The sequence below is a fragment of the Lepidothrix coronata genome, unplaced genomic scaffold (assembly GCF_001604755.1).
Source record: "Lepidothrix coronata isolate B3197 unplaced genomic scaffold, Lepidothrix_coronata-1.0 Scaffold230, whole genome shotgun sequence".
Classification (NCBI taxonomy): Eukaryota; Metazoa; Chordata; class Aves; order Passeriformes; family Pipridae; genus Lepidothrix; species Lepidothrix coronata.
This window is the reverse complement of record NW_016690410.1, coordinates 634,283-922,640: the sequence shown is the minus strand read 5'-3', so window position 1 is coordinate 922,640 and position 288,358 is coordinate 634,283.

Genomic DNA, 288,358 nt, shown 5'->3' with positions numbered 1-288,358 from the left:
AACAAAAGGGATAAGAGGAAAAGGTACTCAAGAAAAAAAGTATGAAAAAAAGAGAATTAATAAAAGAAATGTGCATGAAAATAAATTTGAAGAACTCATACCTTATGATGCCTAACAAAAATAATAGCTCTTTTAATCTGTAGATCTTGTACTTCAAAGTATAAAGGAAAATTCATTATCGTAATTTTACTAAAAGGAAGAAAAACAGGTATCATATTTTGATTGTCAAATGAGGACTGAAAACATATTGTACCTCAGTCTCATATCCTTCCTCTTCCTGTTGCCAACTGGTTACCTCATCTTGTTTTTTTATTATTTTCCCCCACAAAAACAAGTGCTAATCACCAGCTCCTTTTGACACTATCTCCAGAGATCAGTGTTAAAAACTAATCTCCAGCCAATGGCATTCCCCATTTGTCTCCAACAAGGAACTTCCATCAGGTCTACAGATCCACTCACTTCTGGTATTCAGCTCATGCAACAACATGATAGACAATTAGACCTAATCTACCTCTACATTCCTCTCTCACTCCCAAGAAAAGATTTTAGACCATCTTCTTACTCCCCTCTAAACATTAAAGTCAGCATGTCTGCATGGTGACTATAAAGCATGGCATAATATTCTCAGGTTTTCCCTGCCACATAGGAATATTCCTACCATTTGAACAAAGAGGTTTTCTATGGCTTTCTTAGTTCAGGAACAGCAATGAAACATGCTTCATCTGTCTCTCTCCTCCCACTGGCTCATGCTGGGATCAAGTATGTGTAAAGCCAAATCCAGATCTTTACAGTATGCTCTCACTAGGTTGAGTTCTTGAAAGTCATTTTATGCATCTCTTCAGGGTGCTCTCATCAACTGAGTCATCACTGAAGAAAAAGCTGGAGGAAGTAAAGGGGAGGAATATGCAAAGAGATGACAGAATATATTGTAAAAGATATACATAAAAAAATATAGATTTGAGAGGTAATCATTTTCATTGTGTATACCAGAGGACAGAGGGTGAGTTCATGAAACAAGGTTTGAAACAATTAGTAAACAGTAAAGTTCAAGCAAGAAGAGGAGTGGATGAGAGCTGGTATTTGAGCAGGACCATACTCTGCAGTCAGAAGATAGAGTCTGAGTGTTTTTCAACTCTAAATACTCTGCCAGATTCCTGCTCCCCTTATTCCTGTCCCTTGGTATCTCAGCTGTAACAGGAACTTATGTCACTGAAAAACATGAAGAAGAAATTAACGCAGAAGAGTTAAGGAACAATTAAGATGATTTTCACAGCAGCATGTTGCATTCCCTGATATGGACCAAGACAAAAGCAACAACAAAAATTACACTAGTCAAGGTGGGAGCTGTGAAGGATGTAAATAGGTTTAAAATAAGATTTGCATTGCTGCATCAAGAAAAAGCAATGTGACTTTATGACTAATGATTGAAAAACAAAATGAAATTATATTGATGGGAAGGAATGCAGTGCCTAGAGAGCTACTCACCTAAATAAGATGTATACAGTATGGAAGTACAGATTTTCCTTATGCTGAGAAGGCCTCGATTAACAGCACAGAGAGTAGAGTGGGAAGAAGATTGAGATTTTATAATTTATGATGATAAAGCCTACCATAGCATATCTTTGCTGGCCTTACAAAGGGGAAGAACCAGCACCCAGGTCATCTTTCTCCCACGAGGGAGATGGACAATAGACAGCTTGCCACCGCATTTCTTCCTATTTCATGAAGGTACCAAAGAGCCACAGTGTTTCTCAGTCAATCTGGCAATTGTCCTGACAACTGGTGAATGGAGAAAAAAGAATAGCTGGGACAGAAGGAAGTTCCGTCTGAATATAAGGCAAACCTTTTCTACTGAGCGGGTGACTGAGCGTTGGCACAGGTTTCTCAGAGAGACTGTAGAGTCTCCATCCCTGGAGATACTGAAAAGCTGTACAAGGTCCTAGTGAGCCTGCTGTAGGTGACCCTGCTTGAGTAGGAGGGGCTGGCCCAGATCACCTCCAGAAGTCCTTTCCAAGTTCAACCACCTTGTGATTCTGCAATTCTATGAAAAAATTTAATGAGTGTAGGGGGATTTTTAACTTATCTGTCAGCTTTTCTTACGTATCATATGTATTTTGAGTTTGGACAGTCATTTCATCCTTTAATGCTTCCCTTTCCTCATCTGTAAATGGGGTTTAACTATACCTATTTTCCAAGGACCACATTTCATAACTAATGCAATCCATTCACATGCAGAAAACCTACGCACTGTTTATAACCTTAAGTGGAACATCAGTGATATCCAAATCTTGTCAACCCAAGGAGCTGTGGGTTAAATGTCACTCTCCCTTTGCAAAGCCTCTAGGATACCTGGAAATCATAAGAAGCATTAACAGCACAAAACATTCACCTTGTTTTCTGTGTAGGCTGGGGAATGCCACAGCTACCAACATTTTATGATTTCAAGACATTAAAATTTGTCTCATGTCACAATCCATACGCTTGGGTTGTTATTTTGTGTAGTTAAAATCTGAACATGCTTCTCTGCTGCAGATAATTAGTGATATGCATATGGGAGATGATACAGCTCATCGGACAGTCTTTGCTGTGACAGTTGACAGTGATGACAATGCAGTCTGTTCCAAAGAGGGAAGGGGACCAGTGTTATCAGGAACTGATTTTTGTCTTCGTTAAAGCCTATACTTATCCATTATTTCCCCCTAAACATACCTACTGCTCAGATTTATTTGAAAGTATAAAATTAACTTTTTACTCATTCAGTTTTATTATTTATTTATACATAATAATATGTATATTATTATAGTCAGCACTCAAATTGAAGCCTTTGTGAAAACTAACTCTACATCCATCTTTTGATGTTGTCAGGGTAAACAGTATACAAGGAGTTTACTGTTTACTTCTGGATGCTAAACGGTTACATATTATAAAAGATGTGGGATATCAGCATCCAGAATATTTGGTTTACAACAGATTATGAGGACAGTTAAATCAGAAGTTGTAGAAATAGTAATCAATATCTAGTGAGCTGTTTCAGTAATTTAGTGGAAAGGGAGAGTGAAGATGTGATAAAGGTTTTTTGTGATGACGATGATGCCATTATGCTGCTAATAATCTGATCCAGCCTCCCAGACAAGTCCCATCTATTTTCTCTTTCTTTCTAAACTATCAAAATAACCTTCCATTTAGATCTTTCTTGAAGAAAAAGGTAGTCAAACTTCAACTTTCCAAATCTATTCCTGAAACTCAGCAGGAGAGTCAGATGGTTTCATAGAGAACATCTTTTTTTATTCCAGCTACTGGACGTGCCTTCATTTTTCAGCTTTTGAGAAGACAAACCACAAATCAAAATCCACATAGACATTTATGAAATATTTCATGTGCCAAACAGTAAATTGGATGGTTTTTTACTTTTGTAGGTCATGGAAGTTGATATTTGCACTGTATGTAGTTTGGATATCTGTTATAAAAACATTGCACACATTTAGCCAGAGAAAAATATTTTAATTGTCTATTCACATGCATTTTATGCCCACCCAATGAAATCCACTTTATCACCTTGTTCTATGTCCATTAGTGATCACATTTGGAAACAAGATAATAAACCTGATATGCCTGTCATATGATTTTAAAAGTCAAATTCAGTGTCCACATCTACAGAGCAAAAATGTGAATGCCTAACTTACCAATTAAAACACGCATCCTTATTTCAAGGGAAGGCTAATAAACACTGCCATACCAAGTGCCCTCCTCTGTATGGTAGTAGGTAACAGAGAAGTCCTCCCCTTCCCAGCCTATCAGAACCATCACAGTTCTCACACCACTACATATGCCACGTAACGTACTCTGAAAACTGATGAATCCTTCTCTCCTCACTGCTTTCCCCTAGAAGTCATGACAGGTTTGCTCTTAATTTACTTGCCAGTTCTGAAAAGGATTAAACCCTGTATTTGCAGCCAAAAATAATGTTTCCCCTAAAACTTGAGTTTCAAGTTTGGAATACTTGACCACTGATGTCCAGAGCCTTAACACAACATTACACAGCAGTAATGGTGACTTAGCTGTAGATCACAGGTGGGTGTCACCTACGCTTGACGGCATCAGAGGGAAGTATCTTCCTCCTCATCTTTTTCCTTGGTTTTGTTGTCCAGTTCTATATGCACCCAAGGTTTTCTGGTTAATTTTTTTTCCATCTCTAATTATAGCTATTGAAAAATGTTTTCTTGTCACCTGCATACTAAAAACTATCTCAGAATACACTACCTACTTGCAAATTTTTGTTTCCATGTGGCATGAGGTTTGGGATAAATGATCATTCTTATTGGAATACATTGGAATAATATAGTTGTCCATGGAACATAACTGAGAAAATGAGAAATTGCTACCCTCTCCAGCTTCGCAAAGTACTAAATAAAGAAATATCCTATCAAAGCTGAATATCACCAGTGACATCCAGCCACAAAATTTTCTTTTAAAAAGGGAAAAAAGAGAAATTCAACTGATGTAACTATTAGCAGAAGAGATGATACATATTATGTGCATGTATTAATAACAAATATTAGCCTCCAAGATTTTAGAACTAAGTGCTAGAAGCAGTAAGAAAAACTTCATAGAGATATAAAAGCTGTGTAGAATTCTTTTCCTTCTCAATAGGATTAGCTGAGCATAGCATTGTATATAACACCATGGTACAGGATCAGTGCTAGCACTAGAAAATCATCTCTTGTGGAGAGGCTTGACAAAGTGCATGGTAGGTTGTATGGTACAAATACAAATTCAGAGGGTTCAGGTATTGAAAGCAAGGCTTAGAGCTTTCAATCTAGGCATAGGCATGTAGACATAGACAGCATGGTTGATTCAAACTGACACAGAATTAATACATTCTTTTCCTTTCAAATCCAAGTTTCTGCTCACAGCTCCTACTTCTGGATCTGGAGATATTACACGTTTCTGCAACCATTTTTCATGTGAGATTTGAGAAGAGGTTTTTTTTTTCAGAACAGAAAAGCCAAAATGAGGAGACTGAGACTCATATTTTGGGGAAGGACAACCATTAAGAGAGAGCAAAAGAAAAGGAAAAGAGGGAAGAAGGAGATGCCAAAGAATATGAGTGGAAAAACAGAAAACAGATACCGAGTTCTACGAAGATTCATAGGGAGAAGGGATACCTTCGTTTAAGGCTCATACTCATCCTTTCATTCAAACAAAAATGTATTCTCAAACAGTGGGCTTTTACTTTTGGGTGGACTCTAGTTTTTAAGGGAGTGAAGCAAAGAGGGAACTCAAGTGTTTTCATGGCAGTGGGGTTTCTTCTCTCCTGGTCTAGGTAGAAGTATCATTAGCTGTGTTCTGCAAAAAAGCGGCTCGTGAGCAAAAGCACAGATGATTGTCTTTTGAACAGACAGTCGTTCAGTCCATGAAATCTGCGGAGTCATCAGGGTTGTGAAATGGGAAAATAACATTTGTTGTTGGAGGGGAGGGAATGGGAACAGGAGGGGAGAAGACAGAAGTGAGAGCAAGTTTTGCCCTTTCTCAAAGTCACACAGAAAGTCAGAACCTCCCAATCATTTCCAATGAAGCAAAAATCTCTGTCCTGAAATTATGAGGAAAGAGGATGCTTTCCATTTCCTTTTGCCTTAAAATTGCCCTTTGAAACTGGTTCACACCAGCACCATCAAAATCTTTGCAAACACAGAGCGAGAGGACAGACAAGAATCAGGTTTATAATGAAGTGAGGTAGAAAACAGGTGAGGACAGCTTTTTCCCTGGCTCTTCCCAGCTTTGCAATGAAAGGTTTTCAGTGCTCTAATTATAAATGAAAGCTCAAGTTCTTGTGTGAGTCAGTGTTTGAAGGAGCTGCAATTTTGCCCTTTAAAGCATTTCCTCAGCCAGACAGCTGGATGGGGGGAGGGTGATTTTCCATGTTTTATAAGGTGGGCAGAGAAGGACAGTCAGCTGCAGAGAATAAGGCACCACAGCTGCCCCACATTAAAAAGAGGTGCAAAAAAGCTCGTGAATAGCTTGGCCAGGTGGATTTATTTTTCTTGTCACCGAACAACTGTGGTAAAACATAGAAGGCAAAAATGCGCCACTGCTGAAAAAAACCCCTCAAAACCAAAACCTAAGAATCCCATCTATGACATAAATATGTTGTGTGGGGAAAGGACAGATACTTGTGAGGGATCATTCACCTAATTTAATGGAAGTAATATGCTTCAGTCAATGAGTTGTTGGGTGATGTTAAGCACACTTCCTGGCCTTTTTTAAACTGTGCTTTTCTAGAGAGAAGGTATTGGAGATAGTAACAAGTCCTAGTACTGGGGTGCAATGAGGATAAGATCCATGGAGGGTTATGAAAAATTCAGATATTTAAGGAGTGAGAACAGAAACTTTAGCTATATAGAAAAAGAAGAGGATAATCCACTCTCACGTACAACAAAGAGCAGTAAAGAACTAATTGAAAAAATCTTCATGATACTCTACAGATGAGTCCGTCTGCTCTTTGAAGCTCACTAACACCTGGACATAACCTGTCACAGTTACAGGGGACTTTTTATAAGCTTAAGAAAGAAGAAAAGCAGTCCATATGAGACAGGTAATAAAACTCTGTGCTATTACACTTTACAGAAACTAAAATATTGTTGATAGTAATTCAACGTGCATAGCCCTATATCAGCAATGATGGCTTGGGTTCATATAAACATCCAGGGACGCTCCTGAGTTACCACATTTGAGAAGCATTATGAGAAATAGAACAGCGACTGATATCTCTGCTTTACCTGACAATTTCACGCACATTAACGTTTTCCCTACTTGCTTTCCTAGACCTTAAAAGCTCTCCTCATCACAGGAGCCTTGGAAAGTACTGTCCCATAGGGAACAGTTTCTGTTCTCGGGATGGTGTGAATGCCTGTTCTTACAGCTGTTCCCAGCTGTAGGCAGCCTTTCTTTACAGGAGGAAGGAATAATAAAAAAAAAACAACTTCTTTGTCCACATCATTCTATATCATAAGGATGCCCCAGGAAAACACTTCAGAAAAAAAACCCACATTTTCATTAGTACAATTTGAGGAGCAAAATGATTGTATGAAAATCACACTCAGTTCTGCCATGGAGACAAACTTTGGCAGGCTTAACAGCCTAGACTTTAATATGTCTCTCATCTGAAAATGATAATTTCATTCAAGGGGATAAGCTAATAAAAAAAAAAGTTATAAAATTGATTAGACGAAGGTCTCTGCTTTTGCAGGGTTTATTTTTCTCTCAAAATATTAATTTAATACCAGAGCCTTTATTTAGACTAAATTACAAAGAGAGGAAAATTAAAAATATGATGCAACAGTTTGAGAAGCTAAACAGGAAAATTACTTGGTGTGCAATGCATATTGAGTGTTCATAGTTCCACTGTGAGAAATCAGTTCCACAAGCAACAGAGAATAGTGCAGTTGAGATGACTTCAGATGCTAGTTTCCAGCTGGCGCAGAAGTCTCCGGTTTACTTAGTGGCATAAACCACATTTTTTCCAACATATTAGGGTCTAATCAGTAACACTGGATCACAACAAATGATATCCCACTGTGCTGGAGAATAAAAGCAAGTAGATTTCATAACAACTAGAGATACTAAAATAAATCGTAATGAAAATTTCTTCTGATTAATAGAGACTCATTTTTTAAATACACTATTTACTTGCAGTGATTTAATATGTGGTTTATGTGCCCTTACTCTACCCTATGGACAGCATGGCTCATTTGATATGAGGTCTACTGACTTTTTAGATATGTGTCTGTGTGTATTCCTGTCACCTGACACCCTAGTTTTAAGAAGAGTGTAACAGGGTGGTTGAGCGGACCTCCTTCCTGTCAGTATAGGCTGTGCTTAAACAATAGGGCAGAAAGATAATTGCTGGTTGTCCAAAAGACAACAAGCTGTTCATAGTCTCCTCATGATAAGAGCTGGCCCCTGACTTGAAGAGAAACAATAGCCTGAAGAAAAGCTGGGGGGGCGGATTTGAGGCAGAGGACCAGGGATACCACCATAATAGTAACTATTAAGCTTGAGAGCCCAATATTTCTGTAAAAAATGTTTCATGGAGGAAGTCCATCTGAAATCATCAGTTTCCAGAAATCTGTAAGACCAAAAGTTTACACAAACATTTAATATCACAAAATTGTGCTTATATTCCTTTTAGTAGAAAAGCAGGGCATTAGGATTTAAAAGTGTAAACAGCAACTGTATAAAGAGGGGCATCCAGTGGGGAAGACTTATTCCTGAAACACTTATGTAATGCTGAGAGTCCCCATTCATCCCCAGCTTCTTCTTTTATACACAAGTTCCTCAGACCAAGGTGCTCATAGAAAAATAAAACAAAACAAAACAAAACAAAACAAACCTCTTTAGGGCTTCTCTTGCCCTTTGGTAAAGCACAGCAAACAGTCCTGTCATATCTCCAAGGTGGGGCATGGGAACTGCAGCAAGGGCAGAAGCCGGGCAATACCATGGTCTCTTCCCTCTTCCTGCTTTCAAAGTCCACCCATGGCTGTATGCACCTCCCCCTGCTCCCCCCAGCAAATCCAGCACTCAACACAAAGGAGGGAGGCAGCCAGTCGTTTGCCATGATTTCCTATCAGACCAAGCTGCATGGCTCTTTCCCGTGCTGCACTACAGGAACTGTACTATATCCCCAGGTGTTAGGAAACTGGAGCTGATTTCTTTCCACTCACAGTTAAGTGAATGATCCTTTGTTTTTACTTGTTTAAAGTAATTTTAAAAAGCCTTGTGCCAGTAAGTAGTTAATTTCCCTTTATTACGTGACAATAGCTTAAAAAAAAATTACTTGCAGTTGTTAGGGAAGCTTTGAATTCCACTTCAGAAAAAGGCCAAATTATTTATTAAAATTAAGTGCCTGTTACTTTTAACCAGACAAACATTGGGCTTAAAGGCATTTATTGCCCCAGTACAATATAACAGACTAATTGTGGAAATTGTAATACCTTTTTTACTCTTGAAAGTAATTATTTTACCTGGAACAAATTGGAAGAAGAAATTTCTCCCTACCCCCTTCAGTTCTACAGACTTCAAGGCGTATCTCTGAAATATGAACATCTATTTCACACTGTTTGCTTTAAAGAGGAATAATAAAATCCTAGATTTACATGACAACTTTTATGTAAAAAAGTATAAAAGCTTTTTATAATGATATTGTGTAGATTACAAGACTGTTGAGAGAGAGCCAGGTAGATCTGTATGGATACATATACACAAGCGTACACTTTTATAAATGCATCCACATATATACATCATGCAATGCAATGCTAATGGACAGTTATGTTTGTAATAGACATCATGTAATATAATGCTAATAGACACTTATATTTATAGTAGAGTGGGCAAAGGCTTTTAAAATAAATCTATATGAAGAAATAAAATGAGCAAGTAATTTCTTTTCCTTTTGCAACCCCCGTAGTGTGCAGGTGTGAGTGTCCCCCGTAGGGGTATTAAATTTCAGTGAAATTAAAAGAATTAATAAAAACCTGCAGGAAAAGGCGGTGAGAATGAATGTGCAGTATACAACTACACTCTGAGTGCATTTCTTTTTTCTGTCTTGTATCCTCTCCTCTCAACCTTTTCCCTTGCTCTGCTCCCCAAAGGCTTCTATAGCATTCTTTCTATCTTCCAACACATGGCTCTCCTGGCAGCATGCCCTTGCTGTACAAGACAGTATAGGGCTACGATCTTCGAGTGAGCACCCAACAAGCTCTTCCCTGGAGCCAGACTCTGTAATTGCATTAGGACACTCATACCACCATTGGAACTGACATTTCTCTACAGTTTTGGCTTCGTACAGAATAGGCATGCCCACGCTTACAGAGATTGCTCATGGATTGCTGTAAGGGCACGGAAAGGAGAAGTGCTTTTAAACAGTTCCAGCAGAAGACAAGAGTTGGTCTCACCCACTCCCTGTCTCCACATGCCCTGTAGGGATCTGGTTCTACCACCCCTTTCAGATTTTGCATGTTCTTCCCCAGCTTTCCAGCACACCAGAAGACTTTGCTTTTGTCTTCCCACATTTCTTACTTCTCCTCAAGAAAGCCTTCAATTCTGCAAGACTTTTAGACCATGCCTGGCAGAAATTTGAAGACTTGCTGAAAATCAGAGATAATGAGCAGAAGCAGGAAGATGACTTTGGAGAAAGAGAGTGGGCCTGGAGGCAATCTCATTATGCAAACCCACTGCAAAATGTTCTCACACAGCTGAGCTGAACTTGCCTGCATAAGATGTCCTAGCCCTAGTTAAAGCTAGATTTATGGCTCAGCCTCAAAAAATAAAATAATATTTTTAAAAAGGACAATTAGAAGAGAATAATAAAGGACAACTGGAAGAGAATAAAGATTTGAGGACCATGCTGATGAATTCATCCTTTTCAATTGCCAATTTGATTTCCTGAGACAAATGGAAGACTCTTACAGTACCAGCAATACATGGTTTCAATACATGAAACCTTTATTAATGAGACAGAGTGAAGCACAATAACTATATTGGGGCCCTGTGTTACATGACAAAGCGCTAAGAGTATCAATGCATGTTCCAACATTAGGCAAAAATATATCTACTATGTTTCAAAGTTATGATAGATTTCCACCACTTCACTTCCTCAAATTAAAATTTTTGGGTGTTTTCTGTTTGGTTCGGTTTGGGTTGGGTTGATTTGATTTTTGCTAAGTACAAACCTCTTTATAATATCTTTTTTTTGAAAATACATTATTCTCTAAGGTTTATAGAATCTATCAGATAAAATTAAAACCAAACCAGACCCACAAAAACAAGTTGAACCCAAACTTTATCAAGGTAAAAGCCCACTGATTGTAGCAACAGAGCCAGACCTGTTATGAAGTCCTAATATCCTTGCGCTGTTAAATGGAAGTAAATGTAACAAAAAAGCAAATCTTCAAATTCCAAAGTCATCAACTCTCCAGTGAGTCTGTATCATGACCCTCCTATCAGACCAAACTCTTAGGCCATTGACAATCCCTCGATGTTGGAAACCAGTCTCATAAGCAAACCAGGGAAATTTTCAAATGGATGCAAAATTGTGGTTAGAATAATACATTCATGGTCAAACTGAAGAGTATTATATCATGATACATTAGAGGTTATACCACAGGCATTTGACCTGGCTTTGGTTTTATTCATGATTTTAATTGATCACAATAAATGTTTATTTATTTTTTCTAAGTGAAAAAAGCAAGTTGGATTGCAAGTTCCTTGGAAGACAAGACTGAAAATAAGATGTATCGAAAAAGTGGAAAGCCACTCTGAAGAGTAAGATGAAATTCAATAGGCACAAGTCCAAAGAAAACCAAGTGAACAAGTGACTAGCCTGACTGGCTGAAGGAGAACCAGTGAATACAGCACACCACAAACTGCACATGCTAAAATTAAGAGGATGTTGTTATTAAAATTAGGAGGATGCTGTTGTAGAAAGGGAAGGTCTAACAGCACAGCATATTATGCAGGACCACTGGGCAGAAGAAACCACAGTCATGGTTCTAGTTCAGCTTATGCTGGTACCAAGGAACAAATTACTATCACTGGTTTTGGATAACATATATTGAGAAAGACAAAAGGAAACTGTTATAAAGAGAGCAAAAAGCAGCAAGAAAGATAAGGGGATGAACAGATGTAATCTATGGGGAAAGTCTAAAGGAAACCAAACTGTTTAGGTTAAGAAAAAGAAGGCTAATAGAAGACATGATAACACACTTCCATTTTACAATTGGTTGCTATAAAAAGGAAAATCAATAGCCCTCTAGAGCCAATAAGGATAGAAAACAAACAAAAGAGGAGTTTGTAGGAATCCTACTTGGTTTAAACAAATCTGATTCTTTCAGATGTTAAGGAAAATTTAAACCAGGGTGAAGCATGGGAATAGACTCTGTAGGGATTGCTACAAAATATATTTCCCTGGAGCTTTATAAGAATAGATTGTACAAGTATCCAGTAGGTATATACATAGTAATATTTACCATGAAGTAAAGCAGAGAGCCATTGAGCCTCTCTTGAGGTCTTTTCTCATTCCCATTCTCATGTTTCAGTGTTCATAGGTATTTTGAAGATGAGTTATAATGAAAAAAAAATCAGCTTATGGTTTTGTTAAATATTATTCACTCTTTTAAACAATGTGTATTGGTCATCTCCTGTACTACATAACTCCTATGGAATTATTTCTGTCTCCTGATAATTCGGTGTTTTCAAGTATTGTACAGAAAGCTTCTGCTAGAAATATGTTTCTGCTATGCGTTTGAAATTATTTTTTTCTGAGAGTTGATCAAATTGTGTTATTTTATGTAAATATTTCTATTAAGATTTAAAATTCTGACAAATTATAAGCATCTACATAAATTATTTCAAAACTGTCAGAGATGCTTATCAAAATCTTATGTTTTTCATAAATATTGGTGCATTTTTAATGAAAAAAATATCACGGACATCATACTTTTTTTTCTCATGTAAATGCTCAGCAAGATCAAATCAAATTGCTATAGACATTGCAAAAGCTGAATGCTATTTGCTCCAGATGCTTCTAATCCTTTTTTTCTATATTAATCCAGTTGTCTTCATAGCAGAAACAAAAGCCAAAAAAAAGTAGAAAGAGAGACAAACGTAAAAAACGCCACTACCTGGAGGAATCAAGGTTTCCCTTACAGTTTTGTGATGCCCTTTTGGTAAGCTGTATTGCCATTTCAAAGCCAACCCCAAGAGTGCATTGCTTTTAGCACACAGAAAAGCGTTCCTGCAAAAGTGCTTGTACCTTTTTAACAGCACAATTGCCTATTGGGATAGGAAAAAGAGCACAGGTTTGTTAGATAACTAGATCAACAGTAGGATGAACGTTACTATAACTAAATCTGCCTGGGATTTCTCTTCTTCCCAGCCCAGATCTACACAGCTGTGTTATATAAGCCTGAGGTGTTGATTTGGCTTCAGACATTCTGCAGTAGGCACCTGACTCATGATCTGGAAGTATCTATTTGTCTCAATAGCCTCTAAAGGAGGTTGAGTATGACTGAATTGGAGTCATACAGCAGTCTTTTAGATGTACAAATGAAATTGCACTCTTTTCCCCAGCCTAAAATGGAACAGAAATTGCTGTCACTTTCTAAATATCGAATCTCACAAAATGACTGTAAAATCAGAATAAGGCCCGGAGGACTCTTGGAAATCTTACCAGTGGAGTTGTGTTTCTTGGTGAGAACTGCAATCATTTATTTGATGTAGCTAGAATGAAATAAGAAAAGATATAGCTCCACAAGAGTATCTGAATATTCATTTGCATAATTACTACTGATCGCCTAAAATAATAATAAAAATTGTTTTCAAGGAAAATTCTGTTTTCCTTTCTTAATATAAACATCAGAAAAGGTCCTAAGTCCACCAAAAATACCTATAACAGTATGCCTAATGACCATGACCTTTATGACTGCTCATCAATCCTCTCTAACACTGCAAGAGAGAAGAGGGTTGTCTCATAGACTCCAAGCCCACCAAGGCACATCTTGTAGAGAAGCATCTCCCCATCACACAGCAAAAATAGAATATTGCACACAAAAAATGGCCCATTCCATTCATTTTTACTGCTCAGCATCTTAAACCAAACTCAGATGAAACCACCCTAAGACTCTTCAAGAAGTCTACATTTCCCAGTGAGGGTCCCTGATGTGAGCATTGCACGTGGCGGTGATGTGCAATGAGTTATGTAACACAAAACACTTGGGCGTGCTGAGAATTGATTTGTTCTAAAAGCAACACAACAGAGCAGGTCAAATACAGCCTTGAAGAGCAGAGGAAAGCCACCACTCCGCACCTTTATTCCTCCAGACTGTAAATGTCTTCTCCATCAAAAGCCTGACCTGCCTGGTGGTATGTCTGCCGGCTCCTGTGCTTTGAGATCTCTGTCAGAAATGTTTGACCCTGGGGATTTAAACCAGAAAGTCTGTCACATTTTGTAACAGGTGAAACTGACTTATTTTGAAGCCTGGTCAATTTATCAAGTTGTTATAATGGCAAGATTGTCACTTGCTGTTATCGATGACATACAGTTCAGAGCAAAGCTGGCCATCAAGTTAACTGCAGGCAAATTCACTGGGGCACCAGCTGCAACACAAACAAAACCCACCACCCCATTAATTGAGGTATTGAAATGTGACTTCTGAAAGATGAAAAAAAACCCATAAATTTCAGGCAGCTGAGTAAGAGAAAGGAAATGAAATTGTGACAAACTAGTTTTAGGTAATGTTTGCTGTCTCTATCATGTCTTACTTAGAAAACATGACAGAGGCCATCAGCTCTAGATCAGGTAGTGCCTTTCCCTTGTCTTACAACACCTGTGTGTTTCTGCAATACCATAGATGTCAATGAAGTTGCACCAGTGAAAGACAGTGAAGAATCAGGCTAAGTGATTTTGTCTCAGCTTTGTTTTGATGCTTTTAAAAGACTTATACTTTTGAACTTTTCATAGTAAAAGTAGCACCATTTTCATCTACTTTCTGCATTTATAAAATAAATGAACTGTACAACTCATACTTGTGCAGAGCTAACAGGAGTGCATTAATTTTGGACCCTGTTTTATCTGAAAGAAATAGATTGCTATGAATACTTCATCTGTAAAGGATGCGATTGAATGGAAAATTAGCTCAAAATACCCCTGGTATTTTAAAATGTAAGTTAACCTGATATTTCAGTTGTTAAAGAGCACAGTTGCCTTACTGTTAGCTAATTCCAGTGCTAGGCATTAGTGACTTGTTGGGAAGCGTAGGATGCCTATTGCTTTCTGAGGAAAAAAAAAGAAGTACTTTCCAAAATGTCGTGACTTCACTTTTCTCTGACAGAGATAATAAATTACTCTCTTAAAAAAAGCTAATGAAGTTTACCAATGTATGTTTTTAAGGTGCTTTCAATTCCTTGGGTAGAAAGCCAAAGCTTTGTTATTGCTCAAATGAATGTGGATATGTGAGAGCAGAGAACCAGCTAGTTAAGCAGAGAATATTTCCCAGGTGAAGAGGCAGAAAGAAAACCCGCCCTCATGAAGGTCTCAAAATACTCCAGTCTACTGAAACCTCATTATAGAAAGCTTAATAATTCTGCACTGTTAGGACTGGATAACATATACTTCCTTTTATGCTAGAGACAGCATTGAAAATGGTGAGTAGGTTCCTGAATGATATACATAAGTTTGCAGGAAGATAGGGGAGCAGGGCTGCACCTGAGACAGGTGCTAGACAGGTTGTTTACTGCAGCTTTACTACAATGCCAGATCCTGATGAGTAGAGAAATAGATAATGACATGGAAAGGAGATATTTGAATTTTTGTATGCTGAACTTATCCTTCAGAAAATTTAACCATGCCAAACAAAGATATATATAGATTGTCACACTTTTTCAAATTAAAAGAAAAAGAGAAAAGGCACAGTATTTCTGTGCTGGATTCAATACTGAGTCAGAATTTTTGCTTTTTCTTTGTTTTTAACCCTGCTTCCCTTTCTTCCAAGTGCAACCTCATAGGAGATAAAATAGTAAGTTGCTGCTATGTACTTCTATATTTCTCTCTAGGTTACATTGTATGAAATATTTTGGATAAAATCAGTAAGATTTTCCATCTCTACTTCTTTTTAAGCCATCATTCTAAAGGCAAACTTATGCCCAGAGGCCAGCTTGTTAAGCATTTTTCTCCTCATCACTCCTGTTGTTATCTGTCATCCACCCTGCTTCTTGACATTCTCAACTTTTATTTTTGTTAAACATCTGCACCAGCTTGTAAAGGCCATTATCATGTTGCTGGGCTCTAATCAGAAGAGACATTATTGTCAAAGTGAGAAAAAAAGCATCAGTTTCATCGAATTTGAGAAATCACAAGCTCTTTTGCTGCGAAAACACCAGGGTTTTCTTGTATTAATACTTCTTCTCTTTCCTTGTCCATCTAGCACAAGAGCAAGAAAACATCTTGGGAAAGAGGAATCAGTCTGAACCCAAATACAAAAACAACAAGAAAATCCCCCAAAATTGCTCATCAGCCCACTTTTGTTACAGATTAAATATTTGATTGACATTTTCATTAGTTTCTTATTTTCTTTCACATGTTGCTGCTTGACATTAATTGTATCTGCCACACAGGTTCATTGCAATGTGTGTCATTCCCAGCCCCAGTTGATTCTGCAGGTGCTCATCTTTAGAAGACATCCCCGTGAAGCATGAGAGGGAAACAAAAGGTTGGGATTCATCCTAGTATGCCATGCCTTGCTATAAAGCCCTGAGGTTCAGATATGGTTTACTCCCCTTAGCTATTTAAGGTGCAAGTGTGGTCAGCCTGTCATGGAAATGTTTTTCATAATCCTCAGCTTACTAGTTAAGAAATCCATCTCCCACTCCCCCTAACTATCCCTGTGTTGATTTTTTTTTGCTTTTCTTTTTGTGTAGAGAAATTATACTGAACAATTTGAAGACTTAAGTCACAGTATTGTGGTTCCAGCCTGTCAGGGCACCCATCTTTGGGACTAGAGAGCAGAATCCATCCCTCTGCCTGAAAATGACTTACATTTTATACCTGTTTACAACATTTGGGCTCTTATTCTCAAAAGAAGGCAAAAATTGCTGATCCTATCCAAGAGTCCAGAAAAAATGTCTCAGAGAAGTGAAATGTAAATTTTCAAAGGAAAATGCTTCTGTATTGAATACGCATGGTAGCTAAAACACAGACTGATAGATCAACAGAAAACATTTCCCATTCATTGTAAACAGCGATCTCCATGGCTGGTTTGAACATGGATCATGGGTTGAGAGAAGCTCATTGTTGTACAGAGAGTGATTTTAACAGAACTGCTCAAACCCAACAGCAACAACACTTCTTGTTACACAAGTAACAACACTTGTTACTTTCAAGCAGTTCCATCTTAAATTATAGAGATCACATAGGCAACACTAAGACAGTTGATTTTGTAGTACAAGGGACTATCAATCATTAAGATTTCTCCTGGAAAATGTAGCTGCAAATACCTTCTGACAGTAGAGACCAGAGCAAAGGACAGGGACATATTCTTTCAAGCAGACTATTCAACTTCCAGTTGCCATTTTCATGAAGCATGTAAGGTACTGCTGAGAGCTAATCCAGATGTGGGTCAAGAATGACACCCAGTGGACAGACCATGTGGTAGTCCCTGAAGATTTCTATGGATGTCTACTCCATTTGTTTTTCCTAATTTAATGTGCTGCCAGATAATGAGCCATATTAAGGTATTAAACAGTGTCTAAGCCTGTAAGACTGAAGTTGGTTTTTTTCTGTCCAAAATTTGAATCCTCAATAAAGTATTTCAGAGGATTTTCTATTTTTTTTTTTCTCCCTCTACTTGATTTTTATGCATATAATATAGACAGCTTCCCATAGAACCTGAAAACTACGTAGAGCTGGACTAATTTATGAGTCGTATGAAGAAACTGACCTATTCAAAGAAGATTTCCTAACAGTAATAGGTTCACAATGCATGTTCATGTTGGCAGAATGCTCAAAGAGTTTTCCTTTGTCATGACACCATTAATTAAAAACAGCTACCAGGAAATCAACCATCAAAGATGGTTGACCACTAAATCTGGTCTTATTCAAATACATTTTTTTTCACCCAAAAACATTTAATTTGTACCTCATACAGCAGTGAGGTACCTAGCTGATATTTGTGACATGCTTCACTATCCAAAGGAAAGAGCTGGCATATAGTCCTGATCAGCACTGAGGCAGGGCCAAGGAACAAGGATCGGATCCAAATGCACAGGGAGGGGGAAGGGTATGAAGGGAAAGATGTGAGGAAGATAGGAGTTCAGTAAGTGGGAGAAATGTATATTTCCATTGCGCAGAGTGCAAACCAGAATCTTTAGCCTTTCTTCTTTCAAATATCACATGTTAAAAAAGATCTCCCCAGAGAGAAGCACGCACTTACCTCTAGCCCACAGGGTTTGGTACCATGTCCTTTCCCCTGACACTGCACTGCTAATCTGAGCAAACATGCCATGTTCCTTGTTATGGCAAGACATATGAACTACCTAGTGCCAAGAAAGGGCTAAAGGCATCGAAGTTTGTGCTTTCCTATGAACATAGAGAAAGATTTTCGGTAGCAGCAGTGGAACTGATTTCTTCCTGTCTCAGCCCAGCTCCTCCCTTAGGGTGGTACAGCAGCAAGCAAGGTGAAGCTTGGCACAAGTGCAACTCACTTCCCCTTTGTTTGTCCTTACTGCTCAGATAGTCCCTTTTCTGAGCAAACAATGCTTTCTCATGCTAATGCCTACCTCTGTTTGGGTACATCTCCTGCATTATTAATATCAGCAACTTGGAAAGGAAATTAACTGTAGAATTTGTCTCTGCATTCAGTGTTAATCCCCAATGAGCTCACACCTCCTGACCTTGTTAACCTCAGCTTTGAGCATCTAAAATAAAATCCTGCCTAGGAGGACACTTCACCTGCGTGGTTAATCCAGGAGATGCCTCAGGTCAAAGGCTTAGATTTAGCTAAGGCACTACTGCAGCATGTCTGAAACACTCTGCCCAGGTAAAGAGCTTTGGAAACCTGCAAAAAAGGGTCAGAGGCAGAGTTTATAGCATCATATTTTATCAGACTCTTCTCCAAGTGTCTCTTAGCAGAGATCTATTGCACAGAGCAGCACTCTGCTCCATCCAGCTGGGCCCAGCAGGACACTTACTCAGACAAGTGCTGGTGTCAGTAAAACTTGAGCTCACCTCAGGCTGGGCGTACAACTCTTCTATCACTTTCTCATCTCAGCCTCCCCACCCTTTCTTTTCCTAAAAGGAACTGTTCTAGTGAATAGGTTTGATATTTGGGCTTGTTGTTAGGGTTTTTTTGTTTGCTTGTGGTTTTGTTTGTTTGGGGGGTTTTTTGGCTTGTTGTTTGGGTTGGGTTGGGTTGGGTTTGTGTTTTTTTGAAGTTTTGGGTTCTTTTTTATTTTTTTCTTAAATCCACCGACATTTATATTTAATCACCTTCCACAGCAGATTGCTGTATCTGCTATATTTTCTACATAGATACAGCTGTATTAAAGACTTCCATTATCAAAGATGAAAGACCCAGAAACACCCCCTCACACACACTGTTCCACACTGGAGCAGTATAAATAACCAGCTAGCAAACTTTAAACTTTCTTATTTCGAGATTATTATCTTTTTTAGGAGACTACTATAAAAACAACTAAACCCATTCACTTATTATTCCTCACCTCAGATCCCTCATTATATCGTTTTTTTCCTGCAATTGTTAATTAGAATAAGGCAACCATTCTGCTACACATGCTTCTAAATAACTAAACATTTTGTACTGTTATCCACCTTTTGCAGAAGGAGTAGGCATGCTAATTAATTCTCCACACCTGATAGAAATCAAATTTCTGTCAACAGTGAGATTATGTCTGGGCTGTTGTATTGTATTCTATCATCTATATATATTTTTTAATTGCTAAAATTCACTCATTGATGGAATCTCAAATTTAAACATATGGGAGACTGTCGTCATTAAAGGTGTACTCTCTCTTTTCCCCCCTATGTCTTAAGGAATCATCTGAAGTCAGTGAGGCTGCTGCTCAGTGGGAATGGAAGGTGAAAGAGGGAAACAAATACAGTGCTAGGGAAAGTTTTTCTTCTTGAAGTCTTGACAAGCTGCAACAGAGAGGTTAGATGAGAAGACAGCCATGCAATCAGAAAAGCCATTGCAAAAGTTCCCTTTTGCAGCACATTTTGTCTTACAACAATTTAACGAAGACTGGTAGTGTGTGGTTAAAGGTGTCCCAGCCATGAGATGAAGCTGGGAAGATAACATCAATGTCTATAAACATGCCCCACGTTAGGAAGACCAGCTTATTCATGAAATGTTTGAGGAGAGTCCTCAATGACAGCTAAAAGGCAACAGATTTACAATGGAAGAAAAAGGGCATTATTTTCCAACACAGGAATCGGTAAAATTAATCTGCTTATTATGCAAGTCTCAGTTCCACAGTGTAATTTCTCTCAACAAGGCAAAAAGCTTTGTAAATTGAAGAAAGGATTTTGCAGGCATATGCACAAGATTAGCATCTGCTGACTGTTGTCCAGGAATATATCTCCAGAGAAAATATCACCATTCTCAGGTTTCAGGACACAACATTGATAATATGTGATGGTCAAGTAGAATTCCCTTTATACTATTTCAGAGTTGTACAGTATTACCACAGTAGTTTATTTCAGAACACAGGTAATTTCAAAATTTACATTCTTGATAAAATATCTAAGCAAACTGTTAATGTAAAAAAATAAGCATTGTTGTAAAGACTAATTTCTGGGTTTTGTTGAGCATTTGCCAATTTGCAGAGAAATGCATATATATATCACATTTTAGAGGCTTTTATAATAATTCTGAACATTGACACAGAATTTAAGGATGTATTTTCTGTATTTTGCTTTGACTAATGAATGCTCACACAAAGCTTTGAAGACAGAGTGAACACACAGTGACTCTTTCAGATAGGTTTCCTTATTCTATGCTTTTCAGGACTGTTCCTCTCTGCCTTTAAAACTTGTCTATGTACCTCAAAATCTGCCTGTGTATCTGCAGTAAATGTAACAGTGCAAGAACTAACCTGGAGTTGGCTTTTGTTTGTGATTAAAGGCACTAACCTTTAGCCTGAATGTCCAGTTATGGTTATTATTTAAAGATAATTTTTTTTATACTAATAAAGTATATCTTATACCAAACTTCAAAGAAAACTGAAAAAGAGAAAAAAACAGTGGAAAAAAACTCAACTGGAACATGAGCACTTTCCCCTTTTTTTCTGTATTCTTCAGTCACCAGACCCATGTGTTTATTTCTGGTTTTGGCTATATCAGTATTTGTAACTATTTCAATTTCATATCTTGTTTGCATGGAGTTTATTCAGCTGGAAGCAGAATATATCAGAAAGTACAGGCTGGCCAACCCATTAAAGGAAATCCTGTGCTCACTGTAAATAACTTTTTTTAATTATTAGTCATTTACCTGAGTAGAGGACAGTATAACTGATGAAAAGATGTACATACAGCAGCATGACTCCAGACACTTTATTGTTAATTTCTGAGTCTTATATCTTCTGCATCACATATTCTCCACATAATTACCCTGATACTAAATGTCAGGTGGGAGCATAGCTCAAAGGATGAACTCCTTTTGCGCTTGGTACACCTGATTTCTAGAGGCACTGAAATTTTACTGTGAAGGAAAACTCAGCTTTTAAAAAATTTATTTTTCTCTTGGTCTCAAACAAAACTGCATTATTTCCACATTTCTGAAAGCGACACCAATTTCTAAGCCCTTTGGAACTACCAAAATATTTTGGTATTGTCAAATTGTTTTGGTTTGCTGATGCTGAAATGTTTCATTTCATTATATCAAAATACTTTATTCTGTTAATCTGAAAACATTGCAACATAATATTCAATCTTCAGTACAATATACCATTTAAAATCTCCTATAAATCCAATATAAAAAATTAATATGTATATAAAAAAATCAATTAATCAAATTGGAGCAGTCAAAATGATATGTTTTTACCTTGGCAAAACAAAATGTTTTGACATTACAGAAATAAAACAAGACAGCTGAAGTGATTTGTTTCAGCTGCTTTTCAATGAAAATTTCATCAAAATTGACATATCCTCCAGGAACATTTTGACACTGATGAAACAACATGTCACAATGAAACACAGTTCTATTTACATTGGTTTTGTTTCCCTTAATTTTAGAAAAGGAAAAGACATTTTTTAAAAAAAATTTTAGTGGGAAAAAACATACAAAGGGCTGGCTGTAATGACACTGCAGATTTTTCAGACATATTATTAACAGGTGCCTGGAGGTGCTAGCAATTAAAGTATTTCTGTCCACTTACATCTTTAATTCCCTTTCAAAAAATAACCGAATAAATTTCCTAGCTTGTTCCTTAGGTGAAGATGACTCCAAAAAGATTTGTCTTTCCCAACTCTTTGCTACAGGGAAAACTCAGGAATAGCTGTAAGCATTTCATGACATCTCTCTCTTCTTGTCTTCTTTATTTTATGATTGGGGGTGATTTTTCCTCCTGCACACTTAGCCCTCATGCACATTCTTCTCCTCATTTCCATGGTACAAAATCTTGGACAAGCTTCCTTTTACCTTCTCCTTGAGTATTAATATGTCTAATTAAGTTAAATTCAGCTTCTCTGATTTGAGAAGTCTTATCAGGAACACTTAACCCGTGCAAATAATATGCATAGACTAAAGTATTCCTTCTGAATGCTAATCATACAAGACTTCATACATAATCAAATGTCTAAATGCACCAGAAGCTTTACATGGGAAGAAAATAAAATTAAAAATAAAAATAAAAGAAAGAATAAAATAAATTAATAATAATAAAATTAATAATAATAAATTAATAATAATAAAAGAAAAGGTAACAAACAAAAAAACTATGCTGGCAGTTCAGAGCAGCCCAATAACCCAAAGCACATTTCCTGATTCATATTGTGCCACTGCTTTCTAATGTTAAACGGGGGAGGATGGAGCTCAGCCCTTCCTCCACCTGGGCTCCAAAGACTGCAAGATGGTGAAGAAGTGACAAAAAAACTAGGAAGGTCATTCAGCCTTCTTCATATTCCAGGATAATATTTTCAAACTGAATCTTGAAGTGAACAAGTGAAAATTAATTTTTTTTAGCTCTTCTTAGAGTCACTACATTCACATCTGTGTCTTACCCTCAGTGTTTTCTGTTATTTTCTTCTAGAATTTCTTACCTCAGATTGTGACTGTCTCAGGCCATGGCTCTGCCTTTGTGCAGATTAGTCCTCCTAGTATTCAGGGAGCAGTCCAACCAGCTTGATTCAGACCCAAGTAGAAAGCTATCATGAACTTGAAGATTACAAAGATGATCCCTAGAACTTGTCCACTTGGACAGCCCAAGGAGCACTGTGATGCTGGCAGTATGATTAATCTCACTGGACCTAAATATATATAATGCACATATCAAATTTGAGCCCCTTGCCCAGGTGGTGCCCATATTAAAAAACAAAACCCTCCCCCAGAAAACAACAAACAAACAAAAACAAACAACCAACAATAACAAAAGAACACCCAAACAATTACACCAATAGATATTCATGGTGTTAATGCCTGAAATTAAGTGAGAGGATTTCCTCATGAGGTGTACTAACTGGACCTTGCTATGTCCTAGGATAACCTAGGACCAGGCATGAGTCTGCCAGGTTTGCTCTGGGTCCCTGTGCCTGAGGTTTCCTTTGAAATGAGGATGACAGATGTGCGTGTAAAAGGGTTTGTGCTCACTAAACCATGCCCAAATATGAAGTCAGGAAGTTGGGGGTACAATCTAACAGTCCTTTTGTATCCCAACAGACTTCCATATCCCAATGCATGAAAACCTAGAGCACCAAGAACTACAAAGCACTTCAGTCAGTGTGCATAAAATACCCAGAGCCTTCTTCCTACATGTGTTTCTCATTACTGTCCAATTTCTTTCTCTAAGTAGGTCAATTCTTCCTCTCCCTTAACACTCCAATTCCAGTGACTCTACCATAAGAATTTAATTTGAGAAACTTTTGCTGCTATCAACCTTAATTTTCCCTTCCACACTTTTCAACTATTTCTTCTTATCCCTTCATCTTCTGATCCAGTGAATTAGTTCTTCCTTTCCATCTTTTATATTGCTGTTCTGAATGCATCAAGTTATGATCAAATCCTTTTCACCTTCCTTGTGATAATTTTTTTGTCTAAATTGGTATTTTCTCCATTTTTTTTCAAACCATTTATTCTTTCTTAAGCTCCGCATGGAAAAAAATGGACAGTTTTGCAAGGCTACAGAAAAGGCCACTAATATCTTCACACATTTGTATGAAATCCTATAAAATGAATAATTAAAACTATATAGTCCTGCTAGACACTCCTCTATTCTCTTATGTCCTCTCCATTTTCAGGCACAGAGCATCCAGTTGTCTATTTTGATCTTCTTCCACCAAAAGAAATTTCTTTTATTGTAATCCTACACCATTATAGTCACGGGTGTCCATTGCAGCACTGGAAAAATGGACATGCTAAGCTTTATATTTATGTAAGTTCTGCTTTTGTCTTGTTCTGCTGCAAAGTGGTATGTTCAGAGTCAAAGTCCAAAAAATACGGTAGGAACATGGGGTGGGAAGACCTACCATTGCATCTTGAGTAGGGGCCAGATGCATTTTTGCTTAGTTCTCATTTCTATAAGCATTTCTATTTTCCTCCTGTCTTCTCTTCTGACCTTAGTTCAGTGAATATTGTAATATCCAATGCTGTTAATCATGGAAAAACCTACAGAGTTATGTGTACTGTGTAAAGATAAGTACTTCACTACACACGAACACAAGTATATTAGGAGACAACATATTAACTCAATAAAGCCTACTGAAAAATTGACTCACAGAAACACTGATGGGAAGAATTTGATTGATGGTCCTATGTGAGTGACTTATACATGGATGTGTTACATGGATGCACTGGAAGGACAGACAGATGAGATAAATAAACAGAGTGATGAATGGAGTGTAGCTCTATTGCAGGGAAAGTCAGGTAAAAGGAATATTAGAGAAAGAGTGAGTGCAAGAATACTTGTGGAATTTCTTCTTCCAGAATCCTGATGGATCTCTTTGGGAATTAGCTGGTTAAATACAGCTCCCTCTTAGCTATGATATAACATTCAGTCCACAGAGATGCAAGGAAGATGAGAACAACCTTTGAACAGAGGGAGTCCTAATTTAGAACTGAAAGCATAGAAAGGTACTAATGAAAGAAACACTAGGACAAGATTAAATCTTAGCAGAAGACCTACTCTGGTTTGTAACAAGGAAAAATTCAGAATAAAGTTGCAAGTAAAATGGAATCCCCTTTTTCTTTTCTTTTTTCTTTTGTTGTTGTCATTTTTGTTGTTTTGATTTGGTTGGTTTGTTGGTTTGGTTTGTTGGTTTGGGTTTTTTTTTTGCTAGTGAAACCCAGGAATTTAATGTAGCTTTCACTACTGTTCTCCTTAGCCTAGTCAAACATTTTAAAGGTCTGGATTTCACATTTTGGACCTTAATGACATGGAAGCTTAGCAAGAATTGGGCCTTCCATGTACAAATGTGATGCAGTGATCTGCCTTTACTAACATCAAGGGTGCAATATGATGGTATGTGGTTACTCCCCCTGACACGAGCATTTGCTGCTAGCAATTTCCATTAACAGAACTAGCTACCTCAAGAAGTTCAAATTTAAACAGCTTCTCCTCCAAGCCTCTGCTTTAAACCTCCCCAGGGACATAGTGCTTGTATCGGTACGCTTATTAATTCCTTCTCATTTTATTTATCAGTATGCACTTGTACAATGTTCTGTGCATGCACATTGTACAAATATTTGGGGGACTTTAGCCTCCTAGGTAACAAATCCTAAACATCTCCTACTCGAGTTAGCCATCTGAGATAACCAATCCTTAGGACTATCAGCCTTCCCTGCATAGGGCCCTGCTTGAGGCTCTCATGCAACCCACTGTCTCATTTACACTTAGAGATAAGGCACAGCTTCAACATTTAGGAGGCAGCTACTCAGTTTGCACATGACTTTTCAGAAGAGATCAAAATAACTGATACAAACACTCAGCAGATCATCACATACTTTAATTCAAAAGTTATTCGACTGAAGCACATGTCTTCTGACCAGTATTCACCAGAAAACTAATGTGTTTTGAGTTGGCAAGGCAGCACATAGCAAAAGAAGTTAGAGGACAAGATTCTTTCTACTTATATAGGGAAAACCTTTGAGAGGATAAATATCCAATGGTAGAAATAGCATTTTTCAGCTGACTGCTGACTTTATTTTCAGTTATAGTCAGACATTATTTCTGAGGCAAATAATTTCGACATAATTTTAAGATCTGATTGGATGTGAGAAACAACATTGCAGAAATGAACCATGGCACTTTCCTTTATGTGCTCTCAGTATGTCTTCTGAGTAACTTCTGATTAGCTTGCTGGAAACACTGTATTGTCAATGATGCCAGCTGTGTTATCTTTTTGTCTTCTGAGCAGTGCGACATCCATACTGACCAACTAACTTCTGCTTCCTCTGTACTTTTCACTACAATAGTAAGGTAGTCCACTTTTCATAAACTGAACAAGGTTAATTAATTTTGATCTGGAAACCAAAATATCGAGTTCATTGAGAAAGGATCAAGACAAAAAGCGAAGATGATTTTTTTTCCATTTGACGGCCTCGGTTTTTGGCTTTAATCACACAGAATAGGAAAAAAATTGTTTCCTAAATTTACTGAAGTCATATATTAAATTTTATTTTTCTGATGATAAGGTATGTTGCAGAGATTGCTCTGACATTCCATTCATTCATTCATTCAACAGATATAATTTTCTTCTTCTTCATAAAACAGCTACAACAAAGCTCTGAGACTTAGCATCAGTTCTTTTACTGAAAATGTCCTGTTCTTTGTCTTCAAAAGAAGTCTTCCTCTTCCAAATTCCCAGCATAATTTCTCTTCTTTGCATCTGTCCTGCCATGAAAGGACTATTCATCCTGGAAGAATAGCTGGCTCCTCATATTCCCATATATTTCCATCAGATAGCCATTTACTTCCAGACATACTTGGCAATTGATACTAATACATCTGAGAACCAGGAAATAGCCCACATATACCAAGCTCATTTCTCAGTTATCAATGAAGAACTACTGGATATTAGCAATTTCCCCCCCCCCCAATGTGACTAAAATATTACTGGAAATGGTCAAAATGCTTCTTTTATCTTGTGTAGAAGTCTTGAGTTCCCTCATGCCACACAGCTGACCTCATTCTCCCTCCTATTTTGGTCTTCCCTTTTGGCAGAGGAAGTTGTCCATCATTTATTGTATCGTTTATTACATGTTGATCTTAAATCTAAAGGAATATTTATAATAAATTTTGTCTTTGCTCTCAGTCTTTACATTTTGAGTTTTATAAGGAATCAGTATTCTCTTCAAGGATCAAATAACACACACATAGAAACACACACATATACAAACAGTACCCAAAAAAGTTACCTAATCTAAGATACAATTTCTCTAGTTGTTTCAAAAGACTACTATGTCTGAGGGAAAATGCAGATGATTTCTAATTCTTCAATCTTGCTGAAAATGCCATTGCCTGCCCCGCCTGGTTTAATCTGCATATAGCTGTGATCCTGATGCCATAAAAATTGATTGCTGAGGTTGGCAGAAGCAACAGTGGCACCTGGTCAACCTATGGTTTTAAAAATGAATAAGTGCCAGAATAATTACACTTTATTGTACCTGCTAATTTCTCCTGGAAAATATCTTAATATATTGATTGCATGTTTCAAGCAAACCTGTAATGAGAGGATTATTTACAAAGGACACACAGAAGCCATTATTAAAAAGCAATCAGAAAGAGAGAGGAACAATGGCAGGAGGGCTCAGTAGGGAAACCTTAATGGTGGGGAGTTTAGGATTTCGTTTGTGTTATCTTGCTGACATTCTAATTAGAAAGTATTTCTCCCATTTCATTACTGTCTCACACTTTATCTGAATTAGCTTTCACACTTGATTAAGGAGGAAGTCATTTTTGTTACATGCCAGGACGAGGCAGTGCCAGTTTCTTTGCTTTTTTCTTTCAAACCTGAACCTGCAAAATCCTAATGTTTACATCTGGATTCTGGTGATGTTGGATTTGAGAGTGCCATGTGGGAGATTTTTCTGGGGCATCTACAAGCAGTTGGGTCCAACAGAGAATTTGGCCCTAAAGCTTGTCAAATAGACCCTGCAATCCTGCAGGAAATGGAGACATTAGTCAGACTGCAGACATAGAGTTGAGCCTGTTAGTTAATTTAAGATGTTGACAGCATGGAGAAGCCAAGTAATTTATTCAGACCAGTCCTGTTTTAAATGTTGAAAATTTTAAATTGTAATTGGTATAAAATTCTTATTACACGAAAATGGTATATTATGTCAGAGTATCCCCTCCCTCTTACCTCTACCCTCACTAATTAGTAAATAGGTTTTAAAAACAAACAAAAAATTAGGAATCTGGAGAATTTGAGGTGTGAAAAATAGGATTAAAAACGCTAAGTGTGTGTAATTAGTTATAATTAATTAGCATATGTTTGCACAGACCATAGTAAACCCAAGCACTATGCAATTGCTGTAGTTATGGGGAAGGATGTCTAAATGATTAGGAAGGCTGGATTTAGGATAGCCACACAGGCATCTGAAGAATGTGAAATCCAAGGATGGAGAAGAAGCATGCAGGATATGAGTAATATTCCTGACAGAAAACAGCAGAAGGTCTGGAGTCTGAACCCCACATGGATGCCAAGCTGTCTTAAAGCTGCTTCTCTGGGCAGTGCTGTCACTTCTTTTCGGTATTGCAGCCAGATGGACAAAGGCTCTTTGTTTTCCCTGAGCCTAAATGTAGAATTGACATAAAGGATTTTCTGAATTCTTCTCAATTAGTTTTTGTAGGACTCAATACAGAAACTCTTACAAAATGGTTTTGCTTTTGTTTCAGAACTTTAAAAAAACCTACATGACCAAAGCCAGAAGGTTTTAACTGAAAATGATATGTCAATATCTCACGGGAACTGCAGGTTAGTTGTGATCTGGTTTTACCTGTGTATAAGGTTTACAGGTCGGTACAGCAGGGTGAGCCATCAGCACCTCTTTTCTCTGAGGAAGTAGACTGCCAAGCACCACACGAAAGATTCAAAACAACCAGTCCCCATGCAAAAGGCTGGAAGGGACCATGAGGCCCACGAATAAACTCTGGTACATGACAGCTATCCCGTACAGATTTGTTTGGCTTGTGTTAGGATATCTCCCTACAGAAATGGTAAGAAAGCATTATCCGAATCACTTAAAAAGAGTCTTGGGATAAATGCTCACTCTGTCACCATCAAAACCACTTTCAGTCCAGCTCCTTTTTCCTCATCCACTTTAAAGCTGAGGTCATGTTGCTTGAGGTGCAAAAAAAAAAAATTAATCCTATAAAATAAAGGGGAAGAAGTTGCACTTGCTGTATGCAATAAGATTATACAACAAAACTCATTCTGTGGAGCAGCTTTCAAAATAAGTGTTTTCTAAAATTATTTAGGATGAAAAAATTGAAAGGCGTCAGTGAATATAACATGTAAGTTACTTTAAATCAAGTTATGAAGTGAAAAATTAGCATATCTTTCACTTATGAGTTTCATAAGAGACTTTAAAGAAAAGTGAGAAAGAAGAGACAGGCATGATGAAGCACACTCCTAGCACAGATGCCAAACATGATAGAAACAGTTATGTGAAGCAAGATCTAGGACCTAGGACCTTCTCCTAGGTAGTAAGAATTACAGAGGATCTCACATCAAGACCAGCAAGCCAGGAATAGACAGTGACAGAAGCCATAGTAAAAATAACAAGAGAGAAGCCCATGAGGGTGGGTGGGGCAGATCTCTGGAGGACACTTTTGTACTGGGATTAACAAGAGATGATGGCACTTCTTCCCAAACCCAGGTTCCTTCTGGGCTATAAAAGCAAACCTGCCAGGTACTCAGATTAAAAGTAGGATCAAAATCATCCGTAGTCTTTTGCTGCTGCTTGACAGAGTCCTGGTGGAGGTATCAGAGTCTTGGCAAAAAAATAAAACCAGAAGTTAAACTAAATGAAGGATCTTGGCTCCTTTGATTCAGCTTTTCCCTCCAGTATACCTGTGGGCATATATCTTTGTTACTTTCCTCCTTTTTTGTTGTTTTTCTTTAAAGTAAAACAAATTTTACTCCAAGGGAAATATCACTCCCACTTGTATGAGTTCCTTTCTCACTAAAAACACTTTTTTCCATCAACCTATAAATCCTCAGAAGAACTAAATGTAACAAAACCTTATATCTGGAAGTTTTCTTGTAAAATGCATAGGCTTCTGGCAACTAATATAGTTGAAAATGATCATCATCGTTGCACTGCTTAGTGTTATGGTATGTTAAACTACTGATGTACTGATTCAAGAAAAAATGCCCTCAGTACATAGCTCCATGCTGAGGCATTCTTTGATTTAAGAAAAAGCTGACTCTACCAAGAATCTGCAGTACTATACAATAAGCTCTAATCTTTACTGGTATTTTAATCTAGCTACTTGTTTTCTGTGGTATCTAGGGATCTTTTATGATACCAGATGTGTAGCAGTTTTTCAAATAAGCATGAACTCTAGCACTCTACACATAAAGTTCTATGCAATCATACTAATCACAGTACAGGATGCCTTTCCCCCGAAGCTGGGAGGAAAGCACTACAGGATATTAAGGCAAATCATTGCAAGTCCAAACCACTGCCTGACACTTCAACTGAAAATCCATTTAGCGGTCAGTGCAGTTCACTGAACACTGATATAATCTGCTGGTCATGGAAAATGTTGTTTTGATTTCTTCAGAGTTTCATTCCAGGCTAGAAGTTTCCCGGTAGTTTCAGGAGCACAAGAAAAGTAATTAATAAATTCAGACTTGAGATGACAAAGGTTTGGCTATCTGGGACCAGGTTTCTTGCTGGAAAACTCACAGCCCAGCTGTTTTCTGAGCACTGAATAGAAACATAGTTCTGGCAGAACACAGATTCCTGCCTAACAAACAGCAAATGAACTGACAGGGTCATGAAATGGAATGGGAAAATGCAAGTATGCCTCTGTAGATACATTATCTCCATTAGAAGTGGTAGATATATAAGTTTGCAGATTTTCAAGTCCTCAGGTAGTACTGATATTCTGAAATTTCACCTAAAACTGTTCCACCCAAAATGATCATATGCAACAACTTCCCACCATGCTCCTAAAATGGAAGAGTTAGCTGCAGTCAGAGATCTGTTTGTGACAGATCCTGCATATGTAGGGGTTTTTTTCCTAAGCTGTTCTTAGTGCTTTCTTCTGGCTATCTCTGCCATCACCTGTTGAAGTAGACTGTGAGAACCAGTGCTATTTGCTTGTTTCAGACACCTCCAAGACAGAGAGCAGTCACTCACTACACACAGTTCACTGAACCCTCTATTCAGATGCAGCAAGTGGTCTCTTGCACAAGCCCAAAGCCCCTGCTAATGCTGCACCACCACAGAGCTTCTTGTTTTCTTCTTCCAGCATGCATGTAAGTGGTAACATTGCCCATTCCCTAGGATTTACACAGAGTGTTCCTTTTTAAGAGGTTAGGTGATTACAGGGGGCTTCTGAGTAGCATGGAAACACAATTTAGGGTGCTTCACCAAAGATAGTGCAAAGCTATGTACCCAGACCTCTTGAGCTAGACTAGTCTTTCGACAGATGCTGTTACCTCCTTGCAACTGTACAGATGCCAGAATAAGATGCAGTTGCACTTCCCCTCTCCCCAGGACTCACCGAGGGTGGGATTAGCCATTCCATTATGTTTAGAAAGATTAAAAAAAAAGACTAGGAGAGGGAAAAGGGATGTAACAGAGGAGTAGGGTCACAATCAATGGCACAAAGCCTAGTTGCAGGTCAGTAATTAGCATTATAACTCTGGGGTCATTACTGTTTGATCCTATTTAACATCTTCATTAATGGTTTGGAGGATGGGGTGGAATCTACCCTCAGCAAGCTTGCTGATGACATGGAATTACACAGCAAGCCTCCCTAAGCAGGTGAGAAATTGCCTGATATTCCCTCCAGTAAGGTCTCCATCAGCCAGAGGCTTTATCAGACTTTTAAATCTCCTGTCCAACTGCTGAATAAGGTAAAACTTCCCATTACACTGAGTATATAGTGGTTATGTATCAGCAATCACATAAGCATTGTGAATCATCAAGTTCATATTGATCCAAACCACCCAATTAAGTTCTTAGAAAGAGAAGAAAGGAGAATAAAGCCTAAATTCCATAATCTTCCTTGGGACAGATACAGTTCTTGTGGATAAGTCACCGTTGGTACAAAGAACTATATTTTTTGTATGCTTCTATGAATAGAAGTGACTCATCAGAATTATAAATATTCCATCCTCCAAACCCCAAAATTAGATATTGTGGTGTTTTTTTAAAGATAATCCAACCATTACCCAAGCAAACGCCATTTACTAGATGATACATTCTGTGATGTCTCATTCTCTCATCTTTCAGTATAAATCCTTGCAGGTCTACAGTGTATTTCAATTTGCTTCTTGGACCCAACCACTACTGTCTTATTTGTCCTATTGCTATAGTCTTGGAAGCTTTAATTTTTTCTCTCCCCTTTCATAACTAGCAAATATACTCAAACTCAACTAACTACATTCTCTTTTTTCAGTATTTAAAGACCTTACCAACTAATCTTAAATTCTGCTGGGTGCATATGTATTATAGATTGTGATATGTTTTCAATTCCAACTATAAAAGTGTGTTTGTGAGCGTGCTGCATATTCTTTGTTTAATAAAAATAAGTGTATACTTGCAAACATAGGCACAGATACTTGGATGTGAATATGTTCACATTTTTTTATAGCTTACATATAAATAAATACACATCTCTAAGCAGGACTGTATCTGTCTGCAAAGCCTAGATTACCAAAGTGAGAAAGAGTTTAAGGTTACCTTTGTTTTTAACCCTCTTTAGTACTTTAGTACTTTAGTACCTGAAAATTCTGATCCACAGTGTTTTAAATATCTGCCCTTTTTCTCATTTTTCAAGGTTGGCATTCAAACAGGTATAACTAAGAGCAGTAGGTGTTCTGCCCAATAACTAGTTATTCAAATGCACACATATAGATTACAATGATGTGTATGTGTCCACACACCTGCACATACATATATGAATACTACTGTGTGTGTATAATAGCAATCATGTAACAACTCAGTCTTTTAGCTGGAATCTTGAAAGCTTTATGGGAAGATGAATACATTTTATTTCAATGTAATCTAGTTTCTCCATTTTAATGGTAAAGTGTTGTGACTTAAAGAGCACATAGTAAGACAGAGAAAAGCCTTGAAATAGTGCTCAAACCTCCAACATCAAAGCTGCATGTGACTGTACAGCATAGCTAGGTGGACGTATAAGCAAAATGATCAATAATTACAGTTGCAGATTTACATCAGCATAAAGGGAACAAGTGCTGGAATTTAAACACTCAGATAAAAAGTTTTTTAAAGTTGGTAATTTGCTGTAGCGTCACCATATCCCAACTGCCATGGCTACCCACATGAAGATGCCACTGCACCATTTTGGAGGAGGTTTGTTCTGGCTTTTCATTCTCTTTCCATTTACCCTCATTGAAAGTTACTCCTTTAGGGACATCTGCAACTTCTCTCTTTTCTGATAATGCAGGGGCATGTGTGGCTTTGAAAGCTATTTATGTAATATTTCCATTAACAAGCTGTAATTAAACCATCTAATTAAAAAAGCAGTAATCTATTTAACAGGTTTTTTATTTTTTTTAAAGAAAGCCTAACAGAGCTGTGATTAAGTTCCTCTGCTAGATGAGCATTATGGTTTTTCATAAAGCTCTTAATTACTCAACCCAAAATGTTAAATAAATTAAATTAAAGACATAATTTTGTTTTTCTGAAAAGAAAAATAACATTATAACACACTCTCGAGTAAAAAGATGTTAAAAAATATCCATTAATATAGTGGGGTTTATTTTTAATGTGTTGTGCATTTCAGCCTAGACAAAAGCTGGTTTGTGATGTAAAATACAGTGAATAAAGTCTTGCACTTAATAGACAAATATATAGCTAATTGTACTTCTTTATTCCCAAGGTATACCTACTATTAGAGCACAGGAACAGCCCTTTGGTACCTCCCAGAGGTACCCTCCACAGCAGTCGTACCCCCCAATCCAGCACTTTGCTCCCATCTGGAGAAAAAACTCAGCTGGAGTAAGGTGAGTGAGAGCACACAGGACTGGACCCTTCCCTCTGTCTCCTTGGTTTCCACAGCATTCACCTTTGTTGGATCAGAGTGTTAGATTGTACATTTTGCCCGTTCCCTTTAGTGTCCATTTACTGCTCTGCTGTCAGCAGATTTGTCTAATCCCATTTTGAGCCTCCTGATGTGGTCTGACTCTGCAGCCTGACGGGCCAGCAACATCCAGAGGTTCCCTATCCACTATGTGAAGAGCTGCTTTCTTTACCAGTTTTAAACTGCTATCCTATTAGTTTTTATCAACTGCTCTTTAGTTCTATTCTTTCATGATTTAGTGGATAACAATTCTGCATTCACTTTATCTGTGAGCTATCTTATCACAACTTTACTGGAAAATTTCATTTTACTTTACCCTATTTTAGTTGCCAGCTGCTTTTCCTAAATATCGTCATTCTCATCAACATTTGCCAGCCTGATAATCTGCCCTCACTCGTTCACTTTCTAAGACAAAATTTTCTGAGGGCAAAAGTCAATCAGCAAAAATGGACTGCAATTTCTAGGAATGAAATTATGACTTCTTATCTGGCTAAAAAATAAATAAACTTCTACTCTACTTAGACACTTTGGAAATTCTGTTTTTGCACAGTTCAGCAGGAATTCTCTGCCTTGTGGGAAATGTACCTGACACCTGCCTAAATCTCTCAGGCCAGTCACATTCGGTCTTGATGTGATGGAGTTCAGTGCTTAAATTTGCACAGACCCTTTAACTCCCTGCATGCTTAAGGGGCTCCTTGGGTGATATTCTCTCAAAAGGACCAGACACACACTAGGACTGTGGGTGTTAAAATTAAGATTGAGCTTTTTGGCTGCTGCAAGGCACAGGCACAAGGGCTGAAATCCACTGGACTCTCCTGAGTTTCTAAGATTGCCCCTACTCCTTACACACAGGTAGCATGATGGAGAAGGAGGGATGAACCTAATCTGAACGCAAATGGCAGGGGAAAAGAGAGAAAAAGAAGAAAGAGAAGCTGTGAAGAGGGGAGTTGTGGAAACAAAACACAACCCTGCAGTTCAAGCATGTTTGTGGACCTGCTTGTTTTGGACCCATATCTTTTGCCATATTAGGGTTTGTCTCACTGCCAAGCCCAACAAGAACAAACAAATTAGGCCAAAGGAGGGTGTTGTTTTTTAGTTTGAACACAGAGCAGTGATATGTGAAATGAATTTCTGTATACTTAATCTTAGCCAAATGAGGCTGTCAGATGTTTGTTTGTCCAACCTGCATCAGCACTTTATACCAAGAGGAAAATGTTCCCTGGGTGTAAAGCACGAGTGAGTGAAACGAAAAACCATGAACTCAAATATTTATCATTTTCTTTCTCATTAGCATTCCTTGTTTAAAAGCCAGAACACACTGCCTGTGCCTCCTCATCTCTATAAGCTGCCTGGCTCCCTTGTTGCTCTTCCCACAGGCAGCAGCTAATAGTAGCCTGCCATTTGAGGTTGTCATGTGGGAGTGCTCCAGCGAGTACAACAGTAGGAGGGGGTGTGAGGGTTGCCCTGTAACATGCACCCAAACTTCCAGGAGCTGTGGCTCGTGCCTTACCCTGGAAACAGGAAAGTGGCCTGCAGGTGAAACCACTAGCCCCCCAGTGGTTTCAGTGGTCTCAGGCTGACCTGCAAGGGTCTGAAAGCACCTCTGCCTCCTGAGCAGGACCCAGCTACTAGTCAAGGTAAACAGGACAACTAATATTTAGCTACAGCTCAAATTGATGAAGTCAGGGATCAGGTATGGATTCTGAGCTTTGAATTACAGGAATTTGGTATTGATGGTTCAAAAGCAATTCTTGACAGATCCTTGTTTTCAGTCACAGGGCAGCAGCACCTTTTAAACTCACATTTGCCCAGTATGAGTTTACTGGAACTGAGTGAATGGCAGATTAACTTGTGGTTCAGCCTGAGGTTTGATCCATGCTGTTCCTTTCAGAGAGAGCCCTTCCAAAAATCTCTCACTTACAGAGATCACAGATACTCCATGTGAATTGAACAGGAGAAGACACATACAGAACTTCATAACTGCATTCTTGGAGCATTTACTTGCCCCTCTAGGTATCAGATCCTGTGCTGTCATGGTTTAATCCCAGACAGCAACTACTCACCACACCCCTGGTGGAATGGGGAGAGAATCAGAGAAAATAATTGAGATGTGGTTCATACATTCCTTATCTTTTTTTTTTTCTTTACTTTGTGCTTGTGTGTGTGTGTGTGTGTGTGCGTGCGTGAGAGAGAGAGAGAGAGAAAGCTTCTTCCATTTTTCAGGGACATCTCAGGCTTCAAAAAGCCCAATCTAGGCTAGAAAATCATAATACAAGAGCATCAACTGTTTTGAATGTTGCTAGACATCCCAAAGCCAAGAGTACCTGCTACCTGCTCATGTTGGAGACGGGCTCATGCAGATCGTGTACTCGAGAAATTGCTTGCAGAAGCAGATCCCTGCTGTGTTACTAGCCTTGTCCAAGCCCTCGCATGAGACGTCTCGTGTTCAGTGAGGTAACACCTCCTTTAGCATTACTGGGAACTTAAGAAGAAGTGGCCCGCTTCTTACCTTGTGATGGTCTCCCACTGTTGACTTCAATGAAGTTCTTGTGGTCTGAACTGCCGGCATGTGATGTGAGGTCAGAGCTACTTTCCTACAAAGTCATTTAGACACACCACAATAAAAGAAATGGAGGCTAAACACCAGGAAATAAATTTACAACAATAAATAAACTGCACAGGAACAGACTGCCTGACGAAGGTGTGGAATATCCAACAGAGGAGCCTTTTAAGCACACTTTAGGTAATGTTTGGCATGCATAGGATAGATACATGAGATACTGCACTGGGGGAGAATGACAAACTGTATTTCTTCCTGAGGTCCTTTCCAGACCTATTTTCTGTGATTAATGAGTTCATGTCAACTGTATTTAAATAACTTAGATAACAATTTTGGCAGTAAGTCAAATGTCATTTTTTACTTAGCCTTCCCTAATTCTTCCTGTACTGTTTCCTGGGCCTAAATCACACAGACCTGTTTACCAATCTGATTAATTTAATTCTTCCCAGGATCTCAAGGAGCTATCATTTTAAGAACCAGCAGCACGTTGTTTATTTACTCCATTAAATATTTGGGGCTTTGGAGGGGATTTTTTTGTTGTTTTTTTTTGGGGGGGGGTTGTTGTTTTATCAGGCAATGAAAATATGTCAACGGAGTCTCACATCAAAGAGAATATCAAGGGGAAAAATGTCCATGCAGCCAGCTGGTTCATTCCAAAGCTCACTCACATACTCTGTATGTGCGTGCTTGGGGGAAAGACAAATGTCAAGAAAGGAAGTTTTAGATGAGAAGTAAAAGTTACATAAATGTGGAAGAAAGATGAGAAATAATAAAGCTCTCTATCCTGCTGCACAAAGTCAGGAACCTTATAGAAATCAGAGGTGAATCTGAAAGTGGTAATTTTATCACTGTATTGTTAAATGTAAATTCTTCTTTTTAAAATATACAGTTATTAAACACACAGGAAACAGGAAACAAAAGAGATCCCATATAGAAATGGAAATGGATTTGTTAAATTCAATGTGCAAAAAAAAAAAATTGCAAAGTGAACAAGAAAAAGGAGGGGAGGGGAGAAGAACCTGCAACAGGAAAAAAAAATCTGCAGTTGAGGAGAAAAACAGCTTTGTACTTTGAAGGGGATTTTTTTTCTTCTCTTTCTTCCTTGATTCTCTCTTTATTCTTTTATGTTTTTAGGAAATCCTGATTTCTTACATTAGTAGATCATGTGTACTAACCCTATTATACACTGTTTCTGATCATTACTTTACAACATAGTATTCTTTTAAAGACAGACTTTGAGCTAACTTATTAAATGCATGTGTTGTGGTTGGCATTATCTCTTCAAAGGAAATTAAACCCTATATCTGAATTTCAACTACTTCTTTACAAAAAGATAAAAATCAATCCAATTCTGCTTCTAGAAACTCTGGACAAATCCAAATGCATGCTGTCATTGCAGATTTAAGCTTTAAACTAACTGAAAGCTCTTGATGTGAAATGGTAAGAACCAGCATTTTGTTTCCATCAGGTGTTGAGGAATGAGACATTTGTGCATTACAAGATGTTTTTAATCCTACCTAAAACCTTGACAGAAAGGTGCACTGAATCCTGAGGATTCTGCTTGCCTGGCATAAGGGATGGGTGGAAGAAAAGCAAGAGGAAAAGACAAGAATATTTTGGGAGAAGAAAGAAGGAGAAACTGTCAAGCTTGCATTCTGACTAGTTTTTTTGAAAAGCACTGCTTTTACAAAGCACTAGATATATAACACCAGGGAGAATATAAGAAGATGCAGGCATCAGAGCAACATCTTTCTCCTTCTTATTTTCTCTGAGCTGCCACAATAGAGTTTTATATCTGGACTCTACTAAATGAAAAATCCATTTCCTCTCAGATTAATGACACAGAAAACACTTTGGGGTGGAACCTAAAACCTAAATAGGACTTTATTCCAGTTGAACTCATAAAGAATAATCATAACAGCAGCATCAAATCTAATAACATCCTGAACATACTGATGCTTTTGTCTATGTGGGATCTGCATTAGTGATTCTGCTCCCATTGCTATTCTGGGATGTCGGGTGCTGCAGAAAATGACAAAAGTGTCTTTATTTGGTTATGTTGGAGGTACTACATCTTTCATAAGCAGATGATGTCTAGAGCAAGCGAGTTTTCAGGGTAAGAATGATTCTTCTGCAGTGTCTGCACAGGGTCTGGCACAGTGGGTCCAAAGCCCAATGAGATTGCTTGGAGCTACAGGAATACTGCACAGAGTGATACGTAGGATGTGTGAGTGACACCCACAATGTTCTTCAAATACAGATTGATCACTAAGTTTCATTAGTGTTAATGGTTACTGCCTACAGAGAATAATTTATACCCCCAATCCAAATGTCTTTTGTTTTAGATCATTACAAAATAATAATGAAGGAAAGATCTGAGGTAAAATACAGTAGCAAGTATGTGACCCACATACTTGTCTGTTTTCCATCACAAACTGTTTGAGATTATGCACACAAAATGACAGTTGTTTCAGCAGATGACAAATTCTTAAAACTGAAAAAGTCTGGTACACTAAAAGTGGAAAATAAAAATGCTTGCCTACCTTCATGCCTAACCACATCATATCACAATTCAATATTTCTCCTGAGTCCATAGCTGAAAAATATGTCCTATATTCAACTACCACAGCTGTTGCAGAGAGAGTCCTGTGTTTGAATGTGGGTGTTGTCATAGATGAGAGATGTGAGGACGATAACCCTTTTACTTAATATACATGGTTGGTGGCAGAAGGATCAGTACGTTCTTTTTTATTATCTGGTTAAAGGATTCTGACACATACTGTCATGAAACATATTTTCCTTAGCTGAGCATAGAGAAGTGGTAAAAAATGTCCACTGAAAGCATTCTTTGTAATCTTAATGAAGTAAGGGAAGATAACAAAGCCTTCACCCTTATCAGAATAACACAATTAAGCACATTTGGCTTGCAGCAGTATGATATTTTCCATATTGAATTATTTTTAAACAAGATCCTCTCCTGCCTAAGGTGAGTGTGAATTGATAAGTAAATGGTCATTTCACATGTAGAGCATGAGAATAACAACACAAAGAGCAATGGGAAGGTTTAGACCCTTCATTTTGTGTCAGAAAATTGCTGTATATCTTTGACAGAATATTGGCTTAGGAGAGATGTATTTTCCACAGCTGGCCAAAATATCTTCTATAAATTGTCAGTTATTTAGAAGGTCCTGTTGCCTTCAGTAAACACGAGATATGCTTCTGAAAGGACTTTATCCGATTTTTCTACTGCAATGAAGTTGAAGTGTCTCCTTGCTTGTAAACTGATCAGACAGGCTCACTTTTTAATGACAGACATAAATGTATCTCTAATGATTTTCTTTCCCAAGAATTACGTAGGGAGACTCCCTGAAAGTTAGTTAAGTGGGTATAAATCTGAAACATAAGCATCTCCCTGCATAAATTTACAAGCACTGATTCCAAAAGGTTAACAATATGGCAGATGGATATGATAATGTGTGAACTCAGAAAAACTGAGAATTCAAGGTTTGATTCCAAAAGTATTTAAAAGTCTGAGCTTTTCCTCAGGCCTCTTGAACAGGCTGCCTTGACTGACGCAAACCACCTGCTGCTTCAGTTCAAGCCAAAAATAGTCCAAGAACAGCACTTATGTGTTTTTTGCAATGCTTCTGTTCTTCGTTTCATTGAGAATCTGAAAGAATTGAAGTAGAGACAAAAATGCACAAGTGTGACCTATCCCATTTGGACAGATAAATGTCAGCACCTGGAAGAAATTACACTAGTTTCCAGTTCTTGTTTAAGGTCAAATGTTTTCAGTGCTCATTTTATGCTGAGATTCCTCCACTTGGAGAAACATTTTTGCAATACCAGGAAACATATATATTCCATCCTCTCTGTGAAAAAGCTGTTCCTGCTTCCTTATGAATCTGATTTCACACTGTGAAACTTTTCTTCCTGTGGATACCCTCCTTTCATGTGGACAGCCTAAAGCAGATGCAGAGAAGTGGAAAAACCTCAGTCTAAAGAAAAACATATACATTTTTCTCATCTTTCTGTCTTTTTTGTGTACTATACTGCTGCAGCTTTATTTACTTATCAGGAAGAACAAGAATGATCTCCTATGACCTTGCTAAGTAACTACTGTAAATATGTGTGCACAGTATAAGGTAGAGCTATGCAGATGCTAAGCTAGGTCTGACTAAATGGAAACAAACCGTGTACCCTGAGCCTCCATTGATCATGGTCTCTGGTGATGCATGAAGCTGAATGAGGTTAACACCTCAGGCCCCATGCAGAAGGGATGTTCCCTAGGAATAAGAGCTCACCTTTCTCAGGCAGATTCACCTCTTTCACATAGCAGGTTAGCCAATGCATATAAGGTTTTCTACTTTCGGAAAGCCAAACATCTCACTTCTCCTCCTCAGCATGGTGCTGTGTCTCCCTCTGATGGCATCTGGGCCACACTTCCAGCCTGATGAACATGATAAAGTCTTGTGTATAAGATGATGATGTCTTTTTAGCTCAGTTAATGAATTTATTTAGGTCAAAGGTCCTAGGTTTAAAAACCACCGTTCCATCAAAATGTGATTTTCTCTTTAGCCTTCTAATGAATCGATTCCTAGGGACAATTTTTCAGAAGGGAGCAGTTCTTAGCCACAACTGAACTCAATTCATATTTGCAACAACACAAGAACAGAGTCACAAGGGGAGATTTAACAATCAGTACTTGCTAGAAAAGCTGTAAGGACTTTAGATATTTCAAAGTGAACTACATCAGGCTACTCCAAACATTCAGTTTGTCTGAAGGCTATAAAACAGCTACAAGGATCTATAATTTCTTGAAGCTCCTCAGAGCTTGTCAGTAGACTTGAGGTTTGAAAGAGTTCCTAACTATCTATAGCTTGTGACTGGCTTCCTGAGAATCCTGAGGAAGCTTTGCAGCCACCATGTGGTGCTTTACTGTGCTTCACACACTGCATCCTACTGAGTGACTTCATTTTGAACACCCATTTCATCACAAATGGTTGCAAAAGATTTGTCCCACACTAGCAATTACAGGAACTCTCAAACAATATTCTCCAGACTATTATTTTATTTAAAATGCAAGTATTTGCACTCTCTCTCTTTGCTCAGCTCAGCCTGGCTAAGGACTAGGTGAATTTATTAGGAAAAAGAAACTGTGTGCATTTGATGGTGACTGGAAGATTTCACAATAAAGTGACAGACCTTACAAGAAGGATCGGCTTAAGGGTCACTTGAATAATCTTCCATTTTTGATACTTCAAATCAGAACAAATAAGGAAATTCCCACGAGTAACTCAGTGGGTTTGTCTGCACTGAAAACAAAAGGAATGCTGAGGAGCAGATTCCTTTCTTCCACTTATATAAGCAACAATTATCTGTTTATATATTGTTAAAAATATTGTCTTATTGTTGTATTTCAGTAAAGCATTTTAGCAAAATTCTCAAGGCATTAAGAACAATAAAATGGTAATAATCATCCGTAATGAAAACTCTCAGTGGTCTAGGATCTGAGGGTAAGGATGAAGCAAACATTTCTTGTTATGTGATGCATCATCTTTATGCCCTGGAAAACTAAAATTAAAAACCTATAGCAAAAATGTATTTAAATCAGCAGAATTGCCACCAATTTTAGTAAAGTCAGTCAGTTTTTTAATGTTTTAGGGCACAACACTGAGCTCCAGAAAGAACGGGAACATCTTAGACCTATTGCCTTCAAGTCTGAAACCTTTTCATCATCTCTGAACCCATTTTATTTCTCAGAAACAAAACAATCAAAAATAGTGCTATAACACAAAAGACTGATATTAGTAAGAGGAGGTTGGAATGCTAGAATTGTCTCTGCAGGAGCCAAGACTGGTGCCTGTTGATTCTGCTGGGGGCATTGATCTAGAAATTCACAGGAAACTGTTTAATCAGAAGTAAATGTTCTTTCTGCAGAGCATTCTTTTTGTTTCTCTAAATCATGTGTTCATGGAAGGGTGACTACCTAGTGCTAATGATTAAACCCAGAGGGGGTTCAACCTCTTCCTTTGTGCATCTGTCCAAATTTCCCCGAGAGGGTGGAGACTTCTTTAGAAAGTTCACACGCTGGGATTGCTGCAAGCATGTGCGAATCTACTTTTCTTTGACGCTTTACACAGACCACATAGAATTAGTTCATTAATCACCTTACTGAAAAGCAGTCAAGTGGGTTATGTTTTCATATTTTGTGTGTGTCATAAGCTTATTTTGCCCCTAACATGAGGTAAAATCTTGAGCTATATGTGAACCTTGCCACAGCAAGCGCAGAGCCAGGTTCTAGCTAAAAAGCCTTGTTGGGGATCTGTGGATCTGGGGCATGCCTAGCACTGTTTTCAGACATGAGGTCCTGGCTGATTCAAAGCATGGGCAGATCAAGCCAATGTCTGCCTGCAGAGTGCCACAGTCATCCATTTCCTTCATCACACCCATTACTATCTGGCTTCCAGGTTGGCTTCAGCTAGTACTATTTTCACCTGCTGTCAGATGAGTCCTGTGCTTTGAAGCTCACATCAGCATGACCACTACTGTATTCCTGGCACAGGGCACAGGAATACAGTGGCATCTATACTAGAGGCATCTTCAGATGTCATTTGTTCCAGTTGAGGTAAGATTTATCACTTGGCTTGAGATGTCCCTTAACAAGAGTGTGGGTTTTTAATGGAAGAAACTGTTTAATTGGCAAGGGTTAGCCTGGTGGATCCTCACCTAGGACAGTGGCTTTACTGCTATATGGATGGTAATCAAGACCTGGATTCCCCTCCTGGCTGGACTACCAGTTTGGATGCTTCTCTAGAGATACCCGAGACTCAGTTAATGGTGGCAGTATTTATATGAGTGCCATTGATAGATTTAACTTCTGAATGACTTTGTGATGATTAAACACTGATATTTTGGAATGTAGAACATAGAAATGACGACAGACAGATTTAACAAACTTGTCCTAGCAGAGCAATAGTAAAATTCATTTATGTCTTCCAGTCATTTGCTCTGAAAAAAAAAATACAGCAGTCTTATGTAGGATATGGCTGAGGACTTTTTTTTTTTGGTCATATTAGCATTAGCCAGGCTAGCAATGCCTGTCTGGTTAACATTCTGCATAGAAGGCCAAAGTACACACAGCAATGCAAAGAAACACTACAAGAATTAGTTGAGTTCAGTCAGTTTCGTTTGCTCAGACAAAAGGATAAGTTCTGAAAGTCTTGCAGCAGGTAGCTTGTGAGTCATAATACAGCCAAGGAAAAGGGACTGATCTGGTTCAAATTATAAGACTGAATTAAAAATTGAATCCTTTGGGACAAATTCTAGCAAATACTTTCAGACAGGGAATAGGAAATAAGCCTGCTAAACTAGAGCTCAAACTGTTGTACATAGAACATACCATATACTCTGATTTTTAATGGGAACAGTTTACACCAGCACCTGAGGAGAACATGTTCCTCCACTGGAAACCATGGGAGTTCACCATTCCCTCAGTGCACCACAAATTAAAATTCATCCTGTTCCTTTCCCTGCTCTCTTTTTCATGGACTTGCACAAAAATACATTTTAAGTAATGCATGTAATTACCTCAGCTTTTGGAAACAGGCTGTATGATAACACAGGGTAGAAATGGCTTCTGACAAAGGCTGTCTTTAACAGCACAGCTGGTAAGAAGAAAGAATTACTCTGTGCATAGGGGCCATTAAGCCACAGGAAGGTGTCCATATGAGTGGGACAGGGCAGACTTACACATTTGGAAAGAAAATATGCTCAAGCTGGCTTAGAGGGAAAAGAAAAGAAAGCATACCCTAGAGAAATGATGGGAAAACTTCCTATTGGTCCTCCAGGCTGCAAAGCCCAGGAGATTAGGGTTGCTATAGTGTAAGATGGCATTGCCGCTTTCACAGGTAATGATTTAGATAATCTCCAATCTGGATATAAACCCTTGACTTACTGTGTATTGTCACAGTGTCAGTGCCTTAACCAGTCCTCCCACTCATGCTTTATAGATTGTACAAGGACAGGATTGCATCGGTCTGTTTCAAAGCCCTGAACAGTTAATCTAACTGAGGGGTTTAATGTTTTAGCAGGTCCTTCTAATAGCTGCTGTGGTAGTGTGCAGTTAACCTTTATTGCTGTGAGAACCCTATTAAGACTGAGTTACATTCATCACCTTTGAGGAAGGAAAGATTATGCCTCTAGATGTGTTGATATACTTGACATATGCCCTGTGATTGCAGAGGCTCTTGGGCACCAAAAGAGTGCTGTTTTCACAAAGCTGCAATTTTTGTTTATACAATATATACACATTCTTGTAATGGTAATTTGAGCATGGCACTCGTAAACTGAGTGATGAAACTACAGAGAGAGAGATTGAGTGAGGCAGTAAGACTCTACTGTGCATAACACTTCATACTGAAAATCCATCCTCACAAGCACAGCCTGTGTAAAAACGGTTTCCTTTTTCTTGTTCCAATTAGAATATCCATAAACATTTTCAGTTGTTGCTATCATCTCAACAGTTTGAACACAAAGAATAGTGTGATTTGTAAGCATATCCAATTATATTTGTGAATGAAAGCATCAAATTTGGTTCATTTAGACTAGTAGATGCACATTGTATCTTACTGTTCACCATTCAGAAAGCAGAAAGGCAATTGCATGACTGTAGATGCTGCAGTTGTTACCATGATAATTACACATCTAGAAATCCATACCCAAGACAAGGGATTTTTCACTCTGCTCTTTTTTAAAAAACCATTTGCATCCTCTACTCTGTGAGCAGAAGGAATACAATGGCTACATCTACACCATAGGCTGAGGAGTCACTGGGAGTGACTTTAACCCCAGGCTCCTGACAGTTCATTTCCATATATCTCGTAAAACCAGGAAACATGAACAAACTAGTCTAAGGGGATCTACCTGAAAGACTATTTTTACTTTTGCACTTTACATCCCATCTCCCAACCCTACTGTTGTTGTCTCTCTGCATCAGTTCGGAAGATATTCACATGTCAATGCAAAATCTGTGGTTGTGGCACAGGGCAAAAATCCAGTACCTTACTGTACCCAGTACCTGACAACCTTCAACAGGCAAACTGGAAAAAGCTGAATAACATAATTCACAGACAGCAAGTCCTGACTATTGTATGAAGAGAAAAGATGGTTCAAAATTAATACAAGTCTCAAAAACATAAAATCTCTGATTTTTATTAATAGGAACTCATGCAGCATGAGAATGAGTTTGAGAAAAAAAACACCATTTAGCTTAGGTGCAGAGTCAAGTGGAGGAATCCAAAACTATTTAATAATTCAAATCACCTTCCCAAATCAATGCAAAAAGCCCTTCAGGTTCAACTTATTTCAAAGTAGCTCAAGCTGGGGATTAAAGCAGTATTGTCATCTTCTAGTTGTACACAGGCATATCTCAGGAGTATATACTTCTGTCTGCCAGTGGCCACTTCATTCAGAGGCATGTAACACTGGATCTCATTTCAGGAGGGGGCTAGAGTACTTTGGGCAGTTCACATTCAAGAAACAATCAAACAAAAAATCTAGCAGGGGTTAATGATTCTGCAACAAATCAATTGGAAACTCACAGCCATTTGACCATGTGATGACTGATTGATCATTGTATTACATATACTGATAACAAATGGTCTAAAGAATCTCTCTGCTGATTACAAGACAGATGCAAATGATGTAGAAAAGTATTAGAGAACATGAGCTCACAAATGTTATTTTTGCTTCTCCTCTACCGCAGCTCAACTTGGGATGACAACACTGAGTCATATCCTTTGCTTTATTTTAAACCCTGTAACATTTTTGTGTTTTTCCTTGTAGCCCAATGTATGGAGGACAAGATCTGCATAAATAAAAACCCAAGCAGTCAGATTCTTAACAGGTTGTTAAATGCAAAGACACTGTTCAAGAAGGCCCTGGTGCAGTGGGGTTGTGACTTTGCTCTACATTCACTTGTTTCTACATCTGCCCCAGGTACCTGACAGTGCCTACTGGTGCAGATAGTTAGCTAAAGAGTGTTTTGGTCTGACCAAACTATAGATGCTGGTAGAAATTTTCATTTGCTCAATTCTGTGAAAACCTAGAAGCATATTTAAGTCTTGTTGAATAGATTTGGGATCCTGGTTTTAAACTCTCACTTCTAAGAATCTGCTCATTCTGATCTGTACCACCACCACTGTCCCTCCCCAACCTCTGTCCACATGTCCTGCTTTTTCCATGGTGCCTTCCAGTAAGAATAGGTTAAGGTGCATGCTGTTAAAAGACTTGTTTTTCTAAAACAATACTCACATGTACATATGTATTCTCTACTTTTGGCTCTAGCTGTCCTTTTTTCACCACTTTTTGTTTTTGGTCCTAGGATGAAGATTCACTGTCCTACATAATTGCAGTGTGTGTAGCTGAACAAAAAACTACACATTAGGGACCTAATCTTAAAACAAATTTAAGTACTCTGCTGAATAGAAATATCCTAATGTACTGTTGAGTAACGACCATCACAGGTATTCCAGATTAGAGCAAAGTATTACATACACACACATACACACACACACTGTGAAGTTTGGTTACTGACCAAAAGAAATAGAAGAAAAATCAGTCAAATTGGGAAGTTTCTCCGTGATTTGGGCTAATTTAAAGTATAATCCCCAGAGTTTTAACTTGAATATACTGCAAATACCTTTTTCACTTCAGTGAAAAATATTTTGGTTTGTTGTTTGGTTAATTTCTTTTTCTAATAATTATTTCTTTTACTTTTTTAAAAATTAATGTTCAAAGTAAAAGGGAAAAATTATTTAGAAAATTACAAAATGAAATTACTTACTTTTCTATATTTGCTTTTTAATTACTATTTTGACCCAAATCAGTAGAGCATTTTGGTATCCCTGAAATCTATCTCTGGTTATTTTTGCAAGTTACTATACAGCAAAGCTTTTCAAGTGTTCTTTCTGTGATTCATTGTATTTGTTCTTCTTGAACATTAACAAAAGAGCACTTGTGCTCGTAAGAAAGCTAGAGTATCATATGAATGTGCTACTTCCATGGGAGCTGCCATCATGAATGTTGCTTGGGACTGATAAAAGTACCATGCAGTAAAAGTGCAATGTGACTGCAGTGATCATTCACCAAACAGAAAGTAGCTGGTGAGAAATAAGCTGCTGAAACATCTGCACACTGACCACTGATTTGATCATTTCAAATAATAAGAAAAGCCTGTCTGTAAACACACACTAAAAAGACTGTCTAATCCATCAAATAAATTGTTTGCTGCAGATGGTCCACCCAGCTCTATCTATAGGTGTGTAAATAGAAAGAGATGACCATTTAAGCATGACATGGAGACCTACTGGGTTATCTTGTGTACCAGTTTATCTCCAATCAGGGAGCTTCAGAATCCACTAGTGAGCTAGAAGTGCTTATAGACATTTGATTGCTCCTGCAGAGGTTTAACTTCTATCTTTTCTGCAGCCTCAGGATCTGCAGCATTAAAGGATAAAGAGCCAGAAAAAGGAAAAAGAAAGGGTTGTTTTTAAGATTGTGGTTTCAAAGACACAAAACAAAATAAAAAAGCAGGCTCTGGAAATGATTTTATATCACTAGCTGACACTGAAACATCAAGCAATACCATCCAGTACTAATCTTAAGAGACAGAGAGCTAAAGAATGTGAGCCAAATAACCACTTCAGGAAGCCATTACATGTAGTCCTTCAGGTTACCTGTGAGCACGAATCCCGTGCAGGTGAGAACAGAATACAAACCTGGCAATAAACCTTACAAAATCTTTTGTGATAATCCACTTGCAATTCTGTGCACTTCCTCATACTGAAGTCAAACAAAAGGTGGACAAAGAAAGCAAAATAGAAAGGAATAATGCCACGTTTATGCAGGACAGAAGATTAGATTACTTTAGTGTGCTCTCCACACTGGTACACCTCCAAAGTACTCAGCCCAAAGCCAGCACAGCATGTTGCAGCCTGACAGACTGCACACTGGGAGCAATTTAGACCTCACTCCGTGCATTTCTCTGACCTCTACTAAGCTCCCAGATGGAATTCAAGGTGATGGTTTTAACCTACAAAGCCATCACTGCTTCCCTCCCTCTGCCTATCAGATGCTGATGCTGTCCCACAGGGGACCTGTACCCACGTGGTGTTTCAAACCCCGGTTTTTGTTATCATTCCGTGCAAACCATCAATTTTCTCCTTTCTCTAAAGCTATGCTGAGCAGCAGTGGATCTTTTCACAGGTACACCCCTTATTTAGCCTGTGACTTGTAAGTAATTGTTAAGGTGCTTGAGGCACAGAATGAGTACCTGCAAGTACATTCTAAAAAGAGAAAAAAAATTAATAAAAGAACAGTTGTCTGCTGCATTTGCACTTAATTATCCACAAGCTTACTTTTCTCTCCCCAGCACCTCCTGGAGGACTGAGCTCATATGCCAGACACCAGGCATCTGTGCACAGTGTGGCACTGAGGAGGTTCAGCAACGTGTTCACCACTTGACTGTACTCCCTTCATCTACCACTCATCATGCTCAAAAATTTAACATTAAGCATCTAATGAGGCAGACAAACATTGACTCCCTCAACTGTCTTCTTAAATATCCCCAAGCATGTTCTTTCTGTTCATCTGCTCTCTGTATAATTTTCTGTCACTTAACAAATTAGATCCCTTCCCAGCACTTCCTCACAGGTCTCCTATGGGCCATACAGCTTCCTTTTTTTTGCCAGTTTTCCAGTGGCTCTGCCCCAGCCTCCCTGCACTTTCCCTCAGTGGGAGCCAAATGACAGCCACGGAGCTGAAGTGTACAGAGAGAAACCCACAGAGCCAATTTGTTTGCAGGCACCTTTGTTTGTGGTGCTGGGGCAGGACCAGACTTCTTCAGCATTGCATAAACAGATGCCTTTTGAAAGAACGAGGAGTAGATCTAGGCCAGCAATTTAAATACTAAACTGAAAGGCGCTTTAGAAATGAGATATAGAGAGAATACTTTCTTTTATAGCTGTTGTAAAGCCCAGCTCTCTGGATATTTTGGCTTCATAAGAATGACAGGTCGATAGCTCCCTTTCCGTGCTTTCAGAAGAGCAGGCAGAGCTGGCAGATGCCTTTTCTGCACATTAGGATACAGTGCACTGACTTTCCCGTAGATCTTACCAGAGCAATCAGTAGCCTGGAGACCTCCAACCAGCTGGTTATGCATCTGTCTAATAACTGTCATATTGCTTCCTGCTAGAGGAGAAAGGGAACTGAGGAAGATGGAGTGAGACTAATTAAAAAGGAAAACTCAGAATATGTTGCTTTTAACTTCCCTGGTAATTCAACTTCCTAAATTAGTGCAAGATAATTGAAAAAGCCAGAAAGCATATAGGGGCAAACAGTGAAATGGCATCAGAAATCTATCCACTGTCCACCTCTTCCATATCTTTCATTACAGCCATCAACATCATTATAGTATTTTCAATCCGTCATGAAACCATTTTCCAAAAATAGGTGACTAGCAGTAAAAGACATAAAGAGGTGCTGTCCTCACAAAGGTCCCCAGAATGCCATACACAGGAGAGAGGAAGATTACTTTAGAGTGGAGAGTGGATTGGAGTGAAGAGAGGAGCACTTGTTTCCACTTCAGGTTTAAGAGAAGGAGGGATTGCATTTAGGGACATGTGAGGTTGCCAAGCTTTGGTTTGTGGCTGAAACACAAAACATTTAATGGTAACCATACTCTTTTTTGTGAAAGTTGAAATGATGAGAGGTTCATTTGGGGTTCGATAGTACATTTTGTCCAAAGCGAAAATAAAGCATTTTGAAATGCTTTAATTAAAGAGAGGAGTAGATTCAGAAAGTGAATGAAAAGGAGGGAGTGCAGTACAGCATGGTTGTTATGCCACTGTACATGAATGGGGTCGAGGACTCCTTTGACAATGTTCAAAACAAGGATTTTAACCAATGACTCTTACACATGGGAGCTTGTTTTAACCAGTGAACTGAACAAAAGTTGAAGATGCCTATCTCGCTCTTGTCTTTTGAAGATTATGCAGCAATTCTTTAAATATTCACTGGCACAGAGACCAGAAACCATATAAATAACTCTAACCTCCTGGCTAAAATCAGTTTTTCTCTTTGTGTCTGTGAATATTTAAGGCAGATACAAAGTGGTTCTACTTTGAACTTCAAAAGGACAGAATACACAATAGACAACTGTCAGGCAGCTCTCCTGAGGGACAGAAGACTCACCTAAAGTCCATACATTCTCAGAGAAGGAGAGAGAGGTGTGAACAACTCTTACAACCCCAACAGTCTACCCAGATATCTTCTTAAAGGACAAAAGAACAGTTCCTTCTACCTTACTTGTGTAAATGAAATCCATAAAGAGTTATTTGTCCAAAATTATATGGTGAAATATGCCTGGATTTGTCAATAATTTTAAATTGACTGAAATGCGCTTAAAAAAAAAAAAAACACAACAGAAAAAGTGTCTCTTTGTCTGTGTGAGTCTGTATGTGTTTATGTATGTTTGTGTTTACATATTTGCACGTGATTGTGCATCTACAATTACACCGAAATCCTCAGATCCAAATTAGATCAGATATCAGTTGCATTCAAAAGTGAAAAGCCAATTCAGGCACAATTAAATGTCAGGATAATATCTGCTCCCAGAAGACTTCAGATGATGAGGTAAGAAACAGACACTTAAAATCTCTAACATTAAGTATATGGTAAAAAAAAAAAAAAAAAGTGAAGATAGATGAGAAAGAAAGAAAGTGTATTTGACTTCTTTCAAAATCAGTCCGTCTCAGGAAACATCTCAAAAACCCACTGCTTGCGAAAATTCAGCAGACCAAAATCCAGCCCTAACCCTTGGTCTACTGCAGTCTCAAACTCCATCTTGAGCAGAGACGTCAGTCACAGCTGAACTTTCTTTGTAAATCCTTTTCCACACAAGAGACCAGGGCATGCAGGCAGCTTGCTAGGTCTTTGTATTAAGACAGCTCATTTGCCAGTTATTTGACAAGTGGAATCAAGGGTCAAAGAGAAAGTATGAAGTGTAGAGAGATGACAAATAGCCATGTTTCTTTCTGAAAAGTTAAAATTACTTTGTGAAGTCTATTAATTCACTTTGTAACAAAGCTGAGGCACTGAATTAACTCATGTATGGTGAAGCCCACACATAAAAGACCATAAGTCTGACATTTTCATCATCCTCACAGATCTTTGAAGTAACTTGGTTTATCAGCCATCAGTCCCTCTTCTTCAATCTAAGTAGCCCTGAGCAAACCCATTGCAAAGCTGTTCAAAATCAAATAGGCTCCACAAAAGTCCGTGCTTAAAACCAGAGCATAACATAAAGTAGAGAGAAATGAAAAAGAGACGTATTACCTATGCTGGGAAGGTGCAGGGAAAACTTCTCTTTTGGTGATTCTGGGGTCTTCAAAGATGCCAGGAGGAAAAATGTTGTCTGGAAGAGGATGCAGGAGCAAGACAACTGGCTGGACTGAAGTCCGGCTTGCACTCTTCTGTTCAGGACTCTGCAGAAGAAAATACCTCCAGGACTTGGGCATATAGGAGTTAATGCTACTTGGAGCCTTGGAAAGCAGAGTTTAAAATACTTGGCAATATTTCAGCCCCTAACAGCCAGGTACACAAAAGAAAGAAGGTTTAAAATATCTTTTAAAATAGGCTCTTTTCCTGAATTTTTTCTCTGCCTTTTAGACATACAAACTTGGATTGCATTTTCCAGTTTTTCTCTACAAATGTAAACTCTAAGGAGTCACTTCTTGAATTATTTATTCTTAACTGAGGATTGATATTCATGCAACAGCCCCATCTCCACTCTCTACCTCCTCCCCATTACTATACCAATCAAATATCATGACTTTCAGATATGCTTTTAATTTTCCAGAAGACCATTCATGCTTCCTCAAAGTCAAGCCAGTGGCATTTTTTCTTCTCTGTGGGTTTGCTCCAAACTGTCCTAGCTGCCTTTTCTATGTACAATGGACTTCCTATTGCCTCCATTACTTTAAAGACCAAATCATGACACTAGTGTTAGAAGTATGACTATTCATAGAAAATAAAAAGAATGCCAGAACAACCAGCACCTCTTGGACTATTATTTTTTTTGCTGAGCAAGAGGTTTGTGGAATATTTTTTTTCTGCTATTAAAAATGCAAAACACAGACATTGGGAAGGAATAATAATGAAAAGCTGCTCCCCGTGTGCCTTGCAAACCTTTCTTAAATTATATCACCAAGGTCCAAATTCCCCTTCAGAGCAGATCAACCTAGCTCCTTTGAATCCCCTGGTGCTGTGTGCATTTACACTAGATTTGAATCCAGTTGCCTAATGATGTAGACAGGATGGGCAGGCAAAGAACATGAGTACCAAGTTGATGATGGGGAGTATAAACTGTCCAAACCTTCTGTTCCTCACATTTTCTTCCATTTTCTTCCATAGTACCAGCAGCTCTAATACCTGATTTTGGGCTGGAGATGAAAGTAAGTCTCCTTTGTGGTTTCTGTTGTTCCATGTTGTTGTTTTACTTATTCTCCACCTACTCCTGTTGCAGGAATTTTCTGCTCCTTTCAGGACACATGACAAGGAAAGAAACCCATGAAATCTGATGCAAGATGACCTCCGGAGAAATGGGAATGGAGAAGAGCAACCAATGCAGAATGGTCAGTATACTCCTGGGTATTGAATATTTGATGAGCCTGCCTATTCAAAAGAAGAATCAGCTTTGTTTATTTCAGCCCATGAAGGTACCTTAATAGGTAGAGAATAATTTGTGCTGAGATTCTCACTTTGTGATAATGTAGTACTAGGAAGAGATCTGCAGTTTCTGTCTCGCATAATGGCTTCCATTCTTAGTACAGTACTTGTGGATGACTTCATTATATGCATGTTTAGAGAAGAGATAATAATTGAAAAGATGTAAAAACATTCAAGGGGTGTTTGCAGTATTTCTCTCTATCAAAAAAGGAAGTGCCCACTATATAGCTTCTTCTTGAATGTGAGACTGTGACCCTCAATGACTGTAGACTTCTCTATAGTCTCTGGTTTTCCTAAGGTTACTGGGATGTAAAAACATCCCTTGTATGTTCCTTAATAAGATCTAGTGGGGAATGCATAATTTCTCTTTCCATGTAATAATTGTAACATTACAGGGGGTACAGCAAGTAAGGATATAACAAACCAGTTTTTCATCTCAATGTTAAATATGTTTCAGGTTATGTGGTAAGTATTATGGAAGACACTGCAGGGCTGTGTCATGTTCTTGTGGCTTTTCTGCAAGTGTTATATCTAATGATTTTTTTGTTTTGTTTTGTTTGGTTGGATTTTTTTTGTTGTTTTATCTGGGAAAATTTGAGCATGCTCATTATTTCAGTGAATCTCCATGTTGTAAAAAGAAACTCCAGTTACTTTAATTTCTTGTCTGATGGTGTTGGAAATTTCAGACTGAAGAAAACCCTAGAAGACTTCTTGTTTGAAATTGTGTGACAAAAAACAAAAAACAACCTGCTCCGAAAAAGACAGAAACCTGAAATCCCAGTGGTTTACAGTCATATCCTAAATCTTGTCAGTGACAAATTTTACTTACTTTTTCCTCCCTGTAGCTCAGAGCCAATCCATATATGAAAAAACAAACTGAAACTACCTGACTCATGTATCATCAGCAGAATTATTAACTGAGATTCTTCTGCAATGCCAAATTCCACCATCAGACCTGAGAAAATGAGCATTGATAGAGGATAGAACTTCATGTCAGCGAGTTAACACACAGCGGCATTTGTCTTGTACAATTCATTTTGTACTAGTGAGGAAAGTGAGAAGAAAAGTTGATTTTTCAGCTGTGATGTGGGAAGCTTTGAAGTTGCTATCTATCCAGGAGGCTGACCATACAACCTCTGAATATCTCAGATAGGTTCAAGCTTAAACCAAGCATCTGCTTTTCTTTTCTCTGTGGCAAATGAATGCAACAACACTGTCATCTAATTGGGTTCTGTTGCCAGGAATATCAGCAAGGGTGCTGGGTGCTCCTTTCATTAGTTCATATGTCTGAGCTTTTCAGGATACAAATAATAAAAAAACCCAACAGAACCTAGGTTCTACTTCATATTTTTCCTGCTCAGAATAATTCTGCCTACGAACTGACAGCATTAATAGTTGTACAGTAGTTATTGCTGTTAAAACAATTTTCTTCTACTGTTGAAATAGTAGTAGAATAGATTTTTGGTAAGGGCCTCACTGCACTTTATTTAAACAAGAAATTATTGAAAAGATAACAAATTTGACAACAGAAATTTGAAGACAGGCAGAGTCAACAAGATTGCTACTGGAATTAGCAGATAATGCATGTCTATGCATATTGCTTCCATGCAGTACTTGTCTAGTCAAAATAAAGGTAAGATCCTCTAAGCTTTCTCACTTGCAGTTTTTGGAGTTTTTTAATTAGAAAAATACATACAGGAAAAGATATTTAGATTTATCTGAAAGACCCCTTCTACTTCCCACAATACAGATGGTTAAAGAATGAGAAAGAGAACAAGAAAGAGCACTTTGAGATTGCTGCCAAACACAAAGAGTCAAAACACATCAATTTTACATAAAAAAACTTCTGTTGCTTGGAAAAAGCCCCAGTTAGGTCATTAAGCCCTTAAGAGACAAGACACTAATGTTCTGACTGACACAAAGTCCAGTTTAGGTATGACCTGAGGAGCCTCAGAAGAGCTATTGAAGGTGGAGCAGCTGAAAGCAGAAAGATGGTCAGCATTGATCCTACTTTGAAAGAACTGTGTGAGGCTGAGGAACAAAGTAAACAGTGAGTCTCTGCAGGGAAGCGTCTGGACCTCAAGTAGATGCAGGCAGACTAGGAATGAGGTGCATCGGCCAGAACTGTGGAAGGGTAGACTATGTAGCACTTGTCAGCCCAGCAGTAAGGTCATACACAACTATTTAACAAATAGAGGAAACTGTTAAAAATTTTATCTTCCCATGAGAATTGTCCTGACTCTTGTATCCACCGTATGGCTCCTCCTGTTTTGCATCTTGTATTCCAGGCTTAACAAGGAAATCAGCCTAGCATGAGATATTACTTAACTGGTCAATATAGGCAGTATACTAATGAGATTAATTAAAACACCTTATGGTACATATGTTTCTCAAACAAAAGCCATGGCTGACACATGGAGGCTGCTGGTGAAACAGAGGAGTGAATCTGCCTCTTTGAGAAATGGATCTGAAGGAGAATGATGTGTAGAGATAAAAAAAGCTGTGATAAACTGGTCTTACTATGTCTTTTTCTGAGAAAGCATGAGTGACAAATCTGTTTAGGAGTTTGCTTGCTGCTATCACAACCCAAACTGGTAGTTGGTGAGATGCACTCCTTGGACTTGAGGGTCTGCCATTCTAAGCATGGGCATTCTTATTTTATTTATCTTGATTTCACATTTAAGTACATTGTTACTTGTGTCTCACACGTATTTGGCCGAGATTATTGTTTATGTGCCTCATCTTTGTTGACAGGAACCTTCTTCTCTTTCTGCTTCCAGATGGATTTATGGTACCACTAGGGCAGGCTGCCCAGCTTGGTCAGGAAGTTTAACAGGCAAGATAGCACTCACAAAAACAACACCTCTCCCCAGCCCAATGATAAAAAAAGAAAAAAGACAACTGACAAGCTCTCTAGATCTAGACTCAGTCCAATTACATGAAAATCATCTAGGAACTTGATTCACCCTGTTTTCTACTTAAAGTCATATGCAGAAGTCACAAATAGAATTCAGGATGGAAAATAGCTATGGCATGAGCAGCTGTTTTTCTCAGTAGCAGCACAGTAGGGAATAAAATGACATCATCCAACCCTAAAGTTTGAAAAACCATGAACATTCCCTAGATTTTAACTCTAGTCTTGCCAGCCACTAAAGAAAACAAAATGCAAGAACATTGTTGTGCTACAAGCTTACAAGGTGCTATAGTTACAAATCTTCCCTCTGCGATATTGAAAATGTTACTGGCAAACCATGCTGCCTGTGTCCATCACTAGGAGATTGAGTAACAGGGGTACCTCATGCCTGAGAGATGGAAGTGCATGTTGCCCAAACAGGATCCCATGGAAAGGATGACAAATCAGATCTTCCTCACTAACCTACACATTGCGAAATGGAGAAGAGTGATAGAAGCAGAGGAAAAGTGCTAAAAGTCTCTAACCATGCAGCAGCTTTTAGAAGCATATCACTGTGTAGCACGGTCAGCAGATGAAGCTTCACCTTCCCTGTCAGAGTGCTTTATCCCACTTGGGTAGTACAAAAGAATGAGCTTTTTGATGTCAAAGCTAAGCAAAAAAAAAAAAAAAAAAAAAAAAAAAAAAAAAAAAAAAAAAAAAAATTTTTGGCAAGGTTAAGCTTTTGTTGTTGCTTTTGTGANCTACCAGGGGTCTCTGATACAAGCATTATTCAGGATGATTCTATCAACATTTCCTGCAGAAATAATTTATCGTATGGGCTGTGTAAGCATTATCCACTGTAACCACTGCTTACAGACAAACACTATCAGTAAACCATTCCTCAGATTGGGTGAGCAACACTCTGCCATGTGTGCCATTGGGTCTGACCTCCAGCTGGCCAACAAGTGTCACTGAAGAGGTGGAAAGCTTTAATAAATCATATCTGAGATGCATGTTAACCAAGTACAAAAATACCTACTGTATCTAACTCAAATATTCATAGATTCAGAGAGATTAAGGCCATAAAGAACAATATCTCAGCTAGCCTGACCTCCTGCATATCACAGGCCATTCAATTTCACCCAGTCACCCCTCTGTTAAGCCCAATTATTCATGCTTGGCTGAAGCATATATTTCAGGAAGGCGTCAGTCTTGATCTGAATATATTGTTAGAAAGGAAACACATTCCTCCTCTTGTATTCTTTTTCCCTCTGGTTAATGCCCCATGCTTTCACAGTTTTCCCTAATTTCTCATTTAAATTTGTCTGATTTCTGTTTCCAGCCATTGATTGTTGTAATACTTTTCTCTGCTAAGCTATATGTCCTCTCAGACACAGATTTCTCCCCACATGACATGGTGTTTAATACCTTCACATTCCTTTCTGCTCCTTAACAAGCTAAACTGATCCAGCTCTTCCCCCGCAGCATTTTCTCCAGGCCTCAAGTAGCATTTGCAACTCATTTATATGCTCTCCAAAATAGTTGTGACTGTGATTCTATCATCCATCACATCAAGGCCGCATTTTGGAGTTAATCTTCCCCCTGCTTTCCCATTTATACAAAAAAGATCCCATTACTTCTCCTGTCCACAGCATCATGTTGGATATTTCCGTTGACAGCGCTCTGAGCGCCTTCCCGGAGTGGCCGCTGTCCATGGTACTGCTCTACCTTCCACACAGAGATCCTAATGCTGCCTCTTGGAGTCATAGAATGATTTAGGTTAGAACAAAAAAACATTTAAGATTATCGAGTCCAACCACAAAATGAACACTGCCAAGTCCATCACTAAATGCTAATTTACGATGGACTTTCACTCAAATTTATACAACCGCATAGTACTGTCACCCGTGAAAGACAAAGAAGATGGCAAACGCTCCGTGGACTCATTTACCCAACAGCAAAGGCTTTTAATAAACTGTTTGTCAAACTCATTCTTCTACAGAGGCGTTTTAATGCCCTTGAAGATAAAAGTCTAACCAAAAGTTGTTTAGAACAAGAAGAAGACTTCATTTATTTCCTTAGAAGGGAATGAGGTCAAATGTACATGTTAAGAAATGGTAGTTTCAGGGAATGCTCCTGAAGACTTAAATTCTTCTATATACATATGAATTTGTCTTGGGCTGGGAACATTCCCACCTGGCCCAATGGAATCTGATCTCCCTATGTGGCTACCATGTCATCATTTTTATCACTCCACTAAATGTTACGTGACTTGTAAGTTGTTTGTTTGGGGGTTTTTAATTATTTACTGTCACATGATTGATGAAAACATTAAATAGGACTGAGTTTGACACTGATGCTTCTTGTGTCCCACTTATAAACATTTTCATTCAATGATGTTTCCTTGCTGACAGCTAGCATTTAAAATTGTCAGATGGCCAGCTTTCATCTATTCAATGTTAACTTTATGATATTGCATAACATTTTTCATTAAAATAATTTCATGTGATACCAAGTCAAATGCCATACAAAAGTCTATTATGTCTGAGTAGTTTCTCTCATCGATTAAACTTATAATTCCATCAAAGAATGAAATTGGCTTTTCTTGACAAGATCTATTTTCCATGAAAAAAAAAATCGGCTAATGTTAATTCTATTACCACACTTAATCTTGCATCAGATGATTCCTGTATCAATTTCTTTCTTCTTTTTTTTTTTTCCACCAAGGACTCTTATCAGGCTAATTGTGCTATGCTTGCTTATCTTAGCTATCACACTTGCCCTTTCCAATCACTGGGATGGTGTTAAAAAATGTCCACACTTTGTGAATTGCAGTGACATTCTTATATTCAGAAAAAAAAAAAAAAAGTAAATCATTGAGTCAGAAAGCTTCTTGGGCAGCTCCTCTGGGATTCTTAGGTAGAAGTTACCACCACGGCTGATTCTGACATTACTCTTATACACACTGTTTTCACCTCATCCTTAGATGTCCACACAAGTAGATATGAATAGTTATATCATAGTGACACCCTGGCTAACTCTCAGCAGTACCCTTTTTTTTTTTTTTTTGCCCCACAAAATCATCTTGGCTACTTCATAAAGCACAGTCTTGATCAAAATTCCCCCCCTTTTCATTAATTACCTTAGAAATTATACAAGCCCTCCCAGCACTGCAGAAGGAGGATAGATTGATAGAAGGCATTTCTTAACCAGTAGCTTCTTTTTATGAACAGTTAACAGATGGAGATAAACTAATTCCCAGCAGTCTTTCCTTGGAGCAGAAGTTGAATTTGTCTTCATGAAGATCACAGTTACAGCCATGACACCTTCTGTGGACCTCAGTGGAGAGGCATACAGTACCAACTTTCTCCCCCCAGATGTTTTTTCTAAGTAGCTCAAGTTGGTGTACTGAAATAACTTCAGATAGAAGCTGGTGTGAAAATTCCAGTCTATCACCTGATGGAGCAAGGTTCTGCACTCCCTGCTTCTCCCCTTGTGATTTGGCAACCATGAGCAGCCTGTGAGATGCCCGGAGAATGCACAAGCCGCACTCACAGATTCTGGGCTACTGTTCTCTCTGCTATCTCTATTCATCTTTGGATTCATAGTTCCTATGACACCTGAATTCATCAAGATACCAAGTTCTTCAGTGTCTGAAGAAATTAAATTGTGGTGTCATAGAATTGTAGAATCACAGAATCGTAGAATCAACTGGGTTGGAAAAGACCTCTGAGATCATCAAGTCCAACCCTTGATCCAACACCACCGTGGTTGCCAGACCATGGCACTAAGTGCTACATCCAGTCTCATCTTAAAAACTTCCAGGGATAGTGAATCCACCACCTCCCTGCACAGCCCATTCCAATGTCTGATTACTCTCTCTGTAAAAAAATTATTCCTAATATCCAACCTAAACCTCCCCTGGCAGAGCTTAAGATCATGCCTTCTTGTCCTACTGATGGTTGCCTGGGAGAAGAGACTGATGCCCATCTGGCTACAACCTCCTTTCAGGGAGTTGTAGAGAGTGATGAGGTCTCCCCTGAGCCTCCTCTTCTCCAGGCTGAACAACCCCAGCTCCCTCAGCCTCTCCTCACAGGACTTGTGCTCAGGTCCCTTCACCAGCCTTGTTGCTCTTCTCTGGACCTGCTCCAGCACCTCAATATCCTTCCTGAACTGAGGGGCCCAGAACTGGACACAGTACTCAAGGTGTGGCCTCACCAGTGCTGAGTACAGGGGAAGAATCACTTCTCTGGATCTGTTGGCCACACTGTTCCTGATCCAGGCCAGGATGCCATTGGCCTTCTTGGCCACCTGGGCACACTGCTGGCTCATGTTCAGCTTCCTGTCAATCCAAACTCCCAGGTCCCTTTCTGCCTGGCTGCTCTCCAGCCACTCTGTGCCCAGCCTGTAGCGCTGCAAGGGGTTGTTGTGGTCAAAGTGCAGGACCCAGCACTTTGTCTTGTTGGACCTCATCCCATTGGAATCAGACCATCTCTCCAGCTTGTCCAGGTCCTCTGCAGAGCCCTCCTGCCTTCCAGTAGATCGACACTCCCCTGCAACTTACTGTCATCTGCAAATTTGCTGATGGTGGACTCAATCCCCTCATCCAGTTCATCAATAAAGATATTAAACAGAACTGGGCCCAACACTGATCCCTGGGGGAAACCACTAGTGACCGGCTGCCAACTGGATGCAGCACCGTTCACCACCACTCTCTGGGCCTGGCCCTCCAGCCAGTTCCTAACCCAGCACAGAGTGCCCTTGTCCAAGCTGTGGGCTGCCAGCTTTTTCAGGAGTGTCAAAGTCTTTGCTGAAGTCCAGGTAGACACATCCACAGCCTTCCCCTCATCCATCAGGTAGGTCACCTGATCATAAAAGGAGATCAGGTTGGTCAGACAGGACCTGCCCTTCCTAAACCCATGCTGGCTGGGTCTGATCCCTTGTCCATCCTGCAGCTGTTGTGTGATTGCACTTAGGATGATCTGCTCCATAACCTTGCCAGGCACTGAGGTCAGGCTGACGGGCCTGTAGTTTCCCTGGTCCTCCTTGCAGCCCTTTTTGTGGATCAGTGTGACATTTGCCAACTTCCAATCATCTGGGACCTCCCCTGTGAGCCAGGACTGTTGGTAGATGATGGAGAGTGGCTTGGTGAGCTCTTCCGCCAGCTCCCTCATCACTCTAGGATGGATCCCATCTGGTCCCATAGACTTGTGGGGATCCAAGTGGCTCAGTAGGTCACTGACTGTTTCCTCCTGGATTACAGGGAAGTTACTTGGCTTCCTGCCTCTGTCTACATGCTCTGGAAGCCAGCTGTCCTGGGGACAACCTGTCTTACTGTTGAAAACTGAGGCAAAGAAGGTGTTAAGTACTTTAGCATTTTCCTCATCTTTGGTGACTGTGTTCTCCCCTATGTCCAACAAAGAATGGAGGTTTTCATTGCCCCTTCTTTTGCTATTGCTGTATTTGTAGAAGCACGTCTTGTTATCCCTAACAGAAGTGGCTAGATTGAGTTCAGATTGTGCCTTTGTCTCTCTAATTTTCTTTCTACGTGACCTAACTATATTCCTAAATTCTTCATGAGTAGCCAGCCCTTTTTCCCATAATCGGTAGGCTCTCTTCTTTACCCTAATTTCCTTCAAAATCTCCCTGTTCAGCCAGGCAGGCCATCTTCCCCAGTGGCTCACCTTTTGGTACACTGGGACAGCCTGCTCCTGTGCATTCAAGGACCCCTTTGTTTTCAAGGGCTGTTTCCCAAGTTACCCTCTGAACTAGTCTTCTGAGTAGGCCAAAATCTCCCCTGCAGAAGTCCAGGGGAGAAGTTTTATTGATGGCCCTCTTTGCGTCCCTGAGTATTGAAAAGTCATTGTGCCCCAGACAGCCTCCAATCACCACGACTCCTACCAGCTCCTCTCTATTTGTGAACAGCAGGTCTAGCAGGCCCCCACCCCTGGTAGGCTCATTTACCAGCTGAAGCAGGAGATTATCCTCTATACACCCTAGGAATCTCCTAGACTGCCTCTTCTCTGCTGTGTTGAGTTTCCAGCAGACATCTGGCACATTAAAGTCGCCCACAAGAACAAGGGCTGGTGATTTTGAGACACCCGCCAGCTGCTTGTAGAATAATTCATCACCCTCATCATCCTGATTGGATGGTCTGTAACAGACTCTCACCAGGATGTCAGCCTTGTTGGCCTTCCCCCTGATTCTGATCCACAGGCGCTCAACCTTATCGTTACTGACTTCAAGTTCTACAGAGTCAAGAGACTCTCTAACATACAGAGCCACCCCTCCACCTCTCCTACCTTGTCTATCCCTTCTGAAGAGCTTGTAGCCACCCATGGCAGCACTCCAGTCATGCGAGTCATTCCACCATGTTTCCGTGATGGCGACCACATCATAGCTTTCCTGCTGCACGATGGCTTCCAGCTCCTCTTGTTTGTTACCCACGCTGCGTGCATTGTGGTACATGCACTTCAGCTGGGCTGCTGATTTCACTCGTAACTCGGGCTTTCCACCCTTAAGCTCATCTCAGTCAATTATTTCTGTACCTGAACTTGTGCAGAAAGATTGATGGCTAGCTGAAATCTAAGTCACAGAACATGAACACAAGAACTCATAGAAAAAAATACATAATACTTTCTAAATCAAATAACAAACATCCTGTCTACGCAAGTAATTTCCATCACCCCTAACACTGCATAAAGTCATTGAAGTTTTCATTAAGATGTGGAATAGATAGGATTTGATTTTACAGATATGGGAGTAAAGGGTAGAAAGTATTTATGATGTGTATAATGTCACACAAGAAATTTTCTTTAGAGTTCAGATTTTTATTTCCTCACCTGTGGATCACAGGACTGATAAGCTCTTGTCTTTGTGGTTCTGCAGATCCTCTGCAGATTAGGGATGCTGTGACCAAGCATCCATATTCACATCAGTATAGTGTTGAGATCTAATGATTGGATTTAAGCCTTTCTGAAGAGAGGAACTGTCTGTTAAATTCAGGTCTGAATTCAACATGGAATTTCACTTCTCAAACACGTATCTATCTGAGAATTTTGTGCAAAAATAACTCATACCATACAATGAAACAACTGTGTCTTCACCTTAGCAAAACACAACTAGAACTGAAAAAAAGAGGTTGTAGCTGGAAGAAGGCTGCAATTTTTCTGTTCACAAAAATTGCAGTGGACCCAGTTTCTTCTCCTGAAGCATGACAGCAGAACTTAATACCTAACTGATCAGGAAGAGTTTATTTTTTTTCCTTATTCTCTCAGGCTGCCAGACTTGGGATAGAAGTTGGGTTTTATATACAATCTTATAATGGGGTAACATTAAGCACTAAGCCAACCTGAGAATATTTATTTATTTCGTGACCATTTATTTATTTTATTTTATGACCAGCACTATCGTGTTCTTCAGTTCAGTAGCTTTCTTTTCTGCTATCATGACCCAAGCAAGACACCATTGTATTATAAAAGAGTGTTGTTTTGTTTTCTTTTAAAGTGAGTTGAAGATGACATAATGTCACTTTCTGCTCTAAAGCACTCTGTGGGCTGCTAGGGAGAAAAAATTATTTCAGTTTTATCAAAATATATTAATTAAATTTGATATCCACCCAGTTGATTGAGGCAGAGACTCCCTGTAGATATTTTGGTCACGCATTAAGAAAGTTGTCACAAGCAATTTGGACTGGAGCGAGGAGTTATAGACTGCCAAATATCGATTAATTAAGCCCATGTTTGGATTAGTTCTGCTAGATTGTTTCATTAGGGAAAATGACTGAAAATATGCAATAAAGTAACCAGAGGGATTCCAGTAAGACTTTACATGTGAATGAGACCTCCAGCAAAGAGTAGGAGCTGGGACTGAACTTCATGTGCCCTGTGATATGGTATGGTGCTCCTTGCTCTTCCTCTGATGGGGGTAGAAATAGGCACCAGGAGAGTTGACTTGTGTTTGTTGTGTCAGTGACTGATTTCATTGGAATCCTTCTCAACAGCTCAGGAATGGAGCCCTTTCTTTGTCATGTGATTTTTCATCTTCAAGGCAAACTTCCAACTTATTTCACATGCATAATGTCAGCGTAAAGGTGAGGAGGAATATATCATCATAGAAGTAATGACTGCACAATTACTGTTTATTTTAATTCCACATTCACTGCCATTTCAGTTTTTTTTCCCTGTCGTGTTACGGAAGAAAATGCCTTGATGAGAACTCCTGCACTAGGAAATCCTTTATTTGTTTTCTTCTGCTCTTGTAAATGCACTGTCATGAGACTTCATTGAACTTAGCTGCATTCCAAAAATAGTTAGATAGTAGGTGGAAAAAAAAATCTAGCATGCCAAATTAAATGAAAAGAGAAAAATCTTTTTGAGGGTTGGAGCTGAACCTATTTGAAATAAGTAAAGTCTCACTCTTTGAGCAGCCTGTAATGAGAAAATCATCGTCCTACAGCCTGTTTAGCTTTAAGTACAGGGAGAGAGAGGTGGGGATCTGGATTATCCCAGGCAGAAACCTGGCCTGACTTGACGATCCTGGGGTGGCCAGAGAGAGCATCTGTCAGATGACAGGGACCAAACTCAAATTTCAAGGAAGAAGAAAATCAAGAGAGGCAGTAGTTTGTAAGTGTGTCTCAGCTGGATAAAGTGACACCGCAGGTTACCAGTACACCGTGCACAGAGCTGGAAGATCTTGAAATAGAGAATCATATTACTGTGCCTCTGGAACCATGGTGGAAAGCTGATTCTTGTACTGCATAAGTGATGTTACAGTACAGTAAGTGAACAGTCCTGATTTCAGCTGGGATAGTGTTAATTTTTTTCTTAGTAAGTGGTTCAGTGCTGTGTTTTAGATTTAGTATGAGAAAAAAATTGATAACACTGATGTTTGAGTTGTTTCTAAGTAGTGCTGCTTACTCTAAATCAAGGAGTTTCCAGTATCCCATGCTCTGCCAGCAAGCAGATGCACAAGAAGCCAGGAGGAAGCGTGACCAGGACAAGTGACCTGAATTGGCCAAAGGGATATTCCATAACACAGAACATCATTCCCAGTATATAAACTCGGGGAAGATGGCCAGGAGGAACTGATCGCTGCTTGGGCACAGGCTCAGCATCACTCAGTGGATGATGAGTAATTGTATTGTGCATCTTTTTTTTTCTTGTGTTTATTCCCCTCCCTCTCTGCTCTTCATTACTCAGATTATTATTTGTTGTTGTTGTTGTTACATTTTACTTCATTTAAATTATTAAACTTCTCTTATCTCAACCTAGAATTTTTCTGATTCTCCTCCAAATCTCACCAAGGGAAGGGGCAAGGTGAGTGAGTGGCTATGTGGTACTTACTTGCCAGCCAGGATTAAACCATGACATGAACTCATCACGCTTGTCATGATTCATAACATAAATCATTCTGCCTTCTTCTAAATACATTTCACAGCTGTTGTGGTCCTGCTCAGCCATGAGGGACACAGCCACAGCTGAGAGGAGGGTGCTGGGTAAACTCCAGTATCACTGCCAAGTAACCTAAAGAAGGCAGGCCACCCAAATTCTGGCTGGCCCCATAGCATTGTCTACAGGGCATATTGATGGGTGAGATACTTCAGAGGTTTTCAAAAGTTTTAACCTTTTAAAATAAATAACTGGACTATCTGGCTATGTTTTCATCAAAACAAAGGAGAAGTAAGGCTTGTAAGCTATTCACTCCCTGAAAAAACACAGCTCCTTTCAGTTCAGACAAAGTCCTTAGTCACTATGGAGAATATAGGTCTACTTCTTTTCCTTCCAACCTTTTTTTTTCTACAGTTTAGAAAATCTGGTCATTGAAAAATTAAAACATGTTTTTGTCCCTAGTCTTATATAGTGCCATCTCTATTTATATTTGCTTCATTAAGTCTTTTGTAATCCATCCATCCATCTTGCATGCAGAAGAATCACATGGAGCACAGGAGTGCTCACAGTGGTTAGAAAAAGAAAATAAAACCATCTGCAGCCTCACCTCTGAAAAGAGAAATGTGAGACTCAAACCAGCAAACCAAACCAACAGACCATTACTCTGCTTCTTGGCTAGCACAAAATTTTTCCATTAAGGAGATGTGGAAAATCAAAATGAATGGACAGAGAAATATTTTTATATGCTCATTTGCCCTGCTGACACTGCAACTATGCTGGGCATAACCCTCCAGTGTTATTCTTGTACAAATTTGTCACAAAGATCCACATTTATCTCTGAGGTTACTTCAGGAGAAATACCTCTATGAGTAAAATTATACTAGCAATTATCTCGGTTAATTCAGCTCAGCCCCTATGTAGAAAATATGTCAATATTTCAGAATTGACAAGGAGTATTGCACGTCTCCATATTAATTGCCTATCCCCCTGGTCACCTTTGTCCCCCATCACTTCTCATGTCTCTGAGTATCCCTGCTCCCATCTCCCCTTCTTTGGCTCTAGGTCAACTGATCTTCTCCACCTCCCTCCAGCCTGGGCTCCTCTTGATTACTTTACATCGGGGCAAATCAGCAGAAGCAGGTTCAGAACTGTTACAGAAGGTTGTCTTACATGTTAGGTGACATAACTGCTCAGATTTTCTGCTTTCATTTAACACCAGGTAGCAACAGGGAGGTCTTTCTACAATTTCATTACTGTATTAAAATATATTTGTCTTTTTCCATAAATTATGTTTCCTTACCTATATGGGTTAATCCTTTGTCTCTATTTTTCCCTCTCTCTGTAAAGCCCTCAGGCTTCACACGCTACATTGTATTTATCCATCTTCTAAATAATAATAATAAAAAATTTAGTCAAAATTGATAAATTTCTGTATTTGTAGAATAATACCACTATTTTTTTTGCTTAATAGGTGCTGTCAGTGATTAAATCATCTGCACAGCTACATACTTAGTCAGTTTTCTATAAATACTGAAATTCTGTAATTATCACTCATCAAAATTTGAAAATAGATAAAACGACAAAGAAGAGCAAGAACTTACTTAATATTTAATCCTACTCCCCTCAAAGTACGCACCAACTACTCTTCTTAGGATGTTCCCAACCACTCTGTAAGGCGACTTGATGCCACAAACCTGCTATATTTGTGCACAGCAACAAAAATATAGTAGGAAGCAGGTTATTTTTAGGCAAAAATATAACCTGACAGCAGACAAGTGATTCTGAATCCAAACCATTAGCTATATATCAGAAAAAATCCATCATTCTGAACCATTTTTAAAGATCTGTCCAAAGAATTAATGTATCTTCTGTTAACTTGTGTCTAACATATCATAAATTTGGCATATTTGCCTCCTTACTGGTCAAACTAAAAGAGAGTGAGCCTCATAAGTCTGCAGCCTCTTTCTCTCTTCTTTTGGCCATGCTACTGTTTTATTAACTGCAGTGATAAAGCTGTTTAGAAGGATAGAGAACAGTTATAAACCTGTCTCTCTCTCACTCCCAGCATTACCTTGGGGATCCACTCCACTTGTGCTATAGCACGAGGTATTGCTGTGTAACAACAGAGTGTGGTGAGGGAAGGCTAAAAGAAAGCACCAAAGGAGACAGAAACTGCTTCAAGGGCTTGTAATGTATGAGGTTGAGCACAGGGAAACTGAACCTGGACATCTGAGCATGTTTCCTAATGGTGAGCAACAATAGCTCACGTGCCCATTTACAGGGCTTGCAGTCTCTTGCAGTACTGTAAAAAGCAGCCTATAAAAAAGTCTGCATTGGAATTGGCTCTTAGAGAGAGTGATAGAAGACTTTATTGGGATATTTAAAACCAGAAAAAAAAATAACACTGAAAACAATGCTGTGGGATCCCTCTCCTGCTCCTGCCCAGGGCAAAGAAGAATCGATGAAATCTCAGGGGCTCTTTTTTATTCTATCTCTAGATTTCAAACAAGAATGAGACATAAACATACATTTACATTCTTTCCACATTCAGGAGTTGTATATCCATGAACTGCATGTTGCAGCTGTATTTCTATGGCTTTGGAAGTATCCTGCCCCTGAAACAAGAGCTGGCAGCAGTCAAAGACAGTGCTAGAGAATGCTGGCATTAGCAAGCCCAAACACAGCATGTAACCACCTCAAAACAAAATATTGAGGGTGAAGCCTGAAATGATGGAATGATAAATAATTTATGCTTTTAGTCAAAATAAACTTTTTTCATCTCCTTCTTTCACCATGTTGCATTTCTAGGGGTAGCAAAAAGGGAATTGGAAATTTTTTGTCAATCACAATATCCTTCCCAACCAGGTATAGTCAAGAGGTGCTTTATATGAGAAATGAGTCAGGAGCAGGGAGAGACATGGGATATTTTCTTCCACTTGGGTTAATTTTTATTACAAATAGTTCAAGGTTTCACAGTTGAGATGTTCACTCACTCAGTATTCAAGAAATCTGCGATGAAAATAACATCTAGTAATGATTTTGATTTCTGATACTGTTGTGCAGATTCTTGGTTTTTCCTGTTTTGTATAAGTCCCAAAACATAAGGCAATTTGCATTGATAAGCCTGAGACATTCCCTCATATTTTCATTGAACTGAAAAGTGGATCTAAGAAACTCATTAAAGGCAGAATCAAGCCAATGTTTTACCTGTATTTGGAGATTTTTTAAATATGTAAGGTGAAATGCAGAAGAAAATATTAACAGTCATTTTAAATGGATATCTCAGAAAATTTACTTTTTAAAATATGAAAAAATATCAAGCATTTTGATTTTTCAGAAAGGAGAAGCAAGTGTTTTAATTGATACAGCAAAAATTAAATAAAGTAAAAAGGCAAAACCTTTTTCTGAAATAAATATATTTGGGTAAAAAAAATTCACAGCAAAAAAAGTCACATAACATCCGTTTGATTCTCTAGCAGCTGTCAAATTTGGAAATCACAGAACTCCTTTCCATTCAGACTGCCTCTTTTTTTTCTGAAAAGCTGCAAATTCTATGCCAAAGATAGACGAAATGTCAGACTGGCACCTTCTGTCTCTGAAACCTGAGGACAAAGTACTTCAAACTTACAAGGACAAACCCTTGTTCCAGCACTCTCTGATCTCAGTATTTACGAAGCAAGTAACAAACTGAGTCTGGTGAAGTGTGAGCAGAAAGAACAGGGAAGCTACACAGTTAAAGGAATTTTACCCAAAACAATTTAATTGATATTATCACAATTACAAAACATACCTTGTGTCGAGGATATAGATATGTGTAATTTAGGTTGCCTTGGGTGTCATTTCCAGGGCTCAGAAACTCATAAATGGCTTCCCTGCCTAGCCTTGCCCTCATATGTTTAAGGTCACCACTTGCATTATCAAACTCATTTTAAGGGGCTGAATTCAACACAGTAGAGGGCAAAGCCCTCTGCTGAACAGTGTGCTGAGGTCCTGTGTGAGTGCCCACTGGTCACCCCAGAGGCCATGCCCTCTGGCTTTTAGCTTGTGTAGGTGCAGGCAGCAAGAGAGCAGTCAAGTATGTCCCTAGATGTGGGCTATTGCCTTGCTGCCCAAATCCACCCAGCTGCACCTGGGAAAACCTTGGCTCTCCCTTTGCTTACTGATGACAGACATTTTGGCTGACTGCTGCCTGCTCACATCCACAAACCCCAGAGGGACTGTAGTCTCTGGCATGAAGAATTACCAAAGTGAGAACTCCAACCAGATGCGGGGTGCAGCGGGGTATTTTCTACTACTGTTCTCCTGCCTCAGCAAAAAGTACAGTAAGCCGTGGCTGGGACTCTGGCTTCTTATTCGCAAAGTGTTAACTACTCTTTGCAGCTTTGTCTGCAACCATCTTCATTTTGGCATAATTACCTCATACTCCTCTGAATTCCCATGTGTTTTCAATAGAAGTTATTGTTTTCTTCCTTATAACAGTTTTGTTGCTTCATTATGCCCCAGAGATGACAATATGTCACTGGTGGCTGAGTGATTCCATTATAGACAATCTGCAAAGAGCTTAGGGTCCCTTCAAAATGAAAGATGCCCTCTAAATATAAGTTATATATTTTAGTAATATGTACTAAAGTGTAAATTTGCTTTGCAAGGAACAGTTAAGGTCTTCAGCAAGCTACATGGAGTTAATAAATAGACAGTCAGCAGTGGCAATCTCATACCAAGCTTATTTCGGAGCCTCCAACTTCTCCCAGGAAACTGCACTTTATCAGGCAAAAAGTCTTGCTTACTACAGTGCCTCATTGTTATTGTAATGCTATTGACATCTTGCCTCTCCTGTTGCACTCAAACCTTATTATCAACAGTGTAGTTTTAACATTCCCCAACCGCAGCAGAGAAAATTAGCCCTTGTTTGCAAATCGATCATTCCTTCAGAGGTGGACACCACCATGCTGCCACACCGGTCTATGTGAAAGAGATTGGCATCAATAAATACATTTAACTAATACATATATATAACTATATAATAATAATAATAATATTAAATATAATAATATATTTAACTATAAGTACATTTAACTTCTTGCAGTAATCCAAACAACAAGCTTTTGTTTCTTTGCTTCATAAGCTCTTTTTCAGCATTTGAAAGCAAAAGACCTCCTGACCTGACAATGTGCCTGAGGGGTTTGTGCTAATAATCCCATGATAAGGCAGTGGCACAGAAGGATCCCTTAGCTGGTTTGTTCTCCTGCTCTGCTCACCTCTCTTTTGTCAGTGTCTTACCCTTGCCCCTCTGTTCAGAGACCTGGGCTCCTTCCAAAGCCCATTTAGAAGTATGGTCCACATCAGTGGGATAAAAGCTGGCTGCTGCCAGTCCCTGGATAGCAAAACTCAAAGCTGGAAGAGAACAAAATTAAAAGCACTTCATCCTCCCAAACCAGACAGCTGCTCAGTCAGCACACGTGGAGGTGGTTTCTTGGCTGAGTAATAAACTTAACATCTCAATTGCCAAGCCTTAGAGAGCAGAAGAAACCACAGTGGTGGTGGCAGCAAGGGAAATCTGTTCTAATCCCATGGTGTGATCTGGGGATGGCCATTAGTGTCTGATTTAGTGACCAAGCAAAGGCACTAGACAGATGGTGAGTTCATTTAAGGCAGAGAGAAGTTTGCTGGAGATCTAAATGTGGAGCTGTGCTCTGCACCTGGGAATAGTACAGGATAAGGACAACATTTATTATTATTATTATTATTATTATTATTATTATTATTATTATTATTATTATTATTGTTATTATTATTGTTATTGTTATTGTTATTGTTATTGTTATTATTGAATTTAAGTAAGGTACTTAGTCCTCATGTGAGAATCTCACCTTCCTCAATGTGGCTAGTGTCAGGTTACAGTTTTTGGTGATTTTTTAAATCTTTTAACAGGGATTTTTAGAGCACAGGAAGACAACAGCTCACTTTGCTTTCTTTGCATGTATTTTAACATGTATTTCTCAACACAACAGCAAACTCATTGCTCCCTGCTGTAAGTATGCACAGACCTCATAACTGCACATGAGTTTCTCTGCAAGTTTGGGCTGAAATGTATCCAGCTGAGGTACAGGAGACTTTTTTTTTTGGTGCCAACTAGCAGTAAGGGGACTGGGTACCTTTTGCTGCAAAATAACGTAGACTGCAAGTCAAATGAAACTGCTCGGGCAAGCAGAGCAAATGGTCAATATGCAGACTAAGGGTGCTTTTTTCCAAACCGTGTGCCTTACATGAAACCTGTCCAGCAGCACAGTGACCACTTACCACACTTTGCTGGGCTGCTGAGGAGCCAATCAAAAGCCCGTAGAATGTAGCATCAGGGCTTTAGTGGTTTCAGTGCCTTTGGACACTGTCCTTGCTTGATACTTTTGCATGTACTGGCCTGCTCAGTGAGCTTCACAGTGCATCAGTACTTCCAAACCCCTCTGTGTCTGACTATCCTAATTGGATTACGGGAATTGCCTCTGGAAAAATCCATCACTAGCCAGACAACGGAAGCAGGGTACACACCAGGGCAGTCTTCTCCAGCTGAAACTGTGACTGTTTGCCATCTTGTGGTGAATGATTTCTCAGCCCTTATTTAGTTTTCCACTGCAATGATTCACTGGTATTAAAGTATAAAGCAAGTTTTTCTCATGTCATCCTCTTCTTCCTTTTACAAAATCCGCATCTGTTCTCAGGCCTTTGTTCTAGAGTCCTTTTTTTCCTCAGTGATTTAATTATGTCCTTTAACTCTTCCCCAAGTCCAAGCTTAATGAGATGAGCCTCTGTTTATTCAACAGTCTTAGCTAAAAGGTCTTTCACCCAAAGGCATGGCCAGCACTATGAAGCACGGTGGTGCACCTGCTATTGCCTCAGCATAGTCTTGTTTATACTGCTCCCCAAATCTTATTTTCCTCTGACACAACAAAGAGTATCGTGCAAGGGTACTGAAGGTATCTGCCCTGATTTAGATGACTGAAAATGTAAAAGAAAAAAAATATGGCTTCCTTTCTGAGTGAAGGACTTACTATCATGATTTGCTAGACTGCTTTCCTTCAATTGCTCCTCTGGATCTTTGCTTTCTGCATTGCTAGGACAGCCTTGCTCTTCCGCAGTAGCATAACAGAGATGTTTGTGGTTACATGCCAACACTGTTATCATTACAGACTTTTTAGCAAAGCTCCTGCCAAAATGCCCAGACCAGACCCAGAGGTATATCGAAATGGTATTGCGTGGAGCTGAGTATGGACATGTGTATATAAAGATGTATGTACAGGAGTGTCCTTCATCTCTGAGCTGATGGAATCATGCCGCTGCTGTGGTTTTTCTGAAATAACCTAGACACTTACCTTTTTTCTCCATGGGCAGGAATAAAAATACTTAAAAGCAAATAAAAACATCTGCACAACTCAGCCCCCATAATATTACAAGGAGAAGAAAAGGAAGTCAATTTTCCTTTTGTATTTTCAAAGTCTGGACTATGATTTAAGGCAGTGATAAGCTAATGATAGAGCAGTCCTGAGGCCAAATAACCTAGACTAGCTGTGTGCATGTGTTCACACTTCATGGCACTGGGTTTTGGGTCTCCTAAGGACACAGACCATCCCACGGGATCCATAAGACACAATTATTGTTCAATTTCCCTTTTTTCTCATTTAAAAGAGTCTGAAATTCAGGCAAGACTGTGTTGCAACCCATTAGAAGAATCAAAGTTAAAGGTATTTCTTAGAGTAGAAAACATGGGGTATGTCTTACATGGTTGTGTGGAGCCATGAGGGCACACACAGGGGTCCGAAGGGATAGAATCCCCTGGGATCAGACTGGAGATATGGGGAGGATCCAAAGCTGACAACATTGAGGCCACACTGTTGAAATGGCTCTTGGCACAGCCTGTGCCAGCAAACTGGGCGTTATCATTTATGGACACTGCAAACCTGCACAAGCCAAAACTGTCAAGGTGTGTATTAGCATTGATAACTACCCAGTGTGCAAGCACTCCTTGGGAAAAAAAAAAAAAAGGCAAAACCCACTATTAAATAGACATATTAAGAACCCCCAGCATGCTTCCTGCACTCATATACGCAGGGGGCCTACACACAGTCACTGCTTCACCCTGTTTGGGTCCCTGCTAATGACAGACAAAAAACAGTATTTTGCTGCAGCTTAGTTTGCTCTCCTCTGAAAATATCCATCCAATACTCCAGGCGAATGGACATTAAGGAACCACAACTGGATGAACTCACTCAGAGGAGCCACCACTGTTTAAAAGTTTCCAGTGTATTTTCCACTTAGAAAAAAAAGTATTTAGAGAATGAATTCCCATCCTGTTCATCTGTGTTTGGGGGTTTGTGCTGCCCTTCTCTGCCCTATTTCCACCTGTGCCTTATAGAGTCTGAATTATGCCCCTCTTTCCCCTTCTCCCTGTCCTAGATCTTCACTCTCTGGCAAATACCATCCAAGACCAGTTATTTCAGCTGATCCTTCAGCTGCAGGCTGTTCAACAGGGTTTGTATTGAAGCAGTGAAAAAATTTATGCAACACTAATTATTCATCAAACGCAGAAATAAACAGCTGGAGTGGAGTTCATTCAACATACATGAAGCAAAGTTCCATAAGTAGCAGTAGAATAAAGCTGCGTAAAAAAGCAATAAAGCTGGAGGACTGATATGAGAGAGACACAAATCTGTAATAAAAGAAGGAACACAAAGCACTCTTTTAGAAACTACAACACTAACCAATTAATTCCATTTCAAAAGGTGGAACATGAAGCGAGATATCACCAGTGGAGTATGCAAATTTATGCAACTCAAGAAGATTGGTGTTCTATTCAAAGACTTTGAAATGTATACAGAAAGAAAGATATACACCTACTAAACTAAGAAATTTGGCTGTACACCATGAGAATCTGTTACTTTATATTAAAGGACTAAATCCATGCAAAATACCTAATCATTCATGGGCTCCCAGCCAGCTTTTCCTGTGAATTTACACTAATTTTTAATTAAGTACTTTGAGAAGCATTGAATCTTATATTTTCAAAAGGTGTTACCTCCTCAAAGAGAAAAGAGGTGAAATCTTTAGCTAACCGAATTTTGTATCACTTCATTGCGGTCTGTGGTGCTGTGTTGATCTATAACATCTGAAAAATTGGAATAAATTATTCTCCTTAGATCATTAGCTTGTTTTGCTTAAATAAATTCAATATACATATTAAAACCAAATGAACAAAAACCCCAACTACAACAAAATCAGCTGTCAGCATCCTGATACTGCAACTGACAACAGTGATTTATTTTGTTCACTAAGATCGATTACTGTCCCTGATGTATAAGCATCCAAGGGCAGAGACCATCATTTTTGCATAGTGGAAAGCCATCCACTGCAACATAGTCCCAGTCTGATCTCACTATACTGATGTCCCTAGCAGATTTAAATTTAAAGAAAAATAATGAGCAGAAAGGACAGGAAAAAAACCTGTTAGGTTTTCCAGGAAAGAAGTCTGGGTAACAGAGGCCCCAAAAGTCCAATGGGCAGAAAATGCAGAAAAAAACCCAAACATTTTGCGTTCATTTCTTTAGCTCTCTCTTAATTAAACAGCATAACAGGGACTCATTTGGTTGCTTGGTTTTATGTTAGGGTCTCTTACAGGTTTTTTTTCTCCTTCCGTCTAAGGGACATAATGAATTTTCCAATTTTTGATGTCTAATTTGGATGCATTTTTTGAGAAAAACAATAATTCAAACATGGGTTATAATTTTTTCTTCATTTAAACTGTGTAAGCTATGTTGAACATGCCAGACTGATCTTTTTCTGGCCCTCAAATGCATGAACTTATGAGTTCAGCAAGACAGCCTGAAAAGCATTGTCAGTATTCATCTGGCTATCTCATGTGCACTGAAGAGCAGCTCTAAATCTGCCTAATGAAAAGGAAAGATCTCTGCCTAGTACCATTAGGATGAAAGGCTGCTGGTTCTGAAGGTGTTAATGTGCTATTCACACCTTTCTTTGCTCCTGTAACATTAAACAGTTAATCATGGTTCAAGGCTTGTGTGATGGGACACAGGTCTGCTTTTACCATAGCAACCACATTATAGAAATCTTTTCTGATATTATTAAGCCTAGATGAAAAGCAAGCAAAACAGAAAGATTAAAATACCTGGAATTTAAAAGTGATTTTTTTTTTCCAGTTTGGAAAAGCTCCTTTTTCTTTCATTTGCATCCAGTAAAGTCCTTCAGAGAGAACAGTGCTTACAAAGTCACTGCATGGTACCAGAAGTTTTTCTTGTTAAAAGTAAAATAACATATTCACATTTACAAGGAAACCTTTTTACGCTGCTTTGTAAGTAGAGGAGGCTTTCATAAGGCACAAAATGCCTGAAGTCCATTTTACGGCCCATTTAAAACACGTTAGATTCTTAAAAGTACCTATGTCTCAGGTGCAAACGGTTTATTAGTTTTTGGATTTTTGTCTCAACATTAATATTTAAAAGGTAACTCCCGTTTTTGAAACAAACACAAGAAAATACACGGAAGGGAAAGTGTGATGGGTTCTGTCTCACCAGGACAGTCAGTACATGCCCTTGGCATGCTCACACACAAACCAGTAATCAATGACCCCTCTACTCCTCCACCCCTTCCCCTCTCCCTTGTGCTTGTTCAACTTGAGATGATAACTTTTGACCAGGAGTGCATGACCCCTTTTTATGTCCTCCTCCTCCCAGGGCACAGCCTCAGACCTCCCTGGGGTCTTATAGCACGCTGCTCATGGAGCCCAGCTGACTCCAAACTTGCCTCCGCCTCCTCTTGCAACTCACAGTGCACAAACTATCAGAGATACTTGGAAAGGAGGAGCTCACAGGCACAGACTGTTTAAAGACTCAAAAGTAGTTACCAGTTGTAAGACACCAGGCTCTTCTCATGAGTTCATTGAAGGGCTTTTACCTTAAAAAAAGATACAAGGCTCCAAAAATTCGCCAGACAGATTTATTAAAAGGGCCTTTTTTTCTTTTATACACTGAGGCTGCTCAAAGGAGAAATGCTACAATGCTTCTCAGGGAGTCAAAATAACACACTTTTACTGGCAAACTTTGGAAAATAAGGGAACTCGGCAAAAGTTTACAGCAAGTTTTCAATAAACATAAAGCATTTCACAAAGCATTGACTTAAAAATTTCCAACCCATCCAGCTTTAAGTTATCCAAATATCAAGAAGAGGAAATTACAAGAGGAAGAAGAAGAGAGAGAGAGAAAGAGAGAGAGAGAGAGAGAGAGAGAGAGAGAGAGAGAGAGAGAGAGAGATGGGGTTGTGAGGGGGTGGAGCACAATTCCACCTTGGCAGAACCTGAGCAGCTCCTTCACCCCACTCACAAAGTTGCTTTCAGCTAATAATAACTTTAATAACTTTTTTTCAGTCCTTCACATCAGTCGGTTAATCCAGAAGGGAATCAACTTGCTGGTACCAGGGGTATGTTCATAGCTTCAGTATTCAGCAGAATATCCCTCCTAAGGATGAGGTGGAGGCACCTGAATGAGGACTGAGGGCTGTAAGACCCTTAGACTTTTGCTTCTTTTCCTAAAATTTTGTAGAAGATTTATATTTCTGTGTCATCCTCCTATTAATCTAACTCCTAAACAGCCCCAGAAATAAGCATTTTTTCCTGTTCCATTCTATGCCAAGACTCCATTTATGACAATCTCTGACTTGAGAATGTCTTGAGAAAAACATTTTGGACTGAATGAAGTTAAGTCATTCAGTCCTTATGCCTTACATTTGGGCTGTAAAACTGCAAGGTTGACATCCACCCTTATGATTCTGTAGTCTGATTTATGCAAGCCATAAAATTTCATCAAGTGGTTCTACTCCAGGGCTTATAACTTTCATTTAATTACATATATTTTAGAAATCTTTTCAAGTAAAGACATCAAGACATACTGATCACATCATAGAACTGAACAAATTCTTCCAGTGGTTAATTAACCTTTCTGCAAAATGAAAACGGTTTGTAGTTGGAATTCTATTTATTTTATCTCTTAGGTGGTAAATATCCACACATCTCCCTATGTCAGATTAAAATAATCCTCTACTGCCATATGCATGTCACCCTCTAAACTTATCTTAACCTTCTTAATGCCACAAAAGGTAGTAAACCAAGGCCTCACTTCTGTTTATGATTCCACTACCTATAGATTTTTTATATTTGCTTTGTAAATCCCCAGCTAATCACCCAGCTAGTTCTCTGCTATGATCTAGTTTTTTGAATATCTTATCAAAACTGTGCTTGATATATTTTACTTTAATTTTTTTTAAACTATATTATTGATGGATAAAGCTATATCTAGCCATTGCTTATAAGATTCCTATTTTTCATTCAAACCACATGCCAAAAGATCAAGGTATAGAAGGTAAAATGCAACCTGTTTTTCCATTTTGTTTTTCTGAAAGAAAATTCTAACAACAGCAGTAGCACAGAGCTCTTTCTAAACTACTGGGATATGCTAAGATTTTAAGGATATTTTTTTCAATTCTTCCCTACCCAAAAGAAAACAGACTGGGGAGATAGTAATACAGATTGTTAGCAGAACTCTTCACCAAATACAGTCTGTTCTTAGCTCTTGATGAATTGCAAAACTTGTCAGTCATTAGCATAAACTAAGCCCAGGAGCTTATGGGCCAGCAGATGAGAATATCAATCAACTTAAAAATAAATATACAAGTGGTCACGTAAAGCTAAGAAACACCTCGCCAAAAGACCTTTATCTTCTTTAACTGTGCAGTTGCAACTTGATAGATGCAGAGCTTAAAGCAGGAGACCTGCTCCTGATAAAACCAGATAAGAAAAACATAGGGCAATAGGATCTGTTGTTACTAAATGAAGCTCAGTACACCTACACCACTTAAAGACTGCATGCATCTCAAGAAAATCAGGTAGTGATGCTGTTCCTGAAAGCATTAAGCTGTAGATACTTAAATGGCTTAAGCTAGCTACCAATGCTGAAAAAGGTAGTGTTGTAGTTTCTGTCCCTGCCCAGCCTTTGCCTTGACATAAGCTCTCCTCTGGCCATGCAGCCAACCATGTTATGGGGCTTATGCAGCTGAAAACATGCTTTGGTGAAACTATTTTCCTATGGGATCTGCGAGCTGCCTTGGCTGCTCCCTTTGCTGCACAAGTCTAGGGTGTTGGCACAAGGGTTACCAGAGGAGCATAAGGAGGCTATAAAGTTATAATCTTGTTTTGAACAGAGAAAAGAGGACGCTGGATTCTTATATGGATAATCCAAGAAAAACTGTCATCCACTTCTTGTAAGGAAGAGATGCCTTGCATGGACTCTTAAATTCCCTCTATTCTTTCAGATTTTTTACACGGAATGAAAGAAGAATATGTGGGTGCAAGTAAACTGCAGATTCACGGATCAAGAAAATACTGTCCTAACCAGTAGTCCAAGAGGTATAGAAAAGCAAACTAGCTTTTAAGGGTAATGTTATTTTCCTTACTCTGAGTAGAGTCCTTCCTGGATATAAGATGAGTGACTTTTTGTGATTTTTTCTCAATTTCAGAAAGATTAAGTAGAAAGCTGCATTTTTGTACAGAGTAGAGAGAAGGTGTATTCTGAGAGAAGATACTGAATATATATGAGCAAGTGCTGTAGAAATCCCTAATAAATTGACTGGGGACTCTTTCACCACTTAGCTTTCTGTGGCCATCACCCTAAATAGATGCATTGTTTATTTCTGAATCAATTGTATTTCAGCTCCATTTCATTCTAATCAGATAGTCAATAACCCCTGGATAGTATTTAGCATTTGGCAGCTGGGAAACCACTAGCTCTCAATTTTTTTCTTCTTAATTGCTGTTTGGAAACTTGCGTGTTCAGATGTCCTTTGTACAGCTCTCTGGATTTTTTTTTTCTTCTTATACAGCACACAATTGCCACATCAATTGCAGCAGAGAGGGTTCATACAATGTTCTCATTTTTCAATCTTCCTAAAATTTGTGCAAATTTCAAAATCTGCTAGTCTGACATCCTTTAATGTTTATTATAACAAGAGCAGATCAGGGCAAAGTATCTAGATCCTGCTAGCTGTTTTCCATGATGACAGAGAGCCATTTAAGAAGGGTGGCTATAAATTTATTTTGAATGCTGCTCTTAGGCATATGCCTTGACAAAAGATAAAAGGTGAAACTAAGGTTGTCAAAGGATTGATCCAGTAAAACACAGTCTATTGGAAAAAAACCCAAAAAATACTTATCTCCAAATTCCAGCTCTTATGGTCCACTTTCAGCTTTAATTCACAGAGAGGTACTTCATAAAGAATTAGGGTTAATTAACTTCAGTTATCTTTGCCCACATAAGGGGTACTTCCTCAAGTGAGTGACCACTGTGAAGCTTGAGAGATGGCTCCTCTTACTGCAGCAGCAGAGAAGTCTTAGAGAGCTGATATCACTGAACAGATGGAGGCTGCATTCATGCAGGGAAATCCCTACAGAGCACAACAGCAAATTCCCTGCTTTTGAGAGAAAGGGTAAGGCAAAAACACCAGTCAGCTGCCTACACCTCATATTTGCAAAGCCAATGGCTATGCACCCACATAACTAAATAACATTTTTAGGTCCCCATTTACCCTTCCCATACAACGAAAATATCCTGATTTGCGTTAGAGGACTAGGCTGGTCATCTCAGTGCAACCGATTGGATTTCAAGAGTTATACTCACTAACACAAGGGAGAGGAAAATAAGCCCATGAGTAGTATTATTTTCCACACAAAAGTTGAATCACAGTCAATGACCTACCCATTAGAGTAGGGGTGGAACTGGGAGCCAAAGGCAAGTTGGAGCAATAAAGAGGTCAGTGCTGAGAGGAAGTTTCTGTTGTGGACCAGAAGTGGAGGTCTTAGTCTGAGCCAGAAGTTAAGTGTTGGCAGAAGACAGAACCTAAGAAAGTGGTAACTGCCTCAGGAGGATGGGCAGCTGTGCACCTCAGCTGCTCAAGGTCTGCTCTCTCCATCCCAGGCAACCACCTCTGTCCCTTTTACATCCAAGACTAAGGCAGCTGCTTTCATCTCACTTCAGCATAATGTTAGAGTCACATGTCCTGCATAGCCTCTGAGAGCTGCCAGTATTTCTCCTCAGAACACAGGAAGGCTAAATGCCCATATTGTGTTGACATGGGGGAGAGGAGACTTGAAACTGCTGAAAACCTTAGAGCAGAAATCAATCCAAGACCTAGGTTTTCACCATTATTTGAGACACAGCAAGATTTTCTTTTGCCTAGTTACAGCCTGGAACTCCAAAGAGATGAAAAACTGTTGCAGATCCCAGGCCAGCAGGGCAACCATTCAGATACTCAAAGCTAAATGCACCCAGACCCAGAATTCAGGCTGTTTGCTTGTAGGGTTACCATTATTACCCTGAGGACAAGGGAGTCAACTGTCACTTCACAGTCAAGGCTGAGCAGTTTTGCACGTTCACAGAGGTTCAGCATCTGTGCACTGCACCCTGCCCCAAAGTACAGCAGTTACACTTGGAATTTAAAATCAATAGAGGCAGAATCCATCTATCAAACTAATATCTTGCCTCAGCCTCTGTTGAAACATAAAACTCTGCTAATTTCCTGTGACTATTCACTTGATAAGTTTTAAAAGGCTCTTGTAAAAAATTAATAACGCCATTTGATCAGAGTGTACCCTAAAAAGAGCTATATTGTAAGAGAACACCAAGGGGGGAAAAAAGATCAAGGACTGCAAACTGCCCAGGGCTTATCTCCCTGCCCTCCACACTATAACTATCCCAACAGGGTGTCATTTCCACCCTGGCCATCCCCACCAAATGTTGTTTCTCTGTGGTGAGGTGGGTGGCCCTTTGCTGGACACCAGGTGCCCACCAAAGCCACTGTGTCACTTTTCTCCTCAGCTGGACAGGAGGGAGAAAATACGAAGAAAAGGTTTTTGGGTTTAGATAAGCACAGAGAAATATCATTCACCAATTACTGTCATGAGCAAAACATACTTGACTTGAGGAACTTAGTTAATTTATTACTAATAAAATCAGAGTAGGATAACAATAAATAAAAACTAAATCTTAAAAACATCTTCCCTTGCCCCCTCTTCTTCCTGGACTTAACTGTACTTACAACTTTCTCTACCTCCTTGTCCCAGGTAGCGCAGGGGTCAGGGAATGGGCGTTGCAGTCAGTGCCACTGCTGCTTCCTCCTCAGGGGAAGGCTCCTCACACTCTTCCCCTGCTCCAGTCTGAGGTCCCTCCCATCGGAGAGAGTCTTCCACAAACTTGTCCAACATGGGTCCTTCCCACAGAATGTTTTCTTCACTGCCTTTGGTGTCTGCAGAACTGTTTTGCTCACGTATTCTCTCCTTTTGCTGGCTGCAGCTGCTCAGTGGGATTTTCCCCTCTTAAATACATTAACCCAGAGGCATTACCACCATCACTGTTGGGCTCGACCTTGGCCAGCAGCGGATCCGTCTTGGAGCCAGCTGGCATTGGCCCTGTTGGACACGGAGGAAGCTTCTAGCAGATTCTCGAAGAAGTTGCCTCCATACCCCCCTAGCTGCAAAATCTTGCCATGCAAACCCGGTATGTTCCGTCAATAGCCAGGCAAAATTGGCTGGGGTGTACAGACTCCCTGTGCAGCAACAACACAAGGGTCACATATGAGCCATTTCATGTATTGGAATCACTTATTACTGAGCAGTGTGTAAGAGTCCTTCATCCCACCACTTCCATCTCCATTTGTCATCACAGCCTCAGAGTCCACGAGGAGAACAGCACTAATGATATAGAATTATATCTTCCTTAAAGTGCCACTGGGCCTGTGATGAAGTGATTATAATGATGTGCCCATTTTGTGGTGTTGCAAACATCAGCTAATAAAGTCTATTAACTTACTTCTGATTAGAAAATGTCTGTCTTCATACAAGATAGCCAGTAAAATTTGGGTTCTGATGTTGCAAGAAGAGTGCCTGCAAAAAAGAACCAACAGACCAGTGATATTTTGCTGTTCTAACCCTTCCAAGTGATACAAGTATCTTACTCACATGCTGAAAGCTTGATTTTTATCTTAGGAATTCGCCTGTTTAAGCACTTTTTCTCTTTTTTTTTTTTTTTCATCTGTGCACTATATAACCACAATGTGGAAATTGATGGAGATATTTGCATGCTCTTTTATTTAGCCAGCCTAAATAGCATGAAATAATCTATACTAGAAGAGTAGATGCATACTGTTACCAATATCCCAGATGCACTTAGTTTCATCTATTTTAATTTTAAATTAAGCTATATTTTCTTTGAAAGTAAAATTCTGGAGTTGGTTCAAAAATTACTTTGGATATAATAAAAAAGCATCAACATATTAGGTGTTGGTTTAATCTTCATGCTGTCTAAAGCCCACCTGTCCACAGAGACTATACAGGAGTCTCTGAGTTGCTGTTTTACTTTCTAGCAGATTTCGCTAAATGGAGAACCTCCTCCAGGGCACACATTTAGAAATCGACTAAACACTTCCAATTTGAATTCTCATTTTTCAGCTGGGTGAATAATAGTCTGAGTATGAACTCAGGGCTTGCAAAGAAGAATGCAGCTGTCTGCAAAACGTCACATGGAAAGAAATTTTTTTTCTCCTTTTTGGACAGGAGAAAATGGGGTCTAGAGTCAGCTGTGGTGCATCAGTTGATCAATGGAGTGGGGAAGAAAGACAGAATTTTTAATAGTCCAGATAAACTGAAAAGTTGTTGAAGGATCTTAATATCTGAAATCCATTCACACAAAGCAGCCAGGTGGTTTGCTCAGTCTTTCCGAGGAGAAAAGCTGTTTATTCCACTACAAAGAATCCCGGAGTTGGGCCAAGATTTGTTTGAGGCATGGAAACAGATGGGCAGGAGCTGTTCATTCCATTATCCCTTGAGCTGTGCTTGCTCTGTCAGCATCCCTGGTGTCTTATCTTCAGGGTTGTATTGCTTTGGGCCCCCAGAACCACATGTTCCTTTCCACTACCATTTTTTCTTGTAAAGAACAGAAAGGAAATGACAACTTCTGTTATGTCCATGGCTGAAGTCTACCCAGCAATGTGTTACATAGTGTCTTTTAAGCAGGAAAACAGAATCATCTGTATCTATTATACCCAGGTTTAAACCAAAGATGGACAAGCATCTCAGTGGTATAACTGGACTCCAATAAAGTATCACAAAGTCATGGTGTCGATTCATGTCTCTTGTGATGGAAAACAGGTCAGTTATGTTAACTTGCTCTTTCAATGAATTCTTGGTACTGTTGAACTTTGAGGTCTCAAAAATACCTACGCTTGCATTTTCTTCTTGATATTTCCAACCTGACAAAATTAGGAAAAAATTTGCTTTAAAATCAAGGAATCTTCAATTGAGTTTTAAGACTTTAGAAGCATTTCAGATTTGTCTAGACAGTCAAATTCCTGTTTATTGTGTCTCAAGCTGTCTACATCTTCCTGTGGCAATTTATCTTAAAAGACATTAATATTTCAAGTTAGTAGGAGGCTTTGATGAATATGCAAAAAGGCCAGACCATCTTTGTCATTTGTCTGGCTATAAACAGAGCTACAGACATGAAGAACTTTCAGTCCCATGCCTCCCTGCAGGGCACAGGTGCATCTGTTTGTGGTCTCATCCAGGACCAGAGCTCTACCCTTCTTACTGAGCAGCAGAGGTGAACACTCAGGAGATGGTAAATTATCTTCAAACTGAAAGAGAGTAGGTTTAGATTAGATACTAGGAAGAAAATCTTTACTATGAGGATGAAGAGGCACTGCAACAGGTTGCCCAGAGAAGTTGTGAATTCCCCATCCCTGAAAGTGTTCAAGGCCAGGCTGGATGGAGCTCTGAGCACTAGGTGTAGTGGAAGGTGTCCCTAACCATGGCAGGGAGGTTGGAACTGGATGATCTTTTAAGGTCCCTTCAACCCAAACCATTCTATAATTCTAATAAGGCCACCAGCAGTCCATTCACATCTCTACATCTTTGCCTTCTACTCTGCCTGAGCACTTTCACTTGTTCAGAGTGTGCTTAAAACACTGCCAATTGACTTTGCTACATACTCTGTACAATTAGTGGCTTCCACCAACAACAGCCTGATGTGACCATGACTTCAGCAGAATCCAGATGTACTGTACAAATCAAACCGCCCCAACTCCACATGGACTGAGAGTTCAGTGTGCAGCCCAAGCCCTTCATCTGCTTCACATGAGCATATCTCCATGCACCACACAGCTGTTCCTACACAGAAGGAGAGAGGGCTTATGGGACAAATTAAACTCCCAGCAAATTGTGCTGTTTCAGCCCAAGAGAGTCTAACTGCTCTATGGTGCACAGGATGCACAATACCTGCAAAAGGTCCGTTTTGGGATACCTGGCAACTGCAAAAGGGAATATGACACTATTTCAGATGCACCATCTCTTTCTGATTCAAGTCACCTCCTGTTTCTCTTTCTAGCCATATGGTTATGAAAAAAAACAATTGTCTATTCCCATGATTTCCACCACATAACACAAGGCAAGAAACCAACAGCCAAGGGCTGTAAGTTTCATCATCTTACAAGATGGGAAAAACAACTGAGGAGTTGTTACAACATGAATCGATCTGGCATAATACATCACAGACAGCAGGTGTCTGAAATATGTGGCACAGTATCTAAAAGGCATGATAATGTTATAAAATATAAAAGGATATTACAAAATTTTACAGTTTTAGATGACAGACAAAAGATATGATTTGACAAGTAATATTTTCATTTTTTCTTTCTAGGAAAATTGTAATCTGAATACATTTGCAATACTTTACAGCAGAGTCATACAGTCTAGGGACAGCAAGGGAGGGGAAGGGAGAGGAGGGAAAGGAAAAAAAGGATAAGAAAGAAAGGCAGGATTTTAAGTTCACAAGTGAGAAATTTCCCTTGTAGCAAACCGAATTATTTCATTTTTTTCCACTCTGATTAGTGAGATATATCTGACCCATGTATCTTTCTAACTGCTTATCAGATCCTTTACAAACTCATCATATAATATAGGAGTGCAGCTATTAAGCACACAGGTAAGTGCAGACAGCTGTTTTTGCAGGCACGTGAGACACAAAACTCAGAGAAGCCCAGGCTCTGGGGTTTGAAGAACTAAAAGCACAGGAAGCTGGCTGCAACAGGAACCTTGTTTCATGCTTGATCACTCAGCTGATGGTATCTGACTAAAAAACTAGACAAATAAATCATAGATGCTTTATTATTTAGATCCTAAGCTTGAAAGAACTTGGAAAACCACATCAGGCATACACACTGGAGAATGTGAAAAGGACTGGGAATCCAAAATCTTGTGTTTACCTAAACAGAGCCACATCAGTGCATTCTCCAATAAAGAAATCTTGTCATGCTTCAAAGATCCTTTAAGCTAATGACTCTCCAATGACATAAGACTAAGAAAGATCTTGTTCTGTACTGGAAACCTAGGCTTTGAAGAGGAGTTGGCATACAGTTAAAGGATTAGAAATACAGACAGTATAGCCTGTAGTGTATCCTTTTTTATAAACACTTTTAGCTTCTGCCTTCACTTCCATCCCACAGTGAAGCGACAAGCCTTCGAAGAGAGTGGCAGGGTCCTGTGACACATTTAAGTCACCTAAAGTCTCAGAGGGGCATCGGATATGAGAGCATAGTACCTCTGGGAAGCCAGAGCCATCACTTCAAGCAGTTTTCTGTTCTCTCAAAGCTTGATTGCAAAAATAAAATGAATGCAATGACATTTCCAAAAGTGTTTCCAAAAGAAATACGTGAGGCACATCTGTGAACTCATAGGGTCATAGCAAGTCCCTAAGACCCAGTTCATCTTGAAGGACAGTATACAGTTCTCTCAACACAGAAACAGTGGCAGAATAAAAAATTGGCTCAAAGTAACTACTTATTTTTTCTGTTTAGTGGTGTTTACATTGGTACCTCCTCATAATATTGCTGTAGCTCTACTAAAAGATATCTTTAGGAGCCACGCACTCCTCATCAAACACCTACTCTGAGTAGAGGACAAGCATTTGCCTTTCCTGAACACTCACCATGCCCATGAGGACAAAAAACCCCAGGTATTAAAATTTTCTTTGTAGGGAAGAGCATGATATTCATGGTAGTTCCCAACAGGATGCTATGAAGGTGCATCGCCACTCAAAAAAAGCACGGGTGATGAATGCCAGGTGGAGACGGAACCTACGCAGCTTGGATCTATCCCAGCTAATGTGCAGTGCCTGGGTAAGGAGGATAGTCCAATAGGATCACTCCCTCTGTCTGCAGCCATTGGAGAGAAGGAGAGAGTTTTCATGGCATCATTTACACTTTAGCTGTGTTTAATCTTCTCTGGAGATCCTTCTATTTTGCTTTGATGCTTGAGGGAGTTTAGGGCAAGAAAATTCCAGAAGGGCATGCCTTGGATAAGTCCTTATAGTTAAGTGAAATGCTTGTTTTCTGCACTCTTCTGTTTTGGAGGGGACATCTGTCTTTTTTGAATTGTCTTTGCCTAATGTCTTAAATGTTACCATGGAAATAAAGTGTTATTTATTAACACTCATTAAACACCTACTTTCCTTTTTGCTATTATGGGTGAATGGGCAGAACAGAGTTTCTTCACACAATTTTCAAAAGCTTAGGAGCAGAGAGGATAGATTTGATTCAAAATTAAAGCTCTCTTTGGGAAGCAGCAGCAGCACAGCAAGAACCAGAGGTTGCAGGGGAATCCCAGCTCATACACTTCCCCAGTGCAGCCAGCCCACACCTGAAGGAGTCCCCACCAAAGTGACCGTAGCCCCACACAACTCTCACCACCTTAGCTGTCAGAACTGACTCCCAGCTCCTAGTTTCAGTTGCTGTAAGCCTTCCTTCTGCTATCTCCTTTCCCTACTGCATGCTGCAATAGCACAGGCGTGAGTGAGTTTCCTGAGGCACCAACACGCAGCTTTGCTTCTCTGTCATTTTAGTTTCCATTTATACCAAGGAGATATTTGTATCTTAATAATCTGGGTGTTGTGATAGAATTAAGCATTAAGAAGTTTTCAGCTTGTGAGTGGAATATGTCTGCATACCAGAAGAAGAAATGTTGGCAAGACTGTGAAAGAAAATGACCTGCAGAGCCTAAAAATGCAGTCAAGATTAAAAACAGTAAAGACAGAGAAGGCAAAGGGTATTTTAAAAAGGGAGAAAGAATAATGTCTTTTCTAAGCACTTCCTAGCCCTGTCAGAGAAGGCTAGCTCCTAATGAGAGGGTCAGGGAAGACCTTTGAGTGTGACCATTCAAGGAAATTTTTCTATTTATATGTTTGATTGCCCTCATAAGTAGCTCATTATGACTGCTTTCTTCCAAAGCATCTTCCCTATAGTCATGCTATGTAAACTGAACAGTGCCAAAAGAGATCCTAAATCCCAGGTTAGTTTTCCGATTAAACATTATACATGAAAATATACATGCCAAATGCCGGCAGCCATGAAAAAACGCAGGGTTTCTGTATGAATTGATATGAAAATGCAATGATATTGCCTTTCCTTTCCTTTAAAATGCCCTTTTAAAAGATTATTTTTTTAGCAATCCCCAAGTAATCAGAAGGCTGAGGGAGGTCAAAGAAAATAGGATGTCCTCTTGTGGATGAGCAGGAGAGGGGTCTCAAACAAAAATACTTCAAGCTCTCAGCAGAGAGAAGTCGCTTTCCCTGCCTTCTCCCAAGTGAGCAGCAGCACAGACCTGTAAGACTGAAGAAATGAAGCGCAGAGCCTGCTCCGCTGTGCCTTCTCACTGCCCCTGCAGCACAGAGGCCTGGCCAGCCCCTAGGCTGGGCTCTGTTTTGGAAGCAGGACTGGTAGAATCAGGTGATGCTGACCTTTGTCTGGGCCAGCAGCTCACAGATTAGCATCAGCCCTTTCAGCTTAACATGAAACACCATCTGCAGCAGGTTTCAGCATGGGCTGATCAATAACATTATTGAGCCCATGTTTTCTTTCAAGCTCTGTCAAACCTACAAGTACGACCTACTCCCACAGCTGGGTTATTTTTAAATGCGGGAGTTCTTTTATTATTTTTATTTCCCCAAACATTTGTTTTCTTATAGAAGGTAGAGACAATTTCACAACACTTTGAAGGACATCATGTTATTACGGGTAGGACATACATATACATATACAGACCTTACCTATTAATTCTCTGCTTGCCATGGCTTCTCTCATCCCAGCTTCAGCCCACCCCAGTTCCATAGGAAACTCCAATACTTTCCCTTTGTATCCAACCCTCACCTCCTACCTCCTCCCTTTCTGTCACCACTCCTCCTTACACCTTGCACCCTCTTACTTCATCAGTGAATGTCCTTCATGCACATAGAGCTTCTTTTCTCCTTACAGAATGCTTCACTCTCAGATATGCTTCACACATTCTCCTTTCCTTAGAGAAACCATGTTGTAATACAACCCTACTTTCTTCTGCTGGTGTGCCTTTTTTCTCTCATCTACCCCCACCAGATTCTCTTGTGTCCATTTTGCATTGACTTCTTTCAACCCAGATAACTGTTCATGCTTCCCTTTTACTTTTTCTTCATGCTTCCCTTTTACATGAGAGACTGGTGGCATGAGGGAGAAGAAGCTGAGATGCTCAGGAGGAAAACTGTGGGGAAAACAAGTTTTCCTAAGAGCACACGCTTTGCTGTTCATTGCACACATGAAGCTCTCTGTGGGGAGCGCTGTGAGGTGGAGATGTCCTGCATAGCACTGTCTTTCCAGCAAGCCTCAGCTGGTCCCTCCCCTCTGTTGGGAGGATCTGCAGAGGGTATAACACATGCAGCCCTTTGTGTTTTCTTCCTGCACTTTCACAGTTACTAATAATGATCTAGAAATATCAGCAATGATCAGTTAAGCCACAGGTTTTCCAAAAAAGTTAAAACCTTTCTTTCCATGTCTTTCATTATAGCTATTCAGCACAGCAATTCTTAGTATTGATCAGGACAAACATGTTTGCTAAGCAAAGCAGGGGGAAAGCACAGAAATCTTCATAAAGCATACACAGCTAGCAGTTGGCTGGCAGGAGGGATATGAAGGAGATGAGCATTCTCAGACAATGCAAAAGTTATTGTGACAGCTGCCAATTGCAAGCCTTCTGTGGTTAACTCAGAGCCCAGCCGAGAGCTTGGGAAAAGAAGAGGAAAGGAAAGCCATAGGAAAACTATGCCAGGCACAAAATAATCCTCTGCTGAAAGGTGCTGCACAGTATTTATGCTGCAGCTGTAATGGGCTTAACAACAGAAGGACTTAATGGATATCGGCATGCAGATAATGATAATTTCTATTTGTATCCTATGTCAGTCAAAGAACCACAATGGCAAAACAGCAACTTTTCCTTTCCCTGCCTCATCTGCCTTGCCTAATGTCAAGTCTAAACATCCTTGGTGCAGAGACTTCCCCATACCACGTGTAAGCAGAGAATCAAGCAGTGAATGACTAATGGAGACATGTCCAGCTGGGTCACAGCTGTCCCCAGGAGAAACAAGGGTCTATGAATTCATTGTGCAGTGTTATTTTAGATCAGAAAAAAACAAGCCAGTTTTTCTGCCATAAGTTCAGACTTCTGTTTCTTTTGATGATGTACAGTACCCATGGATGTGTTGGCTTAGCTTGTCACAGTGAAAGTTGACTGTGGTTACCAACACAGAGGATGTTGCACAACTTGGGGCATAGGGGATACAGAGACTTGAAGGAGTGTTACTTTCTTCTTTATTTCAAATGTTAGTTTCACAGATGTTGTAAGACTTCTGACTGCAGACCCTTCAACAGCTTTGCCAGCAAGAGCTCCCAAGGCTGTGCACAGATCACAGTTCAAATACCACAAAGAAGTCCTTTGTCTCTCTAATAACTCTGCTAGATATATCAAATTAGCAGTTGCAATGGTTTGAATTTAATAGTAAAATCATATTTGCACTGAGTTTTAACACAACTCTGAAACCAGTTCCAGATTAGCACAGCAGTTTTAAATCCTTGTGAGTGCACAGCAAACTCATCAGTAACAATTTTTTTTCCCACCTGATGGCTTTATTTAGGTACCATCACAATTGCACTGATATCAATATCTTCATATTTGAGTAGAGATTTCATGGATCACCACAAGTGCTAAGCTTGCAAGCAGCCAAACAGCTCAGTCACACAAATCCCCCTGTGATAAGGAAATGAAGTAGAAACCTGTTGTCCCCAGGAGCAGCTATCAGCAGCCATGCTTTAAATCAGCTGCAGTTCCAAAGTGCCTACAGGAGAGCATTTATTTAGTCAGCAGCATATTCCTTATAGCAATTAATACCTGCAATATCAACTTAGTCTTGGAAACTAAAAGGCTGCAAGAACTCATCCAGATGACAAGGATGCAGAAACACCAGGGGCGGATATCCCTGTCCATTTCTTGTTTTGATGTGTACCATTTAAGGTCCTCACTGCTCAAACAAGGAGCCTCTGAAGTGCTCTCAGGCTCCAAAATGAAATGCTAACAAGCCCACAGATGCAGTACAGCAGGAAGCTGGCACTCACTGCAGACTGTCAGGCTGTCTCTAATGAGCAGGGAAGCACATGCAGACCTGCATCTTCTCATGCTCAAAGCCTCAGGCAGCCTATAGCTCCAGAATAGAGGAAGAAAACACCAAAACATCCTGGAAGCCTTCAGAGCAGCAGGAGCTGTTTGCTGGGAACATCCTGCCTCATTGTGCTCATTAAGGGGCAGGTGAAACACAGCGCCGATGAAAAAATTCAAATTCATTCCCCGTACCTAAAACTTTGATTTCAGAGACCCCCTGCACTTTACTCTTGACCCCCTATGTCCTGAGAACCGTGTTTGTGTGTCTCTGAGAAGTCAGTGTGACAACAGTTTTGCTGTTTCTCTTAACTTCCTGGATTCCCTCCTCTTGTCGCAAATCCCAGCTGCTGACTTCCCATTTGTTCTTTACTACAATCTCTTTTTTGTTCTCTCCATTCCAATATTGTTTATTCCTTTAGTTCTGCCAGCACTTGGAGGGAGGAGAGTCTGAGCAGGGTGGAGGAATGTTCTATAAGATTAAGCTGTGTAAGGTTGTATTGTTGTAGCAAACAGTTCTCTGCATGCCAAGTGTCATGATCCATGTGTTAGTGGGAGAAGATCTGGGAGCATGTCATCTGGTTTTATTTTCCTTTACTGAGGAAGATACATGGTTCTGTAACTACACTAACAGTGTCAATGTCAGCTGCAGATCTGAATGCTTTTCTTTGCTTTTTTAGGATTCTTCCATAGACGTTTTACTTGTTTGTGAGTCTTGGACTAGAAATAGAAAAGCAAATATGACAGCCTTCCTATTTTTGCAGTGTACCCCCATTAGTCCCACTCTAATCAGGGAGATCAGAGTGGGGCCTGTCACTCAATATAAGTACATCCCTCATCTGCTGCAGAAAAAGACTACTTTGGGAACTTTAAGGTCTACAGAGGTGCTACTACTTACTACTTGAAGTAAAGACTTTTAAAGTAAAATGAAGGGTCTTGTGATGAGATCCAGTTTCTGAGAAAACAATTTATCAGTAAATCTTGTTGAACAATTGCTGGTAAATAATTTTCCTGATGATCTTCTCTCTGTGCTTTGTAGAGACAGCAACTAGCAGATTGTGATTGCTTCCGAACAGTTTGTTCTTCAAAATTATTTGATGACATTTTGGCAAGGCTGTCTTTATCGGTAGCTTGTTATTCACAAGAAAGCGGTGCCGTTACGTCATTATTAGTGATAGTGTTTCTATTCCCCAGCTGCAGAAGTGTAAGCTTTAGTCATCCAATACAAATACTTCACTTTCCCCAGGTGCAAGAGCACAAAAGCTTCAAACCTATTTTCTGAGGGTGAATATGTAATTAAAACTCTACCTTGTTACTGTAAGCTAATAATAATCCTGAAAAGGCTGTGCAGGCAATCTGTATCAATACATTTAGAATGTAAAAAAACCAAAGGAGAATTGCTGGTGGTGGCTAAAACAGCTCCTGTGACTGCTATTCTCATCCCTTGTCTATACAGAAGAGTGTCAGCTCTCTGTAGAGAGAGCCCTCACAATAGTAGAAAAGCCTTGCTCTGTTCAGACTAGCAGTGCCACAAATTATCATTTTTATTAAGGAAAACCCTATTTTATAGGGGGAAGCAGAGGCACCAAGAGGGTATGTGACCAAGAGTGTACAAACTCTATGAGAGAACCAATAATGCAGCAGAGTTCTCTGAATGGGCAATTAACTTGACTCCATGCTCTTCATTGCTCTCCCTTTTGGGAATGTTCAGCTCTCTAGGGCTTTTTCTGCCTCTTGCTGTGTCCCTGATGACATCTGCAGTAATAATGCTGTGTTCAGAAGAAATGAACATAAACTGAGAGACATTCAGGCTCTCTGATATGATGAGTGAGTCATGGTGGGGATGACAGAAAAGACGATCAGCTATGTTTGCTACCTGGTTGCCAATAATCCCAGCACAGAAATGTTGTGTTCTTGAACCTCAAAAGAGCTGTTATAGATTGTCAGAGGTAAGAAAAAGAAATTAAAATCTATAGAAAGCACTTGACAGCAGCTTTTTTAACATCACTGCTGATGCCTTCCAACCCCAATAGAGTTCACTAATCGTCAAGAGTTATGAACACCCAGTCTGGAATAAAAAAATGTTCTCCCTTAGACAGACTTTAGGTATATTATTTGTCTTTCACTTTCCTTTTCAAGGCAGCTCTATTTTCACATATTAAAATTATGCAGCTCTGAAGTCATTAATAGTTTCATTTCTAAGAGCTCTTTTCTGTGAACACTGGAATATTACATCTCTTTTATCAATCACAAAGTTTTTTCATTCAGACTATTCTTTTTCCTCTCTGTCTGCTTCTTGATTTCATTCTCAGTTCCAAACTTTTATGCCACACCATGTTCATCTGTCAGAGAAAAAGGATAGAATGTCAGACAGAATATAGGTTGTCTTTCGTATGAAGATTTGCATGATTCTCCACGTGATTTTCTCTTGAGCTTTTAGTATTTTCATTGCCAGCCTGAAGGGTAAAAAATGTCTGTACCATGAGTATATGTGTATGAAAGGAAGCTGGGGGTGAAAGGTAAAAGGGACTCATTTTTTCTTGTTAGTGAGAGCAGAATGCAGACAGGTATATGCATATGACGTATATTCTTCTAATTATAAAGGACAATAACACAATTTGATGCAGTTAACATTGAACTGAAGTAGCTGCAGCATCAGTGTGCATAGCTTTTCACCTTTCCCCCTCATCAATACAATTAATGACATTTAGCCATTCAATAAGAAATGGTTTGGGACCTGTATTACGCTGATGTGTAATAGAAAGTTTCAGATTCCAGTAAACCTGATTCATTCCTCCCATCTGAATGAAGGCTGGATGTTTTACAAGTAAAGGTGGAATGTGATGAAACTGTGAGATGAAGCATGTCCTAGTCCTTTGAATGAGAAACGTAACACTGAAGTAGACTCCATCAGGCCCCTACGAGACATTTCTCTCCCCAAATCTGAGCTATAAAAACATTATACATCTCATCTAATATCAAAGTTTTCCCTGTAGTCAGAAGATAAAGACAGATGTCTCCAAATGGGTGTCCATCTTCATAAAATGTCTAACACAGAGATGAGGACTTGTGGTTGGTTAACTTCTCCCTCTCTGGGAGCCTAAAGGTCACCTTAATCAAGTTATCCTAGATGCAGAGGGGGAAAAACAAGGTGAATCCCACTTGAACTAGGAATTTGCTCCCAACCGTGTTTGTTCTGGAATATTCCATTCCTCTCTCCCACTAAGAGTCTCATTCACCAGGTAATGATAATAAGAAACTTTTAAACACTTTAGGCTTGCCAACCCCAAACAACCATCAGAGAGGAAACCAAGTTTCAATGTGCTAAATGAATTGTCAACAGAAGCTTAATGATACTCCTCTCCTAGAGCCTATTACTGACAATAATGTTGGAGCCAGAAAGAATCCAGTTTGCCAGTCTGGGTGAGATTTCAGGGTGTTCGTTGAATACTTCAGTGCTACTTGTAAACAGAGTGCATTTGAAAGCAAAATCATCAGAGGATGACAAACATGGACTGCAATAAACATAGACTCCAACAACAATATGTGAATGGAATGATTTTTGTAATAATTCTGGGTTACTTCAGTTTTCTTGACTGAAATTATTCCTCTAATCCATTTATGCAATTAGGCTAGAGACTTTTTGATTCTGCTATTACCTATTTCCACTGTCTCCCTCCTAAAAATTGTGGGAATCCGGAGGTGCTGTTACTGTGCAATTCATATTTTGTAATCCCTTTCACCACCAAAAGGGTCAAACACAGTGCTTTACATTTGGGGCATGGGCACTGTCTGTTAGTGTTAAATTTTATCACTGAGCACAAATTTAGTATCTCACTTTACCAAGGTAAACACTAAATGTTTTTGAAACACTGAAATGCAAGAGTGGTGAGAACCTTTGAAGACAGAGAAATGTTCCAATTTGTGTTCAGATTTGGTCAGCATTGGCTAATCTTACCCATTTGAGTAACGAGGGGAAGGGAAGAAAACACTGACTGACCTACACACTGACTAACACAGGGTCTTGGGAAAAAAAAACCAAGATATGGCTGTGTAAATATTTTATCATGTTTTAGAAGCAGGACAAATTAGGATTCCATAAGCATTTCTGATGCTGGAATTTTCTAATTTCTCAGTGATGTCCTATAATTTCTCAGCGATGTCTCAGTGATGTTGCAACTTTCTTACTGTTCCTTAATTGTAGATCTCTATTTACTTCTGTTTATCAACATATAAGCATGTTTCATGATCATAAAACTCTCCTCTCCTTTCCCTGCTCAAGAGTACAGAGGAAGACAAGGAGAGAAAGTGCAATTATTGTTCTGTAGATGGAGGGTAGTACTTGCAGGCTGGGTGTCTTGTTCATACCTGCGAAGACAAGTGAGTCAGAACTGAACTGCTGCACCATGGATATCAGGGCAGTGCACTAAATGAGATGGACATTAAAGAGTAAAATAACAGTATCGAAGATGTAAAAAGTGCAGTGAATGACTACAAAGTCCAAACAGGATTCAGCTGTCAAGTGCCCTTAATCTCACTCCAGTGACAGTTACCTCCAGCATGGAGTGCAGAGACTGTCAAGGAAAGCTCCATGTGGGTGTGCTTCTTCAGTTCTTTTTTCCCTTCATTGCTGATACTCTTCACAGAGAAGTTCTGCAAGATATGTTTCCAGCAGAGATTGGTGACTGGTTTTACCAATAAAAGCCTGCTCTGGACCAGAAAACGTGCGGAGTTTCCTCATGGAACTACTCCTGTCAGGGTGAAAGACACCCTCCAAATGTTCTTAGAACAGATGCAGGCAACTGTCTCAGATCATGGACCCCACTTGTCCCTGCACTGAAAGAAAAAGACTTTTCCTCCACGGACATATAGTGACTTTCCTGGCATTCCTGGGTTGCATTAAGCTTTCACCATGAGAAATGTAGTGTTCACTCCAACTCTTTCCTTTAAAGGGCATGCCACTAAAGGTAGGAAAAGAATGAAGGAGGGAAACAGCTTGACACAAACTTACAGCACAGTCAACAGGACTAGAGAAGTCAGCCCTTTGCTGTGCTTCCCATTTTGAATACCACTTCCAACAGGTATAAATTTTCTTTAAGCCACACTTGCGTGGTTTCCCTGAGATGCTCTGCGCTCAGTGGTTGGCACCACTAAGAATCCAGACAGACAAGCACATGCTGAAATACAAGTTGTTGACTACTGCTGATTACAGAAAATTCTGGGTCATATCTTTAAGTTTAGGGACATTAAAGTGAGCATGATACCATGACAGAAACATATGCAGCCTTGTTTGCCACATATCTTGTCTTTTGCAGAGTTATGCTCTGCTTTCTGTAATCCCTCTAATATAGAAAAATAAAACTCCATGAGGATCTCTGATAGGGACAAGGGATGATTTCATATCCTTGCACTTTGCTGATCATGAGCAGCTCAGGCAGCATTGCAACTCTTAACACTAATGCTGTGTGTTTGTTTTATTAAAATCACAGGAGGATGTGAAAAGCCAGCCTTTTGTTCATCTTGAAATTATACTTTCAAAACCAACTATTGCTTAATTACTAATCTAGCCATCCACTCGTCTGCAGGCAAAACACTCAGCCAGCTAGAACTTTGCAATTCCTCTGATCCACATAAAAACACATCAAGCCAGTAAATGAGAAAAGAAAATGTCTCTAAAGAACGCATTTGAATTTGTACCGATTATTAGTGTGGTGTCAGGTTCCATCTTGGCTCCACATGGCAGGATTGTGCCACAGTACAAGAAATTTCTACGGGATAATTTTAAAATTATCAGACCTTTAAACTGTGTGACACAGGAGGCATCATACTACCATCACTCCTCTGTTCTCCACCTGCAGAGTTGTTATGATGCAACTTTGTTGACCCACGTTGAAGAATTTTATACAGCATAGTATGACGCCCTTAAAATTACTGCAGCTTTATATCCCAGCCGCTCCTAAGCAGGATCACTCTTTGACCTCAAAAATTATGTTTAAAGCCAACTGGATCAGGCCCTCTGTTTTTATTCATTATTCAGTTTCTTACCCAAATATCAACTGTTGGAGTAGCATGACAGCGGGCGGATGAATAAGAAATTGATAGCATCACAACAAATCGAGGTCAAAGAAGCTATGATCTTTATTTGTCAGGATGGCAGTAAAGACTTAGTTATTCTCTGCAAACACAGCAAGAAAAGCGCAATTAATATATTCCTGGCCAGATCATGGAGACAGACTGACACTACATTAAAAAAAAGGAAAAGTAAATTAGAGATAGCAAAACAGAATTAGAAAGAGATATTGGTCAATACAAACACTCTTATGCTCTTCCTGTGGTAAAAATGCTCATCAGAGAACATTTCCAAAAGCTTGGAAAACACTGTGCTGTCCAAAGCTGTATTCCATGAAAGACCTAGCTCTGAGAAGTCTATGTTTTGTTGGTTTTCTACACTATTTTTCTAACTGATTTAGACATCACTTATATACAGCCACTCTGATAGTTACAGATCCTACAGACTGACCAAAGCTAAAGAGGCTGAGGAATTAGCTTAGCATCACTGAAGCTGACCTGAGTTCATGATAACTTGAAATATTCAGGGTGAATAAAGACCTAGCAATCGGCAAAGGCAAAGCTCTGTGCCACTCTGCTTATACTGGGGAAAATGACCAACTGGTAGCTCAGGTATGGGTTTCCAATACCCCTTTTGAGCATGATTTTGAGTCAAAAACCTCTCACGTCAGGGGAGGGAGGGAGTCCTGAAACACAGTCATCAGAGGAGCTGTCTGCACAATGCAGCATATGATAGGTCAGACCCTGAAAGCAGTCTGGTCACTCTGGGAAACTGCTGCCAGTTGGCTCACAAAACTGGCTTCCATCACCTTAGCAATTCAGTGGAGTTACATGCCACCAAATCAGGAATCCCTATGTCCTTCCATGGCAGAGATGAGATCTTCTGCACCTTTAGGAGACTCTGTCCATTTGCATTACACCACCACTGTAGTCACTGAATGGGCCTTTGAAACTCTCCTGCACAGGGGTAGGTGTGTTTTATTCCTATAAAAGGTCTCATCTCCGCTGACTTCAGCTCAACTGTGACTTTTCAAAGCAGAAAGCCTTCCTGTGCTACTGCACACTCTGAAGTGGAGCAGGCCTGCAACATTGTCCCAGAGAGATGCAGATTTAATTTGCATTTGCTGAGCATTTAAATAATGTGAATGTGTTCCCTGGCAGCTGGTTTAGGGAAAGCTACTGCTTTTGAAAGGTTCCTTTTTGTTTTCTTATGTAGGTAAAGATTTCCTGACTTTAGTCCTACTCTATCATCTCCAGTTTCTAAGGAGATAACCATCTTTCTAATCCATTAGGTTATTGCATTGACAGATTTCATATTGGTGGTGGCTTAGTGCATTCAGGAAACTCCTTTCCTTTTTTAAAATCAATGTCTTTATTACTTTACCTTCATAAAGTGCCTTCACTAAATAAATTCATTGCTCTCCCTTAGATATGCATCCATTCAATAACTGTAGAATGTGACCACATTCTGTTCTTTAGTGTAGGTTTGTTGGTAATGAGTGGAGAGACTAACGTTTATATGTCTTTTAGTCCATTTAAGAAAATACTTAGACTAATGTATATATTCTCTCAATGACCAACTCCTCTAAGATTCACCTTTCTATTTCCCACTTTCCCTCTCTTCTTTCTTCCAGACCTCAATTTTCCCTCCTGAAGAGCTATGTCTGCTTCTCAAGCTAAGTTTTGTATAACTTTTTGAGTTCAGCTGCTTCACTTCCTGAAACAGTTGCTAGGCAAAGAGGAAAAGGAGGAAGGTGTCTCAACACAAAACTCCACATATCTGAATTATGTGAATTAGAAAGAAACCGATGCCTCATGTTCAACATTTGCAAAGGGTGAAATGAGGTGAATATGAGATATGTAATCCTTATAATTCCTTTTGAAGGGCTTACTGTGTGGATCTGCTGTGCAATTACCCATAGGCCAGCAAGAAGATTATAAAGGGAAAGAAATTCCTGTGATATACAAAGGGACTTTAACCTGAAGTACAACTGAGAAGATTTTGCAGGCTGAGCACTATGTCTTTTCTTAAAAGAGGAAAGATGGACTTTTCCCCCGTAGATCCACAGGTTTTATCTTAATTCTGTCTCCTGTGTTTTCAAAGTCTTACATTAAGTGGGAAGTGGCCACCTCACTCCTACTCTTTCTCCTCTTTCATGTGAATCATGAAGCATAAACTTTATGTAGATCCACTGCAAAGACAGATGTGTTATTAGCATTTGCTCAGGGCTTGATCTCAGAAGCTGGGCTGAAATAGGAGGGAAAGTTCTTTTTCCCGTTATTAAGGAGTGCCACCACCTCAGGGGAATTTTGTGATCTCCTAGAGCAGGAGAAGCTTCAGGTTTTGCTAGATGAAAACAAAATCTCTGTCCCTCTATGGCATAAAAACATAGAGCTTTGATGTTTCATGCAGGAAGCACGTTATTTGTGACGCTCACAAATGGATAGCCAAGATCATCAATCTGCCCCTTCCACAAACAACAGTTATTCTGGTGGTGGCAGACCTCACTAAATCTGGGAATGTCCTCACCTGCATCTATGTAGCCACAGGGGTAGCAAGGAACATGTGAGCACTACAATGGACTACACTTGCCTGCATGCTTGCAAGAATTCAGTACTTCCGGACTAAAATTCATCCTTGTGGAGTAAACCAGAGGAGGACTTCAGCTCAGCTATAGTAAGAACTTGCTTGTAAGAAAGCTTTTTAATCCAGAGTAGCAATAGTTAATCCTGCATCTGTGTCACAAATTCTCATTAGTGTTGTCTCCACTACTTGCTGGGACAATGTTTGCCTTTGTGGAAGAACCGAATTTTTACTTCTTACAGTTGTAGTACTTGTAGTACTGCAGCACCCATGGGACAACACTCCAGTAACCCCCTAAATAGTACTAAATAGCCCCTAAATGCTGACACTGTAAGCAGCATTCCCTGGTCTTCAAAGACCTCTTTGCCCTTCCCAGCATCTGCAGGCTTTAGCCTGTTCTTCCAGAGCAGCATCCACAGCCACGCTGCAGACCAGCTCTGGGAAGAGGAATACAGTGCTCCAGTCCTGTCTCTTCAGCTGAATGCAGGTCTTTCATGCTCGGCTGCCTCTGAGTTTGTTTTCATAACTCAGCTGTTTGAGCATCATTAAAGTGGCCCTGAGCAGAGCCTACAATAAGATAGCAATCAGCATATGAACCAAAGTGACTAAGTCCACAAATAATATTTGCCTGTCCTGTTATGAGAATAATGAAGCTGCTACTATACGGTTTCCAGGAGCCAGCTGACAAGGAGAGGATATCAGTCTTCCTAGAAAGATGGATGGAAAGGGCCTTTGCAGGACTTATAGTCTAATATGCTTACCTCTTATTCAGTTTTGGATACCAATATGCATTGCGCATTTCAAGCAAATGTTGCATGGGTTACAGTTCCCATGAAGGGAAGTCAAAACCAGCATATGGTGGCAGTGGGTATGTCCAAGCTTTTTTGAAGATTCTGATTCACACAAAATGTGCATGGTGAAAACCACATTTCATATTATGTACTAAAAAGTGTCTGGATCTTGGTGTAGCAGAGGGTCTGAGTTTTGGAAGACCACATGCAGACAGCACAGGGCTCCAGCATCAGGATGTTTCTTTAATATGACAAAAAACTTTGCTATTCACAAATTCTCCAGCTGATTTTTTTCTAATTCCAAATAAAATGGCACAGTTACTATGGGACTAATTGTAGCTTGCTTTGAATTGAAAATACTGCTACTGACCCACAGTACAATTCAACTGCACAGACACTGAGGGTGGGTCACATCAGCATTTACTGATGAAGAGCAGGATTGAAATGCTAGGGCAGGGCTGCACTGGCCTAGCTGGCTCTACTAGCTGCTTGACTCTGGCTCTACTAGCTGCTCCTTTTCATTAATATAAAATATAAATGTAAAAGAAGAGATCAAATAGCAGAGGCTTGCACTCCTGCTCTGTCTGAGAAGGGATGCCTCAGAACATCTTCATTTGAACTATGCAGATATGATTAGTCAATCAGTGATAGGAAGCAAAATCTTACTTGTTTACAACCTGCAGTGCACCAGCGGGAGCTCTCTCAGGCTCCAAAAAGCCACTTCTAACCTTTTCACAAACTTCAATGAAAATAGAGGTGTTTCCTTCTTTCTTACAGTAAGCTACCTCCTCCCTGCACACTGTTAATTGATCCTTATCAACTGCTCAAGAGTCTCATTGGCAGAGCTCAGAAAAATATTATTGTGACAGAATTTTCCAACAGAAAACTCAATTTTTGCTTGTATAGATTTTTTTCACATATTTCTCACTAACACTCTCACTTCCTACCCCACCATGACCATGATGATTATTGTTTTAAAATTTCTCTGCAGACAAGTATGTGTGGATATTTCCTGACAATCTTCAGTGCTGATGCTGCTGAGTCTATGCCTGCTGATCCTTGACTTCAGGTGGGGTCCTCAGCCATCTCTGGCTTCCTTGTCTTTTCTCAGCATCATGGTGCTAGGGGCACTGATGCTGCATGGTTCTTGCTTTAAACTGAGGAGGATGTTTACCTTTTCAACAGCTCTGTCTCCAAGAGAGAACTGATCTCAGCTTCATGCCTTATCTTCTCTTTGTTTCCCTACCAAAAATTGAAGTGCCTTTATCTGTGCGTCCTCTTACTACTGTTTTCAGTTTTCTCTGTCTCCTTACTTTTTCCTACTTAGAAAAGAAGCTGCAGCAATAGCATCGAAAATATTCCACAGATACTCTAGGACTAGCCTCTTGTGTAGTAAGCACCTGGGTAGGCTGCAGCTCAGTCAGTTCCCTTTTCCTTGTCTGACTTTAGATAAATGAATGCTGCTCAGAACTGAAAAGGAAGTTAAAGACTTAAAGTAGAATACAGGAAGATTCTGCAATGCTCAAAATTGCCACTTGTCCAATGCCTTATGTTAAAGTTTCCTCAGTTTTCAACATTTAAATCCCCTTCTCACTCCATATCCTGCTTCTGGATGTGGCCAGAGATGTGATGGTTTTGACAGGGCTTTTGCTGAAACCTCAATGGCATTCAAAAGCTTGTCTATCTTCTCTATGCCTGGCCAAAGCAGTTGATGTGCTGCAAAAACATTTACCAGAACAGTCTTTGCAAAAGGAAAAGCACATCACTTCCTTCCAGCCACCAGTGGGCAAGCTCTGCAGCAAACACTCAGCAAGAGGAGTCCCTGTGAACTGTGTCAGAGCCACCTCTCCCCAGCTCTTGGACAATACCTAAAAAATATATCTGAGCTCTCTGCAACCTGTTTATTGAAGCTGCTCCTTCTGGCACAAATTTGTAAAAGGTTCACTGGGCCAGAAGAGGCAGTAGCAAGGAAACTGCCTTTCAAGCTCCTGGATCTCACGGGAAAAAAAAGAGTCCTGTGTTTAAGTCCCTCTTCCAAGGACAGTTTCTGCGTTTCTGGCTGTGACAAATCCATAGAACTTATCTGAAGTGCAGATGAAACATTTTGTCATAAGCATCCTGACAACTAGACTATAAGCTCCACAGAGGAGAGGAAAATAAAGATGCTTCCTTGTTCTCCATGTTTCTTTATTGGCTACTTCACTTGGCTCCTTGCTGAGGCTGGCGGTTGTCTTCAATCTCATCCAGAGACTTTGTGCTTCTCTCTGGTAGGTTAACCTTGGCCAGCAGGCAGTTACCCAGCCAGCCTCTCTCTCACTCCTTTCAAAAGGCTGTATGGAAATACCTGTTGGAGTATACCATTTATCTAACATGGAAATACCATGGTCCTCTCCATGTTTTGCAGGGGAACCTCTGCACCTGGAGCACCGGAGCCTCCAACAGCCCCTGCCCTGTGGAGCTGCTAACAACTTCATACAGAGCAAACAAGTGCAGTGTGGGCACAGGTCCCACACTTTAAAATAGGAATTGCAATTTTCCTATTATTTAGTGGTACTATTTTAAACAAATTACTCACCCTTTGTAAAGTAGTTGGGTAGGAATTGCCTCTTATTCTGTACATCGATAATATCTAGCTTTGTGAATTTAATAATTATGTTGTAGTCCTAAAGTGCACTGTAATATAAATAGTAAGAACAACTATGTGAATTCACCTCCTTTTCTTTTCCACCTATTTTTCAAAAACAACTTCAGAGACAAGATCACTGGAGCAAACAAAGAAATGTTCATGCATGTCAGAAGAGCATAGCATAGCAATGTATGACATCTGCTCAACTGAAATCAGCATTTAGCTGAAATTTTGCATATTAGCAAACTGATCAAAGAATGATGCAAATTAAGGAATATTTACAGAAATTATTCACCAGCAAACAAACGAAGAAAAAAATGCTGTCTGTGGGCAGTTCAGGAACAGGAAAAGAAAAAAAAAGTCAAATCTTAGATGCTGTTCATCTAATGAATTATTCATTGTGAATTAACTAAACACCCGTTGTATTTATACAGCATTTAGTAACATGAAGTGATGTGCAAGCATTATCTTTGTCTACAAAGAAAAGCTGGATGGTTTAAATTAAATCAGAGCTTAAAGATATGAACAAAACGCATCATCTGACCCATATAAAATTGGAATTGTTTCTTATTTTTCATTTTAAACCTGGATGCTGAACACTTCTGAAAATTACATCAATATACTGTTTTTCTGCCCATCTCCAGTGCAAATGTAAAGGAGAGTTATTGATGCAAAGTTTATGCATCCTTTGTAGGCTGCTATTAGAGTTTCCTCTGCTGCTGACTATGGAGCACTACTTGTACTGCTCAGACACTGGGTGCTAACAGACTCAGGTTCAACAGTACATATTACTGAAGTGAATAATACTCAATTACAAACTATTGGTCTCAGAGGTAGCACAGGAATGGCAGGAATAAAAATCCTGAGACTCTGCTCCTGGACTTGTGGGTCATAGTTCTGATATTTCAAGTGAAAAAGAAATAAGTAGTGGCACATTATCATTTATTGTATTTGCTCACCTAACAGTCATGTAGTTTTATTCCCCAGATTTTGCTCTCAGAAAATTCTTTTGCAACCACTAGACACATTCCTGAAAGTGCAGTGCAATGCTTGCCAGCACCTTGGCAAAGCAGTCACAGTATGCAGCTGCGAGATGAGAGTGGCCATTATGTAAGCAACCATATTTTGTGATGGATGCCAGAGCAAGTACATCTTTTCTTTTTTTAAGGAGCTAGAAGTTAAAAAAAATATTAGAAGCAGAAATGTCCTTTCCCTTTTCTTTTAAGCTCCAAGGTGGGGTGGAGGATGCTTCTCAGGTCCATTTCTCTCTTGCTTGGCCTCCCTGAATTTTCTACCAGATCCTGATGCTGTTTCAAGGCAATGACTGACCTCTATCCCACTGTGCTTGTCAGTGCAGTGCCTGTAGTGGGCTGGAAACCACCAAGGGAGCAGCAAGACGCTGAGTTCCTGCAAGCTTTTTTCTCACCCTGAGGCCAGTAAGAATTTGAGCACCTGATCTGCTCAGCACCATCTGGGCTTCACGGCCGTGGTCTCCACCCAAAGAAGGCAAAGCAAACTCTGCCTACCAGCACTTATAAATGAATCGTGCAAGAGAGGGAAAGTAAGAGCAAAGGGGGCTGACTTACTGATGACAAAACAGAAACTGATAACGAAGTCACTCTCTTAAGTCCCTCTGTGACATGCTAGCCCCAAAGGAGTCCTTTTAATTTTTGATAAAGCTAGAAAAGCCTAGTAAAAAGAGTATCTGATGATGGATCCTCCAGGATATAATTAATGCTGAGTTATTTCACTTTCATCAGCTTTCAGGAAAAAAAAAAAGTGAAATGGATAAATGGCCTTGAATGAAAGCAACAGTATTTTCTTGAGTGACTTCATGGGGACAAAAAATTCTCTTCCTACTTCGATGTACTCCCAGCTAGGTAAAATTCAGTCAGCTTCTGAATGCAGGAAAATGTTTTCCAATCCAACTGTCTGTCACTCCTCCTCATTCTTAAGCATTTTTTTGGTCTCATCCTTAGGTGCCCCAGAGATGTTACATTTTTCTTATTTTTGTAATCACTAACTTCTACCCACAGCCTCACAATGTGAGAAGTCCTTAATTACACATGAGTGCAAGTGAGGCATGGGCACAGATTGAGCCTATTCCAGGAGAAAAAGGATGAAATGGAAATAGAGATTCAGAGCTGGAAGTCTCGGCTGCCACAATCCTTGAGGCACCGTATTGAAACTCTGGAGAACATAAGCCAGCTCCTGCTTTGTGCTTGGTGAACAGATGAATAGAGGATCAGAGGATGGCATCCACCTGAACACATGTATGTCTCTGACTCTGAGTCAATGACCAGAAATGTGTGCTTCTAGAGTGCCATTCTTCTCAGCCTAAAGAAGGAGTATAAGTCAGGTGAAACAGGGCTGAAAGTGTTTACTTCTCTACACGGACAGCAGGTTTCTACACAGCAAGCACCTGGAGCTAGTAAGATAAATCCAGCTCCTAGGCTCTGATGGGCACCAGGGCAAGGTACCCATCCTCATAAGGCTGCTGTACCAGGTGTTACAAATACTGCTCCCTCTCCATCCGTGGGGAGCTGATGCTCAGTGAGACTGTGAAGGAGGGATGAAGCATTTGTCAGTGCCCTGAACTTGGGGGGTGAGGAGGGGAGGGGCGCAAGGGAAGGAATGTGTCCATGGGAAGCACCTAATCACTTGCTCTGGTGAACTGAGTGACCTGAGTTTGGTCATGGGGGATTTGTTCAGGTAATAGAGGAAGCCCCTGGCAGAGACAAACACTACCAGTCCCATGGAATTTCCTGTTAGTCAACATGGAGAGAAAGATTTCTTTCCTCCCATTGCTTGGTCAGTCCATATAGACAATGAACGTTTTGGAATAAATTGTTTTTAATACAGTCAGAACTCAATACAGGTAAACAGGGGGAGGAAGAAGAGTAAATTCCAGGCAGGGTCAGTTGGTGCTTTGGTACTAATTAATTGTAAAAATGGAGCAAAATAAGCATCTAAATCTGCCTATCACAGAAATATTTGAAAGGTTGATCTACATCTTGTCATTTGAGTATCACTCAACAACACAGGTATCTAAAGGACTATTGGTACTGTCCACGGGAGACAGTTCATGGGAAACAACAGAGACCGACAACCCACTGGCATTATGAGTTTCATTGAGTTAATCGGATTCTTCACAACGAGAAAAATGCCAGTGCATCCACAGAGAGGAACATTGCTGTCCTGCAGGCAGCTTTAAGGAGGATTTGTTTATGTATTTCAATGAGAGATTTAAAATTAGACTCATCAGTTTTCAGAAATCTCACTCATTTAAATTGTCACAGCTCAGTAGCCCTGGCATTTAAAGTAGAAAAATATAAGACTCATCAGAAAAACTGCTTAGTGATATATCAAAGAACAGAAAAAGAGCAAATTTTTAGTGAAAAAACTCTCTCTTCTGACTTAGCTCCCAAATACCAAGCAAAAGGACACATCAGTGTGGTTGCTGCTAACTTTATCAGGCTGATGGAGAGAAGCCAGATCATCTGCCGTTGACTTTTTGTGCTGGTGAAACCAGGGAAAGGCAGGATTAGGCCAAGAGGAAAGGCTAGCTCAAAGGAGAAAGACTCAAAAGTCAGGTTGCTCTGATCAGTTGTAGCCCAGCTCCTGCACTGGAACTCCTCTGAAGGAGGATGAACAGCACCTTTGGGAGCAAATTTCTCTAAACAGCCCATAATCTTTTCCCAGTCCCACATCTGACTAGCAAGTACCACAGCAATAGATCTTCTGAAAGACAGGTGAAAACATTGGTAGGAACTGGCCTTGGTAGGAACTGAGCCACTCTGCTAACACTGGCAGTCCCAGCGTTTAGCTGCCTGCACTGTGACTGACAGTGGCCAAGTTCTTCACCGGGAGCTTGGGAATTTCTATATTAATTTTTCTATCTTCTGGCTCCCAAAAGCAGACCAAGAAGTTTTCTGAGAAGGCAAAAATTCTAAGGTCAATAATATAACTGAGGTACAAAAATTTAGAAGATACTGTATTTTTTGTGTTACTGTGAACCAGCTGTAACCAAAACCGAGACAAGCTCTCGTTCTGTCATTTAAGAAAGCAAACTCAGCCTCAGACCTTACATTAAAGTAGTGCTTACCACACACCTCTCAAACTTGCCACAGACGTTCCACAGACCATCTATTCAGATGAAGTTCTGTAGGATAATTTATTTTTGTACACATAAGTCACTTAACAGTCTTTTCTGTTGTCTGTTTTCAAAGTCATTTCTCTTCTCTCTGTCCTTATAAACAATTTTGTCAGTGTCCTCTCCTTTAATCTCCTACAAGAAGATTGTCCCTCTCAAATTCACAGTTACTGAGGGGCATGTATCTACCACTTCCCAGTCAAGACACTCAGGGACCAACTCTTGTTTACAGAAAGGTTCCTTTTTGTTCTGTATTTATAAGCAAAAAAGAACAAATGTTTCTCCCCGTTTCAGGGTAAGGAGACATTATTGACAGTAAGATGCAGGTTCTCGGTTGAAACAAAGTAGACCCTCTTAGATTATTTTCACTGTAAGATTGTGTAGAGGCCTCAATCAGAGACTCTGACAGCATTCACACACGTAATGGAAAGATTTTAGAAGTGTATGGTCTTCTAATCGGACTCTGATGGCTGGATGTTTACATCTGCGCTGAATCCCAGTGAAGTAAATGCACAAGCCCATACAGCTCCAGAGGTTACTCTGAAGTTAAAGCTCAGAGTTAAAAGTGTCATTTGAAAGAATAAATGGACATAAATAGCACAGCATCAGGAGAATAATATTTTCAGATTGTATTCAGATCTGAGCATTATAGTCTAAACTGAGTGAAAATTCTGATAGCCTTGCATATTAGCTAAGCAAATATTTTTACAGTTGTATTAGGAAAAAAGGATTTATTTGGCTAGGCTATTGAAATATAGAGGAGATTTATGAATTTAATATTCTTTATAATAATATCAATATTTCAAGAAAGGCAAGGAAACCACCAGCAAGAATCAATAGAATTGTCAGACACTGAGTTAGAAACAGAAAGACCTCCACTGAAGGAAGAGGTAACATCTGCTAGTTTGTCTTTAATTAGTGGTACTGTGATACCTCTTTCTTTTGGCCCTAAACATGTCTTTCAGTCATGTTTATATGCAGCTTTGACAACGTAAAACCTTCTGTGGTGACTAAAAAACAATAAACTGCTGCAGTAAAGGATTTCTGCTAATTCCAGCAGTCATTTTATGAAAATATCTCAGCACCTGAAGGTTTTCAGTGCATTATTCCCATGTTATCTTAGAAAGTCAGGAATGTACTGAAATTTACATTTCACAGGTGAAGACAGAGAAGTGGAAAGTGGACTTGTGGCCAGCTGGTCTCTCCCTGGCCACAAATGAAATGTGGAGGAAAGGGAGATTACCAGACCTAAGAATTAAAATAGAGCTGCTTAGAGTGAAGGCCAGATACAGTCAGTGCAAGTAAAGAGACTTGCTTTCTTGGAAAACTTTCTCTGGAAACAAAATCAGAAATTTATGGGAGGAATTCAAATATGTGACACAAAACATCATACACCAGCCCAACCCTGGAAACACTTACACAACATCCACCTTCAGGACTACAAAAGGTATCTTTAGAGTGTCTAATGCACTGAGAAAGAAATTCAGAGCAGAGAACAGCCACCTCTCTGTATCTGTAATCTGTATCTACCTATAGGCCAGTTAAAAGAGCAAGCCCTGGGAAGCACGGTATGTGTGGGATCACATCCCTCGAGGGTATTAAATCCAGATGTCCTACGTTTTGCCAACACTTACACTGGAGAGCAGAGGCAGCAATCTGGAAAGGATGGGATTGCTCAGAGGAGAACTTCAGGATCACTCATCCAAAGTAATACCCCTTGTGCAGATCTTCACTGCAGGATGAGGAAGAAATATAGACAGGCCTTATGCCCAGCAATTGCCCATATCAATTAATATGAGCAGATTAGGAGCTGGCTGACTTTCTTCAGAGGATGTCTATGCTTGTAAATGCCACTCATCTCCTTCAACCTTTCAGGAACTTGTTCAGGGTTATAAAGGAGGTTTGTAGAAAAGCATAGAGAGAAAGCTGAGTAGTGCAAGCCACAAACCACCCTCCTTCATACACAAGACCTGGCTTTTCCTATATATATATCAGCAGGTTCCAAATACCAGACACATAGCAGGTTTCAGCAAAAGTATTTCTAAGCCAGGTAGGAACTTACCTAGTTCACATCAATTTTAATGGAAATCATATGCCTGAATATAACAGGACTTCGGAAAATTTTGCTACCTAGTTTTAGACTGTACATTCTTGATTGCAGTTGGAAAAAAACCAGAATGAACAAAGTACTCCAACCTGGAGTCCTCGATTTAATATAGAAACATGAAGATCTCATACATATTTCTGCATCTCTGTGATGTACTTATTTTCCTCAAGTTCTCCCCTGCCCTCCCTCAAGCACTTTTTAAATATACCTCCTTTGTTCTCAGCTAGCTGGGGGACTTTTAAGAAAAAAAGAAAGAAAAATCTGATAGTGCCTTGAGTGATTGATTTTTTTCCTGAAATGGAAGTGGATTTTTTAGTGGAATTTGAGATCAATATTGTATTTATTTATTCAGTTCTGTCTTTGGTTGAGTGTAATCTTATAGTCCTTGGCTCTTAGACCATTTGTTAAGAAGGCTGTTGAAGATGTTATAGTGGGATTTATTATGCACTTCTACAGATTTATTTCCTGTTAGATAATTTGGTGGATGTTTCATGTAGTGCATGCTGGATAATAATATAAAAGGACACCATGCCTGTAAAATTGAGCGGAGTCTTTATTAGTAGAATAATTTACAGAGACATTGCAGCTGCAGTTGGCAATCTCACCCTGCATATCCTCACTGACTTCCCAACACCTTTTCATAACTGCCCTCCTGGCTCTTTCCTCCACATTTCATGCACTGACCACTCACCCCTTCCTCATGTATGTACTATTCATCCATTTTCTGTGGACAAGAGAAACCGCTTATATCAGTGTCCAGTGTTGTGACTGGTAACAAATAGTAAATGAAAAACAGTGGCAGTAAAGTAATTAAAGGTAAAGGGCCAGATGGAGTCAGGTATAGCTCCTGCTCACCCCAACACAAATCGAAAGATGCACAGAAACACGACAAGCCTACAGCAGTGGAAAAAACAGATGAAGCAGTAACATCCTTTTAGTTGGACTTACTCCTCCTACTCCTCTGACCTCTCTCCCCTCCTCCTTTCTGAGGGCATCTGGCAGCTGGAGCTAAAAGCAGCACAGCTGTGTCTGCCAACTGTCAGCTGCCAGAGTGATGGTAAAAGGTAAAAGCATTATACCCAGTCACCTTGCTCTGCTCACACATGAACTTAAGGAAATCCTGAAGGACCACTGTCACCTTCTTGTCACCTCAACATCAATCATGACCAATTACAAGTTAGTTATCAGCATTGCTAACAGGAGAGGCCTCAGTAGGGTCAGCACCACAGCTGAGAGCAAGTCTGGCACATCCTAGAAGTACACTTAGGGCAAAAAGAGTGGATGAGTGCAGTACAGAATGAATGCTGTTGTCCTGAACCCAAGGGGAATTAGCAATACAGAGTCAATCCAGTTGTTTTTCCCCTGCCTGACACAGTTTCAGAAAGTGTAAGGGTATAGATCAGAGGCACCCCTTATGAACTGTTGGCAGTATATTCTTTTTTTTTGCCACATCTGAATGACCACACAGTGCATAAAGCAGAGGGATTCCAATATTGCAAGCCACTGCACTGCAGGGAAATTCTTCCAGAACCCTGCTCTGAATCTTTCCTGTGTCCTTGGGGCTTTCTTCCGGTGCTATGCATTTGGCAGCACAAAGGAGAGCAGAAATGTCCAAATGACTTGGAGTTGCCATCCATGCTGTGTTTGTTGCTAAGCATATTGCTGGAGGCTTTGGAGCAAGCCCTAATTAGCTTCAAAATACAGCCCATTTCTTCTCTTATAGGACTTCAGGGCAGCACAGAGTCTTTAGTCAGATTTGAATGAGCAAGCAGTGCTCACAGGAGCAGTCTTTGCACCACAGCATAGCACAGAGAGAGGGCTTCTCAGCAGGGCCCAGGCTAGCAGCCAGATCCTCTACCAATATCAAACTCCTTGAGACCAGTGAGTTTTATACTCCAGTGATACTCTGAAAGTAGACTTTTAAATAACTGTAGTGTAATGGAGTATGCTGGTAAAATTGAAACCGAATCTGACCCTTCTAAGATATAAGTGTGGCCTGGATTTTTCAGTGATGTCTAGCTTCCTTCAAAGAGCATGGAGAGCACGAGATGTGTTTTCTCTGAAGGAAGAGTATGGATGGAGAAGGGGCATGTACCTAACACAGCTTGTGAAGTACCACTGAGACAGTGCGGCACATCCAAGGAGCACATTGGTGCTGGAAAGATTCCATTGGTGTGCCCAGATCCCACACCTCTGCCAGGTCCTCCTTTATGGAAATGAGCAAATGGCAAGCTGCCCTCAGCAAAAAGGTCTGGGCTCTCTTGGGAGACCAAATAGCAGAGACCCTGTGAACCCACACCTGCAGAGAGCAGTCTGTGTGAGGGAAATTGGATGTTCAAGCAACTAGATGAGGCAGTATCATCTGCCGGGAAAATCTGCAGTGACTGTGAGGCAGAAGCTGATGATGATCCCCTAGATCAGTCCTATCTGCTTGGCTATTTGCCTCCATGGATACAACCTGCCTAAATCTGGCATATTACAGAGCATCAGGAAAATACGTGTCTTAACAATTCATGTCTCTCTTCTTTTCCTAACCATCTGATCACTGTAGAGTGCAAGCACTGTTGCTAAAGGATTGCAGTCTTGCTTCATGCTGCACACCCCAACTTCTCCCGGGGTCTTACTGAGCTCCCAATACTACTTTGTTACAGCAGGCATCATCCTGGGCAGTGCAGAGATGCTGCTGCTCCCCACAGAAACAGTGTTTGGCATGATCTGGCTCTGCACTGCTTTCATCAAAGTGCAAATTGCTTTCCACTTTCCCTCAGTAATTCTTCAGACCTTCTCCTCCTCTCCACAGTATGACTCTTTCCTGGCACACATATGGCAAGATAGGCACACAATAGATAAAGCAAAAGCTAATTGCAAGGCATGTTAAACACAATAGATGTGCTGGAAATCTATATATCAATACCGATGGGCATCCTTATGTGCACTGCATGGCTAAATGCCTCTGATAAGAGGTTGAACTGGGAACACATTTCACAGACAATAATGGACTACTAGTTGCAACCCCCAAACTAACTAAATAAAGGAGACAGGCTTCTGGGTCTGTTCATTATTCTTATAATCCTAAGTTAACAAAAACTCAAGGCTGTGGTGGGGATAAGATGCTGTCCCAGTGCCCCCCTCCTACCTCCCAATTACAGTTTTGGATTAGTGCACTGAGCTGCTTAGGGTGGTTTGGCCAGGACCCAGGCTTCGAAGTCACTCATCCTTGACAACTGCTGAAGTCTAAACGGCAGCAGCTGGGAAAACTTGAAGCTGGGCTGGCAGCCTGCCTGGAGAGAAGAGGCAGTTTCTATGTCTATATCCTACTCCTATGAGAGTTGGGGGCTCTGCCGCCTTCTGTCCTTCATGACTGCCTTGTGCCCACAGCAAGGGAAGCAAGACAGACTGAGGGAAAAGAATAGATGAAACAAAGGACACTGTGGAAAGTCACCATGGGGAGTGGTAAGATATCTGCATCCCTATAGCTCCAGCCCTACAATTGAGTCCAACAGTACATGGACATGGAAAGACACAGACTGAACAGCCCCTCAGTATTCAGTCCAGAGGAAACTGGAAAAACAAGAAGGAAAAAAGAATCTTGTAGGAAGAGCACAGTGTGTGCAACTGTGTGTCTGTGCTGTAGCTGTAGATAAATGTAAAGTGGCAGCTCTTAAAGACAATCTAGTTTTTACATTCAGATCTTGTTGGAACAGTTACATCACTCACAGACGTTACCTCTTAAAACCCTGCACTTTTCTACAAAGTTGGCAAAGGGTTTTTTTTATTATATTTCCTCATTACAATCAGCAACAGGGTTCCCAGGGAAAATAGGGAGATGGTAACTAGAAGGAGCAGATGAAAAGTGCATTTTTATCAGATTGTTTTCTTGAAGGATTCTTTTTCTGGCCATAATAGTACATGGCATTTCCCAGCACCTCCCCGGCAAGAAGGAAACTCAGCCTGCCTGGGGCTGACAGACCCAGTGCAGGTACTGCTCCTAGCCAGAACTCCCAAGTCATTCTGCATGGTCACTGCCACTTCAGTTTGCAACTTTTCCCCATTTTGATTATGACAGGTCTTTCTGTGAGCTCAGATAGCCCGTTCTTTGCCATAAAGTGGCTTGAAATATAATTTAATGAGATAAGAGATGGTTTTCCTCAAGGGGCTTTTGAGTAGCCCTTTTAAAAAGTTCCAAACTTGACACAGAGGGAAAGACAGTGATGCCATTGAAAATGGACTGTTATCTGATTTGGTTACTTGTGGGAAACAGTGACATAGAAGTGGAAAGCAGGAATCCTAATGACTATGAAGTGTGGAAATCTGAACAAGAGATTTTAGAAGAGAGCCATGGAACTCCTAAGAATACCACTTTTTTCACCTTCAGAGACTGATATGGTTGCTTGGACTATTCGTTACAGTTATACTTTACAGTTTATATTTTGTACCCTTCTTTCTGTACTTTCCCCTTATTAATCTTATAAAAAATCCCTCATGTTCTGTGTCCTTGTTCTTCTCCTTGTTGCTGATTGGTTCCCAGTTCCCAGTTGTTGCTGATTGGTTCCCACCATTTCCTTATTTGGTCACCTCATGTATGGTTGTCTCCACCCATTCATAGCTGAAACCTTCCCCTTTTCTCCTTATATGTCCCTGTTTTGAATGCTCCTCCCTTGTTCCACCCCTTTTTCCAGAAAGTTCCCTCAAACCCCTATATAAGTCCTGGATCATTTGTCCGCCAAGCTGCGGCAGTTACTTTCTTTTAATTGTCTAGTCCTGTTACTTTTGATGTGATCTATCAGTTAATTGGTGTACCAGGGATGATGAAGATTTCTGTCCTACTGAGTTTGGACAAGTCAGACAGGAAAATAATGCCCATCTTTTCAGATCTATACACGATGCCCTTTGCATGAAAACCAACAGAAAGTGTTTTGCGTATGTTTGCAAGATAAATGTTGAGAAAACCAGACAGGTGATACAGAAGCTGCATATAATGAGCCAGGCAGATCTCAGCTCTAACTACTCTAGTTTTATTGGGAATTATTGGTGCTCTGTAACTCCAACATTCTCCAACACCTTGAGCACCTAGCATTTCCATAAATCATGTTAGGAACTTAAATTAAGTCAGAAGAGTAACGTAAATATATCTCTGTGATAGTGAGGGCACCATAACCATCGCTGAAAAGCTTCTTTTTATAATCTGACAGCATATTGACTGAATAATTGTGAAGCAGAACTTGTTAACAGTGGAGGGGCTTATTCTTATAATGCAGCTAACATATTTCTTCTTATAGGTCCATTACTGACATATTCTTTCACCAAAAAAAATAAAAAAATCAAAAATTCGATCTATTTTCACAGCAAAACTATTGTGAGACAAGGATATATTATTCTATACAAGTGCTGAGCTGGCATGGAGGCAGGTTCCAGCTTCCCCTGTAGCCCCAATTTAATCTTTCTCTATTCAAGGACTGGCACCAACTAGGCCTCCACGGTACTGGGGCTTCATAAAATAGGTTTTTCGCCCTGAGAGAAGGGACTACGGTCTCTCTCTACCTGCAGCTGGGCCACCACGCATTACAGTCTCCAACACATGGTGAGAGACATCAGCCATTCTAGAAGATAGATAGGTGAAACTCAAGACCAAATAGATCCATACAAATCTGAAATACAAGGCAGATTGAGTTACTTATCTGGATGCATCACGTGGGAATCCACACTCTACATGGTACAGCAAAACATTAAGGGAAGTTCCTTCCCTGTCTTCCTTCTACTGCTGTGTAGATGCATATCCAGGCAAAGTTTTGCTCTGAGTAGAAATGTTCCAGTGATGTTTGGTAATATCAGGTTTCCATTAAATAACTTCATCAGGAAATCCAAAATGGCCAGCCAATGCACTGTTTCCTTTTCTCTGCAGAGGTTATAACACACACAGGCAGTGCTAACTCTCCAGGCTTTGTTTTCTCCTCTCCTGCCACATGGCACAGCTTTTACTTGTCATGCCAAGGTCTGATATCTCCATGGCATTGTACAAGTAGTCCTTTCCTCCCACACTAACCCACACTTCAGCCAGGACTTAGTTACTGGCATTGAAAAGTGCTCTGACCATTCCTCTGGAGGACAACAGTCACTCTTTCTTCCTTATTTCACAAGGGAATACATTCCCCATTTCTTCCTCCTTACATGCAAATTGGCAGCACTTAAGAAAGACAGATTATACCAGTGGTGGACATCCAGCTTTGAACTGCTGTCTCCCTTTACTATTTGCAGTCACATTACTCCCAGCCATAATGTCAAGGACAACACCCTATGGAAGTAGTCAATGCTTCTGAAAATAAAGTGCTTTAGACACGAGTTTCACCTTCAAGTAATAACACCTACAGGTCACACAAGGGAGGAACAAGACCTCATTGGCACTTGGAAGAGCACTTGGAAGAGCCCTGGATGAAAAGGGCAGCCATATGCTTATCCAGGAACAAGGAGTGTGGGGAAGAGGGGAAGGCAACTCAGAAGTTTCCTTTGCTAATATAGTGCCAAAACAAAAAATAATCTCCATGAGCATACTGTATCAGGGGCTTCTATTTGACAAGCCAAATGAAATATGAGAAGCTTCGAAGCAGGATGGCAAGCTTTATCAGAGAGGAAATGAGCACAGTGAATATCTGGCTGTCACCAGGAGAGGAAGAAGGTGCCAAGCCCATATCTGCTCCCAGCACAAGGAGCTGATGAGCTGCCCTGAATGACAATAGCTCTCATCAGAGGAGGATAGGAAGTGCCTGGGAAGTGATAAAAAAGCAGCCAAGCATTTCATTATCCTAAGTGCATCCCCTCATTATATTTTCTTTTAAAAACAACTTTTGACCAATTTTAATGCAGATGAGAACTTGCCAGATTGACAGCCCTGGAGACTAAAGACCTTCCTCATTATCTGTAGCCTAGACAAGGGCAATAAAACATCCCTCAAGCTCTCTCCACTCTGGCAATGTGCCTTCTGGCCAGCAGGATATGGAGTGGAGGGAAGACAGCTCTTTCTGAATGCATGCTCAGTTCTTCCCTCCTGCATCGGGCTACCTGGTAGCCAGCTCACATTGTAGCCCATAAGGAATGTATGGAGGACACTATTTCAATTTTATATTACAATAATATAAGTCCTCAAGTAATCTGCAGTATGTGTTGGCCTGTGTTTCACAAGTACAGTGCCAACAGAATAAGCAGGAATTTGCAGGAACAGAGATTTTCCCTTTCCCTTACCTTCCTCTAGCCCCTGTTGAGTTTTGAACATGCACAGAAATGAGAGACAGTTTGCCCAGTTTCTTTCAGGAGGGGAATCCAACAGGAGCTAGGAAATAATGCTTGGTACCAAGACAAACTCCCATCAGCACTGACCAGAGAGGTCACACCATTACACAGAGCAGCAGCTCCTAGCTCCTGTTGAGTTAGGAACAATATTTCCTGTGTAACAGTGCTTCTGTCTCACATCAAATGCTGAAAAATAACTTTTTCTTTCTTTCTTTTTCTTTCTTTTTCTTTCCTTCTTTCTCTTTCTTTCTTTCTTCCTTTCTTTCTTTCTTTCTTCCTTTCTTTCTTTCTTTCTTTCTTTCTTTCTTTCTTTCTTTCTTTCTTTCTTTCTTTCTTTCTTTCTTTTTCTCTTTCTTTCCTTCTTTCCTTCTTCCTTCCTTCCTTCCTTCCTTCCTTCCTTCCTTCCTTCCTTCCAGACTTTCTTCTTGTTTACAGTACAAAAACCTTCCTACTCAAGTTGAAATGATCAGAACACTGACTTCAATCTGTCTTTCTCTGCTGAAAACTATTCTTGAAGGACATACATGGGGAGAGGAGCGCAAGGGAGGATTGCCTATGTTAGAATCACTAAGCCACCATTTTCTGTGGCAGTAATGGTTATTATTATTATTATATCTGTTACCACAGGCATTATTAATGTTATTATAATAGTAGTTACTATTATAGTTAATATAATAGTATTAGAGTAATGCTATTATAGAGTACAGTAGTATTATAGTAATAATTAATATTATAGTAGAGGCAGCTGCTGAGGTCTTAGCCAGCTTTGTTCATCAATAGCTGACTGTACCTGCACCTGTATATTCAAAGGAAATCCCTAGCTCAAAAAGTAAGCTATTTTAAAAATAATAAAGAATGGTTGGAGTAAGCTTAAAGAACTGTCCACTGTCTCACAAGAAGATAATTGAAAAAAAAACTTAAATATGAGTGCAAGATGGAGACAGTGATGTAAATCAGCTCAGCAGATGCTCTTCGTGTCACCTCCCCTCTAAGTGCTGCACAAACACCTGGTCTTCTTGTGTAACTTGCTTCAACATGACTTGGAGACCTTGCTCTTCATTGACAGGCTTTGATCTCAATGGAATAGCACAATCTCTTCTTTCCCAGCAGGAGCTTCATCTTACCTGCTCTGAGCCTCTTACTGCAAGTCTTAGGAGATCTGATGCATTTTTAATACTTGCCTCCAAGAGTGTTGGAGGGTTAGCCAGGAATTTTCCCAGGAATAGTTTTTCAACAGGAAGGACAGTTTTCACCAAACTGACTTATTTCCTGGTCATCTTTATTTGTATGGTCATCTACTGTATGTATATAAATAAAATGTTTCCCCAGATCAGGAGATACTTCAGAAGTTTTTCACTTCGGGTCTACATGAAATGTTTTGTCCACTTTAATTCAGAGCTACAGTACATTCTGTCTATCATCCCAGACACCTTTTTGCTTTCTCTTCTTTCCTGGCTCATCCAAGTGGCAACTGTAATGTATTCAATGCTGTTCAGCTGAAGGCTCAGGTGCAGATAGATAGCTGAGCAGTTGCAGCTCTCTTCATGCTCAGTGTACAAGGTGGGCTCCTCTGCAGTAGGACCAAGTGTTGCTGCAGAAAGTAATTTTGGTGTGCTTATTCTCAAACTCTTCTTTTCCATCTCAAGCATTTGAACAATCACTTTGACATGTTGTAGGTTATTTTAAAATCTAATATTCTGGAGTATGCAGATCTGATATGAGTTGTCAAGTCTTATGTACATAATATGTTGCTGGGCTGTTTAAATACCAGGGTCCATGACTAGGAGGTTCTGAGCCCTGCAATAGGACTTCCAGCTATAAGAAAGAATAGGCTTGACACGACCAGCCTTGATTCTGGCCTGGAGCACCAGAGGAGGCTCAAGTGACTCCAAAGACTCTCACATGCTGTCAGCATAGCAGCCAGTGCACTGAGATGCGCAGCTCCCTCCCCATGTCACACTTTCTGACTTTGCACAAATGTAAAAGCCACATCTTAAACAGATGGGGGGTGGGGGTGCCTGGAAGAGTTGTTTTTAGATGACTGGTTAAGCATTTTTGGACCCTGTCTGTAACCTGTGAATGTTACCAGAAATGGAGCATAGCCAGAGTTTAAAAGACTGTGGCAGGAACCAAGGACCCTGTCTGAACTCTGAAGTTTAGCTTTGCCACTGATTCTCTGCACTTTGTGCTTATCACATTTTTCTTTATGCCATCAAAGCTAGCTATGATTACTTCCATATGAGGAAAAATTGTAATTATTCTCTTCAGGAGAAGACAGATGGGATCTCAACATTTTTTCCATGGTGTTGTTACTCCTTTGTTTCAGCAAACCAGATTTCACTTCTTTTTAATCTGCTTTAAATCTAGTTTTCAAGCAGTATATATTAGAGCAAGTTGTCTATGTCTGCATCCAGAAGCTACATAATTGCTTTTATGTTTGGCACAAACCACTCAAAAAGCAACATTCTGAAGGAAAGGTTTTTTTGATAAATTTTTCTTACAGCATCAAGAACTTGTGAAAGAAGCTGCTTTTAAGGTGGGGAATGTTTCTACAAAAAAACAACTCTTAGAGTTTAGAGGTTTTTAGGGTGATACCTGGTTTTATTCTTTATTCTCCAGCCACAAATTATTACCAAGTCTTCTTCATAATGTGTTTTTTGCGTGTATAATGTGTTTTTTGCCACTTTTGATGGGGGATAGAGAGTATTTTGGTTTGGATAATCCTGTACTTTTATAGAAATCAGGCCTCCCAGTTATCTTTTTTTTACAAATAAATGTCTCCTCATTAGTTTTTCACCCCACATATACTTTGTACACTGTGCTATATATAGTTGCATTTGATAAGATTGCAAGAAAGATTCTATTTTCTGATGTGAAGGTAGCTTATCTCCCTTGTTAGTTGTCATGGCATTTTTAAAAGTTCTAACAAAATACTTGGCTTCCCCATAAGATCTCAGAGGGCTGGGAACAGATAAACAGGTTACATTTCATTAACCTACTAAAGTGTTACTGAATTCTATAGGTGCACTGGTACATTACCTGATATTAATTATTTCCATAATGCAGAAATGAAGTAAAAAGTCTTCATGGTACCACTAGTATTAACCTACGATGAATATGTAACTTCTAGCCATTTTGACTGGGTTCCTATGTCTCACCTGGAGCCTTTGAGCCTGAGGGTTATATCCTGAGAGGCAGAATAAGCTTTGCATTGTACAAACACAAAGTTTAGTCAGGGAATGTTTATTTAATTGTTATCCCAGGGTCAGCCTTCCAGAAACTTCTGAAAACAGTAGACCTAGTTAGCATCTCATTAACAAGCATCTTGCTTTATCCATTTTGCTTTGCTATGGCTTTAATACAAGCCATGACAGGAGGAACTTTCGGAGGGCTACTTAAAGCTTGCTGGGGTCATATGTCCAGGAATTAGATCCTCAGCTGGTATGCCATGGTGTGCCTCCATTAGCGTTGGCAGGAGCAAACTTGTTCACACACGGCGAAGACAGTGGTCCTGTGAATGCTATAGCAAATCAGACATGATTTCTGCCTGTTCTTTGAAATTCTGTGGCTTCAATGCATCTTTTTTTGTGTCTCCTAGACACCCCTTGCTCAGCTCTGAGTCATGTCCTTTAGCAGCCTCCCTTGTTCTCATTTATTGACTCCATTTGCTTGTACTCATGGCTTTCCTTTTTAAACCTCTTCTCTAAGCAGCTTGTGCTAACACAGTGTCCAAGCTGCTTTCTTTGCTATCTGCTCAATTACATGGGCTCAGTCTTTTGAGATCTGTGGCATTTTGTGTGTTTATAATGGCAGATGCCAAGTGAGCCCTTTCATTTACTGCAATGAAAACATCATTGTTTTAAATTTCTTCTCTGAACTGGCTGCACATTTTCAACTCATTGCTTGTTTCAAGACATTCTGAACTTGATAGCTCTGTTCTTAGCCTTCCTCAGTCCCAGTCTACTTTTGCAAGCTGCTCTTTCTGTGGATTACGTATGAATTGGACACAGACACAAATATTCTGGGTCAGCTACAGAAGTGTATTCCTGAGATATATATTTTTTCGTCTCCCTCAATTAAATGAAAACATTTCTGGTTCATTTATCAGCTGTTGTAAATCAACATTATTGAAGTGAGCAGCGCTGTACTGATTTATGTTCATTGGAAATTTGGCACATGAGCCAAGCCTAGTAGCTTCTCCACCAAATGCTCTTTCATTGTAACTCAGTCTAGCTGTGCCTTTCTTGATGGTAGAAAATTTTGACCTACTATTGCTCTAAAACAGAACTGCATCACCTTTTTTCTGTGCTGTGTTCCTATTGTCATCATTTGGTTCAGCATAAAATATCACTGTCAAATAATCTCACACGTCAGTCTGACAGCTTTTTGTATTGACTTTGCAGTGATATAACTCATCTTACAAGTTGCAAGGTTATGGAAAATAAGGTGTCCAAGGACAGAGTCTCCTAGACTCATCCTCCTTGTTGTGTCCCTGTGGTGCAAATGCCAAGGGATTTGGCTGCCACACGAAAACGTTCTCTCTGTGTACACGAAGTTTGCACTGCGGCAGACACAGTTTGATCTCAGCACTGGGTGCACTGGTGAACCACAAAGATTTAGGGCTGCAGTCACTAGTTTATACTGCCTTCCAAACATGAGATGTCCTTCTAGCTGCTAGCTCCAGGGACACTTTGGCCAAGTCCCATCTCCGTATTGGGCATATGCATGGTTCTCTCCAGCATGTGTCTATGCTCTGATAAAGTGAAAATTTAGATACAAGACCAATGCCAGTAAAGTCCTGAATGGGAAAGGTGAAAGAAAGCAGTTTTGACCAGTCTTAACTACAGTTCCTTTATTAGCTGTAGATTCGGCTTGGCTTTGCCCACCACATACAGACAAAATCCTGCTGCTCTGACTCACAGCTATGTTACTATTGCTTTATGACAGTATAATTCAAGTTCAGATTACTTTTTCATCTGCTTTTCTGACATTACTTACAGAAAGTGCTCCAGTTCTCTTTCCCCATCCCACCTAAACCTAATCTTTCTGTATTACCTGTTTACACATATGCTGTCATTTTTTCTTGTGTGAAGTGGCAACAAAAATAGTTCTCTACTTCTTCATCTCTGCTATTTAGTAGACACTCAGCTAGGCTGTTTCCTTGGAGTATTTCTTTCTTGAGAGACAGAAAGCAGTCATTTATTGACTTACGCATCCAAGCTGTTCAGAGTTTGCTTTTCTTCACCCACCCCTCTCTCCCATCTGAATTTTAGCTGAGTTCACAGCAAGGCAACGTCTCTGACTCTCAGAGGATTTCTGTTAAGTTTGTCATAACAACATCACCTTCTGCCCCTTGGCTGATGGCCTGTTTATTTTCCCCCGTCTGGATGAAAAGACACAGAGAGGTAACTTCTATTATGAATTCCCTAGGCTGATCCCTGTATTTTTCAGACCACGCTAAACTCCATGCATCTTCCCAGACCAGGTTCCAGCCCTGAGATGTGTAACTGCTATACACATAGACCAAACATACAGTCCCTGACCTAAAGAGTTTTCAAAATCAATGCAAGACAAGTAAAAGAAATGAAGGAGAAGAATAGAGAGAAGTGGACCAGAGCCAAAATTGCTACAGGTAGCAATAAGGCTTGGAAAACCTCTCTGAATTCGAAATCTTTTCTAGGTTTCAGAGCCAAGGGAAGCATGCAGGAGTGCTGTGATGGAGAGGGAAAAAAAAAAAAAGAATAGCTGGGAAGGGTTATCACTTCTCACACATGTGGGGAGCAGAGGGCAAAAACCTAAAGGTTTTCAGTGGACTAGTTAAAAGACAGGCACTGAGAGCTGACACCTTGGGCCAGCTGGATTTATGGGACTTTTTATGTTGTACTTCTTCTGCACGTGGTAATTTCTACTAGCAGGAGGCTGATGGTCACTTTTCCCCGTCACTTCTGCCAGTTGTATGCCTCTTCCTTTGATCTAGAAAGCAGGTGGAAATGTCACTTCAGATTAAAGGTCTGGAATGACATTTTTCTACCTGCTGTATGTTCTTTGCAATTGTATTTACTTTGTTTGAACTGCTAAGATTGCACAAAGAGAAATCACAGAGAGCCAGCACTGTTGCTGTTGCCCAAGTTATGGTACAGTAGTGCTCTCAAACAGACAAGATCTGTTGCCAGGGCAGGGTAGTTAGCACTGCTTAGAGATTTGTTTGGGCATCTGTTGCTAATTTCACAGGGCCACAGTGGTCCTTCATTCCTGGTCCATGTGCAAACTAATGATCTGTGCTGCAGTTTGCCTTTTAATTAACTTCCAGAGGGGCTTCTCACTGAGATGCAGATTATAAACTGAACTACTGACAGACAAGTGAGGAGATGCATAGTTGCCTCCAGTGACAGGATACAGTGAGCACTGTGTCACTGAGTCTGAGAAATCAGGAAAGATTTTCAGTTTATTTATTCCTTTCATGGATGATCTTGCAAACAGGGTGAAGCTTGCCAATGATTACTCCACTCCACTGCTACCAAAAGTGCCAGAAGCTGAGCAGGTACTGGAGGGAAGAATTACTTTGGACTTTCCTGCGTAGCATCTTATGTGGGCACTGCTGGCTATCCATAGACAGCATACAAGGCTACATGGACTGAGTTCTATACCACTCTAAGCCTCCTCAAAATTATCTCCTTTTTCCTAGATAATTAAGGTGTTCAGAGAATTAAAAATTACATACAGCCATCTTACTTGGGAAGTAGATGCTGTTCTTGTGTGTTCAAGCATGCTGCGACTGCAGAACTTGCACAGACCTGCCTGCTGCCAAGTTGCAGGCAGACCTACCTGTAAGCATCTCCCCAGCAAAGCAAAATACCTGAAGCAAATTGGTCCATAAACTTATCAGAATTATGCCAGGTCAGCATGGACCTCTTGCACTCAGTGATAACGCAGGTTTGGAAGAGTGTGTGCGTGTGTGGTGAGGTAGCTCCTCTGAAGGCTGCTCAAGCTCTTCGCCACAGCTCAGTTTTTCTGTGATGAAAGAGGTGGCTCTGGGGACACAGCCAGGCTGTTCTGACCCTGCCTGTGACCACAGTCCCTTAAGCCACTGCCAACTCAAATGAGACTACTTCCCAACAGGTCCCCTCCTAGTCACCAGATACCTCTGACAGCTCCAGCTGATAACTGATCTGCATGCTCCTCCTGTATGGAGCACAGCCATGACTTTCTTTGTGACACTGCATGGCTGAGATGAATGGAACAATACAGGCCAGAATGAGCTAGCAGAGCCCGAAAAAATCAATTCAGCTATAGAATAAATGCCATTAAACTTGTGAGAAGCAGACAGGTGATTTACTGACCTGACATAGAAAGGATCCAGGAGCTACCACTGTTGTCCTGATCCTAGTGCTGTGTTGATAGGAGCAGAAATATGCAGAAAACATTTTGTCTCTGGGAAAGCACCACCCTTGCCTGAGGACTTTACTGCTCCATCTTAGCTGAGGGAGATTCCAGGATGGGCTCTGCGAATGGGCTTCAGATTACTTTAACCACCAGAGTATGAATGGTTGTCCTTGTACACTCAAGATGGTAGGGAGATGGTGGCATTTCCGAAGAGAAGCTTACCCAGTCTGGGGCAAGTGGCTTGAGTTGTTCTCTGAAGGTGGACATCTCTCTCCATTGACTGTTGGGGGACCCTAGATCCCCAGACTGAGCTCCTCATGCAAGCTACAAAAGATGAAACATTAACTCAGACCAGTAGTTTCCACAAAGAAGGTGGGAAATATTTGTTCCTCAGTGTATTTTTAATCTCCTAAATTGCGTACTTTCTTTACCAGAAGGAGTTGTCAATCTGAGCTTCATAGAAAAAACATGTATGCTTGCTAAGCCTTAGCCCTGTCATCGCTTTTTGGCCTCCCACCAGCACCCCAATGGACAGGCCACTGGCTGCACCATGGCTCTGCTTCCCTGAAATGTGCCATTTGTCATCAGATGAAGTTAGTTTTTGCTCCTAAATTTTAACTAAGAGAAATTAGAGCAGAAGGCAGACCTGAGTAAGGTAAAGAAGATGAGAGAAAGGTGAAGAAGGAGCAAAAGAAAAAATAGGAAAAGAAGACACAAGAACTGACAGAGAGGAGAATGCAGTACAACAGTACTTGGGGGATATTTCATATTCTGGGGAAAGAATAGGTTCCTATATTTTGGCAAAAAGGCTTCTCACAGGTGAAACAACAGCCAAGAGAAAGGAGGGACTTTAGAAAGACAAGAGGGTGTTTTTCAAATGTATCCCAGAACATGAGCAGCCTTGGGCTGCTGGTTAAACCTAAAGTGAGCAATCCTGGACTTCTGCTGCTGCAGTGCTTCTTCATTAACAAATCACTATATTTAGGTCTCTCCTGACAGAGAATGGCAATATGTGAAATCAGAAATGACTAATCTTTTCTTGTTGTGCAGGCTGAACTTGAACTCAGCCTTTGCGGATATCCAATAAAATTCTTAAATTTTTTTTAACTGTTCATGCAGCCCTAATGAAGAAGGTACCACTGTGGGGGATGGCACAGTTTTAAAATACACATGAAACAGCACCAGCCTCTGTTGCTTTCCTTGGGAAACAAACCATAATAGTAGTAATTCTTACAGTTATGTCCTCAGAGAATCAGCTACAGGCCAGGACCTTAACACATACAAGACACTGCTTGTGGTAACTTTTGCTCTTTTTTCATCAGGAAAGGAAATGCTAACTTAGAAAAGGCAAAAGTCTTCTAGGCTTACACAGAACTAGGTTTTAATGATGCATCTTTGAGCTTCCATACGTTATACAGAAGATTTAGTCCAGTCAGCTTAATACTACTCTAATTCCTAGGAAAAAGAAATCTTTCCCCTGCCAGATTACTACTACAAGCCTGCTTGGGTTTTTGTTTGTTTTGGGGGTTTGTTTGTTTTTTTGTTTAATTTATGAGGTAAGATATAATTTGAATAATAGAAATCAAAATTATGTTGAGCTACCAAATAAGTTTGGAAGATATGATTACATTGCTTGAGACTGTAGAAACCTGAGAAAACCTGAAGTTGTTTACTAATACAGTGATGACCAGCAGATGCCTTAAGACAGGTTTAAAATAGGTAAAAGAATGTTTTTCCAGAAGTGTGTGGTACAAGTGTGGAACTCGTTGCCACAGAACACTTGTGGAGGTTAAAGCTGTGAAAGGACTGGAAAAAGGATAGACAAATACACAGAAGGTTGATACCCAAAACTGCAATTAAACTTAATGTTCCACATGCTCTGCATCTGCAGCACAGGAGATGAAGGTCTATCCTAAAGACTAAAGAATTTATGCTTGCCCTTTTTTTATTCTTCTTTTTTCTTCTTTTTTTTTGAGCACTCACATTGCTGATTTCTGCCAGAGAAAGAATGTGGATCTCACTGGTCCTTTGATCACTGTTAGGACAGATATTCTTGTGGTTTTGTACTTTTTGTCTATGCCAGCAGAGCAATACTGTCAGCTCAATTAATATATTTAAAGAGGTGATAGGGCTACACAAAAACAGTTACAGAGGCAGATGTAGCATGGGCAGACCCTTAGTAGAGGTCACTCTATATTCAGGGGAAAAAGCCTTCTTCCTTGATGCTACATTGAAAAGAATATTGAGTTAGTTCTTTATGCAGTTTCAGGTAACGAGCATCATTACGAGACTTCTAAGAAAGTACAGTTGCTGCAAATTCAATACTTTATAAGTGTAAACAAATCAAGTCCAAGATAAGGTCATTGGATGATTTTTAAAGTTCTGGGAGCAAAGAAGAAAGCGTTTATGAATGAGGGGTACATGTGGTTCTTCACACTTAGGAAATATGCATTAAATTTTCAAAGAACTGAGATAGGATTAATTAAGGTGTTTGGTTCTATCATGAATTGCTTGAATCCAAACTTCATTACAAAATGGAAATTGAAAGTAATTTGGTTTATTTTTCTAACCCATGCTGAATGCACATAGGGGTTGCTATTTAAAACCAGCATGGATCCCATAAGCCATTCAAAAATTGTTTTTTCCGTCTTTAAATTGAATAGATGAGTTTAGTTTTAGCTGTAGATCAATGAAAAGAGAATTTAGATTTATGTATACATTAATTTTGTGGGCAGTTTAACCCACTCAAGGTTAAGCTCATCAACAGACGCCCAGAAGTGCTTGCCTTTCTAGGCAATGGAGCGTACTCACTGAGAATAATACCTAGGGGAGCTCTGGATTTACTGCTGGAGTCAGGGTGACCCACTATGGCCTTCACCTTATGGACTAATGATGCAGGGATGAGATGATTATTTGTTTTTCAGGCTCTGTGGTTTGCCTGAGCCAGGGCATTCCTAAGCAAATATTTCCATATCAGAATATTTCCAATATCATCAAAATTAATGCTCCTGGATATACTGCAAAAAACTGGAGAAAACATTAGGTTTACAGAATAAAGATCTAATCCCTCTGAGTTTAAATGACATAAGCAGTAGGTCATAGGCTAGGTCAAAGGCTTTATGCTGAATCCCTGCCTAAGGGCAAGTTGCAGTCATTGCTATACAGATATCATTAGTCTGCTGAAAATCTGCCAGAAATATTCCTTGGCAGTTGCTGGGCCTTGATTGTGATGGTAAAGGGAGAAGATATCCTTATTGACCTTTTCCATTTCTTTTTTTTATCATTCTATGAACAAAATTGTTTATTTTGCTCTAGTAACTCAATAAAAGCTGTCTCTCTTAACTTTTTCGTAACATCCTGAGCAATTAAGATCATTTATTTTCTCTCTTCTCCTTAGAATTAAATTAGTTTGACAGGAAAACCACAGGCCAGTGGCACCAAACACATAGATTTTAATAGGAGATCCCACTGGGAAATTATTCTGGTTTTATTGAATTTAGAAATGAGTACCTTTAAAATAAAAGAATGCTTTAAGGCCTTGGCAGTTTGAAAGACAAAGGCAAACAAATCAATAAGAAGACATAGTTAGTATGTTGTTTCGGAATATCTTTTCTTGCAACAGAAGATATAAAAGCAAATATTGATTTACCCTCTTGGGATTTTGATGGCTACAAGGAGTCATCAATGAACTACCAAAAGTTTGAAAGTCACATACAACATGAGTAGTAATCAGCTACTGTGTTAGAGAATATATAGCATAATCCTCACTTTGGTCTGAAGCATGCTTGACAGTCTCGTGGAATCTCATGTAAGCAATGTCTCCCTGAAAATCAGCTTAGTCACAGAGCAGAGGCACTGACCCGACCTTAGACACATCTTCTCCCTTGCTGGGGATGACATCTTCTGTGGCAATGCAAACCCAGAGTTCTGAGTGCTTCTTTTGTTACCATTGTACCTTTAAACAACCCAGCTCCCATGTCTGAGCGTATGTGGAAATACTCTAAGGGCTGAATACACATCAAAGTAGAGCTTGCTTCTGAATGTATTTCACATCCCTTTATGAATACATCACAAGGGTCTGGCCCCAAGCACACTTTTGACTCCACAAGGGCAAAAAGTGCCAGACTTGGCTTCTTGTCAGGAACATCACTCCAGTCATTTATTTTAGATGGAAGGCTTACTGCGTTAGACAGTGATAGATGGCAGATGGCTACACAGAAACTGTGAGACCCATTTTAGACAGGGGTTCCCAGCCAAATTTCAGGATACTTCATCACATTGTCTGCAGTCTCAGCTAAATTTCATAGACTGTTTCTCTGTCTTCCCTAAACAGTCACACAGCTCCTCTCAGAAATGAGGATTAACCAAAAAAGACTTGCAATGCAGACCTGAGTGAAATAACTTAGTTACAAGCTTCCATCTTCAAGGTTCACACTACTGACACGCATCTCTGAGTAAAAAAATATTTTTAACTAGAAATCATGGGTGTAAGCTAAATCATATTCAGAAAGAAAAAAAAAAAAAGACAATAAAAAAACCCTGCATTTGAGTATTTTGTATTTGTCTTCCACATGTGCATATTCTAGGATTTGACATTCCAAGCTGTTATCAGCACTGCATAGGTAGCAAATTTTCTTGAAATGAAAGGTGAGGAAAACATGCATTGACATGACTCCACCTGCTTAAGCTCTGAGGAAGAGAGCTGATCACAAAATGGAGATGGACACGCTGGATGTAAATTAGTGTAGGCCCATTCAAACTAGTGATATTTCACCATTGAAGACTCAGCCAAACAAGTATGACTCATAAGAATAAAGTTGGGTCCATCCTAGATATAAGAACCTATAAAACCTGTTCTGTTTCCTGTGTATTTCCACAAGGTGTGCAATTTGCTCCACTGGCTGACCCCATCACCTCTTACCAAGTGGAGAATCACACCAAGCTTATCTCAGTGAAGGCATTTCTTCATGGACTGCTGGAATTGGAACAGATATATATGACTGACAAATTAGAGGACTAGGCAATCACCAACCGTATGAAGTTCAACAAGGGGAAGTGCCAGATTCTGCACCTGGGATGGGGCAACCCTGGGTGTTTGTACAGATTAGAGAATGAGATACTGGAAAGCAGTGCCATGGAAAGGAACCTGGTGGTCCTGGTTGATGGCAAGTTGAATATGAGTCAGCAGTGCCCTGGCAGCCAGGATCACCAACCATGTCCTGGGGGGCATCAGGCGAAGCATCGCCAGCCAGTCAAGGGAGGGGATTGTCCCACTCTGCTCTGCACTGGGGCAGCCTCACCTTGAATATTGTGTGCAGTTTTGGGCACTGCAATATAAGAAAGATATTAAGCTCTTAGAGAGTGTCTAAAGGAGGCCAACAAGGATGGTGAAGGGCCTTGAGGGAAAGCCATATGAGGAGTGACTGAGGTCACTTGGTCCGTTCAGCCTGAAGAAGAGGAGACTGAGGAGAGACCTCATCCCAGCCTGCAACTTCCTCATGAGGGGAAGAAAAGGGACAGGCACTGATCTCTTCTCTGGGGTGACCAGTGTCAGGACCCAAGGGAATGGCCTGAAGTTACTCCAGGGGAGGTTTAGGCTGGATATTAAAGATAGATTCTTCACCCAGAGGGAGTTTGGGCACTGGAACAGGCTTCCCAGGGAAGTGGTCACATGACCAATCCTGACAGAGTTCAGTAAGGGTTTGGATGATACTCTTAGGCACATGGTGTGACTCTTGGGGATGGCCTTGAGCAGGGCTAAGAGTTGAACTCAATGACACTTTTGGATCCCTTCCAGCTTGGCATACTCTCTGATTCTGTGACTGGTTTGGTTTTGGTTTTGTTTTTTTGTTTGTTTGGTTTGGGTTTTTTTTTGTTTAATATTTATCTTACAACAGCTAAATGAAAGGAATGAATTGTCTTTTTGTTGCAAAATTAAAAAGCTTACCACAAATATGAACATACACAAACACAAAGAGGAACTTGGAGCAGGTACTGTCTTGCCGTTCTGCAATGGCCAAGGGACACCTTAAGGGCCATCCTATGAATATTTTCTGCCACCACAACCACCTTCATGGGCTAGCTCACACCTTTAGAGTGAAATTACTTACTTTCAACTCATGTTCTGTGTCAAAAGATCAGCAGATCATAGAAAGCATCCAGCCATGGGATCTTCCCTTCTCTACAGCACATAACTCCTTGCTGTTACCTTTCTAGGGCAAGTTGGCACAATTAACTTTTCCTTGCTTTTGTCAAACCTTGCCACCACCTACACCCATCATCTCCCACACTGACCCAGACACAGTTTACAACCATTTTGCTTCTCTGAAGCCCCCTCTCTGCCCCTGTGTTTACCGTTGCACTGCTTGCCCTGTCAATCATTCCCTACTGCACAACATGCTCCTCTATGTGTCTATTAAGTGCTACCACCACTTCCACCCTCTAACTCTTCCTGTCTCCCAGTGTAGTGGGTTTGTAACCCTCCCTGGGAGGGAAACGGAACTAGGGTAGGTCACCTGATGTATATTTTACCAATGAGCGATTCCATACCATGTTAAGTCAGCTCAGATATAAAGAGATGAGAAGGAAGCAACTTCCTTCTTCTCTTCCAGGGCGGTTGCACGGGATAGATGGCTGTTTTCAGAGGAGGAAAACACCTTCCATGGGAAGTAGTCTTTATTGTCAGTTTTCCCTGTGTGTATAGTGCTTATAGTTTCTTTTTCTTCTCTGTGTAAATATAAAACCGCCTTTCTTAGCAGCCTCAGTTTTGCAAGTTTTTTTTCTTTTCCCCCCTTCCCTCCTCCTTCTCCCCCTGAGGGGGTGGGGGGCGGGATTGGGCAGAGTCTTGGTGGACACCGGGCATTCAGCCAGAGTAACGATAGCACCCAGTCTGCCCCCTCTTTGGATCAGACTGGAAGAAAGCAAACGTGCCTCTGAAGGATGAGCTGTTGGTCCTCAGAATAACCTCACTACTGTATTTCCTGTCATTTAAGGTAACAATGTCATATGTGTCCCACACGGAAAAGGACTGGGAAGAAAAGACATGGTGACAGCTATTGCAGTGTTCCTACATTAAGTCAAAGTACATGACAAAGTTCAGCACCTTCAAGCAGTGAGGCTTAGAGATAACGGATCATCTCAAGCCTGCTGGCCCTACAATACCCTACATACTGACAGACTCCTTCAGCTCATAAACTTGCCACAATGTGACATGATAATTGGGAAGGGAGCAGACACATCACACTGAATTAATCTAGTGACTGTTATTTATCCCACACAGCAGAATACTTTTAAGGAAAAGCTTTCCTGATTCCTGGCAGTGATGGCTCAAGCACAGGAACTCATACAGCTTGCTTTGATCCTTGGTCACACTCTGTTGCTCCAGAGAAGTGGAGAGCAGAGACCCAGCAAATAGTTTTTCAACTATTTTAGTGGTCATTCTCAACATATCAAGTGGTGGTGGAAAACTTCATATTCATACCTCAGTAAGCTGAGGTCTTTGCACAAAATGACTGCCCTTTAGCTTCTGCAAAAAACCTTGTTTTGGCTGAGGGGTCAACCTGCAGTTCCTGTTACAGATTGTTCATGATGCTTTATCACTGCAGAAGGGTTCATATAGCCTTCCTTTGGGCCTTATTCAGAATTTTGTCTAGAACACTCTTTGACTATCTGCTTACTCCCATCCACAGCTCTGATAAAGTGTCACGCTTTGATTCCTGCTCTGGAATTCAGGACAGTGTTGCAGTCACTTGCTGCATTACTGCCAGAGCCAGTCACAACCAACAGTGGAAAAGTAGGAAGGGTCAAAACACAGTGCTCCTGGCTCAGGAAGCTCAGAACAGCTCTTAGCCAGGAGGGCGTCCCAGAAATGACCCTTTCATCTGTGCATGGTTCCTGTGCAGGTTCTCAACATACCTATTAGGGGCTGACATCAGCACAGTGGGATAGAAGACTTCTGTGTGATTCTGAGAAGGAATTGAAAGTTTGCAGTTACCCTTTTCCCAGAGAAGAAACCCATCCATTTTCTCTTGCGCAACAGGCTATTTATTTCCCTGTTTTCCCCCAAAAGCACTGCACCAAAATCATGCAACATGAAAATTCAACAGCGCAGCATGCTTCATAAGGGGAGCATTTTTGTGAAAAAGTTCATTTGGAGATAAACCAAGCAAAACTGCTGCAAAAATATCCCTTGCCAGCTCACTTGTGTGCCTGGAGGCCAGCTCCCACCTCGACAACAACTAAACAGCCATGGCTGTCTGTCTTCCACAGCCCCATTAGAGCAACAATCCTTGTCACAGAGGAAAATGTTTTGTTGCAAAGCTTTTGAATTGCCCAAATATATGTTCATGACTGAACCATCTCCCTGTATTCCCAGAGATTAGTATGAGCTCTTTGGTGTGCTGTTTCTCACCTCTGAACTTCAGACTTTGCCGTTTTTGATGATGGGGTTTGGATTTGCTGTGATCCCTGCATGTTGATAGCAACTCCCAACTCCCAGAGTCATTCCACTTGACTCCAAAATTATAGCAGAGGGGACAACGCAGGGGCGAATTCATTCGGAAAGGCATGACCTAGAGCCACGCATTTGACCATGCAGCGTTGCTGCTTGCCATCCATAAATGTGACAACAGGTAAGAGGTGAGACCTGTCAGCGAGCCTGGTCCTCCCCAGCTGCTGGTAGCATAAATACGCTGCATCCTCCTGTGTCTCCATAGAAACTTCCCTGTTGTCTGCAAAAGGCCAGCAAATAGCTTTATTTCTCTGTAGCTATCCCTTAGCATAATGTATACAGAAAAAGAAAAAGAGGGAGGACATCAGCAGAACTGTCATGCAGCAGGGTCAGGGGGGTTTTGACAGTGCTGGTGAGGAAAAAGCAACTCCAGCCTGATACTTAAGCTGGGATGCTTCTCTACATCTCTTGGCTACAAGTTTCAAATCCACTTAAGGGACTTGAAAACTCAGCTCCCATTAATTTTCAATGGAAAGGGACCACCTAAGTCCTCCGGGCACCTGAGGAGTCATAGCAATTGAAAAGCCAAGGCATGGGCTGCAGGTCTTCTGAGGATAACATCCATCTTGAGATTTGTGGCATCTTGGGTGAAGCTGGAAATCATAAGATATAGAACCAAGTGTCCTTTTAGACAGGAATGCAAAGGCTAAAAAAGGACAAGAATTGACAAAAAAAAATATGCCTTTTTCAACTCTTTTCTGAACTTATGTAAGCTCTGTCAAGCTTGGGGTGGGAGGGCAAGTCATTCTGCTTTTTAATCCAAGGCAGTTTTCAAACATACAGCAGAACTAATTACAATTTTTGCAAAGGAAATGTTTTTCATTGGTAGATGGTTTTTTTAATTTAAGCACACAGAAAAGTAAATATGATATTATAATGTCTATTTCATATGAAGTGTTGAATGATATTCTTAGTGCACTCTCAGAACTGTAACTGGAATTTTCATCAAGGATTTTTATTTCTTGGTTGTTTCATAATCCTTGCCAGATTAATTTTTAATTTTTGGTAAATGAAACACAAAGAATTTCTAGAACATGTTTAAAAAAAAATTGCAGTGCACTCTAAAAATAACAAAAACAGATCCAAACCACTTTAAAATGGAAACAATTTGCAAGTCTCCACATAATATATATTTCTCAATTATTAATTTCTACCACCAGCCTCCCCTAAGAAAAGTTTCCTGTGTGTTTGGGAACAGTTTTTCATAATACTGTGAAATAAATAATTTTACCATTATAGAAACAGCTGAGTGCCGTTTGTTCAGTTCACGCATTGCTATATTCCTAATGTACCCACTGGTGGTACATCTAGGCTGATGCTGTGGGAGAGACTGGGCTGAACAGAGAGGTGTGGGCTTAGCTTTTCCCCATGGTCTGTCCTTGACATCATCTGCCTAAAGACTTACAACCTGTGAAAGACTTATAACCTGTGCAGGGGAGAGAAATATGAAAGGTGAGGTAATGAATGGAAGAAGAAATATCCATAACCAAAATGTGATGAGAGAGTTAAGGCAAAGAATATTTCATAGGTATATTAATATTTCCACTTACACTGTTCTATGTGTGGCAGACAGATAACAGGGGGAGAAATGCTTAACAACAGACAGAAAGGTAAGACAGATTGGCCAGAATGGAAATAGTTTTAAAAATTTACTACTCCAAGGTTTCAGTGGGTAACAAGAATTTACCATCCCTGTCAACCTAGCTTCCTTCTGGGACCTGAACATACAACATCGTTCATCTCTAGGCAAACTGCTTCAGACAAAGAGGTAGGGCCTTTATATAGTTATTGTTCTCAGAGGTAATTAAAACTTCCATCAGATCTCACTGAGGAGCAAAGAGGTATTGAAAGTAAATGGAGGAAAAATAATATTAAAAGAACCTCTTGCCTCATCTTCAATTAGCTATGCTGTCTCTGGCAAGTTAACTGCATGGTTCATTACTGAAGAATAACTACAATTAAAGTAATGGATTCAAACTGGTGAGACTGGGATCACTCGTTTGGGGAGCATTTAGTACCAAACTGTTAAACAGAAGCTTCCCCAAAGGACAACGAGAGGGTAAGAGGGAAGCGGGCTCTCCCCAGACTGGGTATCCACTGCACATAACCCGAGTGCACTTATCCCAGTCTCATAAACCTTTTCCTCACAGAAAAACACCATAAAAAATTATAACTGACTTCGTTTCATTTTGTTTAAAAGAAAATAGAAGTGTAATAGTAAGAACTGATCCTTCAAACTAAGAGGAATATAAAAAGGTTTGTACCCTTCTCCCTCATTCCACCTAAAATCCTGGGAAGGGGAGGGCTCAACAGGATACCCGTGCCAGGGCTAGTTCACTTTTACACCACATACATTTGTTCCGCTTTTAAGCCTCTGAGCCTGGCAGACTGAAACGTGGTTTCAGTAACAGAGGGGCGAATCTGTTGAAGAAACAGTGAGCTTTGCTCTTCATTAACCTCACATACATCGATAAGTAAGTTCCATGATGTGTAGCTATAGCCTAAACCTCCTCCCCATTGCCCCAGGTCCCAGCCAGTGTGATCTCCACCAACAACCAGAAGAGGCTCAGGCCAGAGTTCTCCCACACTCAGAGCAAGGAGGTAGGCAGTGCCCTGCAGAACTGTTCTAGGAGACAGGAGTTTTATTGCAAACATCATCCAAGATGCAGAAGGTTTAAAACATTTAAAACATTGTGAAAGAGACTAAGTCTTCCAGTGATAAATCCTGGGAGTCCTTGCAGAATCATGCACATCTTTGGCACGCAAAAGGTAGAAATGGGAGTCAGGTCCACTCATTAGTTGACCTCCTACGCCACCTCCCCAGAACAGAGATCAGGTCCTATGAAACAGGCAAGAGGAGGCAAAAGAGACTACAGCAGCAATATATACAGTTTCTTTATCAGGATATGCTTTTCCTTATGAGAAGCCTATTATTCTCCTTATATATTCCCCTTATATATTCCCTTTATGTATAAGGGAATTTGGAATAGGTCTACAGCTAGGATAAATCACCTGAAGTCCCCTGACTTCATTAGAGCCCTGGAGAGGCTGAGGAGATGGAAATGAGTCTATTATTTTATTTATGCAGTTTTTACTCAACAGGATGATGCAGATTTTTTATTATGGTTCTGTGCCTCTGCCCACTTACAAAGCTCTCTTCCTTCAGAAAACCCCAAGCTCAGGTTTGTTCTGCTGAGAGGAGATAAAAAGTCAGCTGTTACAGTGTTGGGTGCTTTCCTTTCACACTCCACAGACAAGAAAGAGTTGGTAACAGGCACTGTAGGGTGTCCAGTGGACAATGAAGAGGGTATTAGCACACAGCATAATGACAGCAGTTGCTGCCTGATACGCATCTTTACAGTCCCCTGAAGCCCAGGAGAGGAGTGACAGAGAAAGCAGCAGGGCCAGCAGAGTCCCTGAAAACTCAGTCTTCAGCCTCATGAGCTCAGGAAAATGGGAACAACATGACTGAGCCACATAGGTGGCCCATCTGTCTCCATCCAGCATCAGGCAGTGACATGCATGCACTGCTGTAGTACAGCATTTTTGGTGCCTTTCCTGAGCATCCATTTTAGCTCTCTCAATACAGAGTTGTCTGTAGAACTTTCACAGTTCCAGAAACAAAATGATTTCTTAAAGATATTTACCCTGTCACTGTCTGGCACTTTTTATTCTGCCAGGAGTTAAGCCTTGATGCCTCTGCTGAATTTTAAGAGGAAAATCTTTCTTCTTGTTTCACCTGAATGGAAAGGCTGTGACAGAAAGCCTGCAAGAAGGGAAAGGGCTTACTATGAAAGAGGGTAAGTGGGAAAGGGATTGACTAATTGAAGCGTTGAAGTGGACTTTCTCATGCGCTTACCAGCAGTGGAAGACTTGTTTGCACTCTTACCATCCCAACCCCTTTTTTCATCCAATACCCCAAGTACCAACACATCCAGAGACCAACCTCCTCTCTCCTAAAGCTGTTCTGGTTTTCCTGCATCCCTGTCCCTGGTTCTGTCCTTATTCACAACTCCCCAGAACCTGCACTTTTCAGTACAGGGTCTGAGAAGTGGAAGGAGCAGAAGATGCCAGCATTAGAACATGCACATAACCATCCAGTTCAGCAGAGCTGACATGAACTTCTCATGGTTAAAGAAGTCAGTATCTCCAACATCAGCTACAATGCAAGTGACTGCACTAATACTCTCTGTACCACATTCTAGGAGTATTTGGATTATTATATTAAAGGAGCCTTTTTAGTCTGCCTGCTTTCATTGTTTGTATTAACATTACAGGAAGATATTGGAACAAAGTCAGTGCAAGAACAAGACTGGAGAAGAGAGTCTTTGGGGGACATTATTTTCTCAGCCTCTCCTATCCAGCTCTGGACTAAGCAGCTCTCTGTCTTGATGTTTCCTTTTCAATCAGCTGCTCAGAATTGACAGGCCGTTTCAGTGAGAGATGTCATGTTGTTCCCTTGCTTTCCTAGAAGTTTCAGTGCAAAAGGCCTGATTCAGCAAATAACTTTTTGACTGTTGGCAAGGAGTTAGAGACCATCATGGAATTTATGGAGCAAGAACAGCAGAGTCTTTAACACAGAGACACAGGATGAACGGGAATGAAGTTTGGTGGTGCTGCTTCCCTTCTTCCTGAAAAAAAGAATAATACAAATGAAAACACAAGACATCAGGATCAACCCTCACTTTCCTGACAGGGAAATATCCCAGGCCTCTGACATGGCTCACACCATCTTGCTTAAGTGGCTTCCATAATCCAGCATCTCTCTACTGTGAACAAGACCCCAGGACCACAATTCACTCCTCCCATGGTGATTACCCCATATCACCTACCCCACGTAACCTCAAATTCAGCCCCTATTCTCTGCCAGAGCCTGAGCCAGTGCCCGTGGCTCTGCCACAGGTGCCTTGCTCCAGCTGCTCCTTGTGGCTCTCAGGAATTACCCTCCAGACACAGTGCTCACACACACAGCCTCCACTAACTGCCCTGGGATATCTTTCCTGCACACTCAAGGTTAATGCTCCATAAACTCCGCTGTTTTTCCCCAGGTGTGCATTCAAGCAGTTGTCTAGGTCACATCTAGGTCCTCACCCGTACAACCCCAGTATCCTGTGCCAGGGTCTTCATCCTCCCTCAGCTCCTCAGGAGCAACCACTGCCATCCACTATGATGCTCTGGGACAACTGCTCATCAGTCTGCAACCCTTGCACACATCTGCCATATGAAGCAACCTATACTTCCCCCAAAGGCCTATTTTCACATCACTGGTCAAATTATTAGCTTTATTTTATCTGAGATGACTGTGCCTATACTATGCCTATAACATGCCTATAACATGTAAGAAACATAATTTCAGGTTTCCCACGTACACACACAGACAGAGGACTTCTCAGCTCTGGTCCAGGTCAGGGCTCCCCAAGCTGTGGGGCTCAGCTGCTCAACCCCTTCACCACCAAAAACTGGGCTTGCAAACAAGAGGGACACATTATTCCTGATGTCACAACCACAAATGTTCAAGTGCTGACACTCAAAACAGCCTCCATCTGTTTTATTAAACAACAGAGCTGTGGGTCAGGCTGTTTATTAGATACTAAAATTTTAATCTAAGCAATTTTTGAAGAGCAAACTTTCCCAACGTGGCATAAAAGTGCTTAGATACTCAAAAAACCCTGCATGGCCAGATTTAGAACCCATCTCAGGTTTTGTTTGATTATTTATTTATGGTATTGTTCTTTTTAAGACAACAGCAATTTATCTTGTGTGTTAGCTTCAATTGGCTGGGAGGATAGAGACCTACTTACAAGCACATTCACCAGCCTCTGAAACAGTAAAGGACCTCATGCCTCTCCAAAGGGACAGTGCATTGAAACCTATGTGCAAAAGTCACAACAGCACCAATACTTCAGGTTGCCTAACATTTTTAATTTTTCTTTCATCTTTTCCTAGGTGCATGTCTCCTGCCTAAACTGTAGCTGTCTGGACACAAAAATCTCCATGGCAGATCACAGCATTAGGCCAACAGGGATCAAAAGAGGGCTGTCCACAGTTTGCTCCAGCTGCTAAAGTCACAGAATGACTGAAACCAAAGCAGTATGGAGAGAAGCAGTGGGCTTGGCAGGGTCAGTTTATAAGCTCCTTCTATTTCTGTTTATTTTGATTCTGACACTTTTCTCTGTTTACAGAGTAACAGATTGTAGTCTTTATTTTAATGTGGGGTTATTTGGGGGTTTTTTTGTTTTGTTTGGTTGGTTTTTTGTTTGTTTTTTTTTTTTTTTAGTTAAAGTTTTTTGCTCTGCTTTGCAGAACTTGTAAAATGAACATCTCCAAATCAAAGCTCTGATCAAGTCATGGTCATTGGAAATTTTGGTCATGCTGTCATCGCTTTCGAACAAGCTGCACCCTTTTAATGTTCTGGAGTATACATACAAAACCTGGTAGAGATTTCCATGAGGGCCACTGAGGTGCCAGCTCTCCACTCTCCAGATTGGACAGCTCATGAATGTACCGAAGTGCAACAGAGCAGACTGACTCCTCTGAACTTAGAGACTCCCATCAGCTCACTTTCAGTGCCATGCCATACGGGACGTCACCTTTGAGAGGTCTGGGACTCTCTCTGTGCTCCAGGGACCCATGTTGACTGCCTCAGGCTCATGTCTTAAGCTGACATGTGGGACAGGCCCATGCCAAGCCCACTAGTACAGCACTGCACCTCTGTTATTCGGCTCTGCTGAAGAAGCAGGGTTTTATTAGCTCAAGTGTGGTACCCAGCTACCACAGCTGGACTGTTTACAGATGGCATTTCGGAGGTGCTACTGCTACAGGCTCTCCCTGGCATGCCCCATCTCCAGGGACTGACATGACCTATCTCTCCCCAGGGACTGCATAGTGAACACAGACATCTGACTTCAGGGTTTAAATGCCATTAAGGGGTAAATACTTAAAATTTAAATATTCATGGCCACAGGTAATGCTTCAGCTCTCAGCTGAAGGCATCTGCTAGGCACCAATTCCCCCTGGAAAACCCATCTTCATATTGCCAGAGCTAAGTTCTCAGTCATAACCCAAAGCCTCATGACAAAACAAACTCCTTGGTCTTTAAATTACTTTCCCAAGGTTTTATGTGGGTTTTGAAGTCACAATCATTTGCCACAGACACGGAAGCTAGCAACAGATCTTCTTTATTTCAAATAAAATGGAAGATCATTCAAAATCACATGACTGCAAGCAGTAAAGCTTTAAAATACATCAATACCATATAGCAAGAATCACAAGCATAGATGTTATTCAACACTGAAAATGCTAAAAAAACATCGAATAGGACTTAATTTCATCTCAGTGTTTTTAAGGCCAGTTTTCCCTATTACTTTCCATTTTCAGGGACCATCTCAGAGCTAAGATTCCTAAGCAGAAAGTGCCTCTTGCTCTTTTTTCCTACCATATTCCTAAAGCTTCTGGGTCTCAAATGCTGGAAAATATTATACACAATCTGTGCCTTATTCATTCTTTGTTTGTTTGTTTGTTTGTTTTTTCTAACATACAGTACAATTTATGTTTCCTGTCAGCTCCTATATTTTAAGGGTTTTTTCCTGGGTGACCTGAAGGTCAGAATTCTGCTCTCAGGCAGCCATGTGAGTGTTATTAGCAGCTTAATAGTGGGAAGAAGTGTTCCTTCTTCTTCAAGACCCACTTCCACCTCCTTGTGAAGCATAAAACCCAGGTCTCATCAAATGCACCTGAGAGTTCTGTTGAGCAAATTCACTCTTTTCTTAAGATAAGTCCTTTAGTAGGCAGAATAAGCAGCTGTCTTCATGAAGGTTCATCCCAGCTTGAGGCAGCCCTTTGCACCGTTGAAGGTCATTTGGGGGTTGTGTTGACCTGAGTTCTTACCTCCTGCTCCTGTCTCCTGCTTCTGCCCAGGGAAAGCAGCTTCTGCCCAAAAGACCTTCCCTAGGCTTTCTCTGAGTAACAAACAACAGACGTGAACATCAGCTCATGCTTGACCAGTTTTGGCAGCTAACATTAACTTGTGATGGCACCTGCAGAAATGAAGGAATTCAGAGTCGGATATTAGAACCCTTTCAAAGACATTTAATTAGTCCAACAATGGTTCAGCTTTGCTAAGTATTTCTTTTTGCATTGTACCTGTTAGAAACTCTCAATCATTCATAACACTATAATTTATGGTTACGATTTTGTGTCCTGGTGAATAATTTAAGCTGTATGAGCTGTGAAACTTTTATTACTAAGTTAACTCTTCCTGTTTTTTTCTAATGCAACTCATTTGAAATGCAAGCCCCTGTTGCTGTTAGTGGTGACTCACCATCTTAGCAAGTGTTTCTGATGTTAAAAAAAAAAATCAATTATTACATAGAGCACTTTTCTCTTCAGAAATCGTTCCGTTTAACTGTTTCCTATGCAAAGCAGGCACAAAGCTATTTATGGACAAGAATTACATTCCCTGAATCGGCTTATATTGCTAAGCACCTAGGTTTTATGAATCTGAGCAGAGGACCATCTAGACTGAGTCTCAGTTAAAAATTGTACTGGGGAGCCCCTTCAGCTTATGAAATATTTTTTCAAGCCAATGAAGTCAGTGGAAATGCCTAACCCTTCTGAGACTGAACCAAACAAAGCCATAGACCCGGTGCTTGCAAATTTTGATACTCACTTTAGCATATCACTTTCTGCAGTGTTGGCAGCACCAGAAACAAGAGGGTTTGCATGCTGAAGCATGACAAGGCATTTAGTATTCCTACACTAGTGGGCCACTATTTGTTATGAAGCATTTTCCATAGTATGCCACTTATATAATGTGCTAAATATCTGGTATAGCATAGCATGCATGCCAGTAGTGAGACACCTCACACAGAGATGAAAACACTAATAGTAGATAATTTTAAAAGATTCTCTAAACTAAAAATCCTGTGAGAAGCTTCCTTTCCTCCACCCCGCTTCAACCTAGTGTATTTGTCATTAAAGCTTTAATTGTATCCTTTCAGAATGAGATCCTCTTCTCTCCCCTCTGCCTTAGGGCCCTTTATTGGATTAAGCAAAATTTCCAGTGTACATGATTGCTGTGAAATATGTACAGGGCTGAACTGCACCCTCCAAGGGGCAACTGAAATCCATAACCAAAAATTGCATAGCAGTAGGGACTGGAAAATGGTCATTTCTTCTCTGCAGCAGTTATTTGAGTCAAACTCAGGGAAAGCTGACAGAAGACAAATTATAGGCTGATACCAGAATTTATGGTGGCTCCACTTGTTTCAGCGGATCTGTGCCAGCTTATGCTCTCCAAAAGTCTGGCTCCTTTGGCTTCAGTGGTGTCACATCAGCTGCCAGACTAAGGCATACACCAACATTTAACACCTCTCATTCTGGAAGGGAGCAGGATGTCTGAGTATGTCCAGTGAGCATCTCTGCCAATGTTTTCCTCTGTCATTGTCAGCCAAACTGGCACACATTGTGTCACATGTCCCACAGCTTAAGAACACACAAAGGGATATCATGACCAGGGATCAGCTGGTATGTACTTAGGTCTTGCTTTCATGGAGTTTCTGCATTTGAGCCCAGAGTTCAGGCTTTCCCCCTGCCTGGTCCAAGGTGAAAAATTAATGAGGCACTGGGGTATTTATGTCACCAATCTGTCATTATAGGATTGGACCTTCTATATGGGATCTATCTTGTCAGAGGCTCCTAAGGCTGAAAGCTTCCATCCCATGAATCCATCCCCTTAACATCCTTAAGGATGCAAGGTAAGAGATACCTTACCTTGGCAAGGACAAAGTATGAGTAGGATAGTTAGTGATTTTTTTTCAGTAATGTGACCCACTGGTTCCTGTAGAAAGACAGGATGGTGGATCCTGTTGGGATTTTGTTGTATTTAAGGCACACGGCTAAGCATGTAAAGCAGCTCTGAGCTTTATTTGCAGTACAACAGAAAAAAAAAAAGAAGCTTCTTTTTTATCATGCTAATCCTTATCCATTTTACATCTTTGCTCAAGGACTGCTTGTAGTATATATTACAGATGAATCCTTCTCTGGGGAAGGGCTGATGAGAGCCCACTCTGAGCACACAAAAGACGTAAGCTCCTCAAGTGCTCATACCTGTAGAGGAAAAACAAACAGGACCATGACAGCTGAGAAGCCTGTGTGTATTTTTGGATTTCACTAAGGCAAAGACTCTCTGGGATATAGATTAAGTTCTCTTACTTGTTGTTCCAGCTGTCTCAAAGCAGAGATGACAAAGTCTCTCATAAACAGATTGAAAGGTCATTTGATTTCACGGTTGCTTTATTTGAGTACCTCTGTGTCCTCCACTGAAATGTTATTGTGTGCCTTCTTCAGAAATACTCCTCGGTGTTTACCTATTATGACACATTAGGCACACATAGGGCATTAGAGATCACAGGGCAGCATCTGTTCTTAATTATAGTAGCATAAATTTAATAATTCCACTGGCTTCAGCAGAGGCATAAATGAAAACGGGATTTGGCCTTTGCAGTCTAGATCTTACATGAACGCATATGTCTATCTTCTCCTGTAAATTCAGAGTATTAGGAACATGGAAATATTGTTAACACAGTAAGGAATACAAATTCTAAGTCACCAGCACAACACTCTCTTCCTTACAGTATACCTAACGCTGTTGGATGTTAAAATTTAAGTAAGCATTTGCCAGCAGAATGTTCCCACCACCCCCAAAAGTCTCTCTTCATCAGAATTCAAACTTTTGATAAGTGATTAGTAAGTACATCATTCTGATTGTAATTTCATTTTTTTATTGATTTATCCACAATAATACAAGGCTAAAAGGCTTCAAAGGTGTAAGATGTTTTTATTTTCTCCAGCCTAAAGCATTAATTGATCTAGAATTCACTTCAGCATTTTGGGTTGTTTCTTATCAATTCTAACACCAACAGTCAGAAATGTTAATATGTTTTATGAAAGAAACAGAGGTCTTCTCCTCCATTTTATAGTAATGTGTTTATCTACATATTGTTAATTAAGGATTTTTCTTAGAATTCAGTCATATTTCTGTTACTTGCTAAAAGATAATTAAATAGATTAGTATTTTCACGAGTTTTCCTTTTTTTACTAGAATTTTTCCACTTGTATTTTTTATATATTGATGAAATGTGTAGGGGAAACATAAGCAACAGAAGATGGCATATTTACCCAAGTGAGAGGAAAAGTAGTAGGAGAAAAGTAACATGAGATCCCTAACACCACTGAAGCCCCTAAGGTTAAAAGACTAGAAGAGCCTTCCAGCAAAAGAATGAAGAACAGAAGGAAAAAGAAAGAGCACAAAGCTCTTGGATCATGTTGCATGACTTCCCCCTCAAAAGCCCACCTTTCCTCACTCACAAAAGGCATCACTTTAGCACAGCTCTCAGTTTAAGCACTGGAGATGCATGGGTGGCCATCAGTGGTAGAAGCTCCTGTGTAGCACTTGTAGACTTGAGACCATTGGTAGAGCCACCACCAAGGCCTCCCTAGGCAGGGCAGGAGGGCTTAAAGCAATGGGGTAAAGGATAAAATAGCAGTGGGTCAGTGCTGGTATTTACCTTATTGGCTTATGTAGGGCAGCTGCATGCACTCCTCAGGAAGCTACAAACCATGTATTTCTGTTGCGCTTGCAAAGGGGGGGCAAGTATCAGTTGGACAGCTTCAGTACTGTAGGCTGTGAACACTCAAGGACATTTTTGAGGAATATATTTGGAGTGCTAAAATGCACTGAGGAAAAGGCCTGAGAGGCTGCTCAGTCAGTCAGTCTCCAAAGACCCCTGTTCAGTCCCTAAAGAGCCTGAGGAACAGGACTTCCAAGTTGACATTCAAGTATAAAATCAATTTAGAACAAAAATTAGAAGCATTTTGTAGTCTATGTGAATGGAAAAGGACTGAAGGTAGATGTCAAGTTGAAGACTTTTATTTGGCCATAAACAACATCAAGAATGGGAGGAAATCACACTAAAAAGTTACAACTTTGCAATATGTTTTTGAAAGTCACCGAACTATTCTAAATGCTAGTCACTATGCTTTATTTGAGGGGTAAATTTTAGGTATTTTATGATTCTCCCTCCTCTAAACTTGACTGGGAAATAATACACTCTTGGATTTTAGTTACAATTGTGACTTCTGTAAGTCCTGGAAAATACAGAACTCTTCTCTGTACTTTGCAGAGTTAAAATGAATACAGAAAAAACAAAGTGTAAAATTTTTTTCCTTGAGCCTGTTTAGCATCTCCTTCATTTTTATTCAAACACAGAAGGAAAAAATACCATGACAAATCTTTTCTGAGTCAGCAGGAATTTTGTTTTGTGCAAGCTGGGGAAGAGATTCAGATCATTGCTTATTATTTTTGCAAGTTGTTCCATCTATTTATCTGTCTATCTTAATGTCCCTCATCACCTGAGAACTTAAGATTTGAGGATCTATTCTGAGTCCTTGTTGCAGACCGGCCATAACAGAGAGTTATCTGTGCTACAGGTTTGTTTGCAGGTGGTTATTTATTACTGTTGCTGCTTTGTATCTTGTACTCCCCAAACCTAAGGATAATCTGTTATATTCATTCTAAGTGAAAAAAAGGATATATGCAGGGACTGTAGAGACAGATAATTATAGAAAGAGCACCATCTATTGTCATGTAAAAAAAAAATAATGCTGTTTATAGGCATAGAGGTTCAACAATGTGGAAACAGCTGTGGGATTTGGATGTATTCCAGAAGCTAAGCAAAAAGTACTCTGAATGCTTTTGGTCCCACGATGAAATGGCCTGGGTGATGTGAATGGTCTCATATAATGTCTCATAAAATATGACACAGTGTAGTTTATATCAGGCTGGGAGGATTTTATGCTAGTTTCTTTATAGGAGGCTGGTAGAAGAAGTGGGTCATGAATGGAAAGAGTCATAGCTTGGTGAATGGAGTCAATTGTGATATTTCATGGGATATTTGGATGAGCTGAGAGGTTAAACACAAGTCATGAGAAGCCCTGACTGGGTGCAGGAAGTGCTCAGCTCTGGGGCATGGTGTGGTGTGGCTCATGCCCAAACACAGTAACTGCATAACATTTCGGTTGAGGTGGTGGGTTCTGCAGCCTTGATCCAACATGAGTGGAGCACTGCCAGGCAGCCGAGGCCAGAGCTGGCTCTCTGAGCCATGCTCCATAGCCTGGTGGAGACAAGCTCAGACCTCCTACTCTTACTCTGCCTGTCAGCAGACACTGATGAAGCCCCTGGACTTGTCTGGGCTTTTGAGATGCATATTTGGAGACAGAAAGAAGAAATAATTCCTCAGCGGCTATTTGGAAAGACTGAGTCATTCCAGGCAATACAAGTTGTTATGCCAAGCACCTCATAAATCATTTATTTGTCTCTCTGCATTTTCAGTAGACAACATTATTATTGGTTTAGTGTCTTAATAAAAGTGAAGGGCAATGACTCTCTAGACCAGCTTGTGTGTTTTTTTCTGCTGCAAACAACAGAAAGAAGAGAAGATGCCAAAGGAAGCTAACAGGAATGAATGATAACTTCTTTCTTTCATGCGCTTTTCCAAGTAATTGGACCCGCCTTTGGGCTTTCTACACACAGAAAAAAAGAGGAGAATATAAGTTCGCAGGGAGACCTCAAACCATCAGAATGACCGTCTCACCAACTGCTAATGCAAGCTAATGACTCAACTGTTCAACATGTGCAGTGGTGTCCCTTGGAAGAGCACTTATCAATAAGCAGAAAATTCAGCAATAGAGAGGCTAAAGGAGGGGCAGTACCTTTGACCTCCAATTAGATGCATTTATAAAAGAACATGCCTCTACTTGAAGGATTGTGCGTTAGGATTGGAGTGGGGAATAAAGCTAAATACAGATATTGGGCCAAACTACCAGAGAAAAGTCATCTGGTTATAGCAGGGGTGAGGGGAAACAGGCCCTGTGTGAACCAAGTAGCCAAGGAATCACTAAAACCTACCAACTATTCTGCAGGTAGACAGGCCATAGATGGGTATGAGCAGGGAAGAGATGAGGGGTGTGGCAATGAGGTGATGCAGGCAGCTGTCAGCAGAAGCAACAAGCTTGCTTGTCTGGTTCTGAGTTAAATGCCCTCTGATCCCTTCAGTGCCTGTGAAAAGAGGCTGTGCTGGGGAACTGAAGCAAAGGAAAGGGGGAAAGCATGTTGACGGGAGCCAACCATTTTGTCTTGATACTCAAAACTACAATTCCCTGGAATCTGAGGTAGGAGAGAGAACATCACAAAAAACAACTGCAGGGAATCTCACTTTTCTTGGCTGCCTGGCTAATGTTGTCTGGCCATGAAGCAGGTTCTTGGTGACCTTTCCTCTCACTGCTGCTGGAGGCTCTCTGCCAGCAAAGAATGGGACCTGACAAGTGCAACACATGAAAGGCAGTGCATTCTCTGGGGAAAAGCACTTCCCAACACTGGAGACACATAGAGACCTGCCAGAAAACACTGCAAATCCTCTTCAGCATGGTTCAGGCTGGGGAAGAGTGGTAGAGGTGATGCACTTTGCATGCTCCCCTCAACACTAGAATGCACACCGGCCTGTGAGTACCCTATTCCCATGAGAAAGGCTTGAGCCAAGGTGCAAAGCAGGGTCCCACACACTTTTCCTCTTCCAGATCATCTCCTGAGTTGTCTCTCCCCTGTGAAGAGTGCTTTGAGCACAATGGATGCAAAAGTGCAAGACCATTTCCTTTAGCACGTTATAAGCAAATCCCAGGCTATGAGTCAAAAGGAACTTTTCCACACTTCAGGTCTCCTATCTAGATGTGCAATTGGAATGAATGAGTGAATGCGCAAATTATTTACGAAGTAAACAAAAGTGTTTGTTTCCTTTCCAGGTCTTTCACATTCAGTGTTTTTAATTGACTCAGAGGTCAAACCACTGTCTGTGTGGTCAAGCATGGGAGAAGCTTGATGATTACTACATTTTCCACAAGGGATTTTAATAAAATTGTTGTTGTTGTTTTTTTCCTTGTCATTGGTGCTGTTGGTATTGTTATTTATTTGTTTATTTATATATTATTGTATTTTGAAGAGGTGAAAGGAATAATGGACATGGTGTTTCACATGTACATCTTCCCTGAAAGAAGTCATGGACTAGAAGTCTATTTGAATAGAAATCCATTTCTCTTCAGTGTATCGGTGCCAAACACCAATAGACACCCTTGTTTCTGTCTCTTCTGAGCCCATGCCTCAGAAGATTTATGCATCTTCAGTAACTGCACTTACAGGTTCTTTTTTCCTCTCATGCTACTGAATTTGGAGGAAAGAAATAGATGAGTAAAAGTCAAGGCAAGACAAACCTTGAAAATATATGTGCTCTGGCATCAGTATCTAAACCAGGTCAAGTACAAGAACCAAGCAAGTTGCCATTTTAAGCAGCAAAAAGTGATTTTTTAACAATATGTCAGTGTACATAATTCAAAGAAGGATACTGCAGTAGATTTTTTTTATTTTTATGCATGCAGACCACATGATGTCAGATCTCACATTTCTCTTGAAACATGCTAAACCTGAGGGAGAGTGGGATTAATCTGCTTCATCTCATATAATCTAGTGTAATTTCTTTCTCTTTCACTCTCACCTTCTTTCCTCCTTGATTACATGATAATCTTACACAGATTTTTTTATCACTAGATAGTAAAGTGCTTGACAGTGATGAGAGGTCTGTATTTACTGATGGGTGAAACTAAGACAGGGAAAATTGCTGAAACCACCCAGCAGCAGAGCTTCCAGTATTATATAAACCTGATAAAATGAACACCAAAATACTAATACTAATTCTATTAATACCAAACTCTACAGAGGAAAAAAGGGAAAAAAAGAGCTAGGTGCAACCTGATGAAAAATATCCTGAGAATTCATAAATATTGGAAGTAATACAGAGAAGAAAGCAAGGATTTCTCCCCTGTCAAGTGGAGCAAGCTCTTGCCATACAATATTCATTTCATTAGCTGAGATTTACAAGGAAACTTACTTTTAAACCTCAAGCACATATGTGATAAAGTAAGTTTGATCTTTCAAAGTTGATTATTTATTTTTCTAGACAGCATTAAATAAGGCTTTTTTTCTGATGGAACTGCAGGCTGGAGTGTCAGGATTCAGGGAAAATTGTGGAGAAATGGGGAAATGACAGTTCAATCCTCAGACTTAAGAAGTGCCAAGTGCAGAAGTTCTTGATCTGTGATTGGTTTGTCTGCCATGGAAGGCAGTGCTAAGTAGCTGATCACATTTTTAAATGAAGAGAACTGAGAAATCATGACTGAAAAGGGAAAATGAGTTTCATCTTTAACATGTGCATTCCTCTCAACAGCAACATGTACCTAAATACCTACCTGTGAAATTCTAAGTGATATCTAACTTCAATAGCAAACAATGGTGACATCATTCACAGATGACATCCATCTGGTGATTCACAGGATGTTTATTGAGTGTATATCATATTCAGCCTCATGAGAATTTTTATCTTTGAAAATAATGAAATGAAAATAAAAAAAAAATCTTCCTACTCCCACATCATCCTTTTTCAACTAAAAAAAAAAAAGAATAAAAAAACACAAAAAATGTTTTAAATGTAAGAAACGAGCCTATTTTCCAAAAGGACAATCAGTTCTGCATGGAGTTAAATTTTGATACATCAGTATTTCCAGATGAAAAATGCTTTAAAATGTCCTGGATGTTCCACTTACTGAATTGAGCTCCAATTGTGCTGCATAAGAGCTGACACCACAAAGAGCTCCATCAATGTAGTTGTGGGGCTCTTCACAATTACACCAGGAAGTCAGGAGATCTGGACTGTACCCTAGTTTCATGAGGTGTTGCAAAAGACATGGAAAGACAAAGAAGAGACAGAAAACTAGAGATGCAAAAGAGTGTGCTACATTAGTCCTCAGAAGTCCTGTATTCACGTGCTGGCGTATCCCCAACTTTTTCTAAGAGTTTGGGGGAAAAAAACCATCACATTCAGATCTTTTTCTGTAGAAAAATATCTTAAGACTTCTCTTTTCCCCTGTGTTCATTATTAGGAGAATAATTTCATCCAGACAGAGCTGTCTCTCACTAGCTACCTGAGAGAGAGTTAATATCCAGCTGAGGGAAGCCCTGACCTCACCAGCTCATTACTGTAATGTAAACAATAAAGAACAAAAGCAAATTGCCGAAATGGCTTCTTTTTCCAGGGCTGTCCATTCAGAACCATTTCCTGCTACAACTTAGTCTGAAAGAATTAGTTCCAAGGTAACAATAACATGAGCCACCAGACTCCCCTGGAAGCACAGGTGAACACAGACCAGATCCTAGCAGGGAACCTTTCTTCAGTTCATCTTTCTTTAGCAAGGAAGTGTCTGGATTTGTTCTTCCTGCATGTATCCTAGCAGCTTTACTGATCCTGCGCATGAGAAATCACCTTCCACAGCAGTAAGAGGTATGACCCATTACATATGTCATCCCTAACCAGGCAGGAGAGTAGACAGAAGAGATATTTCGCTAATTTCTAAGTCTTTGGGTTTCCTGTGGTTATCCAGTACCCAGCATACTCAATGGCCACTGACAGGAAAAAGTACTTGCAGTCTTCCCAAAGCAGGGCATCACATAGCATGGCAGTCAATAGGATTGGACAGACTCTGCAGATGGAACACGGCAACCATCTCAGTATCAACAGCAGTAAAGGCAAATGTTTTAGGAGAGTAAGAATTCTCCTACCCTTGTTTCTGTGTGCTTCTCTAGCGTATCCCATTAGCTCTCTGTTCAATATCTTGTAACACAAATGTGCTTTCCCAGTGGAGACAGCTACTCAGGAGGAACAGCATCAACCTTGCAGAATGGAAGGAGAAACAAAATCAAGTCAAGCTAATACTTAGGTTCAGGCTAAAGGCATTTGCCAATGGTGGTGACTTCTTGAACTAGGAGGTAAGGAAGCCAAGGACACCATCTGCAAAGAGAAGATGCAATTTCCCAGTCAGTCAGAGCAGCTGCAGCCAATGCTCTTTGAGGTCACAGCATCAGCAGAGCATCAAAGAGACTGTGTTTGCTCTGTGCTCCTTGAATTCCTGCCCTAGCCTTCTGAAGAAAGCTTCACAGTCTTGCAGTACTTAACTCATAGGTAAATTAAGAACAAAACCTTAGTGACCAAGGTCTGACCTCTGCATTAGTGTCCTGGTCCCACGAACTGGACTCATCGGGGAATTACAGGGAAGATTTTGGAGTAGAAAAGGTATTACCCTTCTCCTCCTTTTTTTTTCCCTTCCCTTGAAATATATATCTCATTTTGAAGCCTGATGGAGGTAGAGGAGATGAGAGGGGAAGAGAAAGATGAAGCTGCAACTAAGCTGAAAATGAATGGAGGGTTATGGACAAGGTGATATGAATAAATTATATATTGAGGACTGGAGGAATTATGGCACCTCTGACCACCTTTGGGCCTTGAGGGACTGCATGTTTTCTGCAGGAATTCTAAAGAGATTGGAGGCCCCAATAGAGGGGAATGAGAGTTTTGCAGTGTGAGGGCTCGAGCATGCATGACCATGTGCATCTGGCATGAAAATAATTGAGTCTTTCTCCCTCTGAAAAAGACAAAGAGGAAAGCAGCCCAGGCCAAGCCTTTAGGGAAATCAGCTTATGCACAGAACAGCAACTGTGGTATCTTGGGCATCTGCTGTTTCCAGCAGGGAACTAGCTTATTCCTTTGGAGCTGCCTGGTAACTTTTTGTTCCACCAAAGCCTTAGGAGAGGAGGAGGATTTGGCCAGGCAAAAGAGCACTCTATGAAGATTTATTTTCTCAAAACTTGGATCTGACATTCACCCACCATCTAAGATGTTCAAATATTTCTCTCACCTCCTATAAGCAATGCACACACATAGATAATACTTTTGCTACTCCTTTTTTTAGTATTGCTGTTTATATGAGGATTGCAAGGCTTTCTATAAAGAAAGGCTCCTATCACCACGGGAAAAGGCTGGAATCCAGGATAGAAGCCAGTCCTTCAAGGACAAACAGCTTTAGTAAAGCAAGATCAAAACTTGATACTAAATTTCCAGATTCTCTAAGCCTGTTTCAGCACATCATTGTGTGTGTAACCTGCAGCTGCAGCCTACTTTGAATTAAAAATAAGCCAACACCAAACACCCCCTGGCAAACATTTTTAAATTCTATACGTGTTAAAATAGTTTGAACTGGTTTGGTTTTAATCTTGTCTTCAGTGTTTTCACAGATTTTAACTTTAATTTCAAATATTTTTGTGGCACAAAAAAAAAATAAATAAAGCAGTTGCTTCTTTTCTTGTAAGAGAACCAAACTTTTCTTATGCATTTATAGTAAATTTGTGAAGAGGGTCCAAACCTGAAGAACTAAAGGCTCCAGATCTACGTTCTTGTAACTTCTTACTTACCTGTGCAAGTAACACAGTGGTCTTTGTCACAAAGGTATGGTTTCAAGAGTTGCAAAAAAAACAACAACCCAAAGGTCTAAGCTGAACCCACTACTGGCTTCAATACTATTTTCCAGAGTGCAGATGGTGACACAAAGGCAAACTGCCAAAAAATTCACCCTTTTCTTGTCAGAGACAAAATCACTTTGTTCTTTACCTGCCATCTGAAGAGTTTATAACTCCTCTGGCTTTCACTTCATGTGTTTGAGGTAGCCCTGTACCCACTCCACACTCTATTTGGCACTTTGCCCTTTGAGGAGTAGGAACAGAAACCCACCATGGCCATGGCTGAAGGGGACCAGCCTGCTGCAGGCTCCCCAGGGCAGTCAGGTACCTGCAGCTAGATGGTGTTTTGATTGATTTTATTAGTCTTTGGATTTTTTAAGGCACTTTGGCAATAGGTAGTTTGAAAAAAAGTTATTAGCCTGTTCTGTCAACGCACCTTTTATTCTCTCCTTAACAGAGCTTGGAAAGCAACCCAGTAAGAAACTCCACACCTAAATGCAGCAGGTGCTTGAATTTCCAGCACGCATCCAAAGCTTTCATCTGAACATGCACTCCAGCAAGGAGAAAGTTCCGTCCATGTATTACTTGCCATGTTAGGGGGCCCTAGCTTTAAGAAGGACAGTGGTCTGTCTGTCTCTGAAAACATATGCCAGGTATAGAGACGCAGTTGAGAGGCTGTGAGACACCCTCAGCACACACATACAGGTAGGAAAAGAAGTTCAGCTATCTTTTTTGAGGTTTCTTGAACCTCCCTGTGCTTCAGCATGTGCAGTGAGGTTCACCTGAGGAGCAAATACCCTCCATTTGTCCATGAAGGAATAAGACATTGCTTCCTTCTGTAAGCCTGAATCCCGCAAGGATGGTTTCCTTTGTTATATACAGTATTTATTTAACAAGCCCTCAACAGCAGAGACCCTCCTGGAGCATGGTACTAAGACTCAGCTGGACACAAGTACCTCCAGCAGAAAAGTGGTCACGAACTCTCATTCAATGCCCCAAGCAACTGTTCATAGCCCTTTGCTTGCTGCAGCTGCTCTCTATGTATGTGTCTGTGACTACTTTTACCCTAGGATTTGCTATGGTAAAGGTTTTTCTCTTTGCACAGAAGTCTTAGAAACTGTTGGTTCTTCAGAGCAAATAGAAATATGCAGAGTGGAGCAAGGCTTTGGTGGAAAACTTTCTCACCTCAAATGTCAAAATAAGAAGCAGTGACAAACCTGCACCATTGCTCAAACTTAGGAGGAAGCCCCCATAGAGGTAACATGTTTCCTGGTGCTGGAGGGACTCCAAAGACCAAACAAAATGCCCTCTATCCTACAGGGAGTACCAACATAGCTCAGGATTGTATCACAAGAGCAACTGGGCAGAAGCAGCTCTGAAGCCTCCATCACACTCTTGAAGAGCCCCCATTTGTTTTCAGCCTGCATTGAGGCACACCTCTGTTTTTGCAGTTCATCAATCTGAACTGACCTGAATTCTCTTAGACTTGCAGTTTTATTTCATAATCCTCTTTCTGAGCAGTGACTGGAAACTGCCTTTCTTCCTCTGAGTGTACATGCCCTGTAGAGCCATGTTGGGACAGGGACTGTTTAACCAAGTCATGCAGAAGTGAAACAGCTTGCACCAGAGGGGCAGAGAGCTCTGTCCCAGAACACCCTGACATGTGATGGCCCAAGTGGTTTTTCACTGTCTTGGAGAGAGAGATTCAGTTAACTTCTCTGTCTGGGGAGGTTTGTGTTTGTTCCCTGTCTCCAGCAAGACTGCTCTGACCATCAGCTTACAGCAAGCTACAGGGAGCGTGAGTCCAAAATTCTGGCTGGGCAATGGCTCCATTCATATCCTCTGATGAACCCAGCTGACATCAACTTACAGGAGAAAACCTTTTTCCTTGCAGGAGCGATTTCTTTACCAAGAAATTATCTCACCTGCTCTTTAGAGTACACAGTGAATTTCAAGTACTGGTATTAAAAGATATTTCACTATCACTCTGTACCTGGAAATCATGGCCTCAGCTACTAATCTATGCCCCTACTGTCATTGCAGTGAAGTAGGTATAACTCTCTGCTGGTGCAAAACTGCTACAGCAGCGCAAGGGTAGAGGGGGGGCAAATTGAATCAGCTGTCTATACTATGTCTTCCCTTTTACTTTATAGAAAAACAGAATTTTATGCTCTACTGCAGAAATCAGGCTCTTCAGGCCTGCAAAGCTCTCCAAAACACAAATTAATGACAACGTTTTTCATTCTTAGATATCAAAGTGCTCTGTGCAGGTGGGTGATTACATACTTTCCTACATTTTAGCAATGGAGCAACTCTCTTAAATAATTTGTCTCCAATCTGTTGAAGACCAGACATCAGGTAAATGGCAGAAGAGTGAAACCTACTAATACCTAGTCTGCACTATCTTGATTGACATTGTAAAAGCTGGGGGTGGGAGGCTAGAGAAGGGAAGGAGAGGTGAAGAGAACTGAGGCTACATCTCAGGCATTTAAATCAGTCTCCAAACACTCAGGAAAATATACTCTGCCAGTGTGACCACAGGGACTAAATGGCAGATGAGTGCTTTCAGGGAGGCTGACAAACATGGGCATAGCCATCATTTATTGGCAATTAGAAACAGAAACGTGATGTGCAAGTGAACTGCCTGCCACCCTGTAATCGAAGAGCACTTCACAGTATTTATCAGTTCTGTGACCAAGAACACATGAATTTTTTAATAATTGCTCCATTCACAGCCTCACCAACGCATACGGAACTCAGACCATTTAAAAGCCATTAATTAATCATTTATTACTGATTACACTTCACAATGGCATCCCAGATTGCTCCTCTGGTGGTGGTAGTAAACATGTCATGGCAGTCCCTTTTTCCCCATTCCAGAGGCCAGCACATCAGCTATCTCTGATGGAGTATTAATCACCCAGAAGTGTGCCTGTGCCTCTTTACTATGGCAGCAACTCTGGAACCCAGGATAGGATAATCTCACCCATGGTATAACCCTGTTCCACAGGACATATAATATGGCTGTGAAACCCCCAGCCAAGACTGGAGGGGCTGATCAGATAGGTCTGCTCAGAAACTACTCCAGAACCAGAGAAAATGTGACCTTTTCAAGGACTGGAGAAGACTGATACATCCCTCTCTGGCCTTCCCTGAAGACACACAGAGAAGCAAACCCCCCGCTCATGCGAAGACTTTGTTCCAAAGGGCATTTTGTTTCAAAATTTTCTGGACTGTTTTGCACCACTAATTAGACCATTTCCACCTGAGTCACAAATTAACAGTTTTACTATGTCCTTCAATATGAGAATATTTCTGGTATAGAAACTTTTTTTTAAGCCATGTGAAATAGATTCTTAATACTGCCTCTTCCATTAACTCTTCAACTTCTTTCCCTCTTTGTTTTTTGCTCCAGCACTGGTTCCCCCATAGCTCTGTTCCAATCTTTGTAAATTATTCACGACCCAGCATCCTTCACACCGCCATTTCCTGTAATTTATAGTGTCTACCACGTTGTATTATTTAACACCGAAAAGCATTTCAGGATTCAGCTTTAGATGTATCAGGCAAGATGTAATGAATTGTGTTGTGTTGTATAAAACCCTAGGCAATAAAATGGAAAATGATTAATAGCTTAATGGTGGTCGTCTTGGTAATGTCTCAGTCTTTTGTGTCTTGTCACATTTATTCCACTGCAAAGGGAGCAGGAGCTTTTAAACTTGTTTGCTCCTCTCAGGGAAATTGCTTTTTTTTCTTTTCCACTAATTCCATGTGCTTGTTAATGGAGTACTAATAATAACCATGTGATAAGCTTCTTCCATCAGACAGTGAAGTCCACTAAGTAATTTCCAGCAAAGTCTTAATTCCAGATCATAAGTACAGAAGGGAAGAACACAGCTGCTGACAGCTTTTTCAACTTTCATCATAATGTCATATCAGACTAAATAATTGAAGATGACTGGCAATTTACATATCTCCTCTCTAAGTCAAACAAGCTAGAGTTCACTGTGTTAGAGTTCACTGCATTAATAAATCTAGACTAGCTATACAACTTGTTTGCATAGTATATATTTAGATGAGTATAAAATAAAGTCCACAAGAGAGGACCCCCGAAGAAAAGATACAAGGACTCCCTGAAACAACATCTCAGCCTTGGCCATATTGATCACCATAACTNCCCGAAGAAAAGATACAAGGACTCCCTGAAACAACATCTCAGCCTTGGCCATATTGATCACCATAACTAGTCTACTCTGGCCTCCAATCGGGAGGTCTGGAGACACACCATCTATAACGCTGCTGATGCTTCTGAGAAAGCACGCAGGGTCACTCTCAAGGAGAAAAGACAATGCAGAAAGAATCGTGCCTTGCAGAATATACCATCTAAGGAGTCTTTCTGCTGTGCCTTTTGCAACCGGACATGCCTGTCTCGTATTGGCCTTTTTAGCCACCAACACGCCTGCAACAAATGTGGGTAGAGCCCTTCCCAAATCTTCGTTCGCGAAGCCCAGCCATGATGATGATAAAATAAAGTTTTCTTTGGCAGGTGTGGCAGAACAGAAGCCTACTCCAGACAAAAAGCATAAAGACAAGCTTCACCTCTTGCCTGGTGAAGGACATGTTGTTCACAGCCTCTTAAACCTTTTGATTTCAATGACCGTATGACTGACAATACATGAATTTGCCTAACATTTTGGGATTAGGTTTGTTGGGTAACTCTGTCTTTACACCAGAGTAAGAAGGAGGAGAATTAAGTTCATTACTTTATGTTGAAAAGAGCAAACAAGAGTTATAAATCCAAACTAGTTTTGATATTGAGAAACATCTTCTTTTTTTTTTATTAATTGTACTATAAAATTCACACTGGCTATATTTTAAAAGCGCAAAGTTCGAACACCTTCTGGAACTAGATGAGGCATCCTCTGTGCTGTGTCTGTGAAAGTCAAGTGTCACTTTTTACATTCTCATTACAAAATGATTCCTTTAACGACCAGGATAAAACCAAACATATTATTTAGAACTGAGTAATAGCTTTCACTAGTCACAGTGATGGCTGAATGGGATACATGGTTTCTTACATGCCATGTAAACACTTGATACAACTCCAGGTCTTCAGTAAAAACTTTACTGAAGGAGGAAAACAGAATTTCAAACTCAAGTTCTTAATGAAGACATCTGTATGCAGAACCTACATCCCTATTTAGGCATCCACATTAAGTGGTTTCATTTTTCAAAAATGCAGGTCACACTGGATCAGATTTTGTCTCATAACTTCTGAAATCACACTGCTTCTGACTTGCCTTGGAAAGATGTTTTACGGTTTTATTCGGCTATTCACTGCTTTCACTGGGGGCAGTTCACATCACTATTTTCAAATAACTTACTCTTAAGGTGCAAATCTAACGAACCTAGTCTGAAAACCCTGTATTGGGTACATGTTCTCAGTTTGTAGACTCTGTATAATAGTAATATCCATTCAACAGGCAAGTTAGGATCTCCAATGCCGTAGTAATATAATTCATCCAGTTTTGCATATTTTGAACTACAGTCAATTCCTTTTTTTCCCCTTGATAATATGTCAGTCTCATGTTTACTATCCCAATTGTATGTCAGCTTTATCAGCTATATTCAGTTAACATATCATAGAATTTCATAATGGGTCAGGTTGGAAGGGACCACAGAGGGTCCCCTGATCCAACTTCCCTGCTCAAGCAGGATCATCCTAGATCACACAGCTCAGGATTCTGTCCATATGGTTCTTGGATATCTCCAGAGAGGGAGACTCCACAACCTCTCTGGTCAATCTGTTCCAGATTACTGTCACCCACACAGTAAAGAAGTTCTTCCTCATATTCAGGTGGAACTTCTTGTGCACCAGTTTCTACCCATTGCCTCTTGTCCTATTGCTTGACACCACTGAGCAGAGCCTGGCTCCATCTTCATGACATCTTCCCTTCAGATACTTATAGACATTGATGAAGTTCCCTCTCAGTTGCCTCTTCTCAAGACTGAACAAGCCCAGCTCCCTCAGCCTTTTCTCATAAGAGAGATTACAGAATTACAGAATATTCTGAGTTGGAAGGGACCCACAAGGATCATCAAGTCAACTCTTAAGTGAGCAGCCCTACAGGGATTGAACCCACAACCTTGGCACTATTAGCACCAGGCTCTAACCAACTGAGATAATCTCAGGGTCATGCTCCAGCCCTTTAATCATCTTTGCTGTCCTCTGTTGGACCCACTCCAGGAACTCCATGTCTCTCTTGTGCTGAGGAGCTCAGAACTGGACATGACACCTCACTACACTACTTGATATTTGCTTTACCTCGATGTTACTATTATTTCTCTTACTAAAGCTAAAGATCATAAAGTGTAATCGACTGATCCATATCTTAGCAAGGGAGAATCTTGTAAAAAATATTGTAAATATATTAAAATATCTTAAATGTATTAAAACGGGATTAGGAATCAGAAAAATAATTTCAGGAAAACAATATAAATTACTGCTTTCCAGAGGGATTTCAAAATTCTCCATCATGTAGAATATCACACTTGAGCCCTAACTTACGGAAAAGCAAGATAAATAGACACAAGAAAAAAGTGTAAGAAAAAAACAATTAAGTCTGGCAATGTGCATTAGAAAACTGATCATTTCTTACTGTTAAAGCTTTTCTTACCAAATTATAAGAACTGAGGACAGATAAATTGTGTTACTCTCAGTAGAGCAATAAGTAAGGAAATTACAAGTTAATGAAATCGACAGCTAAAAGTAAACAACACAAGCCCAGATAGGTACACTGTCTGCACTTTTTGTCTATGGGACTGCAGGATATTATTGATTATGTAGTACTAGGCTGAGAAAATGAATGAGGCAGCAAATTGCAGAATCAGTTGGTAGCTACCCTGAGCAGTCCAAGTCCTCTTACTGAAAGGAATCCCAGTAGGAGATTTTCCCTAGGTAGTTTCTCCTCTTTGTACAGCTGGTAGTTCTCCAGATTTATGATGCAAAATTCTCAGACAGATACTGGATGGAAAAGTGCCAGGACATAATATTTTATGGAGCCATTTGTTTGGGCAGTTGGTTTGTGGTTGATTAAAACCTGATGGCTTATCCATTTTTTCCAAAGAAATAGACCAGCCTAATAAAAGCCATTACCATCCTGGCCTCTCATGTACCTACACACAATCCCTCACCGTCCCTCTGATGCCTGTTACTGTCCCTTCCCCTGTGATGCATCCCTCTGGTGAACTGGGAGACATCCCCGCTTCTGGTAAGGATCGCCAGAGGGCAGGAGCTTTTGTGCTTTTCTCAGCCTATAACTAGCTCCTTGCCTTCCTGATGTGTTCCAAAAGAACAGGGACACAGGGAACTGTCATTGTGCATTTGCTGTGATGGACAGGGATCAAGGAGTTTCTCCTTGATTAGAGCATGAGTCTGCCCCCAGAGGACCCTTCTGCTTCCTCTGTCTTGGAAGCCACCACATTCACCATGTCCTCTACAGAAAATAAAAATTCTGGAGATTTCTAGAAAAGGCAAGGTTTGGATAAACCATCATAGTTTCTCAGATAAACATATCTAACTCGTTCACAGGCAGCATACAAAAAGTCTTTATCAGCTTAAGTGCAGATTTCACTCAAACAGGTTATAAAACAGAATAATAAGCAGTGAGGACTGCCAGGGTGCTGGAGGCTAAACCTTTACAACTTTACTTATGCCATGTCAGGAAATGCAGAATATTCTTTACCAGAAATTGTGTATATGTGTCAAGTTGCTCAACAGAAGTCTGTGAAGAAGCTCAGTCTTTAGTAAATGCAGTCTGCTGTGCTGAAAGGAAATAAGGAAGGGGACAGACAAAGGCTTCCAAAATTTTACCATTAATCTACCAAGGAGCTCCACATACAAGAAATTGAGAAGAGAAACCTGAGACAGCAAATACATCTCAACTGTTACGCATAGAGAGAAATTTCAGGAATCAGTTATTCAGTCTACTTTGAGTTTTGTCACTCAGAAAGTGAAGTGATTCATTGGTCCGCAAAAGAATCATGACTTTGTGTTATTGCACAACTGATACTGGCACAATATGTGCCGCTTGATGACAATGGCCCTTGGCGTAAAACTTAATTGTATCTATACTTTTCTTGCATAAAAGGCATATAGATATTCCACTTAGGGACATGGTTTGGTGGTGGATTTGGCAGTGCTAGGTTAATGGTTAGATTCAATGATCTTAGAGGTCTTTTGCAACCTAACAGACTCTATGATCTATGATTTAACATTGTATTTATTTCTGTCACTGAACTGAGCCTAGAAACCAGTACAAATAGCAAAGAACTTCATAATGCATGAGATTCAATGAACCCAAACTGAAAAAAATTTAACTGTGTTATTTTAGGTTTTTAAATCTATCTGCAGAAGGAAAAGAATGAAGCAAATGCCAATGTGTCAGCATCTAGGACGCTTCCTGGGTGAAAAGGAAAGAACACAGATCTAGTTAAAAAGGAGTTATATTGCAGCTGGTTAGAGCAATGAAATTATCATGACAAGAAGAACTGACACTTCCACTGGCAGCTATCTGGGGGCTGACAGGTTTCCAGAGGGGTATCTAGTTCAAGGACATATGTTACAAGCTGTCCTTAGAGAAGTATTATACGTGGAGAGAATGTCAAGAAAACTGAAGGACTTGGCAACCTTATCCAGGGGACACCTAAGGCACTGTGCAGAGAGCACTCTGATGCTACCTGAAGTAATGCACGCTCATTTGGCCAGTGTCAGGCAAAGATTCAGCAAAGATTTCCGCCCATGGGTCTAACTAAATGATCACTGCACCAACATACCCAGAGCAGGCAGACAGATTAACTGCACCTTGCCTATATGAAGTCCTCAAGGACATATAGCAAAGACTACTTCATAAAGGAAGAATTAACACCTGAAATATCTAACATGTTTCATAGGAATTGTACCAAAGATTTCCAAAATCATGATCGTTTTTAATACAGCCTGCTTTCTGCAAAAACCTGGAGATCAAGGAGTTAAGTAAATAGTGTTTAACCACCAGCAGCAAGCTGTTTGGTTTTATTAAAACACGGCATTATGTGCTATTTCTAGGTAATGTGAAAAGTCCTTGACAAGCTACATGAAGTAGAAAAGAGCGCAGCAACATAATAATTTTAAAAATGGTAGTGGAAAGCAAGCTGGTAGAAGCTGGGACTGGAGTCTGCTTTTCCTTTCAGTGAGACACAAGTTCTTCTTCTGCATTTGAGAGGGAAGCCTGTAGAAGTCAAAGGGTCGTCTTCCTCAGCCAGCACCCTCCAATGCTACTCCTTCCTGAAGCAAGCCTCTTGTCCTCCTGAAAAGAGAAGTAGCCTTGGACTGAGTGTGATGGGAAGGGACACTTTTATGCCCTACCGCATTTTTTAATTCAGTTCCTTCGCCCCTCCAGGAAGAGAGAAAAAGAAAAAATCAAACACACAACAACAACAACAACAAAACAACCCAGAAAATGTAAAAGATGCCACTGCAGATCAATTCTGGGTGAAATCTGTAGGACTTTCTAATAGATAGCATAGTCAAAATCACATGTTAGTTTATCAGTAATGCCTGCTGGTACATTCATGCATTTACCTGGAAGAATGGATCTGTACCTTAGGCATGAGCTCAGGACACTCATATCCAATTCACCCCTTTTTCTATAGTTTTTTCACTGTGATCAAGTCACTGAATTTCCCTATGCTTCATTTCCCCATTCACAAATGACAACTCCCCCATATTGTCAAAGAATGTCTTTTGAAGGCTAAAAGTGCCTTCATCTGTCCAGCGTGCCTGTCAAAGAGGAAACAGGAGGAAAAAATGGGGAAATGGTGATACCAAAAAAATACTAAATGAAATATCAAGAGAGTGAATATGGGCCAAAATAATATCATGTGATATAGAATAATCTAGAAAACAAGAAAATCAAAATCCAGACTTGATTTAACTCTTCTGGATACAGACCTGATTTTCCAAAGTCATCACTGTGGGATAAGGGTAGGCTTGCACAGCCATGAGTCGATATCTGCCAGGGGAAGGGAGCTAAGGAGATGTGGAAACAATCATGCCTGTTGAGCAAACTTACAAGAGACTGGCAAGACAATGATGAAAAATATTGATGATTTAAGTGAGGACACAGAAGGACAAGTAGTTATGGAAGAAAATGACATCTAGAAGAGAGAAAGGTAAGATCAGATTAAACAAGAGAAAGCAGGGAAAATCACAAAAAATGTTGTCATAGGGCTTCCTGATATGAATTACATGAAGCTCCAAAATAACAAATTCTATATTACAGGTGAGAGTTGCTCTCATTTGGAGGAGGTGGGTGGAAGAGGACTGTTTTGTTTGAAAACCCAGGTGTTTAGATAATTTGGTGCTGCCAGGGAACCTAATGAAGACTCTAATCGAGGCACCATATCATCTTCTCTCCTATCAATCACAATGTCTGGTTACTATATTTCTCCTGATGCACTTCAAACTCTCCTCCTGGTAGAGGGAGGTAGCATATTGCAAATAGCCTTCAAACAGGTTCCAGCAGGAGTTGAAGTCTGGCTGTGGAGCATATGCCATCTATGAGAAAGACGAGTTAGCTGAACTGTAGTTCCCTGGGACATTCTGTGGCTTACCCAACCAGAGATTTCTTTGTAGAAAAATTTTGGCCTAGTCCTTTTCTTTTCAGAAACAAATGATTTTCTGTGGAAGGCAATACTTCTGTCAGGGTGGAAAATATTTAATAATCTGATTTTCTGATGAAAAAATGTATTTTAATAGTATCAACCTCAGTTTTTGGTTTCATTTAAGTTCTTGATTTTCCACCTCCTTAGGATTTTTTTAGAGTTTCTATAGTGCCTATGCTATGCCTTTAGCAATTGCAGCTCAGCAAATGCAGTGGTTGATCTTCCTTTTAAATTGGGTAAAGTGCTGCAGAGTTCAGTGAAGGTGCTTCTGATGGCATAAAGGTTTTCCCCTTGCATCTGTTTTTCGTCATGTTTCAGAGCTGGGTCTCCATTTGGTGGATGCACTGACACATAGGCTTGAGCTAAATAAAAATCTCTGTACAGAGTCACCAGTCCCTGTCCTAGACTGAACACACCGAGGCTGTTATAAAACGGTGTGGGAAATACAGCTGCAACTTCTAGGTCCCACTTTTGGCCCAGCTGTGTCAGCCAAGCTGGAGACTCATTTTCAGTGCAACGTTTTCATTCCATTATTTCATCACAATTAGTTGGATAGAACCATATAAAGTGCCTGTCTTAAAGACCTACTCTCAGTTTAATCCTCTGACTCTCGCCAGGTCTGAGGCCTCTCTAATCTCACTTCTCTTCCTGGGATTTTTTCCTCTCTTTTACACATGCTGCAGAATGTCTCAAAATTCTAATTTCTTTGGAGGTATCTATCCACACCTCCAGCAAGAAGTTGCACCTATTAAGGGTGGGAATAATCTTGCTTAAATATAGCCATTTAAAAGTTAGACAACTCCCTAAATAATCTGGCTGAGACAGAAAAAAACACTTCAAGAAGGAAGTTTATCAGTTCTGTACTAGGTTGTTCCTTCTCTTCACTGTCTATACAAGCCTAGATGATGACCTCAGACTAATTTTTAAATGGCTGATATTAAGGGAATCCTACCCATTAAAAGATGGTAGAAAAAAGACTAAAGTTCCACTTCCAAGGCCCTATACGTTTTTGCCATTGCAGGGATGTCTATATACAGGCTGTTGCTGGGACCACTGATCACTGTCTTCCCTCTCTGCTATATTCTGGGCCTTGCCATCACCTGCATATCCTTTTATCCTATTTTTCCCTTCTTCACCCTGAGGTGACCCATGTTGCCCAGGATTCTGCCTGAAGCAAGTGTTCTTCTAGGTGCCTACCTCCACTCAGGTCATATCCATCTCTATTAAAATCTGTTGAGATGTTTTAGATTGAAATCTATCACACTTTTGTGATATGTTTGACTTCAGGGAAAAACCCTTGAAGTTTTTCTTTAGAAAATAAATGCTAGTTAAAGGTTAATATACAATTGAAAGGAACAACTCTTAGAAGTTGCAGTCTGTCTCTAGGATAGTATTGCTGGTCTGTATTACAGTTCTTACGAAGTATTATCTAATGTCAAATGGCTTTTTTTCTGCAAATATCTGATCTATTAAGACTCATTCTCCATTCCACTGGGCTGCAATAGCTCTGCAGACTAAACATAGTGTAAAACAAGTATAAATGAGTGGTAAAAATGGCTCAGTGGTCTGGATTCTGGTCCTAAGGCTCCCTGTGTGCACAGAAACTGAGCTTTATTTTGGCATGGTTGAGATCAAGTCTGTTCTGGTTCACACTGTGAATGCTTCAGCAAACTATTGAATAAATATCAAATACAATTTTCTGATTATTTACTTTCTTCCCTTCACAGAAATCCTATTCATAGGCCTGTTAGCAGCTCACATTTCAGGTTATTTTCTTGTCTGTTAGTTAATGACTAAAAATATATGAAAAGTTTTCATTTGGGGGCCCTTTCAGTGACTGTGTGACAGGCCAGTGCATTCTTCTCCCTTCCCTGTTTCTGTTTGTCTCTCATGCTCTGAGGCTTTCAGTACTAAAGCTTTCCACACTCTGCATTACCAGTCCACAGCTTACTTTGAATTCTGCCGTCAGCTTTCGGCTTTTCTCCTGTGCATCCCTCAGCAGTGGTGATTGGTAACAGTGACTGTAATTATAAACTGCTCTTCTACCATGTGAGGTTACAGGGGTTTGTTCTTATTTTTTCTCCTTTGAAAAACTCACACATGCTGGTTTCAATAAAAGAAGCTAACCTACTTCGCTACTGTATAGCAGAAATATATAAAAATGCAGTTCATATATATTAATGTTTATGTGTGTGAGTTCAAAGGTATGCAATGCACACATATACATATATAATTACTTGAATTTATGTGTGTCTCTCTGTATCTTCAGCCATGCAGTGCACACAGTTCAATTTGCGGGTATTTAAGAGAGCAGCAGGCAGACAAGGTCCTGTGATTTTAGGCCAGTTCAATGAACTTTTTTAAAAACCGAGAGTGATCCCTTTCTGCTTTTGGTTTCCTTTTTCACACCCCAGATTGATCTTGAACCAGCTTGCTCTTGCCTGTTTGGGTGAAATATAGCAGTTGGTTTTCCCAGGAGCAGTGACCAGCAAAGGCGTGGGATGCCAGTACCAGCCTGCAGGACCCCAAAGCACATGAATGGGAACCCGAAGCACGTGGGTGGGAACAAGGAGCAGGATCTCACACTGTCTGCTTCATCACTCAGGAGGGACATGGGGTGACACCATCCCTATGCTGCATGCATTCCTCTTCATGGGAAAAGCCTACCAGGGAGTATCACAGGGTTACAGTGCTTGCAGCTCTGACTTGGCTCTGCAGCCTCAGATGGATGTCTTGCTTTAAAGATGTGACATAATGTTGCTGACTGGTTTCTGGGCTCAGGGCCCACTCAGAAGAGTTAAAGGTCATTTGTAACAACAGCAGAGGAACTAAGTTCTGTGTGAGATATTTGGGCTTGAAAAGTGCTAGTTGTGTACTTTCTGAAATGCATTTTCCCTTCACACAGAAGCATTGTGCTGACTCCACTTACAACCTGCCACACTCCAAAGGCACCCCAGTGCAATATGTTGGGGAACCTGTATTTTCCAATATTGAATTTCCACAGGTGAAAAAAGGTAGAGGTCTCCAGTGCCCTTCTGAAGACATTCTGAAGGAAATGACTGAGGCAATTTATCTCTGTTAATCTGCAAGTGAGACACAAAAGGGAGTGGAAGCTGTCACTGTGCCTCCTCCAGAAGAGGAGTTTTGCCTGAAGCTGACTCCATCTATGTCACAAGACTGCAGGAAAAGAAGCCAGTACAAGGAGGCACATTGCATGAAAGCTGAGTTCCAGAAGGATAGATTGCAACCAGGCACATAATGTATGATGGAAGTATTTCACTAAATACAACCACTGTAGAGATGCGAACAGACTGACAGTACCAAAACAAACTGTGATATTGACCGTAGCTGAAGGGTACATGTGAAATCTCTTGGGTTGGAGACTAGAAGGAGAGAGGTCTGGGACAGGTGAGGATGTGGCAGCACCTTACTCCATAAGTGAATACCAGGATTGCCATCTTGTGAAGAAGAAATGGTGAGCTAAGTATTTAATGATTTCCCCCAAACAAATTTAAAATCCACCCCTGTACATAGGGCTGAAATACTACTCTGAAATGAATGCCACCATGAATTAATTTACTTTGAACACATGACTTGTCAGATGTCCTGTCATCCTTAGCTCATGAGGAGCTTCCTTTAGGGGGCCAGTGCATTTTATGTGAGGGTATCAATTTCAGTTGTGGAGGATTCAGTCCCTTACATGTAGATATTTCCTGTTGACTGCTGGAAAGGGCTATAAGTTTCATGGTTCAAGGTGTTCAGCTCTACTTGGTTGCTCTAAATTAGCCCAATGCAACTGATTTTGTTTGACTTCAGTCCTTCACAGCTGGTCTCAAAACATCTGTTCTCTATGCTCACATCTGTAGCGCTGTCTGAAACAACACCTTTTGGGATTTGTGTGCTGTCATTTTCCATTGTTTCTTGCAAATTTCTGTTAATGACAATGGCTAAGTTTCTCTGGGTGTTTTTTTTTTCTTGGTGCATTTTGTTTGCTTGTTTACACTTGGCAGGGATGAAGACACACAAGGTGCTCTGGGGCTGTGAAGAAATCCCCACTCTGATGCACAGATCGTATTTGAATACAGGTTTTTGGCTCAATTGCCCGCCTCAAATCCATGTAGGATTCTCATATACAGGGTGATCTTCTGTTTCAGCCAAATTAAAGAGACAGGGGAGAGCATAAAATGCAAGTGCAAATCCCAGTCTCCTCACCTGGCCGCAAATCTCATGAATACTTGAAACAGAGCTTTTTCTGTTCTTGTCCATTAGACACCCTTGGACAGCCCTTTAGCACGGGGCTTGGATACAGGCTGATCCCTGAAGCTTTGTGTGATGAAGAGCAGTGAAGTGCACTATGGAAAAACCTGTTCCTTGGAGCATCCCAAAATCTTGATTTAGAGCTGAGCTCTTCTTGATGTGCTTGGAGAAGATTCTGCTTCCCAGTCAATCCCAGGAGCTTCAAGATTCCTGATATCTCTGAGACAAGTCTGCCTAATGTTTCAGGAGGCAGGAAGACTGAGTTTGCCCACTTTGTTCATCATCTGGAATGTTACCAAGCAGTCCTAACTCATATAAGCCTACCACAGGTTGAGCACCTCCACAGGTACCACACCTGCGAGCCAGGAACAAAATCATGGGAGGATTTGAGTCAATACCTCTTCATATCAGGTTAGACTACAGAGCAATGTTTTGGAGTAGTCAAGTAGCAATCCCTACCAATACTGCACCTCCCATACCAGTGTTAAATTAATTCCATTTACTACTGAGGATATGTAAGAGTCAGAGACCATCATGCTATCCATAGCACCACAGATTAAATCTCCCTTCCAAGAGAAACTATTGTATAGGGAATGGTTCAAGTATTGTCTAATGACAAGTAAGTCTTGCTGCAATGCTTGTTGCACACAGAGCAGAGGAAGAAATGGTTAGGAGTTCAGGGAAACTGTTTTTTATCTTGAATCATGGGTGATTACTCTTACTTTATCTTGTGCAGCTCAAGTTGTCACAGAGTATCTGTCCTTTATCAAAGTTCGACCTTGCCTGAGTGGCTTTCTGCGACAGAATCCCACTGGACAGTGCTATGCTGTCAAGACAAATAGTTATGTTAGGGTTCTTGTCTTCCTTTAGTTCCATTCAGCCACAACTTGTGCCTATATTATTGTCTCGTGTCAAAAGGGTCAGAAGAATGCCTCCTATTACATATAAAATCAAATACATAAAAGAGGACTACTAGCCTTACATGTAATCCTTTGAATTACCCACAATGGGAGTCTGAATCAAGGCACTTCTGCGTACAGATGAAAGGAGAAGTAACCTTTTTCACTCATCCCAAAAAGTTGTTGGTATTCTCCAAAAAGAGTAGCCAGCATTTTCCAAAACATGCGGTGATTTCGGTAGCAGGCACCCTTCTTTAAAAAGAACATAATTTTCAGAGAGTACTGAGCACCTGACAGATAGAAAAATCATTATCTATTATGGCATTGTCTATTTTAGACCCCAAACAGAGATCTTTAAGGACCTCTAAGTATTTGAAAATTTTGATTAGAGGATTCAACAAGCTAAGGACACTAATATTTGATCATAGGCTGATCACAGTCTGAAACATTGGGGAGTAGCTTCCCTTCAGGAAAATGTGTTTTTTGGCACTATTTTCTTCCTTGCCTCTTAATCAAGTGCCAGTGATATTTTTGGGAACTGTACAATGAAAGACTAGATGGACCATTACATAAGGCTATCGTGTGGTCAGTAGGTAAACAGATGGATGTTTGTGGAGAGGTTGTGAAATGTAACTCTGTAATGTGTTTCTCATAATATGGGTACAGCCCATTCACTCCCCATCTCCTTTTTAGTTTTCCAAGATCATGTTGAAAATGGCTTTTCAGAGCCTCAAGAAATATTTTCTTATGCACCTCACAGCACTGTCTTTGCAAATGCAAAGTACTGTATGCCATGCTACATTTATGCACTTCAGGTTTGATAGATGAGGGATGCTAATGGAATGTAAACTATCAAATTAAAAACTTTCATATTAGGGATGCAAAGTGTTTGCTGTATGTAGCAAAGTGAGATGGTGCTTGCAATTTTTCTCCGTTGTTTAATATGATGCAATATGCACATTCTTATATGTCACTTTTTAAAGAAAGGTGAATGTTCAATTTTAATGAGGAGGCGTTCCAGAATCACAAGAAACTGCATTAATTTTACATTCAGCAGTTTCATTATGCAGCCTGCAGAAACTGCCAGATTATTATACTTTGCATACAAACCTTAAGGCCAATGCTACTCCTCCCACCTCTGTTTACTCTACTCACATATCATTCGTTTCAGTAGAGATACCTTGCCTTTGCCCTGTGATAGGATAGAGCATGGCTGGGGAATTGGAACCACCTGTCACATCCAGTGCTCTCTCCTGAACATGACAAGGACTGCAGAGGAGTCAGGGGAAGACAAGGTGTGCTGAATGGATCTGAGCCAGAGCCTCAGCCCACAAAAACCAGCACCAGCACTCAGCATCTCTCACCTGAGCCTGTGCAACCACATCCCCACTGGTGGGGAAACTGAGCAGAAGCAGGATGGGATCAGAAATGGGTCTCAAGACAGGGCCTGTGACTGACATCTCAGATGATGATCCGCACTGATTTGTATCCCATTTGGAAGGAGATAGCCATGGCAAGGAAGTAGGTGAAGAGGTGGATCCCCTCCACCTGCCTGGACCATAGGCCTGCATTTCCTCTTTTTTGCTTCCATGCTCTGCACAGTTTGCTAACCAGTTTTCAGCCTGGTTGCTTCTTGCTTGTCCACTGGAAGCAAATGAAGAGAAATAATAAGAGGGGATCTCTTTCAAGAAGTAATTTTCAAAGGATGTTGAGGACAAAACAGTTTCCAATGGAGGATGTTAGCTCTGTAAAAGGTCCCCTAGATTAGATTACCAGGGACTGCAAACTGGGAAGGGAGGGTAAACATCTTAGAAGGGTGGTCAGATACTTGTTCCTCCAGATGTTGCTGGTGTGGGTAATGCAGTTTGGTCCAGCTAACTGCAAGATTAATGGAACTGTTCAAATATTTAATCCTGTAAAGGTATTACATGAAATGCTCACTGTAGCCTGCTTGTTTTTCAACTTGACAACGATGTATGTTGTGTGTGCACGTGTGCTTCAATGTGGGTTCCGGGTAGGGAAAAGAAAAAATAAATCCTATAGAGTTTCTGGTGATCACAGCTTCCTATTTCTTAAATGAGGCAAGGGAGCCCTGCAAAGCTTTGGCATTACAAGGGATGCAGTAGGTCAGACCTCGGTTCTGTAGCTGAGTTTTGAAAGAAATACTGGCTTACTATGGGGCTATTTGTTTTGTACAAGTCATAACAAGGAGAGACCAGCTGTCAATGTGAGCTGTGGGAAGGGTGGGAAAGAGAGAAAGATATGGTTCCCTCTCTCTGTCTCTCTGAATTTTCAAATTTCTGCTGTGGAAATATGCCCCTTGTCTGAAGATTTTGGTCAGTGCAGGAGACAGGCACAGGAACAGAAAAATGCTCTGTCATTACTACTGATCACAGTCTCACACCCCTTACCCAATCAAAAACCTGCTTTCTCATCCAAAGCACTCTCAGGAAACCAAATAATTTCTAAACTCACTCTCCTACCTGTGGTGCCCTGAAAAGATTTTCCTCACTCTTTTTCTTTTCATTATCTGAGTTTCCTCCATCTCTTAGGGATTTAATCGCTTTGGTCAGCATCCTAAAACAAACTGGCTTTTTGAGCTTAACAACTTGACTTTTTGGAGGAGTTTATTACAAGTCATAGGCATGGACAGATCAGCATCCATTCTCAGTCTGGCCTGAGGTCCTGTCAGAATGGCGAAGCAGGAAAATGTCTTCTAAGGGAAAAGATTTTCATGCCAACTTTGACTGAGGTGGAAATGAAAGTTAATCCCATTGACACTGAATGACTTAAGGGTTGGACTTGATGATCCTTGTGGGTCCCTTCCAGCTCAGAAAATTCCATGACTCTGTGATTCTGAAATACTCCTCCTAACTTTGCTTGCAATGTTGTATGGAAGAATGAGCAAGTTTGCTTACTACACTTGTACCAGTCTCATGCCAGAGCCAAAATCCCCCACGTCCCATCCAACAACATGCTTTCATCCAGATTCTTATGAAGTAACAAAAGGTAGGAAACAGGCTTCTGAATCTGCCTCCAGGCACACTGGTTATAGTCCTTTTATATCCCACACATGACTCTGACAAGGAGCTGGACCAAAGCTTGCAGCCCATTTCACATGAGGGGACAGGCTGGCCACCACACTGCCACGGCCTTCTGATCACTGCTGACTATCAGCTGTGCACTTATTATTTGCAAAGTGGCTGGCTCTTGTTTTGGACCTTGCTTCATTGCTTTTCCCATTACCGACACACTGCAGTTTATTGCATTTATTCTAACTCATCATGCGGGACAAAGCAGAGATTTAGGATGACATCGCACAGCCATCCTAGGCCATCACATACATGCTGTGTATAGCAAAAGCCTCCGAGAGACAGGAAATTGATTCTGGTGGTTAGAAGTAGCTAGGACACAGGGGAAAGTGTTTTCATCCTGAATGACTCTGGGGAGCATTTTGGTTCTCCTAATGGCTCAATTTAATAGATAAAGCCACAGACAAGCACAGAGACAGCACAAGACAGAGGTTTACTTGATAAATCCCCTTCTCTTCCCTGAACTCACAACTGGGAGAACTTACAACAAGTTTGTTTGACCTGTTGCTTTTTTTCCCACAGTTTACTTGGCTCTTGCTCAGCTCAACACAGCAGAGGCTGCACAGGCAGTCAGGCCATTTGTGTGGGACTTCTGAAAATGCAAGGCACAGACCAATTTGAATTTTTCCCTATTGAAAAATTTCTGGCCAAATAGAAAGCACAGTGACATCAGGTAATGCTAATAGGGAGAGAGGATTACATTCCCCCTTCTGCCAAGATCTCCTTTCCCAGCTGTATTTTACTGGGGGTAACCATGAAAAAAAGAGCTGGGAGAGGCTTCCCTCCTCTCCCCAGCACTTTGCAGGGAGACCGGGGCAGAGGGTGGGATTGCAGTATTTCAGTTGCAAGGTACGTCAGGATGCTGCCTCCTCCAAACTCTGCTTTCAGCAGGGCAACTTCAAAGCTAGAGCAGGATGCTTAGGGCCTTATCCACCTGAATATCCACCAACTCTCTAGACCCTGTTTTGGTGTAACACTATCTTCCTGGGGAAATTTTTTTTCTAAAGAATTTTTCCTGCTGGAACTTTCATTCTTTACTTCCTGTTCTAATACTGCCTTTCTGAGAAGGGCTTGGCTGCATCTTGCCTATATACTTTCCTCGCCAGGTGAAAAAAACCCAGTAAAATCCCCCTTTGCCTTCTCTTTTCCAGGCTGAACAAATCCAATCTCTTGGCCTTTCCTCTTAGGTCCTGTGCTCCAGCTCCCTGACGTTGGTGATCGTGGTGGTCATCTACCCAGAGCTTCTTGTTTCATTTTGTTGATGTCTTGCACGGGAGGGACAAAATTAGACATGGTAATTCTAGATGGAGTCTCATAGCCCCTGCTTGTGAGGGGTCCTGGTGAGGCTGTAGCTCTGCAGCCACATATGCAGAGCAGCTCAGTAATCCAAAGGGGATCTGAAACCACATTTTTTTTCAAAGCAATGAGCAGCTACTGCTACACAAGCAAAGCTTCCTGAAGATAGCAGAGACACCCTTGAAGCCCAAAAGAAACAAGATATTCCACAATAGATATGGGAAATAAAATAACACCCAAAGGCTCACATAGAACAAAAAGGGGGGTTACAGTTGGGTGCAGAATTACCATTTGAAAAACACATTATTCATCTTATTTATGTAAGTACAGTAAATCAGTATAAAGCCAAACAGCCAGACAATCAGAAAGCTGCAAAGACCTCAGCAGAGGGCAGAGCAATGACAGCCAATAGCTCTTTAAATAATAATAGTGTTTTTCCTATGGGACTACCAGTTCATATCATTGCTATGTGCAGCGTGCAAAGATAAAGTTCCCTGCACCCCACGGATGGCTCCAATTTCTCAAATAATTGATAGCTGAAGCCCTCCTTGGAGGATCTAGTGGAGGGATGGAAAAGCAGCATTGTAATGGCTACATTTTTCAGTCAGCACAAACCTGGTTTGGTTTGCCCCCAGGTATAGGTTGATGTGGGCTGCATTGAAACAGTTGCCTTGGGAAGGAAAGTGAGGACTGACAGCTCAGTTGGGTCCTGGATCTCCCAACAAACAGCCCAGGCCTACACCTAGGAAAGGCTATGTAAATAGCTCAGGCAAAAGGACTGTGAAATAATAAAAATCTTGATTTACTTCAGGGGTAGAAATATATGGACTCCCCACACTGTATTTCACACTCGCATTCAAGCTTTCTTTAAAAGGAATAAGAGGAGATCTGCAAGGAGGTGTGGGATGGGAACAAACTTAACACTAATATGTGAGTAGATCTTTTTTTCTTCAGCAGTAAAGAAATGCAGCAGATTTCAATTCTCAGAACAAAAACACTATCCTCTTCAAGCTTCCCTACAGATTATAATGGTCTGGGCAGAGGTAGAGTGGTGAGCAGGGGGAAGGCGTTCCCATGTTGGAACTACAAATCCAAAACCCAAAAAGGGTTTAATGACAAAACTATTCTCAGAAGTGAGATCTCTTTGTTTTATTGTTGCAGAAGCATGGGGTCAGCACTGTGCCGCATGAGGCAGCACATATTGTGGCAACCAAGATAATTCTTTGCTTCAGCAACTGACAAACTCAAGCAGAGTTTTCCATTGTTGGGTTTTGTTTTCTTTTGTGGCACACTTCATTTTTTTTCAGTGAAAGGTGGAATATAGGGTAGGTGGATCAATCACAATCCTAGTGCCAGAAAGCTTTCTGGTTTTAATTACTCAGGCATCTTAGTAATGGTCCTCAGGGGTACACAGGCACATTGTTGCAAAAAGATGAGGGATGAAATAGGATGGAGAAAAACAGGATGTGATCAGTCTCCCATGGTGGTGAGGTGACTTGCCCAAAGCCAGAGGACAGGAGCCCTCAGCCCCTAGTTATTTCCATAATCACAAGACAGTGGTTCTTCCTAAGCTAACAACAGACTGAGCTTTCTAGCCCATATGTAATAAGTGACAGATGGGATCACACTCTCCCTGGGATACTGTAGTAGGATGGGAAAAGTGTGGAGCCTGACCCAACACCCTCTGCCAATGCTAGGTCTCAGCCTCTCAAGCAGGCAACATGGTGAAGAGGGAGCAAAATTACAAGGCTATGGAGGAATGTCTCAGATGCAGGCTGGGGAATGTGAAGCGGGGGCTACTTGAATTGCATATCAGGTGTGTAAGACATGACAGCTTGACCTTTAAAGCAGATACAGTGCCCAATTGGCAAGGTTGTCACTGCAGTTCAGACAGCCTGCAAGTGTTCACTGGGTCAGCCTTGGAAAGAAGGCAAAGGTGCAGGAATTGTTTGCCTGAATATTAAACACTGCAGCTGTGCATGCAATTAAACACACAGATATCCGAGTAACCCTGGCTCAAGCAGTCATGCCTGCACATTTAAACATGTCAGCAAGTATTGTGCAATGGTGGGCAAGGAGAAGAAATCTAATTGATTTTAGCAGCAACAGGACTGGGTAAACAACTATTCTCAATTCCCTTCCACTGCCTCCAGGGCTTCCAAATGCTTGTTGTCCAACTGGAAATAATTCAACAGTTGCTAAACCTCTATTTTGACCAAACCAGTTGTTCTAGTTCATTCTTGTGTTGGAGGGGCAAGGTGTGTAGGGATAAAACATAACAACATTTGTTTGATCATATTATTATTCTCTCCCACTCTCCCAAAAAGATAGTGCCTTTATGCTGAATTGTCATTGCTACTCTCTTCAGATCTCACACACTTCAGAGCCTTTCTTGCTCAACTAATCCCTGGAAAACATCACCTCCTTCTAGTTACAGTAGCACTATTGTTACAGCAACAATGCAGCAGCTGGGTGCTGAGGCTGAGATCATGATCCTTCACCTCTGGAAGAAGTGAGTGTTTGTTAATCAGCCTGAGAAGGAAGTTGCACATGTGGGAGGTTGCACCAGCAGCAGGTCCAGTGCCACCACTGGGCAAAAAGGTTGGCAGGCAGCATAAGCATTCATACGTGTGCATGTTATACAATATCCAGCAGAGTGACCTAGATATGCCACAAAAAATAGCAATAAAATCCGATAGAGAGATTTCAGAAGAATTTAGAGGGATGATGAGAAGAACGGCATGTTCCTCCGACCCTTTATGACCTTTACAGCTACAGCACTGTTGTATATGTTTTGTCAAATGAAAACTGAGAGGTTGATCTGACCCTCCACTCATTCATAAAAAACCCTCCAAGATTCACTCAAGGACTCTCCTGGGTTTCCGTTTCTCTCTGCTTTTTTGGAACAAAAGTAGAAAGTGATCTATTTGTTTGTTTATTGAAACCATTAGCACATTATTTTCCTGGCTAGAACCATTGTAAAGCGTCTTCAAGAGCACCCAGTAAAAGCAGCAGGAGCTGAGTTGTGCCACACCACACAGGGCAACCAAAGACACACACTGCAGCACAGAGAGAGACAGCAAAGTTACAGGAGGAAGCCAGGGAGTGGAAGCAAAGCCTGTGTGACTGCTGCTCTAATGAGCAAGGGGACAGGTCTGCTGAAGACCAAAAAGACACAGAAGGAATCTTCTGACACAGTGGCAAGAGAGAGGTTTCAGCTAAGAGGAATGAGTGTGAATAAGCTGGAGAGAAGTGAAAGCAAAACACAATAGAGTCAAGACAATGGAGAGTATACGTAGGTCACTACGGAAAATTGGTGCAGTAGTTGAAAAAAATCTCTTTCTCCTTTGGTGTGAATTTCTGCCTCAGAACAAGCAATGGGGCTAGTGCTAATGCAGGGCTAGTGCTAATGCAGGCTGAGTCTTTTTGGATATTCTTGCCCTGTTCAGGACCTTTCAGATATTGCCAGCCCTCAAATAATTTCTTCTAAATTTCTGCTCTCTTATAAATGCAGAAAGTTCACTACAGGAGAGGATGATCTCTGACTAATTGCTGTTTGTGATGGCTTAGGGAAAAGTATCACAACACAGGTATGCTACTACAAGAAACAGAGACAACAACATCACAAAACAAAGTGGAAGGAATGGCCAAATACTAAGCGTCTGGGGCAGAAGGAAGTTCAGTAACAAAAAAAGAAGATTAGCAATGCAGAGTTACTTTGCATTCAGCAGCTGAGTTTTCAGTTCTGTGGGAATTTCCATTAGGGCAGAGTAAAGGTTTGCGGGGTTCTGTAAGTCATGGCCTCCCAAAACATGGACACTTCTTGTCTGCACAAACTAACTGCACTTGTCCTCCTGTTCAGGGATAGTCTGTTGTGATCCTTTCTGTGTGTTGTCCTAGTCAAAACTCAGCAGATGAGAATAAAATAAAGGGAAAATTAAATTTATTCAAACACCAAAAAGCCTTATTATTTTTTTATTTATCTTTGAGCTTTCTTTTTATTTTGGCTCTGTGTTGGAGGGAGTGTCCTTGTTCCCCTTTATCCAGGTTGGCTTGCTGATCTGCAGAAAGCAGCACTGGTGGCTGAAGCTCCACTTACAGCATCCAGCTTCAGCTCTGACTCACTGGCTAGTCAGCAGCTACACAAATGTGTCAAGCTTTTCCAAAACATCTCTACAGGTTGGGCATCCCAAGCAGGAAGTGAGAAGTATATGAAAATATGAGAATATAGTGATTTTCAGGATTCTGGGGGGACCAGTACATTGGTAACATTGTCTGCATGCTTAATCACACCAAAATCTCCTGCTTTAAAGACAGCCCTGGCAAGTGTGTGCAGATGGGTGAGGGAGCACCACAGGGTACATAGAGACAATATAATTGAGGAAAAAGCAAGGGAAAGAGTAGATCTGGAGTGAGGAAGGGAAAAGACATCTTCAAACAGACTTAGTCAGTGTTGTTGTGTGGCATAATTATAGAGAAAATCAGCCAACGACCTTCTCAGTCTTTCCCATGTTGATCCTTAGTCCAGGAGTTCACTGCTGTGGCACTGTCTTGCTCAGCAGTCATAGGAAAATATGCTGCATTCTCCAAGGAGTGTTATTACCAGCTCTACCTGGGAGGAGATGTCTGGATGCTCCACACCTCAAAACTTTGACAGTGCTCAGCACTACAAAACCCACACAGAGGACTTGTCTCCAACTCAGTGTCCCCATGCATAAATGGGAATAGCAGCATCTCCCAGAGTGGAGGAGCATACGGACATCTCTTGATGAGAAACATCTTTTATTACAACTGTATAACAACCATTAAAAAGGAGAGAGGACAAAAGAGTTCTTCAAATTCAATATGCTATGGACTGAAACAGAGTGATCCTCTTTGTTTTCCGAGAGCTGAGCAACATAACAGAGAAGCCAAAGTAGTGGAAAACTATTTGACCATTTCCAGGACTGTTCATTCGTGTAGTGTGCAGGGATAGTCCCCAGAGAGCCTTGTCACGTCCCCTTGAATTATGAAAGAGATGAGCTTAGCTCCATTGGATCAACAAGCAGAGCAAGAAATTGAAGTCTCAATCACTCTTGCTGAAGGAGTGAAAAAAGTTCCTGCTCTCTATTGCCTGCTGCTCCTTGAGAGGAAGCACAGGAGCACGAAGAAATAAAAGGACAGACGAGGGATGCAGGACAGTGAAAAGCAATAATCACTGGGACAGACTCTCCTCTGGGGCAGGCTGACTCAGGGGATAAATGTTTTCTTGCAGTTCATCAATGAAGCTAATTCAGGTTTTGTGATTTACACCCTGGTGGGTCTGGGCTGCAGTGCCAGCCAGCAGGAGGAGAATGTTCACTGCGGGCATAATGACAGCTTAAGAATGTAAGTAGCTCTGCAGAAAATACTTTTACTGTAATGCTAATGAAAAGGCCTGTATATGCAGAGCTGGTCAGAATATTTTTGATGAAGTATTTTTATTGAAGTGCAATGTTTTTCCAAAGTTAAAACATTTTATGAAAACATTAGCTATAACTAAGGGTATATTTCACCGGGAAGAACTCTGAAAGGAAGGTGGGATTGCCTCATCAGAACAGGAAATATGCTCTAGAAGAAAAACACCTCTATAAGCTTTTCCAGTCTGAAAAGAAATGTTCTGTAATGGTGGATAAAGTATTCACAGAACTTTATTTTCACTTGGAAATAAATAACATTATTTTTGAGGCATTGCAGGTGGCCTCAAAACGGCATTTTCCATCTCCAGTTGCCTTTACGCACAGGTCCATATGCATCTTTTGAACCCAGTGCCTCATATTCCTGGGACAGGCCTCAGAGCATCAGCAAAGCTCCAGCCCTCAGTGATTGTAATGCCTGTGAGGATAACTGAGTTGTAGTAAATGATATGAATAAGAACCTCATGTAGTTATGTGCAAGCATAGCAATTCCCTAAGACAGAAAACATACCGGATGTATAGGAAGCTGAAATTTTGGGTGGAACTTGGGGACAGCCTTTTTTCACAGCTACCAGCTGCTTACAGTATTAAAAGTGAAGCCCAGCCACCATAACAGACCACTAGGTCTTGGAAAACTTACTGCAAGTGGGTCTCAAAGCACTGCTTGCTGAAATATTGCTTTTCTTAGGAAGACTTGGACAATTCAAAACTGCAGGGTCTCAGGTTTGCAGTCATGACAATGCCCTTTGCAGACTGGTCTCTACTTGGAAACCACTTCCTCTTCACATGAAAAAGAGCATTAAATCATGATAAATAAGTGGTGATAGAGAACTGGGACCTAGATGCTCTGAAGGACTGTTGAAGTCCACTTAGTAATGCCAGCAGCACAATTCTAATAGAGGTAAGTATGAAAAGGAGCAAGGAAACTGCTCAGTAATTGAAGTCAGGTTGCATACTGACTATACTGTCATGAGTTTTGCCCCCAAATTTTCCTGCAATGTACTTCTCTTCAAAAGGTGCCAATAATCTCTTCCTCACTACAAGGTGGTGTAGCAAGCACCATTACATGCTTGAGTACCGTAAGTGCCCAAATATCTCTCTGGAAAAAAGGATGGAAATAACTACAAACACTCAGGTTTGCAAATACAGTCCCTGGTGTGTGCTGAAATACCACTCACAGAGATACAACTTCCAGCAGAAGGATGTTAACAGGCCCTATAAAGAGGGAATTCTACAAAATCTGAAGGGGCACACACAGCATGAGGAGGTTGCCCTGTGCTTCAGTCACAGCCTCACCAACAAATGTGCCTGTGGGACATGTCCTTAGGAGATGCTCAGCACCAGCAGTTCCCACTGTGCTGCTGCTGCTAGACCAGCTCCTCTGCGCTCTCTCTCTGCAGAGCACAAGTTGCAGGCTGATAAACCACAATCTGCTCAAAGCCAGTGCACTATTCCCATCTTAACTATTTAGCTTTTTTTTTTTTAAATCCTCTTAACTAATGTTCACTAATTCAGCTTTTGATCATAAGCCTATTGTGTATATACATTTTTTTTCACCATCATTCCCTCGTTAATCTATCCAGGTTCTCTAAAATACCTTCCTACTCTACTTCAATAACACTCTTCATTCCTAATGACTTCTATCTCCTCTGCTTTAGTTCTGTAACATTATTATTATTAACTCCAAGAGGTTCTTGCCACTTTCTTTCTAGGACTGTTTCTGGTGTGAGCACCTCTATAGGCTCAGCCCTTCACCTTAAGATGCTGTTGGAGACACTTCTACACAGGATCCAAATTATTTTCAGCCCAGACAGCCCATTAAAAACAATACTGTTATTTGTATGTACAATAGAGGGACAAATACCTAGGATAGAAGCCCCCAAGAAGAGCACTGACCATTGCATCAAGATGGGCATGTGCAAGAGGGCCCATGGGGGTGCCTGAGGAAGCAGGGAGGACATGACCTCAGGCTGATAAGCAGGGCTCACACCTCCCCCATAATTTGTTTTCCTTGAAATCAGGGCAGAGAAATTTGAACGAAGAATTTCATGGACTATAGCAGGAGACCCCCTTCAGGGAGCTCCTCCCATGCACAGTCAGCCCCTGCACATGACAGTAACTCAGAGCAGTGCTCTCATAGAGGTAAGAGAGCAACGATGCCCATTCACAGGGAGAGGAGTAAAAGAGTGGAGGTACTTCTATGGAGATGTAATTAGTGAGTGATGAGGGCAGCATCACCAGCACAGCAGAGGTGAGATAACATCAAGGGTGATGTGGAGAGAAGGAAGAACCATGGAGAGTGACCTGAAAAGACTTATTGTTCTCTTCATTCTTTATGGGGGGGAATATTTGTATATATCCTCAGTAAAGTCAGACAGAAATAGAGCACATTCCTGGAGACATCTTTTGAAGGAAAGAATAGAAATTCAATTTTAGAAAACATCTCCAGGACATTATCTGTTCCTCAAATAGTACTTTTCATTTAAAGTGAAATGTGTAATTTTCTTCACATCATAATTAAGAAAAAAAAAATCATTTGCTTCAACACCTCCACTATTCTTTGCATTTGCACTGTTTTATCTGACTAGAAATGAAAAGAAAAAAGAAAATTAAGGAGGGGACGTAGCTAGCCACAAACCCTCAAACAGTTCTCATTAGATCACAAGACTCCCTTTTTCACTGATGAGGAAACTCTCTGCTTTCAATTCAGGAGCCTCAAGAGCCTCTGAAAGTTTGAGCCCAGACTTCAGATTGCAGACCACCATGCCCCTGTTGTCATCTATGGAAGTATGCTAACCTGCTGCCACAGATGTGTGTCCTGCAGCAGCAGATTCCAACGTGCCACCACTCTGCCATGTATGTGTTCCCAGTGCAGCCCTTTTCTGAGTTGTAATCTCAGAGCCACCAGAAGTGTCAGAGGTTGCCCCAAAACCACCCCATCCATAATGTTCAACTCAAGGAATTTGTCTGAAAAACCACCCCTGGATCCCAGTTCCATGGCCCAGATCACTGTCTTATCCTCTGTGGTGCAGCAATAGGATACAATGCACAGCTGGGGTGCTGAAAAGCTCTGGGAGCTGCAGACTCCTGGCAGCACATCTGGCAGCTGCCATGGAGCCAGGCTGCATGGAGGAAGCTGGCAGAGCAGCTTCTGTTTTAGAAATGCTGCAGGATTTCTGCTGCTAGAAAATGCTAGGAATATCAAAAGGTAATTGTGCAGAATTTCCCTGAGGAGACTGTCAGTGCTGAGACTTTTATCCCAATCAGGATTTTTTTTTTTAAAGTAACATTAATTTGCCTAGTTTGTTTTATTAATTATTGCAAAAGTCTGCTTAGCTTGTTCTTCTAACAGACATGAGAATATTTCTCAGGAAAATAAATACGCTGACATGCGAAGGGGTGCAGGTGAAAAAGTAAATAATGTCTTACTAGCAGAGTCTGTACCAAACCATCACCCCAGTGTATCATTACAGATCGCTATTCACTGTTGGTACAGAGGTATTTCAAATGAGACACAAATTCTGAGATTTTCTTATCTATGTATCAAGACTAAGGGACCCTTGGCACTCTTCCATGAAAAACAATACTGTCTGCATCAGCTCTCCACACAGGGAGTTGTCAAGCTCTGTTCCCCAGCTAGTTCACTGGGTAGTCTGTTCTCCTTTGCTTGGACAACTGAGCAGCATTTGCTACTCAATTGCTACTCAATTACTCAATTTGTGATTATATCTGATTAGGGTTAATTGTGCAGCACCTGCAGGACAGGCTGCTAGGAAAGACTGTATACAAAACTTGCAGTTACTGCACATAGCCAAAGAGGTGTCTGGTGGTATCTCTGCCTGGGTATGCAGTTCCTAGGGGGAGCTTCAGAGAGTGAAAGAAGCTGCTGAAATTGGAGATATTTATTATTCTCTGCATGTTTTTTTTGTTTATTTGTATAGCTAACAGAATCAGAGCCTGTTTTGTTTGCTGGATTGATCCTTCTTATTCCAAGTACAATTTAGGTTACCATTTGTTTCACTCATGCACCACAAGCACTCATAAATATTAGGTGCAGATAAGCTCTAAGCCTCCAGACCAATTTGATGTGATATCTACTTTCAAACAGAAATTATATATGAGAACAAGAAAACCATACACCTTTTCTTTTAATTGATAAGGTAAAAGCAAACACAGTTAAGTCTTAAGCCCTGCCACTGAATCCCCATCATCCTTGGACCAAATGTGGTAATTTGCACACCTACTAGGGAACAAGAAGAGTTCCCTATGGGGAACTATGGGTAAAGCCCCATATCCTTTTTGAGGTCAGATTGCTAATGCTTCTTAGTACAATGGTGTTAACCTACCTGACTAAAGGGGTCCCTTGTTTTCCATCCCCATAGCCCAAGAGAGTCCCCAAAATAGTATGCTTCTTTCTCAAAGGAGCAGTGAGGTGAAAATCCCATCTCACTGTCTCTGTCAAAGTGCCACATTATTAAATTCTGGCTGTACAATGCCATTGCTCCAGGCTGGTTCCCAATCAGCCTGTAGTTTTATTGTCAGCTTACTCGTTGCTGTGGAATTGATTGACTCTGTCAAGATTTTCTTGAGATGGGAGGGCAGGACTTACTGGACAAGTACAGATCAATTTTCACATGCTCATCCACTCTCACAGGAGAAATGAGAAATGCTGATTGCTTGTGCATGTATTTTGAAACAGATTCGCAGAGGGACAGCACCCCCGGTGCATTCTAGAGCCAGTAACTGCAATGTTTGTCAGACACATCAGGCCCCATGTATGTGGGCAAATCTTCACACAGGCAGTAAGATTGATATGGGAACCCTTAGGTATCCTAAGTACAGAGTACTGTTTTGTGCACTTCAATCTATGGTCCAAGGTTAATTAAAGCTCATAAAAAAATAAAGTTGCTGCAACTGCCCAACTATCAGCCCCTCGCAGATAGGCGGTGTTAAGCAACAAAACTTTCATAAAAACAGGTTCTGCAAACTCCAGAAACTTGAGACTTACAGTTCTGTGAGGAAATGGCTTTGATGCATACCTAGTGACTGCCCACCACCCCTTTTGCGTGGCTGCTTAAACCTCCCGCTGGGTTCTGTAGGCAGCATTGATGCTTCCAATGGCAAGGAAGGTGGGCAGTCATGTCTCCAAGAAGCCACATCCCTCTTGCTGGGCAACAAGACCCCCAGCCCTTCCGAAGATTTTTTTGTGGTTCCTCTTCATTTCTCCACTTCTCAGGCAGTGTTTAATAGAAACTACAACAAAAAAATGATCTGCTTCGTTGCTTTTCAATTAGATAAAAACTCCCATTAGTGATGCAATTAAGGCGCCGTTCTCAAGACTGTTGTTTAACAACCTCCTTGACATTTCACAGAGCTCATTTGTTTTGCTTTACTTTTTCCTTTTCACAGAAACAGATGCAAAAAAATGATTCATTTAAAGAAATGCAGACAAAGCAGAAAGACTAAAAAGAGTAGGAGCACAGTGAGGTGGGTATGCTCCAAGACTGAAAAAGGAAGAAAGAAAGTAAAAAAGAAATGCTTATGATATACTGTAAAGTAGCTCCTAGCCCGGGGGAATAGGCAGAGAGAGGAAAAGACCAAAGTTCCCCCACGGTCCTGCAGGGCTGTTGGTTGCTGGAAAACAGCACATGTGCAGAAAAAGCAGATTACAATACCTGAATAGGTCAGGAATTTTGCTCAAGAAAACTGTATTTTCATTGCATTCTTCAACTAGAATAAAAAGTTAATCAACTTTAAATGTGTCAAAATATTTCATATTTTATTTTCAATATAAAGAAATTCTGAACAACCACAATCCAAATTCATGTCAAATAGTCATTTTGAAAAAATGAATCAATGGTCTTTATGGTTCAATAAATATCTTTCACCATGAAATATCAAAATTTATGAAGAACATTTGGAAACTAAATTTAATCCGAGACTTGAAAAATAAGATGTCTCAGAAGACACTTATAAATCACTTTCCACTGAGCTTCAGAGGTGGGACAGGAGGGAAGGACCTATCTGAGAAGCAGTGTGAAAAAGGAGAAGGGAAAAACAAGCATATTTGTCTATAGCATACAGCAGTTGTGGCAACACAGCTCATAAAGCATACCCCTTTCTTTTCAGGTCTACCCAGACATGTTAATTGTTTATGCTTTCCTTGCCCCCCCCATCTTTCTGATTTTCATCATCATTTTTTTTTCTTCTAAATGTAGATGTTTGAAAAGTCTTTATTCCTGTCATTCAGAATTAATTATTTTGCATAATCTCTAGCTGACAGCTGATATTTGCATCCATGTGGTGAAAAAAAGAAGAGCTAGGGTTCAGCATCTGCTGCCTTTGAACTTCTCTGGTATTATAGCTTCATCAGGCCAAAGGCAGCAAGCACAAAAATCCCATTATGAAAACATTTTAAGAGTCTGAGACTGGGATTGCCAGAGCAGTTAGTACATGCAACACACAGCCACACAGACATGAACATGTCAGAAGGACAAACAAATCTCAATCCAATTTCTGACCCATTACCCAGGGGTTACTAGGAAACATTTATTTCTGTGCAAGAAAAAGCATTCCCTTGGTTTTTTCACTCATTCCCTGCTGGTTCTATACACAAGATTCCTTCTCCCAAAAATGCTAATATTTTCTGCCTTCAAAACCCTTCCAAAAAATATTCACACTTTTGCAAAGACTGAATGGGCCCAAACCCATTTCCAATATGTCACGGGGAGCTGAGATCTCCACTGAGATCTCAGTGGAGTTTAGACTTGTCTCTACCTTTGGTAAATATTTTAGTGCAAAACAGCCATTGAATTTTAGCTAAACTGTGTGTGCAAACTCAATGAGAATCCCAAGAAAGCAAACAGGCTGGTGTAAAAACCTGCATGCTCGGCTCACTGCCTTATTCATTGTCCATTACTGTAATGTCTGCATTTAGATTGTATTTCAGAATTGCTGATTTTTGTTCCCTGAGTGATGTATAACAGACCTGCATTTTTTCCTCTCTCATCCTTCTCCCAAAAATGCAACATTATGAAACATTTTTTTTTTATCTACATAATAGGGTTGCAGTTAAAGTTCTCTGGTGATGGGAGTGGGTGAGGAGCTGAGCAGCTGGAAGTATCTTTCATTTACATGTTTGCACATCTCTTGACTGGCAACATTAGGAATGCTACAGATGAAACAAGAAAAGCTGTTCTGCTCAAGTTATAATGCCTGAATCCTCCCTGTATGGTTCTTCCAAAATCAAAAAAACAAAGCACCCACCATGGAAATAGGACCCTCCTTGGCAAATGCATTTCCTCTCAGAGAGGGGCTGACACAATGCAAGGACCTCAGTGAAATTGTTACAGGTGTTTGCAACTGTGGCCTGCTCCTCCTACTTCATCACAACTCTTCCCCCCACCAACCTTGGGCTCCCCCCCTCTTTTGTGCTGACACAAAGCCAACAGCCACCATCTTCCTCTTTTATCTTAGGAGACAGGCTGAGAGGAGCTGTGGGAGACATGACTGGGAGCATTCCAATGTTGTTGGTCTTTTATGGGGAAAGGACTGATGTCATTCTAAAGTGTAGTACAGAAAGTTTGTTGAAATTTTTGCCTGAGGGGTCTTGCCAAGCTTCGCTCTGTCTGGCTGACTAAATCCAGATTAAAGATGCATGGCTCTGCAAACTGCTGCTTTTCAATTTAGATGCTTGCGCTGTATGCTTATTTATTTATTTTTAAGATATTGATTTTGTCAGGAGGCAAAGCAAGGGTTGTAGGAAAAAGTATTAAGTCTAAAAGTCAGCAATGTTAGACTTTTAAGAGATTAAGGAGATTTGTTTCTAAAATAAAATACTTGCCAAATGCATCAGTTTTACCCAGGTTACAAAGTACCAAATTTGCTGTCATTCAAGGTCAATGACAAAGTGCTGTTGACTTCTTTGGGGGCAAGTCCGGGGTGTGACACAGCTGCCAGTAAGTGATAACCTGGCAGGTATGGGAATGAGTTACCAGAGTACCTGGCTGTGAGCTGCATTTCCAGCACACCTTCAGGCAAAGGCAATGCCAGTATGGTATCCAAGGTTAGCTTCTCTGAAGTGAAAACCCAGTGGCATTATCATAAATTTGTACCTGGTGCTGAGAGGTGACCCCATAGGTACCCAAGACTGCAGTCACTTCCCTAATGGCATGGTTAGCAGATGGAGATCATTGTCAGGATGCCTCTAGCCATACGGTGTGAGCTGGTTTGGACCCAGTTCTTTTCTGAGGGGTCCCATGGTGATATGACCAGGAGTGATGTGAATAAAGCAGCCCCGTTCTTTTGACTTGTCTACCAGAATAAGAAGCAAAAGACCACCATTTTACCAATCCCAGCAAGCAACATATTTTCACCTTCACCTTTCTAGCACTAATTGTACAATTACTTCCTTAATCTATTAAGAGAACAAAAAAATACTTACACTTAGAAGAGAGTTTGAATCAGAGTTGGTTTGTGTCTTCTTTCTTTTAAACCTTTAAAACTATATTTGCTTGAAGTACTTCAAATGTTTTATTGCTTGTACTACAGTACATAACAAAGTAATTGTGTAATTAAGAGATAATGTCAATGCAATAGACCAATGTTGACAAGATAATAGTCTCCTGCTGCTATAGAAATGCCAAGGCAAAGCTAAAGAATATGCAGGAAAAACATACATGCAAAAAATTAGATGAGATTGTTTGTTTTTACACTGAACTGGCAAGTTCTGATTGGCCTACCTGTAATTTAGTGTAGGTTGGATTCCCTCCACGAAAAAATACTAGTATATGCAAAAGGGTGCTCAGATCTTGTACAGCAAGACAGTGCACATGGCAAGGAAGAGGATGAGAGGCAGAAATCTACCATTGCTAATTCTGGGTCTGGTCTCCCAGGAAGAGCTATAGCAGAAGCATTCATGCAGAAAAAAAGCCCGAAGTCCCTGGCAAGTGAGTTGCTCAGTTTGATATCCTGTGGAGGCTCTCTGTGGCTAAAACACCACCAGATGATTTGACCGCATGTTTTTCATGCACCCAAGTGAAGGAAGAGAGGACAGAAGACACCTAAGCTTCAGCTGGATTGCAACCTATCCTCCTCATTCAGCCTTGGGGATGAACACCAAACCCCAGGGCTAGAAGTTCACTGGCTCCTGTGTGCTAATTCATTACTAGACCAGATTACACTTCAGAGAAGTCTGAGTTATTCTGAGTTACTTCTCCAAGACATTCTACCAGCAGCACCAGCTCATTTGTCTTGTCCCCTCGAACAGCGGTCCCCATCTGCTGTCCCCCCTGCAGGGATGCAGGGCTGGTGCCAGCTCCAGGGTGACTGTGCCTTTTGTGCCTGGAAAGCACTCACAATAGGCTTCCTGAGACATTCAAGCTGAGCCAGAAAGCATAGTCTAGTGTTTTAATGCTGCTGGTAACCACAGCTCATGCTCACATTAATTAAAGCCAAACTCTCAACAGTAGGTAGAAAGCCAGGGTACCATTTTAGCCCCCAAATTCTGAAGCAGAAAAGATGGAGGTGAAATATGGATCATCAGCCACAAAACCACAGAATCACAGAATGGCTGGGATTGGAAGATACCTCTAGAGATCCTCTAGTTTAATCCTTCTGCTAAAAGAGTTTCACATAGAGCAGGTTGCACAGAATCGCATCCAGGCAGGTTTTGAACATCTCCAGAGAAGGAGACTCTACAACCTCTCTGAGCAGGCTGTTACAGTGCTCTGTCATCCTCAAAGTAAAGAAGGCTTTCCTTATATTCAGATAGAACTTCCTGTGATTCAGTTTGTGCCTGTTCCCCTTGACCTGTCACTGAACACTACTGAAAAGAGTCTGGTCCTGTTCTCTCGACAGCCATCTATAAGAGATTTGTATGCATTGATAAAATCCCCTTTCAGTTCTCTCTTTTCCAGTTCTTCCTTGACAAGTCAGCAGATGCCTCAGTGGTGGTTCCTTGCCCAGGAATACAGTGTACCAAGATACTCCCATAGATACCCAAGGCTGGAGGCAGAATTTTGAATAGGGATGATACACAATAAGACACAGGAAAGAGTATCTCCTCAAAGGGTACCATGGCCTCCATAGTGTTCATAACAAGGCTGCAGTAGCCTGTCACTACCAGCCACGTGATTTCCAGCATTTTCTGCAGTCATTTGTGTGAGAGGGTTGTTTTCTCTTTTAAATGTACTTTGTGTACCAAACACAAATAAATTATCTCTTTGAATGGTGTCTTTGGCTTGTCACATTTAGTACATTAAAAACATTGACTGAAAAAGGTTGAAAAGTCGCAAAATCAAAGATAACAATGAAAAGCTTGTTTCAGTCCTGTGTGGGCAAAGCACATGTTATGGTCTTTAATTTTATGCCCACATACACCATCTTCAAGCACTCTCACCACCTGGAGTGTACAATGGATCTGCTTTCCCTAGAAGCAGCTGTTCAGTAATTCATTTTATCTTAATTTGTCTATGTACAGCCCCAGGCCTTATTTACGTACACTGTGAAAACTTACTCTGAAGACAACATTAATCACAAGTTCTTTAAAGCATTCAGCATTACAGTGTTTGAGTGGTTTGCAAAAACTAATTAATTGATATACACAACAAATCTTGAGAAATTATTTGGTATTGCTACTTCCCATGGAGATGGGGAACTGAGACAGTGAGATATTACATCTGAAATGTCCAGCAGTGCTGGGTGTTTCATTTGAAAGTCCTGACTTGGCAGGGGATGCTAGGTTTTGTGGCACTTTAATTGCTTTGAGTCCAGTTGCTGATTTCTCTCTTCTGTTTTACAGACTCCACAGCTTGCATTGTGCACAGGCAGGTTATGGAACACACAGGGTTAGAATCTCTCTGCCTAGCATTTCACTCAAGCCCTGTGACTGCAGTACAGACAGAATCCATTTTTCCAGCATCACACTGATTCAACCATGACAGCACCATCCACTGTCTTCTCCAGGTCCCCGATGCATTTTGCTCCCAAAGTCCACAGCAGTGAAAGATGAAGGGTGTGCAAGATGTGCTTTCCCTTACCTGCAGCATCCAGGCTGGAGAACACAGTGTTTTCCTTCTTTGTTTTGTGCCAGGGTTTCCTTACTATGGAAATCAGGGCATAAGAAGGGGTTGAGACACATCCAAATTTCTCCTTAACCTGCACTCTGTACACAAGGTTTGTAGTCAGACTAATAAACTCAGAGGCCATCTAAGGACTGGAAATATAGCAAAAGGAACCCCCCAGAGCAGGACTAATCATGTTCACTGAATGAGACAGAAATCCTGTTGAAAAGCGTAACAAGCCATCCCACAATTAGACATTCAGTCATAATGCACAAAAGGATCTAATTAAGATTGTAAATCATAGCGATCCTGAATCATTAAGGTATTTTAGCCAAAGAATTCCTAAGTCTTCATAGAATCTTGGGGAATAGCTCAGACTCAGGGAGAATAATTTATGGGAGCTAGAGTCAGGAAACATCTACCAAGTTTGAGAAGCAAGCACAGCTCCCTGGGTCAGTGGTAATCAGTAGCCAGTGAAGACATGAAGGATTTTATTGGAGGGACCAGTGATCTCAGCTGTCACCAGTGTCACACAAGGATGGCTTGGTGTTTTGAACGTGAGTTATTCTTGCATGCAGACCAGGCCCAGCAATTACAATCAGCAGCAAAATGCAGCTCTTTGTCCAAACCAGGAACCAGTAGATAATGAAGTGAGGCTCAGTAAGTGTCCTCTCTACCTGCATGCATCTCGACTGGCTACCAGACCTTGTCCAGGGAGAGCAGCAGGTGGCTTAACACACTGTGAGTGGTATCGGCTGTCACTGGGATGCACTTATTGAAGCGTAGAGATCCTTGTCAAGCTCTGCTTCTGCCACCTGCTGCTGCAGACCAGTGTCTCTGTAGCGCTCCATGGGAAACACCTCTTTTAATGACTGTCTCTCTGCCTGATTTTAAGTTTTTTGGCTTTGTAGCACTACTGTTGCCTCTGTCATGAGCTGTAGGCATCTAGATAAATTGTCCTCAAAGACAGCATTGACTTCTTACTAGCATGGTGCAAGGGCTTCATTCATCTTACTTTCTCCTTGGCACACACTGAAATTTGGCTCCTGCTTAAAGAGAACAAAATGCTTTTCGCTCCAGCAAATAACTGAACTTTCATTCACATTCACACACAAAAAAAGGGGGAGTAATATCTGTGCCCAGAGGAAGTTTGGCAGACTGCTTGTGTGATCACAAAAACACATTAAAATTATCCTATGGTAGAGCAAAGGAGTGCTTTCAACCTGTTTTTTCCCTCTCCCCCTTTTCTTCTTCTTTTTTAAACAATTGTCAAAATTACATTTTCTTTTTGATTGTGAAAGCAGAAGATACAGAAAATGTACATAATGAAGAGCTATCTTTTCTGCCAAATCCTGCTGCAGGAAACACCCACATTCAAACTTTAAAAGGATCATCATAAAGCCTGTCCAGGCTTCAAATGTGGTTTCTTTTGTTTTCTTTAAGAAACATATTACTCTAAATCAGCAGCAGGGTTGGACTACATGATCTTTCAGGTCCTTTCCAACCCAAACCATTCTATGGTTCTTAGCTCAAGATTCTGTGATTCTATGATTCTTAGCTCAAGTATTCCTACATTAGTTCTGCAATCAGGTTTCCCATTTTCCTGCTGCAAACAGATAAACTTGGCAACTGTCTGACACCTGGGCTCTCCCGTTCAATTTTTGTGACCAAAAGCAAAGCTCAAGCACAAGGACATCACAAATGCAGTCACAGAGAACTAGCAGGGGGAGGTGGAGGGCAGGACAGGCATCTCACAGTAACTACGGAAGAGCAAGGGAGGCTGGTGAAACCTGCATGAGCCACATTCCTACTTGTGGGTTAGATGTCTACATGTGCATCCTCTCAGCTGGCACTTGAGTGCTGCAGTTGCTGCCAGGAGCCTCTGTGGCACCTGATGGGATGCCCAAAGGCTGGTACTGTACCACTACTGCCACCCCCTTCTTCACAGCCAAAATAGTACAGGAGGCTGAGAAATTCAATGTCAAAGGTGCTGCAGACAGTTCAACTACAGAATCGGAAGGATGCAGACTTGATTAAACAAAAATTGAAAACTATTCTAAAAGCAAATAGCGCTCAGGACTACCTCTGTAAATAAAAGTCATCATTCTAGTACCATGGATGAGAATTTCTGCATCCTTATTTCATATTTATATAGGATTTGTAGAGGAACTACTAAAGCAGTAATGAGTTAAGTGCCACTTCAGCTAAACTCTTAAAACTGGGCTTTAGTAGGATTTGATCATATATTTGAGGGCTTTATTAAGTAGGGATGTCCATAACTACACATCTACATTAGTGCTGAATCAGGAACATCATCATGTTTTTTAAGGATACAATTATTACTACCTTAGAAGGTAAGACTTTCAGACTAAAAGTTAACGAATCTTGGAAATTATAGATTTATTGCCCTGCCTTCATATCTGTTTACAGGTTTGTGATTCTCTGTTCATCTGGCAGAATGCATATGTAAAAAGACATTCACTATAGGTAAAGAAAGTCTCTCTTGGAGAAATCTCCTGAACAAGGACATCTGTACAGGGTGCAGAAACATGCAGTGAAAGGTGAGGGAACAAAGCACGAACACTGGTTTGGAGAGGAAGTCAGCTGGTGAGATCTTTTGATTCATGTGGCAATGGCTCATTGACATGCAGTTACACCGTGAGTGTATCTGACAGTCTTAGCAAAGGCAGATGAGCAGGCGTTACATCAGCAGTTTGCATCAGGCTTCTCGGATGGCTGGGAGCCATTCTGCTCTGGCTATTCTCAACTCTTGTTCCTACCAAAAATTCTGGTGAAAGTTCACTGGCAGCTGGTTCAGACATCATCTCAGACCTCAGTGGTATGCATTCATCTTGCTTATTGATCCCCTTGTTATAGCCAACTGGACTGCTTTGCATCCTACAAATAGAAAACCATTTAGCGAGAACTAACTAGAGATGTATCCCAAATTTCCAGGGAAGATAGTGTCGTATATTTCTGTAGTGTCCAGTTGTGCAAATGTAATTTAAAATCAAGGTATTGGGGAGAATATCCAGTGGGTGGGCATTGCTTTCCCTCCTGCATCAGCTCCCATCTTATGGCACGTGACAGTTTCTGAGGCTGAGAGACACATGCCAAGGCAGGGTGTATTAGTCCAATATATCTGTGCTATTAGTCAAGTCATGTGTCATGACCAGTGTAATTGTGTTTGCTTGATAAATTTGGGCAATAAGTGCAGCGCTCTCCATCAGTTCCAAATGAGCCAAGGCCTTTGGTTAGTTTAGTAATTAACCTCAGGAATTGTTCCAGTCATTCAAATATACACAGTATGGTGTCAGTAGATGCATAGCCAGCACTCGCTAAATATTTAAGCAGGGATCTTTTGAAGCATATAATTTACTCAGTTATAACATTATACTTTGATGCATGTTTTAGACTTATTTAGCTATGTGTATTGTTAACCCCTTCAGATCTCTCTATCTTACCACATGAAGAGAGTGCCAAAGCAGAACCTGACTTCAAGCTTTCAGTTTCTCTCATGTATGCTCATTTCTCTGTTTCTGGAGCTTTCCGGGGCCAACTAAAGCAGCAGTGTGTACAAATGCCCAGTCCATAAGCTGCATGAAGGCCAGTTGCATGGGGAGGCAGAACGTCTGTAGAGAACTGGGGTCCCAGTGCCTGTCAGAAGGGTGAGGGATCTGCCTGAGTTTCCCTGCTCAAGAGCTCCCACCCTTGGTGTGTAACATTTGTGTTTTGCTCATTTGCATCTACTGAATCTGCAGTCATGGGTGAAGTGCAGAAACTTTTTGTGAATCCAAGGGAAAAGATTTGTCCAGTAATATATGGCCTGGCCCTCCAAATCAGGTTAAGCAGGTTAGCACTTACAGCAGACATCTCATACAAACTAATACCTGGAGCTGCCTGTGTCTTTTAATCAAAGCTATTGCTTTTCTTCCAAATTAAACTAAGTGGCTGATACTGCTACCTTTTTAACCAGGTAAATCTGTATAGGAGCTTGCATAGCACAGAATTGTCCTTATATCAATAACAGTGTAAGAATTAAGAAACTTTTAAGCATCCATCTGTTATGATCCCATAGTTCCAATCTTCTTATTCTTGAAATTGGATCCTCCCACAATGTGATATATGTTTTTTAGGCAAACACTGTCTTATGTAATAAGCCTTCTCAGCTTTTATGGATTATTTCGCTCCACTCAAACCAAGGCCCAGACTTACACTATTTTCTGATTGCCTGACCAGTTCTTTGGATGAAAATGGGCAGAATAAAAAAACTCACTCACTAACTAACATGGATAATTCTTCAAATGAATTGAGTATGAATTCTGCATATCTGAACACATCTTTCAGTTTGTACTCATGGCACAATAATATATGTATTTTGATCAGTATCACCTCTTGACTCTGAAGTTGCTGAAATCTCTGTCACTTATTTTATTTAAACCAAAAGGAGATTCAGTCTTTTCACCTATGAATAAACTGCAGAAACAGTTCGATCTCTTTGCCCACTTTTCTTGCAACTTAGTACATACTGATATGTATATTTTACTTTCAGTGCTCTCTGAACTACATCTTCTGCTGTTTGATTATGGGGACCTTGATGTGATAAACAAGCTGATTGCCATGGCAACTCTACCAGCTTGGCTCTGTCCAAGGTCGCTGCCAGAACACTTCCACTCTCCTCTCAGATCTGACATGTCAAAGCCCAGGCTAATGTTCCCTTTCCATTTCAAAAGATAATTTCCCCATTATAGATGGCATCTTTAGGCAGAGAAGCATCTGTTACCTAGATGAGTTATGCTTTTCAAGTCAAAACAAGGCAGGGGGGCAGGGAGGAGCTGCAGTCATCTGCAGTCACCACATAAGTTGGAAAGGAAGAGTGAAATGTTTTGACAAGCACATACTGGAAACAGAGAAGCAAACCTTATATGAGGCCAGTCTCCAAAAAAGATCAGGAATGAGTTTTTCTAGTGTCATGGTTTAACCCCAGCCAGCAACTAAGCACCATGTAGCCATTCATTCATTTTGTCCCAGTGATATGGCAGAGAGAATTGGAAAAGTGAGAAAAGTCATGGATTGAGATAAGGACAGTTTAATAGGTAAAGCAAAAACCACACACTCAAACAGAGCAAAACGAGGAATTCATTCAATGCTTTCCCTGGGCAGGTAAGTGGTAGGCCACTGCCAGGAAAGCAGGGCTCCATCACACACAATGGTGACTTGGGAAGACAAAACATCATCACTCCAAACATCACCATCTCCCTGCTTCCTTCTGACCCCCTACTTTATAAACTGGTCATGACACCATATGGTATGGAATATCCCTTTGATCAGTTGGGGTCATCTGTCCTGACTGTGGCCTCTCCCAGCTCCTTGTGCACCCCGAGCCCCATTGCTGGTGGGATGCGGTGAGAGGCAGAAAAGGCCATGGTTCTGTGTGAGCTCTGCTCAGGGATAACAAAAACATCCCAGTGTTACCAGCACCAATCCAAAACACAGCCCCATACTAGCTACTATGAAGAAAATTATCTCTATTCTAGCCAAAACTAGTATGTCCAGTTCTCATAAAACCAGTGTTTTACTTAATATTCCACCTTGTGGAGCTCAGAGATCTTCTTCTTCTTCTTCTTCTAGTCTCTCCAGCCTTTGTAGTTGCTGGTTGTGAAAACATGACCATTGTAGTACACAAAATGCTCAATAACCAGAGCCAACAATATCAAATATCCCCAGAAGTTTTAAGATTTATGAAAGTAAAACAAAACCAGGATTTCAGGGATGTTTTCCTTTTTTAAATCATAGAATGGTTTTGGTTGGAATAGACCTTAAAAATCACATAGTTCCAACTCCTCTGTCATAGGCAGGAGCACCTTCCACTAGACCAGGTTACTCAAAGCTCCATTCAACCTGGCCATGAACACTTCCAAGGATTAGGCATACACAGCCTCGCTGGGCAAAATGCTCCAGTGACTGACCACCCTCCGAGTGAAGAATTTCTTCTTAGTATCTAATCTAAACCTACCCTCATTCAGTTTAAAGCCATTACCCCCTGTCCTATCGCTCCATGCCCTTGTAAAAAGTCTCTCCCCAGATTTCCTACAGGATACCTTTAGGTACTGGAAGTCTACTATAAAACTTTATTTTAGCTGCTTTAAAACTCCAGAGCCAACAACACTGAAAGCCACTCCAGAGGACTTGAGCTGAGAGTCCACACAGCTCAAGTATTTAGTAACTGAAGAGGCAAGATAAGGTCCAAGTTGACAGCTAGGCTACACAAGGTCAAGGTAAGTTTTTACAGCACAGTGCTGGGTGTCCACAGGTCTCTTTAAATAAAGGTTTCTCATAGGGCTGCTGCAGTATACAGCATATATTTTGTTTCCAGCAATACGGAAGAAATGGTTCAGGAAAAATCAGTCAGTACTGATTACAGTTCACCTTTTGATGTTCGCCTGATCTTTCATTGGAGGCTTTAAAATTGGCAGGGTCCCAAAGGTAGTGTTATAGCTGTTCAATGTGATTTCTTGCAAACCAGGACACAGGCACAGATTGGATTTGATGAAGGAATCACCAGTTACCAGTGACTTCTGTTTGAGAAAGGTCTCTTTTAAGGAATCCTGCTCATATGCTTTTGTTTTTTCTGATAGTTTTCGGCTTCTGGGATCAAACAGAGGCTGGAAATACTAAAATGTCAAAAGAAAAGCTGTTCTGGTATTTTCTAGACATATTTGAAAAAGGAAGCTCTGGCTATCTCATGAGAAAGTCTGTTAGGGTCCTACTAATTTTGTCTTGGTGTTATAGACACAGAAGCAGAGCCAAGTAAACACTTCGCAACAAATAAATCATACAATGAATGTCACCATTTCTGTATTTATGAAATTGGAAAACTCTCAGATGTATCTGTTATTCACATTCATTAACTTTTCTAGCGAATAATTAGCAGTTTTCATTCCAATTGTGAGTGGTGCACTGTTAAAATCACATTTTGCCACTCATGCCCTAAATTCCATAATGACATAATGCAAGTGGGGCAACAGCAAACACAAGGAGGTGCTAAGAAGGGTAAAGCATGTTTTGAAGCTAAATTTACTTTGAAGGTACTCAGTAAAGAGTGTTTGGAAAGCATAAGAAAATATAATTGTGAGGAATAATTTTTGCAAAGTAAAATTCCATTTTGCCTGCATAGTTGCATTGATCTCCCTGGAGGTGCAATCTTAGTGTCTGGTGCTGGGGCCTTCAACACTAACCCAAGAGCTAGGATCTTTTCAAATAAAGGATTTATTCCACTGTTATTAAGGTAACACTTCTCATACTTTCTTCCTGATTCCGAGGGTGACAACATATGTGACCAAGGTAAGCTTGTCTCCAGGCGTGGCCCCAATAGTGCCTCAGCTTTGCTGCAAACATGTTTTCACAGTAGCAAGATGTGTTTACTAACTGCTTCATTCCTTTCTATGCAGATACCCTCAACCCCGTTGTCCTAGGAGTCATAACTACACCATCCTTCACACTTTATTTCACATTCATATTCTGTTGGCACCTTCTTTTCCCAAGTTACCTGGAAAACAGTATGAGGAAGGCACGCCAGTCACCCCTACCATCTTTCTCTTTGCTGCTAATGAGAATAAATGAATTGATCAACCAGAAGTCTGATTTTGATTTTCTGATTAATAACATGATTACCTGATGCTTAATCAGCAATAAGCTGCCTTATGACACTTTTCTCCCTGTTCCTACAGATTCACTTCATTGTGTGATCTTTATTTGGTCTTCCCCCCTCAACTGACACCTGGCCACATCACTAATTCAAGACAGGATACAAGTTTTTTCTCCTAATCTTCAATGGATTCTTGACTAGCCAATCAATCCAGGAGGTATGTTTGAATCAGTTTAGAGATGGAATCTTTCTATTTCTTCAGGATCAATTTCTCATTTCATGAACAAATCTTCACAGGTTCTGCACATTCATAAGAAATCAGAGTTGGAACATGTTTATTGCAGTCACATTTTCTTGGCAGTCATAATGTAGTCCCTGAAATCTTTCAACAAAATGGAATCCGCATTAGCAGCATCAGTGAAATTATCTCCTTATTCACCACACAACATGTTGCTTTTTTAATAGCAATCAGAGGCAATAAGAGGTTCAGCTCTCTTCAATGATCCAAGCTCTGCATGATTGCAGGAAACAGTTTCTTTCCTGGCAATCTTACAGATGGATTCCAAAGCCAGGAAGAGACACAATAACGGAGGGAAATAGGAAATACCCATGCCAAGGAAGTGATGAAAGATCGCAGACTCTCTGTGCACACAACTTCATGTGCCACAGCACATGCAGCATGGCAGAAGCACTTCTCAATGTCACCCAAAGGCTTCTCAGTTTTCCCAGCAAACCTAAGACTCATGTTTGGGACAGTACTTACACGACCCAGTTAAGTTAATTAGTCCATTTAGGCTCCCCACAGAGATCACATACTGAGGGAGGCTTCTCCTACAGGCATTGCAACACAACTGGTCTGCAGGGAGATCAGCAGACAAGTTAAATCCTTATACTAGATGTCCCTAGTGAGAGTTGTCCCTCTTGTCCCCCATGTATAATTTCGTGGTGCAATTTTCCACCTGGGTTTCTGTCTATCATTCTTGTCCCTTACAGTTCTGAGAAGCAAAGAAGTTGCTGTCACTGCTAGATTGGGCTAAATCTGAATTGGCGACCTTCAAGGTGAAAGTCTTTGTTCACTACTATTAATCAGTCCCTTGAACCATCCACTGTTATGGACAATGAACCTTTTCCATGGTCACGGCTTACAAACCCTCATTTACAAAATGAGTCTCACAAAGAGTCTGACTGAAGGTTCAATAAAGAAATCTGTCACAGCTTGACTTCTGGGCCATGACATGTAGAATACAAAATCAGATTCATTAGTTCCCAAGCCTTTGCCAGGTTCCCTGCTACTCTTTTTAACAGGAAAAATTATGACACTACCATGTAAAATTGTTTTAAAAAATCAATGTTGATTAATAAAAGTAATTTCAAGAAGCTGTATCAAAAAGTATTCAATTTTAAATTCATTTTCCCTGCCTAATTGTCTGAGAATATCTGAATGATGGTATAGGAATATGAATCCATTGCTCTTTCAGTCCTGCATGAGCCTATCTTTTTTGGTGGCAAAAGCCCCTCACTCATCACCAACCCACTTCCAGTTTACAGCTGCTCAAGGGCAACTGACATGAATTATAAGAATTTTGTTGCTTCTGTTTTGCCACTGTGCAGTGTTAAAACTCACTTTTTAGGTGAACTGCTAGATACAAGTATAGTTTTAAAACAGCACATGAGAAAAAAATAAATAAGGACACCTGATAACCACAGAAATTGTGCTTACTTCATAGTAGTATAAGACCCTTACAACCAAAAGCAACAAAAACTGTGTTCTCCATTTGCTCACAAAGAGACTGTTTCAGCAGTCAGTTTCCTCTTAAGACAAGAAAAAAGGGCAAAAAACTTCTCCAGCTTTTTCTCTAATTTTGTTGTAGGTCCTTACACATGATCTTCTGAATGACACTGATGGCTCTTATCTTGCCCAAATCACACAGACACTTACAGCAATGCCAACAACCACTGTGCCAGCTACAGTAATTATTTTCATGGGAAAGTAACTATTTGGAAATACTCATTATATTTCTTAGCTTTTCTGGATATTAAACAACAGTCCCAAAAAAAGGAGAGTTACTGATGCACGTTCTGTGGACAACCACTGCGTAACAGCAGGATCCCCAACATTGAAACCAGCTAGAAAGGTACTCCAAATGTAGACATTGTAGCCAAACATCAAAGTTTCAGATTTTCGGACCAAAGATCCAGCTGCTTTTTTGTTCTAGTGCATTATAACTATGGCAACCTTTGGACTCAGAAGTATCTTCAAAGCGAAGGTCACTTTGGCATGCTCTTATATCCAGAAATAATTTCAGGAACAAATTTATCTTTCCAGGAAAAGCTTCAAAATGCTCTATAAACTTCAAAACATAGGGACAATTTAACCACATGAGTGAAACCCCTCAGGGAAGGAATGTATTAGCTGTTCAACAGTTCATCAGGGCAGTGTACAAGAATATAAGATAGAAAATGAAAATTCAGGGAGGAAGGAGAGACAGAAAATAAGGACACTTTTTAGGGGAGCAAAGATATTTAACAAAATATGTGAACTCCAGTCTAAAATTAAACTGTATTTTACCATTTCCCTCAGTTATTGTCACATATTTTATCTGGAAATTGAAGTGATAGTATTATTCAGTAATATTTGCACAATAATGTGAGACCTACTGCAGAAATGTGATGGTAAGTGTGAAGTCTTAGTAAGATCAAAATCAGCTAAAATAATGACAGTGAAATTGTTTGCACTTTTTTGCCATATGTATTTTAAAAGGTATATGAACGCAGTGTAAGTGGTACCATTGGCATAGAGCAAATTTTTTTTCTGCTAATATTTGCCAAGTTTTTCTAAATAGAAATTTGACTGAGATAGCCCACCTAGCAAGATAGACACATTTCCAGCAGAGAATTCATGATCACAGATCTTCAGGAATGGCTCTTATTTCACAAGTCTCTTCCATAACAGGCAAAACTATATACCACATGCAAAAGAAAGTCAACAAAAAGGTTGTCTGCAGCCCTGAAGTTTTCCTAGCAGCTTAGGCTTACATGTGTCCTATGGGATTACATCTGACTGTTTAGTTAGGTTAAAGCATGAAGAAATATGTCTACAGAAATAACACCATTTCTCCTGTGCACAGCATGGCACCTGGCATAGCACTCCACCCTCAAGCAATGGCTGGAATGTTCCTTTCAGCACAGGTGGGCAGTTTTTCCTCAGGTTAGAAAATAAAAACTGTCACCTGTCATCTGCAGTACGAATGTAGGCAAAGCGCTTTGGAATTCAAAAGCTCTGCTGTACTCTGATTATCACTCTTAGCTCTTCTCATCTGTAATGCGGAGGACAGAAAACACTAGGAGTCAGTGAGATGCAGAGAACAACTCAGCTGTTGAGAAACTCAAGGACAGAAGAGGTAAAGCCATGGCCAGGATCATATCATAAGGCAAAGGGAGGAACAGAAATAGGTGGCAGTATTTAAAGAGAAATGAAACTGAATTCAGCCAATGCAGCTGAGTGTCTACAGGAGTAATTATCAGATCAAAACTTATTCTGACAAACAAACCAAGAGCTGGGTTTTTCTACCTCCTGCTAGACACGGCCTTACCCCCACTTCTGTGTAGAAAAACAGAGCACACTTCAAACTCTGCCACCTCAGCTGTGTGTAGGAGGCTGCCGAGGAGCCAGCATTGTTAGAGCTTCTCCCAGACAACACCACTTATCTGCAGCTCAACACCACTGACAGTGTTCACTGAAAGGCAGAAAGAGAGGACCACAAAGCTAAATGTTGTGGAAAAACCTATCGCTATTCTAAAAACATTCAACAGGGACTATTTTCATTGACTCTTGTATGCTTTGTCTGAAGATGGTAAACAGTGAAACAAAGAATGGCAATTCTCTGAGATTTCTGCAAATGCGCATAAATCACAAAGCATTTAATATATTGTTGAGCAGCTGTCATACATTTCTGTTCCGAGCATCTGGTGGTACCAAGACTCCCATGGATAACTACACACTCCACACTGTTGATCAATCTGCAGAAATAGATTTAGTACTAATAATAGCAATAACAATAACATACCTGATGTGGCATGACTTGTACCACAGCTGTAGTTCAGGCTTTGTCTAGATTCAGAAGGTTTTCACGGGTGCAAATTGAAGAGATCTGCTTAGACCTGAAAAATGCTTCCATAAAGACACTCTGCAGAGGTGCAGAATGAGGATTACATTGGCTGTGGCTCATGCAGTAATTTAATAGTCCAAGTTGCCAGTGTTTACTCCCCATCATATGCTAGTTTTGCCCATTTTTTCAAGGTGTCTCCCACGTTCAACACAAGGGATGTAAGAGATCTTAGCAGACAGAGGGCTGTCTCTTACAACTCCCTGTAAAGCTTAATCACTAACAATACTAGGCTCGCAACAGTGAAGATGTCCTGGTGGCTCAGATCCCAGCCAGCCATGAGGTCTTTCAGTCATTTATAATTTTGAGAAGCTTTCTAGTTAAGATTTCCAAGCCCGCTCTCTGCCTATGTGTGGTATTTTTATTTTATTATTCATTAAAATTCTTTGAATAAACTGCTCAGCAGCTTTTGAGACTGAAACAAAAATGGATAGTCCTTAGTATGTATTTGCAAAAGAGCCTGAACTGCAACATTAAAGCAAATTGTATTGAAAATTAACCACTGGCATGGATCCCTCCTTTCTGGAGCAGAACAACTTGTAATCCAAAAGGACTGTGAGCCTCAACTGTGAAGCATTTTGCAAACAACAGAGCCAGAAAGAAAACACAACCCAATCACCTAGTCCAGCCTTCCTCATCACAGAGACATTAGGGCTTTCCCGATTCATTTCTGTTTGGCCTGATCTTTAGAAAATGTCCAGTCCGGATTGCAGCATTTTGATTACAAGGATGGAAGCCTTTCCCATAGTGCCTAGTGCCTGTGCTTAATAGCCATTACAGGCAGAAATGTCTGCTCTGTTTTCAGGTCAAACCTCTGAAGGTCCCCACCTCAGTGCTGCCAGATGCCTGCTGCTGAAGGAAATGCACCCATACCTGCAGTACTCCCACACGAGGAAGAGCAGGCAACACGCATTAAAAGCTACAAATGGGCTGGTTTTGCAAAAGCTGAATTTACTTTCAGTACCACTCAAGTTCCATCTTTCACTACAGCAGTATCAGTGTTTTGCAGTCTTGGACAAATGCCTGCAGAAACATTACAGAATCATTATATTTCATCTCCCCACATTTTCTGCTGAAGATGAAGTAGCAAGTGATATTTTTTATTTACTTTCCAGCACATGTTAAGCTGCACACTGTTAAACAGCTGCCTCATGCTCCCTGCAGGCAGTCTGCAAACCTCTCCAAAAGCCTCTGGGATAAAAGGAGCTTTCCAAAAAAGATTATTCCTCTTCATTACTGATTGTTTAAAAGATTAATAAAATATAACTCTAAAGTCTAGTTATGTTAGGCAACCTGAGCAAATAAAGCTCTGAATTTGACTGTCATGTTCACAGGTGCAACAGGTTCTGATAAAAGGGCATTGAATATTGGAGGTAATGACTCCTCTTGGAGATGTGAAACTAAGAAAAGCCTTGTGCCTGAATTTACCCCTGTTTCATTCAGGAAAGAAGAAACATGAGAGAGTCCATTGTGCAACTGCTGGGGTACATTAGGACTTACTCAGCTTTCCCCTGGGGTTTCAAGTGCCTATGCCGGGTCTGAGATACTAAGCTAGGTAAGTCTTTGAAGGCTAATCATTTGTTGTACTGGCTTTAGCAGTTTTTTAAAAGACCAAGATGCTTTCCAGTACATACACAATGCCTTCAATTTGCATATTTTGAGGCACCAAATGGGATTAGGCATAATGCCCCTCCATCTGTATAGCATCTAGTTGTACAGCTATCCAGTGTGTTACAGGTGAGTTTGTCGACTTTGAATTCCATGGCTATTTTGTCACTAATGCCATGAGGTTGACATTTCAAAACTATGTTTTTTTTTCCCACAAGTATTTGATGCTAGTCCTGGAGAGAAGGTAGCAAGCCTCATATTAGCTTTTGCTTGCTTGTAGAAAACACCTTCTCCCTGGTAGAAATATGTCCTTGCCCTACAAATCCTAGTCAAATAAATGAGTGGAAACACTTAACAAAGTGACGCATTCATGTTACTAAGGGTCAGCCTATCATTTAGAAACAGTGAATGTAATAATGTCTTGCTTTGCTGTTCTGAGTAATTTAGTCTCAGTAAGCACACTGAAAAGTTGCATTTACATTTGAAACACTTATTGAGCAGGACTCCACAGAAATCATAGTACATCACTCAATGGTGCATTTTCCTGGCCTGTTTTCTTTCTCTACTCCCCCCACCCCAGTGTTACTTTTCTGTAAACACATAAATCAGCATCATCTATATTCATTAGGTTACCCGACTTGTTCAGTGCAAAATTACCCGTTTTGCATGAGTCTTCACCCTTCTGATTAATATAAATTACTTAAGTTAATTATGTTTCTCTTCATGGAAAAATATTTGTCAAACTGTAAAAGCATCAATAAAAATAGAAATGTAGAAATTACAAGGGGACAGATGTGTAAACAAGATCTGAATGGCTCATACCACACCTAAGTCTTATTTCAGATGTGGCTACAATCCTGTCTCTGCCAAGGAGACCTTACCCTTAATTAGATGAGAACACCAATTTGACCTGAGATTGATGAGGTCAGCAGAAAATAATTAACCTACTCAGATCTACAACATTAGTCTAGAGCAAACATGAGACCTTTTTCCTGCCTTGCATTAGACCTATGTGAGATTTCACCTGGAAATCTCACAGAAACCTGACTAGGTGTGATGAGCATCTACGAGGTCAGCTTTATCTCTCTGTCCCTTATTGTCCAAGATCTAGAAAGCTTCTGAAAACATCATTTCTCTGTAAATTTCCTCAGCTACAACTGCCTGCTCAGCTTTTAGTCGCATGAACACTCTATAGCACAAAAAAGAAAGCATTGCAGCTAAGCAGCATCTAAGGTTTCATTTCTTTCCCTTCCTTTTTTCTAGGCAGTTCTCATTCAATTGTTCTTTTTTGTCTTTCTGATAGAACTAACTAACTAAATGAAAATATATTCTACAGATGAGAAAAAAATAGACTGAAAAGTGAGATTTTTCCATTACAGGCTGGGGAGGAGGGAGCCTGACTTGCACAGGAACAAACCAACCACATTCAAGTCCCTCTGTGTCAATCCAAGAACAACTCCCCTCTCATGTGTACAGTTGTCAGAAGAGGGCTGGCAGCTCTGTAGCCTGCAAACATGCAAACATCCTGCAAACATCCTTCTCTACAAATCCCCATTATAAACAGCAAAAGGAGAAGGAAAAAGTTCTCTGTGCTGGAGAATAGCAGCCCCTATGGCCCTAATCCCCAAAAAGCAAAGGAAATTAAGTAGGTTGTTTGCAGGTTAAAATGAACAGCTTCATGAAAATCTTTTCCCTTAACCCATTTCCCAGAGGAAGTTTTCCCTGGGATGTAGTTGCATCCTAAAATGAGTTATTTCCCCATGCAGGAAGATGCAATATAAGTTGCAGATGGTAGAACCAAGCTCAAAGCCACTTTCTTTGCATACCATTTACAACCGTATGTGAGGCTGCACCTGGACACCATCCTTTAACTGAGCACAGCACAAAGTCATGTGATTAGCTGTTGAAACTGTTTCTTCAGTGAGGGGAGCAGCATTCCCATTAGAAGCTTGGATATATCCTATAGCCTCATCTGGGACAAGAAACTTCCAAGGAGCCTTTCCGGAGTGAAGAAATGCAAAAGAGCATTTATTCGTCTAAGCATTTCTCTAGCCTCCAAACCCTGTCAAGCCAAGCTGATTATTAAGTCTGAGGATTGGGACAATTTCTATTTGTTCCAACTCAGTTGTCCCACCCTTGCTTGATCCATCTGGCCAAAGGAGCTTTAAATCTGAGCTCACCAATTTGCCTGACATTGGATTTACTCAGCCTAAAGCCAAAATGATTTTGAAATATATTGGGGGGGGGGAAGTATTGGCATCTGATTGACTTAATTCCCGTTCAAGCAAAAAGTCTGCTGACCCATAATTGAAAATCAGTTTTGCCTTTTCAGGGAAACAAGGCTCAGTGTGAGTTGTCAGCTGGGGTCTTAGACAGGGAAATTTTTGCTCGAGAAGCCACATTTATGACCTTTAATTGTCCCTGAAAACTAAATGTAGAAGATAGCAAAACTCATACATCTGATAACAAATCTACCTTCACTGTTTCTAGCACAGACATAGGTTTTCCTTTCTTACCGTGAAGTGACACTTCTCCCTGATTGAATAGCTATTCATCACAGCCAGTCAGTGTTTACTGCATACAACTCCTCACCTTGATAAAGCCAGCTGCTCTAAAAATAACGTGATAGAGCTTGTTTCTTTTATCTTTTTTTTTTTTTTACTTCTAGTCCCATTTCTTTGTGCTCTCATAAGAAAGTCCAATGACATGCTCTGCCATGATTAAATTGCACATACACCCACTGCTGCCACCACAGTCTAAAGTGAAGGTTCAACATGTCCAACAATGATTTCTTTTCATCTGCACAACTCCAGCACCAGATGTGCCACACTTGCCATATATGTGACAGAAATCAGCTCTGTGCCACCATATCAATCAACCTTTCCGGATTTCTGGATAGCTGCTGCTACAGAATGATGCACATAAGAAATCTGGGACATCTCTGGCTGTGCCAGTAGGCTGGGGCACAATTTGTAGAAAAAGTAATCTGGTTTCCAAATCAGCATGCTCCAAAATAAAGCTCAGAGAGTGAGCTATCCAACAGATAAGAGGAGAGTTTCTGCGCTGGGGCCATGAAGCACCACACTGAACTGAGACATGACAAATAGAGATTTGAAATCAGATGTTGCAGGTTTTATCCCTAGTCCTTGTAGACACTTTTCTCTGCAGCTCCTAAAGCATATTTTGAAGAAAGGATTTTATAGTGGAGGGATTCTGCGGTACAGGAACACAGGATGTGTTTTCAAGGGTACAGCTCAGAATGACACACCAAATTCTCCCCAACTTTCACCTGAAGAAACCTTCCCAGGTGTGGCTTGTCCAACTGCACAAAGAATATTAGCATCACAGCTGGCAACAGGATCAGACACTTCTTGCTCCCTGCCCAGAGATCTCTCCACAGGACTACACTCTTTCTCTGCCTGATTTCTAACACAACCCAAACAGTGTGTCTCTGCAGGTTTTTGCATCCCTCCAGCTTTTGATATAATTGATATTAATCTCCCAGTGTTGTAGATATTTGCAGTGCACCAGATGGGCCATTGTTTAATTAATAGTGCTGCTTTCATTCAGTCTGAGCTTGATTAAATGAAAACTCCATCTGTGGGAAACCAAAACCTGCAGGCAGGATGCAGTAGAGTGATGCTGCTATCAGCTTTGATGATTTTGAGAGAAGAGATTGCATGGGGTGAGGCTACATTTCCCACCATTTTTGTGGAATGAGGGGTAAGGGGTCTTCTGTCTCTAGGCTGACATTAAAAACTTGGTGTTAAAATAGCCTAGGAAAGAAAGGGGGAAAGTGTGTGAGTGGTGTTGGGGAGAGAAAAACAAGAAGGTGGGATAAGGAGGGATACAGTAAGCCATACTCTGCCTGAAAAGATGAAACCCAGAGAATAGTGGGGGACAAAGAAGGCCAGAAGTCATCATTCCTCCAGCATTTGGAGTTGATTGTCGAGTGAGCATGACCTTGGGAACGACTTATGGAGCTCATGTTCCCATCCAATCTTGGACACATACCTTAAAACCTCTGCAGACCTTCCAGAAGCCAAGGTCATTTGGCCATCCAGCACACACCACCATCCATCTTGGACACACCCTGTTTACTTCTGCACTCAGGAAATTAACCTTTGACAATTGAGAGAGTGCAGGAAAAAGGGCTGCCAGAGATGGAGCTGATGTTAAGTTGACCTGAAGCGGCTGACTTGAGAACACCACAGCCGCTCCAGAACTTGTCAGCTCCTCTGGGACTGGTCTGGTGGAACATAGCACCTTTTTAAGACCAATGCACACTAGCCACCGTTCAGGGTGTGGAAATGGCTGAGACCTCCATGCAGCACAGCACTGTGCAGCTAAATGTGCCAGGAGCAATTTAGTTGCCTAAGTATAGTCCTCTGAATGCCTTTGGTCCCTGAAACATCCACAGTATATACTTGCCAGTCCCATGTGAATGTCTTCGGTGTGTATCAAGCAATTGTGGAGAAAATGAGTTGCATCCATCAGTGGGTTTTGGGGGTAGCTTTCCCATACTACACAGTGCACACATAGCTTAGGTATCTTTCCTTCTGTTTCTAGCATCCAGCGTCTTTGCTGCAATCTCTTGTTATTCTTCTAAAACAATAACAGGTCAGCTCTAAGCCTTGATTTCAGAGGGCCAGAAATAAATAACTTGTAAAGTGTATGTTATTTCAGCCTCTGGCAATGGATCTGCATTGCAAATCACAGCATACTGCTGATGCCAGCCCTCAGAGAGGCTCTTTTAGTCCAAATTACAGGGGTCTGCATACTGAAGCTGATAGAAGCTTGTATCAAGCCTCCCTGACAATTTAGAGTAAGGGTTGTCATAAATACTGCCTTGAGCTCTTCCAGATTCGGGAGTTTGAACCTCAGTGTATATAGGTGTAGCTTGAAACTGCACCTGTATACATGGAATTCATCCAACACATCCTCTTCCATGAAGAAATGAGACATGATCTCAAAGCAACAAGGACCCCAAAGCCATAAACAAAGACTGACTTATATTATTACACCTGCAACATAGACCATGTCCACAGATGGTAAACCCTGAGCCTCCAGGACCAGTCCCATTCAGGTATGGTAAATTGAGACATCACTAAAAGAGATGGAAACCCCCGAATCCTTTGTCCATTCTCAAGCCATAGAGGAAAGCTTTTAGCTTCAAGTTCAGCAGAACATATATTGTGATCCTGAAAAAACTCAAAATCCTCGAAAGTTTGAGACTACGATTCACTGAATTTGTTCACTGCCTCTATACCAAGTGCTAGAGAGCCTTTGTTAGACTGTACCCAAAAAGACAATCACCAAAAAACATTGTATTAAAAAAGATTTGCTACAATTTTTAAAATCAATTTAAGTTTAAGCTGTCTAAATAGGCTGCATGATAACATAGATACACACAATGTGAATAATAAGGGTATCAGGAGGAGGGAGCTAGCCTATTTGTCAGTGTAGTATTTTCCAGAATATGCTTTGCTTCTGTATCCTCAAAACCCTTTTTTATAAACCAACTAAACAAATAAACACTCTTCTTAGAAGGTAATAAACATGGCAGATATCTATACTAAAGCGAACCAGGCTTTATCTATACCAGGCAAAACAGGCAACTTAACCTACAAACTCAAATGTCCTCCTGAAAACTTTCAAACCAGCTTTGGTCCTCTCCTAAGTGTGTGCATGGATTTCCAAGGGATTTCAAGTTTGTACGCTCCCAGAATTTTCCCCCAGGGTTCCCAGCTGGCATCGTTCCCAACCCTCCTTCTGCTTGTTTTCTTTTCCCCTCCTGTGGAATTTTATTTCAAAGAATCAATTACTGTCATCTTATATTATCCTTGACTCATTACTTCCAGATGGTTCTATTATTAATTTTTTTTTTCCCCAGCTACACACCAAGTGTTGTGGCCATCACTGAAATTAAGCCGGCAACACAGGGTAAGCAGGCACCCATCTACACAATCAAGGACTTTAAAGACAGAAAAGTCTTAACAGTTTTTATTCACTTCTTCATTTTGTCTCCTGAAAGGAGACCTCTTTTCTCTACATTACCTGTTACAACATTTCTCAATTTTCTTTTGACTGACCTTCTATTCTCCAAATATCTGATTTTAGTATCTTCTTTGCTTCGCTCCTGCAGTAACAAATGTCCTCATAAAATGCTTCCTGCTATTTGGACTGACTACTCCTTTTTTTACCCTTCTCACAGTCTGGTTTGTCTCTCTTCCCAAGTGGTGGGCAACTATCATTACCCTCATCATACAGATGGGTTGGGGAAGGAAGAGACCTTAAGTTAGCAGAGAGGGGAGTACATACCACAGCTCCTGTCCACCAGCAGCGATATTCAGACAGAGCTCTGCCACCTCCCAGCACCAGCCCCATTACTGCAGCTGTAAAGTGTCATGCACAATGCATAGCCCTCTAACAGTAGGCTCCTGCCTCACTTACCCAAGCAGCAAGGCCTGTGTCTTGCCCTCTGCCTCAAGGCAGTGGCCACTCTCCCATGTCATTCTCCCCTTGTGTGCAAGAGGAGAACTCCAGTTTGCATGACCCCTTCTGGCAGATGCATTGCCAGCACTGGAATCCATCTCACAACTTAGAAGATGAATGAAAGAAAAATGAAGGAAGAGAAGTATATTTCTAGATACACCTCTGCTCAACTGGAAATGTAGAACATGTCCTTGACCCCGTTTATTCCCACCTCATCTCCAGTCCTTCTGGAGCACTGCTGTGGCCTAGAGTTGGACTCCATGCAGAGATTTTCGATCTTGCAGGCTTGATGTAATTTCTGCAAGAGCTGACTGAATGAATACACCAGGTTTAAAGGGCTTGTTTTATCCCAACCCAGAGTTCATAGGACACTTCTACCTTTTTCTGCAACTAACGAGTGAGATTATTAAGACAGATATCATATGACTGCATTGCAAAGAAAATGCATGATCAAAATGGCATCCCCTTGTAGTGCTACTCTGCAAAGGTCTCTGAGCAGGACAACAGGTTCAGAGTCATGCTGCATGAAACCAATCTCCTTGCATGATCTGCCCAACAAAGCACAAAAGTCACCACTAGCCACCCATGGAAGAAGTAACATTCAAAATTAAACTTGCCAAGGGACTTGCAGCAGCTGCACCTCATTGGCAATCCCCCCATGCACCTTCAGTTCTGTTCTGTCTGGAGCAAAACAGTGGTTAAACAAAAGTCACGAAAGCAAACATTTTCCTTATTTTGCTCTGTGTGTGTGCCTGTGTTGATGAATCATTCATCAGCTAGTCAAAGGATTCAATATTCATAAGCAGGGACTGAAGATGGGAAAATCAAGTGAAGGAAATATTCTCAAGCTTCACTCATCTTGCAGGTTCATCTTACTTATAAATTGATGCTTGCTCCAGGTTTTCTTAGTCTTTCAAATGTGGCCATCTCCCATGTACATCTTTTCTGCAGACTTTAGTAAACATTGAAATACAAATGTTAACATTTCAGCCATCATGATTCTAGAGCTCATTAAATTTCAAATACCAGGTTCATCTGAGATGAATGAGGTTGTGTCTTGCGGCTTATTTGTGGGTTTAGGAATATTGGTTGTATCCTGCTCATAGTTTGAAACTTTTTCCCCTATGGCTCAGGCAAGAGACTAAAATTTTATGTGCTTATATATCATGTCTCCTAATCGAAAATGAGATTCCTGGACAGAAGAAGAAAACATCAGGGAAAAGTACTGACTTGCTCCAAACATGCACAATTCAACTCATGTTTATAAATCTTTGCCAGTTAGTACAGATAAATAATTTCTGAAATGCAATTTGTTCGCAAATAGCTCACTTTGGTTCCCAGTCACTCTTGATGTGTGAATAGTCATATGGCATAATTTTTGTTCTTGGACTTGATGACTGAAACTCATATGTGAGATATGCCTCCAAATAGGAGATCAGTGAATGACAAATAGCAAATAACTCATTTCCAGTATGTATTCTTGAACCATTTACAATTTGCAAACATTTTCATAAATTCCCAGCAGCCACTGGGATACTGGTGAATAATGAGTTGTGGTGTCTCTGCAAATTGCCATGAATCTCATTCAAGAGGACAGAGTCCTACAGACTTTCTCATTATTCAACCAGCCGTAGCACGCAATAACTCTGGAGCAACCCACTAAATTCCAGAGGCAGGATGATCATCTCTGGCAATGATGTGTAAAACAGTCTGAGTTAAATTATCAGATAGTGGTTCAATTTGCAAAGGTGGAGCCCAGTTCCCTGTGTTTAGAAAATTAACTAGCAAAGCCAAAATAAAACACTGCAAGAAAAAGCCAAGCACATTTCACACTCACATGAGAAAAGGAGATAGTAAGACCCTTTGAGCTGAACCTGCACAAACTGGTGTAGAAACCATTAGGAGTCGGGTTTGCAAGTCTTCTTCTGCATACATCTCCACTTAAAAGATTATAGAAGCCTATCATTTTTCAGAGACATTTTTTATCCTATAGAGACACAGAATATGTAATTTGCATTTTAACCCTCCTACATAGTGGAAAAAATCCCTAATACACTCTCCTGAGCTACAGGAGAGAAAATACAGACCCTTAGGAAATAAGAAAGTCTGAACAGCAATAAAAAACAGATGTCCAACAGAAATGAAAACAAGCAAAAAAAAAGATAAAAAAAGCCTTCACTTAAAGAAGCGATTGTAAAAATGTTAGCTGAAAAATATACATGCACCAAATCATACTCCTACAACTATCCCACAAGAGGTAGAGGCAACAGGATGCTCCAAGTATTTGGATAGTGCTTCCAGAAATTCACAAGAGGCTGACACAACAGCAGTGTTTATTTAATAACAGAAGCAATCAACCAACTGAGCTAGGCAAGGTAATTAGCACAGAAACCACTGCAGACACAAGGGGGAAGGTGGATTCACGGGAGAATGTGGTGCTGTGGCTGTAGTGTTTTCCATGGGACCCTGGGAACTGACAAGATAAGAATTAGAGCTTACGAATGCAGAAAAAAAAAAGTGTCTGTGTCTTTATTCCCTGGTACATCAAAAGTCGCTTTCCTAAAGCAAGAGGAGCAGGTGAGAGGACTAACATCCCCATGACATCTTTTGGGCACTGAAGATAGGAATGGGGTGGAGAAAGTGGCTTGTTCCCCCAGGTATTCCAGCACAGCTCTGCTGTAAAAATGGCACAGGAAAGGGGATAGAATGCTGAGAGCCAATTATCTTAGGAAGATAAAATAGAGGGCATGAGGGGTCTCTGCAGGTGAAGGTAGAAGCAGGGAAGCCCACAGGATAGCTTGCAGCAGCTGAATTAGTCTTCAGTGTACCCACACTTTTCCCAGTACACTGCATAATTCTCCATTTGCTGAAATCTCTCCACAAAGCTGGCCTTGTGGGAGCACAGAGATGATCTTGAAAATACTCCAGGTTTTTCAGTGTTCCCATCACCATCAGCAAACATAGCCCTCCCTACATGTTCATCTATCTGTGTAAGTGGAGAAGTAGGAGATACCACAGTACACTCAGCCACATATGCATCTTTTCCAAGCCAAAGTTTTCAAAAGGGGCTTGTGAATTTTGTGTTTCACCTTTATTGCAATTGTCTGAGGTCCCTCAAATGCCCAGTAACTCCGATCTGCAAGTTCAAGGGGTGCTTGCCTTCTTGCAGGTTTAGACATAGTACCTGGAGAACTGACACAGCAGCAGAAGCTTTGGGGACAGACACTTGGCTGCTCTGAGTTGACAGGAAGATTTTTAAACCAATAGCACTGCCCAGTTTACACCAGGTAGGGATGTGACCTTATCAGTTTGTAATGGCTTTCCGTGGCAAGGTTTGGTAGCGGGGGGGTCTACACAAGTGACTTCTGTGAGAAGCTGCTAGAAGCTTCTGCCATGTCTGACAGAGCCAATGCCATCTGGCTCCAAAGCAGACCCACTGCTGGCCAAGGCTGAGCCCATCAGTGACAGTGGTAGCACCTCTAGGTGCTATACATTTCCCTGGGGGAACTCTCAGTCTTCCTACTTTTACCCAAGTAACTGTTTTCATCTCCAAGATAGAGCCATTCTCTCTACTCAGTAAGGACTGTCCTTGGTAGCCAGCTGGCATGGTTGTGGGTCCAGCCTGTTCTCCTGCCACAAAGTTGACCTGCAGACAGTAGATTTCGTGTAAACACCCAAATGTATTCAAGCCCAGGGGATCATATAGTCCATACAGCATGTAGTACATGGATGGCCTTAAGATATGGGATAGATCCACCCACTCGAACCACAGAGCTTGCAGAGAGCAGGGTCAGAAAGTGGCACTTGTTTAGCATAATCTTTGGCATTTATTTAATAGAAGACAAATTCTTTTACAAGGAAAACCAGGGGAAACAGACAAAGAACCCATGCTGCTGTGGAATGTATAGTAGGTAACGGAACAGCTACCTTTTCAGGTCTTCCCTTTAAGCTGTCAAGATAAGGATGCTACCGTAAAATGGTATTAGTGCCTTCAAAAAGTAGCCTGCATTTCCAGTGGGGTGTGGATCTCTTTCATTTTGCATTAAAGCAGTAAAAAAGCGTGAAAAAGATTGTTGTAACTGAATTGTTGTTTTGGGATTAATTTACAAGTTATTATTTACCCCTACTCTGTGGCACTGCCTGCAGCTTCCTCCTGTGGTTCAGCAAGAGAAGCAGGGACTGTGGAGAGAACAGGAACTGTATGATGGAAGACAAAGCACTGTAAAAGCAGACGACCCTGAGAACTCATTATGGCTTGCACTATGTTCTGCAACCACAGTGAAAAAAAAAAAAAGAAAACAGCTTTAAAAGGCTAGGAACAGCACAGGGAAAGGAGCTGGTTTGGCTCGAAACAGGTTCACACCAATGCGATAGACCACAATGTTTTGGAACACAATGTAGATAGTGATGGATATCACAGCCACGTCAACAGCCCCAAACTCTGAGAACCCTACCACACTCCTAAAAAAAATTAATTCCTTCCCAAAGGACAACACCTAAACCAACTGGAAGCAAAGACACACAGACACAGGATTACAAAGGGCCTGGAAACCCAGTAGAGATGTCCAGCTCTGGTGTTCACTTGCTGGACACCACACCTATACAAACTCTCCACAGAGGCTCAAATCTAGCTTTGCACTGAGATCCTCCATTTAACAGTATCTGCCTGAAATGGACAGCAACACACTTTGACCCCTCTAGTGTGAACATGGTGTGGACAAAACCACTAAAAAGATGTTGACAGCCATTCAGAAACTGTGCACAGAACAAGAAGTGAATGGGCAAAACATACAATTTTTTGTAAGAGTCGATTTGTCTGTGTCAGGACAGGGTCCATCAGCAAGGTGAGGAGGAGGTAGTTTGAACTGCTATTGCTCATACTGCAGAGAATGGTGCTAATTTTCCAAGATTTTCAGATTGCTGTCTTCTGCCCAGGAAATCTTTCTGAGATTGTCTTAAGCATTAAGTTTCTTAAAGATGAAGGGAATATTGAGGGAAAGAATGGTGCCTAAAAAAAAATTTTTGCTTAGGTCCATTGAGCAAAGCAGCACTAGGAAAAAGCAGTAACAAACCCCCTCTGCCTTCTAGCTTCTCTTTTACTCATTCTTATATAAATAAACAGAGTGAGGAAAACTGCAGTCCAAGGAAGATTAACCTGCATTATAATCACAGAGTAGGTAAGGCTTTTCATTTTATTTTTCCCTAAAGGAAAAATGTGACTTGATGATTCAAAAAAAAAAAACCAAAAAATCAACCCACAAAACCAACCCACAAGATGAATCTGCTTTAGTCTGAAGAACAGAGAAGTGTCACTGCAAACTTGAGCAAGAAGGATATTATCTGGGGCACTGTAATAAAACCAGGTAACTTAATTAAAGCGTTGCTCGGACCGCTACAGGTATCCACGCCTGCAGCTCACTGCCCAGAACTGTCACGCACATCTTAACATATCGGCTCCAAAAGGTTATTCAGCAATTCTTCCTAGCTTCTCTCTTCAGTTTTAATTTCCGTGCTCCTCAGTTTTACTTTGGGGGGCTTTCATTTCCCTCTCTATTGTTATGTGTTACGTGCTCCTTCAGAGGTTGTAAAGGGGCAGCTGGTTTTGCCTTCACCCTTGGCAGGCAGGCAGAAAGTGCTGTACTGTTGCTGCATATGAATTAGTTTGTTGCCTGCAGTAATTTCTCCATGGCACACCCCCAGCACACTCTGGCCCTTCTGTTTTCAGACAGTCCCCCAGCAACGTGCCCCACAGGGTGCAATGCCTCTGGTGCTCATGGTCTCTGGGGTAAGCAGAGATGCACCTCCTCCTCTGAGCAAGTTGCGGGGCAGTAGCAGCACCAAGCTGGGCTCAGCTCCTTTTAGGTACCCGTACTGTCCAGTTCAAGCTATATCCATGCACTCTATAGCAATGTAAACCTACACTTTACTACCTACCAATTACAGGATGTTCCACTTGTTGCTCCCTGTCCTTTGGTAGCCTGTGGAACCTAGTAGCCCATAGCACACGTCATCAATCACTCTCATCCTGGAGGAAGGCACAACTGGATTTTCTGACTGAAGGTTGACATGTTAACTTGTATATAGGAACCAACTACATAGACCATTTGAATTCTGTATACATGGGCTTCTCTTCCCAGTTATTGAAATCCAGGTGTTTATTCCACTTTGCAGATGTCAGCAAGTCTTACAACTTACACTCAGACAACACAAGGCAATGGCTTTCTTTTTTTTTTCTTTCTTTGTTATTAATGATCTAGCTTTCTCTCTGGGTATTGTGAGTGGCAGGAGGTAGAGACCTGCCAATCAAAATGTTAAAAGGACGTTGTCAATGTCACGCTTCATCCTCAGCTCTCCATCAGTTCGAACACAGAAACAATGTTGAAATTACAGTCCCACTATTTGCAAGGTGAGAACACAAGCTCTGCCCTGGCACACAGAAGCCTGAAAAAAACTCCAGCTGTTGTTTTTGTCTGAAAACATCAGAGAATACAAACTTCTCATGACAGTTTATCTTTGTAAAATTACCCTCTTGAGCATCCTCATCCAACAGAAGGCCACATCTTGCTCCCAGTTAAATCAGTGTTCAGTTTCTCAACAGCTTTTTCAGTGGAAATGTTCGCTAGCGGTATACGGCACCTTCTGAAGCTGTAATTATTTGTTCCAAGCAAAAGTAGCTGGGTAATCCCCATCCCTGAACATGTAATTCAACAGTCTTTGAGGTTTCTGTGTGTTTTACATTAATGCTTAAATGGGTCATTTCCACTGTAGCCTGTTGTGTTTTGTGGTAAGACCATCCACATCCACTTTCACACCTTCATAGACTTGGACACATGGAGAAGAAAATACTCATAAAAAGAGAGTCAAAAGCCATATTTAGGGTAATGCTCTGGAAACACATCTCTTATGTGGCAGGCTCTCATTCTGGAGAGATCTATACACTCAAAGGCTTGGATTTTGTCCCAGGTGCAGACTTATGTTAGGGCCGTGACATTACTGGCCATGTCATGCCCCTCAAGGGGAAAAAGAAAAGAACTGAGTGCAGGAAATGAAACAATGGCCAAAGGAGATGTGCATGCATTCTCCTAAAACAACAGCATCTCATCCTATGAAGGCTTCTGTAAATATGGTCAGAAGCAGCATCCCCCTTTCCGTCTTGATAGCAGTTGCTGTCATCACTACAAGATTGTGGCAATAGTACTACTGAATCTTTGATTATTCTCAAGCAACATGTCAGTTTAGACATAGCTCTCATTTAAACATGGTTAAAGAGAACATTTTCTGTGCAGTTTTTGCACAGTAAGGTAGCAAATGTACAGCTCAACCATTATGTATTCTGGCTCAGTCACACAGACACTCCTCTTTTTCAGGTTATGCTGAACAGTTGCTTCTGTGTTGGCAGTCAGGAAATAAAACTATCCTTTTAACGAGTGCTGGCATTGCAAAGTTGTGATGCTGCCATGTTTTCTGTGTTCAGTTTACACCCCAGAGCAGGTTTTGCAGCCAATGCTGCTATTCCCAGTAGCCTCCAACCCAGCTGTCAGAAGGCTCCACTGCTTTTTTGGGGACATATAGAATTTCTCAATTGCCAGCCATAGTGCAGCCATGAATACCCAGGATGGTTGAAGTGACCTGTGAGGTAGAAGCTTTAGGATATGAAACATTATCTAAAATAATAATATTTTTCTTAGCATCTACACTGTTCAGATCCTGTGTCTCAGAGAGGTGTAATCATGACCTTCTTCACAGCTAAGCCAAATCTTGCATGCCTCTTGAAAGAAGATTATTATTCCTAACACAAATGTAGTCTTTTCCATCCTGCTGCTGTACACCCAAGCCTGCACAGCTAATGCCCCCCAGGGGCAGAGGCAGGATCCTGTATGAATCAGCCCTGTTCCTGTGGGGTTTAGTTTATTGGTTTTTTCATGAAGAAGAAGCATGGCCTTTTTTCTTACATTTTTAATCTAATGTTTTTATGGTTCCCTCTTTAAAAAGGTGATTTAGTATGTCACCATCCTGCAGGCATCAGCTGGTAAACAGTTCATCTCTGCTTTGGCTCTGGAAAGCTCTTAAGACCATTCTTCCTTTTTCCGCACTGACCCTCAACTTCCCCTAGAGGGATTTTAGGCCACTCTCTGTTCTCTCATGAGCCAAAGGTGCTGTTCAATGTGGTTCTGTTTACTGTCAAGCAATATCTTCCCTCTGTTTGATGAGGCCCCTGTCTCTTGTCTGTCCAAGTTTTTATGGTTTTTCTGTCTTTGACAAATGACTAGCACAAAGCACAGGCACCATTGTAAGTGAAAGCTGGAAAGAATTTAACAAGTCATTTGGGTTGCAGTAAAGGATACAGACCTTGAAAACAAGCATCTGACCCAACATCTAGGGATTCTAACTGCATTGCATCCTGCTTTCTGTCAGAGCCTAGTTACACTTTGTTAAAAACCTAAAGGTGAATTAGAAAAACACAGCATCCTGACTTTCTGCACTGGCAAATAGAACAAATGTCATTAGCAATTATGTTAAATTGATCTCTAGGTCAAGGAATTTAACTTCTTGCGTAAATTGTATCTCCTCCAGCAGCAGGATGATGCTACTCCAAAGTCTATCATGTCATTTTTATTACTGATATCAACATTGCAGTCGATGATAAATCTCAGAGAATTTCCACTGCATGCTGTTCCTCTGCAAAAAAAATCCCCTCCATCAAGGAAAAAAGTATGTTCAAGAATCATACTATAAAAGCAAACACTGTCAGCTTATTTTCTTACATGTTTGTGATTTTAGGTAGCAACTGGTGGCTTTTACAGGATCCTGACCTGTATGGCACAATTGTCCTTTCATTCATGCCATAAATGGGTACTAGAAGAATTTGGACCAAGTGCACTCAGTGTGACCACTGTGTGTCCCTTCCAACACAAACCATTCCACGATTCTGTGATTCCTACCCTGCACTACCTAGAGAGCATTTCACAGAGGAAATAAAGCAGGAGCGATGAAGGAAATGCAAGGATTGGTTAGTCTGAATATATCTGAGATGGAGAGAACCACAATGTTCTGAGTTTCAATTAAACTGCAACGGACAAGAATTTCCCACATTATTTCTTCAATGAAGTCACAAGTGCTCACTGTTGGACACTGAGAACACAAGTGTAAAAATGTACCATCTCACCTTCACTGCTCCTGTGCCTGTCACCTTCCTGGATTCTCAAAGATAGAGACAAAAAGCAGTACAATGTTCTTGTAAGGCAAGCAAAGAAGAGAGGAGTATTTTGCTCCCATACTGTGCATGGAGCACTACTTTCATTGCACTGGGCTTTCATACTGTTTTATACCTAACATCACCTTGGTAGAGAGGCCCATTCAGAGGACGCATTTAGATCCAAACCTGACCAGAATTTTGTGTCAGTGAGTCAAATTCACATTAATTTTATTGGGAAAATCCCTGATTCAGAGTTCCTGGCAGTTTTGGTTGTTCTATCAATTTATTTATAATATCCGTAGCCTCTTCTTCTCCACCTCTGAATGCCCCATGCTATAGCATATTCCTTCTCAGTTCATGAGAAAGGACAATGAACACTACCTATTTCACCAAAAAACATCAAAGGCACAAAGAGTAGCAGCTTTTCCTTTAAAGTTAGATATCTACAGGTTAAACAAGACAGATACTTGCCCATGATCCAGATATCCTTATTTTCTTTTCTGGAGGAAAACAAAACAAAACAACTCACAAGTACTTCTAGGGCACTTAGATTTCTAGAAACTCAAACATTTGATTTTTTTTTTACTCAAATCTATGAAATAGCCTAATACAAGATATTATCTTTTTCCTATAAATCTTGCCTCAATGTGTAGGTATGTGATAGGAGATGTTTACCAGGTGAGACAGGGATCCTCTGTGGAGGAGAAAAACATAGCTCCTGGTGAATTTCCAACAGCACCAAATCACCTTCAAGCAGTATGGGAGCAAGACAGTTCCTCCTGGTTTCCACAACAGCTTTAGCACAACCACAGAAACAAGCAGGACCTTACACTTCTTCTACATATTCTGTGGTTAATTTTTCACTGCTTAACATCACAGTTGGTCTTTTACAGCAATGAGTAAGACAGCCCCACATACACTGTCTCTATGGTTCTGAGAGAAAGACAGTCTTGCCCTGACTTAAAAGGAAGTAAGTTTAGCCTAGAAAATTGAGAGTGAAAACACACAGTATGGAATATGCAGTGCAGGTTGATGAGCCATGTCCCAGCTCATTTTATACACTGAGAAAGAAATGCACAATGAATTTGTGCTTTTACCATGGGTAACCACTGTGCGTGATGATAAATTTTATTGTCTCCAGTCTGATCAGTCACTTGTAAAGCTGTGGACTCATTGTGAAAGAAACCTAGATCAAGCTGCTAAAATGTGAGACACTTTATGGGCAATTCAGAGTCTATTTAGACAATGAATATTCATGATCTAGCTGAACAATTTCACATTCATGCTTAGATAATGCAGATTTATGCTCACACACAACAATGATTTGTGAATATTTATAGGTAAACACCTGGACAGTATTTGACACAACCGTGAATATTCATAATTACATCTGAATGAAAGAGAAAGGCTCTACCCGAAGTCTAAACTACAGACACAAGAAGCTAATCCTCTATACCTATTGTGCCTTAATTACAATAAGTAACAACCAAAAATAGCATGAAGGAAAGCATTAGAGGTAGGGATGTACTCATTCAAAGGATCAGTAAAAGACAGGAAGCTTCTCTGAGCTACAAAAGTTTTCATTGGTTTAGTCTTCTGACAGATGTTAGGTTTCCAGTGCAGCACTTTTTCTACATGAAAAATATCCAGATTTTTTGACGCAGAGGTGAGGTTTGGGGTTTTTTTGTTGTTTCAGGGGTTTTTTATCCACATTTTTTTAAGGTTTTTTTATCCACACCAACAGATTAAAATATTTGTTGTGAGAATAAAAATGTATGCAGTTGGACATGTGTGCCCACACGTGTGTCCATGTGTAAGGGGTCTTCTTGCTAAGCTAGCCTGTGTCTTCAACGTTCAAGTCCATGCTGCCCCATTTCAGATTCCTTGTGCATAGTCCTGATGGAGAGGTTTTCAATGCCAGCTGAGATCAGATCAGATCATCACCTGAGGAATGTATGTCTTAAGAGCCTTGGTGTAACTTGAGACAGGATAAAGATCAGTTTTTGCCACAAGGGGATATCAAGGCAGAGATATAGATTGGGACTCCAGCAAAGAAAAGGTGGGTCTGATCAAGGGAAGGGCAACTGCTAGATTCACATGTGTTTGTTCACATGAATTGTCCCCTTAGGAGGTGAGAGGAACCTGACATTAGATCTTCCTCTAAGGGAAGGAAGAACTTCCAGCTGAGGGTTACCTGGACAAGAGGAAGACAGATCTGACTGTCTAGCAAATGTGTCAGCAACCAGTAACTCTATCTCTGCTACAAGCCTCTTCCCAGTCTTAATGCTAACTTCTTAATACCTCTATATTCAAGCTCTAAAACTAATCATGATCTATCCATTCATAAGATCACTGAAATCTTCCTCTCTAGTATTTCCACTGCTGTTTAACTCCTTCTGTGATAGCTCAGTAATATAGGATGAGTCAAATTCTTTCTCCCTGTGTTCACTGGGAGCAAATGAAGCAGTGATGACCTACATCAGCAGCTCATTAGCAGCCAGAGAACAGATCCTGGACTGTGTCCAGTCACATTTGGCCATGCTTTGTCACATTTCATCCTGCCTTAGAGAGGGAGACAAGATGTGAGGCAGCAGAACTACAGTAAATACCATCACCCTTTCCTTGATGCTCCCCAACAAATGTTTTCTGCAGCCTCATATTGTTTGGACTAAGCTGTATAGCAGGCTCTTTGACCTAAATTCATTGAGACAGCTGAAAATTATAGCAGTTGAAAATAAAAGCATCTCCAGGCCAGTAAATAGCCCACTTCTTCCCATTTCTTAAAATTATCTCAGCATCTGGCACTTTTCTGCTGATACCACCTCCTTATGAGAGGAAAATCTAGCTGTCTGCCGGGACACTCAAATGGATGGCAAGCAGCAGTCTAATGTCAATGCTGAGTACCTGTTTCTGTTCCAGGCACAGATGAGTTGCCTCAGCTGCCCTCTGCTTATTCCTCAGGTGTCAGAACCAGATTCGTATCTCACCGGACTGTTTGATTGATGGGCTGAATGAACCATGTTGTCTGTGGGGCGGAGGGGAAGGACTGGGCTAGGCTTGCAGACCCATGATCTGTCAAGCCCATGGCAGGAAGGTGCATGTAAGGCTTGCAGCCAACACGGCTGCGCCCACGCAGAGCACATGGCAGGGAAAGCCATGTGGCTGGACTGCCAAGCAGGTCCACCCGGTGGCCTGCCCACACAACATGCCCTGGAGCCTCTAAGTGGCTGTGGCACCCCTCACTTTGGTTAGGGGGACAGTAAGTGGCAGTGAGCCAGAGGTCCCGCGTAGAGGGAGTGGTCACAATAGCCAGAGTCTGTAAACAGACACGCACTTGGTTTCCATCGCCCCTTGGACTCTGCCTTCCTGACCTGTCAATATATGACCTCCAAGTGGTAAATATGTCTCTCTCCTCTCTTTCTCTCTTTATTCTTTCTTCTCTTAATCTCTCTTTCTTTACTCCTGTGGGCAACTTAAACATCTGTTGTTCTGTATTTCACTCAAGTTTGTGTTTGCTGGGTATAACAAAGGTTCCCTTGCTATAGCAACGCTTGCTAGTGTCAGTAATCTCTTGTAATGCTTTTGGGAAGTTGCATGTTATTTCTGTAAAACCTTTTTTACCAAAATGCCTATTTTCTCAAATTAAAAGAAATCTCTTAGAGCAAAATGTGTTGTTTTTCTCTGGACGTGAACTCATGGTATCAAAGAATCAAAGACTTTGCAAGGGTTCATGTGGCAAAATCTCTTGAAGTCTAAAATTGAAGTGTACAACTGGTAAAAGTGTGGAACTTCTAGACCAGGGTGTAACATCAGGTTTCAACTCTCATGCTCCCTACTCACTCTGGTTTTGCCTCTGTTTGCAATGAAATCCTAATGAAAACCTGAAGAACTACCTGTCACAAGCATCTGTTCTCAGCTCGTTCTCAGTTGGATGGCATCCCCGTGGTGGACTGTGGCTGTCTCCGAAGGCTAAAGAAAAACAGGTGAACAGCTCTGCTCCAAAATGAGTTCCTCTTGGCAGCAGCTGGAAATGGAGCAGCTCTTTATGCTCTCCAGTGCCAGTGAAGCTGAGTCTCTCCCAAGAACATAGCACAGTCATTCCCCACACAGCACTGATATAGCAGAGGCAACACCAAATTTTATCCAGAGTACACGATATGAATCCTAAAGGATTAAACAACTGAAAACAAATTAAGACTTATCATTTCAAAACCTCCTGATTTTTTAAAGGCAACCTCATGTTTACAAAAATTTGTCTCACGATATCTGATTAATCAGCTTTGGAAATAAAGGATATTACCTTTTACGCTCTGTTTCTCCAATTTTCTCTTATGTTGTACTTTCCATCATCAGAAATAGAATTTCTGTATCAGACAACAGTGCCTTTTGCTCAGTTTCTAGCAACCACCACCCAAAGCTTCAGAGGAAAAGTAATGTCCTTTTCCTACTTCCTAATTTCTGAATTCCCTAGGAGATGTTATTCATCTATTCTTTTTCAGAAAACTTTCTTCTCAAGCCCATTTGTGCTTTAAAAAAAACCACAAACCACAACATAGAAAAGGTGGAACTACAGGGACATTTGGTTAGCAATAATCTCATCCCTTCTTTGAATTCATGTGCATATTTTTAATACCTTAAAGCTGTGACTGACTCTCTCCATGCATCAGTATAACAGCTACTGCAGTGAAACTCAGATAAGGACAAAAGTTGCTCATTGATAAATTATAAATAAACAGTGGAGACTACCTCCAAGTGAGTTTAAATCTGTCAAAAAGACTTTTTTTCATTGATATCTCTAACCATCTTTTCAACCCTGTTGCTTATATATCCCGTGGCAGTTAATTCCATGAGTCTGTCACATACTGTGAAATAAAAGTATCTGCTTTCAATAAGTGCTGCCCTTTAGTTTTATTGTGTGTTTTCAGTGCTTCCTGCTATGGGAACCAAGGTCTGCTTACAATGGGAGTATTTCTATTGTTTCTTTTCAAGGTTCTTCAACTGTCACCCTGCAAACACTGTCTTCTTGTGATCACTCAGGGTCAAGCCTTCAGCTGGACATGCAGTCCAAGGCTTGGTGGAAACCCTACGTTGAAATGTTTGTGCAGTGCTGTGTGCTAATCGTGCATGTGAAATACAACAACCACCAGCAAGCTGTAGACACCACTACACTTAAATCCTAAGAGTCTGCATGTGGCGGCTCTTTTGCTTTTTTACTTGCTCTTATGTGCATCTGAAATTCAAAGAATTTGTGATAGCACTGCAATAATCATGATATCTTTAGACCTAAGTGCAAGGGAAGAGAAAGGTGAATTCTCATGCAAGACCTTATGTTTCCAAGCCCACAACATACAAGTTTACATCATCTCTGGGGATTCCTGAAGACCAAAGGAAGAGCCCATTCCTCCATCTTTAACAGGAAAGCCTGCAGAAATAAGTGTCAACCTGCAACAACACTCTGGTCACAGCAGCTGCCAGCTTTCACAGTAGCAGCTGCATTCACCTCTGGCAAATAAAGGCATGGAGAGACAGAAACACCCTGGCTCAAAGGAGGACACACCACCCCTTCACAGCCTACAGTCCCTGCACCTGCTGCCTCTGAAAGCAGCAGCAATTTCAGCCTGCATTTGACCAAGAGTAGCAGTGACTATTAACCATCAGCTATTGAGCTCATGCCTGGATCTCCACAATCTCATTTTGCCTCAATTCCAGCATGGAATAGTAACTAAGCACATCACCTGAAGCGGGAGAAACTTCAGAGCATTTGTCTTCCTGTGACAACTAAAGCAAAACAGGCCCAAAGGCATGAATTTGTCCTCACTACAGCTGGTCTGGAAAGGTTTCAGTTCAATCAGCTTTTCATTAGAAAACACTGGTTTGTTAAAACCACTGTTCTTTGTAGGATATGCTTAAATTCAGCAAAGTACTATGTTTTTGACGTCTGGAATTAGAGAGTCTGGGAGATTAAGGGAAGGAAGGATGAAGAAGGCACAGTTATCATCCTATTGACTTCATGAGGCCAAGTCCATTCTGTGGGTAAATGTCTGTCCGGGGATGCTGCTAGGAACTCATTAGGGGGACAGTAGCAGTGGTGGTGGTGGTATTAGAACATCATGAATAAACAGAATTCAGCCTCCAGTTCTGCCAACACACTCTATGAGCATTAAATTCATGCACACACCAGGAGGGAGATAAAGTAGCACATTTACTCACACTCTTAATAAACATGGCAATCAGGGCTCCATTAACATATTTTTTTTTTACAATATCACCCCATAGCTGCAGAAAAATCTAGTTTTCTACAGACTTCTAGGGCCAAATTTTGCAGTAGGTTGCACCCAGGTGCATCTGCAGTGTCTAATTCAGGACAAGCCAGTATTTACAGCAGTATAAAGCAGAGCAGACTCTTTCCCCTTAAAGTTCACCAGATACCCTTACCCTCCCATAGTTGGGTTTTTATTTTTAGCTTGTCAGCAACAGAGTAAAAACAATAAAAGTCTCATATTGCTCTAGCCAGATGGCGATTCCACTTCCTCTTGTCTAGCTGGCTGTGTGGTGGGTGAGCTGTCCTTGTGCATGAATGCATGTGTCTGTATCTGTGTCTCTTCTCCTCTAGCTTCTACCATGCCTCTGCATACCCTACACACTCTTAATACAGAGAAATGATTTTGAAGAGAGGTTTTGGAGGCTGTAGGTACAATAGGGCCAATCTTCTTCCCAGGAGCAGAATCTACTGGGAGCTCAGGAGAACCATGACCAGACATCTAATATTTTTGTGTTTTTTACTGAGATACCCAGCTCAGATATATCTCAGCTTCTTCATCTCCTTGATCTGCTCTGCCTGGAAGAGCAACAGGAATCCAGGGAGGGGAAAAGGGGATGCTCAGGAGAGAAACTGAGATGCAGTTTGATCATTTTATCTGCATTGTCTGGGTGCCATCAGAATACATTAACTCCTTCATTTATCACAGCACTATCATTAGAAATCTCAATTATTTGTGAATGTCACACTGACAAAATGTTTAATTAGCTACTTTGTTGCATTTATCACTTCTCAGATACAGGGAAGAACTAGAGGCACCCGCACGGGGCCCCATTATTTTTTATAGAAATGTGTGGAGGGTGAAAGAATCTGTAATAAATGTCCCCATCATTACACAGTGATAAAGGTCAGACACCCCCACAGTATTCATATATCTTAAGCTTTTCATAGGGAGCACATACCTGCTAGCTACAGCCTTCTGTGATAGTGACAAGAGAACAATACGAGCTGCCTGGAGACCAATGCAGAGAAACAGATCAGAGGTTTCTATCTCCCCTCAGAGGGTGATGCTGCTCCAGCCTGACAGGGGATAAGTAAGCTGGGCAGGTAAGCAGTTCAGATGTTGCCATGAGGAACTTTTTACAGATAGGTTCTCTCAGGCTTTTCATGAAATTGGACTGTAACTGCAGGTAACTTTAAATTTTACATTACAAAAGTAACAAAAATAAGTTGAGCATGGGCTCGAAGATATTAGGAGTGAGAATGGCTGGGTTTCCTTTTTGCCTTGAAGTCACTCAATCTACTGCTGTAAAGCCAGCAGCCGCCAGTAAGCCTAACCAATATTCCCATCTGACCCAGGACCAGCACAGCAAGAAGAGCATGTGGATGCCCCACCAGCTCCTGCAGAGGTAGAGCACCATGATGCATCATGATGGGAGAAAAGTTTGTTTCAGTGTCTTAATATCCAGAGGCTTTCCATCCAGAGGCAGCAGGCATTGCAAACAGCAGAGATTTGTCTGACCATTTATATTATATCTGTCTATTGAGAATAAGACACAGGGTCACTTCTCATCATGGAAACACATGCTTTTGGATGGAGTGAAGCTATCATTTCATATAAATTACAGCCATTGAGTGACTTCAGATTATGACAGTTCACCTCACGGCAAGACCATCTGGACTACAACCCAGTTTGGGTAGATATTTGGCATTCAAGGCTCAGTGAGCAATGCAAGCAACATTCTTTCCAACACTTAAATTCAATCAGCATGCTCATTTTGCATCACCAGAGCTTCCTATTGGCCTGATTGCCTGAGTTCCCTGGCGTGCCATGTCCAAGGCTAGCAGGTACCAAATATGTGTTTGCATCCCCTAAGGGACCCAATCCGTCAGGTGTTGTCCTCTCCCACATTCAGAGAGGACAGAGATGCAGACTCCACAGTCTATTTCAGAGACAATTCCCTACCAAGGGGGGCATCACAAGTGCCAGAGCCTTCCCCAGCACTGTTCACGCACTAATCCAAACAGTTTTTAACTAAGAAGTGAGTAGGTCTAAGGTGACAGCGTTAAAAGTTCAACAGTGGTTATTTATGAACTGCCTAGCTTTATTTCAAGCACTGGTCACCCATACACATATCTGAGGCATTTTAAATGATTCACATCCATGTAGCTCCCAAAAGCCTTCATGGTGCCAGTAACCCTCTTTCAACTGAGGCACTAAGGCCTAACAGTCAGGGAAAGGATTTCTGGATGGAAATGGTGGGCTCAGCTCAGGATGCTGCTGAGTATCTGAGAAGACTTTCTGCAACATGCTTCATTGCCAGTCTCCTGGCTGATTGCTTTCATCAAGTTCTGGTATTCATATGTCTGTGTAGTATGTTCAATTCAGGACTGGTCTTCATAACAGTTTGCAGAGAAGAAAGAAGAGAGATGAGGAGGTTGGACTGAGAACAGATAAAAATGAGAAGCATCTAAATCAATCTTTTTTTCAGAAGGACAAAACAATGCAAAACAGAAAAAGAATATGCATGGGGAAAATGGGTTAAATTTTAACTTATCAGTCATTTCTACATTTCTTTCTTTAAAGCACTTTCCCACACAGAGCCTCAGAGCAAAGCCATTGAAAGCATGTGATTTCTGCAACAGACATATTAAATGGAGGGAGATGTTCTGGCTCACAAACTCCAATTAGTTCTAATATTAGACCTGCCCATAAAACATACAGTGTCGCTTGCTTTCCACAACCATATCAATAAATATTATTGTACAAGGATATAAATATAACTCATTAGTTTGTTGACACTCAATGGCTTATCTATATATGCAATGCCATCCTGCCATTATTGATGCTTTTTTAATGGCACAGTATCATTAAGCAGTAATGTTTTACTTCTATTAATATCATTTGGGCTGGTTCTTAATAACTAGGCCAGAGTAACTGCAACATCATCTGCAGACATAAATGAGTACCTGATGTATTTCTCAGCACATGTTCAGCATCCTCCATGTTCAAAGTTCTTCCAACTCCATCTGTTTGCTTTAGGACACATGGAAATCTGTAGATAAATGTCCTACCCCAAAACTTATCTATTTGTTTCCCAAAATCCAGGATGCCAAAATCCAAATGTAGTAGCAAATTATCCCTGTTCAGTGGCTTGGTGGTCTGCTGCACCACAGTCAGATGTATGCAGGAACTAGCTGAATGGCTTGACAGGGTGCCACGGTACAGAGGATTTTCCAGCATGGCGTGGGAACAGGGCGGGAGCTCACAAATTCTTCGGGGGTATCTTGGTTGCAACATTCTTACTCTCTCAGTAGCCTTTGAAAAGTTTCATGGATTTTTTCTTGACTGCTCTTTCCTGTTTGTGTCTTGATGAGTTCACATTTTCTTTTGAAAAATCCCTCATTTAGCAGATCTGTGGTTTGCCCCATGTTGTTGTGATAATGCTAAACTGGCAACATACTTTGCTTCTGTCCTGTTACAAGTCATATCGCAGAAGACCAGCTTCTAAGAACAAGACACATTCCTGTCCTTAGGTGGTCCAGCTCTTTATTTTCCTGGCTTCATCCCCACTATTTGCCAGCTCAGAGTAATTTTGGAGATTGCTCCAAAGGCCTGAGAAAAAATACACTTCCTTGTAAATCCCCCACTAAATGCAGGAACTAAAGGAATCTCTGCGTAGGTTTGAACTTTCAGGAGTGAATCATAGAATCATAAAATGGTTTACATTGGAAAGGACCCTAAAGATCATCTAATGCCAACCCCTCTGCCATGAGTAGGGTCACCTTCCACTAGTTTGCTCAAAGTTCCATCCAAACAAAGCAAGAGCCTGCTTACTGCAGCCACTGACCTCAGGCTCGTCTCTGTACCTAGCTGCTGCCAAGGAACCAGCAGTGCCCAAGGGCTGTGCATCGTGGGCTATGCAGGAGCTGTGGTGGGAGCTGGTGAGCAGCACCAGCCAGAAAGCCCACTCTGCTGCAAACAGCATTTGGTTGAGGACATTTCTCAATGTCACACAGGAAGATAAACTGAAAGGTTGAGGGCAAAAGAGAATCCTCCCCACAATAACACTGCAAATTATGGGAACACAGATTAAATGCAGTTGCCTGCTAACCATTAGCTATTTAATTACATGCTCTGGGCAGTGTACAAATTGGTGATATCACTTACCCACTGATCCCAGTGAGTCATTCCTGACCTACACCAGACAAAATGAAAAGAGTTTCAGGCTTCCTTTCCTTTTTTTTTTTCCACAGGAAAAGTACAGGCACCAAAAAGGAACAAATGCATTTTTGTGTACATGGGCTTGATCAGAAAGGGCTCAGGCAGCCTCTTCTCCCAACACCTTTCCTTAGCCAAGTGGTAGAAAGAGATAGAGCCAAGCACCAACTACCCGACAGTGCATGTGGGTGCTGCGGGTTTAACACCCCAGGCCCTGGTTCCAAGGCTGACAATTTACAATCTCTGCCTGGGAGCGAAGTCTCTCTCACAATGACTTTTAAACTTACCAGCTGTAATGGCTCTGCCAAATCTGAATGTAACTGTAGTTACTGCAGCTAGTAATTACATGGGGTTCTCCAGTAATCCCCTCACATCCGTCCTGTAGCAGAGAATGTTTGCATGGTATTTGTGCTCAGCAGCTGAAAACGATGTTGTCCAGTTGTTTAGGTGTACCTTTCTCAATGCCATGTGAGAGATGATAAAATAGCCTTTGTTTTAAATAAAGCTTCTTTTTAATGGGAAATGTCATAGCTTTGTATGCCATGTTTCTTTTAAATTGCATGGGAGATAGACTAGTCTGTTCATGCTACCAGCTGAAGGAATTGCTCTTCAGCTCAAGCTGTAGAAAGTTACGCTGTGGCATTACAGGCCCCTTCTTTAAAACCTTTTGCTCTGCAAGACAGCATGGGACAGCATTAAATAAATAATTTTATGTTCCTGAAAGCCAGATGGCCAAGCTGACATACAGTAAAAACTACAAGAATTAAATAAAACAGGGAGAAAACAGAGGTGATATTTTCAAAATTGGTGTCTCTTCCTATAGAAAAGCATGTTCATGAAGGTGACAGACAGTACACATCTGAAGGTTCAGTGAAGTCTGGAGTGCATCAGAGGACCTAAAACAGCCCAGCCTGGCTGTGGAAAAAGAAGATTGCATGAGGTTGGAGGGGATACTGTCATGCAGCTCCAGCCACTGAGCCTGCACAGGGTTCCTGTGAGGACAGGGAGTGCTCTGGAGGTTTCTTCTCCAGTACTAAGTCAATCTACTCTTGCTTGCCCCTCTTGCTCTGAAACTGATCTGAAAACCCTCCTCAACAAGCAGGACAGAGGATCCTGACTATAGTAAGACCCCTCCAGTCTTTCATCTCTTCAGAGCCTTTTATAAACATTAAGCTGGGAAATGATGTGACCAAACAATCCAACAAAAAGAGTGGTCATTACTTTTGCAGGTGTTCAAGGTGGCACAGCCCTCAAATGATTGAATGGTTAATAACAGATCTGGCCTTGTGTAGTTCTCATCCCACCAACACAATAGCAAATGGCTTTATAACACCCTAACAATCATTTGCATCCTTGGCTTAAGCAGAGGACTTAGGAGTTCCTTTTCCTTCAGCTGCCATTGCAGCCATCTGATTGGCACATCACATTTATTTACTTTACTGATAGAACCTAATTAGGTATAATTGCTGAAGCATCTTAAATAATTCTAAATACAGGAATTGATTTGGGGATTAAATGGAATATGATAATTGTGTAATTGAACAAAGTAGCTGGAGTCCTCACCCAGCTAAGTGGATTTCATGATTGTGGCTGATTGCATCAGAATATAAATCAATCTAATTTGCATGGCTGGCATCAGTTCCCCTACTCCTCTCGAGAGATGGCTTTAAGTAGGTCACATCCTTTGGAGCAGAGAGATTGGAGAGAAATCCCTTGGATTTGGTGCTACATGATGGAGCACTCCATGGTCTCTGCTCAGGAGGGACTAATGTTCCTCTGGGGGTTGGGTGCTTTTCCTAAGGGTTTTGGGTATTCTGTCACTGGCCAGGAGCTGTTTAAGCCCTTCCTGGGTCTGGGGGAATTTATGATGCTCCTTTTTCAATTCTTAAATCTCTCAGTAGTTTGGGCTGTAGTTTCCTGGGAGATCTCTCTTAAGATCACTCTATCAAGGGTAATTTTCAGCAGAAGTGATGAAATTTAAGCAATTCCACCCCAAGGGAAATTGAGCGGTTATTAAGGCACTTGGTGAAAGCATCTCTGTCTCTCAAATGGGCTTCTAGTCCCAGCTGAGTTAATCCACAGCTTGGATCTGTTACCATCCTTGTTTTGTTGGAGGACTCCAATTTTCCAGTGGGAGCTGGCCAAAAAAGCTAGCTGAAGCTAGAGTAGATCTCTTCAGGAGGATTAGCTCTGTGGCCATATGCCAGTGTAATTAGCAAGGCTGGAGAGAGTGCAGTCCTTACAAGTGGCTCCATATGAGCTGCTGGTGCTCTGTGGATTTTTTTAAATTCAGGGAAAACACACATAGTTCCAGAACTGGAGCTTTACATTGTCAGCATCATGATTCACATTTTATAAGTAATAGTACGTGCACACCAACATTAATTCCATTTGGAAAAGCATCATTCTCAAAACTTTTTCATTTTGTCTGTGTATATGTTTATGTGTGCAATTTAAGCTCCAGCTATTGGTTCAAATCCTCTTCATGGCAATTTACATCTAAAACATTCCACATAAATGCTTATAACCACACTACTTCATGACTGCACTGGCTATTAATCGTTTGTTAACATTATAAAATCAGGTATATCAGTTGTGCGTATTTGAAGGAACGTGAGGAATAGAATGTCACCTCTATAGATAAGTTGTTTCTAATATTAAGAATGGCACTAGATTCTGTTAACTTTATTAATTATGTGCATGCATATCACTTTGTTCTCAATGAAGCAAAACATTCAGAGAAACATGGCAGTTTCTTCTGCTGGACCAATCAGTCTGAACTTGTTATCATTCATTCCTAAATCTTTTTGAAGGGAAAATTGTCCTTCTTTCCCCCACAAAGTGGCATATTGATTTCTTCAGTGCAATGAAAATGTTCATCAAAGGGAATTAAAAGAACTCTGAGGCTCTGATGTACTTCTGGCTTTCTCTTTGAAACATCTCTTCCCTCTTTGCGTTCATACATGACTGCTCTCCTGCTCATGCCAAAACTGCACTACCAGAAAGAGAGCACCCTCCTGGGACCACCAGATCCTGTTTCAAATGATAGGAAGGACCTGTTATTCTTCAGTCTGAGGGGTGTTTCTCTATACAGGGAAGGATGTTAAGTGCCTGGGCTGCTCCCTGGCATTTGAAGCTGGAAGTCAGCAAAAGTGCAAAAATATACTTCTGCAAAATTAATAGATTACAAAATTTCATTCAGGCTGAAAATAGGGACAGGCAAATTAGAAAAGAAAAAAAAACAACACCTTTATTTTGGTGCATCTAATAGCTCTTTCACTTTTTTAGGCTACACTGTAGTTTGGATAGGAAAAAATGTTTTAGGAAAGAAGAAGAAATGATGGCTAATTGGTGTTCATCATGCTTACCTTTGGCATGGGCACAGGTAACCCACCTGTAGTTACAGCACAAGCAAAGAATGGGCTTTGTGGTAGATGCTCAAAAAGAAGACCTGAATAGCTCACGCCTCACCTTGCACTTCCAGAACCTGTTTACCTGCAGTGGGGATTTCTGTCAACAAGAACCAGTTATTTACACAGTGAAGGCACCAGTCATTTGTTTCCAGCCATAGCTAAGCTTAGGGACCATTTGAAATCTGGGCAATGTTCCTTCCTGCTAGGCAGGCCACCTCTCAGTGCTTTTTACATCTTGGACCATATCTATACATGCAATAGCCTGTTATAAAATAAAAAATGTTTCTATAGCAAATTTTTTTCGCTTGCTGAATTTCACAGCTAACTTTTTTGACTAAAGGCCTATCAGAGCTACTTTTTCGGAGTGTTCGTTTTGAGATATAAAATTTATTTTACTTCTCTAAGTTCAAAATTAATGTCAAGAAGATCAGTATATTTAGTCAATATATTGAATATATTCAGTGAAGGTATCAACCCCCAAGGTATCATTTCTAGGTTTAATTAAGGATGACAATTTGGAGGGGAAGAGATAAGGACAAATAAACTCAAAAACATAGGTTTATTGTCATATTTTCTGTGGTGCCTGCACAATTAACTCCCAATATGATTAATTATACATTTTATGTGTTGTGAGACACTGTAGCAGCTATAGTGTCATACTGTATCATACTTTCAGCTTATAATGGTGTGAGTGCTCACATAAAGGAATAGCAAAACAAGGTTTAATGGGATTCCAGATTTCTCTTGTTAGCCTGTGGTGCACATGAGCATTGTGAGCAAGAGTTTAAGGACCGGTGAATTTCAGCTGACTGTACTGATGCTGAGGTTATATCCAAGGCTGTGGGTACTGTAGGAGTTATTTCTGTAGTTTGACAATGAAAGGACAGCTCAACTGGCTTATTGATGCTTATTGATGGCTTCATGATTCCACGGGACTAGGATGAACACTTGTATCTGAAGGGCCTAAGTGACGATTTGCAATTTTGGTGAAATTTTCTAGCTAAGGACCTAGAGCAAAATGAGGAGTCCAGTTTCATGTTGCATCTTCTTTAGAATATGCACCAAGAACAAGGGACGATGTTTGCAAAAGCCAAAAGATTAAAAGGATTTTTCCATTGTTCTCTGCCCTTAAGTAAAAAAAAAAATGGGCACATGTTAAATATGGACAATCTGAAAAAAAAACCCTTGAGGGATGAAATGACCTAAACTTCAGGTTGTTAGACTTGAACATCCAGCAAGAAATTAGCATTTTTTTACCTTTTACTTTGAAAGCTTTAATGAGGAAGAGCCAAAAGAGCATTAGCAAAATGAAAATCAATGCAGGTCTCTTCCTACCTGCTAACATATTGCTGGTCTTTCTGGAGCATTGATCAGTTCCTATACAGCTCTGATAAAGGCTTTGCTAAGGCATTAGACACTATAGGCCTTACAGAAGCTTAAACAATAGAAGAACTGTTGAAACCAGCTTAAATGTCCTAATGGTACAATAAAAAGAAGTTTGAACACCCAAATCAGAAGGCAGGTAGAACACCAAGATGCAGGATGATTGAAACTGCACATAGAAGGTGGGAATAACTTTTCTAAAGAACATAATTTGCTTTGATCACTTTAGGAAAAGAGTAAGAAATTGTATCATTTTCTGTTGATCCATGGGATGCAGTTTTGAGTTAATGCCTTAATGCAGGCATCCATGTGTTACTGTCTCAAAAGAGCAAGTGTATTCCTATCATGCCAGCTGTCATTACTGAGGTCTGTGAGGCTACAGCATGCAAGCAGATTAAGACTTTAGCAACCTCGAGTTAAAAAGGCTTTTTTATGACCACAATCAGGTTATTGCTGCAACTAGTACTGCAGAGTACTGCAAATGAATGACTGAAGATGTATTATTCCTCCATCTGCAAGGATCCCTGGCCTATTATGAAGGCAGCTGAGAGCTGAACACATCTCAGAAGCAACTTTGTTTGTGCTTACAGATTTCCAAAGCAGTCCCATGCCACTGTTTCAGCAATTTTTAGTCTCAGAAAGTGTTACAAACAATTAATTTACGGTTCTAAAAGAATGAGTATAACCTCTTACACAGGAAAGGTGGTATAGCAAGTCCTAAAAGCTCACATTAGACATTTCTAGGCACTGGACTTGGGCAGTATCTCCCAGACACAACCCCTGTTGGAGAGATACCTGCTTTTTTCCAGATAGAGGTGGGCTTCAGAGTTTTAAGAATTATTTTTGGTACCAGGAGCTCTTGACAGTGAAGTCAGCACTCCCATCTTCAGTTAGTGATGATCAAAGCTAGTGTTATCTGGCCGCTGCATTTTCAAAGTAGTTGTTTAATGATGTATTTTCTCTGTGCACACAAAGATTCAGGCAGACATTATTGTTTATGTGTAAATGAGGTGGACATGTGATGGAATCTGAAACTTGGCTATCAGCAGAAAAGGAACTTATAGGATTATGTAACAGGCCATGGACAGCAGGAGCTGAAAGTAACTCCTTACTCTGAGGGCTGGGTGCTTCATCACAAGACCCATTAATATTTAGCTATATTTGATTGTCCTGTCTCTTTCAGTAAGATATGAAGGACTTTGTGGTGATGTTGTCAGACGATGGAGGAACCCTTTTGTTCTCTCCCCCAGTGTGGTCCTCGCTATGGGAAAATATTAACCATTTGTGTAAGTGTAATAGAGAATTGTGTAATCCTCTAGTTAGCATAATCCATTCCCTAGTTAGCATAACCCATCCTCTTCCTTAACATATCCCACCCACCTGACCCTGATATTGCGTGTCACATGTTCAATAAATATTCCAGTTTCTACCCCCAACCTGGGATCAATTAGTTTTTGACCTCCGCAGACATTCATTTATGGTATTGTCTTTTTGTGTGGTGGCTTTTATATCATCCGTTTGTGTCTTGCCCTAATGAATGAGGCTGCTGAACCTAGACTGGATGCCTCCCTTTCCCCACTCAGTAGAACCATATCTAAGTTCCAACAGGGTCAAGAATTGTAAGCACTCATATTACCACTGATGTAGCCACTAGTGGGAACATACTCATTCTGCATCAATGTCCATTCTCACTAAAACTCCCCTAAGTCTCAGGCTGTGAGGAGCATCTAATGAGAAGAGACTAGGTCTTGAGATTTTGTGACAACTCATTTTCTTGGCAAAGACAGCAACAAAAAACAAAAACGACACAGCCTTAATCTCTTTCTCTGACAACTTTAAAGCTGTAATGAGAGCAGACAACTGCAGAAAACATTTTCCTTTGCTTTTAGAAACGGAGCTATGTGTCCCTGCTACAGAGCACTGGTGGCAGGCAGTAAGAAAGACTATATTAGTGCCAAAACAACCACTGGCTTAGGCCCTTCACAAAGAGGCCACTGGAGCTTCTTTATTATGTGCAACCTCAAGCATAGATTTAGTACTCAGTAAAGCTACAGTCCCTGCCTTCAATGGAGGTTCTTCATTCCATGCTTCTCAACTGGCACATGAATATTATTCTACCAAGAGTAGTTGACAGGACAGGGAAGAAGATAGAGCCACAAGAGGCTGCATTAGGGTAGCTATGATCCAATATTGCTTGCAGTATTGTGGCATGTGAACATAAAATTAAGGCCCACAGAAAGCACACTGAAGTAGAGAAGTTAATTGTCTACAGCAGATGGTGTCACACAGAATAATAAAAAGCCAAAGAACCTAAAATATTGGTTATAATGTTTGGCACGTGGGCAGTTTCTGTGAGAAAAGAATTGTGCAAATTAATATCCTGATTTGGAAGCTTACCCCAGGAAAGGAGGAGAGGGTTCAAGAAGAAAGATTTGGTCTGGGAGGAGAATGCTGAGATGATATGCTGTAATAGCGCATGCACAAAGGGACTCACAGTAACAGCGAGCTTGTCACACCTTCAGGATGAGGCCACTTGCACAACTACACATGCAAAAGGGATTCTATATGTGCATAGATGAATACAGAGATATATATGTATTTAGACATATATATACACAGATAGTATGTAATAAATAATTTAGTATGACCTTCTGAAAGGTTGTTATATAGAGTGCAGACATTTCCCAAGCTATCCAAGACAGCAAACAACAGGTCAAGCAAACTTCTGCAAATAGGCAGCCTAACGTTTCTGTAGGCTGCAGAAAGGGAGGTTGTAATGATAGCCCTAGCACAGGGTAATCAGATATTTGTGCATGAGGCCCTCCAAAATGTGAAGAATAACATGGAAAAAAAGAGCTTGTTGAATACCTTTGCCAGCAGCAGAAGAGGCTATCCTTGAGGGCTGATGAGAGGCAAGATGCAAATTCTCACCTTGAAAGAGGAGACGAGCTCATGTCTGATGGAAGAGAGAAGGGGAGTACCATTGATGTCCCCTCATTCTCTGATGATTTCTTATGTCTGGACCCCGCTCTTTTCTCTTGTTTCACATCTAGAGTGACACTTTTTCCAGGTTTGATCTTTGCTCTTTCTATTTGTCAGGGCTCTGATCTGTGAGCAGGATTTCTTGCAGTTCTGATGGTTTTAATTAGTATTGTACGTTTTCCCAGGTCAGAATCTGGGTTTTATCCTGCATGCATGCATGATGCCATGATGAAGGAAAGCACAGAGAGACAATAAAAAATAGTGCATTCCCTCAAGCCTGAATTTATCATCTCTCCAGCATGCATGAGAATCTAATTCATGTCAGGTCTCAAAATACTGAAGAAAACATTTTCCTAGACTCATCCATTTTCTCTGTAAATGTGTTCAGAGTCCTGCATCATTTTTGAGTAGTAGGATACTGTTCACTGATCCATATAGTTTTTCTGAGAAGCCATGTGAATTTGAATGGTTGCTGATTTTCACTTTGAGGTTTGGCGTCTTTTCACAGGAAGTGACAGCACAAGGATTCATGTGGACTGAAAACTCCACGCAAATTAACTAAGCTTGTCTCTGATTTACCATCAACCAGAGGATTTCCTCAGATTCACTGCTCTTTGCATAGAGTTACCACTGAAAAATAAATGTCCTGCCTAGATTTTCCAATCTACAATGGAGCAGAATTCATCATACATCTTTTACAACATTCTGATTTTTTTATTACTCTCATCGTAATAAAAGTACTTTATATTTCCAGCATAAACCAGATTAGCTTTTATTCCCAGTCCTTGACTCTTTTTGTCTTGTGGACTGAACATCCGACTGAAGGTGAATCAGACCACAGGTATTCACCTCCTTGAGTCAGCTTTATGGTCAGGATGAGAAATAAGCCCTTCTTCAGTGTGGTTCAGCTATGTTCAGAGAGACACACCTGTGGGGACTTCTTGAACTGCAGAGATTGTAAATTAAATAAGTTTCATGATAAGACTGCCAAAGCCAAACTTTAACCTCTATTTTAAAACAAAACAGTTTAAACTTATGAAGGGTCTCTTGTCTCTAATCATTTAATCAGCTCTTCTCAGAAAACTTTCCTATTTTTTATCCCTGGGTTATATTAATATCGTTCTTAGAAAACACATTGATGACAGAATGCAGTCTCTCAAATTTTATGCAACCTGGTTCCTTTCCTTCTGGGCAACATAGTTCACTAAGAGACAGCTTTTAAAGTTAAGGCAAACAAAAAATAATATTGCTGTAGCAAAGGCAGTTGGGGCAAGAGGTCTTGGCATAGCTGAAGAAATAACATGGAAGCCAGCAAGGAACTTGAACCAGGCTCCATGTGCTCAGGCCAACTTACTGTTGTATTGTGCATGATATATTCTGCTTTAGCAGATTTGTATTCAATTCAAAACAAAAAACAAAACAAAAAACACACCAAAAGCAAACAGTCCTGTTAAGATTAGAAAGGCAAATTAAATTCCTTCTGTCTTTTTGAAACAAGGCAGCTAAGGAGATCACATATCCATAAGACATACATAAGGGCAGGGTAGGGATAGGCCCCTGTTCAGCTTTTCCAACTGTCCCCTCTTCTATGTTCCTTTCAGCCTTGTAGTCTGTCTACAAATGAAAATCAAGGCAGTGAAGATCAAAGGGAAACAGACGTACTTCAAATATCTAGTTTTGCAAAGATAGCAAAATTATTCTTTCATTTAAAAAAGTAAAATCTCACATCACAGAAAACACCACGTGCATCCCCCAGAGGTCCCTTCATCTTTTTCAGTGGAAGAGCACAGGAAGAGCACTGGCCTCAGCTGCCAGGGTGAAGGATGGAGCATGAGCCATCTGGAGCACTCCCCTGGGATCTGGCTTGTATCAGGTAATTATAAGATGTAGCAGGTTTCCTTTACAAAGTACTTTACAAATATTCATTAATTAGCCCACAATGCTTCCCCTTTAGGGACAGAACTGGTTCTGTCTCTGTATGTACAGAGGGGAGGAGAAGATGTAGATTAGATGACTTTCTCAAGACCTTCTGAGGAGTCAGTAACAGGGCATATGTTTGCTCCAGTCCTGCACTTGCTCATGTTTAAAAAGTCCCTTCAACACTACATTCTTCAATAAAAGGGACAGGCAGGTTTTGCTCTGCTGCCTCAAGAGTACAGAAAACATTGTGGTAATCCTGAATCTGACTTTGCAGTACAAACAGAGCAACAGCAACAAACCTACGTGTATAGTAGCATATATTCTTTTAGTTAACAGAGCAGAAATAGTGCCACTTGCTTCACAGAAAAGTAAGAGGAAAAATCTCGTGTCCTGAAAGCATCTGTTATCATGTTGTTTCCATACAAGCAGCATCGCAGGTTGGGGTTACCGATGGGTGGCTGGAGAACTTGGCCAGTTTATCATAGTGAGACCTCTCTGAGTGCCCTGGTTGGCATAATGAGTCTCTGTTTTCTTTATGTTTTACTTAGCAGTAATGGAGAAGTGTCATTCACCAGTAAGTGTATCTCTGGGGAGGGAACAGGAGCTTTCAGGGAGCTGGGAAGAGGAGAATTTGGGACTTGAAAAGAAAATCTGTTGGCCTAAAGTTTTGGAAGCAATTTAATGGCTGGAGACCAGAGTCTCTGGGAAGGTAAATCAGATTGCAGGAGCTCACATTAACTGACAATTTGTCTATGTGTATATGTAAGAATCCTACATCTGCATTAAAATGCTGTTTCTCGTCCAGTTTACACAAACACCATTATCCACTGACGCATTTTAAGAGGAGGAACTTAGAACAATATTTTTGGTTGAAACTCTGAAGGGAAATTTAAGTAAGAGGAGAAATTCATTAATCTGCTTGCAGCTTGAAAGTTATCAAGAGTTATGTACAATATTAATAAAAAAGTGAAATTTTGTACTCAGGTAGGTCACAGCTTCATTTTGCTATCCCACCTGTCAGATGGCAGCACCAGTGCCAAAGCAGTCTCTGGTCATCTCCTCAGGAATCTTTTCTTCCCTGAGAAGACCATCATCCCTTGTAACTAGCTCTCAACTCCACAACCACCCTTGGAGGGCTTTTATTTGTGAACTCACTCTGTGCCTCCTTTGGTTCATACCACTACTGGGATCAGCACTCTGATAGCAGTGCACAAGCAGCAGGGACAGCTGAAATCACAGCACTGTCTCAGGAGGGCTCTCCCTCCATGCAAGAGCACAAACATGGATGTGAGACCCAACACTGGAAGGACCAGAGGTTCCGGAGCTTTCTCCCCCTTTCCCTCGCTCCTCTGAGAGGAACTTCATGCCCACAGGTCTCTTGTTCCCAAGGTTAATTTTAAAAATCTTTTTTTTTTTCCCAAGGTTTGTCCTGTGTATTTGTCACTACTGATGCAGATAGGGACTCCTTTTTTCATTAAACCTTAGTTTTTAAATGAGATGTCACAGGTAATTTTTGGGGTAAAAGAAGCTGCACTATCATCATGATGTTTCCAGAGCCGTGACTGTCCTCTCAGTTGAACCCCCCTTGCTCTGAATTGTGAGCAGTGCGGTTGTACCTCAAAGAGAAGAAGAGATATTTCACTGACACACGAGACGGTGCTGGCTCTGAAGCACACAGGTAAGATGACTGACTGTCACTTCTTCTGTAATTCTGAAAAAAATACTGGGCTCACATCCTCCCAAAATGTTTTGGACTTACACAGCACTAATCACCTGCGGTAACTAGCAGAAGGCTCATCAACTGAACTATCCATCAGTTTAAATTGGTCAAAATACACAATAGAACTGGATTTATCCCTGCCCTCCAGACTCTTATTTTGTTGCACTGGTACTATTAAGAAGAGAAAAATCAGAATTTCTTTGTCTCCCTTTGTTCAAACACAGTTGTAATCTAGCAAATATAACAAATAATAGTAAGATGTAATTAACATATGTCTGTGTATGTGTTAATTTTTTGTATTATGTTAAATTTTAAATTCCATTCAAAATCCCTCCCCACACAACATCTTTTTCTGAGGCACCTGCAAATATTTTGTCAAGAAATGTCCTAAAAGAAATGTCAGGCTCACTCAATTTTTGCATATACAAACAAAAATAGCAGTGTTTACCAGTCCAATAATGAAAGATTAACTCATGCAAACACTGTTCAGGACTGTATTTCTAATCTTAAGAAGAAAACCTCACATGCAGGTGTCTTCCCCGAATCTTGAATGACAAGGTCAGATAATAATATCCTACTCTGAAATATCAATGCCACTGCAGAGAACTGCTCACTTGCTCCACAAACATGCTATACACTCAAGACTGGGAAAGGTGACTTTTTAGACAATAAAGACCCTCAGCTTGCAGATGAATTGCTTGCTGGTAATCCATTCAAATTCCTTGGAAGAAGGGAAGGCAGAGTTGCCCTGTGCTGGGATCTCTGAACTCTTTGAATAGCTGGAGTACCCCTTTCAACAAGGTTTGGATCTGCTTCCCCTTTCCCTTACACCACTGTCATCCCCCACTATTGAAATCACTGCAACAGGTAGTAAATCAAAATTTATATATTGAAGTTAAGGCTTTGCTGCTTGTGGATCTTTATATGACAGCCCTAAAGCATGAACAACCATTGATAGGAGTTGTTTTCATTTTAAAAGAATGTTTTACATTTTATTTTACATTTTCCATTCAATTCTGTTTTCACTTCTGCTGACAAGAGTCTTTGCTTAATTTAATAACAAGAATACTAAGTGGTCACTTGATATTCGTCCCTCTCAGGTCTTCCTCTACAGAAATAATTTTTATTATCATGCCTGTTTCAAAAATCTTTATCCCAATCATACATATGGTCAGATTCTCTCCACAAGCCACTGTTGTGTGAAAGGACATCATCAAATAAATACAAACACATTGGCACAGGTTTCAGTGTTAGCCATTAAGTGAAATGGTTTATTTCCAGTCATAAAGAGCGTCAGTGAGGCTTCAGCTAAAACAAAGACATCTTTATGGAGCTTGTTTTTTGCCATTTTAGCCTTGCACAGTTCATGCCCCCGATAAAATTACTTCTGGTTTACACCTATATAACCTATAGTGTAAAATGCTTGAATTGATGTTTATTGGGAAATCTTTGAAGTGTAAATCACTTGTACCTGTTTCTTTAGCCTTGGTGCTACAGTCGGCTTTACTGCAATTAACTGCAAATGTTTGCACACAAAGCTGCCACCTAATACAAGCTTTTGTAAAATCACAGTCAGTGTTTAACCTTGAAGTGTGCCTCTTTTGAAAATATATAGGTGTTATTATTAGGTGGAAAAGCCAACCTTCTTGAAATATCAGGTTTAATACCACTCCTTGTAATAAAGTTTCTTTGTTCATTGCAAGGGAAAAGAGATGGACTGACTGCAGCGAGGGCCAAGAATAGGTTTCTCACCTAGCACAAATCAAATTATCACTCCTGAGTTGGGTTTGGAGATGAGCTAATTTGTACCTGAGGTGTTCTTTGGGGGGGGGGGTTGTTGTTTGTTTTTTGGTGGTGGTGGATTTTTATTTGGGTGGGTTTTTTTCTCCATCCTGTACAGGTAGAACTTGCTGCCTTGCAATACAAAACCAATCTTTCTGGATCTCCTGGGTTAAAAAGTGAAAATGGATACCTTTCAGTTAAGACTTGGACTGAGACCTCCTATTCCTTTTTGCTTGGCCTAATGTGCTTTTGCAGAGGACGTTAGCAGCCTAGCTTGGACAAGCACCATGAGTAAAGGGTTGAATAAATCTTTAGGGTACCAGTTTGAGGAATTCAAAAAATCAAAAATCAAATACCCAAGAACAGCAACTGTAAAAAAGAAAAATTGATGACTTGGATTGATGAATTGAATTGACTTACAAATTGATGCTGCTTTCCTTTGTCTCCCTTCTTAACTGTGAGAATTAGCACATGGTTGTATCAGACTTTCAAGTTTACTGTTACAACCTGAGAATTTCAGACCTCAATCTTTGTTTTATTTTATGTTTAGGGAGAGCACTTTCATGTAATGGCTTTTCTCCAGGAGCTATGGAGCTGTGGCTTGGAAAGGCACTTCGCTGATCACAAGACTTCCAATAAGCTCACTACCGAGCTCTGGGGAGCAATCCACTGCCTGGATGTGATGAGTTGACCTTGGCTGGACACCAGGTGCCCACAAAGCCACTCTATCAGTCCCCTCCTCTGCAGAACATGGGTGAGAAAATAATATGAAAAAAACCCTCATGGGCCAAGATAAAGGCACTTTAATAAAGCAAAAGCAAAGGTCATGTGTGGAAGCAAAGGAAAACAAAAGATTTATTCTCTACATCCCATCAGCAGGCAATGTACAGCCATGTCCCTGTTCCTCTGGAAGAAAGAAATTATAGAAATGCCCCCACTCCTTCTCCTTTCTCCTAGCATTTATTGCTGAGCAATGTCAATATGGTATGGAATATCCCTCTGGTCAGTTTGGGTCAGCTGTCCTGGCTGTGTGCCCTCCCAGGATCTTGCCCACCGCCTGCTTACTGGGTGAGGTGGGGGAATGCCGTAGAGACAGCACTGATGCTCTGCTAGCATCACTCAGCCTAAACACTGGTTTTGTTGAAAACACCTTTCTAGCTATCAATAGAGAGCACAGCACTATGAGGGTTGTCATGGGGAAAATTAACTCTGTCTCAGCCAGACCCAATACACTGGACAATTATCGTTAATGAATTAGAAACCAGGTGGTGAGTTTCAAGGGGTTTATGAATTTAAACTAGAAATTAGAAATAAAAATGAAGGGTCAAAAAAACTACAAATCCAGAAGAGGTGTTTTCATTAATCCTTTCAGTTCAGTACTACAGAAGATTAATGAGTTCTGCTTAGGCTGAGATAGGCATCCCGTACAAAACCTTTCAAAATGTACATTTCGGAGCTAGGCTGGAGAGAAACAGCTAACAGAAAAAAGGGAAAAATCTCAACTCACACCAAAAGCGAAATTGGAAATTAGACCAATGCTGCTTCAAATGTGTACCTGTATTTTCATATGCATATCCAGTGACTATGATTAAAATCATCAAAAGAAGATTCTTCTCCGCAGGATTCAACATCATTGTGGATTACATAAGTGTGAAGGAAACTGGGGAAATTTACCTCAAAGTTCATCCATAGCCTACTTCCTTTTCTCTGTTTTCTTCATCCCAGACTGTTTTATTGTGCCTGTTTTCAAAAGGTGCAATTTATCAGCAGGTAAGGGTTCCCTGAGGATTTATTTCAAGTTCTAGTATTTTAAAGAAGTGGAAGTTGAGTGAAATATGTGTATGAAAATACAGTATTTTCCTCCTTTACTTCAGACATGTCCAGAACAGCTCACTGTAATTTGTAAAGCAAACTATTCTTTCTCCACGGCTCACCAGCTTTGTCAGATCTAGGGTACTGCAGGCAGCCTCTGCAAAACCCACTGGTTCAAGAGTCAGTTTCAATGCAGTACAAGCAGATGAAACTTCATTTATGCTAGAGATTCAAAAATTGATGGTCTGAACCCATCACAGTTTTACAGTTGCACTCAGAGAAACTCAGCTAGACGTAAGGAAAGCCACAATTTCCTTCACCAAGTGCTTGAAGCCAGGGTAAGCTCAGTAGTCAGCTGTGGTGGTCAGGCTTGTCATAAAACACAAAGGAGGCCTTGGATGCTCTATCCAACCAAACTTCAAAACGTCATAGCTGGAAACGAGCAAACCTGACAATCCCGTAGAGGTTCAAGGTCTTCTGTTCTGTGACATCCTATTCATTACTGATAGCACAGAGGTCCTCCTCTTCCTACTTGTCCAGAATGCCTACAGAGCAGCCAAGAGAGTCAATATTTTATAGAACTCAAAGTCACTGTGCAAAACACTACATGGTTCCTAAGGTTTGTGGTGGCTCCGTTGAAAAAATTTTCTTTGCAGCTTTGCTTTCCACAGCGAACGTTTCCAAAAAACAAAAGATACATAATGAGATTCACAAACCAGGAAATTATTTAATTCTGAAACAGCTGAGACAGAGTGAAAATGGAGTAAACAGGAAGACAAAGCTTGGTGTGCCTCCATGAAGTCAGGAAAAAAAAATCACCTGAGAAACCATCATACAAAGGAAGATGATTTATTTAATACCACGTAGGAAAATTGAATCATGCTGTCCTCATTTCCATAGACAACACAGTTTTTCATAACTAAATCAGATAAAGAGCCCCTGATTACATTCTGCTCAAGCTTCCTTCCATGTACTATCTCTGTCCACACCTACCACACTTCTCTTACTTGCGATGCCATCTCTGAGATTTGGTCACACACACTTCTTGCAGCTGCCCCTTGTCCTTGTTTCCCCATCTCTGTGTATATGTCCTTTAAGCAGCAGCTGTCTTCTAGGACAACCATGGTCCTTCAGACATGCCACCTGGAAGATAGCCAGTGCTCCTACGGGAGCCAGTAGGATGGTCCTCTGAAAGACTGCGTGACCAGAAAGTCCTACTGCTTATGTCATTATCCTCCTTCAGTTTTTTGTGCTTCCTTCCATCTCTCCATCTCCCCATCTCCACTAGAATTTCCCTCCAGTTGTCATTACTTCTGTACAGAACTAAGAGTAGCCTCCAGCCTCTGATAATAATAAAAAATAACAACTGAGACGTGCAAAGAGGACAAGCTAAAGGAAGTAGAGTGATTCCAGAATCGCCCTCTGTGAGACTTCTACTCTTCCCTTGGAAACATCTAACACCAACAAAAAACATTTAGTAAACTAATCATAATATAGGCCAGACAAAGTCTGGCAACTTCTTTTTTAGTTGATGAGCAGATTAAATGATTTGAAAAGCTCACTCATAGAAACTTCATTGTTGAATATGCCTGGGTTTATTCATCAAGATGAAGGACCCTTTCCCCATTCTCTAGCAAAGACTATAAAGCAAAGCTGGGATCACAAGTTTTCAGACTCCCCTTGCATTATAACATGTGACTTAGTGGATTCACCAGTTCACTGTCAAGTATGCTCAAAAATAAGTTAAACAAAAAAACTTTTCAAATCAAATCACAGTAGAATACATCAGCTTCAGGTACAGTTTTCCTTAGGGATCACTGTATGTTTTCCTGTATACATTTGATTAACTAGTTTATGAATATATCAAGGTCATTAGTGCAGTTTAATGAGGCTCTTCTCTATAAAACCAACACAGTATGTTTCTGACAAATATTCAGCAAGTACCACATGGAGAATAAAGAAGTTGAAATGACAGATCCCTTGCTGCTTTCAGCTGCACTTAGAAAATTCCTGTTGAACACTCATGAATTTTCTCTTTCCTGTTGGGTTTCTTTGGCCTACTTTCCTTTTTCCTACCATGGCAGACAAAACAGATCTAACAAATTCAGTCCTTCATTGGCAGAAGAGTTTGCACCCAGCAGAACACCCGACCCTGAGAACCTCAGCTGGGAGCCCATGTTCCCAACTGTCACTAGTCTTCTGCTGAAGGGAAGTATCTGTGAATAGATGTTGGCAAAGTGGGTGTCTCTTCTCCCCCTACAGAGAAATAAAGCTGATGATGACAACCTTCTGCTGCTGTCAGACACCCTTTAACTCAGGGGCAGAGGTCTGTGCTGTGCAACTGAAATGTTCCAAACCTTATGATGGTTCATACCCAGTCATCCATAGCCATCTAGGATGCTTTTAAATTCAGGAAATTGTACACATACGTGCACACCCACTTGCAAAGAGTGCTCTTGTGGTTTCAAATTCAGCAGAAGCATACAAAGAACAGAAATTTTAGAATTGAAGATGTCTATGCAACATGTTTGCGCAATTATAATAGAGTCCCTAGGAGGCAAATTTAATTTGATTGTTTTCAACTCCCAAAGGATTTGTACAAAATATCTTATGCTCCTTTATTCCTGCTTTTTATCCTAGAGTCTTCTCTTTCTTTTTTTTTTAAGTTGAAAGATTTGCAGAGGATGAAGACAGTGATTGCAAACACAAAAGGGCATTGAACATTGCACAAGCGACTTACAGTAATCTTTATTCATGTGGCTATTTTGTGGCTCCCTGATACATTATCTCAAGGTGTGGTTGGCAGAAACACACAAAAAGCAGCTGTGGTGCACTGTGAGCAGCACTTTTCTCACATTACAGGGTGTTCTCAGTATCACACAATGGCCTCTGAAACTCACAGCCTCCTTCAGCTTTCTTATTTCCTCAGTTCCTTTCCTCCAATAAGTGGAAAACAGCACCCTGGTTCAATTCACCATGTCTTCTGAAGACAATTTAAAGGGGGAAGTGTTCAGATACACCAGTGGCAAGCACTACAGAAAAAAACAAGTGGAAGTGATTACTGCTGTCCTCAGAGCAGGGTTTGATTAGCTCCTAGTCATAAGGAAAGGGGATATGTCTTCGTCAGTGATGGTAAAACAAAACATTGAGCAGCTACTCATTAAATGGACACTGTGTGTCCTGAGCCCTGACAGGAGGCATAAAACATACAAGATAATGTAATTAAAGACTACCAGAGCACAGGTGCACAAACCACAAGTTGCCTGGGCAGTGTTAGTTTGGGCATTGATTCCATTCTGAACGCCTGCTTTTGTAACCCCATTAATAGTCCCCAACCACAGGTATGACTACATGTAGGCACACGTATGTGTGTGTGGCTTTTATCTACCAGTATAGTGATAACGCTGTCTTCATGAGGTTCCTAATGACAGGTGAACTATGAAAATAACCTAGAAGCAATTTCATAGCTTCTACCTCCAAATGGGGCAATTATAATAATTGTTCAAATAAAACAGACCAAAGAGTGTTACTTAAATGAATGTGATTTTGTGCATTTATGGTCATCCTCTCTTGTTTTTGACTAGGGGCTTTGAGTTTTCAGATGGCTGCTAGTTTAACCAGTTCATACTCTCCTTGGCCCCTTTCAAAAGGAAGCAACAGAGTCTCACGAGACTGGAAGCCACAAGCTTAGGCTTCAAACCCTTCACACACACACTCCAGGATTGCCTTTTCCAAAGACAAAATTTAGCTTCTCTGCCTGTTGCTACCTAACCAGACTACCATTCCTACAGATATTAACTTATATCATAAAGCACTTCTCACTACATCATAAGGCTTATGCTGGTTCCCTGTCCCATCTGCACAATCCACATAATTTCTTCTTCTCCAACTCACTGAATCCCATTGCAGGGAGGAAGAAATGAAAGCTGTCTGAACGTCAAAGCAAATTTACACAGCTGTAACATATAGCTGGACCCATGACGCCTCTCAGGGTTGTTTCTCTAATTAGTTGGTAGAGAGATCAGAAGAAATGACTTGAAAGAGAGCACAGCAGCGAGGGCAGGTAAGGGAGTATGTCAGGAAAGGAGGGAAGATGATGAAGGAAGAAATGCAAATAAGGGGGGTTGGATGCCAGGCTTCAGTTAGTTGCTAAATACTCAATTGCAAGTCATTGGGCTGTTTTATTAGGTAAGGAATTCTTATTTAACATTAAAGGAGCCCCAAACTTTGATGTAACAGGGAAAGTAAGTCCTCAAGTGGCAGGTAAATTGTAAAAGTAAATCTTACTGCACAGAGTATCACAGGTTTGCAGTTATCCAGCTTGTACCCACAGTACTAATGGTAAGGACTGGGGGGCCTAATGACAGGCCTGCACTTCATGTAGCCATTTAAGTCAGGCAGCAAATTACCAGCTCAGAGTATCAGCACCTGACTCACAGTGTGTCCTGTTGCAAGTCACTGCACAACTAAGCCATGAAAGTCAGTCATTTATCAAAGCGTGAAGTCCACAGGAAAATGAGAGGGAACTCATATCTCTTGACTCTACACTTCACAGCCACAGAAGGATTTCAAGTTTCCGTTGCTGAGAGCACAGTCTATCTTTACAGATATTAAAGCCAATATGTTGGTGACAAAACAGGTGAGAGAAAAAACATACTTTGGCAGCTGGTTTGCCTGCCCCAGAGCCTTCCTCTTCCCCTGCACAGCTTCTGCCACTGCTGTTGCTGCCATGAACTGAAGAAAAGGTCCGTCTCACATCCCATTTTTGAAGGCCCTCATTCCAACATCCAGGTTCCTGTCTGTCTGTTCTGGTTCTCTGGAGAAGTGACAGTGTTACAAGTTATATACCTAGTACTGAAAAGAGGTTGCCCTTGTGGACAAACTGTGGTTTGACCTGTGAATTAGGTCCTGACTGATATTTACCAACCTAAGATGGCAAGACCAGAGAAGGTAGCAGCACCCAGCAGTTCTGTAGCACTGTTTATTGACATTTCGATGTATGTACCGGTAATGTATTGGCATGCACCAGTAATGAGCCCTAGGAATGGGGCATATTTAAAAACGTGGTTTACCATAATGGCAATAAAAGGCAACAGTGAAAAGAGAAATAGGAATCAGGGCCAAGGAAAAAGAGTCAGGGGTACCTACTAAGTCAGCTTTCCCATCAGAGGAGTTGCAATGTGAACACCTACTCTGAGATGTTAATTCTTCTGGGTTACACTGGTGCGGGAGACACCTATAGAGCTAAAGGGTTGTTTCGACCAGCTGGGTTTCAATCCAGCCACTCTGCAAGCAGTGGCACATCTGACCACTAACAACACCTCACTGGAATACACCTTATCTCTCTGAGCCTCTCTTCCCCTATACTTGATGCACTGTGGGGAGTAGCCTACCAGGAACATGACAGGTGAAAAGTGACTCTCACTAAAATGAAACACAAAATGATCCTATGAAAGCCCAGCCCACAGATAATGAAAGCACCTTGTGCTGACAGCCACTGCTGCAGCAGGAAATGTCGATAGGACTATTACCTCCAGTGATTTCGCTTAGCTGATGGCAACCCTGACCTTTGCAGTGCCCGCAGGCAATCTGTTTTCCTGGCTGCTGGAAAGCTGAAAAGTACCAAGAGACATTACAAAAATGATGCATACCCTGACCCTGTCTCATCATCATTTGCTGTGAGATGGCTTTCTCCTGAAGGCTGTGGCTGCCAGCAGCTGTGGCACAGCTCCTGCTGGCTCCATATGGTGACTCAGGACATGGCATTTGGTGCGGGCTCCTTCTGTTGGGCCTTCTCACAACTGAGCAAGGAGCAGAGGGACTGCAGGCAGCAAAAGATCTCTGCTGTTTCCCTGCTGTTCAGCTAATGCAACTTTTCTTCAAACTCTAGGCACATTTGCAGTTATAAACAGTGAAGCATCACTTCTAAATGGCAGTTTAGAGACACTTAGAGCAGAAATAATAGCCATAGGAAAAGAATTTCAGTCTCTCAGAGAAATTTCTTTAACATCAAGCTGGATACCCATTCAGGTCACACATATCTTTGCAGATGATCAAGTTCAGACAGTTCAAGGTCATGGGGAATGCACAGTTTAGAGAACAGCTTCCGAAGTCCTATTACTTTGACTACTGAAATCTTCAGGTACCTAGAAGCCAAAGCATAAGAATACATGTAGACAAAAATCATCCCATTGAGCTGAACTGACCATCAGTATAGTCTAGGAAGTTCAGAGGGCTGTCACTATCTGAGCAAACAGCTAGACGAACACTTCTGTTTCCAGAGAGCTGGAAGCACATTCGCTGCTGTCACCCAACAACCTGGGCAACCTGTTCCAGAGTCTCACGGTCCCCACAATAAAGAATTTTTTCCTAATATGTAATCTAAACCTACTCTCTTTCAGTTTGAATCTGTTTCCCATTGTCCTGTCACTACATGCTTTTTAAAAAGTCCCTCTCCATCTTTCTTTTAGGCTCCCTTCAGGCACTGGAAGGCTGCAATTAAGTCACCCCTTAGACTTCTCTTTTTTTGGTTTGTTTGGCTGAACAAACCAAATTCTCTCATTGTAAGAGAGATGTTTCATCCCTCTAACCATCTCAGTGGCCCTCCTCTGGACATGGTCCAACAGTTCAATGTCCTTCTTCTGCTGGGTACCCCAAACCTGGATGCAGTACTCCATCTGGGGGTCTCACCAGAGTGGAGTAGAGGGACAGAATCACTTCCCTCAACCTGCTGCCTGTGTTGCTTTTCATGCAGCTCAGGATACCATTGGCTTTCTGAGCTGCCAGCTCACGTCCAGCCTCTCATCCACCAGCACTCCCAAGTCTTTCTCAGTAGGGCTGCTCCCCATCTGTTCATCCCTCCACCTCTGATACCAGGGATTGCCCTGACCCAGGTGCAGCACCTTACACTTGGTCTTATTAAACCTCATGAGATTCCCATGGACCCACTTCTTGTGGTCCCTTTGGATGGCATCCTGTCCTTCAGGTGTGGCAACCACACCACTCATCTTGGTGTCATCTGCAAATCTGTTGAGGGTGCACTTGATCCCTTTGTCTGTGTCATTGATGAACATACTAAATAACAGTGGTCCCAATACCCCTGAGGGACACCACTTGTCACTGATGTGCATCAGGACTCAACCATTGACCACCATCCTCTGGATGTGATCGTCCAACCGCTTCCTTATCCATCTTATAGTCCACTAACATCCATCTAGCAGTCCACGCACCAAATCTATGAGATCTTCATGCTGGAATGTTTCTGTAAAGAAGAGACTTTCTGCTGACTCAATTACCATCATCATCCCCATTCTTGTGTTCCCTATCAGCATGCACAGGATTGTATAAGAAGAGTCATATTAAGATTTCACCTTACAAATAAGATTTAAGGAAAAAAGAATGCAGTAAAGTCAGTTTGATCAGGGTCAACTTTTTGTTCTATCTTCCCATGAAAGATGCATAGGGTTTATTTGTTCCATCTTTGGAAATCACATTCTATATTCATTACAACAAAACTTCTCTCCCTGCATTTCTTTGCCTACCTAATGTTACTGAAGACAACAACATAAATACATAAATACAACTGCACAAATACAACTTCTACTGGGCTTTTGGGAAGCCAAGAACCTACACTAGCACTTGTCTCAAGTTTTCTACAGCAGTCACAGATCTTCCTCAAGAGAATACTCCAGATGCCTCAAACAGTAGAAGACATTAGTGCTCATTTTAACTTTATGCCTATCTGGCATATAATGAGCTTAGCCTTTCCATCTTCTAGTCTGTCACAAAGGAATACTTACATTTTTTCCCAATAGTTGCATTTAGAGGACAGCAAAACTAGACTACAGTTCAGATATCTGGTTTCACTTCCATCTATGTCACTACTATCTCCCTTTTCTAGGTCTTTCCTAGGTGACGTAGGAGATCAACTTTGTAAAGCAAAAAGCTTCTTGCTATGTGTAGAGGAAGCAGCTGTTACAAAGGGATTGGGATCTGAACTGTGATCTGTGATTCTAATTATATTCATTATATAATTATATAATTCATTATATTCACATAATTAATTCAGTGTCAGGATATGTTGTTATTCATACTGTTTCATGGAAGAGAGAAGTAAACTCCTTTGGGTTCCTTAGTATGTCTTGGATCTCTGAATGATCAGAGATTTAATGTCAAGCCTCATTATCCTCAAACAAAACATATTTATAGACTCCTTTGCCTGTGAGTCCAGTGATCTCATGTTGTGCACCTGCCCTCAGAGAAGCTGCCAGGTTTGCATTCAAGTCCAGATTTATTCAAACTGAAGATCAGAGGGAAATTATATAAAAATCATTTGGGATGTTGGCCCTTTCAGTGGCATAGAACAGCAACATTAAGTCTGACTTAAAGACACTACATCATTTATAGCTGTTGAAGAGCTGTGTCTTCCATATTCAGCTCAAGCTTCAAACATAGGGATGTGAAGCAAAGCAGTAGAAGCCTGAGGTATACCTGGGCAGGCAGGAGCACCAACAGCCACAACAGCAGTTGGAGAAATGTTTGGTTAAACATCATCTCTCCTAAACGAAGTCTCAGAAGCCTCTTTTCAAAGGGTTTGTTGGGTTCTTTTTCCTGATACATCACTTTTGATTGCAGGTATTGAACTCATCTGCCAGATCTATGTCAATCAGACCTTCCATGCTGTCAGCCTTCATCTCAATTACCAAGAAGAAATACAATTCTGCTGGAATTACTGTATAAGTATTTTTGCTTATGGAAGCAGGACGCCAGCAGTATATGAACAGCAAATTTGCCCTGCAAACATTTCCTTTCAGTTCTGCTGATGCCCTTCAGTCCATGCTGTCCGGTGACCATCACTACGTCTGTGTTAACTCAGCACCCTCCCCAACTCATGAACTGGATTTCCTGCTGTGGCAGATTGTATTCCTTTTCCATGTGACCAAGGCAGCTCACATGCCACATCCTTCCAGTCTCTCTGGCAGTGGGCTTCTTCCTGCTGAATATGTGCCACATAGCTTCCTCTGACATGGTGCAAAAGAGTCTCCGAGGGCTCCTACATTGCTTCCTGAAACTTTCCCTACAGGGAAGTTTTCTCCCTTGTCCCTGCAGCAACCTCTCAGTCAGCACCATATCCCTCCATGCAGTTTTGTAAGAGGACATCAAAACTTCTCTGAAGTGGACTTGCTGCTTCCCCATAGGGATTAGGAGCTGGAAGCTCTCCAGGATGGCGTAGTCTTTTGTCATTAAGCTGTCTCACTGCATGGTAGATCAGACAGATCAAACACCATCTGTATTTATAGAGGGCACTGGTGCACCTTTTATGTCTGCTATAAAAGCCAATTCTCTGTGGCCTTTTTGTTTTGCTTATACATTGTATGTGGAAGAACATGTTTGCTTCAAACAGGGGTGCAAAAAATGGAAGTGTTGCATCATTTTCTCTTGTTTATATTATTTTACTGGGAAAAAGTAAAATAGGTGGGGTTTGGGTATGACACATTTTATTGGATCTTTATCAAATGTCAAGATTAATCTTTGTGACATTTTTTTTAAAAATCCAATCTACCACCCCTTGCTGCTGTTGGCCTCTTCACCCAGGGAGAATAGGGCAGGTGGAACAGGCATCTGTATTGATCTGCTCTGTGATTAAGTAGCTGAGCATGACAGAATACAGAAACAGAAAATGCAGCTGCTGTTTAATTGCCTTTAATAGTGGTGCCTGGATAAGGCTCACAAACTCTGGACTTAAGCTGGAAGAAATAGAACTTAAATTCAAGCCCAGAGAAACTATCTCTTGATCCAGTAAGAAACACTTATTACCTTCACATCAGAGATATTTCTTTACATAAATTGAATTCAAGGCCACCTCTTCCTTGCCAAGCTGTGGCCATGCTTTCTGTACCACCTCTTTAAAAGGATCCTGAGGGTTTCTTTGGGTCACAGTCTGCTCTGCAGCACATGTCCAAGACACAGCTCACTCTGCAACATCAAGGCAGAAGACTGAAACAGGCAACAAGGATTTCTTAGTTCCTGTGCATGAAAGGGGACACATATCTTTACAGAATAGCTGAGGCACAGCACAACAGCATAGTACCTTCTCAGTGAGCAAGGTAAGAGTGTGTCTTCAAGCCTCAGAAGGAGGACATGTGCAAGTTCAGAAGCCTGCTATCAACATAATATTATTTTTCACTGCAGGAGAGGAGCATACCTTCTTTAGAAAAGAAATAAAATATCATAAAAAAAAAATCAGGCTTGTGCTACTCAGAATTTGGCTTCCTCAGTACTGATTTCAGTGCAACATACATGAGAAAAGCAAAACCTCCCTCATCCAACAGCCTAAGGGCCAGTGCTTCTGCACAAGCATTATATTCTTCCCTGGGAACAAGATTGTCACGCAAACACTACTGCCTCCTGGAAGCTACCACAGCTGAGAGGACATAAGTATTCAGCAAATAAGCACACATCTACACATAACAAATCTACATCTATTCAAGATAAAGCCAGGCTGCTGACTATCCACATAATACAGCATTTATGCCTACGCAAACCTCTGTCACATTGCTGGCACTTTTACGTGATCTCAGAGCCATGTCTAAAACTGTATAAAAACAGATAATCTGCTCCAAAGGAAAAGCACAGAAACTGAATGCAGCTTGGTGGGTGAAGGGAAAAGAAGGTTGCAGAAAAAAACTAACAGAAAACAAACATAAGCATATTCAAATGACTGTGGCATTCTTGTGGCCTTGTAGCAGGAGAAAAAGGAAGAAATAACATATCCCATTTACAGTGTCTTGTCATTTATGGAAACTTACATTGCCTGTCGCCAAATTCCCCCATTTTCTCTTGGTCAATTAAATGCTGAATCAATCCCCATCAGACCTACATTAAAGTGGGACTGTTCTCTGTACTGATTTTTTCAATGTTTTGACTAGCTTGCTTCTGGGGACACCTAGTTATCCTGCCTACTGTGCTCCTACCTTGGCAAGGGGATTCCTGCAGCGATCCAGTGCTTTTCTTTGACACAAACAGCCATGATCACGTGGATGCCTACAGCTACAGTTCAGCTTCTCATTTTCTCAGTGCCTGATTGATATGCAAGCTGTAAGTTTCTTTGAAAAAGAACATGGGATATTTTAATTTTGCATCAGAGATTTATCTTCGATATATCATTTCCACCAAGAGCTTTGGACTCTCCTGAGCCAGCAGCAGATGCTGAAATGGTTATTCCTAATTGGGCCAAAGATTGAACTGCTCCAGTGTCTTGTCTCTAATAACTGCCAATAACTAACACTGAGGTGAACAGCATAAGAGGAGGATGAAAATGGAGTGACGCTTTCCCAGTAACACCCTCCTACTTCCAGGCAACCTGCTGTTCAGAAGTTTTCTGTGACATTATTGCTCTGCACTTAAAAATAGCCTGTGACAATTTCTTCTATAAATTTTCTAACTGCATTTGATCTTTTGACTGCAATGCAGTGCATGCAGTTTGGTGGCAGCACAGGCAGACAGAGGCAGAGACAGCAGGAAGTGGTTTCTGTACTGGAGATTTTATTCTGTGTGAGCCTGAGCAGTGCATGATGCATGCTGGCATTGGGCATTTTGGAGATGAGTGGATACCTGGAAACTGCTAAGAGGCAAAAACTTAAAATCAGATGAAGTACCCAGACTGCAGAAGTATTCAATTAATTTCATTAGGCAACGGATCTCCCCCAGGCTAAAAGGTTTCAAAGTGGCAGAAGAGATAAATGATCCTTCCAATTCAGACTCATGGCCATCCACCACCTGGGAGCCTGCTTGGATTACTATTAATTTCTCCCCACCTCAGTAGCAGCAGAAAATATCCGTAAATAGATTCCAGAAGAGAGGACATTTCCAGAATATAAACTCTGAGCTTTCCCTTGATTGCTTTCAAACTTGACTCTTGCAACATCCTCAATTCCCCCTTCTCTAACCAAGCCTATCATGTTTTTCTTTATGTTTCTGAGGACTTGTTTAAAAAGACTGCCATACATAATACTACCTCATCATTTCCTCCACTAGATGGATTACTTTTAGGGGGCCAGAGTACAGTGATTTCACTGACCTTACAAAGAGACAGAGATAAATAGCCTTTAAGGGGAAAAGTTAGCATTCTGTCATAAGATGACATCAAAGAACTTGGTAAAGCACAAATTGATTTGAAGTTAGGAGGACAGCATAGATATGGAATGACAATCAATAGCTGCAGGAAAGAATTGTTCCATTTTTCAAGACACAGGAAAATTCACCTGCACTGATGCACAAGCTATTTCTAAACATATTTCTTCTGCAGATGGCTTAACTTCAAAACATTCGGAAGGAAAAAAAAGAAAAAACCAAGAGAGGAAGACCTTTTTTTCAGAAGTTTCATAAACTTCTTTCCATGTATTTCATGATGAGACAAATCTTGGGGAAAAATAGAGTGAAATTCTTATCCTGTTCTGGCTCATTGGCATGAAGAGGCCAGCCTAGAGCTAAGCAGTCTGACATATTTACACCTGCTCCCACCATTGGACAAGACAGCAGAAGACAATTTGTTTTAAGAGGGATGTGAAGAAAGACCAGGAGGTCAAGTAAGGGCCATGTCCTTTGTCTCTGTAGGACTGCAATGACCCCAGCAAGTGTTGAAGCCCCGCAGGCACCCGAAGACTCCAGCTGTGTTGTACACAAAGATGCTAATACTGCGCTGCAGAGGAGTCCTGCTCCCAGATCAGCAGACAACAACGAGGCAAAGTACTGATATCGGTGTTCATATTGCAGTATCAAAACTCCTGAGGGGCCAGCCAGGACTGAAATATCCTGATACTTCTCATTTGAAGAACTGTATGGGAGAGGTTTGCCCCTAAACATCTTGAAAATTAGGCAGATACAGAGGAAAAGAAGGGGATCTGTATAATTAAAGTGCTCTGGTTACAGCAGACACATTCTGCCTTTTCTCCCTCTTGCTGGGATAAATCTAAATATTAGATTGTTCAGGTATGAGAGGGACAAGAAGGGTGGACACACACACACACAGCTCTGATGCTTGCCTCAACAAGTGCTTAAAGACTCCAGTCCACCTAAAGGCAGGGCCGCTGCAAGCGCTCTCCCTACCTCAGATAAACAAAACCAAAGCAACCATCCCTCCCTCCTTTTTCAGCACTGCTGATACCTTACTGGCCTGCTGGGCAGGAGCTGCCCCATGGTACGGGACTGTAGGAGGTGAGCCGGGCAGCCTGCCTCTGTCCCTGCCTATGCAGTGCCTCAGAGGAGATTAGCTACATCACTATATTCCAAATTGTTCTGGCTCGCATTCCGACTAATCCACATCTCTCTTCCCCTCAAGGCTGCATGCATATGATCTCCACGGAACCCTGAAAGGGGGATCAATTTTGCACTAGCTGCATGCATGTCATATCAATGTCTTTTACATTATGAGAGCACCACAAGAATTTTTTTCATTTTTTAAGTCAATGAGTTAAACTGCTCCTGAGAAAACAAGGCAGTTCCACCCTCCATTGTTTGGTCAGCCTCCTACCACTGCTTTAGACTGTGCCTGGAAGGAGGTCTAACAGATAAGCAGGTCCCAGAAACTGAATTATTTGGCTGCAGAATAAAGTGTAAAGACTAGGAGACAAGAAAAGGGAGCAGAGCTGAAGTGAGGATGAAAGACAGGAGGAACCAGATATCAGTTTCTCAAGTCACAGATATATTATGCAGCAGAGGAGGATGCCACAGGACCAGAGATCAGCATCTTTCCCATTAGTCGACTTCACTCATGCTTCTGCTCTCAAGAGAGGCAGAGCCAGGCCTTCCCCTCCCATACTCACTACCACTTTCAGAGTGGTCTCCCCATGGCAGGAAGGGAGGGGTGACAGCAGTGGCTGCTGTGTTCTGCATACAGATGTGTCGACTCCATCCCTGCCTCCCACTAGACACCCACATACGCTCACACACACATGCGCACACACACGCACTCAAAAGTCAAGGATAAGCTGCCATATATTAATAACACTATCAGTAGTATGTAATGGAATTGTCAAAGCCACACAATGCTGGCATAATAGGTAATTCTTCATCATTAACAAAAACTACCAGCGGAACAGCTACGAGTATTCAACAGTTTAATTTTCAGACTGAAGAAGCACAAAGCTGTCTGTGGGATGCTCGATGGGGAGGTGACCAAAGCATTTTCAGTTAATTGGAAATCAATAAATTTGATTTTATTGATCAAATAAAATCCCCAGGCACTAAAATTCTGGGGATTTTTAATACCCTGTGTGAAAAACAGTTGACAGCTTTGACTCATATATTGTCCTTTAGCTATCTACAGGACTCACTTTTGCTCCCAAGACCATGCGGATGGAGCCAGAAAGGTGCATCCATTGGATAAGCAGCAAAAGCACACTCCTAAGCACTCACCTGCTTACCTCTGGGTGATGGTGCCTTTCATTGAGTTGGTAAGACAACCAACTGGTAAGGTAAGAAAACCTAACGGTGAGGAAAAGGAGGAGAAGTTGCTGCATGGAATATGAGAAATGTCAGATGAGAGAGGCATGAGCACAGCCTGTGGAGTAAGTGAGTGGCCTGTACATGCTCAGGGAGTGAAAAAGAGTGGGAGCCCTTAGTAGACAGAATAAAAACAGATAGAGGAAGATGGAGGATTGCACATAACCTGACTCTGAAGTAAAAAAAAAAAATTTCCTTAAGTGAAGCAAAGACAAGACTAAGGCTGAGATCAAGAGAAAATGTTGCTGCACCCCATCTCACCATGGAGAAGCTGAAGCTTTTCTTTTTTGTGTTTATAAATTAAGAGAGGCAGCAAAGGGGCAGAACTGTGGCTGGCAGCAAGCAACAGTATTCATCTGGTATTAGAAACATTAGAAAAAGAGTAGAGAAGGAACAGACAGTATGCCAGACTGTTCAAGTGCTTGGGGGATTTGTTTCAAACAGTGAAGGAAGATGCTGGCAGAGCAAGCCACTTTTCTAGGCTTGATTGCAATCAGTAGGCAGATACTACTTAAAAATCTCAGATGGGAAGTCATTTGGGTGCAGTCATTCTGACATGCTGGTACCCTATGTTCTTTGAAAGTGAGGCAGAATTAGCAGGAGTCCCAGGAAAATGCAGACTCTCCCTCCCAGATTCCAACAGATTCAGCAACATGTCACAGAGGGTCTCCTGAGAGCAGAATTTAAGCATAGAAGAAAGCAAAACAATTGGCCATTAAAGAGATAGACCATGTTAAAGCACAATGGCAACCCATCCTATTGTGATAGAAAGACAGGAAGCTGAAGAAAAGACCATTATAACTGTGTCCAGAGCTCTTTAGGGACCTGAAAATCAAAAAGAAATTAGAGGAAAAGTGAAAACTAGACCACAAAGATAAGAACCAGCATAAAAATCAGAAATGCTAAAGCACAAATTTAATTACAATTAGTATGAAGTCACAAGTACAAGTACTAGGTTATCAGCAGAAGCAGAAAAAGAGCACATACAGGCTATTATTCAAAGGGAAAAGAGGAAACAATGGCTGATATAGAGAAGGGTGAAGTAGTCTAATCCATCTCTGCTTCAGGCTCCATAACATACTTCAAAAATTAATTTGAACAAAGGGACAGAAATGCAAGCCAGAAAGAAAAAATCTTGAGATAAATGAGATCTGGTCAAATTATCAGTGCCTTCTGAAATCCACCCCCAAGCACTGAAGGTACCAGTTGTAGAAATATCTGATCTGTTCAAAAATCATCCCTGAAATTCATGCCTTGGGAAAGATCCCTGGAGATACAGGAAGAGCAAATACAGTATCTTTATTTAAAATAAGGGAAAAAGCAAATATGGAAAAATGTGGACTAGTCGGTCTTCCTGTAAAAACACTAGCAGAGACTACTGCCTGATCAATACATAAAAAAAACCCAAGGGAAAACCAGTTGACAAAAACACCAGCTCAGCATAATGAATTTATCAAGAAAAAATAATTTCAGTTCTTCATTTCAACAAAAAGGATGACAAATCAGTTGTTTATTCCAGAGAAAAGTAATTCCATCTTTGACAAGATAACTAGCTTTGTGGGTAAGGAGGAAGTAGTTGAAATATGTTTTAGCAAAGCTCTCAATATTGTCCCACATGGCCATAGTTAAAGCAAGGAAGTACAATCCAGCTTAGCAGTAGTAGCTTTTTGGACCCTTGAGCATAAGCAGACATAAACTCCCTAGCAAACAATATGTGGCCTTACCATTAAACTTTAATAGACAAACATTCATAAGGAAGAATGCTTCCTTGCATCACCTACAGACCATGTGCTAAGGCTTTGCAGCTCATCAGCATTTCACAGGTGACAGTATGGGAGCCACTGGCCTACATGAAATTGCCTGTCAGTGCAACCAGGGAGATAAAAGAGCACCCAAACAGATAAAGTGTCAGTGATTAACTACCAGTCTGAAATCTCATCTGGATCCCAAAATAATCTGACCCAGTCCTGGATCTGTTCCAGTTCTTCATCAGGAACTAGAACAACAGAAGAGAGTGTGCATTATAAAATCTGCTGATCACTCCAGCTTAGGAGCACATTTGTAGAACAGGACCTGAATTCAAAATAGGCTCAATAAATTGGAGAAATGTTCTGAAATCAACGAGCCACAGCTCAACAAAGTCTTCAACAAAATATTAACTAGGAAAAAAGAATGCAAGTGCTGAGACATCAGACAGGGAATAACTGACAAGTTAAAAGCATGTATTTCAGGACACGGGGAAATACAAACTCAAGAGGAATTCGATCTCATTTTGGTGACTCTTGCTCTGTGTCATCTGCTAAAATCATGAGGAAATCTCCCGGTGCTGTCCCACCCCAGTGAGGGCAAGGCTAATGTCTGGGATCCAGGGCTGTGCACCAGACACGAAGACTGAAACAGAAGAATATGTAGAAGACAGCTGCAAAAAAAGACAAAAACTAAAGAAGCATGCATCAGAGGAGGTGGTGAATGACACAGATTTGTCGTTTCCTGGAAAACAGGAAAGGTATTTTTTAGAAAAATTTGTTAGAAAAAGGTTTCCAACAGAAACTGACCTTTTCTTCTCTTTTGAGGGTTTTGTTGTTTAAAAAAAAAGTTGTTAAAAAATATACATTCTTAAATCATATGTATTTTAAATCTTAAAAGAGTGTTGGATTCACTCCTCTATTATGTTCCCTTCACTCTATTGAGGGAAAAAATAAGAATGAAAATAAAAGAAAAAAAAAGAGAGAATGGAAGAGAAAAGATTTCAAAATCTTAGAACTACAAACTTGTTATTTTGTCAATTTTCAAAGATGGCAGTTAAATAATAAAAGATAAAATCAAATTAATTAATGTTATTTCTTCTTAATTATAAAAAAAATAAATAAATGGGGATACTTCTATTATTTTCTACAAAAGCCTAACTTGATATTTTTCACCAGCTCTGGATGTTTTAGTCCTTCAGCTGCCTCAAGAACTGAGAGTATGCCTTTCTGCCACTGAAGACAAGTTCAGATACCACAGATCCCTCTCTACGCCACTCTCCTCTAGCCTTCCTCCCAGTGCAGGCTGAGACTTTATCTGTCATTCCGTAGAGATTTTCTTCTGTCATTCTGTGTTGGCTTGGCCACCCTGTTAGCAGCAATATAGATCCTCGTCAGAGCTAATGCATCATCTTTGATCATCCTTCTAGTTTACATTTCTCACAACCCTCATTATTATACATATTTCCAAGCTTTCATCTCCCAAAGGGCAGAGAGGAAATAACAGGGAAGCTGGAATATAACAAGATTTGGCACTAAGCTTTGATTTATTGAATCAAAGGCCAGGGAGAAGGAGCAGAGAGAAAGGAAAGGGCAGGAGAGGAGTAGTGCACAACAATAATTTGCAAAGATCTTAGGTGTCGGCAAAACCTTGATTGTTAATGACTGGCTGCTTTCTGCAGTGATGATGGTGAGGAGAAATCTCTTCAGCCTCCTGGCCCCACAACTTTCCCTGACACATGGAATCAGGCAGAGAGCTGAGACAGAGCCCAGCCAGCAGCTCAAGGGCTGTCACCCTTCCCATGTGCAGATACAGACACCCCTCTGGGATAGTCATTCCCCCCAAGCTTGGCAAGGCTGGGCTATCGGCCATCCCACCACCACCTTCTCTGTGAGGCGAGCTCAACTCTCTTTCATCCCACCTCTCTACTCAGCTGTGTGGGAAAACTACTGATCCCTTGCCTCTCCTGCCATGTCCCCCACTCTGCCTAACAAAGCAGCTCTAATGGTTAGAGGGAGAAACATCAGACAAAGGGGAGGAAGCCCTTGTGCACCTCAACACCAGCCACATGCCTCTCAGCAGCACAATGGGACTGCTCAGGGGCTGTTCAGATGGGACCAGAGAGGGTAGTTGGTCTCTATCACCCTCCCGCTGCCCAGAAAGGTTCTGCTGACCCTGAACAGCTGGAGATCAAAACAGCTGGTTTTGATGCGAGTCTGTCCTCCAGAAGAGTGCCAGAAGAGCAGCAATGTTTAAAGCCCCATTCAAACCTCCTGCTCCTCTCCTAGTAGGAGTTGCTGCTCCCCACAAAAGCTTAAGTCCAATATCAGTGACTTCAGTCATTGCTTCCAGGGATTTCAGGAAGAGAAAACTAAGCTGCACTTGGAAATGTTCCAGCTAAATGAAGGACAACACTGCCCAACAGTTTGCAGCTGTCAGGACAGAGGGGCAGCTACTGGAGGCCCACTGTGGGGTTATGAGAGAGAGACAGCTCTGTTGCTTCCCGTTGCACAACTATCTGCCATGTGAAAATAATAAGCACTCCATCTGTAAGATCTCTCTAGCTGTTGACACCTGCAGATACACAAACCCTTTGCAAAAGACAGGCAGACACATTTCCCAATTTACAAATCCGTACCCAGGACACCGGAGGTACAGGTAACCATTCTGCACGGTCAAAGGTGGCAGAAGTCAGCATAAATTGATCAGAGGCTTTGATATCCTCTGTGCAAATACACTAACTGTGTGCAGAACAGAAAGGTTAGGCTGAGCACAGGAAGAGACAACAGTATGACTGCTTCTGCCGTCCCTGTTTACTGCATAAACAAAGGACTCCTGTAGATAAACAAATACTGTAAATCTACTGTAAACTGCCAGATTTAAACATACAGATGAAAAGGGTTCCTTGGAATAAGCTGGACTATTTTGGCTTTTAGCACTGGAAATGACAGAGATTTTTGTCAGTGGGTCTCCAGAGTACATTAATCCTTTATAAATGTTTTTTTAATAATACATGTACCCATGAAAGAACATGTGAGGACTGCCTTATTAAACTGAGATCTAAATTTAAAGGTATATTTGGAGAAAAGTATAATTTATTAAACTGTTGGCTGCACCTTCTAGTCTCATAGAAAGTCTGCAGCACAAATGTCCCCTTCCTGCCCTGCTGGGTCACTCTCCAGCCCTGGCAAAGCTCACTGTACCCTGCTTCAGCAGAAGGCACCGGGATGCTCTTCCCATGGCCACTGCCAGACCAGAGCAGAGCCAGAAGCACAGGGAGCTCCTGCTGAGTCTCCCTGCCCAAGAGCTTGGTGCAGAGCCCAGCAGCAAGGGAGACAGCAAAGCAGCAACCTCTAAAGGCCTTGTTTTCCCCCACTGAAAGCCAATACATGGTGCAGCATATATTAGTGTATATTAAGACATCTCTGTGACTTTTGCCATGGCTTTCTAATGCATCAACTTCGGCTTCTGAATTTCTGAGCCAGTAAACTCTGTACATGTTCGTTTTAAGCACCTGGACCGTTTCCATGCTTAAGGCAAAACTCACAGTAAGTGTTTTGCTCCGTCGGAGAGGTGTTGGCCCACCTTCAGGAGAAACATGTATGTCCAGAAGCAGAGTTCTCCAGACAGAACCTATCATCCATCCAGGGCCCCAGGAGGGTGTTAGGCTGGGCTCCTGTAGTTGACTCCAAAGCCACAGTTTGGTCCTGTGTAAGGTAAAACATACGCAGATATTCTTCCCAAGAATGCCAAGGCAGTGGAAGGATTAAAAAAAAAGGGTTAATTTCAGATGCAAGGACCACTTCTTAACAATGCTGCACACACCAGGCCCCCAGGGGAAAAAAGGCAATGCCCAGCCTTCTTCAAGGCATTTTCTATCTTCTCTCTCTCCTCTCCCATTCTCTCCGGTGCAAGGAGGCCTTGTACATGTCTGTTAACATGTTATCTCTCTGCATACCAGGGAGACAGATAGCTTTCTCACAGCTTCTCCCTGCAACATTGTCTGAAATGCAGAAGGAAGAAAAAGACACCTAACCTGTTTGAGAAGGCATTTTGCAGTCTTCCTAAGCGAAACAAGTTCTAGCTTTCAGTTACAAATTCTTGTGCAATTGCACCTATCCCTACACTTATCCCCTGGAAGCGTTGTGCTGTCCAGATGAGTTTACTGGTGCCTGACTTCATCTCTTCCAGGATACATGTATGTACACCTGAAGCTGTATCTGTGCACTTCAGCCCTGATATGCAATAATCTCTGCTTTTCAGGTCTGGAGTCTTCCTCTGTCTCGCTGTTGTTGTGAGGGACTTTAGCAGTAGGCAAATGGGGATGAGGAACATTCCAAACACTTTTAATCCATTTGTGCTTCACAGAATCCCAGGGCAGCAAAGATGGTACCTCTGGGAATTTATCTAGATGCATATGTAGCATGTATGGATCTTCTACTCACCGTGAAGTCATACTGGTTATTCCCCTTTACCTCTGGCACATCCAGCAGGAATACCAACCTCCTTTTCCTGGAGAAAATGCCTCTGGACACAAGATGCATTTGAGGATCTCCAAGCACTTGGACTTTAACCTCACTGAACTGGAGGAAGCAGTTTTATTCCCTATTTTATTCTCCAGAGATCAGAGCAATTAACAACCAGTTTCCTGCCATGAGGCCATGGCAGGGTGGGGAGCAGAGCATCAGAGATGTGGGCTGCAGACCTGAACCTCTCCCTCCTCTCCTTGGACCTATGCAGGGTTCACTTGGCCTGGGGCTTGCTACTGGCACCAGGCGTCCTAGTTTACCTGCTCAGCAGCAACAGTTTTGACAGCATTTATTATCAGGTGAAGAATCTCATGCCCAACAAAAGCATCAAAAAATAGAGACAGAAAAAATTAAATTCTTGACATGGCCTAATTTGAGGTCTAACACCAAACAGGTCTGCAATAAATTGGAAATTTTCTTCACACAGTAGAGATCAATAAATGTAATTATTTGGACTTAAACCTCATGAATTCTGAAAAGCTTCTCAGATTACTCAGAGAATAAGTGCTATTTTATACGATGTCAAAGCTGATCAGAATAACAACACCCACAGCAAAGACCCTATCAGCAGGAAAGAAACCTTACAGTATCTCGCTATGCCTTTGTTTTTCTTAAAGGAACGTTACCAGGGCAGAAATCAAGTTAAAAGAATTGATGTCTCCTCTCTAGTGCTATTAACAAAGCAATACATGGGCTTGTAAACCTCTCATCATTCCAGTCTCTGTCTCTTATCTTAAACTTAACACATTCTTCAAATGTCATTTGTTTTCCTCAACAACACTGGCTGTTCAGGCTTATGCTTTCTTTAAGATGCTGAAGTTAGACTGCCTGTCAGAGATGGGGCTCAAATCCAAATCACATTTCCACTAGGATTTGATAGAAAATAGAATAGGCATCCAGGACACCTTTAATATCAGAAAATTAAAACATGAACAGCAAGCTAAGTCAGATGCAAAATCTATACTGGTTTGGCCTCTTTCCAGGACCTTTACGTGCACTGGTATGAATCAGGGGTAATTCCACTAAAGTCAAGGTACTTCTCAGCTGGAAAACTGGCATTAGACAAAAATTTCTTTGCCCCTAGGGTTGAGTTGCTTTCACTTTCCATTAATCCTCCCTGGTTTTCCAGCACTGCAAAACGTGGCTGGGTTGAGCTCACAGCGGTACAGGACAAAGTCCGAAACAAATTTGTTCACAACAGCAGCCTACCAGCCCAGAAATCTATGCATTTTAACCAAGGCTATATGCTGAAGCCAAAGCCATCCTCAGAGATCAGAGTATTTAGGCTGCACTTGCCTTGGTTGCTGTAAACAGGTTTTTAACCAATTAGTAGGTTCCTGACCTCGGCTAAGCAGAAAAAAACAAGATCGGTCCCTCCTGTGAACCCTGTGGCCGACCTGCCTCTTCCTGGCTGCCAAACCCACTTGTCCATCTCTGTGCAACACTCCTGGCCTCTGGGAACCACAGCCTGGCTGAATACAACCCAATAGTCATTATTAGGATGGCAGTGTAGATTGATGTATATTCCAGGTCAGCATCTTAAACACTCCAGCAGAGACAGACCCCAGACCCTGGCTTTTATAGATCATGCAAGACAAGCTTCAAGCTATACCATGTGCTGAGAAGTCTGTTCTTTTCCACTTAACCAAAACATGGGGGAAAGTGCATCCCAGTCCTTTGGCTGGAGCCCAAAGCAGCTGTCACTCCACACACTTGAAAGCTGCAGGTGCAGTGAAAGGGGTGGTTGTATACACACAGAGCTGTAATCATTCCAATAAGTTTTTCTGACAGTAACACATCTAATCTTTGCTTTTGTCAATCAGGTTCAGAGCATTTTCCAAGCTGAAATAAGCATCGAAGTCCACAAAACAATGTTTTTAACTGGTAGAATAGTGTCATTGGCTTGATTTGCCCATCCCACCTGTCTGCAAGGACAGAATCAATAGGCAAAGAGCAAGACTCTGTGAGATGATGAAAAAGGATGAAAATACCTGGAATTCCCCACACTTCAGGAAAAAGTCTCCAAAGCATTAATAAACTTGAAGGAGAAGTGTGCGAAGCAGTATTCTTCCTTTTTATTTCCAGCCACTGCAGGACAGGCCACCTTGCAAGACTGCTACTGAAGGTGGACACCTACTGGAATGTGAATCCTGCCACTTTACAGTGCCATGGAGAGTTTTTATGGTGGCAGGAAGAAAAACCAAGTAGAATCAAGTCAAGCAGAGGAAAGGCAATTGATTTGCTTTGTGCCAGAGCCTTTATCTATCCCAAGAAGTCCAAAACAGATAAGATATCAAGACAGTTGACGGTCACTCTAGCCTCCCTTCCTCAGGGCTGGACATATTTTTGCATGTGTGGTTCACTTCTCAGAGCCACCCTCAAGACATCACCCACTGTTTGTGAAGCACCAAGGCAGTATTCAGGCTGCCAGTGCACAGCAACATAGCCAGCAGCTCCCAACAATGAGCTCTGAGAAGGGCCTGACATTCAGCTTTGAGACACCTGACACTGTGTTCAGCCCTTCTCAGGTTTCTCATCTAAACTGAGCAGGAAATGCTTTAAGGGGTCAAATGATAGGCTCCTGTTGCCTGTTGCCTTTGTCCCTGAGCACATCTACAGCTCTACAGCATTGACGGTCTCATCACAGATGGACACAACCCCTCCCACAGAGAGACTTCAGCATTAGGGGGTTTGGGAAAGAAAAAAAAATAGATTCAAAAGAAATATTAAAACAAGCTCAGAAAAGACCAGTTTCTAAGTAGATAACCTTTCTTCTTAAATGACTCTGGCAAGACCATACTGTGTCTGCTGCCTCTTCTGGTTGCACTAATTGCTCTTATAAGTCATCAGTTTATCACCTACAACTGCATCTGATAAGTAAAACAGCCTGTAAGGCCTGGTTACAAAAGCCCTCTAGGAAGCAGGAAAACAAATAGGATAAAAACTAAATTAGTAGAGAGGAAAAGGTTGATGATTTTATTTGTTCTTAAAACAGGAGCCAAAAAAATGTCACAGGTGACCAAATGAGGAACCCCCATCCTTCTGGACAGCACCAATTTTGCCATACTGATCATATTCCCTACAGAAATGGGCAAATGCTCCCTGCAATCACAGAAACTGGTAAAGATGACACCTAACCTGACTGCCAAAATGAACCATGGTCTGTCCTTGGCAGCCCCAGAGAAGCTGCAGAGTAAAGACCCAACTTTTCTAGTGTAACTGAGATGAGACAGGAGTCAGGTCCAAGAGCTGACTAAACCAGTATTATCAACATTCTGGTAAAATGAAAAAAATGTCAACTGCTACCTGACAGTAGGAGTTAGATGCTGTCAGATACCCACAAGGATGTCCAGCTGATGTCTCATATGAAAGGAATCAGCTTTCCAAAAATCTTCTAGATGGTGGGAGGGAAGAAGAACATTCCCCTTCTTCAGCCACACAGTTCTTTGCTTATGGGTTTTGGAGGGTTTTTTTTTTTCTTTTTTTTTTCTTTTTTTATCTCCAAACAAGTAAATTGAGTTTTTCAGCAAATAATGACAGACGACTGTTGGGGGATAGATGTCAGAAGGCTCTCTGTATGCATGTGTCACACTCTAGTTTCTATTATTCTTCTTCTACATCTTCTGTTTCAACCTGTCTGCATTATAGACAGATATTGTTTTCTGTTCTGTGGAGATCATTACATCTGTAATTGGAAACCTCAAGAAATTTTTCTTCCCTCATCCACTCCAAGGAACAGCTGACAATAGAAACTTGCATGTCAAATTGTCATTCATATTATGGGAAAGGAGATATAACTATGGAAACGACCTAGAATTTTTCTCTTTCTTCCTTCAAGGACCATTAAGAGCTGATTAAGAGGTTACATAAGAAGCCCTGAGTAACTGGGACCAGTGTAAGTGCAATGATGGTAGATAGAGAGAGATGGTCTCATCAAATGCAATGCAATTTTAAGTCCAGACTACTTTTATATGCCGCTGATTTTCTCTTCCAGTCCATTATGGGCTAATTCTGCTTCAAGTTTCAATTCACAGGGAGAAATGTCCTGGAGAAATGTCCTTCCATAGGGGAGTCTTTCCTTCCTGCCATGTGGACAGCACACTGACTATGTCTGTTTCATCATGCCACCCCTCTCTAGGTGTTGTACCACCTAATATAAACTGAGATTTTTTTTTTTTTGCACCTGGGAGCAATAATTGCCATTTTGTTCTGTGTCTGTGCAAAGCTTGACCAAAGTGATGTTGGCCAGAGACAGGGTCTCCTAGATGCTCTTGCTCTGCCACCAGCTTATTTCATCTTCCTGAGAAATTGCAGTAAGCATTCACAATAGTGATGGATATTTGATATTCCTTCTATTATCAGTTTCACCATCTTATGTTAAAATACCCTGAGGCTGTGAGCTCAAAAAAAGAGCAAGAGTGGAGCCTGGAGTGGATCCTCATGGAGAGGTCAGCCCAAGGAGAGGGATGGCAAGGAAATTTTCCTGGGTAAAAAGAAGGAAAAGACTAAGTAGAAAGAATGATATTTCACTTCTGTGAAAAGAAAGATTAAATTTGGGCATAATAACCTTGTTGTATGCAAACACCATCAAAAACTGACGCAAATGAGCTTTCTCTCTACCTGTGGTGTTAAAGCAGCAGAAATACTTAAAGACCTTTTTCTCCACGTAGTTGAAAGGCAACATAAGGACTGAGTTGAAGAAAAGAGGAAAGTGTTCTGTAATAATGGAGAATTTTCTAATGGAGGGAAAAAAAAAAGAATTTCAGCAAGAAATGAGAGGAGAAGTGAGGAAATCTCCCTGTGTCACTAGTCAGGTTAGAAATCTTCCACAGTATCTTTTATATAGATCATTTCTTATTAAAAGCTCTGTCTGTTTAAAATAAAAGGAGCCCTGAGCTGGCCCTTGTGTCCACTGTCTCTTCAAAACTGTTTGAAGCTGAAGCTGTAACCTGTCATGCTGCACTTATTTATCACATGTTTACAGTAGCCTGCCATGTGTGCTGAGCAGTTTCCAAACACTGAAGAAGGATGTAGCCAGATCTCAAGATCTCATACTCTGAGAGAAGATGACAAAGGCTAAGTGAAGAACAACAATTTGCAATTTAAGTTTAAAGCTCATTTTACAGGCCAATTTTCATCACTTTGGCAATGTAAAGAGGACTCCACACAGTAAAAAAGGCAATTTATTATTATTTTATGGGTCCTTTACATTTTAAAGATAGGGAAAAGAACATTTCTATAACTAAAAATCCATCTCCAATGTACAGATCTGTTCCGTTCAGAGTAAAAAACCCAGTGGAAATGTGTCTCTAAACGGATGCTAAAAGTAGGAAGAGAAGTGCTACCATACATCTAATGTTTCCACACACCTTTGGCTTTTTCTGCCTTCAAGCATGCCCTGGGCAGACTTTCTAGCCATTTAGTTGGGATTTCTGCTTTGCTGGCAAAGGCAAAATGCGCCCTCTCTGCTTGGCAGCTGCAATATATTTTACCCCCTCTGGGATCAGTGCACTGAGAATTCAAGCCCCAGGCAGGGGAGTGATCTGCATCATGCATGCAGTTTGCTGTGGGCTCCCACGTGAATTATAAACTCACTCTGAGGACAAATGCACTCTAACCTGAGCACACAGGGTGATGTCTGCATGTACACCCTGGGAGACAAGCAGTTGACTCTGGGCAACACTCAGAGCTGGCCAGAGGATGCAGAAGTGTAGAGTCTCATTTATGCCTGCTGGCAAGCCCACAGGGAGCCTGTTCATTTTCACACAGAAGACACTGTGAAAACACTTCTCTGTTCAATTACCTGTACAGATCTGGTGATCAGGAGTTGGTCTTCTCCATGATTGACCCTGCCCCTTAGTAGCACCAGTGTCTCCAAAATTCTTCCCACATATCTTGCTCCATCCATCCCAGGACCAGACACACCATCACCATACAACCAAGTCATTCTCTACCCCCACAAAGATGGCAATTGCTTCATATCTTAGCAAGCTGTGCAGAGCGAGGTTTATCACTGATTTATGAGACTGTCATGCTCCAGGCCAGATTCCCATCACCCAGTTTGTAAATCAGTGTAACCGAGCCCTATCTCGGAGCATTTCTTCAGCATACACTGCTGTAGCAGATGCAGTTGTCAGCATAGGATCCTTGACAAGAAACAAAAGAATTTTACTGGGTTCTCTTAATGTAGTGATTCATCTTTTTTTTTTTTGTTCCGGTTTCATCTATTATTAATTGTTATTATTATTTTTTATCATTTGTTAAGCACTTACAACATATTTCTCCACGCATATGACTAAATCATGGTCCCAATCTTTGAAAGCTGTATTTTCAGTAGACACATTTTTCTCACTGACTGCTATGAGCTCATCATAATTTCTGCAATATTTACAGTGTGTCTTAAAGGTCTACCACCTACATCTTCAGCTTTCTTTTTTCTTTTTGTGGACATTTCTTCTCCTTCTGTTTGCAATGAGATGAAACAGACTTAGAAATCTAACATCTTTAAAAAAATGCCTGTAGTGTTTTCTTATTAATCATATCATTTCCCAGCCAATACTATGAATTTTCAAGAAGTACAGAAGACTCATGAGAAAACAGTGTGAAAGCAAATAGTGGTAAAATTACACTCTTCAAGCACAGCAAAAAGAAATACACCATGTTTTATACTCATTTTCATATTTCCTATACTATGGGTTATGCTACATGAGGCTATACAGAAAAATGAGCTCTGATCTCTCCTGGACTATGTGTTTGGTTCATGCATGCACAGGGTAGTCCCTGACCTGGGGGTCTGGGCTTGATGCGGTTCCTGCCCACGCTCTCCATCTGACCACAGTTTCTCAGGGCATGAGTTGTCCCTGTGCACTACAAAGTCAAAAACAATACAAGCTTTGAGGCGAGGTGCTCGCTAGGAGATGGTTTTATTTATTGCCTTCTCAAGCATTGAAGTTTCTGATTCAGACTCTTCTTTCAGTTATAATGAATAGACTCACAGAACAGTTTGCATTGAAAGGGACCTTAAGGATCATCTAATTCTAGCTCAACTGCCATGGGCAGGGAACCCTTCCGCTAGACCAGTATCTTACTCTTTGGCTAGGGCCAATATTTTTGCAGTAGCCATGAGAGGGTGGAGCCTGGAGCCATGTGGGCATGTCTAGGTTTTTATTCTGTACCACCTGATGTCATCGCAGGGGGTCGGGGGTGGAAGGAAGGGATTCTTGCTTCTTGGAGGAAAGTGAGTGTGGCTTGCAGTGGTCGGGGAATGTGGAAGGTCTGTCCGCCACTGTTTTTCATTGTCCTGGGCTTGGTGAGCATTTTTGCATGTAAATCACCCACTCTTTTGTACACTCTTGTTATTAACATTGTTGCTGTTACTGTTCATTTCCTTATCTCATTGCTGTTTCCAGTAAATTGTTCTTATCTCAACCCATAATTTCTGCTTTTTTTGTCTCCCATTGGAGGTCAGTGTCTGTTTTGGGAGAGTCTCAGGGGAGAGAGGGGTGCTAAATTAGGGAATGTCGTTCCTAAACCACAACAATCATGTTGCCCAAAGCCCCATCCATCCTGGCCTTGAACACTTCCAGGGATGGGACATCCACAACTTCTTGATGATCTCAGAGGTCTCTTCCAACCAGTCTGATTCTATGATTCTATGATTCCACAACTTCTCTGGGCAACTTGGTCCAGTGTCTTACTACCCTCACAGTAAAGAATTTTTTCCTCACATCTATCTCCCTTGACCTGCTAGTCACTCTGAAATAGAGGAAATCATTTGCATGGCCATGGACTGGGTCAGTGAATACTGGATTTGCTGTGTAAAAATGGCTGGAGCAGAAAAAGTAGCTTGAAGCAAGGAATAAATGACAGATGTGAAAGCTCAAGTCAAAGAATGGTATTGCAGCTGCTCCATGCACCACCTTGGAGAAGCAGGATCTCTTTTCAGTGCTAGAAGGCAGGAAAATAGTTCAAAGAAATCCATAGTACCTGATTCTGCTGGCCAAACAGCCTAACACAGCACCTTTCCCTCTCTCAGCTAAGAGCAATACTATATACGAGACAGAAGAGAGACTTGTGGTTATTTATTGTTTTAAAATGAACTGGGCATATTGATTATTTTTCGCCTTTTCTTACTGAAAACAGGATTAAGTTGGTATAACAAACAGCTCCACTAATGGACTGCGTCAGTAACTGATGTCCATCTCGAGCTGAAGTTAACTGCATCCTTCTCTACTTGTTTCACCCCAGCGTTCCTTGCTCCAGCAGTGGTGCACATACTGACTCATTAAATCCTTCCAGACCCACCTCACAGGACTATCCTCCCAAAGTGAGTGTCGTCATTTTATTTCTGAGGGGCCATGGTGCATGAAATGAGCAGATGTAGCTCCTTCATCTGTCACAGACTCCTTACCCCACTTAAAAAGCACAGGGCAGCCATTCTCAGCCAGAGGCTCTAGGGAAAGCTTCATGTCCTTTTGGAATCTTTCTGCTGGGGAAGCACAGGAAGGCGACAGCCCTCATACTGCTACCTCTCCTACTCCCACACAGAAAACATGACAGGAGTGGGAAATCCCACTCACAAAGTTAAATTGGAAAGAGGATGACTGAGCACATCTAGTCACGCAGACAGTGCCCCAGCCACTGGCTCTCTGGGACCCATCCCAGAAAACAGCCAGTTTCATGAGCCCAGAGATTAGACTAAGCAGAGTGAGAATGTCCCAGCAAAGCTCCCAAAGGCAAGGAGTGGCACTCCCCTTCCTGCTATTGGATCTCCAGGTTTCCATCACCAAAGCATCACAGTGTCATGACTTCAAGGCCACTTTGGGGGTAGCAGCTGTCAGGCTTATGGCAGGCCACAGGATGCCTCCACACTTACAGCCAGAGCATCTGAGCAGCACTAGAACAACAATAGCATTGGTTGTTGGACTGGCTTTGCACAGGGTCGTGTACCTCAGCTGCCCAAAGGTCTTCTGTTGGTCCATAATGCAAGTTTGGTGGAATTAACCACATCTTTGAACTGAATCACAAACCGGTGGGGCTGTTTGCACACCTAAAATTTGCATGTGATTCAAAGCACCATTGAATCAAAGGTCTGTAAGACACAGGGAGGGCCCCAGCTGAAAACACCCACACCCCATGCTGTTTTGGGGGATGGAAGAACCTTGTGCAGAGAAATGAGCACCAGGCTAAGCTGTCAGGCCGAGGGCATCAGTCATCTCTCTGAAAGGATTGCAGAGAGCGACCTTGCATATAAATAACTGAAACGCACAACCCAGGACTTTCTGTCTCTGTCAGACAATCCTCAATAGGCAGTTGTGAGAAATACGGCAGCCACACAGTAATATAAAACAGGCTTACATTTGTCACCTCATTGAATCCAGGTATAAAATATGATACATCTTTCTCCAGCAGACAATGTCTTCCATATCATCTGCGGGCCAGGTTCAGACCCACTGAGGCCCCTGAAGGAAGGTGGGGATTACACACACATGTATGCACAGGGGAACTTCAATGAGCACTGAACATTTGTGAATTAACCACTTGCCTGTAGGGGAAACTCCTGCACAGAGGATTAAATATCCTGTCCCACCACTTCTGCCTATTTCTTTCTACTGCCTTCAGTGACAACCATGAAGGTGTACTCAAAAGCAGAGGTCAGCCTGTAAGTCTTCACCTCACCTGTCTATTGAAGCAAAAACCCTATAGTTTCAAACAAGTCATAGAATCACAGAATCATAGAATCAGTTGGGTTGGAAGGGACCTCCGAGATCATCAAGTCCAACCCTTGATCCACTACCGCTGTGGTTGCTAGACCATGGCACTAAGTGCCACATCCAGTCTTATCATGCGACATTGACTTCTCATCACACTAACAGCTCAGATACTTGCAGAGCTACTGGTGTGAATAAAATTATATTTGTACACAGTCACTCTGCCACAAGAGCCATTCACTGTTTCTGCATGGACAAGGTACTGCCAGGGAACTTGCACCTGTTGATAATACTATGCTTTTCCAGGTATTTTTGTACCAAATTATGTGAGGAATAGGGCAGTTCTTCCAGAGCTGCAGGAAGACTACGGAGACACAAGAGCATAGCTCAATACTTCTACACCACCAACCAGTGAGGCCGCACAAGAAAAACCCTACAAACACAAATACTTGTCACACAGTTTAGGTCCTAAATTCATCAGTGATGCTGAGAACCTAGAAAGCATAGATACTTTCCCCAGTTTACCAGAAGAACACTTCTTCTGGATGTCCTGGACTCTCTCAGCACTGGGAATGGCTACAGTCATTCTTACTGGATTGAGATGCATGGCTAGTTGATCTTTACATCAGGGCAATATGTCTCCCTCAGATCATCTATGAATTATGCTTGAGAACTTCTTCTATGTGTCTAAAGTTGGTTTCATACAAGTGATACATCATTTTGTTACCTCAGTTTGATGCTAGAGTTGCCCTCAAAAAATACAATGGAGGTGTGAAAGTGGTTTGCAGGGCACTAGGTTGCACTGCTCACCTTGTAGGTGGGTAATAGGACTCTAAAATCTTGAGCTGAACTCTTTGAATTTGGCCCAAACAACTGTTGTAATATGTAATTGAGGGTTTTCTCTTTCTTTCTTCTTTGTTTCCTTATTTCAAAGGCAAGAAGAAGATGGAGAGAAAAGCAACCTAAGAATCAACCCACTTCCACTCACAATCAGGTAGAAGTCCTCCACATGCTCCCAGCTTGAATGAAACCAAAGCTTTTCACTTTCATCACATTTGCCTAGAAAACAGTTTGAATTCACTGACCACCTAATTTAGCCAAATGCAACTACAGAGATTAGATGAAGTGGTGATCAAATCTCTCTTTGAACAAAAATCCAAGGCTGCCTAAGAATACCTTGAGACTGACTGCCCTCAACACACAATCCCCATACCACCACTGGGGACTTCTGAAAGTCCCCAGTCATATCCTATGATGGGACCTGTGAGTCCTGTACCTGAGCCAGGCATCCTCCAAAGGGCCTGCTGGGGAAGGAGGAGAAAAGCAATACTCTAGAGGACAGAAGCATCAGCACAAGTCAAGGCCAGGAATGCAGGTAGTGCCAGGCAGGTATTCCTAGAAATCGTTCCGAAAGTCCAGCTTTCAGTATGAGCAATTATTTCTGTCGGTACTAATCACAGCTGCCTTTCTCCAGTGCTCCCTGGTATTGCCTTCATTCATATTCCTCTGTGCTGTTCTGTTTGTGGTTAAGAGCCTCTACAGACTCCTCTGCATGTAGCACTGAAACAGGGTTACTTCATGCTTCGGCAGATAGATGGGATTGTACTGTGTATATTTACATTTTTAAAAAAGATATCGCTAATGCATTTCAGTAATGATAATAAAAAAAAGTCTTTCTAGCCATTACAGTAATGGCTTTGAGCTAATTGCTTGCATTTGCACTCAAATATGGTTCTCCCCTCTCTGACTCATTTCCATTTTTATGGAAATCAGCTTGCTTGCTAGACTTTAAACTCACAGCTCTTGAGGACCAGCTGTTGTCTGACTTCCTCACTCAGGTAGGAACCTACTCCACTGATTGTAGTAGGACCACTTGTGGAAGAAGATGCTACTTTGCACAGGTAAAATTTCCAGCACCTTGCTTACAGTCCATGGGATGTGATGGAAGTTGCTGTGTGCTTTCAGTGCCTGAGGAGCTATGCCTTGAGGGATGCAGGCAGTCAGAGCCATCTCCCTTTGGAATGAGCTTTCTTGAAGCTCTGCCTATTGCCCAATGGCAAAAAGAGGAGCTCCCAGCAACTCTTTTATGTCATGAACATGCAGCTGCTACAGAAAGACTTCACAGTGTGGCTGTCCCTGTGCCCTCAGCCTCCTGGCTGCCCACTAGTACAATAATTTCCATGTTAACTGGGAATTGTTTTCCACGGGGGTCTATGCTATACTTGGCACAAATCAAAAAGAGGGACCAAGGTTGCTTTCAATTCCTTTGAACTTCCTGTTTTACAAGTCATTGGACCCACAGGGAGAGATAAAGGCACATGAAGCTGGAAACTTGCTTCATCCAACCTAAAGACAAGAAAGCCCATTCCACAATGGATAAGTTGAGGCCATGGTCTGACAGGATCCACAGCAGCTGACAGTCCTGCTCCAGTAACTACAGGATGGCTTCTTTTCTGTTGAGCACCAAGACAAGAGAGTGCATTTGGAGTCACCTTCAAGCATTTACTGATGAACACAGTGAGTGACTCTGGTTAAGGATTGTTGCACATTTCACAGGAGAGTGCAAAGCCTGTCAGAAAGCCTCTGCTGCCTAAATGCTGCAAAGCTCCCTCTGCTTGGAGCACACCCAAACTAGCTTGGAACAACTGAGAACTATGAGCAACAGACCCTGAACTCATAGGAAGAGAACTCCAGCTCTGAAACCCGTGTTAGACACTGACTTGCAAAGGAAGGGAAGATATTCCACTGCCTTCCCGGTGTCCACATGCTCTTTTTCCACGTGTAATCTGGCCATGCAGAATTAGAAGGAAGGAAGGGAGAGATGCCTGAAAGAGGGATGTGTGCTGTGCCAGTGTCTTTTTTTCTCCAGGGTGATTGAGAGAATAATTAACACCTGCTGAGCACTTCCACTTCATCCTTGCTCAGCCACTGTGAAGTCCTAGTATCTAACATGGGGAGGACAGCTGTTCTTAAAATACCTGTTTGTGTTGTTGTCAGACTCAAGTTTGGGCTTAGTTCCCCGATGTGGGTGACTGTACTGTACTCAGGTACAACTCTAGCACGACTTTGGTCACGTTGGCTGAATTTCCCTAGGCACCCTGTTTGGAAACACAGGGTCTGTTCTGGTCATCTTCCCTTTCCATTCAGCAGCTCAACTGTTTGGAGTACCAGCAATATATTCTTTACATCCCACTTTGCATAGATCTGTGTTCTCAATGTTCTCCTTATTTCTTTCATATTATTTATCTATTCTTTCCTCCTTTTCATTCTAGACTTAGAAAAAGCATTCCAGTTTTTCTTCAGGCAAAGCATCTATACGTGTCCCCAGGAACTTTGTCCAAAGTTTGCTGCGTCCACTTCAACGCTGGACATAAATTATGTGACTGTATCCCAGAAAACTGAATGAAGTTACTTTATTACTGTGCCCTGCTGCATAGATATGGCTCTTTTCTCTCACCCATGAACCAGCTGAGGGGAAAATTAAATGAGTATCTTATAGATCTACATTCTGAACAGAGAGTTTGTTGCTTTATGTCCCTAAATCTATCTGTCAGCTTCTATCACACATTAGGGCCCTTGCTGGAACAACAGCTCCACCATTCCTAAATTAGCTTTCCTTGTTGATGTTTAAATGAAAAAAGACATCTAATTTGTGACTGAAAATGTTTGTCATTTCTTAGGGGGATCCAGACACACAAAATACAATTAACATCTCTGAAAAACATCGCACAGAGGTTCAGCAGCAGCTGACAGAGAAAATGAAATGAAAACAAATAAAATCAGTTGTTCTAATACCATAACTCGAGTGGCAACTGTAATCTTCTCCTTTTATCTGAGGTCGGAATTGCTTTTCTGCAACAGCTTTCATTATGAAAATGCGGCACTTCTTAGCATCAGAATATTAAGACAACACATGCCCACGGGGGCCCAGATCATTTTAACGAGGAACAAACAATCCAGAATGCAGCTTCTATGTTTTTTTCTGAGCTAACACCTGCTTTGCAGCAAATGAACAATGGTAATGATAAGCATGACAACTCACACGTCTGCGCTGAAATGTGCATCACTGGCATCTTTTTCTTCCTACCAGCTAAAGAAGGGCCCAGTACCCAGTGCTACTGTTAGGAGTGCCAGAACCCTTGGCCACTAGCTGGGGACAAGCTTTGTGATTCCTTGAGCTGTTGATCTTGTGGGATGGTCCTGAACTGCTCAGGACACTGTAAGCTCAGCCAGGCTACTGCAGGTCTCCCAATATCTCAAGTAATTTATTGAGGACTGGATGGATCTTTACCCCTATTTTACTACTGCGGCTCACGACTCCTAAGACATTTGCTTAAAGCCACAGAGTGAGTAAATGATCCAGGTGGAATAGAAACAAAAGGTCTGATCCTATGCAAGGTTCCCCAGCTGCATATTTTCTCCCCTTCAGGTTGGGAGTAGGAAGAGATGGACAAAGCAGGAAGCTGCATACCTACCTGTAGTTTTCTACAAGTAATTATTTCAGATACCTTTCTTAAGGCCTGACTGAATGACATCAGCCTCCAGAAAACAGGGGGGGAAAGCCTTGTTAATGTACTAATTCTTATTTATTCTCTAAATGCTCACTTAGAGAATTTAGATATCATTTAGGTTTCAGCCATGTCTGTGAAACTTATGTGTCAGAGCTCCTCAAAGTAGAATCTCCTACTCAGACCAGATTTGATATCTTGGAGCTGAACCCTGCCAAAGTTTACATAGCGGCACATTTCCCACCCTATTCTTTTATATTTCTAAGGAACTATGAGGTAAACCTGTTGCAGGACAGCTCCGTTGCTGCACAGGGGATTCCAGCTGGGGCACAGGAGAAGGAGGACTACCCAGTTCATTCAAGATCTGGAGATGGCCAGAGGCTTGAGATCTGGAACAGCTAGGAGCACCATTAATCTCATAACAAAATCTTTACTGTAGAATCTTTACTGTAGAACAAACCCGGTGAATTTGCCACTAGCATTTCTGCAGAGAATCTAAGACTAACTTGACCTGAGGATTATTTTTCCTCAGCATGAGGACTGAATCACAGTTTCTGGTGTGGCCAGTAAGATACTGTCACCACTTAGGTAGTGACTTGCACAGGCATTGCAATGCTGTAAAGCCCAGACACTTGGAAAGAGTTCATTTCCAGAGCAAACACATGTAACTGAAAAGCTGATCTGTGGCCTACCTCTTCCTCTGCATTCCCAGTCCCTAGAGCTTACAGGTCTCATACGGGCCTCCTACCTCAGCTCAGTTATAAAAGGAGTCATGGGTTTAAGTCCTGGATGTTCCCCAGTTCAGTCCCTGGTATTAGCCAGCATAGCAGTCATCCCAGTCACATTCCTGCTGCATTATTTTTGCTCTGTGGATGAAAAGAGGATTAAAGTCTTCAGAGCTGCCAATCCAGATTCTTTTGGTTGCAATCCGTTCATTTAAGCAAACAAAACCTGCAAAGCTAGAAGGATAAGATTTAGAGTGGAGTATGGAATAGTGATGCTGCATTTTGCCAAATATCAAATCTGTGTGCATCTTGCTGGGAAGCCAAGCGGAGACCTTGAAGATGGTGGGGAGCAGAAAGGATGCCACAATTCAACCACACTCATTGAAAGGAAAAGGACAGAAAGACCCTCAGGGCCTACAACTGACAAGATAGAGAATGTAAATAGCTTTGACTGAGAACACACTTTAAAAACATATGAAACTGCTTCTGTACCTTCTGGTTGCTTCTGTTTCCCTTAGGGACTTCACCATGGTAGGTGGGATGGCAGTGGAAGTGAGAGAGGACAAAGAACATTGTATTTCTGTTGGTAGGACTCTGTTTTTCTTCCCTCATTTTCCTTGGAATGAAATCATGATTCTTCCATTCTCCACAGCCCACTCCATTTCTCCTTTCTCAAAAGCAGATTTCAAGACTTTCTGGTTATATAAAATAAATAACAGAACCCAATTCAGATGCAGGAACTACAGATATCGGCTCTGCCTCTCCTTTTCTCCCTCTTCCTTGTCCTTATTAATGGAAGAAGCTCATCACTCCTTTTGGAAAAGGATAGAAAAAATTTCTTTGCAGGACAAAGAATGTATTTTTACTCAGTCCGCAAAAAATTACTGCTCAAATATTGAGATCTGTTCAGGATTACACACTGAGCACTTACATGTAAAAACAGATTTTCCAGGACAATTAGAGATTTCTCAGAAGGGTTCTGAAAGATAAATTTTTGTAAAAAGACCTACTCTTGCATGAGTTTTGTTCAGTCTGCCAACACATTGCTAGCTTTGTCTAATCCATCATAAAATATGACACATCAGAAAGCATGACACAGCTTAAATGGAGGGTGGTATTTTGTAAAAGTGTCTGACCTCATGCCAACACTCATCTGCATTTCCACTCCGCTCACATCCTCCTTTTGTCTCTCTTGTTTACCAGGGGCTGGAGCCTGCCCAGCGCACCCGACTGCACACACAGGCATCAGCTGGCAGAAAAATATGATGGAAAACGAACATTTACCAGTGGTTAGTATGCTTTAACTTCTGTGTGGGCAAATTCAGCCCTGACAAAACATGTTGAGAGTGATAGCCCTGGTTTTTCAAACTTCTCTGTAGAAGAGACCATGGAGCACAATGTGAAAGCAGAGGTTGTTATATATTCACAGGTTGTTGCAGTGCCATTCTGTGGGGAGATGGGCCTTCAGTTTCCATTCAGACTTATCATGCTCCTCTGAGGATACAGCAAGGGAGCCAATTAGCACTAACGATGGCAGAGGTGATTTAGTTATATGGACACTTGTGTATAGGAAAACAACGGGTGTTGTCAGATCAGTGGAATAAAATATCGTTCCTGGAGAAGCCCAGTCATGCCAGTTAGCTAGGGGCATCGAGTGTCCAGAGAGATGAACTGCAGATTCTGACCTAGATTTAGAATTATGAGCTTTCTTTTTTTTTTTTTTTAATTTTGCTCATTAGTCTACTGTACTGCCCTTATCCTGCAAAGCGTTGAGGTATACGCATAATTCAAAGCACATCCACACTCTGTTCTTCATACACTTAAAATCACAGATGTGTTTATCTGAATTGCTAGATGAAAGACCAGGAGCATTACATGGTTACCTCAAGCACCTGAAACTCTCCTGGTCACACATCCCACAAGATACTGATAGAAGTAACATTGAAGCCATTCATAATCCTTTGGGGACTAAATGATATGATGGCAACTTCATAGCCGCTCTGCGCAGATAAATGCATATACAAATATTAAATACTTCAGTAATTCCCAAATACATGCCTACACAGATTGCCCTCTCTATCTCTTCAGCTTTTCCTATGTCAGTTTGAATCACTGATATCTTATGGATGCAGAAGAATTCTGGGCAGGGGGAAAGGAAGGAATAAAGACTTGCAATTTTTAACTTTTGCAGTTCCTAGAACAATTTGTCTCATCTTTCTCTCTTCTCTGCCTTTCCTTTCACTTTTAAATCCTTCACCCCTGTATGAATTTCCAGTAGATGCTCCAAGAGCTCATGTTTTCTCTCCACTTTAGGCTGCTAACAGATTTTCTGCATAGACTGTCTCTTCTATCTGCAATTCCAAAAAGAAATGTCAGTTCTTTCGCAGTCCCACACTGGTGCTCACAGGTACACATCTACTTGCAGCATGACTCTGCAAAATTACCTGTATGCCTCATTAAAACACCCTAGAAACTCCCAAAACCAGCACTGGAGTCTGCAACTATAGGTTCTGAAACTGCTTAAGACTCTGGAAGATGCCAGATTCATGAAGAATTTATGAAATAAAATAAATCAGAGTCTATGCGTAAGGGTCTGTGCCTGGCCAACAAGCAATCTCCTTTCTAGCCCACAATTGCAAGACCAGATATCTTTAATTCACACTTGCTTCAGGAGTACTCAGCAGGACCAGGCCATTAGTTAGTACATTTTCAAGGAGTGATTCTGTCTGATTAAACACCTTATAAGATAGGCATCTTTTAGGGTATCTTCTTAGATGTCCTTAATAGATAAGGAGAATTACATTCATTCATTATGGAAGTACATTTTGCACCCAACCCAAGAAGAACACAATTTATCAGAACTGAGCATGCAAACAGAATGGCTAGACACAGAGAGAACAACAACAATCATAGCTGAGAGCTGTAGAGCTCCCCCGATCTGTTGTGAAATGCTAATTTTTTTAAAGACTAGAAATGAGTGCAGGAAGGTCTCTGAGCTTTGGGCTAGAGAAGCTGAATACATGAAGGTTCATATCTCTTTATTCACTTAATTTCTCTGGTTTCTTTGAAGTCATTGTGAAAGATTTGGATGTACTGAGATGTAACTGGTTTGCTCACTGTTTCCCACAGAAAAATCTATTCACTAGACAATGAATTGTATTTTATCCTTCCTGCCTGTTTAAAGACACTCTGTTATAGAGCATCTGTAGTTAATAGGGCTGTGACATCTCAGCCATATCAGAAAAATTTAATTCAGAGATCACAATATAAATGCAACTACTTTGCTTTCAATGTGACTATCAAAGAAGTTGGGAAATGGAGGTGTGGTTTTGTTTCTTTAGAGGGCATGAGGAATTCTTAGAAGGGTTTTATATACTACAGCTTTTTAGATTAAAATTGTTTCATGTAATTTTCTTTAGGCATTCAGAGTTACCAGCAATTGGCTTCCTTGTTTCCTTTCTTTACTAGGGAAATCCAGGACTGCAGTACAACAGAAGACTTTGTATTGACTCAAATAATAGCAAAATTATGGTATTACAAAAGTCAAGAGACTAACAGTGGGGGAAGATGGAGAGTGTCAAACTGGTCTGGTTATATTCATTTAAGTTTATTCACTATTGGGCATTGCAGATGAAAAAGAACAGTTTTGCTGAACATTCAGCATCACTGTCTTCAAAGGAGCTGCTGCAGCAGCAGACATGTCATGTTCACCAAGCACACTAAATTTCCTCCAGCAAAATCAGGAACACCAAAACCAACATTGTGGCTGATTCATGCTTGGAAAAAGTAATGAAAAGGAAAAAAAATAAAAAGCCTACTTTTCTTGGGTTTTTGTATTACTATTGGCAAATACTATCATTTTCCCAGCCTTTCTCAAAATACTCTGAAATTGATACCCAGAAAGGGAAAGGAACTGTAGTTCACAAAGTCTTTCATGGGATTAACTTTTAACAAATGCCAGCTTTGGCAAAGCAGGGCAACATAGACCCCAGAGCATGTGCCATGCCCAGCCCAGGATGCTGCAGTGATCCCTTGCCTCATCATCTCCTGCTGTACAAGTCCTGCCTGTCCCCATCCTTCATCCTGAAGGCAACAGGGATGCAGGAGCTTTATGCCAGAGCTGGAATCCAGCACGCCTTCCCTCCTGGGCAGTTTGTCCAGCAGCAACAAAATGGAACAACTGGGAAGAGCGATCAGCATTTTCAACTATTATATTTACAGCAAGTTCCAAATTCCTTTCCTCCACCAAAAGAAAGGAAAACTTTGGCTAAACTAAGATAACTAACCTTATCAGATTTTTTCCCTCTGAGAAAAAAAGTTACTTCCTAAATCTGCTTTGCAGCTCAAAGCAGGCAGCAACAATGTGCCAGAAGAAGCTGGGTGGTGAGGGCACAGAAACTGTCAGGAGCTCGAGAGGAGAATGAGTGATGCTGGTCACGGGAGGGATGGGGCAAACCTACATGAAGAGCCAGGGGCAGCACAGGATGAGCAAAGGCAGCAGCATGTTTGGATGGGCACAAAGCTGAGAGTGAGGCACACTTGGAAGGACAGTTTGGGCTCAGAGGTGGCAGCCCAATTTTGAGGGAGTGTCATGGTTTGAGAAAGCCTCAAAATCCAATCCCCTAGTCTAAGCCCCCTCCCACATCTCAACCTAATGTGAGATGGGTTTTTCCAGACAAAACACACCAGACTCAGAATGGGGAAAGGGAATATATTACAATGACTGTACACATAAATACCATATCACATTATACACACGATCACAATATCTCTACCATGACATATAGTATTTACAATGGACCAGATCTCTTCTCCCCTCCAAATAAAAGTCTAGGAGGGAAAGAAGGACAGATCCCTTCCAGTCTCTGAACAGCAGGAGCATCTTCCAAGGCAGCAGGTTTCTTCTTCTCATGTATGCAGCAGCTGTGGCTGGCTTTCTGCCAGCATCCACGAGGGAGGTATCCAAGCCTCTCTCGGCCCCATCGCCTCACAACCGAGGGGTCTTCCGTGGACTTCGTCACCCCAGACAAGGTCGTTTCACCACGGTCATATCACGAAGACACAGGGGGGTCTTCGTGACGGTCTGGTATCTCCAGGAGATTCAAGCTCCCGCAGGGCCTCTGTGCCCTGTTCTCAGGCTGCCACCGTGGCAGCAGTGCGAGGGGGGAGCCAAGGTCACCCCCTCTGCATTCCTCTGGCCGTCCCGGTCCATCTCTGGGACGTCTTTGAGCTTCTTAGCTCCTCTCTCTCTCCGGTGCTGCATGTCCAAAACTGCTCTCAAAAATAGGAGTCCATGTCCCTCTTCTCTAAGAGGGGTCTCAAGGGAGTTTTGGGGTCTGGTATCAGTCTTACCCCAAACTCTGTAGCTCTGCTGCTGGCTCTCTCTCTCTCCCTTTCCAGGAGTCCTTTCTGCGATGCTGCATGTCTCTGTTGCTTCTCCGGTTCAGGTCTTATCTGTCCTGGCTCTGTGCCACTGTTTCTCTGGTCAGTGCCGGCTGCTGCTCTGTGCCCATGGAGAAAACATCTCCCGGCATACTACAGACACTTAGCCCAGTCCAAGACTGTTCCAAGTCTCTGCAATCCCCCCAGCCAGGGGCTGGGAGGGGCCAGAGGCCCCAAGGGGCTCAGAGCCCCTTCCTCGTGGCTCACAACATGGCCACCACTCCAACAACAACCAAAACTACCACTCATCTCTTCCGGTGAGCTTGTGATATGTTTACATTTTTGCAGGAGCGCCCATTGGGCAAAACTTCAAAACATCCAGGGGTTTCCACCCCTTGGGGTCTACCACTTTTCAGCCTCTGGGGGAAAAACCAAGGTCCAAAACACCACAGGGAGAAGCACACAGAATGGGTGCCAGGGCCCTGAGAGACACCAGAAACAAAAAAGAACCCTTACAACACCCAAGCCTTTCATCCAGCTCACTGTCAGGCTCCGCGGCCTATTACAAGGACACCTCACACACCCTGAAGCGAGAGCACGTGCAGTCCAGGTGCACGCACGACTCCTGAGCTGATTCCCAAAGGGAAGGAAGCTTCGGGAGCAAGGCTGTTTCTGCCCTGCTGAGCCTGAAGGGAAAGACCCACGAGCTCTGCAAAGCACTGAGCATCACCATTCAGCCACAGATCCCACAGCCCCATTCTCCCCACTGCAAGGGCACCGGCTGCCGAGCCCACCCCAAAGGACGTTTCGTCATAACTCATAATGAGGTCGACTTCTCTCACGCAGCGTTTCCATAGCAACAGAGAGGTGATTCTAATCTCCAACATAAAAGACGCAGCGAAAATGACATGGTTTGAAGTTTGGGGGGTTTTTGAGGGGAGAAGCAAGGCTGGCGCTGCAGCCGAAAGCGGCCCTCCCTGGGCTGCAGCATCCCCCGGCCGGCAGCCCCCGGCAGCGGCGTGTGCCCAGCACCACCACGCGGCCCCAGCCGCACCCGCACCGGGCAGGGAGTGAGAGCCGAGGCACAGCGAGCCCAGGAACCGGGGTGTCGGCCCCCACCCCGAGATGATAGAATCAGCTGGGTTGGAAAGGACCATCTGCCAACAAGGCTCTCGGCTGCCGCAGCACCGAGGCTGCCGCAGCACGGATTATCCAGGTTTTCAGAGCAGAGGGAGGTAGAAGTGGGATCAGGCTTTAAAGCGGTGGGATGCAATGGGAAGGGGTGATTGCTTTCCTCTGCCTCCAGGTCCTGATAGGGAAGTGGAAAGTACAGCCCAAGACGCACATGCAGACCGGGAAATTAATTCAGCAGTATAGGCCTGGGAGGAGAGCAGTCATCCCATACGGCTGCTGCTAGGTACAAGGGTGATGAGAAGCACAATGGTTATTATTCCCTCTCTCCTGCCAAGCAGCACAAGCCAATATCCTAATTCATGGTGTGTTATTTGCAATTGCTTAGCAGTGCTATCAAGCACCAAACATTCCTTCCTCAGCCCTACCATGACAGACAGAGCAGAGGGGAAAATACGCTGTGCTTCATTCACTGCAGTCTAAAGCAGTCCCCCAGAAAAAAAAGAGCAGAATGTAAAAGAAGTAGACCAGCACATAAAAGAGCAAAGCACACGGCTTGGAGCAGGGCTCCTAGGCAGTCTGTTAATATAAGGAGTAGAAGTATATATAAGCAGTTGCTCCAGAAACAGCACTTGATTATGCTGGATGAATACCAATACTTGCACTGTGGTTCTAATATCACTTCAGGGGCTCACTAACACTGGCACCTGTGAAAAATAAGACTTGCATTTTCTCTGGCCACTTCCTGGAATAATATATCTTGTCTTCCTGGTTGTGACACTAACACTGATATATCATCTCAGCCCTTTATTTATGCCTGCAAAAGGTCTACTCAAATCCCACGTCAGGGTAGACAGAACCCCAAGAGCAGACTTTGCATTCACAGCACCATTCTTCAAAACAAACCAAAATATCCACACAACGCTTTCAGGATTTTTATTTCTGAGTGGTTTATTTATTTTATTTTATTAGAAATTACAAAGAAACTCTCTCCAGGAGAGCAAGGAAAAAACCCAACCCTGAAATATTATGAAGTAATTTTGTTCCATATAAACACAAGCAAAGTTACATATTTCGTTCACATGCATGTACAAAAACATTTTAAGTAAAACATCCTTCACACATAACACCTGCATTAGTCTCAGAACTGAGCACATAATCAGATTGGCCTAACCTCCCCTACCTAATCTTATTTTCCTGTTTTCTTTTTAAATTGTAAATTTCTATGCAGCAAACATCTCTTTTTCTGCACATCATTATGAATATTGAAACTAGCATGGATGGCCTCAGAATTAAATCACTAGGTAGCACAGTCTGACACAGAGCTGTATACTACAGTTGTTACACTGCCATTTATACAGAGAACTTTGTTGGATACCAGGCAAAACTCTTCAAAAGGAATAAAAAGGTATTGCTAGAGGGAAAAAGGAATATGATGCACAGTGCTCTCTCAACTACAATTCTGTATGATTCCTATGCAAAACACTTCAAAAGCCAAGTAATTCACAGATCTTGCTCTCCAAATTGATATCAAAGTTCCCACCAATTTCAATCATGGCAAACTAAATCACTAAAGGACATCAATGCTACTGGATACGGACATGGTCAATACTCAATATTCCAATTTTTCATCCACCCACCTTTGGAAAGAGAACGGAGAAAAGATGAAAGAACTATCAAAAGTGCAGACTGCTGAAGCAGGTGGGTCAGCAGAGTGCTTTACCAGCAATCAGCAAAAAACAACTGCAAGAGCAGAGCTTCATTCCAACCCACTGCATAATCTCACAGTGGCTTAAAATTTGGGGATTACATGGTCAATGAACACCTCACTAGTTGCCCGAGGCTGCATTAACACCTAGCAAAATCTTATTTGATTCATCAAAAGAGCATATTGTCTGTATCTGACTTTGTGAGCTGGATTTTAAATTTCACTATTTCATGCATGATGAACACTACTGTAAATCTAAAAACCATAAATGTTGAGAGGGGAAGGGCTCACCCAGAAGGTGAAGCTTCCACATGCATAAGAGGAAACTTCAAGCACACAAATGTCAGCAGCAACCCTTAGCATAGTGTGGGAACAGGAGGTACAGCTATTACTCTGCCTTCATTTTTAAGTATGTAAGCGATGCTGATGGATTTCTCACCTCTGCATAAACATGCATCCCAAAGAGAATCAATGACACTTCTTCCTTACACGGCAGTGACACAGCTGAATCAAAGGAGGGTGAATTTCCACTGTATTTAAATACACTTGAAGCACTCAGGCTTGGCTTGTTGCAGTGTGTGTTATAGGGTGAAACGGGTGTGGAAAAGGGACATGAAATGAAAAAAAATCACAAAAGAAAGAAAGAACATCTGCACATGAGAAATACAGAGAAAGCACTTGAGATTAACACTTAGGAGGTTTAACCAAACTCCTGGAGAACACTAGATTTTCATTTTTAGCCCACTTGAAATCTTGCAAATGAGCAAGCGATGCTGGTAGCAGTCACTCTGTCATTCAGCTCCTGAAAATAGTGCAACAGACTTTGCATAAGTACCCTGGGCTCAAGAATACTTTAATACAC